This window comes from Dama dama, chromosome X (genome assembly GCF_033118175.1).
Source record: "Dama dama isolate Ldn47 chromosome X, ASM3311817v1, whole genome shotgun sequence".
Taxonomy (NCBI): Eukaryota; Metazoa; Chordata; class Mammalia; order Artiodactyla; family Cervidae; genus Dama; species Dama dama.
The window spans coordinates 42,965,010-43,253,367 of record NC_083714.1 but is presented as its reverse complement, the minus strand read 5'-3'; the positions used below and the strand labels follow the sequence as shown (position 1 = coordinate 43,253,367).

The following is a 288,358-nucleotide window of genomic DNA, read 5'->3' as shown; positions in this document are numbered from 1 at the left end:
CATGTTTTCCAGTGATAGCAGGAGTACTCTTCTGATTTTAATTGTCATATTCCAAATCTTCTGTATTTTCAGGGTCAAGAAAGAAGGCAACACTGAGGCATCATCCACGTCATCTAAAATATCATTCACTGACTACAAGTCACTGACTGCTGGTCCCGGCAATCCAGAAAAACAATCCGTGCTATCTAGTATAGATAAGTCATGTGGGCCCTCAAGTCCACAAAAAGCCTCTGCATCTTCAAGTGCAAAAAAGTTAGTCAGGCCTTCAAGTCAAAAAAACCCATCCAAGTCATCAACTTCCAAAAGAGAGTTAGGATCACTCCCCCAGGAAAAATTGCATAGAACACGCAGTCCAAAAAAGGCACATAGGCGGGCTCACACCCATAAGCATATCAGGTCACGTCAGGTCAGTCCATCCTATCCAAGGAAGGCCATCACACCAACTTGGTCATCAAATCTACAATGTCTGGTCAAGCCAACCAAAACTTCTCCACCCTATCCAAAGAGTCAAAGTGTCCCTGAGCAATCAAGTGTAGCAAAACCGACCAAACTTCAGAGACATCGTAAACTAAAAAGCCCGGCTAGTGAAGGTAGTGCAGAAATATTATCTAGGCCTCAACCAGTGAATTTTTGTCAGTGCTACATGGAAAAATGCCTTGTTTGCAGTGCTTCTTCTGAGCCATTCATCACTCATATTTCAGAAAGGAATATGAAGCATGTTCCAGTTCCAGATTATTCACGTGAACTGAAGCACTTTTACAAGTCATTTCACAAGACAGAGCCCAAAGATAATGCACTGTATGACAACATGAATGATAGCAATTTCACAACATGTTACAGTGATGGTGAGAGTGACAGGGAGACAATTATTATGTGCAATATAAAATGCAAGGAAGCCATCTATAGAACTGCCCAAAATAATTAAGGCCTCAGAAAAAAAAAAAGGACCACCCATGTAGAAGAAGCAAACTTCTACCAACTATTATATTCTCACCATATTTAAGAACCTGGTAGAAGAAAACTCCACTTGGAGTTTTCACTATTGAGATTGGGCTTACCCATCTCGAGGCAATTTACTTGAAAAACAGTAAATAAATGTGTGACATACCAACTGATATTTTTGTAATTATTACTACATTTTAGAGATATAAATCTCTTTTGGAGGTATATAAATCTGTTTTAGATCTGCTTGGGAAAACTCCAGGAGATGGTGAGGGACAGGGAAGCCTGGCGTGCTGCAGTCCATGTGGTCTCAAAGAGTTGGACAAGACTTAGTGACTGAACAGCAACAACAACAGCGTAGATCTGGTCACTTGGATGGGCTTCCCAGCTGGTGCAGTGGTAAAGAATCCGCCTGCCAATGCAGGACACATGGGTTCGATCCCTGGGTCAGGAAGATCCTTTGGAGGAGGAAATAACAACTCACTCCAGTATTCTTGTCTGGGAAATCCCATGGACAGAGGAGCCTAAAGTGCTATAGTCCATGGGGTCAAAAAGAGTTGGACACAGGCACACAGTTGGGTGGGAACCATAACCACACACACACAAATATAGGAGTATTGCAAGATGGGTACCCTGGGCTCCTCTTTCCCTTGGATTAGCCCTCAATTGAAGTCTCAGTCCAACTATTTTCTTTAATTTTGACATAGTGTCCTCAGAATTTAAGACTGTCTTTCTGTGGTGCCCAGTGCATGGCGGAAATGGCTCTGTGTGCTTGGTGCTGGCTGCATCGGGGAAATTCCTGATAGTCGTTTCCTTTTTTTAAAAAAAATATTTATTTGAGCCTGCCAGTTCTTATTTACAGCATGCTGAAGTGAGAAACAGATTTAAGGGACTAGATCTGATAGACAGAGTGCCTGATGAACTGTGGATGGAGGTTCATGACATTGTACAGGAGACAGGGATCAAGATCATTCCCATGGAAAATAAATGCAAAAAGCCTAAATGGTTGTCTGAGGAGGCCTCAGAAATAGCTGTGAAAAGAAGAGAAGCAAACGGGAAAGGAGAAAAGGAAAGATATTCCCATCTGAATGCAGAGTTCCAAAGAATAGCAAGGAGAGATAAGAAAGCCTTCCTCAGTGATCAATGCAAAGAAATAGAGGAAAACAACAGAATGGGAAAGACTAGAGATCTCTTCAAGAAAATTAGAAATACCAAGGGAATATTTCATGCAGAGGTGGGCTCGATAAAGGACAGAAATGGTATGGACTAACAAAAGCAGAAGATATTAAGAAGAGTTGGCAAGAATGCACAGAAGAACTGTACAAAAAAGATCTTCATGACCCAGATAATCATGATGGTGTGATCACTCACCTAGAGTCAGACATCCTGGAATGTGAAGTCAGGTGGGCCTTAAAAAGCATCACTATGAACAAAGCTAGTGGAGGTGATGGAATTCCAGTTGAACTATTTCCAATCCTGAAAGATGATGCTGTGAAAGTGCTGCACTCAATATGCCAGCAAATTTGGAAAACTCAGCAGTGGCCACAGGACTGGAAAAGGTCAGTTTTCATTCCAATCCCAAAGAAAGGCAATCCCAAAGAATGCTCAAACTACCGCACAATTGCACTCATCTCACACACTAGTAAAGTAATACTAAAAATTCTCCAAGCCAGGCTTCAGCAACACGTGAACCATGAACTTCCAGATGTTCAAGCTGGGTTTAGAAAAGGCAGAGGAACCAGAGATCAAACTGCCAACATCCTCTGGATCATCGAAAAAGCAAGAGAGTTCCAGAAAAACATCTATTTCTGCTATATTGACTATGCCAAAGCCTTTGACTGTGTGGATCACAATAAACTGTGGAAAATTCCGAAAGAGTTGGGAATACCAGACCACCTGACCCATCTCTTGAGAAACCTATATGCAGGTCAGGAAGCAACAGTTAGAACTGGACATGGACCAACAGACTGGTTCCAAATACGAAAAGGAGTATGTCAAGGCTGTATATTGTCACCCTGCTTATTTAACTTATATGCAGAGTACATCATGAGAAATGCTGGGCTGGAAGAAGCACAAGCTGGAATCAAGATTGCTGGGAGAAATATCAATAACCTCAGATATGCAGACGACACCACCCTTATGGCAGAGAGTGAAGAGGAACTAAAAAGTCTCTTGATGAAAGTGAAAGAGGAGAGTGAAAAAGTTGGCTTAAAGCTCAACATTCAGAAAACTAAGATCATGGTATCTGTTCCCATCACTTCATGGGAAATAGATGGGGAGACAGTGGAAGCACTGTCAGACTTTATTTTTTTGGGCTCCAAAATCACTGCAGATGGTGATTGCAGCCATGAAATTAAAAGACGCTTGCTCCTTGGAAGGAAAGTTATGACCAACCTAGACAGCATATTAAAAAGCAGAGACATTACTTTGCCAACAAAGGTCCATCTAGTCAAGGCTATGGTTTTTCCAGTGGTCATGTATGGATGTGAGAGTTGGACTGTGAAGAAAGCTGAGCACCAAAAAATTGATGCTTTAGAACTATGGTGTTGGAGAAGACTCTTGAGAGTCTCTTGGATTGCAAGGAGATCCAACCAGTCCATCCTAAAGGAGATCAGTCCTGGGTGTTCATTGGAAGGACTGATGCTGAAGCTGAAACTCCAATACTTTGGCCACCTCATGTGAAGAGTTGACTCATTGGAAAAGACCCTGATGCTGGGAGGGATTGGGGGCAGGAGGAGAAGGGGACGACAGAAGATGAGATGGCTGGATGGCATCACCGACTCAATGGACATGAGTTTGAGTAAACTCCGGGAGTCGGTGATGGACAGGGAGGCCTAGCGTGCTAAGATTCATGGGGTCGCAAGGAGTCAGACAGACTAAGTGACTGAACTGAACTGAAAGTCCAGAAGGACTTTGTGAATCTAGTTGGGGAACTTGCTTTGACTCAGAACAAGAGTGCAATCAAGGAGTTACTTGAAGATTGACAGATATCCAAAAATATTGTCTCAGCTAGAGACAGATGAGTAACCAGATATATGAAAACACTTGAGGGCAATGGCTTAGAACTGAACATGAAGCAGATCCCGAAATGACAGGCAGTATCTGAGAGACACTGAGCAAGGATACAGATCAAAGATTGTTGGAGAGAGGTCAATAATAGTTAATGCAAGTGAATGATGACTCCTCAAACCATAAGCTGACTGTCATGAATGGGCCACAGTTAGTCACATTCTTGCAGATGTAAACCAGAATTCAGAGAGAGGGCAGGTTCACCAACTTGCAGCCTTCAAGACCATAGATTGGCTAAGTGCTGATGATTAATAAAAATAAATTCCTATGGCTTCTTTTTGTTAATATCATTTATTCCTATAGCTTTAAAGTAATCAGGATATTTATGGCTATTTTGTCCTCATAACAAATCTGAAAGAAGAGACAGGCATCATTTCCCACTGATAAAGTAAATTTGCATATTGGGACTCACAAAATGGTGGCAACCAGAGTGGCCCACAAGCAAATTGAAACCCATGTCAGCCCACACTCACAGGAAACACCTCACTGTCTAGGAAACCTAACATACATTAATCACAATCCTCCAACTCAACTTTTGCTAGCTTATCTTACCCTAGAAAACAGACCTACTAGCCTTATCAGGAAATCCTTGACCTAGCCAATCATGCCCTATTTCTACATTGCCTCTCCTAATGTTATGTAATACCCATTCTTGTTAAAATCCCTCTGGAAGAGTGTTCCACTGCTTGTGAGACACTGTGTACCCCTAACTCATGGGTTGTTTTCCCTCAAATAAAGGACACTGTATTAATTACTAAATTGTACTATTTTTGTCATTTGACAGATTAACAAACTAAGGTTACAAAATGCTGAAATGACCTACCCATGTTTACAGTTAAGCAGGAATTTGATGTGAGGGCCATCTGACTCCACAACCAAGATTTGAATGATGATCAGTGCCACTGCCAAAGCATTTTTTATTTTAATGTTTTAACATTTTAAAATGTAAATGTATTTGTATATTTTATTTTATTTTTTACTTAAAACATTTTTTAAATTTTATATCTATTTTTTCTTGTATTTTGTGGGGGTTTTTCATTGCCACACAGCACAACTTGTGGGATCTTAATTCTCTAACCAGGGAGCGAATCCTGTCCCATGGTAGTGAAAGAAACGAGAGTTAACCACTGGATTCTGGACCACCAGGGAATTTCATATTTTTTTTATTTTATAGCTGTGGGTCCTGAATATATATATAGGTCAGCATGAGGTCATTTTGTTTACAAAGGTAGATGAACAATTATTTGTTCTAGATTTGTGAAAAATGCCATTGGTACTTCAATAGGGATTGCATTGAATCTGTAGATTGCCCCAGGCAGTGTGTTCATTTTAATGATAGTAATCCTTTAACTTCATGAGCACAGTATATCATTCCATTTGTTTGTTTCATCGCAGTTTCTTCAATCAGTGTCCTATAGTTTTCCAAGTTCATTCCAATTCAGTTCAGTGACTCAGTCGTGTCCGACTCTATATGACCCCATGGACTGCAGCACACCAGGCTTCCCTGTCCATCAGCAACTCCTGGAGCTTGCTCAAACTCATGTTCATCAGTCAGTGATGCCATGCAGCGTCTCATGCTCTGTCATCCCCTTCTCCTCCTGGCTTCAATCTTTCTCAGCATCAGGGTCTTTTTCCAATGAGTCAGTTCTTTGCATCAGGTGGCCAAACTACTGGAGCTTCAGCTTCAGTATCAGACCTTCTAATGAATATTCAGACTTGATTTCCTTTAGGATTGACTGGTTTGATCTCCTTGAAGTCCAAGGGACTCTCAAGAGTCTTCTCCAACACCACAGATCAAAAGCATCAATTCTTCAGCACTCAGCTTTCTTTATGGTCCAACTCTCACATCAATACATGACTACTGGAGAAACCATAGTTTTGACCAGATGGATCTTTCTGGGCAATGTCTCTGCTTTTTAATATGCTGTCTAGGTTGGTCATAGCTTTTCTTCCAAGGAGCGAGAGTTTTGAATTTAATGACTGCAGTCAGCTTTTGCAGTGATTTTGGAGCACAAGAAAATAAAATCTGTCACTGTTTCCATTGTTTCCCTCTCTATTTGCCATTAAGTGATAGGATCAGAAAAGACCCTGATGCTGGCAAAGATTAAAGGCAGGAGAAGGGGATGACTGAGGATGAGATGGTTGAATGGCATCACTGACTCAATGGACATGAGTTTGATTAAGCTCCGGGAGTTGGTGATGGACAGGGAAGCCTGGTGCACTGCAGTCCATGGGGTTGTATAGAGTCAGACACAACTGAGCAACTTAAATGAACCGAACTGAACTGATGGGACCAGATGCCATGATCTTTGTTTTTTGAATGTTGAGTTTTAAGTCAGCTTTTTCACTCTCCTCTTTCACTTTCATCAAAAGGCTCTTAGTTCCTCTTCTCTTTCTGCCATAAGGGTGGTGTCATCTGCATATCTGAGGTGATTGATATTTCTCCTGGCAATCTTGATTCAGGCTTGTGCTTCATCCAGCTCAGCATTTCACATGATGTACTCTGCATATAAGTTAAATAAGCAGGGTGGCAATATACAGCCTTGACATACTCCTTTCCCAATTTGGAACCAGTCCATTGTTCCAAGTCTGGTTCTAACTGTTGCTTCTTGACATGCATACAGATTTCTCAGGAGACAAGTATGGTGGTCTGGTATTTCCATCTCTTGAAGAATTTTCCACAGTTTATTGTGATCCACACAGTCAAAGGCTTTTAGTGTAGTCAATGAAGCAGAAATAGATTTTTTTTTTTGAATTCTCTTGCTTTTTCTATAATTCAACAGATGTTGGCAATTTGAGCTCTGCTTCCTCTGCATTTTCTAAATCTAGCTTGAACATTTGGAAGTTGTTAGTTCATGTACTGTTGAAGCCTAACTTGTAGAACTTTTGTTAGGGGAAGCACACTGACGGAAACCACCCACTCTGGTCAGGCACCATAGTAATCATTTGCATGAGTTGTTTTATGACAGGAGGTCCTGATAAGGAACATGGAACTGATAAGCCACCTCCAATGGGAAGAGTTCAGGAAAGGTCAAAAGGTGACACCACGTGTCCGACCACCTCCCAAAATCCTCCTTGCTGGCATCTATCATGGCTGACCTAGGGATGCACCACCAGGAAGGACTCTGAGTCAGAATGATTGGTTAAAGACAACCCAGAAGCTAATCCCATCACCAGAAAGCCCTAAACTGTGAGCAACATGGCAGAGCAATTTTCCTGGGTTCCCTTCCCCTACTGCTCTCTGTCCCGGCGCCCGTTCCCAATAAAATCTCTTGCTTTGTCAGCACATGTGTTTCCTCGGACAATTTCTGAGTGTTAGACAAGAGCACACTTTCAGGCTCTGGAAGGGGTCTTCCTTCCTGCAACAAATGGCGACTCTGGCGGGGACTCTTCTTCACTGTGACTGACATCCTGACCACTTGGGGTACTCGGGGACCAGCTTGCCCACTGATGGAGCAGACCCCGTGGCCACAACTGGGACCCTTTTGTCCCTGGTCACCTCCTGACGTGGACAATTGGCCAGAATGCCCTGACCAGGTAAAGAACAGTGGCTTTATTGACCTCACTCCTCTTCTTTCTCTCTTTCCTTTCCTTATACCTTCCTAACCTATCCTACCCTTTTGTCTAGTCCCTGGTCCTAGACACAGTAATCTGGTTGAATGGCCTCAACCCTTCAAGACTGATCACGTGCTCTTGGAAGAGAACTCAAATTCTGGTTCTGTTTCAGTCTGGTTTCTGGTCGGGCCGAGTTCCAGTCCTCCCTTCTCTGGAGGCCCAGGATAAACTCCCGTAATGCCTGGGTGTCTGCAGGTGGCAAGAGATGTCTATAGGTCCACCACTTTTGCCCTCCTCTCTCACCTCCTCACCCCTCTACTTTCAACCTGGCTTCATTTCCTCCCTTTGAAATCTTTGAAGATCTGAGATATTTTCATTTACTCTGTTAATACTTGGATCTGAAGTTCTGTGTTTATAGGAGGTTTTCTGAGAGACAGTAATCTTGTATTTAAGGGACTAGCTTATGAGGACTGTCAGGTCTATGTGTGTGCTTTATATTCTGTGTTCCGTGTTGTGATTTATGATGGACATTTTGCTTTGTGTGACTATAATTGGTTTAGAATTGTAAACCACCATTTTCTTATAACTTGACTTTCTTTCCCTGTGCCTTGAGACCAGGGCTCTCAGGAACACTTATCTAGACCATCTCTAACTCCTGAGACTGAGGAAAAATGGGAAGAAGACTTTAAATTTTTTATTTAATCCAACTTTTAATTATAAACTAGTGAATCTTATATTGTAATATCTAATTCATGACTAGGTTTAGAAAATGAAGCTAGAGCTTGCCTTGTGTCTGTCTGAATATGTGTATGTCTCGGTATGTCTTTGTCTCTGGATAATATTTTTGAGATTACTTTGTAAATGAGCTCTATTTAATTGGCTTAAAGAAAAGTGAAGTGAGATTTGCTCAGTTGTGTCCTACTGTTTTTGACCCCATGGACTATACACTCCATGGAATTCTCCAGGCCTTTTTCATACCTTTTTCTATGGAAAAAGGTTTGGGTGGGTAGGAGTGGATAGTCATTCCCTTCTCCAGGGAAAAGAAAATTAAGCACTTACAAATCAAATAATTCTAAATTAAACAATGAATTCCAGGTTAATGTGAACTGAGAAATATTCAGTATTAAATTAATACCTGGTAACATAGACATGTCTTTAGAACCATCAATAAGTATAATTGCATACTTATTGTACACAGACTATATATATTCCGTATACAGAAGGATAAAAGAACTTCTGTTGTACCTAGGTTTACTGGAGGTCAAATAAGACTGTATTCTGTTACAAATTTGTCAACACAACATTTACCTTACCTCATTGTGGAAAATAGGGAAACTAAGATGTGTTTTCAGTAAAAATAAAGTTATGAAAACATTACTGAAAAGAGTTATGCATGACCAGGATTTTCTAAAATTGGATTACAATTAGTAGGATAAATGGATTTTGCTAGGATTGACATAGACATAGGAAAACTGGTTCAAGTCAACGAGGTCCAAGATGGCGGAGTTGACTTTCACTACACCTTCAGCCTTGGTATCTACATATGCCCATTGTGACATATCAGCAAGCTAAATAATACACCCATCAGCACTGACTAAATCTGACTGAATGTTCTAAATTGTGTTCATTTCGTTGGTTAAATTACATGGGGAATATTATCAAATGAGCAATAAATCCACTCACATTATAAAGTATAGTAAATATTACTAATATAGATATCCTAGAAATTATATGGAGTTCCTAACATTCTGGTATGTCCTGGTATTCTAATGGGAAACCTGATGACTTTACAAAAGTTAAAAAAATGACTGAATGAACCAGAGAATATGCTTATAACTTTTATAGTTTCTATCTGAAAAATTACAGGTTTGAATTCTGGGAGTAGGGAAAACCTTCCTCTCAAACTAATTATGACAGTAAATTGGTAAAATTATACGTTATAAAGAAAACAATTATATTTTCTCTCTATCTGACTCCTCCAGAGATCGAAAACTCTTAGGTTTCCAGTAACTTTTTCAGATGAGTTAGGAAGGTTTTCTCACTAACAGGTACAGAAATCTCAAGGAATTTTTTAGACCTTGAAAAGGGAGAAATTCACTCTGTTAGGCAAAATCTGTAATAAGCCTTTGGCATGACTTTCCTAGCCCTGGAAGGTTTGATTTTAAAAGTTCAGTCTGAGACTCTGTAAAAGTTTCAGCAAAGCAAAAAGGTCTATGATCAATTCTGGTTAAATAAATCATCAGGCCAAGTTTTTGAAACCAGACCTATATCACAAACAAGTCTTAATTTGGTTATATTTGGTAAAAATGACGGTGATTTTAGGGAAATAAAGAGGTTTCAATGAAAGTGAAATCCCAGTTTGTTAATGGAGGTCCGAATCTAGTAAGACTCATTTCCTGGATAGTTCTTTGCTGGTATGCGATAGTAATGTAAAATTGAATTGAACTCTTAAAGAACACCCTAAGTTTGTTTCTGAAGCTTATGTCAGTCATCTATCTTTGTGTAAAGATCAGATGCCTCATTAGCTGCAACCAGGACTGGAAAAAAGACATAATTTAAGGGACTGTCTCCAACCTGGATGGAAGGACCTTTTTCTCAGGTATTCCTAACTGGCTCATGCACAGTGAAATTGAAGGGAAACTGACTCTTAGATTAATTGCCACTTCCAAAGGCCCGTACACTGGACTGATCTATAGAGAGGACAGCTGACCTCATCTCACCTTAAAATGATGCTCAAACAGGAAAAACTGCACTACACCAAGATGAGAAGATGACATCAGAGGTAGACAGCTTGCCCAAGATGCTGGACCTGATTTCTATGAGCATTTATAATGCTTTCTTGACTTCTTAGACCTTTGCATATAAATGAAATGCTTTTCTATCATAGGCCTGATCCTATGCTAGTTTTAGAAATCAATCCAACTGCTGGGTTTGTGGCCAATTGCCTGTGTCTAGTTCTGGGTTACCTTGGTGACTTTCTCTACTCTAATACTCTGACTGGTTGGCAAAGGGAAAATTTACTTTAAAAAAAAAAGTTATAGTCCTATCCAAGTCACTATTGATATTACTAGATGGGATCCCCCCTCACCTGGCCAGTTAATAATGTCTGCTCTGACTCTGGCCATAAATTTGAGTTTTCTTCTATTACTCAAGCTCAATCAGAGAAACAAGCAAAGTTTCAGCAAAGGAAAAAAAATCTCCCACAATTATGGAATGGATACATATAGATAACACCAGGCTATGGTAATTTAGGTTTAAAGTATGGTAATTTAGGTTTAAAGTCTCCTCTATGTTGGAAACAATTAAATCATACTAAGGATAATCAGTCTAGTAACACTAGGAAACCAGGCTATGTGCCTTATAGACAGTGCCAATATATAATTTCCCTGAAAGATAAAGATTTGTACAGCACAGACTAAGTCAGATGACCTGGAATATACTGGGCTTCATCTTATGGAAGTTCTTAGCTTAAGTCTTACTTATGACTTTACTAATACTGCTGGCTATGTTATATGTGTTTTGCCTTTTTACAAAATTGCTATTTCTTACACCCCAAACACTGCCAAATGTGTGACTGAGGCCTCTGATAAAATGATATAGTTCCATATGAGATTGATGATGGTAACTCTAGATTATGTAACTCTAGATATGGGAAGAAGCAACAAGAGGGAGTGTATTCCTGGACCAAGAGGCTAATAAGACAGGTGGTTCAGAGAATTTTGGATCCTGTTTTATGGCCTAGTCCAGTAAACAGCACATTGAGTGGCCTGTCAACAATGTCAACAATGGACATTCTCAGCAACGTGGGATGAAATGGTCATGAAATGCCCCACTCTAAATCATGGTCAAGTTTATGACCAAGAAGGGGCTCTGCCAACTGAAAACTGACACTTGCCATCTACCTCTGCAAAGACTAAATCATGACCACTGCAGCTGCTGACCTTCAACACCCGTGAAAGAAGTTCAGAGTGAATATCAGGAATGAGGCCCTCTCTGCTCTGGGAAAAACTGGCAGAATAGGCTTTCAGATAGTTAGATCTTTTCAGGAGAAGACTTTATGAGTCCCAATTCTTGCATCTTCTCTTACCTAGAGAAACACTGACATCATTAATGGTCACATCTGCTTTGGCTATTAAGAATTTTACAATTGAAAGTCAAAATAGAGTAGCTATGTCCAGACATCCAGGAAAATAACTAGGTGATACTATGGGTGTAATCTCAGACTAGACCTTGGATTGCTAAACACTTGATTTTTCTGAGTCATGTCAGGCTTAGATGTCACCAGATATTCTAAAAACAATGTCTGCTGGCAGCTAGTAACTGCAACCCTACTTTTTATAAACCTAGGCTACTGGCTACCTGGCTCCAAGTATCCCCAAAGTGCCAGGTCCTGACTGGGTTTCAGGCCTATTCTTCTGAAAAGAAATGAGATTTATTTTGTCTTTTAAAATCCCAACTGTCACTCCTCCAACTACTTCTAATTGGGTCTGTTACACCAAAATGGCAGACTAAGGGATTGAGATTTTTAATCACAGAAGACTCAGATATAGGACTTGAACTCAGGAACACTTCCAATCCAGTGTCTATTCACCAAGCCGAAGCAGTCCTATGCCCCATTTTGACAGAAACTTATCACAGTCATAGTTGCCCAGGTCCCTGAGTTAAAACTGTGCAGGATCCATGGGACTCTGGAATACAGGCCTGCTCTGTGTTTTCCATTTCTTATCTGTAAGACACAGACTTTATTCAGCCTCCTTGACCTTCCCTGAGTTCCAAAGGATAGATTCAAACAGTTGCTGATCAGGGAAGGGAGAGGATACAGAAACAGAGGAGGAACAATCAAATGGTAATTCAGCCTTGAGGTAGGGTCCTGGTTCCTACTCAAGAAATATGCATAACAATATCTTTGAGTTCTTCTGCAGAACTGGGGCCCTCACCCAGGTGGAGGATGGTATCTTCAGGCTGAGCACGAGATCCTGAGCACAAGATTTCCTGTTGCCTCAGCACCAACCAATCAGAACAAAGTCACACACCCTGCAGCCCTAACCCCAAATGTTGCCTTCTGTTTCTGGGGCCCAATGATGACCATCCTTTTAGGCCTTCTGCTTGGCCCCTGTTTATTTCATCTCTGAGAGGGGCCAACAGTTTCAAGCTAAATCCCTGTTCCTACAAGGGTGAATGCTGGTTTCAGGCACAGAATACCTTGATTAAGATCAAATAGAGAGAGGCTTCAACTCTGCTAGGCAGGCATACACCCATCCACAGCAGGAAGAAGTTACAGAAGAAAGAGACCTCTGCCCCTATTCCCAAGAAGTATCTTGAATGTGAAATCTCTCAGGGGGGAGTTGTTAGGGGAAGCATACTGACTGAAACCGCCCATCCTGAGCAGGCACCATAGTAACCATTTGCATGAGTTGCTTTAGGACAGGAGGTCCTGGTAAGGAACAGCGAACTAAGAAGCCACCACTAACCGGGAGAGTTCAGGAAAGGTCAAAAGGTGATACCACGTCTGCGACCACCTTCCAGAATCTTCCTTTCTGGCATCCATCTTGGCTGAACAAACCGTGCCCCACCAGGAAGGACTCTGAGTCAGAATGATGGGTAAAGACAACCTGGAAACTAATCACATCACCACAAAGTCCTAAGCTGTGAGCCACATGGCAGAGCTATTCGCCTGGGTTCCCCTTACCCTACTGCTCTCCACCCGGGTGCACTTTCCGAATAAAATCTCTTGCTTTGTCAGTACATGTGTTTCTTCGGACAATTCATTTCCAAATGTTAGACATGAGCCCACTTTCGGGCACTGGAATGGGACCACTTCCTGCAACACTTTAAGCATTACTTTGCTAGTGTGTGAGATGAATGCAACTGTGCTGAGTTTGAACAATCTTTGGCATTCTACTTCTTTGGGATTGGAAAGAAAACTGACCTTTTCCAGTTATGTGGCCAGTGCGCAGTATTCCAAATTGGCTGGCATATTGAGTGCAGCACTTTCACACCATTATATTTTGGAATTTTTTTTTCCATTTATTATTATTAGTTGGAGGCTAATTACTTTACAATATTGTAGTGGTTTTTGCCATACATTGACATGAATCAGCCATGGATTTACATGTATTCCCCATCCCGATCCCCTCTCCTGCTTCCCTCCCCACCCCATCCCTCTGGGTCTTCCCAGTGCACCAGCCCTGAGCACTTGTCTCACGCATCCAACCTGGACTGGTGATCTGTTTCACCCTTGATAATATACATGTTTTGATGCTGTTCTCTCAAAACATCCCACCCTCACCTTCTCCCACAGAGTCCAAAAGTCTGTTCTGTACATCTGTGTCTCTTTTTTCTGTTTTGCATATAGGGTTATCATTACCATCTTTCTAAATTCCATATATATGCGTTAGTATACTGTATTGGTCTTTATCTTTCTGGCTTACTTCACTCTGTATAATGGGCTCCTATCTTTTGGAATTTGAAAGGCTCAGCTGGAAATCCATCATCTCCACTAGCTTTGTTCATAGTGATGCTTCTTAAGGCCCACTTGACTTTGCCCTCCAGGATGTCTGTCTTTAGGTGAGTGATCACACCATCGTGATTATCTGGGTCATTAAGACCTCTTTTGTATAGTTCTTTTGTGTATTCTTGCCACATCTTCTTAATATCTTCTGCTTCTGTAGGTCCATGTAATTTCTATCCTTTATTGTGCCCATCTTTGCATGAAATGTTCCCTCGGTATCTCTGATTTTCTTGAAGAGATCTCGAATCTTTCCCATTCTATTGTTTTCCTCTCTTTCTTTGCATTGATCTCTTAGAAAGGCTTTCTTATTTCTCCTTGCTCTTCTTTGCAACTCTACATTCAGAGAGATATATCTTTCCTTTTCTCCTTAGCCTGATACTTCTCTTCTTTTCTCAGCTATTTCTAAGGCCTCCTCAGACAACCATTTTGCATTTTTGCATTTCTTATCCTTGCAGATGGTTTTGATCACAGCCTCCTGTACAATGTCACAAACCTCCATCCATAGTTCTTCAGGCACTCTGTCTCCCCGATCTGATGCCTTGAATCTATTTGTTACTTCCACTGTATGGAATGGTCTAGTGGTTTTCCCCACTTTCTTCAATTTAAGTCTGAGTTTTGCAAAAAGGACTTCATGATCTGAGACACAGTCAGCTCCCGGTCTTGGTTCTGCTCACTGTATAGAGCTTCTCTATATCCGGCTGCAACGAATATAATCAATCTGATTTCGGTATTGACCATGTGTAGAATCTTGTGTTGTTGGAAGAGAGTGTTTGCTATGACCAGTACATTCTCTTGGCATAACTCTGTTAGCTTTTGCCCTGCTTCATTTTGTACTCTAACACCAAACTTACCTGTTACTCTCTTTCCCAAGTACACGTGTCGACTTAAAAAGATGTACAGCCTCCCCAGGCTGCAGTCCTCATTTTGCCCCAAATAAAACTTAACTTGCAACTCTCAAGTTGTACATCTTTTGTTAGTCAACAGTTATGATGACCGACGAAGCAACCCAGAGTGGACTTCCCTTCCTAGACTGGACTCCATGAGGAACCGGGGCTTTGGTACCAACAGCAGCCCCTTGCGCCCATCCGGATCCTCAGGGAATGCAGACGAATTTGGGTAAGTCTCTCCTGGTTCTTGAATCTCCCATATTGGTTGAGATTATGAGTTTTATTTGGCGGTGGAGTAGGTTACCTGCCCCCTCCTAGTAGGAAAAATACTGAGGGCGGGGGCAGGTGAAACATCCGGGGCATACCCACTCATGGTCTGGACACTGAGTGGGGCTAGGTTAAAAGATACTGAGGAATTCTCACCCAGTCAAAAGATACTGGGTGGGGGGCTGGCTGAAAGATGCCAGGAGAATTGCCCACTCAGTGAAAAGGTACTGGGAAGGGGGGTTCGATTGGAAAAAAATCGAGGAATACCTGGGTCTCGGCTGAAAGGTGCTTAGGTCGCTCCGTTGTAGGGGACTGAATGGTCTTGGCTGAGTGGTTAAGTAAGAGGATGATCTGACACTTTTCCTCAATTTGACTGCCCTTATAGAATTTGTCAAGATAAAAGTGAGGAAAATACCTGAGAGCTTTGTTCTGAAGAAAAGGGACAAGACTCCTCCTGGCCGTTTCGGTTTTCTTGGGTGACTGAGAAATGGTTCAGGCCTAGTCTTCATACCATGCAGTGGTCCCATAGGGAAACCCACTCATTAATTAAAACACTTGCTCATCTGGGGGTCACACGTAAGAACTGGCCATTCAGCGACCTGAGCAGCCATGGTGGTCTTAGATTGCTGGAGGCAGAATCCGAGACACATAAGACAAGCTGAAAGGACTCTGGGGTGACTCCTGGAGAAGTTAAGCAGCACACAAGCAGCACATGGGCCCACTACACAAGTTCACTAGTGAGTTTTATTCCTGACAAATTCAGCTTAAAATGGGAAACAGAATCTCTCAAAAACAGAAACAAAGGGGTGTCAGAAAGACCAGCCTCTAACACTCTAGCCAGATTCACGTACAATACATACGGAGCTCATACTTGCAAGTACCTAGTTAATTGGAGAAATTATACTGAAGGAGATCTCAACCTAAAATGGCCAAATTGGGGTTCTTTTGATATTCCAAAATTTATATATGTTTTTTTTGCATGCTCAATTTAAAAAGCCAGTGTGCTTACTTTGACTGGTATCTAGAAGCTTTTAAAACAGGAAATGATAGAGTAACTTCTTCACAGAAAATCAACACGAAATTGCTTGAAACTATCAGAACTAAAAAGGCTGCTAGCACTGACTTTGCCAGGTCACAGGTCTAGTGAAACTGGGAAGTCACGTTTGGCATTTATGCCACTTTGGGGCACTCTTGCCACTTAGCTTTTGATTTCTGGGCATCTCTTTGCCTTTTGTTTCATTTGGAATGTGACTCCTGGCTGGTGAGGTTCTGATTTGGTTTGGTTTGTTGGTTTGGTTTGAGTGCACAGACATCTGGTACAAATTGTTCAAGCTAATATGTGAATTGCTCACTCTAAGGTTCCATAACCCACCTGGGAACTCCTTGGGAAAATTTTTTAAATGACTGGTCAATCTATAGCTATGATCCAATGACAAGAAAAGTTGCCAAAAAATATTAGATCTTTATTGACACAGGATAGGAAAATGAACTGAATTTCCCTAATGTCCAGAACTTCCTCCTGTAATCAATAGCCTGGGGCTGATCAAACTAAGGCCCGACTTCCTCAGGGGGAAAATCCCTGCTGGGACCAATCTGCCCTTGTTTTCAGTGCCAGGTTGAGTAATAAATTTTGGTTTAATTGGTTTAAATTTTGGCTATAAAATTATGGTCACACACAAAAAAATACAATTTTTGACAATGTGGTCACAATGTTCTTTAGCCTCCAGAGGAGGCTTGAAGAAAAAATTCTCTCTTTAAGAATTCTTGCCCTGAGGAAATAACTCCTCATATACCTTTAGGAGGTATATTGTATATTTTCACTGTATATTCTCATCCTGCTTATTTAACTTATATGCAGAGTACGGCTGCTGCACGAGCACAGGAGGGCCGAGAGGAGCTACTCCACGTTCAAGGTCAGGAGGGGCGGCCTGAGAAGATAGCCCTCGTCCAAGGTAAGGAGCAGTGGCTGCGCTTTGCTGGAGCAGCCGGGAAGAGATACCGCACGTCCAAGGTAAGAGAAACCCAAATAAGACGGTAGGTATTGCGAGAGGGCATCACAGGGCAGACACACTAAAACCATAATCACAGAAAACTAGGCAACTTGATCACAGGACCACAGTCTTGTCGAACTCAGTGAAACTAAGCCGTGCTGTGTGGGGCCACCCAAGTCGGTCGGGTCATGGTGGAGAGGTCTGAGAGAATGTGGTCCACTGGAGAAGGGATTGGCAAATCACTTCAGTATTCTTGCCTTGAGAACCCCATGAACAGTATGAGAAGGCAAAATGATAGGATACTGAAAGAGGAACTCCCCAGGTCGGTAGGTGCCCAATATGCTACTGGAGATCAGTGGAGAAATAACTCCAGAAAGAATGAAGGGATGGAGCCAAAGCAAAAACAATACCAAGTTGTGGGTGGGACTGGTGATAGAAGCAAGGTCCGATGCTGTAAAGAGCAATATTGCATAGGAACCTGGAATGTTAGGTCCATGAATCAAGGCAAATTGGAAGGGGTCAAACAGGAGATGGCAAGAGTGAATGTCGACATTCTAGGAATCAGCGAACTAAAATGGACTGCAATGGGTGAGTTTAACTCAGATGACCATTATATCTACTACTGTGGGCAGGAATCCCTTAGAAGAAATGGAGTAGCCATCATAGTCAACAAAAGAGTCCGAAATGCAGTGACGGTATGCAGTCTCAAAAATGACAGAATGATCTCTGTTTGTTTCCAAGGCAGACCATTCAATACCACGGTAATCCAAGCCTATGCCCCAACCAGTAATGCTGAAGAAGCTGAAGTTGAACGGTTCTATGAAGACCTACAAGAACTTTTAGAACGAACACCCAAAAAAGATGTCCTTTTCATTATAGGGGACTGGAATGCAAAAGTAGGAAGTCAAGAAACACCTGCAGTAACAGGCAAATTTGGCCTTGGAGTATGGAATGAAGCAGGGCAAAGGATAATAGAGTTTTGCCAAGAGAACGCACTGGTAATAGCAAACATCCTCTCCCAGCAACACAAGGGAAGACTCTACACATGGACATCACCAGATGACCAACTCCGAAATCAGATTGATTATATTCTTTGCAGCCAAAGCTGGAGAAGCTCTATACAGTCAGCAAAAACAAGACCGAGAGCTGACTGTGGCTCAGGTCATGAACTCCTTATTGCCAAATTCAGACTTAAACTGCAGAGAGTAGGGATAACCACTAGACCATTCAGGTATGACCTAAATCAAATCCCTTATGAATATACAGTGGAAGTGAGAAATAGATTTAAGGGACTAGATCTGATAGACACAGAGCCTGATGAACTATGGACGGAGGTTCGTGACATTGTACAGGAGACAGGGATCAAGACCATCCCCATGGAAAAGAAATGCAAAAAGGCAAAATGGTTCTCTGAGGAGGCCTTACAAATAGCTGTGAAAAGAAGAGAAGCAAAAAGCAAAGGAGAAAAGAAATGATATTCCCATTTGAATGCAGAGTTCCAAAGAATAGCCAGGAGAGATAAGAAAGCCTTCCTCAGCGATCAATGCAAAGAAATAGAGGAAAACAACAGAATGGGAAAGACTAGAGATCTCTTCAAGAAAATTAGAGATACTAAGGGAATATTTCATGCAGAGATGGGTTCGATAAAGGACAGAAATGGTATGGACCTAACAGAAGCAGAAGATAGCAAGAATACATAGAAGAACTGTACAAAAAAGATTTTCACGACCCAGATAATCACAATGGTGTGATCACTCACCTAGAGCCAGATATCCTGGAATGTGAAGTCAAGTGGGCCTTAGGAAGCATCACTACGAACAAAGTTAGTGGAGGTGATGGAATTCCAGTTGAGCTATTTCAAATCCTGAAAGATGATGCTGTGAAAGTGCTGCACTCAATATGCCAGCAAATTTGGAAAACTCAGCAGTGGCCACAGGACTGGAAAAGGTCAGTTTTCATTCCAATCCCTAAGAAAGGCAATCCCAAAGAATGCTCAAACTACCCCACAATTGCTCTTATCTCACACGCTAGGAAAGTAATGCTCAAAATTCTCCAAGCCAGGCTTCAGCAATACGTGAACCGAGAACTTCCAGATGTTCAAGCTGGTTTCAGAAAAGGCAGAGGAACCAGAGATCAAATTGCCAATATCCGCTGGATCATTGAAAAAGTAAGAGAGTTCCAGAAAAACTTCTATTTCTGCTTTATTGACTATGCCAAAGCCTTTGACTGTGTGGATCACAATAAACTGTGGAAAATTCTGAAGGAGATGGGAATACCAGACCACTTGACCTGCCTCTTGAGAAACCTGTATGCAGGTCAGGAAGCAACAGTTAGAACTGGACATGGGCCAACAGACTGGTTCCAAATAGGAAAAGGAGTACGTTAAAGCTGTATATTGTCACCCTGCTTATTTAACTTATATGCAGAGTACATCATGAGAAACGCTGGGCTGGAAGAGACACAATCAAGATTGCCGGGAGAAATATCAATAACCTCACATATGCAGACAACACCACCCTTATGGCAGAAAGTGAAGACCTAAAGAGCCTCTTAATGAAAGTGAAAGAGGAGAGTGAAAAAGTCGGCTTAAAGCTCAGTATTCAGAAAACCAAGATCATGGCATCTGGTCCTGTCACTTCATGGCAAATAGATGGGTAAACAGTGGAAACAGTGGCTGACTTCATTTTGGGAGGCTCCAAAATCACTGCAGATGGTGACTGCAGCCATGAAATTAAAAGACACTTACTCCTTGGAAGGAAAGTTATGACCAACCTAGACAGCATATTCAAAGGCAGAGACATTACTTTGTCAAGGCTATGGTTTTTCCAGTGGTCATGTATGGATGTGAGAGTTGGACTTTAAAGAAAGCTGAGTGCCGAAGAATTGATGCTTTTGATTTGTGGTGTTGGAGAAGACTCTTGAGAGTCCTTTGGGCTGCAAGGAGATCCAACCAGTCCATCCTAAAGGAGATTAGTCCTGAATATTCATTGAAAGGACTGATGTTGAAGCTGAAACTCCAATACTTTGGCCACCTGATGCAAAGTGACAACTCATTAGAAAAGACCCTGATTCTGGGAAAGATTGAGGGCAGGAGAAGGGGGCGACAGAGGATGCCTGGATGGCATCACCGACTCTATGGACATGAGTTTGAGTAAACTCCAGGAGTTGGTGATGGACAGGGAGGCCTGGCGTGCTGCAGTTCAAGGGGTCGCAAAGAGTCGGACACGACTGAGCGACCGAACCGAACTGATGCCTTTAGACCAGAGCTCTCTGGATCACTTATCTAGACTATTTCTAATTCCTGAAACCAAAAGGAACAAAAAGGGGAACGAAGCCTTTTAAAATCTTACTCCAACCATTTTTTATGCATAACTAAGTTTGGAAAACAAAGCTATAGGATCTCTTGTGTCTATTTGGATGTATGTATGTCTCAGTGTGTCTTTTTTTTTTTTTTATAATATTGCTGATTGCTGAGATCAGTTTGTAAATGAGCTCTAATCTAATTGGGCTTAAAAAAAAGTAAGCACTTACAAATCAAATAATTCTAAATACAAGAGAAACTAACCTAAATGAATTTCAGGTTCATGTGAACTGGGAAATATTCAGTGTGAAATACTTGATATTAATGTTTATTTGTTGATCTTAATAATGTAGACATCTATAAGAGTACTTAACATTAAGCAGAATATTTTCATTGTACTTAGGTTTAATATAAGTTAAATATTATTATATCTGTTACAAGTTTATCAGCAAGAAAATTAACTTTCTGAGTGAAGAAGCTTCTAAAAAATGTAAATGAGATATGAGCCTTTAGATAAACTCTATTGAGAATATTTATGCTTTAAGAATGTCTGTCTAAAATAGTCTATCCAGATTGGGGTAACTTGAACTTCCAAGGGTTGTGCTAAACTAAGTGTTGAAAGTCTATTGAATAGCTAAGTCATTTCCAAATAAAATAAATAAAAAATTTTGAAACATTTACTACTAAACACTAATTACCTCTTACAGAGAAACTAAAGAGATTTGGGATTAAAAAGAAATGATATTTGGTGCCATCCTAAAATGTTCTCTCTAGGAAAACAAAGCTTTAAAAAAAAGAGGAAACAAAGATTTTTAGAAATTATCACTGGTATTTATGCTCACCAATCTATAAAATGCTAATATAACAGTCAGTTCTTGGTTACTTAAAGGAAGTAGGAAGTGTGTTTTTCATAAAGAAGGTATGAGGAATGGAATTGCCTTTTTGTTAAGGGAAAAGGAAGACTGACTTACATGTGGCTTTTTAGGATGGAAGAACACAGTAATGGGTATAGAAAGTGATAAGGTTTGTGAAAAGTGAACCATGAGGAAAGAGTTTTGTATATGGTTAGGACTAAGTTTAAAATAAAGTTAATTAAGTTTACCTTTTAAGTAAAGTAAGCTGGTGCAAAAACTTGAATTTAGATTTTCTCTCTGTTAAGAGAACACCTTGTCTTCAGATATTGAACTGCCTTTGATAATAGATTTAAGTTTCTTTATCTCTTAAATGACCTGTTCTGAAATTCTTTATTGTGACTTTGGCTAGGTGAACAGCTATTGTTTCACAATGACCTGTAGTCCTATCTGACTGAGTGTTCTAAACCTTTTTGATACTTGCTGACAAAGCTTCCTAAATCATTCTAATGAAGAAGATTTCTAGCTAACTTTGGGATGCTTCAGAAGGCCCCTGAAGCATTCCAAAGAGAGATACAACACTAATTAGGTTCATTTTGTATACAGAATTACATGGGGAATATTGTCAAGTAAGTAATAAGTCTCAGGTTATATTTTATGGTAAATGTTACTAATATAGATATCCTAGAAAAACTGTATGGCGTTCCTAAAATTTTGATATGTTTGGGTAAAATGTTATCAGGCATAATTCTAATCACTATCTCAAAATGTTGTCATAGCACTAATCAAGTTTCACAAAAATGCTTCCTCTTCAAGATTTATAAAAAAGGACTTTTGGATAAATACCAATCTCTGAACTGGGTAAAGATTCTAATGAAAAACCTGATAACTTCACAAAGGTTAACAAAAGGACTTAATGAACTGGTGAATATGCTTATAACTTTCATGGTTTTTATCTGAAAAATTACTGGGTTAAATCTGTGTTTTCCAGGTTTAAGATAAACCTTCCCCTCAGACTAATTATGATGGTACTTTGGAAAAATTATACTCTATAAACAAACTGAACCATTTATCTTCTCTATCTGAACCCTCCAGATATTGGAAACTCTAGTTTCCAATAACTTTATCAGACAAGTTAGGAAAGATATCTCACTAACAGGTACAGAAATCTGAAGGAACTTGAAGGAATCTGAAACCTTGAAAAGGGAGGAATTCACTTAGATCTGTTATGCAAAATCTGTGATAAACCTTTGGCATGACTTTCCTAGCCCTGAAAGGTTTTATTTTAAAAGTTCAGTCTGAGACTTTTATACTCTCAACAAAGCAAAAAGGTTTATGATCAATTATGGTTATATAAATCACCAGGCCAAGTTTATTGCAACCAGACCTATATTACAAGCAGGTCTTAATTTGGTTATATTTGGTAAAAAAAAAAAAAAAAGATGGTGATTTTAGGGAGAAAAAGATGTTTCAATGAATGTGAAATCCCAGTTTGTTAATGGAGGTCTGTATCTACTAAGATTCATTTCCTGAATAGATCTTTGTTGTTAGGGTATATTCATGTAAAATTTTTGCTTTGACTATATCACTTCATTCTTTCTGGAGTTATTTCTCCACTGATCTCCAGTATCATATTGGGCACCTACCGACCTGGGGAGTTTCTCTTTCAGTATCCTATCATTTTGCCTTTTCATACTATTCATGAAAAGCGAAAAGCAAAGGAGAAAAGGAAAGATATTGCCGTTTGAATGCAGAGTTCCAAAGAATAGCAAGGAGAGATAAGAAAGCCTTCCTCAGCTATCAATGCAAAGAAATAGAGGAAAACAACAGAATGGGAAAGACTAGAGATCTCTTCAAGAAAATTAGAGATATCAAGGGAACATTTCATGAAAAGATGGGTTCGATAAAGGACAGAAATGGTATGGACCTAACAGAAGCAGAAGATATTAAGAAGAGGTGGCAAGAATACATAGAAGAACTGCACAAAAAAGATCTTCATGACCCAAATAATCACGATGGTGTGATCACTCACCTAGAGTCAGACATCCTGGAATGTGAAGTCAGGTTGGCCTTAGAAAGCATCACTACAAACAAAGCTAGTGGAGGTGATGAAATTCCAGTGGAGCTATTTCAAATCCTGAAAGATGATGCTGTGAAAATGCTGCACTCAATATGCCAGCAAATTTGGAAAACTCAGCAGTGGCCACAGGACTGGAAAAGGTCAGTTTTCATTCCAATCCCTAAGAAAGGCAATCCCAAAGAATGCTCGAACTACTGCACAATTGCACTCATCTCACATGCTAGTAAAGTAATGCTCAAAATTCTCCAAGCCAGGCTTCAGCAATACAAACGGAGAACTTCCAGATGTTCAACCTGGTTTTAGAAAAGGCAGAGGAACCAGAGATCACACTGCCAACATCCGCTGGATCATCAAATAAGTAAGAGAGCTCCAGACAAACATCTATTTCTGCTTTATTGACTATGCCAAAGCCTTTGACTGTGTGGATCACAATAAACTGTGGAAAATTCTGAAAGAGATGGGAATACCAGACCACCTGACCTGCCTCTTGAGAAACCTGTATGCAGGTCAGGAAGCAACAGTTAGAACTGGACATGGACCAACAGACTGGTTTCAAATAAGAAGAGGAGTATGTCAAGGCTGTATATTGTCACCCTGCTTATTTAACTTAAATGCAGAGTACATCATGAGAAACGCTGGGCTAGAAGAAACACAAGCTGGAATCAAGATTGCTGGGAGAAATATCAATAACCTCAGATATGCAGATGACACCACCCTTATGGCAGAAAGTGAAGAGGAACTAAGAAGCCTCTTGATGAAAGTGAAAGAGGAGAATGAAAAAGTTGGCTTAAAGCTCAACATTCAGAAAACTAAGATCATGGTATCTGTTCCCATCACTTCATGAGAAATAGATGGGGAAACAGTGGAAATAGTTGCAGACTTTATTTTTGGGGGCTCCAAAATCACTGCAGATGGTGATTGCAGCCATGAAATTAAAAGATGCTTACTCCTTGGAAGGAAAGTTATGACCAACCTAGATAGCATATTAAAAAGCAGAGACATTACTTTGTCAACAAAGGTCCATCTAGTCAAGGCTATGGTTTTTCCAGTGGTCATGTATGGATGTGAGAGTTGGACTGTGAAGAAAGTTGAGCACTGAAAAATTGATGCTTTTGATTTGTGGTGTTGGAGAAGACTCTTGAGAGTCCATTGAACTGCAAGGAGATCCAACCAGTCCATCCTAAAGGAGATTAGTCCTGAATATTCATTGAAAGGGCTGATGTTGAAGCTGAAACTCCAATACTTTGGCCACCTCATGCGAAGAGTTGACTCATTGGAAAAGACCCTGATGCTGGGAGGGATTGGGAGCAGGAGGAGAAGGGGGCGACAGAGGATGAGATGCCTCTGGCATCACCGACTCTATGGACATGAGTTTGAGTAAACTCCAGGAGTTGGTGATGGACAGGGAGGCCTGGCATGCTGCGATTTGTGCAATCACAATAAGTCAGACACAACTGAGTGACTGAACTGAACTGAACTCAACTGAACTGAATGCAGAATTTAATTGCATTATTAAAGGACACTCTAGGGTTGCTTCTGAAGCTTATCTTAGTAATCTGTCTTTGGATGAAGATCAGATGCCTCACGCATGACCTGCAGTGAAGACTCTAAGAAGACATAATTCAAGGAACTGCTTCCAACCTGGATGGAAGGACCTTTCTGTCAGGCACTCTTAACTATCTCATGCCCAGTGAAATTGAAGGGAAATTGACTCTTGGTTTAACTCCCACTTCCAAAAGGGCCCTAAGATGGACTGGCCTATAGAGAGGCCTGCTGACCTCAAACTCACCTTAAAACAATGCTCAAACAGAGGAAACTACACTACACTAGGATAAGAAGAAGATGACATCAGAAATAGACAGCTTGCCCAAGATGCTGATCTGATTTTTTGATGATTTATAATGTTTTCTTGATTCCTTGGACCTATGCCTATCAATTGAAAGTTTTCTATCATGGACACAATTCTATGCTTGTTTAAAATGCAATCCAATTGTTAGGTTGTGGCCAATTACCTGTGTCTAGTACTTCTTAGTTGCCTTGGTGGATTTCTGTTCTCTAGGGATACCCACTAGGAAATTTATTTTAGTTGAGTGTTCAGTCCTGTTCTATCTTCATGATATTGCTAGATGGGATTCTCTCACCTGGCCAATTAATAATACCTGCTCTGATCCTGGCCATAGATTTAAGTTCTCTCTTAGGGTCATTTAAACTCAATTGGAGAGGAATCGGGTGGAGAGGGAGGTGGGAGGGGGGATCGGGATGGGGAATACATGTAACTCTATGGCTGATTCATATCAATGTATGACAAAACCCACTGAAAATAAATAAATAAATAAAATGAGCCCTCCTCCCTGGAGTGTGGCCTAATCCAGAAAAAAAATAAAAAATAAAAATAAATAAATAAAATAAAATAAATAAAACTTAAAAAAAAGAATTGACATTATGATTTATTGATTGTGACAATGTATGATGCACATAAAATTAGAATTCATGACTAAGTATAAACAGAAGACCTGCTTTATTGATGTCTCATTGCTCTTTTATAGGAGAGGTATCGTTTTGGACACTTTATGAATACTATTTCACTTATTTCTTACAATAAACCTCCAAAACATGAAAAATAAATAAATAAATAAACTCAATTGGAATGATGAGTTAAGTCTCAATAAAAAAAATTAACCTTTCATCTATAAAAAGGAAAAATCCCACAATTATGGGGTGGATCTACATGGTTAACAGCAGACTATGGTTATTTAGGTTTAAAAGCTCCTCTATGTTGGGAAGGGTTAAATCATACTAAAACTTATCAGCCTGGTAATTATGATCAACCTGGTAATTAAGGCTGGGTGCTTCATGATCTATGTCTATTATTACCCTTAGAGAGTGATTGGTATGGAACTCAGTGGATTTGTGGCACTAATTTATGGCCTTCACATCTGCAGGGATAAATACGAAGGTGTAGCCTGGGATTCCCATGAATTTAAGGTGATACGTGTTAACAAATTAGAGTAACCCTAACCAATCTGCCATTGGCATGCTCCCAATTGGTCAAAGATCTGTATTCTATTGATATGACCATTTAGCAGCTTGTGTGTGTGTCTGTGTGTGTGTGTGTGTGTGTGTGTGCCTTCACTGGGGTTGGAGGATGTAACTGACCATATATCTAAGCCTTAACAATTTTCATAAGCTTTAAATGATAGTAACCAGGCTATTAGCCTATTGAATTTACTTTTAATTCCACTAATGTTATTAACCATACCATTTGTATTTTGCTTGTTTCACACGATTATTATTTTTTGTATTACCAAGTGTATGACTGAGTCTCCAATGAAAATCATGACTAGGCTCGAAGGAGTTGATCAAATGTATAGCTCAATATATGATCAATGATTGTAATAGTATAACTCTAGGTATGAAAAGATGCAACAAGACGGAATATTTTCCTGGACCATAACTGGAAGACAGGTGTCCAGAGATCTGGATACCTTTGACTATTGGACAATTTGACTATTGAGACCTAGTCCAGTAATAGCACATTGAGTTTCTTATTAAAAAAAAAAAAAAAAACCTTCTTCAGAACTGGTAACGAGCCTTCCCAGCAATGCAGGACAAAGTGGTCATGAAATGCTCCCCAAAGCATGGTCGGATTTATGACCACAAGGGGGCCGTTTCAACCACAAATTGGCACTTACCAAGAGCATTGCCAAGGACTGAACAACAAAGGCCTTTGCCATCTGCCTCTATAGCTGTTGATTTTCAACAATCCCTGAGGGAGTTCAGGGTGGAGTGAAGCACTCTGTGCTCCAGGGAATCTGGTGGGACAGTCTTTAGATAGTTGAATGTTTTTAGGAACAGATTTTATGCTCTTAATCCTTGCATCTCCTCATATCCAGAGAAGTACTAAATCCCTTCATGGTGGCATCAGATCCTCACGACTAACAAAAAACCTTTTGTAAAATGAGTGCTTCATGGTATTGAACTCCCCCTTCACCAAAACATATATTGTCTTTCCCCCACTGTTGCTTTGGAGCAGTCTCTCAGAGCTATCTGAGATGCTGCCTCCCGGGCTGCAGTCCTAATTTTGCCCCAAATAAAACTTAACTCACAACTCTCAAGTTCTACATCTTTTTTTAGTCAACACAGGTCTTTTACCTCCTTGGTTACATTTACTCTTAGGTATTTTATTCATTTTCCTGCACTGGTAAATTTCTCTTTCTCATAGTTCATTGTTAGTATATAGAAACACCAGATTGCTGTCTACTAATTTTGTATCCTAATTTATTGATGAGGACAGGTAGATTTTTGGGTGGTGTCTTTAGTATCTTCTATGTATAGTATTCTGTGGTCTCTGGCTCTAGAACTGTGGAGTTTTGGAGTTGCTGCTGGCCTGCTCATAGTCAGGGGTGTGTGTGTGTGTTCAGTCATTGTTGCCAACCCACGGACTATAGCCTGCAAGGCTCCTCCCTCCTTGGAATGCTCCAGGCAACAATGGTGCTAGGCAGGGCAGGATATCAAAGGCTGGCTGCAGGGTCCTGAAGGTGTGGGGGAGGTTCCAAGGCTGCCTGTGTAGGGGGTCTAGTCCTGGGATGGCTGGAGTTTCAAGGGTCTTAAGGCAGCCCATCTGCTGGTGGGTAAGGCTGTGTCACCACCTGGCCAGCTGCTTGTCCTGAGTTGTCTGAGTACTGGTGCCGACAGGCTGGTGGGTCCCAGTGTGAATAAGCTAGAAGGATTCCAAAATGATATTTGCCAGTGCCAGTGTCTTTGCAGTAGAACAAGCTCCCAAAAATGGCTGCCAGAGTGTCTGTGTACCTGGGTGAACTCCAGTTGCCTCCTGCCTCCCTAGGAGGCTTTCCCAAGGTCAACAGGTAGGTCTGACCCAGGCTCTTCCCAAATTATTCCTTCTTCCCTGGGCCCTGGAACATGTGAGTTTTCTGTGCACCCTTTAAGGAAGGAGTCTCTATTTCCCCCCAGCCTCTGTTTCTCCTGAAACTAAGCCCTCTGGTCTTCAAAGCCAAATGTTCTAGAGGCTTGTCTTCCTGGCACAGAACCCCCAGGCTGGAGAGCCTGATGTAGAGCTTGCACACCGTCCTCCTTTGGGAGAACCTCTGCAGTTGTAATTATTCTCCCCTTTGTGGGTTTCCTGCTCAGGGAGTTATTGGTCTTAACTATACCACATCTCTGACCCTTTTACCCAACTCTTTGTGGTTCCTTTTTTGTAAATTTCATTGTAGAACTTTCTGCTAGTCTGCAGGTCTTCCTCTTCAATGGTTGATCTGTAAGTAGTATAAATTTCATAGAAGGAGGTGAGCTAAGGGTCTTCCTACTCCACCATCTTGGCCACTCCCTCATTAGACTTTTTACTACATGGCTAAGAGATCCCCAAAATGAATGTTTCCTTCAGCCTTCATGAATACTAGGCCATTTTACCTTTTGCTTGCAACAAAAGCAAAACTCACTGTGTAGGACTACATCAAAAATAAAAGGCACTGCCCAACAAAAGAAATAACCACCAAAATGAAAAGACAACCTACAGAATGGGAAAAAATATTTGCAAACCATCTATCTGATAAGGGGTTAATATCCAAAATATATAAGGAACTCATAAAATTTAACAGAAAAAAACAAATTATCAGATTTAAAATGGGCAAAGAATCTGAATAGACATTTTTCCAAAGAATATATACAAATGGCCAACCGATACATGAAAAGATGCTCAACATCACTAATCATCAGGGAAATGCAAGTCAAAACCACAATAAGATATCATCTCAAATCTGTTAGAAAGTCTATTATGAAAAGACAAGTCATAACAAATACTGGCAAAGATGTGGAGAAAAGGGAATCTTTGTACACTGCTGATGGAAATGTAAATTAATACAACCCCTCTGGAAAACAGTGTGGAGGTTTCTCAAAAAATTAACACTAGAACTACCATATAATCCAGCCATCCCACTTCTGTGTATATATCTGAAGGAAATGAAATTACTCTCTTGAAGAGATAGCTGTATGTCCATATTCACTGCAACAATATTCACAATAGCCAAGACATGGAAACAATTTAAGTGTCCATTGACAGATGAATGGTAAAGAAACTGTAGTGTGTGTGTATGCATGTGTGTGTACACATGTGTGCATATACACACAAAGTGGAATATTATTAAGCAATAAAAAGAAGGAAATCCTGCCATTTGTGATAATATGAATGGACTTGGAGGACATTATGCTTAATGAAGTCACATGGAGAAAGACAAATATTCTATGATCTCATTTATATGTGGAATCTGAAAAAAAAGAAAAACCCAAACTCATAGAAACAGAGGGTAGATTGGTAGTTTGGGGACAGGCCAGGAAGAAGAAATGAGTAAAGGTGGTCAAAGGGTACAAACTTCCAGTTATAAGATGAACGATTTCTTGCCTATCTAATGTGTAGCATGATGACTATAGTTAACAGTACTGCATAGAATACTTGGAACTTGCTAAAAATTAAATCTGGAAAGTCCTCACCACACACACAGAAAAGGTAGCTATGTGAGGTGATGGCTGTGTTAACTAGCCTTATTTCGTGGTAATCATTTCACAATGTGTGCATATATTAAACCATCACATTGTACACCTTAAACTTACACAGTGTTATATGTCAATAACATAGCAATAGATTTGGGAAAAAAATAAAGGCTGAATAAAAAAAAAAAAAGACTGAGTCTGGAACTGACACAGTATCCCTTACATTGCATCCTATTTTTTCATGCCAGCCAGAAGCTCATGCAGCAGGGATTGTACAAGGACACAAATACCAATTGATGTGGTTCATTGAGGGCCATCATCAGAATCAGAATGGCAAAGAGAAAAGGAAAGGTATACCCATCTGAGTGCAGAGTTCCAAAGAATACCAAGGAGAGATAAGAAAGCCTTCCTAAGTGATCAATGCAAAGAAATAGAGGAAAGCAATAGAATGGGAAAGAGTTCTCTTCAAGAAAATTAGAGATACAAATTGAACATTTCATACACAGATGAGCACAATGAAGGACAGAAATGGTATGGACCTAACAGAAGCAGGGCATATTAAGAAGAGGTGGGGAGAATACACAGAAGAACTATACAAAAGAAAATAAGATGGTGGAGTAGAAGGATGAGCACTCATCTTCTCCTGTGAGAACTCCAAAATTGCAACTCACTGCTGAACAACCATAGACAGGAGAATGTTGGGTCACAATAAAAAACGATACCCCACGTCCAAGGGTGAAGGAAAAGCCCAAGAAGATGCTAGGAGGGGCAAAATCTCATGCAAAATCACACTCAGGCAACCAGCAGTTATATTTTCTGAAGAATAAACATAACCATAATTCACAGATACTGAGTTAGTAGGGTCTATACCCTTTCTGGCCAAAGAAAACTCTAAAACAAATTCCTGAAAACTCATTCTCACCCATCTTTCAGGACACCATATGAGAGTCCACATGTGCTTCAAAAATCAATTTTAAAGTTGTTTGATAATCAGAGAGGAATTGATGAGAAACCAGTGAAGGGATGATAATAAAGATATTTTGAAATAATCTTCTGGAAGTTCATCCAAGTGTTAAACCTATCTGATAAAAGATAAGAAGCGTAAGACCCAGTGTGAATCAACTTGGTTAAACTTAAAACACAATTTCACCAAATTATGTGACACAATGATTGAGAGTTGGTCAGAAAGAGATCAGGACTGGCAGGTGGACTCTGGCAGATGTCACAAGTCAAGTCAGGTAAGACAAGAGGAACTGAGAGGTTAGCTAACCAGGCAGCATTGCATTCCACCTGTGGTGAATTTTTTCTCTTCTTTAAATGTACTAACTTCTGACCTCACTCAGAACTCTTTCTGCTATGATCTGAATGTTTGTGACCCCTCAAAATCCATATGTTGAAATCCTAATATCCAATATGATGGAAGATGGGACTTTTAGGAGATGATCAGGTCATAAGGATGGAGCTCTCATGAATGGGATTAGTGCCCTTATAAGAAGAAAGCCCCCAGGAGCCCTAGTCCATACCATCCTGGGAGGATACAAGGAGAAGTCTGTGACCTGGAAGAGAGCACTCACAAAATCAGGCTGGCACTCCAATTTTGGACGTCAGCATCCAGAATTGTAAGAAAGAGATTTTTTTGTTTATAAATTACCTGGTATGTGGTATTTTGTTATAGTGTCCCAAATGGACAAAGAAACTTTCTTAAGTGGTTCATCCATCTGGAATACTATCCCTTTGCCCCATTCAGTAACTTGGCTTAAGGCCACTGAATCTGAAAACAAATTTGACAAACTCCTAGTAATCACAGTGACATACCACTTTTTCTTGCACTCACTAATTTGGCCAAAATGTAAAGTTCTAGAAAATTCAAATGATAGCAAGATTTGCACAAATGGCAACTCTCACACATTCTAGTGGGACTATAAGTTGATCCAAACACATTGGGGAAGAATATTAGATTATCATGCAAAAGTTGAACATCTGCATGCCCTATAATGCAGCCACTCTCTTCCAGGTATGTTCTCAAGGCAAACTCTCAAACCTACACATCAAGAGGCAGGTACATGGATTTACAGTAGCACTGGATATAATAGTGGAAAGCTCAGTTCGGTTCAGTTCAGTTCAGTCGCTCAGTTGTGCCTGACCCTTTGCGACCCCATGAATCGCAGCACACCAGGCCTCCCTGTCCATCACCGACTCCTGGAGTTTACTCAAATTCATGTCCATCATGTCGGTGATGCCATCCAGGCATCTCATGCTCTGTTGTCCCCTTCTCCTCCTGCCCCCAATTCCTCCCAGCATCAGGGTCTTTTCCAATGAGTCAACTCTTCACATGAGGTGGCCAAAGTATTGGAGTTTCAGCTTCAGCATCAGTCCTTCCAATGAACACCCAGGACTGATCTCCTTTAGGATGGACTGGTTGGATCTCCTTTGCAGTCCAAGGGACTCTCCAGAGTCTTCTCCAGCACCACAGTTCAAAAGCATCAATTTTTCAGTGCTCAACTTTCTTCACAGTCCAACTCTCATATCCATACATGACCACTGGAAAAACCATAGCCTTGACTAGATGGACCTTTGTTGGCAAAGTAATGTCTCTGCTTTTTAATATGCTATCTAGGTTGGTCATAACTTTCCTTCCAAGGAGCAAGTGTCTTTTAATTTCATGGCTGCAATCACCATCTGCAGTGATTTTGGAGCCCAAAATAATAAAGTCTGACACTGCTTCCACTGTTTCCCCATCCATTTCTCATAAAGTGATGGAACCAGATGCCATGATCTTAGTTTTCTGAATATTGAGCTTTAAGCCAAATTTTTCACTCTCCTCTTTCACTTTCATCAAGGGGCTTTTTAGTTCCTCTTCACTTTCTGCCATAAGGGTGGTGTCATCTGCATATCTGAGGTTATTGATATTTCTCCTGGAAGTCTTGATTCCAGCTTGTGCTTCTTCTAGCCCAGCGTTTCTCATGATGTACTCTGCATTTAAGTTAAATAAGCAGGGTGACAATATACAGCCTTGATGTACTCCTTTTCCTATTTGGAACCAGTCTGTTGGTCCATGTCCAGTTCTAACTGTTGCTTCTTGACCTGCATATAAGTTTCTCAAGAGGTGGGTCAGGTGATCTGGTATTCCCAACTCTTTCAGAATTTTCCACAGTTTATTGTGATCCACACAGTCAAAGGCTTTGGCATAGTCAATAAAGCAGAAATAGATGTTTTTCTGGAATTCTCTTGCTTTTTCAATGATCTAGAGGATGTTGGCAGTTTGATCTCTGGTTCCTCTGCCTTTTCTGAAACCAGCTTGAACATCTGGAAGTTCACGGTTCACATATTGCTGAAGTCTGGCTTGGAGAATTTTGAGCATCACTTTACTAGCATGTGAGATGAGTGCAATTGTGTGTTAGATTGAACATTATTTGGGATTGTCTTTCTTTGGAATTGGAATGAAAATGGACCTTTTCCAGTCCTGTGGCCACTGCTGAGTTTTCCAAATTTGCTGGCATATTGAGTGCAGCACTTTCACAGCATCATCTTTCAGGATTTGAAATAGCTCAACTGGAATTCCATCACCTCCACTAGCTTTGTTCATAGTGATGCTTTCTAAGGCCCACCTGACTTCACACTCCAGGATGTCTGGCTCTAGGTGAATGATCACCCCATCGTGATTATCTGGTTCGTGAAGATCTTTTTTGTACAGTTCTTCTATGTATTCTTGCCATCTGTTCTTAATGTCTGCTGCTTCTGTTAGGTCCATACCATTTCTGTCCTTTATCGAACCCATCTTTGCATGAAATATTCCCTTGGTATCTCTAATTTTAACAAGTAAAATGTCCATTACCAGGAGAAGGGAATGACACCATTCTGGTATAGTCATATAATAGGGTCCTATACATTAGGGGGGGGAAAGAACTGCAAGTGCACACAGGAACATGAATGGAAGTCACAAGCAATTTTGAGATGTATAAAGCAAACTACAGAAGAAATGTGAAATATCTTCCCATTTTTATAAACTTAAAAATTAAGCAAAACTAACGACACATACTTCTGGGATAAAGCATTATTGAAAACCAAAGGAATGTTCTAAAAGTCAGGATCAGGAATTCCTTGGCAGTCCAGCAGTTAGGATTTTGTGCTTTCACTGCAGAGGGTGCAGGTTCAATCCCTGGTTAAGCAGTGCGGCCAAATGAAAGAAAGAAAAAAAAGTCAGTATCTAAGGGCAGCAAGGCAGAACTATAAGGATACACTGGGAAATTTAATGGCACTGATGGTGTTCTCAGGTTAATGGGTTCGTGAGGATTCATGTTATTTCTTGGCTGAGTGCAGAAGAATCGATGCCTTTGACTTGTGGTGCTGGAGAAGACTCTTGAGAGTCCCTTGGATGGCAAGGAGAACAAACCAGTCAATCCTAAAGGAAATCAACCCTGAATATTCATTGGAAGGACTCATGTTGAAGCTCCAATAGTTTGGCCATGTGATGCAAAAAGCCGACTCATTGAGAAAGACCTGATACTGGGAAAGACTGAGGGCAGGAGGCAAAGAGGGGCAACAGTGGATGAGATGGTTGGATGGCATCACTGACTCAGTGGACATGAGTTTGAGCAAAATCCAAGAGTTAGTGAAGGCCATGGAAGCCTGGCGTGCTGCAGTCCGTGGGGTCACAGAGTGTCAGATGTGACTTAATGGCTGAACAACAACATATAGACAGATAGATAGATAGAACCTAGATTATTTCCATGCAATGTGCTAATGATATGTTATATTTTATATTTCCCATTTAAATTTCCAGTTTATTTTCAAAACTTCCTGCAACTTTCTGGCTTTGAGAAAGTGGGCACACTACTTAGTCATTCCCAGCCTCAATAGACCATCTGTAAGATGAAGATAATAATACAATGGCCACCAAGAGAGACTGCTGTAGGAATTCCTTGCCTGGTACCTGGCAGTGCTAATAAATGCTACATCCTTTGAGGGACGCTGCATTCAGGGGAGCAAATCCTCCAGTCTGAACCAACTGTAAAGATTCAGCGAAAGGAGTCAGTCTTACTTGGTCTAAAACTCATGTTTTCTCTAGGTGTCCTTTCCACTTCTTCACCCCTGGAGGGAAACAGATCATTAGAGCTCTTTTCAAATGGAACTTGGAGATTAAATCCCAAAGTATTTGTGTTCTTTGCCCACACAAGGGCAGAAGAGGCAAAGAATGGTGAAGTGGATACTCATCTGTCAGGATCTCCTTTGGAGGATGCTCAAGACCTAGAAAGTAATGAACTGCCAGTTCATTAATGTCGGACACTGAACAAAATGAGACTGGACAGGCAGCTGAGATCAAAACAGCTTCTTGCCCTTTATGTGGCAATAACTAGAGCACAACATGCATATGAGATTTAAACACCAATGATTTAAAGGTCAACAAGACAAAATTGTTTGTCCTACAGATGCTTTCTTCTACGAAGTCTCACCTGAGCTCTCATGGATATTGACTTGTGTGTTTGTGAAGGCATTTGAGGGCACATGTGCACACATGCTGTGAGCATGTGCAGGTGAGAAGATAAATGCACTGCACTGGCAGGGAAGTCTTGTGGGTAAGCACAGAGGAATTAGGAGGGGAAGTTGAGAACATCCTTCTCACTGGAAATGCTGAAGCCTGCAATGACAGGGTGCACTGCCATATGTGGGAAGGGCGAAATTTTGGTCAACGTTGGCCTTGGCCTCATCACACCTTAGCAGCAGGCCCTGTGCCGCAGAGGTGTGGCTTGGGGCTGCTGTCCTAGGAACAGGCATGTTCGGCTTCCCTTTGCCCCACTTTCCTTTGTTAATGGTCCAGGAACATTCTGTGGTATTATCCTATTGTTTATACATACCACACCAGTTCATATTAACTAGAACTCTTGTGGTTGAAATAACAAAAGCCCCAATTCCAATCAGCCAAAGAAGGAATACGGTTCATGTTTGAACAACATGGAGTTAGGGGCAGCACTTCTCAATTCTCCCTGCAGTTGAAAACTTCACTGTTGACCCTCCATATCCACAGCTCCACATCCTGGGATTTATTAGGAAAAAGAAATCCACATATAAGTAGGCACGTGTAGTTCAAGCCTGTGTTGTTCAAGGCTCAAGTATATATGGATGTGTATAATCAACCCACAAAAAAAGGCAACGATGCAGATGGCCTCGGGAACAACCAGAATTGTGACTCTCCTTGAAAAGCTCTCTCTGTCTTGCATCTCTGTTTCTCTTTACGTCATTTTACTCTTTCTAGTTAGCTTAATCCGACCAACAGTCCCATGGCACAGGCAACTCTGTGAATCCATATCCTTGAATCTACCATATCATGAATTCAGGCAATCTTGATTCCAGTTTGCGCTTCATCCAACCAGCATTTCTCATGATGTATTCTGCATACAAGTTAAATAAGCAGCGTGACAATACAGAGCCTAGACATACTCCTTTCCCGATTTGGATACAGTCTGTAGTTTCATGTCCACTTCTAACTGTTGCTTCTTGACCTGCACACAGATTTCTCAGGAGACAGGTCAGGTGGTCTGGTATTCCCATCTCTTTAAGAATTTTCCACAGTGTGTTGTGATCCACACAGTCAAAGGCTTGGCCTAGTCAATAAAGCAAAAGTAGATGTTTTTCTGGAACTCTCTCGTTTTTTCATGATCCAACAGACACTGGCAATTTGATCTCCGATTCATCTGCCTTCTCTAAATTAAGTTTGAACACCTGGAAGTTCACAGTTCATGTATTGTTGAACCCTGGCTTGGAGAATTTTGAGCATTACTTTGCTAGCACGTGAGATGAGTGGAATTGTACGGTAGTTTGAGCATTCTTTAGTATCGCCTTTCTTTGGGATTGCAATGAAAACTGAACTTTTCCAGTCCTGTGGCCACTGTTGAGTTTTCCAAATTCTCTCTGCAGTTGAAAACTTCACTGTTGATCCTCCACATCCACAGCTGCACATCATGGGATTTATTGGGGGGAAAATCCACACATAGCTAGGCACATGCATTTCAAGCCTGTTGTTCAAGGCTCAAGTATATATGGATGTGTATAATCAACCCACCAAAAAGGCAGTGATGTGGACGGCCTTGGGAACAACCAGAATTGTGACTCTCCTTGGAAAACTCTCTGTCTTGCATCTTTGTTTCTTTTCATGTCAGTCTTACTCTTTCTAGTTAGCTTAGTCCTACCAACAGTCCCATGGCACAGGCAACTCTGATTTCATATCCTTGAATTTACCATATGGTGAATTCAGGTTTACCATATCAGGTTTACCACCAGTGGTGCTAAAGGAACTTCTTGGCCCAAATTGTTTGCAAAAACTTGAAGACTTCTGGTTCACCTGTCCTGAGTCACATGGCCAACTATAAACCAACCACTATGGCCAAAGATAGGAAATGATTACTGGCCTAGCCTGAGCCACATGCCTGCCCTTGTTGCCAGCAAGGAGAGATTCTATGACTGCTACCCCTTTCCAGAACCAGGCTGGGATGGGGAGAAGTGGTTTTCCAAAATAATAGATTTTCCATTCCAAGCAGATAAAACAACTCATCATTCTCATGAGAAAATAAAAGGAAGTGCAAAGTTCTATGTACATCCATAAGATGAACTTTATCGATTATTTCATTTACATCTTCTATCTCCTTAATAATTTTGTGTCCATTTGATTTGTCTTTTACTGAGAGTAGTATATGATAGTCTTCTTTATTACTGTGCCTCTCTCTGTGTTTCCTTGTATCTCGTCTACATTTTCTTCCACTGGTAGATGCTAGATTTGATTGGCAGCCATTCACTTCCTTTCTTGGGTTCTACTGCTGCCCTTTCTGGCCCCCCACCTCAAATTTCCCCCTGTCCTTGCTTTCTGCTTTTAATGTCACAGATATTATCTGCCAGCCTACTTTGCTCAATCTCTAAAGATGAACACACTACATTTAATAGCAAGCTAACATTTCTTGACCACTTAAGTGCTAGGTACTGTGCTAAGTGCATTATCTAATGTAATCATCACTGCGGCCCTCTTTCAGAAGCTTCAATTACCATTCTTCTTTTACAAGTGAAGAATCAAAAGCACAGAAACACTAACTTGCCCAAGGGTCACCAAGTTGGTCGATGGTAGAGCCAGGATTTTAACCCAGTCTGGCCCCAGAACTTTGCTCTGTAATGTATGTCAGTTCACAGATAAGACTCAGAGCACACACCAGACCATCTGCAAGCATTTACCTTAGGAGAGCAGAATGGGATGGAGGAGGGAAGTGGTCAGTGGGCTTCGTCATGTTTTACACTGCAAATGTTTACGTTTGACTTTCTTACAAGGAAATCATTCAGGTACTAGCTGTGTGATTTTTTTCCAAGTTTTTAAATTGTGGTAAAATATACATAACCTAAAATTTACTGTTTTAACCCTTTTGAGTGTATAATTCACTGGTATTAAATACATTCACACTGGCATTAAATACACTCAAAACCATCACCAGCATCCATCTCCAGAATTTTTCTAGCATCCCAAACTGTAACTTGGTACCTACTAAAGAATAACTTTGCATTCTCCCTTCTGCCCAGTCCCTGCTACCCATCATTCTAATTTCTATCTTTATCAATTTGACTATTTTAGGGTAGCTCATGTAAATGTAACCATACATTATTTGGTCTTTTGTGACTGGCTTCTTTCCTAGCATAATTATATTCAAGGTTCATTCATGCTGTAGCATGTCTCAGAATTTAATTCCTTTATAAGAGTGAATAATATTTCACTGTATGCACATACTACAGTTTGTTTATCTATTCATCTGTTGATGGGCATGTGAGTTGTTTCCACCTTTTGGTTCCTGTGAATGATGCTGCTATGAATAGGAGTGCACATGTAGTTGTGTAATTTTTCTAAAACTCTGAAAAACCATACTCACGGAACAATCTCACTTATGTTCATTATGTGGCTGTGTCTATCATGTACTTGGTAGGCATGTAATGTGTAGAAAAAGACTTGAGAGATGCCCATGAACTGTTTGTGTCATCAACTCTAGAATGGGAAAAGAATGGGGTCATCAAGGAAAAGACTGTAACTTTTTTTTTCAGGAGTTAGCATGTTACTTTCACAGGACAAGTGCTCAATAAGCAGTTATTGGATCACAATAAGGAATTTTCCTTTTGTGTGTGTGTGGTTTTCCAAGTCTCAAACCAAAAGACTATAAAGAGCCATAGCAGTACTCAGGTAAAAAGTGACAAAAGAACAAATATCTTGGAATCATTCTGATCATAAAAGTGAATTTCATTTGATAGTTCTATCAACTGTTAAGTCTAAAATGAGCCATATATTTGTAGCTCTAGACTTGAGCCAACACCAGCAAATGCAGTTTAAGGATAGCTTTTCAAAACGATAGTGTTGTGAGGACATAGGGAAATAAGTGAACCTAGGTTCTGGAGTGGAAGCCCTCTTAAAATATCAGATGCAGTAGAGGACACAGCCCTCAACAGAAATGTAAAAACATACCTGGCTGAAAATATACACTATTCGTTTTCTAGGTATTTTGGTTTTCCAGACCACTGTCTGTTTAGAGAATCCTCAAGCAATTCCTGCTTCTTAACAAAGTCTTCACAAGGAGTAGAGAGTCATCTATTCACAGCAAGAAGCTGCTGTTACCAACAGTAGAGTGTCCGAAAGTGTGCAAATCACATAATCTGGTAGAGAATGTATACCCCTCCAGAGACTTTCATTTTCGGGTGGAAAAACAAACCCAGTGTCACCTCCACATTCAGTTCAGTTCAGTTGCTCTGTTGTGTCTGACTCTATGCAACCCCATGAACCGCAGCACGCCAGGCCTCCCTATCCATCACCAACTCCCAGAGTCCACCCGAACCCATGTCCATCGAGTCAATGATGCCATCCAACCATCTCATCCTCTGTCGTCCCCTTCTCCTCCTGACCTCAATCTTGCCAAGCATCAGAGTCTTTCCCAATGAGTCAGCTCTTCGCATCGGGTGGCCAAAGTATTGGACTTTCAGCTTCAACATCAGTCCTTCCAAGGAACACCCAGGACTGATCTCCTTTAGGATGGACTGGTTGGATCTCCTTGCAGTCCAAGGGACTCTCAGAAAAAGATCTATTTCTGCTTTATTGACTATACCAAAGCCTTTGACTGTGTGGATCACAATAAACTGTGGAAAATTCTGAAAGACATGGCCATACCAGACCACCTGACCTGCCTCTTGAGAAACTTGTATGCAGGTCAGGAAGCAAGAGTTAGAACTGGACATGGAACAACAGACTGATTCCAAATAGGAAAAGGAGTACATCAAGGCTGTATGTTGTCACCCTGCTTATTTAACTTATATGCAGAGTACATCATGAGAAACGCTGGGCTGGAGGAAGCACAAGCTGGAATCAAGATTGCCGGGAGAAATATCAATAACCTCAGATATGCAGATGACAGCACCCTTATGGCAGAAAGTGAAGAACTAAAGAGCTTCTTGATGACATTGAAAGAGGAGAGTGAAAATGTTGGCTTAAAGCTCAACATTCAGAAAACTAAGATCATGGCATCCGGTCCCATCACTTCATGGCAGAAAGATGGGGAAACAGTGGCTGACTTTATTTTGGGGGGCTCCAAAATCACTGCAGATGGTGATTGCAGCCATGAAATTAAAAGACGCTTACTCCTTGGATGGAAAGTTATGACCAACCTAGATAGCATATTAAAAAGCAGAGACATTACTTTGCCAACAAAGGTCCATCTAGTCAAGGCTATGGACCTCCACATAGGGGCCACTCAAGACCTCACCACCGTTACAAAACCAAAGTGTCAAGGGTGCAGAATGTGAAGCGGGAAGCACTACCAGTCCAGGGTTGAGTTCCAGGAGGAAAAAAAGCAAACAAAACTGAGCATACAGCGCGAGGCCCTAGGCTGCCTCTGGCCTCACCATGCACGCTAGGCCCTTTCAGTCAGAGTCCAGTCCCAGGGAGGTCTGGGGACCGGCTGGGCTTCACCCGAGTCTGCGAATTCACAGCCTACTCTTCCAGGTGCCTTCGCTGGGCGTCTGCCACCAGCTGACTGGGCCCCTTTGGTGCAGAGGCCCTTCCCCCACCGGCCAAGACTGTAACTTTTTATTCTGTATAGTTCTTTAAGATTTTTTGATGTTTTTTTTTAAGTCTTTATTGAATTGATTACATACATACTGCTTCTGTTTTATGTTGTGGGTTTTTGTTTTTGTTTTGTTTTGTTTTGTTTTTTTTGGCCACAGAGTGTAGGATCTTAGCTCCCCAGCCAGGGATCCAACCCACACCCCCTCCATTGGCAGGGGAAGTCTTAACCACTGGACCAGCAGAGAAGTTCCTATTCTGCATATTTCTATATTTTTGATTTTTCATAATGAGAATAGATTCAAATATTCCTCACAGAATTTTAAAATGCAATAAAAAATAAAGGTATCTTAGCAGGCTATGGGTAACAAATATTTAAAGCAATTTTCAAGGGGTCCAAAGAGCTGAAGAGATAAAGAAAAGCTGACATACTTCTGTGTAATTTGAAACTTTTATAAGGTGTATATGCTATGTTTCTTTTTTCATTTATTTTTATTAGTTGGAGGCTAATTTAAAAAAATCTAATGGGAAAAATGAACCGAAGGCCCGCGGTGGAACTGCAGTGGTAACTGAGGCCCAGAGGAGGGCAGTAGAAAGCCATGAGGTGGAAACCCAGGAAAGATTCTTCTTCCTCCCTGTTACCTGGAAAGGGATTCTAATTTAGCCAAGAGGGTGCTAGGACAAGCTTGGGTACTATCCAGTGGGGACCATGCTGGCCAGACCCTGGGAGCAAGACAATTGGATAAAAGGGGGAAAATCATAAAATTCTAGAGAGATCTATGGGGAGAGAAAGCAGGAAAAGGCATTCTTCACAGAGGATCATCAAACACAAGCCCAGGAGCAGAGCCCTGGGGCAGAAGGCTAGAGACATTTCTAGAGCTCTTGGGTTCACAGGCCTGTTTAAAAGCAGTGGCTGAGTCCTTGGAACCTGCCTCTCTACTTTTTAAAGTGGACAAGATAAGGATGGCCCTGCAGACTTAAGACACAGATTTGGGATTGGCAGGGGCTAGCACAGGGTCCGATCCTGTCTTTATTTAAAATATTTCATATTTTGTACAACATAGATTTTTTGTGCATTCATTTTTATTTTTAAAATATTACTTGAAAATATTTATCAGCCCAATCTCTTCTAAACGAGGTAGGACAAAATATAAAAGAGGAAATCAGAGACAAAAGATATAGGAACAGAGTCCCATCTTGGGGAAGAGTCGTGAAGTAGGAAAACTTGCCACACAATAGGAAACCCTCTCACAGACGTGTCTGTGGGGAGCTTTGGAAGTTTTGTTTTGTGAAGTCACTCAGTCATGTCCGACTCTTTGTGACCCCATGGACTGTAGCCTACCAGGCTCCTCCCTCTATGGGATTTTCCAGGCAAGAATACTGGAGTGGGTTGCCATTTCCTTCTCCAGGGGCTCTTCCCGACCCAGGGATCGAACCCGGGTCTCCTGCATTGTGGGCAGACACTTTAACCTCTGAGCCACCAGGGAAGCTTAGAGGGCAACAAACCGGGGGGAGGGGGAGGGGGAAACATAGAATACGTGCCTAACTGCAACTACCAGTGGCAAAGTGGCACAGACGCTTGCATCCTTGATCAGTGAATGTGGGTTGGGCAGGAAGGCACGAGGTGCTTCGTTGGTTGGTCCTTAGGGTGAGGACCAGGCTTGAATGCCCTGAGAACAATCTGATGGGGCTAATGTGACAGAGCAACCCAAACCCTAGGATCACCAGAGAGACAAAAAAGGAAGAAAAGGGCCTTTCCCCCCATAAACTCTAACATTGCATGGTGACCCTTGGCACGATCACAGAACAATGGATTGTGCCCTAGCAAATACCACAGGAGAGCAAGCCGGATGCCGGCTAGGGTCCTTCCTCCTGGGAATCAGAGAGGTAGGTATGAGACAGCCAGAGCCAGAAGGAAAGGGGTTGCTGCAATCTCCGCTCCAGAGACCGCATCATCCACCAAACTGTGAGCAAGCTGCCAGTTGCTAACCATGCCTCCCTGAGATCCTGTAAGGTTCACATCTACCCGGAGTGTCACACCCTGTGATCAGCTCCCCAGAGGAGACACACAGCGCACATGGGACTGTGCCCTTGCAGCACACCTGGGAAACCGAGCAGCCGGGACTGAGGAGGTGCATGAGATGCATGGCCCACCTGGGACAGCGAGGTTGCCAAGCACCCAGTCGGCTGAGCGGCTTGCACCTGGGAAGTGCACAAAACACAGGGCCCAGTCGGGACAGTACACTTGCAGAGCACCAGGAAGCCTGAGCAGTGTGGACCCGGGAAGTACACACCCCCTTAGGCTGTGGCAAGCCCCGTGTGGTCCGTCCACTGCAAGAATGGATGCTTTTGAACCGTGGTGTTGGAGAAGGCTCTTGAGAGTCCCTTGGACTGCAAGGAGATCCAACCAGTCCATCCTAAAGGAAATCAGTCCTGAATATTCACTGGAAGGACTAATGCTGAAGCTGAATCTCCAATACTTTCACCATTGATGCAAAGAACTGACTCATTTGAAAAGACCCTGATGCTGGGAAAGATTGAAGGCAGGAGAGAAGGGGACAACAGAGGATGAGATGGTTGGATGGCATCACCGACTAGATGGAGATGAGTTTGAGTAAATTCTGGGAGTTGTTGATGGACAGGGAGGCCTGGCATGCTGCAATCCATAGTGTCACGAAGAGTCAGACATAACTGAGTGACTGAGCTGAACTGAACTGAAGTCTCAATCCAACTATTTTTTTTTTTAATTTTGACATTGTGTCCTCACAGCTTAAGACTATCTTTCTGTGGTGCCCGGTGCATGGTGGAAATGGCTCTGTGTTGCTTGGTTCTGGCTGCATTGGGGAAATTCCTGATAGTCATTTCCTTTTTAAAAAATTATTTGTTTGGCCATGCTGGTCAAATAAAGCTATGGCACGCGAACTCTTAGTTGCAGCATGTGGGATCTAGTTCCCTGACCAGGGATAGAACCCAGACCCCCTGCACTAGGAGCATGGAGTTTTAGCCACTGGACCACCAGGGAAGTCCCAATACTCATTTTTAATACCACTGGCTCTGATGACTGCTATCAAAGTAAGAGTCCAGGTTCCAGCCCCCACTCTCAAGGTGTTTGATTCTTTTTCTTATCCTTCAAAATGATAAAAACAGTTTGCCCTGTTGTGCATTCTCAGAATGTCCCAGTTAGAGGTTGGATATCTACCCATTTTCTTCACAAGGTACCTTCCCACTTGGAATCATCAGGGCTGAGAGGCCAGGGGAAAATCTTGGAGTTAGGTTTTCTAACTTCCCTACTGATGAGAGGTTAACCCTGCCCACTTCCAAGAGCATGGTTCTGAAAAACAGACAAAATCTTGGAGTCCCAGCGTATACTCTAGTACAGTGAGGTCAGTCCCCTGTCACATCCAGCAGGATCAGTTAAATTCCATAGCTGGCATATATTGAATGTGTACTACTTGCCAGACATTGTACTAGTCCCTTTATGTCCTGGATATTTTTATGTCCTGTACTACACCTTTTATGCCCTCCCCTCAATTTGAGTGATTTAGCAAAAGGACTCACAAGACTCAAAAGCAGATTATAGTCATGGCTGAGGTTTATTAGAGCAAAAGTATACAAACCAAGAGCAACAGGAAAAAGATGTCTATTTGGGTGAATCAGAGAGGTTGGGCATGCACTTTTGAGTACTTGGCCCTCTGGGGCCACCTAGGACATGCTGTCTTCTCTAGCAATAATCTAGAGGCATGTGTGCAACATGGCTGTGCCCAGGGAAGCCTCAGCACCCAAGGCCTTTTGAGAATGGGTCCCACAGTAATATGATGCTCCATGACCAGCCATGCCAAGTGAAACTCAGGATCCCAACAATGACACCAGATGCACACCGATGTTTATGTTTGTACAAAGCAATCAGGTGAACAGAACATGTTCATGAACCAGTTAACATTAGAACATTCTCCCAGGGTTGGTCAATAGTCAAATCATGGTTTCCAGTTCCCTTGACATACAAGGACCAAACAACCAGACCTGCTGTGTTAACAATTCCCTCACATTTCATATATTTTATTTAATCTCCAACAGTCCCCTATTATATGGAGTATTATATGAGCTAACTGATGCTCTGTAACATATAGTAAGATCATATCTAGTAATTAATTGAATCAAGAAATTAATCTATGATGGCTTCAGTTCAATCGCTCAGTGATGGCTTCAGTTCAATCGATCAGTCATGTCCAACTCTTTGCAACACCATGGACTGCAGCACACCAGGCTTCCACGTCCATCACCAACTCCTGGACCTTACTCAAACTCATGCCCATTGAGTCGGAGATGCCATCCAAGATCTCATCCTCTATCGTCCACTTCTCCTCCTGCCTTCCATCTTTCCCAGCATCAGGGTCTTTTCAAATGAGTCAGTTCTTCGCATCAGGTGGCCAAAGTATTGGAGTTTCAGCTTCAGCATCAGTCCTTCCAATGAATATTCAGGTCTGATTTCTTTTAAGATAGACTGGATGGATATCCTTGCAGTCCAAGGGACTCTCAAGAGTCTTCTCCAACACCACAGTACAAAAGCATCAATTCTTTGGTGCTCAGATTTCTTTACAGTCCAAATCTGACATCCATACATGACTACTGGAAAAATAATACCTTCGACTAGATGGACCTTGGTTGGCAAAGTAATGTCTCTGCTTTTTAATATGCTGTCTAGTTTGATCATAGGTTTTCTTCCAAGGAGCAAGTGTCTTTTAATTTCTTGGCTGCAGTCACTATATGCAGTGATTTTGGGGCCCAAGAAAATAAAGATTGTCAATGTTTCCATTGTTTCCCCATCTATTTGCCATGAAGTGATGGGACCAGATGCCATGATCTTAGTTTTCTGAATGCTGAGTTTTAAGCCAAGTTTCTCACTCTCCTCTCTCACTTTCATCAAGAGGCTCTTTAGTTCTTCTTCACTTTCTGCCATCAGGGTGGTGTCATCAGCATATCTCAGGTTATTGATATTTCTCACACCAATCTTGATCCCAGCTTGTGCTTCAGCCCAGTATTTTGCATGATGTATTCTCCATAGAAGTTAAATAAACAGGGTGACAATATACAGCCTTGACTTAATTCTTTCCCAATTTGGAACCAGTCCATTGTTCCATGTCTGGTTTTAAATGTTGCTTCTTGACCTGCATACAGATTTCTCAGGAGACAGGTAAGGTGGTCTGGTATTCCCAGCTCTTGAAGAATTTTCTACAGTTTGTTGTCATCCACACAGTCAAAGGCTTTGGCATAGTCAATAAAGCAGAAGTAGATGTTTTTCTGGAACTCTCTTACTTTTTCAGTGATTCAACAGATGTTGGCAATTTGATCTCTGGTTCCTATGCCTTTTCTAAATCCAGCATCAACTTCTGGAAGTTCATAGTTCACGTACTGTTCAAGCCTGGCTTGGAGAATTTTGAGCATTACTTTCCTAGCATGTGAGATTAATTCAATTGTGCAGTAGTTTGAACATTCTTTGGCATTGCACTTCTGTGGGATTGGAATGAAAACTGACCTTTTCCAGTCCTGTGGCCACTGCTGAGTTTTCCAAATTTGCTGGTATGTTGAGTGAATCACTTTAACAGCATCATCTCATGGGATTTGAAATAGCTTAACTGGAATCTGTCACGTCCACTAGCTTTGTTCATATCATACTTCCTAAGGTCCACTTGACTTCCAGGATGTCTGGCTCTAGGCAAGTGATCACACCACACACTATCTGGATCATGAAGATCTTTTTTGTATAGTTCTTCTGTGTATTTCTGCCACATCTTCTTAATATGTTCTGCTTCTTTTAGGTGCATACCATTTCTGTCCTTTCTTCTGCCCAGTATTCTTGCCTTGAGAACCCCATGAACAGTATGGAAAGGCAAAATGATATGGCACTGAAAGATGAACTCCCCAGGTTAGTAGGTGTCCAATACACTACTGGAAAGCAGTGGAGAAATAACTCCAGAAAGAATGAAGAGACAGAGCCAAAGCAAAAACTACACCCAGTTTTGGATGTGACTGGTGATGGAAGTAAAGTCTGATGCTGTAAAGAATATTGCACAGGAACCTGGAATGTCAGGTCCATGAATCAAGGTAAATTGGAAGTGGTCAAGCAGGAGATGGCAGAGTGAACATCAACATTTTAGGAATCAGTGAACTAAAATGGACCAGAATAGGCAAATTTAATTCAAATGACCATTATATCTACTACTGTGGGCAAAAATCCCTTAGAAGAAATGGAGAAGACATCATAGTCAGTGGAAGAGTCCGAAATGCAGTACTTAGGTGCAATCTCAAAAACGACAAAATGATCTCTGTTTGTTTCCAAGGCAAACCATTCAATATCACAGTAATTCAAGTCTATGCCCCAACCAGTAATGCTGAAGAAGTTAAAGTTGAATGGTTCCATGAAGAAGACCTACAAGACCTTCTAGAATGAACACCCAAGAAAGATGTTCTTTTCATTATAGAGGACTGGAATGCAAAAGTAGTAGGTCAAGAGATACCTGGAGTAACAGGAAAGTTTGGCCTTGGAGTACAAAATGAAGCAGGGCAAAGGCTAATACAGTTTTGCCAAGAGAATGCGCTGATCATAACAAACACCCTCTTTCAACAACACAAGAGAAGACTCTACTTGTGGACAACACCAGATGGTCAATACTGATATCAGATTGATTATATTCTTTGCAGCCAAAGATGGAGAAGCTGTATATAGTCAGCAAAAACAACACCAGGAGCTGACTATGGCTCAGATCATGAACTCCTTATTGCAAAATTCATACTTAAATTGTAGAAAGTAGAGAAAAACACCCCAAAAATTAGAGAAACCCACTGAAAAACACACCCCAAAAAGATGTCCTCTTCATTATAGGGGACTGGAATGCAAAATCAGGAAGTCAAGAAATACCTGGAGTAACAGGCAAATTTGGCCTTGGAGTACAGAATGAAGCAGGGCAAAGGTTAATAGAGACTTGCCATGAGGATGCACTGGTCATAGCAAACACCCTCTTCCAACAACACAAGAGAAGACTCTACACATGGACATCACCAGATGGTCAATACCAAAATCAGATAGATCATATTCTTTATAGCCAAAGATGGAGAAGCTCTATACAATCAGCAAAAACAAGACTGGAAGCTGACTATGGCTTTGATCATGAACTGCTGCTGCTGCTGCTAAGTCACTTCAGTCGTGTCCGACTCTGTGCAATCCCATAGATGGCAGCCCACCAGGCTCCCCCATCCCTGAGATTCTCCAGGCAAGAACACTGGAGTGGGTTGCCATTGCTTTCTCCAGATCATGAACTCCTTATTGGCAAATTCAGATTGAAACTGAAGAAAGTTCGGAAAACCACAAGACCTTTCAGATATGACCTAAATCAAATCCCTTATGATTAGACAGTGGAAGTGAGAAATAGATTCAAGGGATTAGATCTGATAGACAGAGTGCCTGAAGAACTATTCACGGAGGTTCGTGACTTTGTACAGGAGACAGGGATCAAGACCATCCCCAAGAAAAAGAAATGCAAAAAGGCAAAATGGTTTCTGAGGAGGCCTTACAAATAACTGTAAAAAGAAGAGAAGCCAAAGGCAAAGGAGAAAATGAAAGATATACCCATTTGAATGCAGAGTTCCAAAGATTAGCAAAGAAAGATAAGAAAGCCTTCCTCAGGGATCAATGCAAAGAAAGGGAGGAAAACAATAGAATGGGAAAGACTAAGATCTCTTCAAGAAAATTAGACACCAAGGGAACATTTCATGCAAAGATGGGCACAGTGAAGGACATAAATGGTATGGACCTAACAGAAGCAGAAGACATTAAGAAGAGGGGGCAAGAATACACAGAAGAACTATACAAAAAAGATTTTCATGACCCAGATAATCACAATGGTGTGATCACTCACCTACAGCCAGACATCGTGGAATGTGAAGTCAAGTGGGCCTTAGGAAGCATCACTACGAACAAAGCTAGTGGAGGTGATGGAATTCCAGTTGAGCTATTTCAAATCCTGAAAGATGATGCTGTGAAAGTGCTGCACTCAATATGCCAGCAAATTTGGAAAACTCAGCAGTGGCCACAGGACTGGCAAAGGTCAGTTTTCATTCCAATCCCAAAGAAAGGAAATGCCAAAGAATGCTCAAACTACTGCACAAATGAACTCATCTGACACGCTAGGAAAGTAATGCTCAAAATTCTCCAAGCCAGGCTTCAACAGTACATGAACCGTGAACTTCCAGATGCCGATGCTGAATTTAGAAAAGGCATAGGAATCAGAGGTTAAATTGCCAACATCTGTTGGATCACTGAAAAAGCAAGAAGTTCCAGAAAAACATCTACTCCTGCTTTATTGACTCGGCCAAGCCTTTGACTGTGTGGATGACAACAAACTGTGGAAAATTCTTCAAGTAATGGAAATACCAGACCACCTTACCTGCCTCCTGAGAAATCTCTATGCAGGTCAGGAAACAAGAGTTAGAACTGGTCATGGAGCAACATGTTGGTTGGTTCCAAATCGGGAAAGGACTACGTCAAAGTTGTATATTGTCACCCTGCTTATTTAACTCTAAATGCAGTGTATATCATGAGAAATGCTGAGCTGGATGAAGCACAAGCTGGAATCAAGATTCCCGTGAGAAATATCAAGAACCTCAGACATGCAGATGATACCACCCTTATGGCAGAAAGCAAACAAGAACTAAAGAGCCTCTTGATGAAAGTGAAAGGGGAGAGTGAAAAAGTTGACTTAAAACTCGACATTCAGAAGACAAAGATCATGGCATCTGGTCCCATCACTTCATGGCAAATAGATGGGGAAGAAATGGAAACATTGACAGACTTTATTTGGGGGGGGCTCCAAAATAACTGCAGATGGTGACTGCAGACATGAAATTAAAAGAAGCTTGTGGCTTGCTCCTTGAAAGAAAATTTATGACCAGCCTAGACAGCATATTAAAAAGCAGAGACATTACTTTGCCAGCAAATGTCTGTATAGTCAAGGCTATCGTTTTTCCACTTGTCATGTATGGATGTGAGAGTTGGACTTTAACAAAAGCTGAGCACCAAAGAATTGATGCTTTTGAACTGTGGTGTTGGAGAAGACTCTTGAGACAGCAAGAGTCTTGGACAGCAAGGAGTTCCAACCAGTCCATCCTAAAGGAAATCAGTCCTGAATATTAATTGGAAGGACTGAAGCTGAAACTCCAATATTTTGGCCACTTGATGCAGAGAACTGACTCATTTGAAAAGACTCATCTTTCCCTGATGCTGGGAAAGATTGAAGGCAGGAGGAGAAGGGGATGACAGAGGATGAGATGGTTGGATGGCATCACCGACTCAACTGACATGAGTTTGAGTAAACTCTGGGAGTTGGTGATGGACAGGGAGGCCTGGCGTGCTGCAGTCCATGGGGTCACAAAGAGTTGGACACAATTGAGTGACTGAACTGAATTGAACTGAGAGAAACCCACAAGACCATTCAGGTATGCCTTAAATCAAATCCCTTATCATTATACAGTGGAAGTGACAAACAGATTTGAGGAATTAGATCTGATAGACAGAGTGCCTGAAGAACTATGGACGGAGGTTCGTAACACTGTACAGTAGGCTGTGAGCAAAACCATCCCCAAGGATAAGAAATGTGAAAAGGCAAGATGGTTGTCTAAGGAGGTCTTACAAATAGCTGAGAAAAGAAGAGAAGCCAAAGGCAAAGAAGAAAAGAAAAGATATACCCATTTAAATACAGAGTTCCAAAGAATAGCAAGGAGATATAAGAAAGCCTCCCTTGGTCATCAGTGCAAAGAAATAGAGGAAAACAATAGAATGGGAAAAACTAGAGATCTCTTCAAGAAAATCAGATATACCAAGGGAACATTTCATGCAAAGATGGGCATGATAAAGGACAGAAATGATTGGCTTATGTTCAAATTTTCATTATGCTGCACTGCCTTCTCACTCTCAGTTTCTAGAGTATCTGTTTATTCACAGATCACCCAGTACACTGGTGTCAGCAAAATCCCTGCCTGACTTTTAATCAATCTGGACAGTCTCTTAACCTACCAGGAGCATATAAAGATGTCTTGTGTTCATTCAGATCTGACTTCCTCATAGCCTCTGCCTCTACTGGTAGTACCCTGGTGGGGTCTGTAAGGTTATCATGAAATTCACAGATGTCATGAAGTAACTGCTGATGCATAAAAGTTTTAAGAGTGGAAAATGCAATTAAAAAGCATCATGGGAGCTACAGACTTGATTTCCTACTGGTATTACCCTTTTGAAAAGATACACTATAAAGAGTTAGAACTATTCTAGGCTAGCCTGGTCTTTTTAAAATTCACAAATAGAAGCAAAAGTTCTGATCAAATTTTTATGGTTTAGTATGAAAAACAGTTCAAACAAAAAAGTAGAAGAAGGAATATGAATGAATGCCCATATAAACATTGCTCAGATGCAACAGGTATCACCACATGGCCAATTTTGTTTCATTTAAACTTCTATCCATTGCCCTCCCAATTATATCTCAAAAAGATAATAAATTTTAAAAATATATAAACACAATACTATTATCTCAGATAAAAATTAATAATTTCTTAACATAAATTATCGAGTCAGTATGCGGTTGCTTTGTTCAGATGATGGTGACCAGCATTTGACAGCATCTCAGTCTAAACTTTTTAAAATGAAAATTAAAATTTGATTGGGTAATCTGGCTTCATATTGCAAGATTATTTTGGCGTTTATCTGAGCTATCTGTAGCCTGGACAGTTTTTCAGTTTAAATTCAGTTTAAATAGTTTTTCACTTTAAATTCAACCAAAATCTTGGTAGGCAAAGTCAAATAATCTAAGCTCTCTTCTCTTTACCATTCTTAAGCTAAAGACTTGTAATACTTTAAAGGCTGGAAATAATAATATATAATAAAAGTGACTAACTGCCAGTGACAACCAATGAAAATGACTTCTTAAGAACAAGTTATCAGCATGAGTATGTATGTTCCTTTTTAAATCACAATTATAGAGTCTACAGAATATTTGAAGCTCATTCAATGTGCAAAATTCTAGGTGTATTAGTATGGGGCTTCACATATAAAACCAATATAAAATATGTAAAAAAAATGTACCCTGAGTTAGAGAAGAATTTTTGCAAAAAAAAATTATAATAATTTTACCAGTGAAAGCTTATACAAGTTAATACCTAAAATAACTCATATCACTTCAAAGGATAGTCTTTAGGTCTTCTTGGAAATGTCCCGGTTTTAGTAAGAGGGCTCTGAATCTCTATTTCCTAGCCTTCTTGCAGCATTGTCTTATCCGTCATGATATCTTTCTTCTGTCTGGCTCCCTTTTTATTATTTCCCTGTTCAGCAAGTGTCAGAGCTGTATCTCAGTCAGTCCTTGGCGTCCTTACATTTCCGTCCACCAGGGGTCGCTGTGAAGCCAGTTTCAAACGTGGCCTTCCCTCTAAGACCATCCGCGCTGTCTTTCCCTTTAATCCGCATTCCTTACCTTCATCTCCAAAACTCTTATCTTGTTCCTGGCTGTGGAACTCAAATTGTTAATTCTTCAGTCGTGTCCAACTCTTTCTGAGTCCGTGGACTGTAGCCCACCATGCTTCTCTATCCACGGAATTCTCCAGACAAGAATACTGGAGTGGGTAGTCATTCCTTTCTCTAGGGGATCTTCCAGACCCAGGGATCCAACTCAAGTCTCCTGCATTGCAGGCACATTCTTTACCATCTGAGCCACCACGGAAGCCCTGCGGTCACAGAGAGTCGGACGCGACTGAGCGACTAACACAACAATAACTTAATTATATTTTGCTCCTTTCATTCAGTAAAGTGCTATCTAAAAATCTATCAACTTAAAAAAGTGCTAAAAGATCAGATTTCAAACACTTCTCATATATATTTCTACATGAAATTCGATAAATATGGAAGTTAACACATTGTAAATCAACTTTACTTCAATAAAATTTTTGAAAATTAAACAATTTTAAAATTTAAAAAAATTAAGAAATCATATAAACAATGAAATATTACTCAGCTACAAAAGGAATACATTTGAGTCAGTTCTAATGAGGTGGATGAACCTAGAGCTTATTATACAGAGTGAAGTAAGTCAGAAAGAGAAAGACAAATACCGTATAGTAACACATATATGTGGAATCTAGAAAGATGGTACCTACAATCGTATGTGCAGGGCAGCAAAGGAGACACAGACACAAAGAACAGACTTTTGGACTCAGTGAGAGAAGGAGAGGGTGGGATGATTTGAGAGAACAGCATTGAAACATATACATTGCCATGTGTAAAAGAGATAGCCAGTGTGAGTTTGCTGTATGAAGCAGGGCCAGGGCAACCAAAGCAGGTGCTCTGTGACAACCTGGAGGGATGGGGTGGGGTGGGGGCTAGGAGGGGGGTTCAGGAAGGAAGGGACACAAGTATACCTAGGGCCGATTCATGTTGATGTATGACAACCATCGCAATATTGTAAAGTATTTATTCTCCAATTAAAATAAATACATAAATCTTTAAAAAATAAATTATATAAGCATATAGCTGAAAGGATACTTACAAATCCTCTCTTCTACCTCCTTTGGGGAGAAGGGGCTGTGAAGAGCTGAAGGAATGTTCATTCAGCAAGAAGACCACGTTTTACCGGGCTACCAGGGTTGAGGACGCTAGCTCGCAGTGGTATGTGCCTGGTTGGCAGATCTTTAAGTGGCCACAGAGAAGTCATACACCAGATGAGGGATATTTAAAAGTCTCCAGTTTTATCGACTCTCAAAATACTCAGGTCCCTGCCACATCGTGAAATTCCTAAGAATTGGAAGCAACAAAGGAAGGGAACTAGAAGTAGGAAGAAAGCTTTCTGAGAGCTTCAGTCAAATATCTCTTAAAGGCAACCTATATACACCCCTCCATTATTCCTCTGCTGTTGCAACCTTATTAAACAAGGGGTAATCATGATTAATTAATTTTGCAATTATTTATATAATGCATAGTAAGGGCTGTATTTTAAATAAGCAAGGGCTAATAATAGCTTACATCTAAGAACTTTGAGGTAGTGCTACTTGAGAATAGTTCTACTTAGAATTATTCCCTGATGTGCCTGAATCAAAATAGTACATTGAAAAGACAGCTGAAGGAGCTGAAGAAATAAATTGCCATGAATTTGTTGTATATAAATATTTTACTATAAAAAATAAGGTATAGGAACCATATAGTCACTTTTCTCTAAACAGTAGAAATTTGCTGATAATAAAAAAAATTTGTAGATATTCTCCATCATCAAACTATTTCCTTAGTCACCAATTTTCCTAGCAAAATGAACTACTTTTTAAACCATATTAAAATTACCAAAAGGCTGGGAATGTAAGCTGATACAGCCACTGTGGAAAACAGTAAGGAGGTTCCTCAGAAAACTAAAAATAGAATTACCATATGATCCAGCAATCTCACTCTGGGGCATATATCTGGACAAGATTAAAATTGCAAATGATACATATATCCCTATGTTCACAGCAGCATTATTCACAATAGCCAAGACATGGAAATAAATCTAAATGTCCATCAACAAAGGAATAGATAAAGATGGAATAATGATGGAATACTACTCAGTCATAAAAATAATGAAGTAATGTCATTTGCAACAACATGGATGCAACTAGAGATTATCACACTAAGTGAAATAAGTTAGAAAGAGAAAGGCAAATGCCATATGATATCGCTTATATTTAGAATCTAAAATATGAAACAAATAAACCTATCTATGAAACAGACTGATGGACATGGAGAACAGATTGGTGGTTGCCAAGGGAGAGGGGATTGAGGGGTGGGGGTTAGCAGATGTAAGCTTTTATATATAGAATGGATAAATAACAAGGTCTCACAGTATAGCACAGAAAACTATATCCAATTCAGTTCAGTTCAGTCACTCAGTCGTGTCCGACTCTTTGCGATTCCATGAACCGCAGGACGCCAGGCCTCCCTGTCCATCACCAAATCCTGGAGTCCACCCAAACCCATGTCCAATGAGTCTGTGATGCCATCCAACCATCTCATCCTCTGTCATCCCCTTCTCCTCCTGCCCCCAATCCCTCCCAGCATCAGGATCTTTTCCAATGAGTCAACTCTTCGCATGAGGTGGCCAAAGTATTGGAGTTTCATCTTCAGCATCAGTCCTTCCAATGAACACCCAGGACTGATTTCCTTTAGGATGGACTGCTTGGATCTCCTTGCAGTCCAAGGGACTCTCAAGAGTCTCTCCAACACCACAGTTCAAAAGCATCAGTTCTTTGATGCTCAGCTTTTTTTATGGTCCAACTCTCACATCCATACATGACTAGTGGATAAACCATAGCTTTGACTAGACAGACCTTTGCTGGCATAGCATAAACAAAGAGAGAATAGCAAACACAATCACCTTTCAAGATAGTGACCTTACGCACTCATGATGTGTGGCCTGATGCAGTTTAACTCTGTACAATCAGATTAGTCACTCCTTTTCCTGTGGGGATGGGGTGTGAAAGGACACTTCCTCCCTAACAATCCCCTATTATTTTTCCATTATTTGGCCTTAGCTATTTTTAAGGCGACAGCAGACTTTACCAAGTATATTGGTTCCGAGGGTTGCCATGATAAAGTGCTGCAAGCTGCTTGGCTGAAACATCAGTTGTTTTCTTTTTTTTTAATTTTTGGTGGCATCATGTGGGATCTTAGGTCCCCAGCCAGGGATCTAACCCACATTTGAACCACTTGTCCACCAGGGGAATCCTTGAGACATCACAGATTTATTCTCTCACAGTTCCAGAGGCTAGATGTCTGAGATGGGGGTGTCAGTAGGGCCATGCCCTCCTCTGAAGGCACCAGGGATGGATCTTTGCCAGCCCTCTCTCCTCAATTCTGATAGTTCCCTAGCTCTGGGTGGTACAGCTCTCATCATCACGTGGCATTCTATTTTCTTGTCTGGGTCCAACTTTCCCCTTTTTATAACAGCACCAGTAATATTGGATCAGGGGCCCACTCTAGTATGATGGGTCCTCATCTGACACCTGCAGTGACCCTATTTCCAAGTGTCACGTTCTGAGGATTAGGAATTTGGGAGAGGGGCACAGTTCAACACCTAATACCAAGGTTTTCCATTACTTGTAATCCACATATCCCTTACAGCATCCAGAATTTGTTTCTCCTCTTATTATGAGTACTTCTTAGAAAAGTGTTTCAGTGTGGATGTTTGTGTGGCAGACCTTCTGAGGCCTTATATGCCTGAATAAAACTTCATCTATATTATTTGTGCTACAGCAGAAGTGTACAACAAAATATGAGCTTTAGGGAAAGAAACTAAACCACAAAATCTGGCATATATAGAGGACCCATGGGATGTTATGGTCATGAGAAAATATTTTTTTCCCTCTAGTCCAACATCCAGTACCTAGTTAATGAATAGGGGAGGGGTTCTTTGGGAGGCTGCCTACAGCATAAAAGTGGTTGAAAGCTCTAGAACATCATAAATCTGTATCAGACTTGCATGATTTCTTGCATATAACAGTAATTAAAGAAGAGATGTAGCTTGAATTAGTGTTTAGTAGCCAAGATGGTGTTAGGACAATCCATGAGTCTAGCAATTGATATACAGCTCCTGAAATAGCTTACCCCACACCATTTTAATTTTTTAAGTGACTTGCAGTGTGTTTTTATTTTTTCCTGTAAGTAACCTCAAGAGATCAGCGTATAAAACTTTATTTTCCTGCTGGGGCTCTCACTGCCCGTAGAAAGCCGGGACTGGGAGCCTGGGTGGCCCGGGACCTCTGGTGGTGGCAGCTGCAGAAATCTGATGATGCAGATCGCCATAGCAGTTGTGAGACAATTTCAATAAGAACTGGCTGATACCCTAAAAATGCAGTCTACGTCAGAGGCTTCACTGGAGGCCATGTCACGTTATCATGCTACCTTAGAAGATGAGGTATAGGACTGAAAGAAGAAGTTACATCAAATCACAGTCAGATTGATGATCTTATGGCAGAGCTGGAAATCTTCAGAATGTCTGCACCTGAATACAAAACATCAAGTTCTTTGACAGGAATTATTATTATTATTATTATTATTATTATTTAGCAATCTGTAAGGACATTTTTTATTTATTTATTTATTTTTCTTCCTTTTTTTCAAATTATTGTCTATGAAAATACAAGCGGCATCTCAAGGAAACTTAGAGCAGTTACGAGAGAAGAATAACGCTTCAATAAGAAGTCAGATGGAACTCAGAATTAAAGACTTGGAATCTGAACTCGCCAAGGTGAAAACATTTCAAGAAGATTCTAATACAGGAGAGTTGGAAAAATATAAGCCACTTTACCTAGTAAGAGCTAGAATTTAGAAAGTCATTGGCAAATAAACTAGACAAGACTAATAAGAGGCTGGCAGAGATCAGCAGCAATCTTGTGGTGGAGAAACAGCAGAACAGACCTTGAATCAGCACTCTTACCACGAAGCCAATCCTGGAGCCTGTTTGTGTTGGAAATATCAATAGTAGTTTAATGCTCAATAGAAATATTACTCCAAGAGCAAATGTAGTGTTTTCTACCTCAATTCCACACCCTTCAAATAACAGCATGGAGACATACTTGACCAAGATGCAGAAGAAGTTGCAAAAGACTATAACTAGAGAACTAGAAAAACCTGCTGCTGAATTTGAATCTGGATCCTAAAGAGTGTCTCCTCTAGGATCTACAGAGGAGTCAAATCTATATGAGGACCTACTTTTGAAAATATCACAAGAATATGTGCAGATTTTGAAGAAAAAAATATGATCTGAAAGATAAATAGCAAATGTTTCCCTACTGCACTATTTTCATGACATTTTAGTTGTTTCCCATTAAACATGATGAGAAAATCTTTTTTAAAAAAAGCATTTACATTTGACAATTTCACTTTGTCTTCACTGTTTGTTCAGTGAAACTAAAGTTTATAAAAAGAGACTTGTTTACATAACAGTGATATAGTCCTTTTTTGAGTAAATATCAAGAATTGACTACCTTCATACCTTCATTGTTACTAATTTATAATATCTTCCATTAGTCCTTTGGTACTTTAGAATTTTATTTCATTTTGCTGTGGATACTTTTTGTTTATACAAACATGTGGAAATTGAAGGTAAGTAGCCCAGTCACATTCTTTTTTTTTAATTGAAGTATACTTGATTTACAACTTTGTATTAGTTTCAAGTGTACAGCAAATTCACTGATATATTTAATATATATATTTTCAGATTCTTTTCCATTATTGATTCTTAAACGATATTGGATATAATTCCCTGTGCTCTACTGTAACACTTATAACATCTATTTTATGTATAGTAGTTTGTATTCATTAATCCCAAACTCCTGATTATCCACCCCCTTTCCTTTCCCCTAGGTAACCATAAATTTGTTTTGAGCATCTGTGAGTCTGTTTCTCTTTTGTAAATAAGTTCATTTGTATCAGTTTTTTAGATTCCCCATATAGGTGATATCATACGATATTGTCTTACTCTTTCTTAGTTCACTTAGTATGATAACCTGTAGGTCCGTCCATGTTGCTGTCAGATAGCATTATTCCATTCTTTTCTATGCCAGAGTAATATTCCTTTTAATATATATATATACCACTTCTTCTTAAGCCAGTCATCTGTTGATGGGCACTTGAATTGTTTCCTTATCTTGGCTATTGTAAATAGTGCCATTATGAACATTGGGGTGTCAGTCACGTTCTATTGTTCTGATTCGCAGCCACACAATTGGACATTTTTACTTATTTATTTGGCTATACCTGGTCTCAGTTGTGGCACGTGGGATCTTGGTGGCACGTGGGATCTTCGTTGCATGTGCAGGATCCTTAGTTGCGGCATGTGAACTCTTTTTTTTTTTTAATTTTTATTTTTTTTATTAGTTGGAGGCTAATTACTTCACAACATTTCAGTGGGTTTTGTCATACATTGATATGAATCAGCCATAGAGTTACACGTATTCCCCATTCTGATCCCCCCTCCCACCTCTCTCTCCACCCGATTCCTCTGGGGCATGTGAACTCTTAGTTGCCACATGTGGGATCTAGTTCCCCGACCAGGGATCAAACCCAGGGTCCCTGCATTGTGAGTGCAGAGTCTTAGCCACTGGACTACCAAGAGAGTCCCACAATTGGGACATTGATTTTCTTATTTTGCAAACTGGCAGAGAAGGTGTAGATATGATAGATACAGTCCATTCAGTCTTTTCAGGACTAATGATTCCAGCCATTCATTAGCATAAGCCTTTGTTTCTTCTTTTCCTCTTTGTGATTTCCTGCCTTTTGGTAAATAAAAATTTTTAATTGTAGTATAGTTGATTTGCAATGTGTTACTTACAGCTGTACAGCAAAGTGATTCAGTTTTACACACACACACACACATATATATATATGCATTCTTTTTTAATATATTCTTTTCCTTTGTGGTTTACCATAGGTTGGAAAGATATACCCATTTGAACGCAGAGTTCCAAAGAATAGCAAGAAGAGATAAGAAAGCATTCCTCAGTGATCAATGCAAAGAAATAGAGGAAAACAACAGAATGGGAAAGACTAGAGATCTCTTCAAGAAAATTAGAGATACCAAGGGAACATTTCATGCAAAGATGGGCTCAATAAAGGACAGAAATGGTAGGGACCTAACAGAAGCAGAAGATATTAAGAAGAGAGGGCAAGAATACACAGAAGAACTGTACAAAAAATATCTTCATGACCCAGATAATCACAATGGTGTGATCACTCACCTACAGCCAGACATCCTAGAATGTGAAGTCAGGTGGGCCTTAGTAAGCATCACTACGAACAAAGCTAGTGGAGGTGATGGAATTCCAGTTGAGCTATTTCAAATCCTGAAAGATGATGCTGTGAAAGTGCTGTACTCAATATGCCAGCAAATTTGGAAAACTCAGCAGTGGTCACAGGACTGGAAAAGTCAGTTTTCACTGCAATCCCAAAGAAAGGAAATGCCAAACAATGCTTGAACTACCTCACAATTGCACTCATCTCACATGCTAGTAAAGTAATGCTCAAAATTCTCCAAGCCAGGCTTCAGCAATATTTGAACCATGAACTTCCAGATGTTCAAGCTGGGTTTAGAAAAGGCAGAGGAACAAGAGATCAAATTGCCAACATCTACTGGATCATAAAAAAAACAAGAGTTCCAGAAAAACATCTATTTCTACTATATTGACTATGCCAAAGCCTTTGACTGTGTGGATCACAATAAACTGTGGAAAATTCTGAAAGACATGGCCATACCAGACCACCTGACCTGCCTCTTGAGAAACCTGTATGCAGGTCAGGAAGCAACCATTAGAACTGGACATGGAACAACAGACTGGTTCCAAATAGGAAAGGTAGTATGTCAAGGCTGTATATTGTCACCCTGTTTATTTAACTTATATGAAGAGTATATCATGAGAAATGCTGGGCTGGAGGAAGCACAAGCTGGAATCAGCATTCCCAGGAGAAATATTAATAACCTCAGATATGCAAATGATACCACCCTTATGGCAGAAAGTGAAGACGAACTAAAGAGCCTCTTGATGAAAGTGAAAGAGGAGAGTGAAAAAGTTGGCTTAAAGCTCAACATTCAGAAAACTAAAATCATGGCATCTGGTCCCATCACTTCATGGCAAATAGATGGGGAAACAGTGGAAACAGTGTCAGACTTTATGTTTCTGGGCTCCAAAATCACTACAGATGGTGATTGCAGTCATGGAATTAAAAGACGCTTACTCCTTGGAAGGAAAGTTATGACCAACCTAGACAGCATATTAAAAAGCAGAGACATTACTTTGTCAACAAAGGCCCATCTAGTCAAGGCTATGGTTTTGCCAGTGGTCATGTATGGATGTGAGAGTTGGACTGTGATGAAAGCTGAGCGCCGAAGAGTTGATGCTTTTGAACTGTGGTGTTGGAGAAGACTCTTGAGAGTCCCTTGGACTGCAAGGAGATCAAACCAGTCAATCCTAAAGGAAATAAACCATGATTATTCACTGGAAGGGCTGATGTTGGAGCTGAAGCCCCAATACTTTGGCCATGTGCTGCGAAGAGCTGACTCATTTGAAAAGACCCTGATGCTGAGAAAGATTGAAGGCAAGAGGAGGAGGGAATGACAGAGGATGAGATGGTTGGATGGCATCACCGACTCGATGGACATGAGTTTGAGCAAGCTCCAAGAGATGGTGAAGGACAGGGAAGCCTGGCATGCTGCATTCCAGGGGTTTGCAAAGAGTTGGACACGACTGAGCAATTGAACAAGAACAATGCCCTCTTTACCACCTTGGCATGTGATGCAGTCCTGGGGTTCACATCCATTTTCCTCATTGGGTAAGTGAACTGGATCCTGATTTAAAACTCTAGTCATCACTCTCTTTCCCTCTCCTCTCTTGTCTTTCTCTCTGCACATGAATATGCAGGTTGGTCTCAGGATTATAATTTGAGTGGAAAGTCAGAAGCCCCCTTCTTAAGTCACAAGTCTAAGCTGCTTCCACAATCTACCTCTTAACAGCACTGTATGTTGGGTTATTGGGTCTTGGCCAACAATTCATGAATAAATCGGTCCTTTGTAATTAGTACTTTGGTTTTGATTTGAGTATTGAAGAGGAATGGGTAGTCCCCCAAACCCTAAACAAATCCAACTTAAGAAAGTAGAGATGATAGTCTCTTCAACTTCTTTTGAAGAAATTCTTCCAGGAAAGATATTTTTTGAAATTGGGGCATTTGTGATATACTCATAGTGCTCCAAACATTCCACTGAGTGACATCAAATTACTATGAGTCAGACTCTGCCCCTCAACAGCTTCTATTCTTTGGAAGAGAAAATCCACCCACACCACCAAAAAAATCTGTCCTAAAATCAATCTAGAAGGAAAAACCAAGTCTTCAAAAATAGAGCCAATAATAGTAAACCATGCAATATTCTAAATGTGGATTATTGCTATGGCCATACTGATTCTCTGCTAGTCAAGAGTATATTTCAGTTTTGGATTTTTACTCACCCTCTATGGATAACACCTAACGATTTATTAGAAAACATTTCACTGCATCAGCCCAAGGGGTGAGTCCAAGAGAGGACTCAGGGACAAGGTTGCTAAATTTAGCAAGTAAAACACAGGATGTCCATTTGCATTTGAATTTCTCATAAACAATGAATAATTTGGGGGGCATACATATGTCAAAGAATATTCACAGTTGATCTGAAATTCAACTATAATTGAGCCTCCTGTATTTTGCATCCCCGATGACTCAGGGGGTAAAGAATCCACCTGCCAAGACAGGTTCAATCTCTGGGTCAGGAAGATTCCCTGGATAAGGAAATGGCAACTCACTCCAGTATTCTTGCATGGAAAATTCCATGGACAGAGAAGCCTAGCCGGCTACAGTCCATAAGGTGGTAAGAGTCGGACACAACTCAGCAACTGAGTACACGCCACTCCTGTATTTCATCTGGCAACTGTACTGAAGGAAGACAAAAAGGAGAATATAGTAAACAGATTATTAGATAGTCAATTTGCCCACCAAGATGCAACTAATTCAGCTTTCACTTGGATGTTCATAGCTCTGGGAGGGACAGTTCTTCACACAATGAGAGTCCTCTCTCTTAAACCTGATTAAACCAAAAGTAGACAACTGACATCCTAGAAACACAAATTAATTGGCTGTCAGAGTTTGTCCCTTGAAAATTTTTAGTAAAAGACAACAGAGACTCTAGTGAGAGAACTGTGTAGATGCTTGAATTAAATAACAGAAAGAAGGACTTTCCTGGTGGTCCAGTGGCTAAGACTTCACAATGGCGATGCAGGGGGCCCAGGTTTGATCCCTGCTCAGGGAGCTAGATCCTACATGCTGCAACTAAGATCTGGCACAGCCAAATACATAAGTTTTTTCAAAAATTAAAAAAATATATATAACAGGAAGAGTCAGACTGGGAAGGCAGTTAGGTAGAAAGTTGAAATGAGAGTCAAAAGAAAGAAAATAGAAGCATAGAAGAGAGACACTATGCCATCACTGAGAGAAAGAACAAGCAACCTGTTTCTGCTTGCCAATTCAAAATTCAATCACTGTACTTCATAGACCAGATAGCTGTAATATTGGTTGTCATAGTCTTATAATAAATTTCCCCTTCTAAAGCTAGCATGAATGAGTTTCTACTCATTGACATCACTGATCCTTGACTAAGAAACAATATGACCTCTCAAGGAGAGAAAAAGAAAGACAAATGGCTTTCATCTCAGGTGACCCATGTCATCTATTTACATAGCTGTGTACAGAGCTGGACTGCAAAAGGTTATGCAATTACTCCAAATTCAGTGACAAAGATACCAAGATGGACTGGCACTGCCTGCTGTGAAAGTGGGAGTGGGGAATGGCAACATATATGTCCTATGTTTGCCATCCCAATAGTTGAGGAAGAAATTGAGATAAGCATAGGTCTTTTTCTAAAAGATAGCAAAGATCATTGTGGAAATACATTATGGAAATATGAGGTACACAACATATATACAGTTTGATCACCTCTCATCACAGCACTCTGCTAAACTTGTGGCTTTTCCTATCTCTTCCTTATGTTTCAGTCAGTACAGTCACTCAGTCATGACCAACTCTTTGCAAACCCATGGATTCCAGCACACCAGGCCTCCCTGTCCATCACCAACTCCTGGAGTTTCTTCAAACTCAATCCATCAAGTCAGTGATGCCATCCAACCATCTCATCCTCAGTAGTCCCCTTCTCCTCCCACCTTCAATCTTTCCCATCATCAGGGTCTTTTCCAATGATTCAGTTCTTCGCATCACATGGCCAAAGTATTGGAGCTTCAGGTTCAGCATCAGTCCTTCCAATGAATATTCAGGGTTGATTTCCTTTAGGATAGACTGGTTTGATCTGCTTGCACTCCAAGGGACTCTCAAGAGTCTTCTCCAACACCACAGTTCAAAAGCATCAATTCTTCTGTGCTCAGCTTTCTTTATAGTCCAACTCTCACATCCATACATGATGATTGGAAAACTCATAGCTTTGACTAGACAGACCTTTGTCGTCAAAGTAATGTCTTTGCTTTTTAATAAGCTGTCTAGTTTGGTCATAGTTTTTCTTCCAATGAGCAAGCATCTTTTTTTTTTTTTTTTTTTTTTTAGCATCTTTTAATTTCATGGTTGCAGTCACCATCTGCAGTGATTTTGGGGTCCAAGAAAATAAAGTCTGTCACTGTTTCTAATGTTTTCCCACCTATTTGCCATGAAGTGATGGGACCCGATGCCATGATCTTAGTTTTCTGAATGTTGAGTTTTAAGCTAGATTTTACACTTTCCTCTTTCACTTTAATCAAGAGGATCTTTAGTTATTTGCTTTCTGCCAAAAGGGTGGTGTCATTTGCATATCAGAGATTATTGGTATTTCTCCCAGCAATTTTAATTCTGGCTTGTGCTTCATCCAGCTCAGCATTTCACATGATGTACTCTTCATAGCAGTTAAATAAGCATGGTGACAATATACAGCCTTGACATGCCAGTCCGTTGTTCCATGTCTGGTTCTAACTCTTGCTTCTTGACCTGCATACAGATTTCTCAAGAGGCATGTAAGGTGGTCTGGTATTCCCAGGTTTTGAAGAATTTTCCACAGTTTGTTGCGATCCACACAGTCAAGGCTTTGGCATAGTCAATGAAGCAGAAGTAGATGTTTTTCTGGAAATCTCTTGCTTTTTCAATGATCCAGTGGATGTTGGCAATTTGGTCTCTGGTTCCTCTGCCTTTTATAAATCCAGCTTGAACATCTGGAAGTTCTCAGTTCACGTACTGTTGAAACCTTGCTTGGAGAATTTTTTTTTTTTTTAGTTTCCTTCTGTTTTTTTTCCCAATTATTTTTATTAGTTGGAGGATAATTACAATATTGTAGTGGTTTTTGCCATACGTTGACATGAATCAGTCATGGATTTATACGTGTTCCCCATCCTGAACCCCCCTCCCACCTCCCTCCCAATCCCATCCCTCTGGGTCATCGCTGTGTACCTGCCCCGAGCACTTGTCTCACGCATCCAACTTGGACTGGAAATCTGTTTCACACTTGATAATATACATGTTTCGATGCTGTTCTCTCAGAATATCCCACCCTCGCCTTCTCCCATAGAGTCCAAAAGTCTGTTCTATACACCTGTGTCTCTTTTTCTTTCTTGCATATAGGGTTATCATTACCATCTTTCTAAATTCCACATACGAGCATTAGTATGCTGTATTGGTCTTTATCTATCTGGCTTGCTTCACTCTGTATAATGGGTTCCAGTTTTATCCATCTCATTAGAACTGATTCAAATGAATTCTTTTTAATGGCTGAGTAATATTCCATGGTGTATATGTACCACAGCTTTCTTATCCGTTTGTCTGCTGATGAACATCTAGGTTGCTTCCATTTCCTGGCTATTATAAACAGTGCTGTGATGAACATTGGGGTGCACGTGTCTCTTTCAGATCTGGTTTCCTCAGTGTGTATGCCCAGAAGTGGGATTGCTGGGTCATATGGCAGTTCTATTTCCAGGTTTTAAGAAATCTCCACACTGTTCTCCATAGTGGCTGTACTACGTTTGCATTCCCACCAACAGTGTAAGAGGGTTCCCTTTTCTCCACACCCTCTCCAGCATTTATTGCTTGTAGACTTTTGGATAGCAGCCATTCTGACTGGCATGTAATGGTACCTCATTGAGGTTTTGATTTGCATTTCTCTGATGATGAGTGATGTTGAGCATCTTTTCATGTGTTTGTTAGCCATCTGTATGTCTTCTTTGGAGAAATGTCTGTTTAGTTCTTTGGCCCATTTTTTGATTGGGTCATTTATTTTTCTGGAATTGAGCTTCAGGAGTTGCTTGTATATTTTTGAGATTAATCCTTTGTCTGTTTCTTCATTTGCTATTATTTTCTCCCATTCTGAAGGCTGTCTTTTCACCTTGCTTATAGTTTCCTTGGTTCTGCAAAAGCTTTTAAGTTTCATTAGGTCCCATTTGTTTATTTTTGCTTTTATTTCCAATATTCTGGGAGGTGGGTCATAGAGGATCCTGCTGTGACTTATGTCAGAGAGTGTTTTGCCTATGTTCTCCTCTAGGAGTTTTATAATTTCTGGTCTTAATTTAGATCTTTAATCTATTTTGTGTTTATTTTTGTGTATGATGTTAGAAAGTGTTCTAGTTTCATTTTTTAAAAGTGGTTGACCAGTTTTCCCAGCACCACTTGTTAAAGAGGTTGTCTTTTTTCCATTGCATATTCTTGCCTCCTTTGTCGAAGATAAGGTGTCCATGCGTACGTGGATTTATTTCTGGGTTTTCTATTTTGTTCCATTGATCTATATTTCTGTCTTTGTGCCAGTACATACTGTCTTGATGACTGTAGCTTTGTAGTAGAGTCTGAAGTCAGGCAGGTTGATTCCTCCAGTTCCATTCTTCTTTCTCAAGATTACTTTGGCTATTCGAGGTTTTTTGTATTTCCATACAAATTGTGAAATTATTTGTTCTAGTTCTGTGAAAAATACTGTTGGTAGCTTGATAGGGATTGCATTGAATCTATAGATTGCTTTGGGTAGTATACTCATTTTCACAATATTGATTCTTCCAGTCCATGAACACGGTTTATTTCTCCATCTGTTTCTGTCCTCTTTGATTTCTTTCATCAGTGTTTTATAGTTTTCTATGTATAGGTCTTTTGTTTCTTTAGGTAGATATACTCCTAAGTATTTTATTCTGTTTGTTGCAATGGTGAATGGTATTGTTTCCTTAATTTCTCTTTATTTTTTCTCATTGTTAGTGTATAGGAATGCAAGGGGTTTCTGTGTGTTAATTTTATATCCTGAAACTTTACTATATACATTGATTAGCTCTAGTAATTTTCTGGTAGAGTCTTTAGGGTTTTCTATTTAGAGGATCATGTCATCTGCGAGCAGTGAGAGTGTCACTTCTTCTTTTCCTGTCTGGATTCCTTTGACTTCTTTTTCTGCTCTGATTGCTGTGGCTAACACTTCCAAAACTATGTTGAATAGTTGTGGTGAGAGTGGGCACCCTTGTCTTGTTCCTGATTTTAGGGGAAATGTTTTCAATTTTTTACCATTGCGGATAATGTTTGTTGCGGGTTTGTCATATATAGCTTTTATTATGTTGAGGTATGTTCCTTCTACTCCTGCTTTCTGAAGAGTTTTTTTTTTTTTTATCATAAATGGATGTTGAATTTTGTCAAAGGCTTTTTCTGCATCTATTGAGATAATCATATGGTTTTTATCTTTCAATTTGTTAATGTGGTGTATTACATTGATTGATTTACAGATACGGAAGAATCCTTGCATTCCTGAGATAAAGCCCACTTGGTCATGATGTATGATCTTTTTCATATGTTGTTGGATTCTGTTTGCTAGAATTTTGTTAAGGATTTTTGCATCTATGTTCATCAGTGATATTGGCCTGTAGTTTTCTTTTTTTGTGACATCTTTGTCTGATTTTGGAATTAGGGTGAAAGTGGCTTCATAGAATGAGTTTGGAAGTTTACCTTCTTCAGCAATTTTCTGGAAGAGTTTGAGTATGATAGGTGTTAGCTCTTCTCTAAATTTTTGGTAGAATTCAGCTGTGAAGCCATCTGGTCCTGGGCTTTTGTTTGCTGGAAGATTTCTGATTACAGTTTCGATTTCCATGCTTGTGATGAGTCTGTTAAGATCTTCTATTTCTTGCTGGTTCAGTTTCAGAAAGTTATACTTTTCTAAGAATTTGTCCATTTCTTCCAAGTTGTCCATTTTATTAGCATAGAGCTTCCAGTAGCAGTCTCTTATGATCCTTTGTATTTCAGTGTTGTCTGTTGTGATCTCTCCATTTTCATTTCTAATTTTGTTAATTTGGTTCTTCTCCCTTTGTTTCTTAATGAGTCTTGCTAACGGTTTGTCAATTTTGTTTATCTTTTCAAAAAACCAGCTTTTAGCTTTGTTGATTTTTGCTATGGTCTCTTTAGTTTCTTTTGCATTTATTTCTGCCCTAATTTTTAAGATTTCTTTCCTTCTGCTAACCCTGGGGTTCTTCATTTCTTCCTTCTCTAGTTGCTTCAGTGTAGGGTTAGGTTATTTATTTGACTTTTTTCTTGTTTCTTAAGGTAAGCCTGTAATGCTATAAACCTTCCCCTTAAAACTTATTTTACAGTGTCCCATAGGTTTTGGGTTGTTGTGTTTTCATTTTCATTCGTGTCTATGCATATTTTGATTTCTTTTTTGATTTCTTCTATGATTTGTTGGTTATTCAGAAGCATGTTATTTAGCCTCCATATGTTTGAAGTTTTAATAGTTTTTTTTTTCTTCTGTAATTGAGATCCAATCTTACTGCATGTGGCCAGAAAAGATGACTGGAACGATTTCAATTGTTTTGAATTTACCAAGGCTAGATTTATGGCCCAGGATGTGATCTATCCTGGAGAAGGTTCCGTGTGCACTTGAGAAAAAGGTGAAATTGCTTGTTTTGGGGTGAAATGACCTATAGATATCAATTAGGTCTAGCTAGTCCATTGTGTCATTTAAAGTTTGTGTTTCCTTGTTAATTTTCTGTTTAGTTGACCTATCCATAGGTGTGAGTGGGGTATTAAAGTCTCCCACTATTATTGTGTTATTGTTAATTTCCCCTTTCATACTCATTAGCATTTGCCTTACATATTGCACTGCTCCTATGTTGGGTGCATATATATTTATAATTGTTATATCTTCCTCTTGGATTGATCCTTTGATCATTATGTAGTGTCCTTTGTCTCTTTTCACAGCCTTTATTTTACAGTCTATTTTATCTGATATGAGTATTGCGACTCCTGCTTTCTTTTGGTCTCTGTTTGCGTGAAATAATTTTTTCCAACCCTTCACTTTCAGTCTGTATGTGTTCCTTGTTTTGAGGTGGGTCTCTTGTAGACAGCACATATAGATAGGGGTCTTGCTTTTGTATCCATTCAGCCAGTCTTTGTATTTTGGTTGGGGCATTCAACCCATTTACATTTAAGGTAATTATTGCTAGGTATGGTCCCATTGCCATTTACTTTGTTTTGGGTTTGCGTTCATACAACCTTTCTGTGTTTCCTGTCTAGAGATGATCCTTTAGCATTTGTTGAAGAGCTGGTTTGGTGGTGCTGGATTCTCTCAGCTTTTGCTTGTCTCTAAAGCTTTTGAATTCTCCTTCATATCTGAATGAGGTCCTTGCTAGGTACAGTAATATGGGTTGTAGGTTATTCTCTTCCATTCCTTTAAGTATGTCCTGCCATTTCCTTCTGGCCTGAAGAGTTTCTATTGATAGATCAGCTGTTATCCTTATGGGAATCCCTTTGTGTGTTATTTGTTGTTTCTCCCTTGCTGCTTTTAATGTTTGTTCTTTGTGTTTGATCTTTGTTAATTTGATTAATGTGTCTTGGGGTGTTTCACCTTGGGTTTATCCTGTTTGGGACTCTCTGGGTTTCTTGGACTTGTGTAACTATTTCCTTCCCCATTTCAGGGAAGTTTTCAGCTATTATCTCCTCGAGTATTTTCTCATGGCCTTTCTTTTTGTCTTCTTCTTCTGGGACTCCTATGATTCGAATGTTGGGGCGTTTCACATTGTCCCAGAGGTCCCTGAGGTTGTCCTCATTTCTTTTGATCCTTTTTTCTTTTTTCCTCTCTGCTTCATTTATTTCCACCATTTTATCTTCCACCTCACTTATCCTATCCTCTGCCTCCGTTATTCTACTGTTGGTTCCCTCCAGAGTGCTTTTGATCTCATTTATTGCATTATTCATTTTTAATTGACTCTTTTTTATTTCTTCTAGGCCTTGTTAAACATTTCTTGCATCTTCTCAATCCTTGTTTCCAGGTTATTTATCTGTAACTCCATTTTGTTTTCAAGATTTTGGATCATTTTTATTATCATTATTCTAAATTCTTTTTCAGGTAGATTCCCTATCTCCTCCTCTTTTGTTTGGTTTGGTGGGCATTTATCCTGTTTCTTTACCTGCTGGGTATTTCTCTGCCTTTTCATCTTATTTAGATTGCTGTGTTTGGAGTGGCCTTTCTGTATTCTGGTGGTCTGTGGTTCTTTTTTATTGTGGAGGTTTCTCCCAGTTGGTGGGGTTGGACAATAGGCTTGTCAAGGTTTCCTGGATAGGGAAGCTTGCGTCAGTGTTCTGGTGCGTGGAACTGGATTTCTTCTCTCTAGAGTGCAATGCAGTGTCCAGTAGTTAGTTTTGAGATGGGTCTATGTGTTTGATGTGACTTTGGGCAGCCTGTATGTTGACGCTCAGGGCTATGTTCCTGCATTGCTGGACAATTTGCGTGGTATGTCTTGCTCTGGAACTTATTGGCTCTAGGGTGGTGGTTGGTTTCAGTGTAGGTATGGAGGCTTTTGGGTGATCTTTTATTATTTAATGTTCCCTTTAGTCAGGAGTTCTCTGGTGTTCTCAGGTTTTGGGCTTAAGTCTCCTGCCTCTGGATTTCAGTCTTATTCTTCCAGTAGACTCAAGATTTCTCCAACTATACAGCACTGATAATAAAACTTCTAGGTTAATGGTGAAAAGATTCTCCACAGTGAGGGACACCCAGAGAGGTTCACAGAGTTACATGAAGAAGAGGAGAGGGAGGAGGGAGATAGAGATGAGCAGGAGGAGAAAAAGGGGGACTCAAGAGGAGAGAGACATATCTACACAGTACTGTGTTCCCTAAGTGTTCTCCATAGCCCAGAACACCCACGGAGATTCACAGAATTGGATTGAGAAGAGAAGGGGGAGGGAGGAAATATAGGTGATCTGGGGGAGAAAAAGGAGAGTCAAAAGGGGGAGAGAGTAATCATCACACTCCTGAGTAAAAATGGGTACTGAATATTGGATTCTTAAATGTCCAAAATTGATATCAAATACTGAAAAACAAAGATTAAAAGTCTAGAGTAGAGGTTATACTCTTTAAAATACAATATTAAAAACAAAATAAAAAACACAAAAAATTTAAGAAATATATATGAAGTTCACTTTAAAAGTAGGGCCTTTTTTTTTGCAAGGTTATAGTGAAATGAAAATGAAAATTAAGGAGTAATAGAGGAGTAATAGAGGACTTTAAAAGAAAATAAAAGAAAAAAATTTTTTGTTAAAAAATAGTAAAAATATATGAAAATGAAAGTTAAGGAGTAATAGAGGACTTTAAAAGAAAAGAAAATGAAAATGAAGGAGTAATAGAGGAGTAATAGGGAATTTTAAAAGAAAATAAAAGAGAAAAAAGGAAAAGAAAAAAGAAAAAAATTTTTAATTAAAAAAATAGTAAAAATATATCTAGGAATTTCTCTGGACCTGTTGTGGGCAGTGTGGGTTTGGTTCAGTTTCAGATAGCTCCTTGTTCCAGCTTACACTTCTCGATATCTATAGGCCCCTTTTGGTGTAGTTGGTGTTAACTACAGGGATTTTAATCTATTGCACCAATCACTTCTGATGTGGTTCCCTTTGTTTATTTGGCTTCTGTTTGCTGGTCTTTTCACTGTCTAATTTCCGCCCTGACACAAGCGGGTGGAGGTGGTCTCTTGTTTAGGTTCGCTTGTTCAGTCGTGCTGTGGGGAGGGAGTGGCGCTGCAGACAAATGTCACTGGTGTGTGTGGGGAGCACTCGCAGTGTTCCGGCCACACTGCGTTTGCCCCTGTTCGTGGCATGTGTGCTTTCCCCGTCTACGCTGTTCAGGCTCCAGGCTGCTCTATAGGGAGCGGGCCCTGAGTTGCATGCGTTTCCCGTTTTTGGGTACTCCACAAAAGCACAGACTCAGCTGGGCCTGCGTTTTGTGCCTTCCCCGGCCTGAGCAGCTCAGGCAACCATGAGTTTGATGAGCACATTGTCCCTGGATGCAGTGCATCTTATCCCCTCCGCGGTCCCAGCCTCAGTTTCCATGCATGAGGTGGTCGGGTGCACCTTGTGTCTGTTCTGGGGAGCTGGTCTCTAGCCACGACCCTCCCAGCGGATGTCAACCATCCAGAATCTCAGGAAGTCTTTGGTTAGAAACTGGAAACCTCTTTGCAGTTTGGTAGGGGATGCCTTCTCTGGGGCCGAGTTTGCCCCTATCCCCTCCCCCCTGCCTCCTGCCTCTGGAGCGGGATGGGCCGGTCCGCAGCTGGCTAGCTCTTCTCTGGAATTGCTCAGTACTTCCTTTGTTCTGCAAACGGGCAGGCAGTGTGTTAGCGCTTTTCACCGGTTAATTTTCTCTCTCTCTCTTGCTATCCCACAGTTTAAGTTGCTATCTCATGTTAACTCCCTCCAATTGCCCTCAGGGCTTTCAGGCCTGGTCCTTACCCTAAGCAATGCTGCCTGCTCCTCTCAGTTCAGCTCCCACTTGCTAGTGGCGGATGCGAGCATCTGGGGTACTTTTCTGCTGGGAGTTGCTTTTAGGCATGTAATCTGTGGGTTTTATTTATTTTTCCTCCCAGTTAGGTTGCCCACCAAGATTCGAAAATTTCCCCCAGACCCACCAGTGAGAGGGTTTCCTGGGGTTTGGAAACTTCCTCTATTATGACTCCCTTCCCGGAACAGGTCGCCATCCCTAGCTCTTTTGTCTCTCTTTTCATCTTTTATATTTTGTCCTACCTCCTTCCGAAGACAATGGGCTTTTCTGGGTGCCTGATGTCCTCTGCTAGCAATCAGAAGTTGTTTTGTGGAGTTTGCTCTGCGTTCAAATGTTCTTTTCATGAATTTGTAGGGGAGAAAGTGGTCACCCCATCCTATTCCTTCACCATCTTAGCTCCTCCCCCTCACTTGGAGAATTTTGATCATTACTTTGCTAGCATGTGAGATGAGTGCAATTGTGCGGTAGTTTGAACATTCTTTGGCATTGCCTTTCTTTGGGATTGCAATGAAAACTGATCTTTTCCAGTCCTGTGGCCACTACTAAGTTTTGCAAATTTGCTGGCATATTGACTGCAGCACTTTCACAACATCATCTTTCAGGATTTGAAAAAGCTCAACTGGAATTCCATCACCTCCACTAGCTTTGTTTGTAATAGTGCTCCCTAAGGCCCACTGGACTTCGCACTTTAGGATGTCTGGCTCTAGGTGAGTGATCACACCATCGTGGTTATTTGGGTCATGAAGATCTTTTTTCTAAAGTTCTTCTGTGTATTCTTGCCCCCTCTCCTTAATGTCTTCTGCTTCTGTTAGGCCTGTACCATTTCTGTCCTTTATTGTGCTCATCCTTGCATGAAAAGTTCCCTTTGTATCTCTAATTTTCTTGAAGAGATCTCTAGTCTTTCCCATTCTATTGTTTTCCTCTCTTTCTTTGCACTGATCACTGAGGAAAACTTACTTCTCTCTCCTTGCTATTCTTTGGAACTCTGCATTCAAATGGGTATATCTTTCCTTTTCGCCTTTGCTGTTTGTGTCTCTTCTTTTCACAGCTATTTCTGAGGCCTCCTCAGACAACCATTTTGCCTTTTTGCATTTCTTTTTCTTGGGGATGGTCTTCATCACGGCTTCCCATACAATGTCATGAACCTCCGTTCGTAGTTCTTCAGGCACTCTATCACATCTAATCCCTTGAGTCTATTTCTCACTTCCACTGTATAATCAAAAGGGATTTGATTTAGGTCATACCTGAATGGTCTAGTGGTTTTCCCTACTTTCTTCAATTTAAGTCTGGATTTGGCAATAAGGAGTTCATGATCTGAGCCACAGTCAGTTTCCGGTCTTGTTTCTGCTGACTATATAGAGCTTCTCCATCTTTGGCTGCAAAGAATATCGTCAATCTGATTTCAGTATTGACCATCTGATGATGTCCATGTATAGAGTCTTCTCTTCTGTTGTTGGAAGAGAGTGTTTGCCATGACCAGTGCATTCTCTTGGCAAAACTCTTAGCCTTTGCCCTGCATCATTCTGTACTCCAAGGCCAAATTTGCTTGTTACTCCTGGTATTTCTTGACTTCCTACTTCTGCATTCCAGTCCCCTATAATGAAAAGGACATCTTATTTAACTGTTAGTTCTAGAAGGTCTTGTAGGTCTTCATAGAACCGTTCAACTTCAGCTTCTTCAGCATTACTAGTCAGGGCATAGACTTGGATTACTGTGATATTGAATGGTTTGCCTTGGAAACGAACAGAGATCATTCTGTCGTTTTTCAGATTGCACCCAAGTACTGCATTTTGGACTCTTTCATTGACTATGATGTCTATTCCATTTCTTCTAAAGGATTCTTGCCCACAGTAGTAGATATAATGGTCATCTGAATTAAATTTGCTTATTCCAGTCCATTTTAGTTCACTGATTCCTAAAATGTCAATGTTCACTCTGCCATCTCCTGTTTGACCACTTCCAATTTACCTTGATTCATGGACCTAACATTCCAGGTTCCTATGCAATATTGTTCTTTACAGCATCAGACTTTACTTTCACCACCAGACACAGACACAATTGGGTGCTGTTTCTGCTTTACCCCATCTCTTCATTCCTTCTGGAGAAATTTCTCTGCCCTTCTCCAGTAGCATATTTGACACATACTGACCTGGGGAGTTCATCTTTCAGTGTCATATATTTTTGCCTTTCATACTGTTCAGAGATTCTCAAGGCAAGAATACTGAAGTCGTTTGCCATTCCCTTCTCCAGTAGACCCCGTTTTGTCAGAACTCTCCACCACGACCCATCTTTCTTGGGTGGCCCTACATGGCATGTCTCACAGTTTCATTGAGTTAGAGAAGGCTGTGGTCCATGTCATCAATTTGGTTAGTTTTCTGTGATTATGGTTTTCAGTCTGTCTGCCCTCTGATGGATAAAGATAAGAGGCTTGTGGAAGCTTCTTGATGGAAGGAACTGGCTATGGGGAATCTGGGTCTTTTTCTGATGGGTGGGGCCATGATCAGTAAATCTTTAACCCAATTTTCTGTTGATGGGTGGGCCTGTGTTCCCTTCCTGTGGTTTGGCCTAGGCCAAACTATGGTAAGGGTAATGGCAGTAATGGCAACCTCCTTCAAAAGGACTTATGGCACATGGCTCCCAGGACTGTTTTATTCAGTGCTCCTGACCCCACAGCAGGCCCCGCTGGAGACTCCTGGACACTCACAGGCAAGTATGGCTCAGTCTCTTGTGGGGTCACTGCTCCTTATTCCTGAGTCCTGGTGAACACAAGGTTTTGTTTGTGCCCTGCAAGAGTCTGTTTCCCCAGTCCTGTGGATGTTCTGTAATCAAATCCCACTGGCCTTCAAAGTCAAATTCCTTGGGAGTTCTCAGTCCCTTTGCCAGATCCCCAGGTCGGGGGATCTGTTTTGTGGCCCTAGAACTTTTGCAACAGTGTAAGACCTTCTTTGATATAATTGTTCTCCAGTGTGTAGGTCGTCTGCTCGGTGGCTCTATGCTGGGGCTAATGATGACCTCCTCCAAGAGGTTTTATGCCACATGCCACGCCTCCCATGCCTGCTGCAGCCAGAGCCCCTGTCCCCATGGGAGGCCACTGCTGACCCATGCCTCTGGAGGAGATATTCAAACACTCAAAGGCAGGTCTGGCTCACTCTCTTATGGGGTCTCTGAGTCCTGGTGCATACAAGGTTTTCTTTAATCCCTATTTATACTTAAATGATCCTTAATTTCTTTCTATGGAAGATCACCAATAGACACGAAAATGAATCAATTATTTTCCTGGCCAGGTACATTGGGACACTGTTGGTATTTAAACAGCTCATGGAAAAATATGTCAAGGCTATAAATAAGTTCTCTGTACACTTGAGATTGTGAATACTGTTTATGATCTGTGCCAAGAACAAAAACTGATTAGGAAAATTCCCATATATTCCTGAGGCAGCTGTGATTTAAACCAAAGAAGATACTGACTTTTCCCATGAAATAATATTAACAACTAATATTATACCAATTGTCAAAAAGTGCAGTGGTCCAATAAAAAGGAACCACAGACCTCCAGAATACAGAAAGCCCACTCCAGATACAGGAATCTAAACAAGATGAAAAGGCAAAGAAATACCCAACAGGTAAAGGAATATGAAAAATGCCCACCAAGTCAAACAAAAGAGGAGGAGATAGGGAATCTACCTGAAAAAGAATTTAGAATAATGTTAATAAAAATGATCCAAAATCTTGAAAACAAAATGGAGTTACAGATTAATAGCCTGGAGACAAAGATTGAAAAGATGCAAGAAATGTTTAATAAAGACCTAGAAGAAATAAAAAAGAGTCAATTACAAATGAATAATGCAATGAATGAGATCAAAAACACTCTGGAGGGAACCAAGAGTAGAATAACGGAGACAGAAGATAGGATAAGTGAGGTAGAAGATAAAATGGTAGAAATAAATGAAGAAGAGAGGAAAAAAGAAAAAAGGATCAAAAGAAACGAGGACAACCTCAGGGACCTCTGGGACAATGTGAAACGCCCCAACATTCGAATCATAGGAGTCCCAGAAGAAGAAGACAAAAAGAAAGGCAATGAGAAAATACTCGAGGAGATAATAGCTGAAAACTTCCCTAAAATGGGGAAGGAAACAGCCACCCAAGTCCAAGAAACCCAGAGAGTCCCAAACAGGATAAACCCAAGGTGAAACACCCCAAGACACATTAATCAAATTAACAAAGATCAAACACAAAGAACAAATACTAAAAGCAGCAAGGGAGAAACAACAAATAACACACAAAGGGATTCCCATAAGGATAACAGCTGATCTATCAATAGAAACCCTCCAGGCCAGAAGGGAATGGCAGGACATACTTAAAGGTATGAAAGAGAATAACCTACAACCTAGATTACTGTACCCAGCAAGGATCTCATTCAGATATGAAGGAGAATTCAAAAGCTTTACAGACAAGCAAAAGCTGAGAGAATTCAGCACCACCAAACTAGCTCTTCAACAAATGCTAAAGGATCTTCTCTAGACAGGAAATGCAGAAAGGTTGTATAAATGTGAACCCAAAACAACAAAGTAAATGGCAATGGGACCACACCTATCAATAATTACCTTAAATGTTAATGGGTTGAATGCCCCAACCAAAATACAAAGATTGGCTGAATGGATACAAAAACAAGACCCCTATATATGCTGTCTACAAGAGACCCACCTCAAAACAAGAGACATATACAGACTAAAAGTGAAGGGCTGGAAAAAACTATTTCACGCAAACGGAGACCAAAAGAAAGCAGGAGTCACAATACTCATATCAGATAAAATAGACTTTCAGAAAAAGGATCTGAAAAGAGACAAAGAAGGACACTACATAATGATCAAAGGATCAATCCAAGAAGAAGATATAACAATTATAAATATACATGCACCCAACATAGGAGCACCACAATATGTACGGCAAATGCTAACGAGTACGAAAGAGGAAATTAATAGTAACACAATAATAGTGGGAGACTTTAATACCCCACTCACAACTATGGATAGATCAACTAAACAGAAAATTAACAAGGAAACACAAATGTTAAATGACACAATGGACTAGCTAGACCTAATTGATATCTATAGGACATTTCACCCCAAAACAATCAACTTCACCTTTTTCTCAAGTGCACACGGAACCTTCTCCAGAATAGATCACATCCTGGGCCATAAATCTGGTCTTGGAAAATTCAAAAAAATTGAAATCATTCCAGTCATCTTTTGTGATCACAGTGCAGTAAGATTAGATCTCAATTACAGGGAAAAAAATTGTTAAAACTTCAAACATATGGAGGCTAAATAACATGCTTCTGAATAACCAACAAATCATAGAAGAAATCAAAAAAGAAATCAAAATATGTATAGAAATGAATGAAAATGAAAACACAACAACCCAAAACCTATGGGACACTGTAAAAGCAGTGCTAAGGGGAAGGTTCATAGCATTACAGGCTTACATCAAGAAACAGGAAAAAAAACCAATTAAATAACCTAACTCTACACCTAAAGCAATTAGAGAAGGAAGAAATGAAGAACCCCAGAGTTAGCAGAAGGAAAGAAATCTTAAAAATCAGGGCAGAAATAAATGCAAAAGAAACTAAAGAGACCATAGCAAAAATCAACAAAGCTAAAAGCTGGTTTTTTGAAAAAATAAACAAAATTGACAAACCATTAGCAAGACTCATTAAGAAACAAAGAGAGAAAAACCAAATTGACAAAATTAGAAATGAAAATGGAGAGATCACAACAGACAACACTGAAATACAAAGGATCATAAGAGACTACTACCAGCAGCTCTATGCCAATAAAATGGACAACTTGGATGAAATGGACAAATTCTTAGAAAAGTATAACTTTCCAAAACTGAACCAGGAAGAAATAGAAGATCTTAACAGACCCATCACAAGCAAGGAAATCGAAACTGTCATCAAAAATCTTCCAGCAAACAAAAGCCCAGGACCAGATGGCTTCACAGCTGAATTCTACCAAAAATTTAGAGAAGAGCTAACACCTATCTTACTCAAACTCTTCCAGAAAATTGCAGAAGAAGGTAAGCTTCCAAACTCATTCTATGAGGCCACCATCACCCTAATTCCAAAACCAGACAAAGATGCCACAAAAAAAGAAAACTACAGGCCAATATCACTGATGAACATAGATGCAAAAATCCTTAACAAAATTCTAGCAAACAGAATCCAACAACATATTAAAAAAATCATACACCATGACCAAGTGGGCTTTATCCCAGGAATGCAAGGATTCTTTAATATCCGCAAATCAATCAATGTAATACACCACATTAACAAATTGAAAGATAAAAACCATATGATTATCTCAATAGATGCAGAGAAAGCCTTTGACAAAATTCAACACTCATTTATGATTAAAACTGTCCAAAAAGCAGGAATAGAAGGAACATACCTCAACATAATAAAAGCTATATATGACAAACCCACAGCAAGCATCACCCTCAATGGTGAAAAATTGAAGGCATTTCCCCTGAAATCAGGAACAAGACAAGGGTGCCCACTCTCACCACTACTATTCAACATAGTGTTGGAAGTGCTGGCCACAGCAATCAGAGCAGAAAAAGAAGTAAAAGGAATCCAGATAGGAAAAGAAGAAGTAAAACTCTCACTGTTTGCAGATGACATGATCCTCTACATAGAAAACCCTAAAGACTCTACCAGAAAATTACTAGAGCTAATCAATGAATATAGTAAAGTTGCAGGATATAAAATTAACACACAGAAATCCCTTGCATTCCTATATACTAACAATGAAAAAACAGACAGAGAAATTAAGGAAACAATACCATTCACCATTGCAACAAAAAGAATAAAATACTTAGGAGTATATCTACCTAAAGAAACAAAGGACCTATACATAGAAAACTATAAAACACTGATGAAAGAAATCAAAGAGGACACAAACAGATGGAGAAACATACCGTGTTCATGGATTGGAAGAATTAATATTGTCAAAATGGCTATTCTACCCAAAGCAGTCTATAGATTCAATGCAATCCCTATCAAGCTACCAACGGTATTTTTCACAGAACTAGACCAAAGAATTTCACAATTTGTATGGAAATACAAAAAACCTCGAATAGCCAAAGTAATCTTGAGAAAGAAGAATGGAACTGGAGGAATCAACCTGCCTGACTTCAGACTCTACTACAAAGCCACAGTCATCAAGACAGTATGGTACTGGCACAAAGACAGAAATATAGATCAATGGAACAGAATAGAAAGCCCAGAGATAAATCCACGAACCTATGGTCATCTGAATTAAATTTGCTTATTCCAGTCCATTTTAGTTCACTGATTCCTAAAATGTCAATGTTCACTCTGCCATCTCCTGTTTGACCACTTCCAATTTACCTTGATTCATGGACCTAACATTCCAGGTTCCTATGCAATATTGTTCTTTACAGCATCAGACTTTACTTTCACCACCAGACACAGACACAATTGGGTGCTGTTTCTGCTTTACCCCATCTCTTCATTCCTTCTGGAGAAATTTCTCTGCCCTTCTCCAGTAGCATATTTGACACATACTGACCTGGGGAGTTCATCTTTCAGTGTCATATATTTTTGCCTTTCATACTGTTCAGAGATTCTCAAGGCAAGAATACTGAAGTCGTTTGCCATTCCCTTCTCCAGTAGACCCCGTTTTGTCAGAACTCTCCACCATGACCCATCTTTCTTGGGTGGCCCTACATGGCATGTCTCACAGTTTCATTGAGTTAGAGAAGGCTGTGGTCCATGTCATCAATTTGGTTAGTTTTCTGTGATTATGGTTTTCAGTCTGTCTGCCCTCTGATGGATAAAGATAAGAGGCTTGTGGAAGCTTCTTGATGGAAGGAACTGGCTATGGGGAATCTGGGTCTTTTTCTGATGGGTGGGGCCATGATCAGTAAATCTTTAACCCAATTTTCTGTTGATGGGTGGGCCTGTGTTCCCTTCCTGTGGTTTGGCCTAGGCCAAACTATGGTAAGGGTAATGGCAGTAATGGCAACCTCCTTCAAAAGGACTTATGGCACATGGCTCCCAGGACTGTTTTATTCAGTGCTCCTGACCCCACAGCAGGCCCCGCTGGAGACTCCTGGACACTCACAGGCAAGTATGGCTCAGTCTCTTGTGGGGTCACTGCTCCTTATTCCTGAGTCCTGGTGAACACAAGGTTTTGTTTGTGCCCTGCAAGAGTCTGTTTCCCCAGTCCTGTGGATGTTCTGTAATCAAATCCCACTGGCCTTCAAAGTCAAATTCCTTGGGAGTTCTCAGTCCCTTTGCCAGATCCCCAGGTCGGGGGATCTGTTTTGTGGCCCTAGAACTTTTGCAACAGTGTAAGACCTTCTTTGATATAATTGTTCTCCAGTGTGTAGGTCGTCTGCTCGGTGGCTCTATGCTGGGGCTAATGATGACCTCCTCCAAGAGGTTTTATGCCACATGCCACGCCTCCCATGCCTGCTGCAGCCAGAGCCCCTGTCCCCATGGGAGGCCACTGCTGACCCATGCCTCTGGAGGAGATATTCAAACACTCAAAGGCAGGTCTGGCTCACTCTCTTATGGGGTCTCTGAGTCCTGGTGCATACAAGGTTTTCTTTAATCCCTATTTATACTTAAATGATCCTTAATTTCTTTCTATGGAAGATCACCAATAGACACGAAAATGAATCAATTATTTTCCTGGCCAGGTACATTGGGACACTGTTGGTATTTAAACAGCTCATGGAAAAATATGTCAAGGCTATAAATAAGTTCTCTGTACACTTGAGATTGTGAATACTGTTTATGATCTGTGCCAAGAACAAAAACTGATTAGGAAAATTCCCATATATTCCTGAGGCAGCTGTGATTTAAACCAAAGAAGATACTGACTTTTCCCATGAAATAATATTAACAACTAATATTATACCAATTGTCAAAAAGTGCAGTGGTCCAATAAAAAGGAACCACAGACCTCCAGAATACAGAAAGCCCACTCCAGATACAGGAATCTAAACAAGATGAAAAGGCAAAGAAATACCCAACAGGTAAAGGAATATGAAAAATGCCCACCAAGTCAAACAAAAGAGGAGGAGATAGGGAATCTACCTGAAAAAGAATTTAGAATAATGTTAATAAAAATGATCCAAAATCTTGAAAACAAAATGGAGTTACAGATTAATAGCCTGGAGACAAAGATTGAAAAGATGCAAGAAATGTTTAATAAAGACCTAGAAGAAATAAAAAAGAGTCAATTACAAATGAATAATGCAATGAATGAGATCAAAAACACTCTGGAGGGAACCAAGAGTAGAATAACGGAGACAGAAGATAGGATAAGTGAGGTAGAAGATAAAATGGTAGAAATAAATGAAGAAGAGAGGAAAAAAGAAAAAAGGATCAAAAGAAACGAGGACAACCTCAGGGACCTCTGGGACAATGTGAAACGCCCCAACATTCGAATCATAGGAGTCCCAGAAGAAGAAGACAAAAAGAAAGGCAATGAGAAAATACTCGAGGAGATAATAGCTGAAAACTTCCCTAAAATGGGGAAGGAAACAGCCACCCAAGTCCAAGAAACCCAGAGAGTCCCAAACAGGATAAACCCAAGGTGAAACACCCCAAGACACATTAATCAAATTAACAAAGATCAAACACAAAGAACAAATACTAAAAGCAGCAAGGGAGAAACAACAAATAACACACAAAGGGATTCCCATAAGGATAACAGCTGATCTATCAATAGAAACCCTCCAGGCCAGAAGGGAATGGCAGGACATACTTAAAGGTATGAAAGAGAATAACCTACAACCTAGATTACTGTACCCAGCAAGGATCTCATTCAGATATGAAGGAGAATTCAAAAGCTTTACAGACAAGCAAAAGCTGAGAGAATTCAGCACCACCAAACTAGCTCTTCAACAAATGCTAAAGGATCTTCTCTAGACAGGAAATGCAGAAAGGTTGTATAAATGTGAACCCAAAACAACAAAGTAAATGGCAATGGGACCACACCTATCAATAATTACCTTAAATGTAAATGGGTTGAATGCCCCAACCAAAATACAAAGATTGGCTGAATGGATACAAAAACAAGACCCCTATATATGCTGTCTACAAGAGACCCACCTCAAAACAAGAGACATATACAGACTAAAAGTGAAGGGCTGGAAAAAACTATTTCACGCAAACGGAGACCAAAAGAAAGCAGGAGTCACAATACTCATATCAGATAAAATAGACTTTCAGAAAAAGGATCTGAAAAGAGACAAAGAAGGACACTACATAATGATCAAAGGATCAATCCAAGAAGAAGATATAACAATTATAAATATACATGCACCCAACATAGGAGCACCACAATATGTACGGCAAATGCTAACGAGTACGAAAGAGGAAATTAATAGTAACACAATAATAGTGGGAGACTTTAATACCCCACTCACAACTATGGATAGATCAACTAAACAGAAAATTAACAAGGAAACACAAATGTTAAATGACACAATGGACTAGCTAGACCTAATTGATATCTATAGGACATTTCACCCCAAAACAATCAACTTCACCTTTTTCTCAAGTGCACACGGAACCTTCTCCAGAATAGATCACATCCTGGGCCATAAATCTGGTCTTGGAAAATTCAAAAAAATTGAAATCATTCCAGTCATCTTTTGTGATCACAGTGCAGTAAGATTAGATCTCAATTACAGGGAAAAAAATTGTTAAAACTTCAAACATATGGAGGCTAAATAACATGCTTCTGAATAACCAACAAATCATAGAAGAAATCAAAAAAGAAATCAAAATATGTATAGAAATGAATGAAAATGAAAACACAACAACCCAAAACCTATGGGACACTGTAAAAACAGTGCTAAGGGGAAGGTTCATAGCATTACAGGCTTACATCAAGAAACAAGAAAAAAACCAAATAAATAACCTAACTCTACACCTAAAGCAACTAGAGAAGGAAGAAATGAAGAACCCCAGGGTTAGCAGAAGGAAAGAAATCTTAAAAATTAGGGCAGAAATAAATGCAAAAGAAACTAAAGAGAAATAGCAAAAATCAACAAAGCTAAAAGCTGGTTTTTTGAAAAGATAAACAAAATTGACAAACCATTAGCAAGACTCATTAAGAAACAAAGGGAGAAGAACCAAATTAACAAAATTAGAAATGAAAATGGAGAGATCACAACAGACAACACTGAAATACAAAGGATCATAAGTGACTACTACCAGCAGCTCTATGCCAATAAAATGGACAACTTGGATGAAATGGACAAATTCTTAGAAAAGTATAACTTTCCAAAACTGAACCAGGAAGAAATAGAAGATCTTAACAGACCCATCACAAGCAAGGAAATCGAAACTGTCATCAAAAATCTTCCAGCAAACAAAAGCCCAGGACCAGATGGCTTCACAGCTGAATTCTACCAAAAATTTAGAGAAGAGCTAACACCTATCTTACTCAAACTCATCCAGAAAATTGCAGAAGAAGGTAAACTTCCAAACTCATTCTATGAGGCCACCATCACCCTAATTCCAAAATCAGACAAAGATGCCACAGAAAAAGAAAACTACAGGCCAATATCACTGATGAACATAGTTACAAAAATCCTTAACAAAATTCTAGCAAACAGAATCCAACAACATATTAAAAAAATCACACACCATGACCAAGTGGGCTTTATCCCAGGAATGCAAGGATTCTTTAATATCTGCAAATCAATCAATGTAATACACCACATTAACAAATTGAAAGATAAAAACCATATGATTATCTCAATAGATGCAAAGAAAGCCTTTGACAAAATTCAACACTCATTTATGATTAAAACTCTCCAGAAAGCAGGAGTAGAAGGAACATACCTCAACACAATAAAAGCTATATATGACAAACCCACAGCAAGCATCACCCTCAATGGTGAAAAATTGAAAGCATTTCCCCTGAAATCAGGAACAAGACAAGGGTGCCCACTCTCACCACTACTATTCAACATAGTGTTGGAAGTGTTGGCCACAGCAATCAGAGCAGAAAAAGAAGTAAAAGGAATCCAGAGAGGAAAAGAAGAAGTGAAACTCTCGCTGTTCGCAGATGACATGATCCTCTACATAGAAAACCCTAAAGACTCCTCCAGAAAATTACTAGAGCTAATCAATGAATATAGTAAAGTTTCAGGATATAAAATTAACACACAGAAATCCCTTGCATTCCTATATACTAACAATGAAAAAACAGAAAGAGAAATTAAGGAAACAATACCATTCACCATTGCAACAAAAAGAATAAAATACTTAGGAGTATATCTACCTAAAGAAACAAAAGACCTATGCATAGAAAACTATAAAACACTGATGAAAGAAATCAAAGAGGACACAAACAGATGGAGAAACATACCATGTTCATGGATTGGAAGAATCAATAGTGTCAAAATGGCTATTCTACCCAAAGCAATCTATAGATTCAATGCAATCCCTATCAAGCTACCAATGGTATTTTTCACAGAACTAGAACAAATAATTTCACAATTTGTATGGAAATACAAAAAACCTCGAATAGCCAAAGTAATCTTGAGAAAGAAGAATGGAACTGGAGGAATCAACCTGCCTGACTTCAGACTCTACTACAAAGCTACAGTCATCAAGACAGTATGGTACTGGCACAAAGACAGAAATATAGATCAATGGAACAGAATAGAAAGCCCAGAGATAAATCCACGAACCTATGGACACCTTATCTTTGACAAAGGAGGCAAGGATATACAATGGAAAAAAGACAACCTCTTTAACAAGTGGTGCTGGGAAAACTGGTTAACCACTTGTAAAAGAATGAAACTAGAACACTTTCTAACACCATACACAAAAATAAACTCAAAATGGATTAAAGATCTAAATGTAAGACCAGAAACTATAAAACTCCTAGAGGAGAACATAGGCAAAACACTCTCCGACATAAGTCACAGCAGGATCCTCTATGACCCACATCCCAGAATATTGGAAATAAAAGCAACACTAAACAAATGGGACCTAATGAAACTTAAAAGCTTTTGCACTACAAAGGAAACTATAAGTAAGGTGAAAAGACAGCCTTCAGATTGGGAGAAAATAATAGCAAATGAAGAAACAGACAAAGGATTAATCTCAAAAATATACAAGCAACTCCTGAAGCTCAATTCCAGAAAAATAAATGACCCCATCAAAAAATGGGCCAAAGAACTAAACAGACATTTCTCCAAAGAAGACATACAGATGGCTAACAAACACATGAAAAGATGCTCAACATCACTCATTATCAGAGAAATGCAAATCAAAACCTCAATGAGGTACCATTACACGCCAGTCAGAATGGCTGCTATCCAAAAGTCTACAAGCAATAAATGCTGGAGAGGGTGTGGAGAAAAGGGAACCCTCTTACACTGTTGGTGGGAATGCAAACATAGTACAGCCACTATGGAGAACAGTGTGGAGATTTCTTAAAAAACTGGAATTAGAACTGCCATATGACCCAGCAATCCCACTTCTGGGCATACGCACCGAGGAAATCAGGTCTGAAAGAGACACGTGCACCCCAATGTTCATCACAGCACTATTTATAATAGCCAGGACATGGAAGCAACCTAGATGCCCATCAGCAGATGAATGGATAAGGAAGCTGTGGTACATATACACCATGGAATATTACTCAGCCATTAAAAAGAATTGATTTGAATCAGTTCTAATGAGATGGATGAAACTGGAACCCATTATACAGAGTGAAGTAAGCCAGAAAGATAAAGAACATTACAGCATACTAACGCATATATATGGAATTTAGAAAGATGGTAATGATAACCCTATATGCAAAACAGAAAAAGAGACACAGAAGTACAGAACAGACCTTTGAACTCTGTGGGAGAAGGTGAGGGTGGGATGTTTCGAAAAAACAGCATGTATATTATCTATAGTGAAACAGATCACCAGCCCAGGTGGGATGCATGAGACAAGTGCTCGGGCCTGGTGCACTGGGAAGACCCAGAGGAATCAGGTGGAGAGGGAGGTGGGAGGGGGGATCAGGATGGGGAATATGTGTAACTCTATGGCTGATTCATATCAATGTATGACAAAACCCACTGAAATGTTGTAAAGTAATTAGCCTCCAACTAATAAAAAAATGAAAAAAAATAAAAAGCAAAGACATTACTTTGCCAACAACAACAACAACAAAATAAATAAAAGAAATGCCGAAGAAAAGAAAAAAAAAAGTGCAGTGGTCTCACATCCCTTTATTAAATACAAAGTTGATGATATCAGGAACTTTATATGTATTACAAATATGTATACCATCCAGGAAGCACCGTTGCTAAAGTGAAGTGAATCCAGGCAATGGTCGAGAGTTCTGTACTTCAGGGAACACCAGCTTTCTGGTAAACTGAACATAACTGGCGGAGGCAGCCCAAAGGAGGTAAGGCAGGTAATGATCTCATAAGTATTCAATAAGAAAAACTGTTCCCTACTGAAGTGTACATAATTGGTTCATAAACTGTACCCTTTTGTGACGTTTCTATTCCTTTAATAGTTTCATCTGGGTGATAACAATGTTGTGATGGGGAGGAGAGTGTGTTTGCTGGAGACCCATAGTGATTAGATCTGGCTAAAACCTCCTGTGGAAGCCTGAGGGTCACTGGAAGCTTGTCTGCCCTGTGGTAACATAAAATAGCCATTAGTGATAGGAGATTGCCCAGCAGTCACGGAATGACAGAGAAATAGCCTGATTATTAAATACGGCCTAGAACTGAGCAGGAGTTGAGACATCACCTCTGATAGTATTAGTACTGGTCTGCAGGGGAGGAGCTAATGAATTTCTAGTGAGGTATGACAAGAGGATTGTTTCTTTAAAGTTCCATTCTATCCAGTTGCCTAGGTGATTCTGGACAATCTGTACACACAGATAGCACAGAGAAGGAAGCAAGCTCCAATCTGAGTGCTAACAAAATAAGTAAGTACAGTATTTATGTGATGGGTTTGGTCTTTTCTTCACTGCTGGGTGTTACTCTGTTATCCAGGATTGATTAGGAAGAGTCTCATAAATCACAGGTGTGGTAAGAGTCTTAGGGAGGATGGAGGAAGGAGGAGGTATTGGATGTTGAAAGGTAGGCTGATTAGGGCAGAAAGGAAACTTGGCCTTCCCCACAACTGTAAAAGAGAAGGTATGGGACTTCCCTGGTGACTCAGTGGTAAAGAATTCGCCTACAAATGCAGGGGACATGGTTTCGATCCCTGGTCCAGGAAGGTCCCACGTGCTGTGGGGGAAACTAAGCCCACAAGCCCCAACTACTGAGCCCACACTTAAGAGCCTGTGCTCTGCAACAAGAGAAGTCATGGCAATGGGAAGGTCATGTACCACAACAAAGAAGTTGATGGTCATAAGGTGTGATTTGAAGGGCAGGAGGTAAGTGAACACACAGGTAGTTTCCTTATTGACACTTCAATCCCACCATCAGAGACTCATCACTTTGGCTCAGCGTTGCTCATTCCCTGCGGTTCTTTGTGACTATCTCAACATGTTTTAAAGTCCCCAAATTCTCAAATTGAAGAGATTTATCAGATCTCATTCCCCCACTCATAAAGGGGGACTTTGGAAGAACATTGGGCTTTTGAAGCAGAGGCTAGGAAGAGGTAGTAAGGCAGTACTGAAAAGAGGGAGGGGGAGGTCTAGTAGACACCTGGTGGGATGTCTGCTTTGCTCACTCAACTAATCTCCTGTTTTGCTGGGAGGTCTTTCGAGAATCTCCTGGCTTGCTGATAGTTTCTAGTGGAGACTGAATGGCTGGCCCGGAGAAAGCAATGGCAACCCACTCCAGTACTCTTGCCTGGAAAATCCCATGGACAGAGGAGCCTGGTAGGCTGCAGCCCATGGGGTCTCCAAGAGTCGGACGTGACTGAGCGACTTCACTTTTACTTTTCACTCTCATGCATTGGAGAAGGAACTGGCAACCCACTCCAGTGTTCCTGCATGGAGAATCCAAGGGATGCGGAGCCTGGTGGGCTGCTGTCTATGGGGTCGCACAGAGTCGGACACGACTAAAGCGACTTAGCAGCAGCAACAGCAGAATGGCTGGCCAAGTGAGAATGGCTGCCCATCACAAACACTGTTATCTCATCTCCCTGGCCATAAAGTCTGGGGTGCCCAGAAGTATTTCCTCATCTTGTGGAAGGTGTCCATGTGGGATAGAGCCTGAGCAGGCTCTGAAGACATGCTAGTTTCCTGAGCAGGTGGCCTAGACTCCCTTGTCACCTCTTCCTGCCACACTGCGGCCCCTCCTCAACCCATACCTGTGGCCTCATGGTAAGTTACCTATGACCAAATGATTTAAGATCAAAAAGAGATATATGAGCCTGGTTTACACAAAAGTTTGCATAGATAAGATGGTACCATCTGAAAGTGGAGGACTGCAATGCTACAACCCCACTATTGGATACCCTGCAGAGACACTAGGGAAGGGAAATCTTCTCAGTGGACAGCACTTTGAATAACACATCTGGTTGTCCACTGCAGCCTGAGGTACAGATCTACTCCAATTCACAGGCAATCCAATGGGTTGTCCAGGGACTTAGAACAAGTTCCTAACAGCAATCTAAATATTGTTACTTGAAAAACCTGAAATTTTATCTACTTAAAAACAACATATAAAACTCAGAAGTAACTCAATAGAACATCCAATCCTCTCATTTTCCCCCAGGGAGAATAAGGTCCAGAGACTGTACGTGATTGGAGCCAAAGGAACTCCAGATAACAGACAGAATTGACTCCTCGTGGATCTCAGTTTAGGGCTCTCTCCACAATAGCACATCCATAATCACTCATTCCTTTGTCAACATTCCTTTAGTTTCAACAATGTGTTATGCTCTTTCCCAGAAAACAGGCATAGAGATAAATAAGGCATGGTTCCTGCCCTCAAGAAGCCCTTGTGTTTTCTGTGTTTTGTGCATGCTGGTGTATTATGTGTGGTGATGAGAAAGAAGTGAAACCATAAGGGCAAATACTTTTTCAAGTAGGGCAGACTAAATCCTGGAGGAAGAGGGTCAAATGGAATTACAAATGCTAGAAAGTGAGCCACTAAGAACTATATGACTTAAAATAAAACAGACACCAACAGAGATACTAATTAATTCAAGGTTGGATTTGATTGTTAAGGGAAGTTTGCCTCACTATCACTGCTGGGAAGAGAGCCATTTCTAATGGATTTTGATGGCATCATGCCTGAGCCCGAGTACCTGAATGTTGGCCTGGGTGAAATAAAATTTGAATTAGTTGATCAGGAAGACTGAAGGATGGCACAATCTGCTATCACTTTAAATAACAGAAAGTGACTGAAATAGGGCCATTGAGGATCCAAAGAGTTTACTAACTTTCAGATCTGAGTTTCAAATTCTATTATTTGATTCCTTAGGAAGCTCTGTTCCCTCCCCCAGTTGACTTTTCTCACAATAACTAGACAAGATAGACTGCTAACTCCTCTCCATCTGCTTCATCTAAAACTGTTTGACTGGATCTCTTGCCTGTCAGCCTTCTCCCCTGTCTTAGAAGAGACACCTGAGAGCCCCCCATTCTCCAGTCCATCTTCTCTTACCCCATTTCATAACCAGCTTCCTCAATCATCTTTTCTTTCTGAAATCTTTAGCTCCTCTTTCTACAGACTCTTTCCCCTCTGTGCTTTTATATTTTATTAATTTAAATTTATTTTTATTCAGAGGATAATTGCTTTACTTGGGTGCAATCTGAAAAACGACAGAATGATCTCTGTTCGTTTCCAAGGCAAACCATTCAATATCACAGTAATCCAAGTCTATGCCCTGACTAGTAATGCTGAAGAAGCTGAAGTTGAACGGTTCTATGAAGACCTACAAGACCTTCTAGAACTAACAGTCAAATAAGATGTCCTTTTCATTATAGGGGACTGGAATGCAGAAGTAGGAAGTCAAGAAATACCAGGAGTAACAAGCAAATTTGGCCTTGGAGTACAGAATGATGCAGGGCAAAGGCTAAGAGTTTTGCCAGGAGAATGCACTGGTCATGGCAAACACTCTCTTCCAACAACAGAAGAGAAGACTCTATACATGGACATCATCAGATGGTCAATACTGAAATCAGATTGACGATATTCTTTGCAGCCAAAGATGGAGAAGCTCTATATAGTCAGCAGAAACAAGACCGGAAACTGACTGTGGCTCAGATCATGAACTCCTTATTGCCAAATCCAGACTTAAATTGAAGAAAGTAGGGAAAACCACTAGACCATTCAGGTATGACCTAAATCAAATCCCTTTTGATTATACAGTGGAAGTGAGAAATAGACTCAAGGGATTAGATGTGATAGAGTGCCTGAAGAACTACAAACGGAGGTTCATGACATTGTATGGGAAGTGGTGATCAAGGCCATCCCCAAGAAAAAGAAATGCAAAAAGGCAAAATGGTTGTCTGAGGAGGCCTCAGAAATAGCTGTGAAAAGAAGAGACACAAACAGCAAAGGCAAAAAGGAAAGATATACCCATTTGAATGCAGAGTTCCAAAGAATAGCAAGGAGAGAGAAGTAAGTTTTCCTCAGTGATCAGTGCAAAGAAAGAGAGGAAAACAATAGAATGGGAAAGACTAGAGATCTCTTCAAGAAAATTAGAGATACAAAGGGAACTTTTCATGCAAGGATGAGCACAATAAAGGACAGAAATGGTACGGACCTAACAGAAGCAGAAGACATTAAGGAGAGGGGGCAAGAATACACAGAAGAACTTTAGAAAAAAGATCTTCATGACCCAAATAACCACGATGGTGTGATCACTCACCTAGAGCCAGACATCCTAAAGTGTGAAGTCCAGTGGGCGTTAGGGAGCACCATTACAAACAAAGCTAGTGGAGGTGATGGAATTCCAGTTGAGCTTTTTCAAATCCTGAAAGATGATGTTGTGAAAGTGCTGCAGTCAATATGCCAGCAAATTTGCAAAACTTAGTAGTGGCCACAGGACTGGAAAAGATCAGTTTTCATTGCAATCCCAAAGAAAGGCAATGCCAAAGAATGTTCAAACTACCGCACAATTGCACTCATCTCACATGCTAACAAAGTAATGATCAAAATCTCCAAGAAAGATTTCAACAGTACGTGAACTGAGAACTTCCAGATGTTGAAGCTTGATTTATAAAAGGCAGAGGAGCCAGAGATCAAATTGCCAACATCCGTCAGATCATTGAAAAAGCAAGAGAGTTCCAGAAAAACATCTACTTTTGCTTTATTGACTATGTGAAAGCCTTTGACTGTGTGGTCACTTCAAACTGGAAAATTCTGAAAGAGATGGGAATACCAGACCACCTGACTGCCTCCTGAGAAATCTGTATGCAGGTCAAGAAGCAACAGTTAGAACTGGACATGGAATAACAGACTGGTTACAAATCGGGAAAGGAGTATGTCAAGGCTATATATTGTCACCCTGCTTATTTAACTTATATGAAGAGTACATCATGAGAAACCCTGGGCTGGATGAAGCACAAGCTGGAATCAAGATTGCTGGGAGAAATATTAATAACCTCAGATATGCAGATGATACCACCCTTATGGCAGAAAGCAAACAAAAACTAAAGAGCCTCTTGATAAAAGTGAAAGAGGAGAGTGAAAAAGTTGGTTCAAAACTCAACATTCAGAAAACTAAGATCATGACATCTGGTCCCATCACTTCATGGCAAATAGATGGGGAAGCAATGGAAACATTGACAAACTTTATTTTGGGGGCTCCAAAATCACTGCAGATGGTGACTGCAGCCATGAAATTCAAAGACACTTGCTCCTTGGAAGAAAAGTTATGACCAACCTAGACAGCATATGAAAAAGCAGAGACATTACTTTTCCAACAAAGGTCCATCTAGTCAAAGCTATGGTTTTTCCAGTAGTCATGTATGGATGCGAGATTTGGACTATAAAGAAAGCTGAGCGCCAAAGAATTGATGCTTTTGAACTGTGGTGTTGGAGAAGACTGTTGAGAGTCCCTTGGACTCCAAGGAGATCCAACCAGTCCACCCTAAGGGAAATCAGTCCTGAATATTTATTGGAAGGACTGATGCTGAAGCTGAAACTCTAATACTTTGGCCACCTGATGTGAAGAGCTGACTCACTGCAAAAGACCCTGATGCTAGGAAAGACTGTAGGTGGGAAGAGAAGGGAACGACAGAGGATGAGATGGTTGGATGGCATCACTGACTCAATGGTCATGAGTTTGAGCAAACTCTGGGAGTTGGTGATGGACAGGCAGGCCTGGCATGCTGTAGTCCATGGGGTCACAAAGAGTTGGACACGACTGAGCAACTGAACTGAAGTGAATTGCTTTACAATATTGTTTTGCTTTCTGCCATACATCAACATGAATCACCCATAGGTTTACGTAGCCCCCTCCCTCTGGAGAGTCCCTCCCACCACCTACCCCATCCTACCTCTCTAGGTTGTCACAGAACACCAGATTTGAGCTCCTTGCATCATATAGCTATCTAATTTTAAATATAGTAATGTGTATTTTCAATGATACTCTCTCAATTCGTCCCACCCTCTCCTTCCCACCCTGTGTCCACAAAGTCTGTTTCCCTGTTTTTAAACATGTTTAGGTCTCCTTTAGTTTGCTGGGGGAGGATGGGAAATGCTTAATCCTTTCAGTCCTCCTAACAATTGTATTCAATACAATCTTTTTTTCCTTCTTCTACCATTGAGCTTTGCAAATGAATGGGTTACATCTATAAACTCCTGCCATCTGGCTTCCAGCCCAACCACCACTGAAACTGCATTCTTAAAGCTCATGCAGGATTTCTGAAGCATTAAATGAAATAGCTCTCCTCAGTTCTGATTTCCCTTAACCAGGGGTAAACTTTTGAGGTTTAAAGCATCTTATACCAAGCTCTAAAACCACATTTTCAATGCATACTAGACATTTGTATTAGAGCATTCTATTGTTACTTCAACACAGTTAAAACAACTCATAATTTTCTCTACTGATGTTCCCTCTGAATGATTTTCCAGTGTGTGATTGATGATGAGCCCTGTAACAGCAGGGATCACACCTTTCAGGTACACTACTATAGGTCCTGCACACTGCTTGGATGTAATCAACAGTCAATAAATATTTGTTGAAATGAACAAATGAATAAACATCATTCTTCCACTCACTGAGCCTTAATTCTTTAGAGTCATTTTGGATTCACCTCCCTGCTTTGCTCCATAAATTACATCAGTGATGAAACCTTGTCAATTATGCCTTCAAAATGTAGTGGTTACAGGTATGGATGTGGAGTCACATGGACCTGTTTGACTCTTTGCTCTGCAATTGTCAAGCTCTGACTTTGGGCATGTTCCCTAACCTCTCAGTTTTTTTATCTATAAAATGAGGATAGTAAGGGTACATTATGGGGTTAATGAGAATAAATGAGGTAATGTGTACAAAGTGCTTCGCACAATGCCTGGCACACAGCAAGGGTTCAATAAATGACAGTTATTCAATTATCTTTCACTGCTCCCCTAGAGAGGTTGACTTACTGCTTCAAATCTTTGCTGTTTCTCTTGGCTTGAATGCTCTCCTTCCTTTCTGCCCATTCAAAATGCTATTTACTCTTCCTGTTAATTTTATTTTTTAAAGTAATACATATTCATAGTTAAAAACTTCAATAGATTAGTAAGTCTTTTAAAGCAAAAGAGCAGACCCCTACTCCATCTTGCCTAACTTCTGATCTGTACTAGGAAAGCAACCACTTTCAATAATCTTAACTGTTTCCTCTAACATTTACTTCCATATTTCTAAATAATGTCCTTATACTGATGGTTCCTGATCTTTCCATTTTTAGATAAATACTTATTGCCTTATTATGGAAGATAAATATTTAGACCTCTTACAACACCATCCTTTCCAATTTGCTTTCCTTTCATCCTACAAAAAAGATTTTCTCAGAATCTTGAAGGCCAAACTATATCCCAGTGAATTCACTGTAGCTACTTGTGATTGCCTTTTCCCTTCCACTAAAATAAAATACCCTATCCTTTTATCAGTTGGTTCTAGAACTGTGTATGCCTTTGATATCGTGACTCCTAGAATACACCTACTTCCCCTTTCTTAAAAGCCACACAATATTAGATCATCCACAATCCCCTTGGACTTCTGTTCTCCATGATTACTAACCTCATTTGTCAGTACAGTATCCTCAGTGTAATTAATATGGGCTATTTGGAGCACTATAACAGGGAACCCTGATCTCATCTGACAAAGTGACATTTAAGCTGAGATCTGAAAGACAAATTGCAAAGGCTATGAAAGCATTCCTGCGGAGATGGTTGCAAGTGCAAAGGCTCTCAGGGGAAAAGGAACTTTGGGAATTCAAGGAATAAAAGGCGGCCAGTGGAGTGGATGGAGCTTGGTGTGTCAGGGGGAGAGAAGGTTCACCAGGAGCTAGAAAGGAAAACAGGGGTTAGAGAATTCAGAGCCTTGTAGCTGAGGTCCAGGCAGGATCTGGGCCTTGTCCTGAAAGCAATGAGAAGCTACTGAAAAGTCATAAGCAGGGGAGTGATTTGATCTGATTTGCCTTCTGAAGATTTCTATGGTTGCAGGGTGGGGAATGAACTGGGGAGGGCCAAGAGTTAGATACAGGTAAAACTGGTTTAAAGGAAACGTTAAGGGCAGCTTTGTAAGGGAGAACAAAATTTCAAATTGGCAAAAGGTAGTCTTATGAGGTACTTTTGAAAGCTCAGCAGAGACCTCGGAATTTTCTTCAACTTGCTGATGGCAGTGATAGGCATGCTCATATAACAGCTTTAATTTTTTTCCTTTTTTTTATTATTAGATGGAGGAGGGGACTCCTCCCCCTCCTCCCCACCCTCCTGCTGAATCCCCGAATTGCTGACCAACCAATTGATCCCAGAAGCAGTTTGCTTCCCTCCTTCCCAAGCCTGGACAGCCTCCAGTCCCCACTGGACGGTCTACCCATTTGTCATGGTGAGATTTCTGAGGGGTTGAGGTGACCGAGGGGCTTGCACAGAAATATGGCAGCAGAATTGAAACGGTCAAGGAAGAACAGTTTCCCTTCCGTTTCTGAGGCAGTATGCATTAGCTCTAGTCGAGTTAAGATGGTAAAAAGGACAGGAGACTGCTTCCTCTGAACTCCTACCTGCAAGGAGCCTGGGGCTTGGGCTGCAGTCAGCTGAGGCACCATGAGAGCTGGTGTTATATACCATGGGATCTGACAGTTCAGACAGCAGGAAGTTAAGTTTTTGCAGTTCTGTTTATGGAACTGGCCGAATGAAAATGCTGGCTGATGGTCTGCTTTTCATAGCCATTGACAACAGCTTCCTACAACACCTGGGTTTTCTTTGGAAGCTGTGAAGAGGCACTGAAAAGAACTAAAATAATTTCTTCTTGTCTTTAAAAAAAAAAACTCGCAAAGTAATCTGAATGTGTGTGAGAGTAACTCTAATTCAGGTTGCATTTGGGTATGGAAAGAAACTACCTTGCATAAATTGCAGGTTTTGCTGAGCATATTTGATTTATGTGGAATTGCATTTTTATAGTCAAGCAAATTAGTCTGGACCCATGAATATAGGTGTTGTGATGCAACAAACTAGGAAGATGAGGGAGAGACGGTGGAATTACAGTAACAAATGAAAATTCGACCAACAATATCTCTATATCTTGGGAGATCCTAAAAGCTTTGCTTTTAAGCTGGACAACATGGCAATGGTATGTGAGAAAATACTCACACAATGATGTGTGAGAGAACACCAAAAACCAATATCCAGTTCTCTAAATTTTTTTAAGTTGGTCTGTTTGAATCTATAAACTAAGTACATTTTTTCAATTTATTTAACAAATTGCATATGGAAAGATATTACTTATTATTTACTAGTAAGCACTTGCATATCCAAATGTCTAAATTCATTTTCTATTACCTATTTTACTGATAACTATGTCTCTTATTGATAAGGATTCTAGACTTAGGCCTAGAACAATTGACAACAACCTCTTCGAGCCACAAATTCCAGTCAGTATCTAGAACAGTGCCTGCCACATAGTAAATATTCAACAAACAATAAGTGAATTAAATTACGTTAGTCGTTCTCAACAGAAGTAGTCAGCAAAACTTTTTCTATTTGAAAATAAATCTTTGAAATATTAGAGAGCAAAATCTTAGATCCATTTTGCCAATAAAACAAAATATCCTAATATCCGATTGGGCTTCCCAGGTGGTTCAGTGTTAAAGAATAAGCCTGCCAATGCAGGAGACACAGGTTAGATCCCTGGGTCGGAAGACCTCCTAGAGAAGGAAGTGGCAACCCACTCCAGTATTTTTGTCCAGGAAATCCCGTGGACAGAGGAACCTGGTGGGCTAAGGTCACAAAAGAGTCAGACACGACTGAGGGACTAAACAACAGCAGATTAATAGACATCTAACATACGCAAAGAGTCGGACACGACTGAGCGACTGAACTGAACATAAATCTTAAAAATCATTAGACGCGGCCTCAAGGGTGCGTAAAGGCAAGAAACTACAATAGAGAAAGAAGTGGAAACGGACGGGTTTACTTCTAGGCAACCAGGACATTTGGGAACCTACCTTATGTGCCCTGTACTTAAGGCAATGAGGACGGGCTACTAGTGGCTCACACTATCAAGTGCAGACTTCCCAGGTGCTTCTGAAGATCCTAATGGGATTTAGAGTTCTTCCCGGGCCATGCCTGCCCACACATCCTGGGCGTCTGCCAAGAGAGTGTGTTCTTTTTCTTAGATCATCTGGCACGTCCTCCCCGACCCCTCCCTCCACCCTGGACTTTGCCCACGGGGCTCCTTCTAAAGCCTTCTCACATAGCAAGGTCCAGTTTAACCTCCAGTGCTTTCGAGAAAGCTTGCCAGAACCCCTTTTGAGGTGCGCCGGCGCTCTCAGCACTTGAAATCTCTCGTCTAGCAGCCAGGACTTTCTAACCTGCTGTTTTTACAGGTGGGTAGCCCCTTACTACAGTGGGGCACCCCTCCCGCCAACGCTGGGGAGGTCTTTTCAAAGTCACGTTAACCAGCCCCTAACACAGCCGAGTACAAAGAAAATGCCCAGGAAAGATCTGTTGAAATGAATCTAAACCCCAGAGGGGAAAGAAGTGCTCATGCCCAGCAGTAAAGGCCCTTCACGACCCCAGGGGAGGCCCGCGGTGCAGCTGGCCCTGTCCCCAGCGCTTCGCTGGCTGGAGACGGTGGCAGGCTCGTGGAAATGCCACTGATCGCCTTCGACTAATTTCTTCTTTACTTTTGCAGAGGAATCTACATTCTGCTCCAGCAGCCTCGGGGCACGCTATAAAGGGCGGTGCAAACCGAGCGACGTGGGGATTGAGATGGCCAGTCTCATGGCAATTTTAGCTTCGGCTTTCCTATGTAATGTTTAAAGTTTCGCAAACTCCAATTTTAAACTAGGAGCCGAGGGGGTAGAGCGTTTCCTGGTGCACAATTTTTCGCGTCCCAGGGAAGGTTCCGGGCATTTGTGGCTTTGCCTCACAGATCCTTTTCACATTTCTCACCGCGGGGAATCTAAAGAGCGCTAGTGGCCTCCACTTCCAGTCCGAGCCGAGAACCGCGGTTCAGCCCTGAGGTCTCAGCCGCTTCCTCCTTCAACCCTCTGGGCAAACCCAGAGCCGGCGAGTGGGGGAGCTCCCAGCCCGCGGTACTAGGCGGAATCGGGGGCACGGCGGGACTACAACTCCCAGGCTGCTCTGCGAGAAGCGAGGGGCGGGGGCGAGAGGGAGGGGCTTACGGTAGAGGCGGGAGGGGGGGGTGGGGGTGGCAGGGAAATCCCGCCCCGCTGCGCAGCAGCAGCGACACAAAGCCTGACTTTACAACCTCAGAGAGAAAGTGGAAGTGAGATGGTTTAGGTGGGGAGACAGGACAAGAGGAAAAACCTGAGAAGGGAAAGGCGCGTAGGTGGGAGCTGAGCGAAGCGAGGGTAGTGGGGAGACCCGCGCCTCGGCACCCGAGGAGGGGGGCTCTTATAACTAGTCCCCCCACCCCGCGCCCCGCCCCGCCCGCGCTGGGGTCTCCACAGCGCCCCGCCGGTCCCGGCTCCTCACGCAAAGCCCGGCTCCGCCCCGCGGGAAGCGGGGAGCCCGGCTGCCTGGCGGGTTCGGGGCGGGCTGGCAGGCTGCACCGTGGCTCCCCGGCCCGAGTGCGGGACGGCCGGCGCGGCTGCCGCGGACCGAGGAGGGGCTGTGAGCGAAGCGGAGCGGCGGCCGAATTAGGGCCGGGGCAGGGTAGGCTGCGGCTCCCGCACGAGCCAGGGGAGTAGTGTCGGGCTGAGGCGAGGTGAGGCGCGGGGCGCCTCGGGAGGGTCCCCCGTGGCCGCGAGCGGGGCGGGCGCACGCGGGCTGCCCGCGGAGAAGCGGGCGGTGGCTCCGCGGCAGGGAAGAGTGCAGACGGCGGGGTGCCGAGCCCGGCGCCGGTCGAGAGCTCTGGGCGCCCCCCTCCCGCAGGAGGAGCCTAGCACTCCTCCGCCATCCCTCCCCCGCGCGTTCGGCTCGCTATCTCCTCGGGTTGCTGCGGGAGCGGCGGGGCCACCGCCCCCGGGGCGGGGCGGGGCGGGGCGGGGCGTGAGGGGGGGGCGCGGGGGGCGGGGGGAGTTCGGAGGGCCGGCGGTTGGCGGGGCCGCGAGCCTCGCCGACCGTTTCGCGCCGGCGGCCCACGCCGCAGTGTGTCGTGTGGACGGCACCTTCTCAGACAGCCCGGTAGAGTCCAGCTCGGCGCCCGGCAGCCTTCGACGCGATGTTCCGCCGGAGCTTTAATCGTTTTGTAAGTACACTCGCTGCGGCTCCCCGCGTGCCGGTTCGCTTGCTCGCCAGCCCCTTCGCCCGGTCCCTCTGAACAGTTTCCTGAGGGGAGGACTGCGTCTCTGGGAGACACCAGCAGCGCCCGCTCTTACATTTTCACTGAAACGACGCTGCCCGGGGCGGTCGGGGTGGGGCGGTCAGGTAGGGCTCTCGGAGCACCCCGCCACCCCACCCCGACCCCGGCCCATTTATCCGGAGCTGCCCTGGGCTGTTCCTTACAAACTCTGTCTCGGACGGCGCGCTGGGGGGGGGCGCCCTCCGAGCTGGATGGTGGGGGACCCCCGGGGGGGACCGACCCAGGGGTCCCTCGGTGTGCCAGTTACTCGAAGATGGCGTTTTATTATCAGGGAGGTTGCTTTCTTTTGTTTCCTCTGCCACGAGCACATGGAGGTAAACCTGGACCTGTCACCGTGGTCCAAAAAAGCCCTGGGGGCTGAGGGGTGGGAGGCTGGGGCCGGGATCAGCCTGGCCCGGGGCTCGGCCGGCTGCTCACCCGAGGCCGAGCAAACTTTGGAGACCCAGACTGAGCCTTTCACCTTGAGGGTTTAATAAAAAGCGAGGGCGATCATCGGGGTGGGCTGAGTCGAGGTGGAGACGCGAGGAGGCGGCCCCGCCGCTGCCAAGCTAGCGCCGGGGCCGAAGCCTCGCCGAGCCCCGAACGCCCCAGACCTTGACCCGGGGGAGGAGGCGAGCTGCGGCTGGACTCCTCCGTCTGCGTCGACCCCCGTCCCCGATCCCCAGAAAAGGGAATTTTGTTGCCGAGGGAGTTTGGCATCCGGAGAACCGATTACTGACTTTTTCTTGAGTAACCTGTTCACTCCTAGAGGGTACGTGAAGAATGGAGTGAAACCGGGACCATCTACTTCTATGCTGCTATTAGTAGCAACTTCCTTAATTGCAAGATGAGGTGGCGGGAATAGGATTTTATTTCTGCCAGTAATGTGAAAGGAAGGATTCGTCAGTAAATGTGGATTTTTCTGGCCTTAGGAGAAATGGTTGAGTGCTGCGCGCGCCTACCAACCCCCCCTTACAAGGTCTGTTTAAGAACTTGTCGGTTTGGCTGTTTTCCTGCGATTATTCGTAATCGAAGCACTGCTAGCATTTTTCACGCGTCGGATGAATTTGCTCTCGTTATTTTTTCTGCATTTGAAACTTTCACAAATGTACCCTGGCTAAACGAAGTAATTGTACGTCCCCTTCTAGGCTATTATTATCACAAGAGTGCTGTTAATGTTTTTCTAAAGGTTTACCTCACCAGAAGCATGTCTTATGAAATTGGAGCAGGTTTACCTGTGGCACGGCAATAGAGGTTGTGCATATCAGGATTTTGAAATCCGTAGGAATTGGCTTGTACTGTATGCTTTGCTAAAGCAAGTGACTAAAATTGGTTTCTCACATTTAGCCTGAGAAGGTAAAAGAGCATTGTGCTTCATAGTTCTATTTCATGTAGATTCTTGTGATCCTGAGTGGTGTTTGGGGGTGTTAGGAAAGGAAAGGTGACAAAGAGGAATAATTGTAATATTTGGGAAGAGGATAATCTTTTCACATGGCATTCTTATACTGGAAAACAACTGGACTGTGGTTTGTAATACATTCCTTAGCTCAACATTGAGATGATGACATTCCCTGCCCCCCCCCCTTTTTTAAGGATTTGAACATTTGAAACCAAACAACCAGTCTGAAAGTATCAGTCTAAAAGCCCCCTTCATCTTTCTTTTGCTCAGAGTGGTCTGCGTTGTTTGAGTCTATTAAGGAATCAGTGCTGGCCGGGGAAGGCAGGGCATGCAGTAGAATTTGCAGCAGTTGTTGAGGTGCCAGCCTGCAGGTTTTGAGGCTAGTACTTTACATCCCCATCCAGGATCTCTGCGGAGAATATGCTCACGCTGAAAGGAGCTTTGACCTCATTGTTTCGGCTGGAATACCTGACTGCTTACATTTTCCTGCACAACCATGACTCTGGTTAAGTCTCCAGAATTTCTACCAGTGCAGTGAACTGAAAGCTTCTCAGGAGTTGTGTCTGAGCCTTAGGCCTAGGGCAAGGAATTAATCTGCAAACCCTTGGACGGAATGTGAAATATACTATCAAACACTTACTGCTAAAGAATGACTTCAGAAATAATTGGGGGGGGGCAGTTTTTAGCTCCCCTAGTCAGCAAGCAAAATGCTGTCCTAGTCTTTTCCTTGGTAGAGACTGAGTGGCACTCCCATTTACATCACTAGAGGGATACAACGAAAGATTTAGGTTGATCTTTGCCTTGCACAGCAATATAGATGCAGTCTAAGTTGTGTGCTTTTTTTATATTTTGGAGATGGGGCTATGAGTTCCTTTCAAAATTAAGTGCTTTTTTGTGTACCTGTGTACATCTGAAATTGACTTTGAATGTGATATAAATTCCAGTGATGCTGATTGTAGTTCTTGGTCACTGAAAACTAGATACTACATGTTAGGACAGGGCTTTATATTTTAAGGGCTTCCCTGGTGGCTCAGCTGGTAAAGAATTGGCCCGCAGTGCAGGAGACCTGGGTTCGATCCCTGGGTTGGGAAGATTTCCTGGAGGAGGGAAAGGCTACCCAGTATTCTGGCCTGGAGAATTCCATGGACTGTGTAGTCGATGGGGTTGCAAAGACAGACACAACTGAGTGACTTTCACTTAAATTTTAAACCTAACATGGTAAGTAGTATCATCTTTGATAGCTCAGTAGTGTTTGCCGAATCATTTTAAAAATACCATTTATTTCTCCAGGCCCAGGTTCTCCAATTTTGAAAGAGAAAGTTCTTTAGCTTGAGCTAAAAGAAATAGTGATTCATTGTATTTTTTAAAGACATGGCCTTGATGTCTTTGCCATTAAAAAATTGTCTTATTTCCTTTCTGATGAATTATGACTTTCCTTCTGACAATTTTGTGGTAGAAAGAAATTGGTGGATTTGGTGTAGGATTTTCGGATTTAGTTATGTAGGGAATGTCTTAAAAGATTTAAGAGTTGAATGTCTGAGAGTATAATAAAAACTATATAGCCTGTTCCCACTCAACATCTCCAGTCTCCATAAATACAATAAATAATGGTAGCTTTCTCTGTACAATTACTTTCCTTTAAAAGAATGTTTAATTGGAAGTCTGGACTAATTGAGACTTAAGCGTCAGGGACTTTTATTCTTTTACTCTTCAGTGACATTCCTAGTGATTACACTAGCATTTTCACATGAGTTGAAAGGTTTAATGAGAATCTAAACAGGAATTCCCCCCATTTGGCTTATTCTCTTATTTCTTGCTAACAATTCAAAACAAGACATTACTTGATAAAGTAGTTCAGGGGACTTGGCCAGGTGGATGTTATTTAACTAGCCTGTCAGAGAGTGATATTAAACAGGTGTGAATTTCTAGATCATTGACATATAAAAGCTTAAGTTTCGAGTTGAAATACTGGGAAAAAAACTTCTCTCTCTGATTCTAGTAGCTCTCAAACTGTTTTGGCTCCATAAAGCATGCAGCATATAATAAAATCATCACAGAGAAAATGTTGTATCTGTTGAAGACACCCAGAACTGGAACGAAGTTGACTGCATAAGGTATTTTAAGGAAAATTCAAAATAAGATAAAAAAATATTCAAAATAATGAAATAGGTAGCTAATGTATTCCTTTGAGTCTGATCTCTGGTGGCCTTTGTCTGCAGTGGCTTGAAGCAGGATTTCCATTCTGGGCCAGAGATTGAAGGCAGGTGGCAGCAATGAGAGCACTGAATCCTGGCCACTAGACCACCAGGGCCAGTGGCCTGTGACAAGACCCTGGCCCTTTGGCTTTGTAGAAATGAATTGCTACAAAGAGATGGAAAGTAGTGAAATAAGTAAAGTGTTTCTTAGGAAGAAAAAGTGTACGTGTGGATAGACATACATGGGTGGGCTCAGAGAGAGTTGTGCCCTCGTGGTAGTTTGAATCACTTACATGGGGTATTTATTCCGGGTTTCCTTTGCCTCATAATCTTGCTCTGCCTGGCTCTGAGTTTGCAGTTTGGTTTCTCTCAGGGTCTTCCCATGTGTGCACCCACTTCTCTTAGCCAAGATGGAGTCTAGTGAAGAGGCCTCTGGGTAGGTTTACATTGCCTACTGTGGGCTGCATCCCTTCCCTTTTGACATCCGAGGAGGCTTTCTGCGCCTGTGTAGTCGGGAAGGCCTCCTTGACCTCGAGAATGAGGAATGTGTGGTCTCTTTATCTCTTATCTGGGCAGCTCCTCTGCTCTTGGCTGTTATCTTTGTTTTGGAGTATCTGTCCACAGGGGACAAACTCCAGCTGCTCAGCTTGGGGCCTATCTGTCTGCTGCCTCAAGTCCAAGGCAAGACCAATTTAGTGAAGTAATATATGGAGACAATGAATAAAATTCAGGTAATTTGGGGGTCTTTTTGGTGCAAGGTTTTTTGTTTTCTCTTTGAGTTAATGTTATCAGAGTAATTATACTTTTTTTTTTCTTGTTTCACTTCACTAAAATCTGCCCTGACATTGCTGAGCATGGAAAATATTGATGAGTTTTATTATGTTTAGAAATTTATCTGAATGTATGTAGTGCAATATTTTTGCATTTACACCAACATTACAAATGGCCTGTTCATCTTTGCTCCTACCAGGTAGTTCATACATGGCTGGATTTTTAAAAAATTAATTAATTTTTTTATTTTGGCTGCACTGGGCATCAGTTGTGGCACATGGGATCCAGTTCCCAGGCTAGGGATCAAACCCGGGTGCCCTGCTTTGGGAGCTTAAAGTCCCAGCCACAGGACCACCCAGGAAGTCCCAGTTTGTCCCTATTAAAAGCAACCTTTTATTATATTGTAATTTCTTTGGGGGTGGGGTTCCTTTTCCTGGCATAAAGAACTTTCCCCAACAGGGAGCAAATCCGCACTTCCTACAGTGGAACCGCAGTTTTAACCACTGGACACCAGGGAAGCCCCTGTCATTTCCTTTTAATTTCTGTGGCACTTTACATTAGTCTTTCTCCACTGGGAGAGAATCAACTCCTAATGCCCTAGAGAATCCATTTTATGTTATACTTATCTCCTGTGCATGCATCTGTAGATGAGGAATTCCAGTTGAAAAAGGCTGCCCTAGTCGTTGAAAGCTGCTGGGGGCAGGGACAGTTGGCACAGTGCCTGGTGCATAGTAGGTGCTTGATAAATATTTGAATGAAAAATTTTTATGTTTCACATAAATAATAGCTTCTGCTCATAGACAGTGACATTTATAGTAAATTCTTCCTTATGAAAAATGGTTAAAAATGAGGAGTTCTAGTTAATTGGGTGTGATACTGTTGCAGGAAGGGAGACCCCTTCCAGGGCCCGAAACTGGGCTCTTGTCTAACACTCAGAAATGAATTATCCAAGGAGACACATGTGCTGACAAAGCAAGAGATTTTACTGGGAAAGGGCACCCGGGCAGAGAGCAGTAGGGTCAGGGAACCCAAGAGAATAGCTCTGCCACATGGCTCACAGCTCGGGTTTTATGGTGATGGGATTAGCTTCCGGGTTGTCTTTAGCCAATCATTCTGACTCAGAGTCCTTCCTGGTGGTGCACGCCTTGTTCAGCCAAGACAGATGCCAAAGAGAAGGATTCTGGGAGGTGGTCGGACATGTGGTGTCTCCTTTTGACCTTTCCCGAACTCTTCCAGTTGGTGGAGGCTTATTAGTTCCGTGTTCCTTTCCAGGACCTCCTGTCGTAAAACAACTTATGCAAATAGTTACTATAGTGCCTGGCCAGGGTAGAAGGTTTCAATCAGTGTGCTTCCCCTAACAATACTGTGATGTATAATAACAAATATATGTGTATTTGGTCTTTGTCCCTGTTTCTGGCCCAGAGCTCCTAAAACCCTTAGCATTTCCGACTTTGAGAGCAATAAAGGTGTTTTTTATAATGTTAATGAGGTGAATTGGGAAAGCATCTCTGGTTGGCGGCTGGTCACCAGGGAAACCAACCCTTTGATTAGAGGGTTGGGACTTTTAGTTCCACACCCCTGATTTCTGGGGATTGGAGAGGGCCAATCACCAGTGACCAATGGGTTAGTCAGTCATGCCTGTTAATGAAGCCTGTATGAAGCTTCCAAGTTGGAGATTTTCGAAGAGCGGGCCATGCTCCTAGAGAGAGCACAGAAGCTCTGTGCCCTTTCCCCATTCCTTGTCCTATGCATCTCCTCCATTTGGCTGATACTTGTATAATAATCCAGTGATCTAGGAAGTAAAATGTTTCTCTGAGTTCTCTAAGCCACTCTAGCAAATTAATGAAACCAAAGATGGAGATTGTGGGAACCTCTGATTTATAGCCAGTCACTCAGAAGTTCTGGTAACAACCTGGACTTGAGGCTGGTGTCTGAAACCCAAGGTGGAGGTTGTTGGGAAGCCCAGTTTGTAGCCAGTTGGTCAGAAACACAGCTGATAACCTGGACCTGCTGCTGATGTATGAAGTGGCTGGCTGGGGGAGTCTTGCAGGACTGAGCGCCTAACCTGGGGTATCTGATGCTACCTCTGGTCAGAAATAAGTTGAATTATGGGACACTCAGGTGATGTCTGAGAATTTCTTGTTGGTGTGGGGACACCCCTCCATATTGGAACTGTGATCAGAACCTAAACATAGGTGTGTACTGATTACCAATTTTTAAACTATTAGAATAAATATATCTAACGGCAAAGCTATACTGACCATAGTGTAATCTCTTAGATGATTACACCATTTTATGATCTTGCAGAGCATTATTTCATTCAACAAATACTCACTGAACATCTGTTATGTACTGGGCACTATAGTAGGCCCTGGGACACATTGGTGAGCAAGACAAACTCCCTGTCTTCATGAGCGTTAGTATTCATTTTGTACATGGCTGTAGATTTAGAGGATGTGACTGCTCTGTAACACATTTGTGACAAACCATGCAACTTGCTTTTTTGTGAATAAGTTACTATTATATACTTACTTGTTTGTCTTTCTACCAGAAATAGAGTGAACAATTTAGATTATTTTCTGGTTGTTTGGATTTCAGATAAAAAGGAATTTGTTGCATTTGACACCTTCAGTATGACCTAGACATGGCAAAGGGCTCTTTTGCAAATAGATGTTAGTCTGATTCTCTGTAAAGTGGAACACCTATTTAGGAATGAATCACTACTACTTGAAGTAAATATTAAATAACCTGAAAACAAGTTTTGTCTTTTTTTAAAATCCTGATCTGGGTTTGACTGATTCAGCAACATAAAACTCGGAATGTCTTCTGAACACCTTCTATAAGGGTTTACTGTCTGCTCCTTCTGTTTATGATTATTGTGCATAATTCAGCCCTTTAGTGGGTGATACTGAGTGCCTATAAATCAGGTAGTTTCCAGTGCTCTTAATGAGCTTTTAGCGGAAGTGAGATTTGAGCAGGTAAAGCTGGCCAATTTCACGTTGGTACAACTGTCCAGGTGAGTTTGTTTCCTCACGTAGGCTGCCGGTTGACCAGCGACTGTGCAGTGGGTTCTGAAAGGTAAAGTATAGCCAGTGGCCCCTGTGCTGTGCTTAGTCACTCAGTCATGTCTGACTCTTTGTGACCCCATGGACTGTAGCCCAGGCTCTTCTTTCCATGGAGATTCTCTAGGCAAGAATACTGGAGTGGGTTGCCATGCCCTCCTCCAGAGGATCTTCCCAACCCAGAAATCCAGCCGGGGTCTCCTGCATTGCAGGCGGATTCTTTACCAGCTGAGCTACCAGTGGCCCCTGGAGAACCATAACTAACATCCCTGCCTCTGGATGATGTGCAGAGAACTAGCCCATGAGTGAATTCAAATACTGGTTTGTTGAGTGATGGGGAAAAATCATTAAGGTTGACTGCTTGTCTAACATGGTTGATAAGTTCTCCCAAAGAGGTGGGATCATGGGACACAAATGAAAAACACTTTTTTTCCCCCTCAAGGTGGTGGAGTTTCCTGTATATCTGTAGTGCTTTATATGGAATAATCTTTTGCATCTGGAATTCTTCAGATTGGAAGGAATTTTCTGGTTGGGCAGAGTGAGGTTCTAGGCTTCCATAAGTGAAGTAGGTGCTATTTTCAAGTTTGTTTCCATTCACTTAACACTAACCTTCCTGGCCTGGGATAAGGGTAGATCAATGGTGACTAAAACAAACATTAGCATGACTGCAGCATATGTTAACACTACTGCAGTTTAGTGATGAATGAGTACTCAACACTGCAGATATGGGCGTGGGGTGCCCTGTGCCAGTACATTGGCAGGCAGCCCCACACTTACTGTGGTGTGTGGAGGGATTGCTGGTTTGGCTGACTTACTGATTATTTGAGGTTTATAGATAATATTGGACTGTGGATATCCAGATTCGGGAGGTTAATATGTATTTGTGAAATACAGATTGTCATCAATTTTTGGCCCTATATTTAATAGAATGTGGGAGGATTGGTGAAGACTACCCTGTTCAAGCAGATACCGTGTATTTTTTTAGACTCCTCCATTATATGTTGTCATAAAGTAGTGTGGCTATATTTTTCTAGTCTCTTTTTCATGTAGATATTGAAAAAATCAGCAGTTTTCTGGATAATGATTATGCCTTTAGCATAGCATCAAGTAAACAGTAGATGCTCAATAAATACTTTCTGAATTGATAGCATAGTCTGATTCAGTAATAGAAGTTGAAAAATGACCAGCTACTGAGAAGCTTATGCGTTTCAGACTGGGCTACCAATGAGTGCATGGCACTAAAAATAACATCCTTTCAGTTACAAAATACTACACTATATTTATTCTAAATGAGAAAAAAAAAACTATACTTTCCTACCCACTTAAAAAGTAAGGAAAAGGTTTAGCATTTACTTGACGCTAGTTTCTCGATCAGCGAAAAAGATTATCCTAAGTGCCTTCCCCTTTGTTGGCCAGTCACAGAAAACTATAACCCATATCCTGTTCTCAACTTCTAAAATTATAAGCAAATTCATGTTCTTTTTGTTAAATCCCATGCATAAGCTTATATTTTCTGTTGCCACCAGCGCATCAAATCTTTTTGAAAACCAAAGCTGCAGAATTCACTCCCCCCAAGAGCATTATTTGGATTCAGGATTCCACTTGGTATTTGGTGCTGGGTGGATACCTGCAGTGAGAAGGCAGAGCAACCAGAGGAATTGTGGAGTTTGAGGGAAGCAGTTTTGTTGAGAAAAGAGCCTTAACCTTGTTTAAAAGGGTTAGTGCAAGTCCTGGTTTTGCCATTTACATCCTAGCTTGGGAATCAGGTACTGTAGTTCCTGTACATCAAAGTGTTCCTGAAGTGTGGTCCTTAGACTACCTGCAGAAGAATCATCTGGGAAGCTTATTAGAAATAGAAACTCTTGAGCCTCAAACCTACTGAATCCAAGTCTCAGGTGATAGGTGCCAGAAAATTGCGTTTTTAGCAGGCACTCCAGGTAGTTCCTCAGTTCACAAAAATTGGAGAACATCCATATTCAATAACCTGGAGAAGGGAATGGCTACCCACTCCAGTATTCTGGCCTGGAGAATTCCATGGGCTGTATAGTACATGAGGTCGCAAAGAGTCAGACACGACTGAGCGACTTTCACACATATATTCGATAAACACTGAAATGTTTATTTTCTGTGTACACTCTGTTCCTGTTTCTGAAGTCTCCTTTCTTCACCTATAGAATGAACATCACACCTACTTGGCATAATTGTTGAAGTTCGGTAGGCTATTCAGCACATACCAATTGTGCCAGAGGTCCCCAGAACCACACCCAAGTTCAATGGCTTACTGGCCAAACTCAGAAGACTCAGCATATAGTTGTCCTCACAGCTCTGATTTATTACAGAGAAAGGCTCCAAAGCAAAGTCAGCAAAAGGAAAAGGCTCAAGAGGCCACGTCTGCAGGAACCCAGGCACAGCTCCCAACAGTCCTCTCCCAGTGGAGTCACACAGGTTGTGCTTAATTCCTCCAGCAGTGTGTTGTCTCCAAAGGGAGCTTCTTAGAGACTCAGTGCCCAGAGATTTTACTGGGAGCTGGTCACATAGACACACACCCTCTGCCTGGTACATGCAGAATTTCAGACTCCCAGAAGGAAAACAGGTATTTAGCATAAACCATAACATTGTGCCAATAGTTGAGGCACAGTGAGCTATTCTTAGCACTTAGGATGGTGGGAACCTTCCCCAAGTCCAATTCCCCAGACACCAGCTGTGTCTATACCAACCTTGTAAGCAGACACTTTTAAGAATAGCAGTCAGACCTGCTCTGTTAACTTTTTCACTGTTAGGAAATCCTGGTATTTTTCAGAGAAGGGAAATGACTGACCCTTTGTCATTAAGCTAATCAAGCAGCAGAACTGAGTCTGTCTGAAACTCCCAGCAATCACCACCTTGTTCTCATTGCTGTACACATCGTGCTCCTGGATGATAGGTCATTGCTTTGCAGATCGTTGAATGCATTCACTGTCGCAGCAGAAGAGCAGCCTGCCGGTGATAAATTGATGCACCCAGTGGGGGAGCCAGGAAGTATTGATGTTTCTGCCAGTTTAGCGTCAACACTTGCTGGTTTCCTCTCTGGAGCATCACTAAATTCGTGGATTTTCAGTTTTTCTGACTTTTGTCACTGCCGCAACTCCTCCATGTTCCATCCATTTACCCATAGTCCCAGCCAACACTCATTACCATCATTACTTCATCCCATTCTGTGATGGTTAGCTGTTAGCTCATAGGCAGCCAATTTTAAAAATCCTTTTGGGTAACACAGGTCCAAAGAGCAGGCATAGTGAAGAGTATTTGGTGAAGGATAATTATATAGGAAAGGCTGCCAAAAGGAAGACTAAATTCTTGGGCTAATGAATGAATTTTATGGAAATGTTTATAAGTAGTACTTCAGAATTTTTGAGTTCTGTGATCATGGAAAACCTCAGTGATATCTCTGGTTATTCTTAGTTTCAATCTTTTTTTTTTAAACCTGTTATCTAAAAGGAAAATTAATAATTCTGTTATGATTTGGGGCAAAGAATAAATCAGGAAATCATACTGGAAGATGCAGTAATCCTGCAGCTCAACGGGGAGCAGGAACCAGGAGGGAGCTGTCACAAATAAGTAACAGCTGGGTACAGCAGATTATGTAAGTTACACCTGTTGTGTAAGCAGTGGGGATGTTCTTGAAGCTTCACAATTAATGTAGCTTGCAGTAATATAGATTAAGGGATCTGTAATATAGTGCACAATTTACTTTGGCTTCTTTTCTGAAAACATCCATATGAATCAAAAGCTTCCTTTGAACACCCGTGCCCTACTGTAGAGGTATGTAAGGCACAGCCTTGCTCTCCAGTAGGTTGCAGTCTATTAGAGACAGAAGACCACGCATAAGAGCAACCTCCCCAGGCAGCAGATAATCAGTGCTATCCTCCTGAAGGTACACACAGGAAGTGCCGCCAGCATTCAGACCAGTGCACCAACTCCCTTGGGAGCAGTGCCAGGAGACACTCTTTTCTGAAATCCATTCTTCCAATGATGGTGATCCTCAATATTCTGATTTGATACAGGAACTGGGATGGAAAAAGCATTTGGGGTAGTATTTCATGACCCTGCTTCATAATAACATTATATGACTGGTTATTTGGTTTTCCTGCTTACATAATAAGTGCACACTTCCAGAAACTTTTACTACATGGGGACAATATGGTAGTTTATTATCTTGAGTACTATTGGTCATTTTAAAAAGCTGGGGATCCAGCATTTGTCCAGGAGCACCTTCCTTATAGTAACACTTCTGTTTCACTGTCATTAAACAGCATAGCTCTTTTTTTTTTTTTTTTAATTTAGCTGCACCAGGCTGTAGTTGCAGTATGTGGGCTCTAATTCCCTGATCAGGGATGAAACCTGGGCCCCCTGCACTGGGAACTTGGAGTGTCAGCCACTGGACCACCAGGGAAGTCCCAACATGGTTCTTAATAGACATTCAGAGCTGACCTTCATTGTACCTTTGTTGTTGTTTAGTCACTAAGTCGTGTCCGACTCTTCTGTGACTCCATGGACTGTAGCCCACCAGGCTCCTCTGTCCATGGGATTTTCCCAGGCAGGAATACTGGAGTGGGTTGCCATTTCCTTCTCCAGGGCATTTTTTTGACCTTCATTGTACCTTACCAGAACATGAATTGCGTCTTATTCCCACATAGTTCATCACCACAGGCTGTTGATGCTACTTGTGCTTTATCACCATGACTGCCACTATAGTCCAAGTCATTAGCATCTCTTCTCTTTCACATTTGTTCCTCCTTCAATCTTCCCTCTTTCAACAGATGGCACCATCTTCTACCTAGTAGCTCAAGCTAGAACCCTAGCAATCATCCTTATTAATGTCTTTCCCTTTATCACCTACATCTGTTCTCAGCAAATCCAATAGGTTCTAATTCAGAAAGAGTTCTCAAATCCATCCACTTCTCTACTTTGCCATCCCTACCACCATCCAAGTCCAAGCTACCACTATCAGTTATCTGGACCATTGCAATAGATGATCTCATCTACTACTGCACTCTCCAATCCACCTTCCACACAGCATCAAAGGGATCTTTAACAGATGTGTATTTGAAAGCCTTCAGAGACTTTCCAGTACTCTCTAGATAAAGACCTGACCAGTATTAGGTGATTGACTTATTTCATTTAGCATGTTTTCAAGGTTTATTTGTATTGTAGCATGTATCAGTAGTTTATTCCTTTTTCTGACTCAATAATATTCCACTGAATGGATATACCACATTTGTTTATCCATTTGTTAGCTAATGGGCATTTGGATGTTTATATTTTTTTACTATTATGAATAATAATTCTGCTTTGGACATTTTTGTATATGTTTTTGTGTGGACACATTTTCATTTCTGTTGGCTGTGTACCTAGATTTGGAATTGCTGGGTTAAATATTTAATTCTATGTTTAACATTTGGAGGAACTACCAAACATTTCCACAGCTCTTCTGTATTTATTATTATTAAAAATTCTGTTAAAAGACATAGATAAAATTTATCCTAAACTTTTTAAAGTGTATAGTCCAGTTGGGCTTCCCTTGTGGCTCAGCTGGTAAAGAATCTGCCTGCAGTGTGGGAGACCTAGGTTCAATCCCTGGGTTGGGAAGATCCCCTGGAGAAGGGAAAGGCTACCCACTCTAGTATTTTGACCTGGAAAATTCCATGGACTCCATGGGGTCGCAAAGAGTCTGACACAACTGAGTGACTTTCACTTTCACTTTCTTTTTTCATAGTTCAGTAGTGTTGAGTATATTCACATTGTTGTTCAACAGATCTCCAGAACTTTTTCATCTTACACAGCTGAAACTCTCTACCCATTAAACAGCAACACCTCATTTCCCATTCCTTACTCCCCCCAGCCCCTAGTAACCACCACTGTACTTTCTGTTTTTAGGAATTTGACCATTTTAGATATCTCATATAAATGACGTCCTACCATATTTTTCTTATTGTGACCTCATATAAATGGAGTCCTACATAGTTTTCTTATTTATTTCACTTAGCATAATAGCCCCAAGATTCATCCATGCTGTAGCATGTGACATGATTTTCTTCCTTTTTAAGGCTGAATGATACTCTGTTTATGTATTGCATTTTGTTTATCCAACCATCTATTGATGGACATTTGGGTTGCTTCCATTTCTTGACAATTGTGAATATTGCTGCTATTAACAAAAGTGTGCAGATAATCACTTTGAGATCCTGATTTCAAGATCTCATTCTTTTGGGTATATATGCAGAAGTAGGATTGTTGAATCATATGGTGGTTTTGTGTTTAATTTTTGAGGTGTATCTGTACTGTTTTCCATAGCAGCTGCACGATTTTACATACCCATCACCATTGCAGAAGGCTGCCAGTTTCTCCACATCCTCACCAACACTTTTTTTTTCCCCCTTTGGAGAGGGTGCTATTTGGTAGGAGCCATCCCCATCTGGTCCAATGGTGTTTATATGGTTGAGATTTGCATTTCTCTGATGAATAGTGACATTGAGCATCTTTTCATATGCTTTTGGCCATTTGTATATAATCTTTGGAGAAATGTCTGTTCATGTGGTTTGCATATTTTTTATCAGGTAATTTTTTGTTGTCCAGTTGTAGGAGTTCTTTATATATCTTAGATCTTAACCCTTTATCAGATATATGCTTTCTGTATATTTTCTTCCACTCAGTAGTTTGTTTCCCTTTTTATATTTTGTTTCCTTTTATGCATAGAAGTTTTTTAATTTGATGAAGTCCCATTTGGCTGTTTTTGCATTTGTTGCCTGTGCTTTTTTAGTGTCATCTCCAAGAAATCATTGCCAAATCCAATATCATGAAGCTTCTCCCCTATGTTTTCTTCTAGGATGTTTTTGTTTTAGGTCTTACATTTAGATCTTTAATCCATTTTGAATTGACTTTTGTATTTGGTGTAAGGTAAAAGTCCAACTTCATTCTTATGCATGTGGATATCCAGTTTTCCCAATGCCATTTGTTGAAAAGGCTATGTGGACTTCAGAATGGATTTTTCTATTATTGCAAGAAGTCATCCTCACTTTTTACCTGCCATCTGTCAAAGGACGTTAGTATATACCATTTTCCTTGTCTGGTAAACCTCTCTTGTTTAGTCAGTTCCTGAACTCTTACTCATCTCTCAGGGCTTGTCTTAATCTCACATCCCCAGAGAAGCTGTCCCTAATCCTTCCCACGGACTATGGCAGGTTCCTAGGTTCTCATAGCACTGTGAACCTTTCTTCTATACTCTTTATCACAGATGACTTTATATTTGCATATTATATTTGTTTGCTAACCTATATAGTATCAAGCTTCCCTCTGTCTAGTAAATTTCATGAAAGTAAGAATTGTGACCATTTTTGGTGGTGGTGGTGGTTTAGCCGCTAAGTCGTGTCCATCTCTTGCCATCCCATGGACTGTAGCCTGCCCAGTTCCTCTGTCCATGGGATTCTCAAGGTGAGAATACTGGAGTGGGTTGCCATTTCCATCTCCAGTGACCATTTTTGCTTATTGCTATATCGCTAATGTTTCAGTGCTCAATAAATAAAAATTGAACAAATAAATGAAATTTTATTACTATCTGTATTTTTAATCTTATTTCCCATTTATAATCATAGACTTTGAGAGCTTGTCTGAGAAGTAAAATTGTCCAGTCTTTAGACATCAGTGTTGTGTTCAGTTAAAAAAGAAGCATTATTCATATTCTAGAAATTAATTTATTTCCTCTAGAATGCTGTGTTTTAAATATATACAATAGAATATCTGTTTTTCACTATAATGTATTTAATGTTCTCTGATGTACTTAATGAAAAACTTGAGCATCACTGTGGTATACACATTTTCAACATTCACTTTGTTAAAGTTTGCTCAGTTCAGCTCAGTTGTGTCCGACTCTTTGTGACCCCATGGACTACAGAATGCGAGGCTTCCCTGTCCTTCACCAACTCCCGGAGCTTGCTCAAACTCATGTCCATCGAGTTGGTGATGCCATCCAACCATCTCATCCTCTGTCATCCCCTTCTCCTGCCTTCAATCTTTCCCAGCATCAGGGTCTTTTCAAATGAGTCAGTTCTCTGCATCAGGTGGCCAAAGTATTGGAGTTTGAGCTTCAGCATCAGTCTTTCCAATGAAGATTCAGGACTGATTTCCTTTAGGATGGACTGGTTGGATCTCCTTGCAGTCCAAGGAACTCTCAAGAGTCTTCTCCAGCACCACAGTTCAAAAGCATCAATTCTTCGGCACTCAACTTTCTTTATAGTCCAACTCTCACATCCATACATGACTACTGGAAAAAACATAGCTTTGACTAGACAGACTTTGTTGGCAAAGTAATGTCTCTGCTGTTTAATATGCTGTCTAGGTTGATCATAGCTTTCTTCCAAGGAGCAAGTGTCTTAATTTCATGGCTTGCAGTCACCATCTGCAGTGATTTTGGAGCCCCCCAAAATAAAGTCTCTTAATGTTTCCATTGTTTCCCCATCTATTTGCCATAAAGTGATGGGACCGGATGCCATGATCTTAGTTTTCTGAATGTTGAGTTTTAAGCCAACTTAAAGTTCACAAAAGTTGAAGTTTGCTACTATACTTTAAACATACTGACTTCAAGAATCCCCTTCTGGTCCAATGGTTAGGACTCAGTACTTTCACTGCCAGGGCCTGGGTTCGATCCCTGATCAGGGAACTGAGATCCCACAAGTCCCATGCTATGGTCAAAATAATAATAAATATAAAAAAGTACTCACTTCACTATAAATAAATACCATATTTATTGATTAAAGTATTTCTTTCATTTTGTAAGTCTTTGATAATTTTTTAGTCTAGATGTTTCACAAATATTTGTTTTCTAAATTTCAAAAATAGTTATATTGAACAGTAAGTACTTTTAATATTACTATCTTTGTGAATTTATTGTAGTCAGAAATGATAGTGGTAAGATTCTCATTTAAGCCCTTTATACATGAGGATGGAAATAATCTTTTTATTTTATATGGATCAGAATTTGAAGTGAGTTTTCTTTTTTATCTTTTTGCCTTCAACGTAAGCATTTGTGTTCTGTTAGGCTGTGTACAAAAATAACTATTCCGTATTCAGTGCCTTGAATTACTGATCTCTGATCCCACTGATACTCTGCAGGTTTATGGAGTTGTTTTAGTTTTGAATTGTCTTTGCCTTCTTACCATTATAACAGCTAAAACCAGAGTAGTAAATTCCTGACACTGTTTTAAGTGCTTTGCAAACTTTAGTTCATTATACACATTTGCTTATTGTATTAGTAAGGGTTCTCCTGAAAAACAACCAATAAGGGGTGTGTGTGTGTGTAAATACTTGTATATTTACTACTTTAGTATTATTTCTGTGTAACTATGTAAGTTTCTTCATGTATATATTAATACAGACATATATACACATATAAAGAAACTTACAAAGGATTGGCTCCCCTGATTTTGGAGGCTGACAAGTCTTAAGAGCTGGAGTCAGCAAGCTGGGGACCCAGGAGAGCCAATGGTGTAGTTCCCATCCAAGTCCAAAGACCTGAAAACCTGAAGAGCTGATGGTGTAAGTTTCAGTCCAAAGGCTATCAGGCTTGATACCCTGGAGAACCAGTGCTTCATTTCAAGACCCAAGGCCAATTAAACCAGTGTACCAGCTTAAAGGCCGTTAGGCAGGAGGAGCTGCCTCTTACTCAGAGGAGGGTTGATTGGTCCTTCCATTTTATTTAGGCCTTCAACTGGTTGAATGAGGTCCACTCATGTTATGGAGGACAATCTGCTTTACTCTCTCTACCAATTCAGATGTTAATCTCATCCAGGAATACCCTCACAGACAAACCCCCTATAATGTTTGACCAAATATCTGGCAGTATGTGGCACAGTCAAGTTGACACGTAAAATTAACCATCACAGTTATGTCCTAGGATGATGTGAAGATGAATGAACAAATCTCAAGTGTGTACAGCCCAGGAGTAGACTTTACTATAATTGCCCATAGTCTGCTAGCCTTACCATCTGTTAAGTGAAGGGCTTGGACTGCTACATGGTCTGTAAGGTTCACTGAAGCCCTAGAATTGGTAAAGGATCTTAGAGACCTTTTAGTTGTCCAGCCTCTTCATTTTACAGGTGAAGAAATAGAGGGCAAATGGCTTGTCCAAGATTATTCAGTGCATCGGAGTTCACAAAAAGAAATTGCAGGCTCAGCTTTGTAACCTATGTCCTCAGTTTCCTCCTCTATGAACTGTGAGGGCTCTTGGATCATCAGTATTTCTTGAGCTTATAGAGATAGTATACTGGGTTTTGTGTGTGTGTGTGTGCATGTGTGTGAAGTCGCTCAGTCGTGTCCGACTCTTTGCAACCCCATGAACTGTAGCCTACCAGGCTCCTCTGTCCATGGGATTTTCCAGGCAAGAATACTGGAGTGAGTTGCTGTTTCCTTCTCCAGAGGATCTTCCCCACCCAGGGATGGAACCCAGTCTCTCGCATTGTAGGCAGACGCTTTACCCTCTGAGCCACCAGGGGAGTCTTTTTTTTTTTTTTATTCAATATTAAATTGCTAAGATTCTTCATAAGGTTTCATGTAGCTGTAGTTGATTTGTTGTCACTGCTGAATAATATTTTACTTTGGGAATCTACTAGAATTTATCCATTCTGTCGATGAACTTATATGTTATTTTGCAGTTTTTTTTTTTTCTGTATGACCAGAAAAATGTGTCTTTTAATGTATATTTATAAAAGAGGTTCCTCCCAATGTATGTAGGATACACATATATAAACACACACTCAGCCACATGTATAGGAAGACAAATACATGTAATAACTCTAGAAATGTGCAACTCTACAAGAGGAGGTGAAATTGTTCTCCAAAGCAGTTTTACCATATGAATTCCCACTGGCAATGTATGAGTTCCCATTGCTTCATGTTTTTGCCTTTGATGTTGTTTGACGTCTTACATTTTGTCAGTTCTCTGATTACTAATGAGATTAAGCATCTTTGCATATGTTTCTGGGCCCTTTATGTTTCCCCTCTGAAATACTTGTTCATGTCTTTTAACTGTTTTCTATTAGGCTATTGTTCTTCTACTGATTTATAATTATGAGTCCTTTTCATAATCATAGATTAATCCTTTGTTGATTACATAACTTGCAAATATCTTAGTTTGTGGCTTTATATATATATATATATATATATGTCTTTTGATAAAGAATTTCTTAGTTTTAATGTAGTCAGGATTTTGGTTCTTTCTTTGTGGTTACTGCTTTGTGTCTTGTTTAAGCATTCCTTCCCTATTCCAAAGTTGGGAAACTAGTCTCCTTTTTATTCTTTTTAAAAGTTTTAAAATTTGGCAAATTATTTTTCGAACCTCATTTTTCAGAACTTTAAAATGCAGGAGTTGAACTAGCTGTTTTCTAACAGTCTTATTCTTTAACATTGAGACCTGAAGTAGAAAGGATATGTGTGTATATTTTCAGATTGCTGTGTTCTTTCAGTAATCTCTTCCATTATGAGGTTTCATATTCACTCCTGCTTTTCTTTTTCTCATTTCCCCAGCCTCTTCCTTCCTGTTTTCTTCAGAAAATAAACAGTTGAATCCTGCAGAATCCTAAAGTTTTCTGTGTCAAAGCACCACTTTTTAATTGAAATTTGAAATAATGCAATTGTAAAATATAATAGAGATCCCATATACTCTTTACCCAGTTTATCTTAATGGTAACATCTTGCAAAACTGTAGTATAATGTCACAACCAGGATATTGACGTTGATAGCATCCACTGATCTCATTCAGATTTCTCCAGCTATACTTGTACTCATTTGTGTGTATTGTGTATGTAGTTCTGTGCAGTTTTATCCCATGTGTATGTTTGTATATCCACCACCACAGAAAGATATGAGAGGAAACAGCATTTTTTTAAAGTCTGAATTACTGAATACCTCTAGAGTGTTCTGCAGTACCCAATTTGGCTGGTGCCCATATGGTTCTAGAGGGCCACCTCCAGGTTACGTAATCCAGAAGTGAATTGATGAACTGAAACCTTGACCTGAGAGATGAAAGAATCTTTGATCTTTGGGTCTGAGATCCTGGGAGGCCAGTTGGCATGCCCCCAAAACATAATCATGCTTTATTTTGAATTGTATATGCCCATATGAACCTGCATTTGAGACACCCTAGTAAAAGCTGCTTTTGATTCATCATACCAATAGGAGTCATTCAAATTCCATGTGGTTGTTAGCAACTACAAAGTAGTAGTATAAAGGAGTAATGCTAATCCTTCTAGGAAAACAATTAGAAGCATTAAAAACAAAATTACATAAAAACAGAAAAAGCAATTAAAAATAATTAAAAGCACCAGAATATACATTAGTTTATATCCCCATAAGTAGAAACTTACATTATTGTCATGCTGGTAGTTAAGGGCATTTGAAGACCATATTTATGGGAGAGCTGTATATGCTTTAAACTCCTGTCTACTTCAAAATATTTAAAAACGAACACTCAGCGTCTTTAGTGGAGTTCATTCATTCACCCCTTTATTGCCTGTTATGACCAGCCAGGCACTATGCTAAGCAAACAGGATTGAGTAGTAAATAAAAACATAAGTGCTTCGTGTCCTTATGAAACTTAGAATCTAACTTTCAATTTAAAAAATAAGGCAGCAAATATTCTAATTATTCATTTCATAAGTTACAAATGAAATTAATTAGAAACAGAGATAGCAGAAATAGGATCTGTTTTTGATAGGGTAGCTGGCAAGTTCTGTCTGAGGAAATGGCATGTAAGCAGATAACTGAAGGAATGAGGGTCCACTTCTGCAGTGGGGGTTGTGAGTAGTTACTGAAACCAGTTGTTTAAAGGCCCTGAGTTGGGCAAGAGCCAGGCACATTGGGAAACTGCAAAGGAGGTTAAATGGGGCTGAAGGGCATACTCAGTGGAGGAGGGGGACGGAGGCAACGAATGGGCTATAGGAACTTCTTAGGAGCAATTTGGATCTTGTGATCTGAACTTCTTGAAGCCGTGAGGGTGGTTTGAAGATGTGGAAGTGATGGTAATGAAGTTGTCTATTTAATCAGTTCACAAATACTAAATACCCTACCATGTGTCAGGCACTATTCTACTTGCTAGGGATGCAGTGGTGAGCAAACAGACAAAAATTTCAGCACCCATGGATCTTAGATTTTAATGGGGGATGGTATTGTTAGGGTAAAGAGGAAGCTGAGAGTTCCAAAATACAAGGGCCAGAAAAAGCTAGATCTTTGTCTCTCAGAAAAGTGTGAAAGTTAAGTTAGTCACTCAGTCACATCTGATTCTTTTGCGATCCCATGGACTGTAGCCCACCAGGCTTCTCTGTCCATGGAATTCTCCAGGCAAGAATACTGGAGTGGGTAACCATTTCTTTCTCCAGGGGATCTTCTGGGACCCAGCGATTGAAACTGGGTCTCCTGCATTGCAAGCAGATTCCTTACCATCTGAGCCATCAGGGAAGCCCCTTCGTGTCTCTGGCATGCATTAATAATAACCCAGGACAGAGGCAGCTTCTATTGCATGAACTCATCTGGAGAAGGAAATGGCTACCCACTCCAGTATTCTTGCCTGGAGAATCCCATGGACAGAGGAACCTGTTGGGCTACAGTCCATGGGGTCGCAAAACAATCAGACACAACTGAGCATGTACGCACATCTAGGGTCCCAGGGTAGTGGGGCAGTTCTGCCTTCCTTAGCATTTGGTTTTCAAGTTCTAGCCAGCTAGAGGGAAAGAGGGGTCCAAGTCAAGCTTCTTTAGGAAAATGACCAGGAAATCGTACACATCACTGTTAAACACATGCCTTTGAGGGATAGGAAAATGTAGTTTATAGCTGGAAAGCCAGGTGCTCAGGGAAAAAAGGAAGAGCAGATTTAGGGGGACAACCAGTAGACAGGGAGACATAATAAACAAGATAAATGTAATATCTTGTATGCTAGAGATGAGTGGTAAAGGGTAGGAAGTATCAGGTGGTAGAGGTTGCAGTTTTTTAATAGAGCGACAAAGGAAGCCCTCGTTGGGAAGGTGTCATTTGCTTAAAGCTCTGAAGTCTTTGAGCAAGAAATACCATTCTGAGTTGTGCTGAGGTTGCCATATGCAGGGTAGGCTTTTACACGCCTGAATCTTGGACCTTATCTGAAAGTATTTAGGTTAGTGGGAAAGACATCTTATAAATACTACAGTTTCACTGAGAGTGAGCGATAGAAGAAAGCCTTAAACAATGAATCGATGAATTATCACGCTAGGACCTGGACTGGGGCATCTCTCTGAGAGATTTTTTTTTTACTCAGATCTTTAATGGTAGGCTTAGCTCCCTGAGAAAGAAGGGACCAAGAAACCCTCTGTAGTGCTCAGTTCAGAGTGGGGCAGGGGAGGGTAATTGTTTTTTTTCTCCCTAAGTGTAGGAATTTTTGATGATTTGAGTCTGCTGTAGAACTCTGGCTAATTTCAGTCAACCCCTGTCAATGCAGTTTTAAGAATGTGGTTAAAAAGAATGGAAGTATTTTCATGTTCACACTTCATCCAAAATCTTGCTTAGTTGTCTTTCCAATTAGAGAAATCGATAGTTTCCAATACTTCATTATTTTCTTTAATTATATTTGAGTGCTGCTTTAGGTTATATGTCAATGTAAAATACATAATAAGCACCTTTTCCTACTTCTACATCATTTTTTTAAATGACAACTCATTGGGTTAGACAAAAGAAAAGAATTTTCTGCCTATTTCTTTCTCTAATGCCCTTTCCACCTCCAATACTCCCATAGCCTGTCCTGGGCTTAATCATTATCTTTCATTAGAGAATTTACAGTGTAGGAAAGGAGATAAGATACACAGATACATCATGAACATACAAGGCAGAAAGTGATAAATGCCACAAGAAAGGTAAAAATAAAATGCTTTTGTAGTTCACAGACCACAGAATGAGATAGTGACCCTGACAGTCTTTGCTTCCATGGTCATGAAAGGAGAGAGTAAGGTTAACTTTGAGCTAAATATGTAATGCTCTCAAAAGGAATTTGCTCTTCTTGGAAAAGGGAAGCATTTGATGTGTTCTCCTACTGTTTTAAGTGTTTTTGTGAGTCCAGTCCTTTTCTAGGCACAGATAAAAATACATTTTTTTTCCCTGTCATGCTACACGACAGAGAAAAACTTCAGTTAGACTGGATAAGCACTGCTAATCACTTAACAGCGTTTTATAGTCTTGGAAGTTACCCTTGAATCTTTCCTCCTCTCCCTCACTTCAGCTTACCTAGTGCCTCACCAAATCCCCAAGATTATTCCCCCTGAATATTTTGAGGATCCCCTCTTGCCATGCTTAATCCATCTCTGCAGAGCAGCTCAGCTGACTTTTTTAAAACATAACATTAGTTTAAGTCAGTTTCACACTCTGAATCCCTAGTGGCTCCCTCCCCTCACAGAGCAAGATTTCAGCTTCTTCTTGTGTGCACCAGGCTCTGCCTGCCTGTGCATAACATCCCTGACCTTTGCCCCTCACCTTGTACACTGCAGTCACGCTGGCCTTCCCTTGGGGCCCTGCCCTCCTCCTGCACACTGCACCCACAGTGTGGAATCCTCCCCCAAGGGCCCCATTTCTGTTCCTTCATTACTAAACTCGAGGCATCCTTAAGGAAGCCTTCACTGACCCCTGCTGAGTCAGACTACCCATCTCAACAGGGTCTCATAGCACCTTGTACTTCTCTTACTTAGGTCTTCCTGAAATTGTAATTCATTATAAATCTTGGAGCTAGTTGTAGCTGCCTCCTGGCTTTGTGGTGGTTGTTTAGTTGCTCAGTAATGTCTGACTCTTTGCGACCGCTTGGACTGCGGCACGCCAGGCTTCCCTGTCCATCACCATCTCCTGGAACTTGCTCAAACTCATGTCCACTGAGTTGGTGATGCCATCCAACCATCTCGTCCTCTGTCGTTCCCTTCTCCTCCTGCCCTCAATGTTTCCCAGCATCAGGGTCTTTTCTAATGAGTCAGCTCTTCACATCAGGTGGTCGAGTATTGGAGTTTCAACTCAGTCCTTCCAATTGAATATTCAGGACTGATTTCCTTTAGGATGGACTGGTGTGATCTTCTTGGAGTCCAAGGGACTCTCAAGAGTCTTCTCCAACACCACAGTTCAAAAGCATCAATTCTTTGGCGCTCAGCTTTCTTTATAGTCCAACTCTCACATCCATACATGACTACTGGAAAAACCACAGCTTTGACTATATGGACTTTTGCTGGCAAAGTAATGTCTCTGCTTTTTAATATGCTGTTTAGGTTGGTCATAGCTTTTCTTCCAAAGAGCAAGTGTCTTTGAATTTCATGGCTGCAGTCACCATTTACAGTGATTTTGGAGCCCAAGAAAATAAAGTCTGTCACTGTTTCCATTGTTTCCCTATCTATTTGCCATGAAGTGATGGGACCAGATGCCATGATCTTAGTTTTCTGAATGTTGAGTTTTAAGCCAGCTTTTCACTGTCCACTTTCACTTTCATCAAGAGGCTCTTTAGTTCCTCTTCGCTTTCTGCTCTAAGAGTGGTGTTATCTGCATATCTGAGATTATTTATATTTCTCTCAGCAATCTTGATTGTGCACAAGCACAATTCAGCTTGTGCTTCATCCAGCCTGGGATTTCGCATGATGTACTCTGCATAGAAATTAAATAATGAGGGTGACAGTGTACAGCCTTGACATACTCCTTTCCCAATTTTGAACCAGTCCATTGTTCCATGTCCAGTTCTAACTGTTGCCTCTTGACAGGTTTCTCAGGAGTCAGGTACAGTGGTCTGGGATTCCCATCTCTTTAAAAATTTTCCACAGAATTTTAAATCTTGTTCCTTCCTAGAACAAGATTTAAAAGGGCATGTATGGTTTTACTTATTTACTGCTCTGTACCCAGAGCCAGTGTCTGGTATAGTCCTGGGCATGGGAATAAATGCTTAAGAAATATTTTTTGCTAAAGAAAAATGGCAAAAAATTCCCAAATCATGTAAATTTGGTTTTAGATTTTATTTTGGTATTTACATTGATCCTAGGTGGTTTTTGCGTTTTTTTGTTAATATTTCTTTGGCAGCTTTGGGTCTTAGTTGTGACACACAGGATCTTCGTTGGGTTATGTAAGATCTTTTGTTGTGGTGAAAGGACTCTTTTTTTAATTTATTTATTTTTTTCATTTATTTTTATTAGTTGGAGGCTAATTACTTTACAGTATTGCAGTGGTTTTTGTCATACATTGACATGAATCAGCCATGGATTTACATGTATTCCCCATCCCGATCCCCCCTCCCACCTCCCTCTCTACCCGATCCCTCTGGGTCTTCCCAGTGCACCAGGTCCGAGCACTTGTCTCATGCACCCAACCTGGGCTGGTGATCTGTTTCACCCTAGATAATATACATGTTTCGATGCTGTTCTCTCGAAACATCCCACCCTCGCCTTCTCCCACAGAGTCCAAAAGTCTGTTCTGAAAGGACTCTTTAGTTGGGACACATGGGCTCCAGACTGTGCAGGGTTAGTTGCCCCATGGCATGTGGGATCTTTAGTTCCCTGATCAGGGCTGGAACCCTTGTCCCCTACATTGCAAGGCAGATTCTTAACCACCAGACCAGCAGGAAAGCCCCAATCCTAGGCTTTTTAAAGTTGTTGGAATGTTTACAAAAGATAAGCATCAACACACCTGGAAGCTGTTAGAAATACAGAGCCTCAGGCCTCTGATTCAGACCTACTGTATCAGATACTCTGAGGGTGGGGCCTGACAGTCTGGTGTAACATGCCCTCTGGGTGATGCTGATGCTGAATAATGTTTGAGAACCAAGGTTCTATAAAGATACTGACTGAAGGTTGATTGTGGCTAAGTAAAATATGAAGTGCAGCTTAAACCTACTTTTGAAATTAGGTGCATTGTTTCTAATCAGTAGCAGGTGTTAATAAACCACATTTCAGTTGCCACCCTACACCAGCCCGCATTTTATCAACTGATGTCTCAAGACATCAACTGAAATGTAAACAAGGTCTGCCTGATCAATCAGCCCAAACCTGGACTTTAGAAATTGCATAGTATTTTTCAGACTTCACCAGCCTGAATCTCACTTTTATCTAGTGCCCTGCAATTCCAGGAAATGATTGTAGAACTGATAATGCTCATGATTCTAGCATTGGAGTGCTTTGCTTTTATTTATTTTGGCCATACCACATGAGGAATGTGGGATTTTATTTCTCTGACCAGGGATCGAACCTCCGCCCCCTGCTTTGGGAGCTCAGAGTCTTAACCACTGGACTACTAGGGAAGTCTCAAGAGCTTGTTTCTTTTGAAACAAGTAACATCTTTGTCACTGAGTGGTGCCTTTGTGTCTTAAGTGTCTTAAGTTTTACTTTCATCAGGAGAAAGGTATATGTGATTTACATGTTTCAAATGCTTATAATTGTGAAATGTATTTCAGCTGATGAAGGGATTCAAAAGTAAAGTGGCTATTTTAGTGAATATTCATTCTGCGGAAGTTAGGGGAACCTAAGGTGGTTTTGCAAATACTCCTGTGTCCAGCTGTTGCCCACATGTATTCTTTTTCCTTAGCCTCCAAGCATCTGTTTGCCTGTAGCTGCTCCTAGAATTTAATTGCCTGCTAGCTAAAACCTCTATGAAAACATTTGGGTAGATAAAGTGGCCCAGGATTTTCTTTTGCTTGGCAAGAACTCACTTGCTAAAATGGTTTTTAATATATTGGTGCCTCTCCACTGTGCTTCTTCTGCCAGAATAGATGCAGCCCAAAAGATTTGCTTGTCTTCCTAACTCCTTTTTTAATATCTCATTGCAGTGACTGAGCTATTGATCTGAAGGGATAATGACAACCCTGCATGTGCTTTTTGCAAGTTCTGATATTTTAAGAACTGAGAGCTTTGAAAAAGAGCATTGCTTTACTTCACAAACTCAAGGCTTCTTCAAACCAAATAATATACAGCATATGTCATAAAGAAGGTTCATTCCTAGAAATCACCATATTTGAAGGGAGTGAAGGATGAGGGAGAAGGAATTAAAGCAAGTGACAGTCCTTGCTCAGAGACTGATAACCAGGGTTAGCTCCATGGGAACATTGTCTCCAGCAGCCACACTTACTCTTTTCCTCACCGCACCCCTAATTCATGTCCTTGGCTCCTAAAATACACTTAAAGCACTTCTCAGAAAGATTGTTCCAGAGTGAAAGGCACATAGAAAGTAAACAATAAACTTTTTGCTGAAATTAGCCTTGAGTATATTATTAGTGGTTTTGGCTTCTAGATTGACTCTTTGGTAGAGAAAATAGCAAGCCACATGCCTCATTATAATTAGATATATTTCAGATAACTGAAGATAATACATCTGTTGCAAGGCAGATGGGAAAAATTGGGGAATTTTTACCTGCATACATTTATTAACCCAAGTTTTGACTAATAAGGTCTAAGGCCTCCATCCACTTGAGAAACATGCTCCACCACCCAAAAGAGTTAAAGAATATTTAGGTTTAGACTCTTAATTTGTTAATGTTGCTGTCTAATATCTCATATATATTTGTATCTGTTCAAATAAGTATGGAAAAATCCCACTTATTTTTAGAATTTGTTTTAAACATTTTTAAAGTAAACTTTTCATTTTAGCATAGTTTCAGATTTATAGGAAATTTGCAAAGATGGTACAGAGAGTTCACCCTTATTATTATCTTATATTAGTAATGGTACATTTGTCACAATTAATGAACCGATACTGTTATGTTATTACTAACTGAAGTCCACACTTTATTCACGTGTCTTTGCTTTTTCCCTAATGTTCTTTTTTTTCTGTTCTAGAACCCCACCTAGGATACCATACCAAAATTAGTCATCCTGTCTCCTTAGACTCCTCTTGGCTGTGACAGTTTCTCACCCTTTTCTCGGTTTTGATGACATTGACTGTCTTGAGGAATACCACCCAGGGATTTTGTAGAAGATCCCTCAAATAAGATTTGTCTGATGTTTTTCTCAAGATGAGGTGCACATTATGGCTTTTTTGGAAGACTGGAAAAGTGAAGGGCGGTCCTCATCACATCTTATCCGCCATGCATAGTGTCAACATGACTTCACTGATGATGTTAATTGATCACTTGGCTGGGGTAGCATTTGTCAGGTTTCTTCACTGTGAAGTTTTTTTTTGAAAGAGATTTTTACTGGTTTTTTCTACCTCTGTGATTCTGGAGGGGAATATGTTTTGTTTCGTTTATTCATTCAACAGATGTTGCTGCTGCTGCTAAGTTGCTTCAGTTGTGTCCGACTGTGCGACCCCATAGACAGCAGCCCACCAGGCTCCTCTGTCCCTGGGATTTTCCAGGCAAGAACACTGGAGTGGGTTGCCATTTCCTTCTCCAGTGCATGATAGTGAAAAGTGAAAGTGAAGTCGCTCAGTTGTGTCCGACTCTTCGAGACCCCATGGACTGCAGCCTACCAGGTTCCTCCGTCCATGGGATTTTCCAGGCAAGAGTACTGGACTGGGGTGCCATTGCCTTCTCCATAACAGATATTACTTTGAGTTAAAGAAAACTTGGTTTTAGGTAAATTTTAGGGTTTTTTTCCCCAAGGCCCACACTATGGATTGGAGAAATGAACCTTATCAGGCATAGCCAGCACTTTGTAGGTAACACAAGTTGGTTAATGTCAAATTGTTGGTGTACAGTGTATATTTGTTTAGCTTTTCTAAATATACTGAGTTTTTCAACAAAATTCTGTTTGACCACTGATCAATATTGTTAAATAATTTAAACCACACTCTTCAAATATTATGACATCTCAATTATTCATGATTTACCAGTTTAAATTAGACTTTCTTCTCTTTTCACTCATTTCATATTCAGAAGTAACAGTGGAAATGAGACCCTTTCTATCTATCTTCCCAGATTTTGTTTAAGTACATAGGATTATATAGATATTAGGGATCAAGCAACCTCCTGCTTGTTTACATTCCTCAAATGCTAGTCACGGTAATGGATTCTGATCAGAAAGTATTAGGAAGAGAAGTCACCAGAGCATCTTGTGTTGAAATTTGTTAGGGAGTTTTGGTATCAAGGAATAAGCATGCAGCAGATGAGCCTCTAGGATGAATTTGATTAATTCTCCACAGCAGCAAGACCTTAGAATCAGATGGTGTTGCTTGAGGCTTTGTGTTGCTTTGGAGTTGGATAATCTAAATTGTATGACCTCTAGTGGATTTCCATTCTGTCATGTATTAACCAACGTGTATCTGTGCAAATGGAAAGAGATTTTCTGTTGGGCTGTGTGTGAGTTCAGTGGGAAGGGTTTAAAATTAGGAATGAATGCATTTAACTCAACTTTGCTTCCTAATAACGGACATCTCTACCAGAGTTGATAACACTGCAAACACGAAAGGAGCAGAGACATCTGGGTGTTATCGCTGGCTCTGCCACTACTTGTGTAGTTTGGGGGGTAGTTTTTTTTCTGTGTCTCCCTTTGGTGGCCGTAAGATTTTCATCCACATAGTGGGAGTGGATAGGCCAGAGCATTGCTTATACCCCCTTATAAGTTTGTTGTTCAGAATGGGAAACAAAAGTAGCAATATGGGCTGTCCGCCCAATTCCATGGTATGATATGAGGCAGTGCATTAGGAGAAATAGATTTCTAGGTAATACATATGAGCTGTAGAGCTTTTTAAGATGTATATTCTGGACTATGGAAGTGGTGGTAGGTAGAGAACATGGTGGTGAGTGAACAGAGATCACTGTACACTGAATTCCATAGTCCTCTTCCTTGGTCCTTCCCATGGTACAGATTTGCTATTTCTCTTTCATTGCCAGTCTCCTCTGCTCATGGCCTTGCCTTAGACTGTCTGTTGTCAGGAGGGTTATGAGGGCCTGTTGACTTCCCCGTCTTCACTGCTCTCCAGAGGACAGAGTTGGGGCAGGTGAGCCCCGAATGAGGCTTTGGGCCCCAGGCTGTCCCGAGTTGGAGAAAATTTGGAAACCTCAGCAGATCAGCATGTCTGCTAATGCCATTCTGACTGTATGTGCTTATGTTTTTGTAAGGCTGCTCTTGCCTAGTTCCTTGTGATTAAGACTGGCCTTGTATTCAGTACTTCCATGCAGAACCTGGGCCCCTCGGTGAAGTCCTTGTCTGGGTACAGTGGTTGGTACCTTAGTTGCTCTAAGGGTAGAAACAGGCTTTCTTTTAGCCACGCCTCTCAGGGACTTGAACTCTGCCTGGATCCGTGCTGATGTCTGAGGCTCTGCTGCCCATTGTTGACGAAGATGCTCACTGACCCAATTGCTTTTTACCAGGTTTACCTGTTATTGTATTGTCTGCTTTCTCCTTGCTGAGTATCCTGATGCTCACTCACTGATCACCTACCTATCTGGACCTCTGTTTGGTGCTGCCCACTCTCCTTTTCCAGTCACACACTCTTGCCTGCTTGCATTTCCTCCTAGAGCTTGCTTCTGAGTCCATTTCCAAGCACCTTCCCTCCAGTATGGAGGGATGATGGAGCCTGATCTACCATACTGCCTGCCTTTAGCAGCTTAATTATGACCACAGCATTTCCCATTCTCTTTGTAAAATCGATCAGCTTTTAGCTGCCTTACTTGGTTTTTTCCCTGATACCATAAACCTACCCTTTGTCATTTTTATTGGATCACTTTTTTTGTCTTTCTTTAGAACAAATCTCATGTATCACTTGTTACCTTCACAGGAAGTGGCCTCAGATCATAAAATCTTTGTGTTGGAAGAGACTTTCAGAGACATCCAGTTCAACTTTCCATGTGATGGTAAAATAACTCATCAATTATGTTTTTGTGACAGCTCTCAACTGGTTTCTTGGGCCCAAAACTATCGATTCATTCATTGATTTATTCAGTCATCACAGTTACTGAAGGTCTACTTTTAGCCAGGCGTTGCAGGTGTGTGTGTGTCTGTGTTTGTCACCATTCCTGTCCTTAGGGAGCTGCTACTCTAGAGTGAATAGAGAAATAAACAATCATGATTGCTAACTAGAGACCTGCAGTGGGGGTGGGGGTGGGGAGGGGTCATTTCTCCTGCTTGACTGAAGGTTGGTTCTGGAGAGGCTCTTTCTGTTGCTCCAGTTAACATCAGCTTTCTGGCCACCACTTTTTCAGTTGCTCAGTGGAGAGGAATCTCCTTTCTGCCTCTGTCTATCCTTGACTTGCCCTTGAGATCATCTTTCTAAATGCAAATCTTGGTTTGTTACTTCCTTGTTAATAGGCCCCCCGTTGTCTCACTCAGGAACAGACATCTGATTCTTGAGCACAGCTTGTAAAGCCTTCTGGTTCATGCCTATCTCTCCAGTCTCATACACACCATTTTTCATCAGGCTCTCAGTGCTCCCAAATTTCGTGCAGTTTCCTGGCTACATCATGCTTGCACTTCTCTCGTATATGTTGTTCCTGCTACTTAGAATGACTGCCAGTCTATCTTCACCATAAACTCCAGGGCACTGTAAAAGCCTGATGGAAAATGGTACACAGGGAGAAGTAAATCACAATTCTACCCTTTTCCATTAAGTTGTACTTTGACCTTTTGGCTGCTATTACACCTTATGCACTCCACCCCTGCCGCCCAAAGATTGTAAACTGCTCTAGACCAGGCAGTTATCTCTGTCTTTAGCCTTAACAAAGACTGGCCCAGAATGGGCAGTCAATAAATACTTGTTGGGTGAATGGCTAAGTAAAGAAATGAGTACAAGTTTTCTGTGGTGTCTGTTTTCCACTTTAGGTCTCCCTTAGAGCACTGTGAGTGCTACTTAAAAAGACTCCTACCACAATTTTGACTATAGCTCCCTGCCAACCTATGACCATGCTCACTGGCTTAGCCATAACCAAACATCTGCCTGCAACTATCACCAAGTGCTTAGTTGCTCAGTTGTGTCCAACTCTTTGCAGCCCCATGGACTGTAGCCTGCCAGGCTTCTCTGTCCATGGAATTCTGCCGTCAAGAATACCGGAGTGGGTTGCCATGTCCTCCTCCACAGGGTCTTCCCAACCCAGGAATCTATCACCAAACAGCCTACCCAACAGGGAGAAAGACCCTTCAGGGGTGGGGGGAATGATGGACAACTCTACCTTCTCCCACCTGGCAGCCTCTGCTGCCAAGGTAAGCTGTGTCTCTTCAAAACTCTAATCAAGAGAAAGAAATTGTACAAAATGAAAATGGCTTCATTCCTGTTTGATAAATCAGAACATTTGTAAAGTGAGGAGAATTAGTACTTGAACAAGTTTCTGTCTTGTTAAGCAATCCTTTGAAGAGTCATCTACAAACTCAAGCAATTGGTGAGGACAGTTAATGGCCATTTATCATTTTAAGTTGATGTGTTTCAAATAAGTAGCAAATGGAGTATTTTGTTCCTAAATTACACATTTAGCACCTTCCTACTAGAGCCCTCTTTGTACATAATTATATCAGGGAGCAGTGAAAGACACACAAAACTGTCATGAACTTTGTCCTCCTTATCTTCCTCTTCTTTAATTGTGGATCTTAAACTTTTACTCAAAACCCAGCACTTTTAGTTCTATTAGATGTAGATCTCTACCTGAAATAGTCAGCCATTTCTGAGATAGTATACCGTTTTCTTTTAGGTTTGTTGTGATATAATTTACATAAAGTAAGATTCACCCTTTTTAGGCATGTACAGGGCTTCCCTGGTGGCTCAGAAGGTAAAGAATCCACCTGCAATGCAGGAGACCTGGGTGCGATCCCTGGGTTGGGAAGCTCCCCTGGAGAAGGGAACGGCTACCCACTCCAGTATTCTGGCCTGGAAAATTCCATGGACAGAGGAGCCTGGCAGGCTATAGTCCATGGGGTCGCAAAGAGTCGGACACAACTGAGTGACTTTCACTTTCAGGCATATGAAGTTTGACAAAATTATGTAGCTCGTGGCCACCACTGAAGTCAAGATAATAGACTTTTCTATCACCCAAAGTGTTCCCTCATGCTTCTTTGTAGTCAGTCTCCTCTCTATATTGCCAACCTTGGCAACCACTGCTCTGATTTCTGTCGCTATAGTTTTGTCATTTCCAGAACCTCATTTAAGTGGAATCAAAGTATATAGTCTTTCAAGTCTGGCTTATTTTGCTTAGTATAATGCTTTTGAGAGTCATCCATGTCATTGAATTTATCAGTAGTTTTCTGCCTTCTATTATATTCTGTATGAATGTACAACAATCTGTTTATCCTTTCACCAGTTGATGGCCATTTGGATAGTTTGAAGTTTGCAGTGATTATGAATAAAGTGGCTGTAAACATTTGTAGTTTAGCTTTTGTGTAGACATATATTTTTATTTCTCTTAGGTAAATACCAAAGAGTGGGATGGCTGGATCTTACGATGTATGTTTAACTCTGTTTTTCAAAGTGTGCCATTTTTTTAAAATTCCAGTCTGTGGCTTGTGTTTTTATTTTTATTTCTTTTTAATTTTCTTACTATTTAAAGAACAAAATGTTTAAGTTTTTATGAACTTCAGTTGATCAATCTTTTCTTTTATGGTTCATGCTACTTCTGTCCTATATAAGAAATAGTTACTAGACCTAGGATCATGAAGATTTACTTCTATTTTATTCTAAACATTTTGTAGCATTTGGTTTTATGTTTCAGTCTATGATCCATTTCAAATTGTATGTATAGAGTGAAGTTTGGGTTGAGGTTCTTTTTTAAAAATCTTGATATGTCCCATTGTTCCACCATCATTTGTTGAAAGACAAAAAGACTGTCCTTTGTCTGTTGAATTAAGTTGACATCTTCATCAAAAATCACTTCACCATATATATAAGCATACCTCATTTTTTTTGTACATTGCTTTATTGAACTTTGCAGATACTGTGTTTTTTTTACAAATTGAAGTTTTGTGGCAAGCCTGCATCAGGCAAATCTGTCAGCTCCATTTTTTCCCAGCAGCATTTGCTCCCTTTGTGTCTCTGTGCCACATCTTGGTAATTTTCATCATATTTCAAACCCTCCACCAGCAAAAAGATTACAACTTGCTGAAGACTAAGTTGATGGTTTGTATTTTTTGCAATAAAAATATTTTTTATTTTTATTTATTTACTTTTCAAGGTATGTGCATTTTTATTTTTTAGACATAATGCTATTGTATACTTAGTAGACTATAGTATACTATAAATTTAACTCTTATATATGAACTGGGAAACCAAGAAATTTGTGTGACTCACTTAATTACAATATTTTCTTTTTCGCACTGGTCTGGAACCAAACCCACAGTATCCTCCAGGATATGCCTATATATATATGGATCAGTTACTATTCCATTGATCTATGTGTTTATCTTTTTACCAATATCACAATGTCTTGAATAGTGTACCTTTATAGTAAGTCTCAAAATCAGTTGTTTTGAATCCTTCAGCTGTTTCTTTTTCTAAATTGTCTTGGTTATTCTAGATTGTTTTTCCATATAAATTTTAGAATTATCTTGTAAATTTCTCAGAAAGAAGTTGGCTTAGATTTTATTGAGCATTGACTTGAATGCTGAATTAGGGATGAATGGAATCTGTAAATTCATTTGGAAAAGAATTGCAGTATTGATGAGTCCTCTAATCCATGAACACACTGTGTCTCTCCAGTTACTTATGTCTTTGATTTCTCTCATCATTGTTTTTTGTCTGTTTTTGGTAATTTTCAACATATAAATCTTATAATACTTTGTTAGATTCGTTCCTGAGTATTGTGTATTTATTGGTTCTGTTGCAAATGGTGCTTATCCAAATTTCAGCCTCCTATTTGTTCATTAATATATCTAAACATACAGTTCATGTTTGTGTAGTGGTCTTAACGTTTTCCATCCTTGGTAAAATCACTTATTAGATCTACTAATTTTTTATGGATTATTTTGGATTTTCTACTTAGATAACTATGTTTTCTGTGAATGGCATTAAGTTAAGAATTATGAACCAACCTCGCATGTGTAGACCAAATCCCAAATGACTATAGTATATTATTCTCTTATACTTTATGGATAAAAATCATGGCTAGATGCTGCTTAGTTGTTGGCAATTCCTGAACATATGAGTATTATATAGGTTACTAGGACCACTTCCATCCTTGCTAACCTTACCTATGATACAATGCATGTAGAGTGCTGTTCTTCATCTTTATTTGGTCTTTCGGCAAAGGGAGTGAGGGGAAAGGCAACAGATATAATGAGTGTCTATGTGTTAATACTAGGCAATGTGTATGTTAATTTAATCTTAATTGGAAATTGAGCTCCAACAAGCAATTCGTACCACTGAAGTCTTGGAGCTGGTCGATGGCACACTCAGAACTTAAGTACAGGTTTGTTCGGTAAAAACCCATGATAAGCCCATTACATTTTGATACCTCTCCCTGGAAATGAGTGCCTGCATGTGGCAGGGGACAGCCCGGGCAGGGAACCAGGTACTGGGTAGAAGACTGCAGGGAGGATGGTGGAGGAGAGACTGATTGAGATTAGGAAAGGGAGAAATGTTCTACCACCTTTCATTGCCATCTAAAAACCTGGACTTTTTAGATATCTTGGTTTGCATCATATCTCTGTCATTTATTTGATTTGTGGCACATTTGTATCTCTGAGACTCTTTTTTTAATTGTTATTATTTGAATTGTAGACTGTTAACCTGGGTTGTTATGAAGAATAAAGTGCCAGCCACATAGAATATGCTCAATATGATGGTGTCCATTACTATTCTCATTACTGATTTCCTACCATTAAACACACCTTATAACTGGAAATAATTTGGTTTTGGAAAATGATTTATGTAGTTTAATTCTTTTGCCAAAATAGCCTAGAGCAAGTCTTTTTTTTTTTTTTTAAGAATGGACTTGGTTTCCTCTACTTTTTATCCACATCCTAAGTCAAAACAATACTCACTTTACTAAATCAGTTTGCAAGTTTGATTTAAAACCTCCTGCTGAATGCTTTGGGCTCTGGAAATGAATGCGTGCATGTGTGTCTGAACATGTGATCTGGAAGTGGTTGTCTCGGCCCCGAGGACCGGAGAGACCACTTTTATTTTACATGAGCAGCCAACCAGTGATAGCCAGCTTGAGTCCCTTTGCTCATGCAGATCTGACAGTTTCTGAGTCATCAAAACTCTCTTCTCTGACACAAACCACTTCAGGCTGTTTGGAGGTAATGATTCCTTTTTTTGGTAAGGTTATTTTGGTTATCACAAGTAGAGCTCAACAGCTTCTGTGTTTCGTCAGTCAGGTCAGGAGGTAGCAGTGAGAAAAAGGCTGACTCTTGAGAAAGGACATAGGCTGTCATCCAGTGAGCTTTCTACTGCCCAGAACCTAAGGAGGGTTTTTGGCTCTAGCATCACCAATCCATAGCCTTTTGGGAATTGACTCTCATTATTCTTTGATTTCCTAGCAGTACACTTCCAACTGAAAATGCTGTTTGACAGACGAAAGGAAAGGAAAATCAATTGTATTTTGAGAATTTGGGGGATAATATCATATCATCCCTTGATGTTATTGCAAATCAGGATTGGCAGTCAGTAGTCCTCTTTTTTTAAAAAACAACTTTATTGAGGTGTGATTCTTATACAGAGTGCCACTGCCCATTTTTAATGTATACAATTTGATGGATTTAAACATATCCGTACATCCTTGAAACTATCATCACAATCAGGATAATATACATATCCATCACCTCCAAGAAAGTCTCCTCCTGCCTTATGTTTATTTGTATGTATGTGTTAAGAACTCTTGAGATCTATCCTTTTAACAAATTTTTAAGTGAAAATGAGGTGTTTTACGTATTACTGTATTATCATATTACATATTTACATGATACATAATATTTTACATATTACATATTGTCAAAGCACCTGCACTTTAACCACAACTTCTAATTTAATTTACACCTTAAGTACAGTAGGTCTTATTTCTACTTTATGATGAAAAAATTGACCTAAGGGATATGTTTTCCCAAAGATCACCTTTGGATATTGCGCCAGTACTCAGAACCCAATTTTGATGTTTGTCCAGTGTTCTTTGCATAAGACCTCTGAGCCTTAAGCCTGATCTGACTCTCTAAACTTTATTGACCTAGTAAACCATTGGAAAACTAAATGTTTGATGACTACCTTTGTCCCCACAATTAGGATCAACAAATGTGACTGATGTCAGCTTCAGAGAGAGTTCATGAAACAAGTAGTTTCATGGAGATAGTTTGGAGAAGACCTTCTGTGTTTCCTATGTGTAACTTTCCCTTTCTAGACAGGTTAGAGACTTCCAGTGTCCAAGGAGGAATGTTCAAAGGCTGGTTATTAAACTTTGGGGATGGTTTTAATTAAAACGTTGGGCAGTGAGGTGAGGGCCCTCCCTGGTGGCTCAGACCATAAGGAATCCGCCTGCAATGTGGGAAACCCAGGTTCCATCCCTAGGTCGGGAAGATCCCCTGCAGGAGGGCATGGCTACCCACTCCAGTATTCTTGCCTGGAGAATCCCATGGGCAGAGCAGCCTGGTGGGCTATAGTCCATGGGGGCGCCAAGAGTTGGACACGACTGAGCGACTAAGCACAACACAGTGTGGTGTGGCCCAGCCCGGTAGATTTGGTGTAGCCTCTTGAGTTTGACTTCGTGTTAAATACTTTTCTAATCATTACAGGGACATGAAGATTAAGGCGAAACCAACCAAAGAATAGTATTGTAGTCTTTAGAGCTGACAAGCCAGCAGGCAAGAAGGGAACAGAGACAGGACCCCATTTCGCTCCCTGCAGCTCGCTCGCCGGCCTGCCGGCAGGGGGCGCTGTGGAAAGCACGTGTCCTTTCCGAGCTTAGAACCTGCCGATGCCCCCCTTCTCGGGGGCCCAGGTCCGGGCTTCTCAGCGGACAGAAAAGGCCGCCTCTTCTTTTTCCAGCTTCTCCCTCCATGCCCACTCCTCTGGCCAGTTTCCTACATCTCAGTACCTTGGTGGCCTGGCTTGGACTGTGATGAGGCAGGCGAGCTTTGTACCCAGACCCAGTTCTGTCCTCTGCATTCTCACTCATGTCTTGTTTCTCCACAGGTGTCACTTGAAGGGACATGGGTTTCTTCATTTGTAATAGGGGGATCAATATCAGCACCTCTATCCTGGGCTTGCTATGAGGATTCAACCAGAATGCCTTCTGAGAGCTTAGAATGTGCCTGGCATAGCATATTTTATTATTATTATATAATAAAAAAGACCCTGATGCTGGGTCTTGGAAAAGACCCTGATGCTGGGAGGGATTGGGGGCAAGAGGAGAAGGGGACGACAGAGGATGAGATGACTGGATGGCATCACCGACTCTATGGGCATGAGTTTGAGTAAACTCCGGGAGTTGGTGATGGACAGGGAGGACTGGCATGCGATTCATGGAATTGCAAAGTCGGACATGACTGAGCGACTGAACTGAACTGAACTGAACTGATACAATAGAAGAAGCAACGGTGTGAGGGTAAAATCTTAATATTTTTAGGTGCTCGAAGCACACCTTGATTTTTCATGCCTCTTGGTGTTTACTCATGCTGAGCCCTCTGTCTAGAATGGTGTGTTAGTCTGAAAACTAACCTCTTAGAAGGAGAAATTTAGGATGAAACAGGCAAGGATTTTATAACCAACTGCCTGTGTGAGAGATGTGGCAGAATGAGGGGATGGGAAGGGTGGGTGTGCCCATGATGCCAGTCCATGATGCCAGTCTGACCCCTAGTGAGGACGAGACAGAGTAGCTTGGGTAGAAGCTCTCTAGACTGCTGTACAATTGAAGGGAGGTTCAGAAAAGCCTTTGGGGAGTCCCAAAGTCCGAAGGTCAGTACAGTCCTGCCCCTGTTGTGCTCAGTCATTGGTCAGGTGCAACCCATTGGAAGTGCGCCTTTGGCACAAACATTAGGATGAATTTCTGAGGTAGCTGCTCAATTGTGCTCCCTGTCATTGGAGGCCTTCCTCTTAGCGTCTGTAAATACCTTTCCTCTTGCGTTGAATTCCTCCTGCCTGTATTTAAAAGACCAACTTTAAATGTTTTCTCTTCTAGGAAACTTTTCCTTGAAAGAAATTCTCAGCATGTCAGATGATGGGCCCACTGTCTACAGTGATCATTCCCGAATCTCTGCCTTGTTAATTTCTGATACACTTACTTGAACCCCTGCCATCTGAAAAACTAGTAGTTGCTCAAGAAATAATCTTTTGAAGCAATGAATGAGTTGGTAGGACTTGGACAAGCAGATTTAAGGGAGAAGATAGTTGAAGCAGAGTGAACTGCTTGAGCCGAGTCAAATAAGTATGTCTTGCCCAAAAACTGTCATTTTAGGGAAAGTATATTATGATGCAAAACAGTGGGGGCGGGGTTTTTTTCCTGGCAGTTGAAAATGATTCATATTTGAGAACTTTTTTAAAAATAATGTTTTGAGTATTTCCTGAGAGATTTCTTTCTGGAGAGGAAACCGAGTTGATGGAAATGGAATTTTACTGCTGCCAGGAAGAGTATGATAAAGATCAAGTCTCTTACAACTGCTACCAGAATAGAAATTTCCATAGAGCAAAGAGATTTAAAAGGCCCACCTAATGGCTCATAGGTATTTAGTGTTCAGTGTAGCTGAACTATAATTCCGTAATGGAATTGGACCAATTTTGACAATCCAGTTTGTAACATATGAATTAGTGGAGACTCATTCATTTTGACATTTGCTGAAGCTGCCAGATGTTGGCCATATTTCTGATGAAAGGAAACAGGGAGCTGGCCAGGATCCCAAATCTCAGTATCACTACCAACCGCCTGCCTTTGCCACATGTTGCCAGAGGAGGTAGACATGCCAAGGATAAGGTCTCAAAAATCACTCTTTATCAACAATGGGAGTTTTAGCTCCTAATCCCTATGTAATGTTTTGCCCTGGTGACCTGGGTTGGACTATGTATAAGGCAGGCACTCCTTTGTGCCCAGGCCCAGTTCTGTCCTCTGCATTCTCCCTCATGTCTTGTTTCTCCATAGGTGCCACTTGAAAGGACACACGTTTCTTTATTTGTAAGAAAGGGATGAATATTGGCACCTACATCGTGGGCTCACTGTGAGGATTCCACCAAGTGGATATGCTGAGGGCTTGGACTGTGCCTGACATAGAGTATTTGTTCAATAAATGGTAGCTAGGTTTTATTATTATTATATAGTTAAAGAGTGATTTCCCTGGTGGCTTAGTCAGTAAAGAGTCTGCCTGCGATGTGGGAGACCTAGGTTAGATCCCTGAGTTGGGGAGATCCCCTGGAGAAGGGAATGGCAACCCACTCCAGTATTCTTGCCTGGAGAATCCCACAGACAGAGGAGCCTGGTGGGCTACAGTCCCTGGGGTCACAAAGATTCTGACATGACTGAGTAACTCACTTTCACTTTTTCATAGTTAAAGAAGCTAAGGTGTAAGGGTAAAAATCTTAATATTTCTAGGTGCATATTTTAAAAGTTGGTGAGGGCCTGTTCTCTAGGGGCATGGGCTTCTCTGGCCATTCTGTAATTAATCTCTCTCACACAGTTGCTGGTATCCAACTCTTCTCAAGTAAGAACAGTTCATGTTGGCTTTTACATAAGTAAAATTGTTTACTCCGCCACTGTGCTCTGACCTAGTAGGGAATACCTTTCTTCTCTTTCTATTGGCCCATCTCTCTCACCTTCACATTTCTATTATAATTCTTCTGTAGGTTACATATACCTAATATGCCCCAGACACGTGAATGTAACGTGGCTGCATGCTACAGTCCCCTCCTTTGGCTTTTGTTGATCAGGTTGGGGAGCTCTTTGACCCAACAGCCATTGCCTTACAGATATTTTCTTCCCTTTAAGTGGAATAGTTCACTTGGGATATTAGCCATTTACTTCTGTCTTTCACTGCTGAGTCATTGATTTCACTAAAGAGCTTCTCCTTTATGTATGTGTATACACATCTCTTTTTTTTTCTTTTTTTGAATTATGAAAGTGTGATAACACATTTACAGGAAACTTGGAAAATACAGAACAAAGTTACATATAGTTCCACTATATATTACAGGTATTTTTTTTTAATTAGATAAATTAAGATTTTTAGTTAGAGTTTCAATATCATTCTCAAAAATTAATAAAACAAATAGACAGAAAGCTGGGCTTCTCAGGTGGCGCTAGTGGTAAAGAAACTGCCTGCCGGTGCAAGAGACACAAGAGACATGGGTTTCATCCCTGGGTCAGGAAGATACCCTGGAGAGGGAAATGGCAACCCACTATCAGTATTTCTTGCCTGGGAAATCCCATGGACAGAAGAATATGGTGGGTTACAGTCCATGGGGTTGCAGGGAGTCAGACACAACTGAGCACACACATGATACTACAGGGCAAGCATATTTAAAATCTCCATCCGGATAGATCATGAGCCTTCCCTCCTTCCAAAATAACCATTATTGTGACTTTTCAAGTAATTATTTTCTTAGAGTTCTTAATCAAGAGGGTGCTTTTTATAAATGTCACTCTTCCCTATCCAGTTACCTCTATGCTGCAGCCTAGGTCGGGGTGCTGAGATTCCTTCACAGGTGTTCTCAGGCCTACCTCTCTAGTCTTCTTTCTCTAATTACTCCTCTTTGCTGCAGTACCCGGTTTCTGGCCATAAACTGGGTTATTCACAGGCTCAGATGCCTCTAGGGTTTGCCAGGTACCTCCAGGCATTTGCTCCTGCTTTCCCCTCTCTCTGAAGTTGGCTCTGTTCTCATTCTCTGATGAAGTCCTGCTGATATAGACCTGCTCAAGTGTGGTTTCTTCAGTGAAGCTGTCCTAGAGCTCTCTTCCCTGACAGCCTGGGCAGAATGAATCTCTCCCAGCTCTGTGCCCATTAGAGCTTTTTTTTGGTGGGGGGATCTGGGAGGCTTCTGAGATCTTAGTTCCCCGACCAGGGATCAAACCCGTGCCCTGGGCAGTGAAAGTATGGAGTCCTAACCACTGGACTGCCAGGGAATTCCCTGGAGTATTTTATACATGCTTCCATTACTAATATTTATCATAGTATCTGGTTCCTAACAGATTGCTTAATACATAGTAGGTGCTCAATAAATGTTTGTTGAAAGTGTGAATCTATGCAGTTAATCTTTAAAGTTTTTTCAGGGTGTCACATTTTCTTCACAATTGACACAAATCATATATTTGATCATATGATCAAGCTTGATGTGGAATCTTTCAGATGTTGTGAACATTAACTGTGGTTGAAGTAAGTTTTTGTTGTTTTTTTTTTTTTGCTGTATTAAAATAGCACTCCTGTATTTCAATTGTTTGAGTTGTCTTAAAATACTCAATTTGTGTCAGCCAAACAGGGACTGAAGTGAGCTTTATAAAAACTTAAAATTCAAATCCGTATCTATCTAGTCCTAATATCAATAGGAGTGACTTATTTTAATTCAGATCCTCTCAATTACATTTTATATAACTAGGATAGGTATGACTGAGAAAAATTTGACAGTTATCAAGATTTTTTTTTAATTGAGAAGTTTTATATTTGGTTAAAACATTTTTTAAGCTACAGAACATATAAAAAAGTTTATATCCCTGCTTCATTTACAGCCCTATTCCCCAGAGGTAACCACTGTTAAATTTCTTCTCTGGGTGTTCAAATTGTTTTTATGTCTTTTGAAGCATATATACACTTGTGCACACACACATATGCTCATACATTTATGCTCATGCACATATATCTTTATATATACATTTGGAATCATACAATATATCATATTCTTTAATTTGTTTTTTTTTTACTTGATGTATGTTAGAGATAATTTCACATTGGTACATACTGAGCTACTGCTATATTTTGACAGTTGCACAATAGTCCATTGTTTGGATATTTTACAGTTAATTTAAACAGTCCCTTCCTGATGGATATTTGGATTATTTAATTTTTAATTTTTTTTTACTCTTTTAAACAATGCTGTTAACAAGCATCTTTCTATATTTTTATTTACTCTTGTTTGTAAAATTGTTACGGACCAGAGTTCTTGGCCTTCCCGAATCAACAGAAATTATCAGAGGCCGGACAAGAAATTCAGGCAAAACTTTATTGGGGCCCTGCTACAGCAACAACAAACAGGTTCCCTGTTGCTTGCTCTCTCCCTGAGAGAGGACTAGCTTGTGACCTTATATGGAGTGAGGGTAGGGGTAAGTCCAGGGGTCAGACTAGAGGGGTGACTTAGGTGGTGTTGTGTACAGGGGGCACGCTCAGTACCCTGTTTTTGCTCCAGGCTCTTCAAAAGTGACAGTTGGACTTTTTGTTTTTTTGGTCTTTTTGTATCTTTGGGGTCCAGAATTTGCCCCAGGTGTGCATGCATGCAGTTACTTTTAGTCTCATTCAGTTTCTGTGTTTTGTTGTTCAAGGAGCAGTATGTACAGGTGCAAGCATTGCAGCACTGCAGCAAAAGGTCCCAGGTCCCAGCCTGTCTCAGATCACACAAGTATTTTTTTTTAATAATTTTATTTATTTATTTATTTTATTTTTGGCTGCACAGGCTTTTTTCTCTAGTTGCGGTAAGCTGGGGCTGCTCTCTAGTTGTGGTGTGAGGGCTTCTCATTGCAGTGTTTTCTCTTGTTGTGGAGCACAGTCTCTTGGGTGCACGGGCTTTAGTAGTTGTGGCTCCTGGGCTCTAGAGCACAAGCCCAATAGCTGTGGAGCATGGGCTTAGTTGCCCTGAGTCATGTAAGATACTCCTGGACCAGGGATCGAACCAGTGTCTTCTGCATTGGCAGGCAGGTTCTTTACCACCGAGCCACCAGTGAACCCTGGTGGGTGTGGAGGTAATACCTCATTGTTGTTTGATTTGCATTCTCCAGTAATTAGCAACTTATCTTTTCAACATTTTGGGCAAAGGATATTAATAGGCATTTCTCCAAAGAATATATACATCTGGCCAATAAGCACATGAAAAGGTGCTCAGGGTCTGCATTTCCAGAACTTAGTGTGTTATTGCTTGAAAGAATCAAATCTTTGTGAAATAAATGTGTGAATGGAGTTAAAACAGATTTTTCAACAGTTGTTCTGTCTTTATATTAGTGTTTTGGATTTTTAATAAATATTACAACAGCTTGTTTAAATTAGATATGTGAATATCTAAAGGAAAACCATAAACATTTTAGACAAAAATGGGAACTTTGGGATTTCGACCTTTATTAAAGCAGTAAGCCCATGCAGATTTCAGTTTTTGAGGAATATTGTTACTATCATAGAGTTTAAGGCTGCGCTTGGTCTATTAGATCTGTCTCTATTGACATCCTTTTAACCTCCTTGTTTCATTTTCATCAGTTTCAGAGCCCTTCACCTTTTGCAGCCAGGAAGGAAATTGGTCTAGGCTTATGAAGACTGACATCTACATAGGGTTGGCATCTTAGTCACTTTCCCAAAATCTGATGCAGAAAGGCAGAAAACCACTCATTTTTGTATCTTGGAAAGTGAGACTGTATGTGTACTAAGCTCCATCTGGCAAAAGTAGTATTTAATATTTGTTCCTTACTCTTTTCAGAAAATGGAGGCGTGGGTGGTGGTGATGGAAATTAACACTTACTGAGTTCCAACTATGTTAGGCACTATATATATGTTATTTTGTTTAATCCTTATAGGAATATAGTATGGCTCCACTGAGGCACATAGTAGTTTATTTGCCAAATACAGCATACCTTGCTAGTAAACAGCAGGGCTGGGGTTTTGACCCAAGGTCTTCTTGACTCCCCCCTACTATCTGTGTCAGTCACACACGTGGATAAGAAATCATACCATTATTGTTCATCTCAAATGTTGATAATTTGTTCTTTAGGGAAGTTTTGGCTACTTTTCAAAAATTGGCATAGTGTTAAAACAACCTTGGATTTCTTAAAGTTAAGAAACTTGTTGTATGATTCGTAGGTAAGAAGTCCTGTATTTGAAGAGCAGATTAAATTTAATAGTTGTAAAACTATAGTTTAACATTTACGTTACACATACACTGTGATTCATTTTTATGTATTATAAATTGGAAATTATTTTAGATATGTAAGGAATCCTAAACACGATTACATATGCTTTAATTATTCTAAAATGCTCTTTTTGCTAATATTTTTTCTTAAAAAACACTTTGAGGAATGTTTTTTCTTAAGGCTTCAGACTTTTTGGAAATGTTGCATTTTCCATTAATAAAAATTTTCTAGTTTCTCTTCTAACTCAGAAGTGTTTGTATGTAATGTCAGTTGTTTACATTTAAATAGAGCATCTTGGTATTTACATGTGACTCAGGCTGCTGTGTGGCTCTGATGAGTGCTATTTTATATGCTTCTCAGGAATGATGCAAACAAATGCATTTTCCTATGTGGTAGACTTAATAGATAAAATCATTTTGGAATTAAATTCCACAAGTAACAAAATTTCTCCCTGAACAATTCTCTGTGTGGCACAGTGTGTAATTGTATCAGACCCAACTCTACTACCAACAAAACTGTAATGTCAGTCCTATGTCCTATTTGTCTTCTCCTCCGGGGTGGTTCTGCTCTTATCAAAACAAATCAAAGTGCAGTGCAAATTGCTAGTCCTCAAGAATTATTATTTTCTGTGGTAACTGTTTAATTCAGACATGGATGCTGCTGAAGTTGCTCCCCAAGGTACCCTGTGCCTAAGGCATTTTAAGAACTGGAGTATATTTCAGTATGATACTGCTACGCTGGAAGAAGTGTATACATAGTGGTTTACTTTCCCAGTGTAAAGTTAGATTAGAGCTAACGTTTCTGATCTATAAAGAGATTTATGGCTGATGTGTATTTGTATTCTGGCTCTGCTGCTTAGCTGGAGGACTTCCAGTGATTTAGTTCTCCTCTCTGTCCTTCAGTTTCCTCCTCTCTAAAGTGGGGATGATAAAACCTACTTCAAAGCTCTGCTGTGAGGATTATTATCCAGGATTACATAATCTTGATCTTTACATTTATTTAAGATAGTATGGTATTGGGATTAAAGGATGCAAACTTGAAGGTCAGTCAGTATGCAAATCTTGGCTTTGTTCCTTTTTAGCCACCTGACCTAGTGAAGTGAAGTGAAAGTCGCTCATCTGTTTGTGCTCTTAGTTGCTCAGTTGTGTCCAACTCTTTGCAACTCCATGGACTGTAGTCTGCCAGGCTCCTCTGTCCATGGGATTCTCAGACAATAATACTGGAGTGGGTTGCCATTTTCTTCTCCAGAGGATCTTCCTGATCCAGGGATTGAACCCAAGTCTCCTGCATTGCAGGCAGACTCTTTACTGACTGAGCTACAAGGGAAGCCCAAGTGAAAGTGAAGTCGCTCAGTCGTGTCCGACTCTTTGCAACCCCATGGACTGCAGCACACCACGCTTCCCTATCCTTCACTATCTCCTGGAGTTTGTACAAACTCTTGTCCATTGAGTCGATGATGCCATCCACCCATCTCTGTCACCCCCTTCCCCTGCCCTCAATCTTTCCCAGCATCAGTCTTTTCCAATGAGTCGGCTCCTCACATCAGGTGGCCAAAGTATTGGAGCTTCAGCTTCATCATCAGTCCTTGCAAAATATTTGTGGAATGAATAAGTGAGTGAAAGAATACCTTTATGCTTCTCAGACCTTTGAAACTGTTCTCTTTCTCCTTGCCATGACCCACATGGTTTTTGCAGCTGAACTCACCATGTTGTTTAGAATAAAAGTTTGGAATACTTGGTCTAAAAACAGAACAATCTGGTTAAATCCAGGTTGTACTACTATCATAGTCTCATATTTTGCCCCCCCCACACCTACACTTAACTGTGAAGCAAAGGATTACATCTGCTTGCCAGTGCCAAGGCTAGATAGAGTCTGGGGCATAGTAGGTGCTTGCTTGGTGATGTATGAATTGAACAGAGTCTTCGCAGCCCCAAGAGATGAGTTCATACCTTTATCCCAGATGGAAATAAAGAGCTTTTCACACCAGTGATGGTTTCAGGGTTATTAGGAGCTATGGGATCTGCCTCTATATGTTTTGAAGTAACACATTTCAAACCTCAATTTAGGTGCAGTATGTATGAAAGGGAAGAGCTTGTAGCAAGCCATTTGAAAGACTTCTGTTTTTTAAAATTGGCTACTGATGCTTTTCTTCACTGGTGATTCTTCCCTCCTATCACGTATAGCATATAAATTGATTTAATTTTTCTTTCCTGGTCTATCCCAAGTCTTCAAATGGCAAATTAGATTAAAAATAACTCAGTAGTGCTTTGCAGTTATTGGACAAGGAAAGCTGACTTCAGTGCTGCAGTTTAACTCTCGCTGTGTCACTCCACCGGGAGCAGCATGGAAATACCTTCTCTAATTATAGTCATTAAAAGTCTAATGAACTTTTCTGTTTTAAAAAGCCTTTTCCATTTTCTTCTGTTAAGCAATTTCTTTTCATTTGTGCCATAGATGCCATTGATAAGTTCCATTTATATATTCTTCTGGCTTCATACAATTGGTTTCATTATTCATGTAATTAGACACATGGTTATTATATATAAGTTGTGTAGGTAAAAAGAGGTCATTCTTTATACAGTCTCCTAAAGATATTCTCCTTTTTACTGTTCTTCCTGTGAGAATTTACTGTGTCTTCCTTCTGATAACACAGTAAGGCTGTAATATTTGTCTGGTTGTAGGAATATTTAGCTCTTTCTTGTTTGAATTTCTTGTACCATATGGGTAAATCTAGTCCTGGTAGAAAACTCCTTTTTTAAACACACAAAAGAGAATCTTTTGTATTGTAAAAAATAATATATGTACACTTAAAGAAACCATTTTGTCGTAACTGACTTCACACATTATAATTGCTTCTTTTGAAAATGTACTTCTCAGAAGGTTTCAGTTCCTAAAATCAAAGTTTAAAACTGCTCATATCAATAACTACTAGTGGGTACCACATTTCTTTCATCACCTTTTTTGGGGTGATGAAAATGTTCTAAAACTAGATTGTGGTGGTGTTTGCACAGTACCATGAACATAATAAAAACTATTGTTAAATGAGTGAAATCTGTGGCATGTAGATTATATAGAAATAAAGCTGTTATTTAAGAAAAAGAAAGGTGTTCATATCACTGTTTAGCTCTGTCGCTTACTAGCTGGCTGTGTGGCCTTGAGTAAGTTGCTCTCCTTTCTCTGCCTCGGCCTCCTCATCTGTGCAAGGTGGTAATAACAGTACCTTTCTAATGCGCTGGTTGTGAGTAGAAAATGGATAAATATATGTAAAGAATTTAACATTGTTCTTTGGAACCCAAGCCCTCAGTGTTATCATGTGTAGAGCACAGAAGTCTGGGGCTAGAGATATGTACTTTTCGGGTGTCATCATATAGATGGTAATTAAAGCCATGCCTATGGATTAGGTTACCCAGGGAGAGCATGCCATGAGGAGTGGTGAGGGACAGAGAGCTGAGGACTGAATATAGGGAAATAGGACGAGCAGATTTGGCAAAGGAAGCTCAAAAGGAGTATCCGGAGACATAAGAGGAGGTGTGATGTCATGGAAGCGGAGAAGATGGTCCTTAGTGTTAGTGCTAGAGAGAGGTTAAGTTAGAAACTGTCCATTTGATCTGGCAGGTTAGGCCTGTGGGAGTAGGGGCAGGAACCAGCATACAGAGAAAAGGCTGGAAGAGTAAAGAGGAGGTAAGGAAGGAGACATACTGATTGTATTCTGAGGTGGCGACTCATTTTTCAGCAACTAATTATTGAGCTTCCACTATGTGCCATTCCCTGCTCTAGGTTAGTGGTGTACCAGGGAACAAAACAACAACAACAACAACAAAAAAAAAACCCAAATCCTTGCCCTGAAAGAACTTTACTTTATACTGGGAAGGAGAGAGAGAAGGCTGGAAGAGGATCCATTGTCAAGAAAAGTATGTGTGTTTGAGAAAATAAGGACTTAAACTAAACATTAAAGCGAAAAAACCAGGGGGAGATAGATAGTGGAAATAAAATGGTTCATAGTATAAGGGAGATGGAGTGCAAAAAGATGGGCAGATAGAGATCAGGAGCATAGGTGAAAGCTCTTTATCAGTCAGGAACAGGAAAAGAAACCCCTCTTCTGAAACTGGAGGGCGAGACCTGATGCTCACACACAACAGGGAAGTATGAAGAAGTGCCCAGCAGATGTAGGAGCAAGGTCACCCATATAGAGGAGTGTGGTATGGGACTTGAGAGTCATGAAGCTTTCAGATAGGCATTTAGGATAAGTGGAGAGTGCAATCAGTGAGAACAAGTAGGACGTTCATGGAGTGGCACTGAAGATTTTGTAATGGCATGAACTTCACATTAGTGTGATTTTTAACAAAACTCTTCTTAGCTTTGTTCATGCAGGAATGAAGACAGCGATCTCTGAGACTGGTTCCGGAATTAGGATTTAATGTAGGTCTATTGCGGAAAGCCTAGTTGGGAAGAAGTTGAGGGAGTTGGTGAGAAATAGGTTCCATGAGTGAACACTTTATAGAAAAAGTGAAGGTAAAGAATTTGAGAAACTGAAGGTGGGGTCAAGAGACCAGAGGTTTAAAGAGCTATGGTGGGAGTGAAAGAGCTAAAAAACTAAGAGAGCACGCTTTTTTCCTTCGAGGTGTCAGAGATGAAGCAGTAGATGATTTTAATAAATCCCAGTCTGTCAGCCTAGAGCAATTGGCTAAAGTAGAGCAAAGGTGAAGATCCTTAGAGCAAAAGAGTTCTGAGACTTGACAGTGTAGGTAGGTTTCTGGATGAGTTGTCTGTATGGATGATGATATTTCCAAGTGCAATGGTAAGAGGAAACATAGGGCATAGGACTTAAAGCTAAATTTCAAAGTCTGCTGTTGATGTCAGTAAGTGACCAGAGAGCTGTTTGGTAGAGATGATGAAGGTTAGTAAATGGTCACTTGAGATAATGATGTCCAAAAATTATGAAACAGGAGTATGGAGTTGGTTGTCACACAGACATTAAAATTTCACAGAATGATGGTAGGAGATGGGATGGAAAGGCCTCCAGTGACACAATTGAGTAAGGGGAAATGTCCAGGAGACATGCTGTCCATGAGGAGGAGGGGCTAAAAGCTTGTATCTCTAGATCGTATGACCCCAAAAGGAGGACACGCTTTTCGGGAGATTGTATTCATGGACTGCACAAGCAGTAGAGAGGCAAGAGGAGACTGACCCCTCACCTCTCTGGGGAAGAATATCAGAAGAGAGCTAAGGCTTAGGGCTTCCCTTGTGGTTCAGCTGGTAAAGAATCCGCCTGCAGTGAGGGAGACCTGGGTTTGATCCCTGGGTTGGGAAGATCCCCTAGAGAAGGGAACAGCTACCCACTCCAGTATTCTGGCCTGGAGGACTCTATAGTCCATGGGGTTGCAAAGAGTTGGACATGACTGAGCGACTTTCACTTTTAAGGCTTAGGGAAGACAATTATTTGTAGGGAACATTTTTTGATGTTAAGGATGTAAAGAGTTTGGTTAACAAGGATGGCAGATTCTGCAGGGCAGAGTTTAACCATTGAGTTAGGAGCAAGAGAGGGAAGGGGAACTGGTATTGTGAATGTGGGGTGATGAAAGAAGCACAGAGCAGTATGAGGATCAGGATGAAGTGAGGAAGTTGGATGAGAGTCATGGGTGGAAGTGATTAGATTTGGGATCCCCTTCCCCCCCCCCTTTTTTTTTTGTAAATATATGCTGGAAAAGAGTATTCAGAGTGTCACAGATATACCTGGAAATTGCTCCCACCAATTCTTTCCCTCTGCAGATGCTGTCTGGGTCTGAACCTGACTAGAGTTCTAGGTTATGTGCTTCCCACGCCAAACTACAAAGTTTATTTTAACTAATGTGACTCAACATTGTGCAAAATAGAAGCTATAACAATGAGCATGTTGTTTTAGAAGTGCAGCCTAAATCCTTAGTTATAATATACTTATCTGGTTTTTTTCTATTTTGGGTCTTTTTCAGCAATATTGAGGTATAATTAACATACAACATTGTGTAAGTTTAAAGTGTACAGCATAATGATTTGACATATGTATGCATTGAGAATAGAGAAGGAGATGGCAACCAGCTCCAGTATTCTTCCCTGGAAAATTCCATGTGCAGAAGAGCCTGGGAGGCTACAGTCCTTGGGGTCGCAAAGAGTCAGACACGACTGAGCGCGCACACGTGCATGCATGCATACACTGAGAAATGATTATCACGTTAAAGTTCCTTAATACATCAGTCAACTCATATAGTTACTCTTTAAAAAATTTTTAATGTTTATTCCCAGGAGTGAATGAAGGAATTTCTTCATGTTATTTTATGGTCACCATCAGAGCCGGATTTCTACACTTTCACAATAGTAACTGGGTGGTTGGGTGTTTATTCACCTAAATAATATATCTAGTTATTTATTTATAATGAAAAAAGGTGTCAAAAAGTAAATCTTAGGAGTGACATGGTGGATTGCATTATGCCACAGACAGTTGCTCAACCCAACCTTACTTAAACATTTACAAAGCCAGTTTTGATTAGCTCTTTAATCTTGACAATCAGACTCCAGTCTACTAAGCCCAGTCCAGAGGTGATCATTACTGAGATTTATAGCCACTGACACCACAAAACCTTACAATTTAGCTGTTAGGAATTTTTTTTTTTGCAGGGGTCTGGAGTTGGGTGAGTGGATTATTTAAGAAGGAAATCAAGTGTTTACTGGAAGCAAATTTGTTGTTGTTCAGTTGCTCAGTCTTGTCTGACTCTTTGTGACCCCATGGACTGTAGGCCGCCAGGCTCCTTTGTCCATGGGGACTCTCCAGGCAAGAATACTGGAGTGGGTTGCCATGCCCTCCTTCAGGGAATCTTCCCGACCCAGGGGTTGATCCATGTCTCCTGCATTGGCAGGCAGATTCTTTAACACTGAGCCACCTGGGAGGCCACGACCGGACATTAGTAAAATGGAAACCCTTAGCAAATCTTACTCCAGTTTGTTACATACCAGTTAATAGGTAGAGGTTATCTGTGTTTTTTGCAAGAGTTACTATTTCTTAAGGTCAATCAATGTGTGGCCCTTTCCTATAAACCTTTAAGTATAAATGTGTAGGCAAACTTTCTTCTGGAGGATCACATTAAAATAGAAAGATTCATAATTTACATGATGGAGATTGTCAGAGAACAGTCTTAGCAAACTCTATAGTGGTCAACTTTTGCTGAGGGAGTGTCTTTCTTAAACTTTAATTATTCCTAAAACAAATCATTTCAAACATATGAAAAACAAAAGGGACAGTATTTAGCAAGCATAAGCATGATTGATAAGGTAGAGACCAGCTATCTCCAGATCTAAACCTGCTACCCTCTCTTTGTCCAGAGCTGCTTGTCCCCTTTAGTTAGGGTGCTGCCTGCCTGTGTGTACGCTTATCACTCCCTCTGGGTGCCGGCCTCTTCAGCATTGCACTTGTGGCAGAGCTGAGCCAGTGCCTTCTCATAGTTGCGTCCATGTGGTTTCACATGGTAGCTATTTCTGCCTCCCACCTAGTGCCTAACCCAGAGCCTCCACTTGCTGATACTCCCCAAATTCCAACCCTGAAGTTGAGTCAGGCCCGTTTAATCAAGTTAGGGTGCTGTAATCTTTGAGAACTCATCTGAAGTTGACTTTAGATTCTTTTTTGCAAGTATTTTGAATGAAGTATGTTGAAGTCCTGAGTAAAGTCACAGTGAACTATTCTGTCTTATGCTCATGTGCTGATTAGATAGTATCTGGTCAGTGCTGTGTGCATAGTCACTCAGTCATGTCCAACTGTTTGCGACCCCATGGACTGCAGCCCTCCAGGCTCCTCTGTCCATGGGGATTCTCCAGGCAAGAATACTCGAGTGGGTTGCCATGCCCTCCTCCAAGGGATCTTCCCAACCCAGGGATCAAACCCAGGTCTCCTGTATTGCAGGTAGATTCTTTACTAACTGAGCCACCAGGGAAGCCCTGATCAGTAGTTAGTAGGAAATCTGGGCAGTAGTTCATTTAAAGAAATGCTCATGATCATTAGGGTTTTGCAAGCGTGCTTCCTTTCTCTCTTTTTCAGTTTCATGGAGATTGTATCTTTCTGTTTTCACTCTAGTCAAGAAAATGTTCACATAGATTTTATCTGTGGCACTGTGTTTCAAGAGTAATAACCCTACAGATGTATTTCAATTATTTGCATTAAGGTTGCATTTTTTTACACATTTTTTAAAAATCTGGGTTGGAAGCTACTAGATAGTGGCAGCAAAGAAATTAGCTATTTCACTGTGCTATATAAAAGCAACCAACATTTTTTCAGCACTTACTATATGAAGGCAATGTCTCACAACTGCCTTCTAAGTCATCGATATCATCCTCATTTATACAGATAGGGAAACAGACACAATATGGTTAAGGAAATCGGCCAAGATCTCTTAGGTGTAGTAAGTGGCAGAACCAGGATTTAAACCCAGACATCTGGCTCCAGAACTGATGTATTGAGCTGATATGCTTCTCTTCCTTACCATATCTTGTATGACCCCTTTGAAACAACCTGGTAATTGCCAGGCTCTCTGAAAGAAGGCCATTAGAATAGCGAATGGCAGAACTCGTCTTGATTTTTGAGTATTAAAAATATACCCATTAGAAGATATTTACAAGACAGTTAAACTGTGAGCTACTAGCCTTGATCAAAGTATTCTCATCTCAGGTCATCACTTAATGATCCTTGGTGATCTCAAATGGCTGTAGACAATACTCTGATTTTGGAGCCATGCTGGTTTAATCAAGTGAGTGTGCCATATCTGTTTGTCCATACACCTTCTGCCACTCCATCCATTCGTCCTTCCATCCATCTACAGAATTCTTCATCTTCTTATGACATACACTTGCATAAGTGTGTGCATGCTCAGTCATATCCAACTCTTTGCGACTCCAGACACACACTTAGGTGTTGCTTATCTTCATCGAGGAAGTAAGTTCCAAATGTATACTAAGTGAATGAGGCACAGAGCTCCAAGAATCACTGGCTAATCACCTTGAGGGGAAAGTAAATTAATTTGTAAAGGTCTGTAAATTTTATGTATCTACAGCTCTTCTTATGTTACAGGATCTTATAGATCACTAGTTGAACCTTCAGTTAACTTTCAAGGAGATTCATGTAGATAATTCCAGTCCAGGAGAACAGCAGTTAGAAATAAATTAGGATACTTAGAAAATGAGAAGGAAGACCAGTTTGCTGAGAGCAGAGCCTTCTGGCAGGGGACTGCTAGTGGAAAATGCAGTTAGAATGGGTAGACTAGGTCAGGTTACGATAGAGAAGCCTTGAAATCAAGCACAGCATAAAACTGGAAAGAAAGTAAGTTTTCTTGTCATTATATCCACATTCTAGCTTTGGAGCATGCCACATGTGACATACCCAGTAGATTTTTAAATGATTTGGTTCATATTCTGGATTAGAGAGAGGCCAGAATCACCCAAGGCTTGGACGTGCATTAATCTGAAACTCTATCTAGAATAACTGTGCCCGAGCAACTACTTGATCATAGTAGGGATTAGTCATAAGTCTTGAACTGGCATTTTGAACTTTTAAACATTTAGCAGTATGGGTGAAAACTGCTTGGAGTGGGGTATTTCAATTTTGTGTTAATTTCCCAATAGTGCTCTTTAAGACTGGAAGTTATGATCCAAGAAATAGTAGTACTGATTGCATGCTGTTGTTTTACTCATTTTGTTAGTAAATGCTTTGTGCAAGCATCATTACTAATTGTTATGTCAAATGTGTGTACAAATAATGTCTGTTAATCATTGAGATGTTATTTTAAAAATGCAATTTATTTTCACTTCCAGAAAGCACAGGGATAATGTTATATTGTTTAAATGTCCTTTGACAGCTTTAGCAGTGTTTTTTGGCTGCACTGCATGGCTTGCATGATCTTAGTTCCCCAACCAGGGATTGAACCCCAGCCACAACAGTGAAAGTGCTGAGTCCTAACCACTGGACTGCCAGGGAATTCCCTAGCACAGTCTTTTTTGTGTGGAACTTTCTATAGGTCAGTGATATTGCTCCTCTCTGCTTGCAGAGAAATTTGTGCCACAAAAAATACCTTGCCCCAGCTTATGATTATAAAATGAGATAGACTTAAAAGAGAACAGTGTGTGACTGGATGATTTGAATTGTGTTTGCCCTGGTCCTAGCCTCTTTCCATAGTGCACACTAGCTGGGTGGTAGCTTTTCCTGAAAACCTTGTCAACTTGTCCTTGTACACTGTGGCAGGTTGTGTTCATGTAAGTCAAAGTAATGTAAATCTAATCTGATTTTCTTCACAGAAACAAAATATTATATTGAGGATTATATTCCTGGACTGATGCTTGACTTTTTTATTTAATAGAAATGACCATAACCACCATTTTTAATCAACTGTTTAATCAACTGGAAATGATTAATCTGAATGCTGCTCAGGATAAAATGGTCTGAAGTATATGTAAATCAATTAAGAAGGCACCACAATAACCAGTTGCATTAAATTATGTTTAATGAGTTAAAGTATCAGTGGACTATACAAAGTTCTTAATGTCACAATAACTGTCTTGTTTTTACTGAAACTAAGCAAAAGGTTAAAAAATGCACTTTATGCAAAGTCGAGCAATTCATAAAAGATTTCTTTGAGTAACTGTTGACAAGAATGTTTGAGTAGAGTTTGGAGCAGTTAATAACTTTTTGAAAAGTTGAATTGAGATTTTCTTCTTGCCTTGCTTATTGTAAATTCCCTGTAGCAGACACAGATTTTGGAGAATGGGTCATTGGTCTCTCTTGATTTGTGTTGCCATCAGGGAAGGCTTTAGTGAGGAAGTGACAGTTGAGAGATCTGAAAGGTGATTGCCAGAAGATAAACTGGAGAGGGAGGAGTATTCTAGTGGAGGAAAGCTATAGAGTAGAAGCCCCGGGCAAGAAGGTGCCTGGAGCTTGCAAGGGATGGAAAGAAGACCGGAGTGAACAGGGAGGAGAGACTGCAGGAGAGACTGGAAAAGTGGGAGGAAGAGACCTGATTCTGTGCAAGACCTTGCAGGTCAGAAGAAGGATTTTAGTTTTCAGTTTTAATGTCAGTGGGAGACGTATTAAAGTAGGGATTAGAGAAACAATATCATCAAGTCTGTGTTCTGTGTGGTTGTTGTGTGGTCATGGCTGGGTCAGCTCTCAGAATACTCTGCAGTTGTCATTCTTGGCACTTAGCTGATTTGATAAGTATTTGATCATTGTCTTGTCTCCTACTACACTCTAAGCTCCATGAAGGCAAGGACTGTTTCTGTTTATTCATCACCCTATCTCCAGTGTCTTGCACACAGTAAGGACTTAATAAACACTAGTTGAATGGATGCATCAACCATATCAAGCCTTGTGACCTGCTTTAAGGCAAGTGTGTTAACTTTTTTTTTTTTTGAGGTGAAGTTTACATAGCATAAAATAAACCATGTTAAAGTAAATCAATCGGTGGAATTTAGTACATTCACATGTTGTGAAACTATCAACTCTATCGTGGTCCATGACATTTTCATCACTCCAAGGGAAGCTCTATACCCATTAAGTAGTTACTCCCTGTTTCCACTTCCTCCCCAGCTCCCGGAAACCACCGTCTCCTTTCTGTCTTAATAGATTTACCTATTCTGAATATTTAATATAAATGAAATTCTACAATATGTAATCTTTTGTATCTAGCTTCTCATTTAACAGAATGTTTTGTTTGAGGTTCACCCATGTTGTAGCATGTATTAGTACTTCACTCTTTTTATGGCTGAATAATATTCCACAGTATTCCCTTTTGTTTACCTATTTATCAGTTGTTGGACATTTGGGTTGTTTCCTCCTTTTGGCTATGTAAATAATGCTGCTCTGAATATTAATATACAAGTTTTTGTTTGAACCCCAGTTTCCAGTTCTTTTGGATGTATAAGTAGGAGTAAAATTGCTGACTCATATGGTAATTACTTGCTTAGTTTTCTGATAAACCACCAAAATGTTTTCCACCAATGCTGAGCTATTTTACATTCCTACCACTATGGAGATTCCATTTTCTTTACATTCTCAACACTCTTTATTTTCCATATCTGTTTTAAACTCTAGCCATCCAAGAAGGACTTTATCTTTAAAATGCATGAATGAACAGCCCCTTATTTGCAGTGAATATCTCATTCTTTGATACTTCATCACTTTGTTACTCAACATTATGAAAAATTGTAGTGAGGCTCAAAGGTACACTGGACTGAATTGGATTCTAAATCCATAAAATCTATGTCCAGTGTTACTCTGGTACATTGCCTTCTAAGAAAGGTTTGCAAGTATTAGAGAATCCCACCTTTTCCTCTTACCTCTGTTTTTAAGATAGAAGATGAAGTCTGAAGGACTAATCTGACATTTAAACAAATGTCTTCCTTCTAAATATACACGTTGCTTAAAAACTCTTCTTTTGAGGTGTCTTAAGATCAAGAGTAGTATGGGAGCTTCCCAGGTGGTGCAGTGGTAAAAAATTTGCCTGCCAATGCAGGAAATGCATGGGATGCAGATTCGATCCCTGGGTCAGGAAGATCCCCTGGAGAAGGATATGACAACCCATTCCAGTATTCTTGCCTGGAGAATCCCATGGACAGAGGAGCCTGGTGGGCTACAGTCCATGAGGTCTCAAAGGGTCAGACATAACTGAAGCGACTTTGCACACTGGGAATGATGAGGAAGCCACATGCTGTCTTATAGCAGAATGCTCTCATCACAACTAATTTTCTTTTGGCCTGACACATTTGTACTTGTCCCCTTTTACTTTTCATTTTCCTTTGTTTCTCATTTTTTTAAGCTTAGCTCTTCTTCCCAGAGAGTGGATGTACCTGCTTGCTTTTGGTCTGGGACAAAACTGTAGCTAATGGCTCAAAACAGATTAGGGATGTAAGCAGAATATGTTGGAATACTCAGATTATTCCTACCCATTCATAGTCATCAGTCCACCATAAATTGGCTCTCATTAATAATGCTTAAAAATGCAAATACACTTTAATTGCCAGCCTTTGAGGGCCTCCTCCATTCTTTCAGGTTCTGCCATTTTTCTGCCCTTAACTAATGCTGTAATTATTTTCTGATTGTCAACATTTAGAAAGTTTTATATCATATCTGAGTTCACAGAGTAAGAATGAACTCAAATATATTAACATATTTGCATACACACATGCTTTTAATGAAAGCGTGAATTAGAGTGAAATTCATCACAATCAGGAGAATGGAGTCTTTGTGAACATTTAATTATCCAGTACTGGTCATGACTAATCTGCTTGTGTTCCACTGACTCAATCGCTTAATGCTGTGACTGCTGTGCTGTTTCATGATTTAGCTTAAAGCATTTTTCCTGTTCAAAGCTTGCCAGGTAATTTTAATGTTGGCTGTAAATTCTTATAATTATTCTATATACCCCCTATGTGTGTTTTGGAAATATCCCATTGCTATTTTCAATCATACATTTGAATAGAATTTCAAACTATTATTTGTCATACTTGGTAAAAAATCAAGAAAAAAACTGATTTAGAGGTATATGACCTTTGGTGTGAGTAGTGTTTGTTTTTGAGAAGTCATACATTTCAAATGTGCCTGGTTTAATAATTCTTTCAAGTGGTTTTAAATCCATGTGCATGTGTTTCATTTTACAGCAAAATTCTTTTGTACAAGTAAAACTTGTAATTCTACGTGGTTCATTATTTTTTAAATTGCACTTATCACAGTTAATCCTAACCTGTTTTAATGTGAAGTGGTTTGTACCTTGGGTGGCGGAACATAAATTTCATTCCATTTTATCAGAGGAAAGTGATTCTCTTGGGTAACAGGTACATTTGAGGAGGCATTCATTTTTTCACATCTAAATGTCACCATTAAATAAATTGGCACTGTGGTGCTTTAAATGGGCATCCTTAGAGCCCCAAAGAGCCAATGTACCTTCTAGTGTACTGAAATTAGCACCCTGAAGCTTTTCCCTGATGTTTGTAACTTTTCATAATGTTCCTTTTATTTCTCCTTTCTTGAAGCCTACAAATAAATTTCATCTTGAATATATTGTCTTCTCATGTATATTGGCTTATTATTATTCTTTATCCTCTAACAGATCACCTGTCCCCCTCCCTTCAACAGTTGGTTTTTTTGTTTATTTGGATTTGGATTTTTGGTCCAGGCTGAAACAAGTGGTGAATAATACAGCAACCAAAACCACATTTCAAATTTTATTGCTGGAAAGGTCTGACTTCCAATTCCCCTGCAGCCTTTGAGATCAGATTATTTAGTCAAGCTCTCCCCAAGTTACTGCTAAAGAAACCTATTCCAGGACTTACCCTGAGACACAAACACATAAGTCTGTAGTAGAAGCCAATTAGAACCAAGATCTCCTGGTTTCTTGCTTCTCATAATTAAGCCTTAGAAGCAAAAGCACACACTTGGGATCATGGGTGAAATTGTCCCAAATTCAGCAGTTATCTCACCTTATACCTTTGGATACTTTGCCAGTATAGCTGATCGTGATAAGGTAACAAATACACTAGAGTAGCATTGCCCGAACCATGTTTTACAGAATCCAATGTCATTGGATCTTCCTTGGGGTATGGGGGGAGAGTTCTATGGGAAGTGCTGACACAGATAGAGGCTTCTTTACTGTAAGACTTTTTAAAGCATTTATTGTGTGAATATTTGTTGTGAAACAGCCAGGAGGAGGGGTTACAGGAGTAACTTTCCACCTTCTGTAAGGAACCTCATTCTTAACTTATTCCGTGTAATGCAGTTTGTGAAACATTGAATGAAGTTTTCTAATATTCTTTTTTTTCCATTTATTTTTATTAGTTGGAGGCTAATCTAATATTCTTGTTAATCCATCTTTATGTGGCATTCCTACTTGGCAGTACTAAAAGGCCAAATATTAAAATTTTGCAAACCAAACCAATGTTACTACACACAATAACTAATAGATATTGTATATGTTCTTCTTTCTGTGCTTCAGTATTCTGAAGGTTATACATTACACTTCAAACATAGTGCTGATTTTTAATGTCTCTTTTAAACATGTTTTAAGAATAATTACAAATAGACAACCTGTTATGTTTATAGCAGCACCCAGTGTTTATACTGTACACCAGTTACTAATCTAAAACCTTGGAAGAGAAGTGAGATTTAGAGACAATGTAAATAATTCCAGTGTGTGTGTGTGTGTGTTCCAGTGTCTGGGTACATGCGTGCATGTGTGGGGTGCGTGCTCAGTTGCATCAAACTCTGTGGCCCCATGGACTGTAGCCCTCCAGGCTCCTCTGTCCATGGAATTTTCCAGGCAAGAATACTCGAGTGGCTTTGCCATTTCCTTCCAGGAGAATCTTCCCAACCCAAGGGTTGAACCTACATCTCCTGCATTGGCAGGTGGATTCTTTACCACTGAGCCACCTAGGAAGCCAAATAATTCTAGTACAGTTCCCAAATGACCATGTGCTTTGCCAGCAAACAGAAAAATAAATTCTTAATTGTACTCCCATGGTGTCAGATCATCTGTTTCAAAGGACTAATGGTCTGTGTTGTGGACAGCAGCCTCAGGGGACTTTTTGAGTAGCCCTCCCATGCTTCTAGATACAACATTTGTCAACCTCCCTGGCCAACTCTGGTCCTCTTCATGAATGGTGTTTTCAACACCAAGAGCTTGCTCTCGGTCAATAGGCCATAACTCAACCTGCCTCCTTGAAAAAGAGTAAAATCAGAATTGGGTGTGCCTCTTCTGTAGAGCCAGAAACTTCCTTGCTTTAAATCAAATACGTACACTTGAATAATGTGAGGCCATTGCCTGGTTCTGTGCTAGCAGTTCCTAGAGTTTTAATATTCACATAATTGGATAATATCAGCAAGCACCATCCTTTTTTCACCTGGATAGCCTTTCAAGTCCTTTAAAGTGATCTCTGGGTGTTTTGTTAATGCTACTATAGACAGTCATTTAAGTTTCGTTACTTTTTTTTTTTTAGCTGTTAAAGAAATTGAGGCTCGGTTTTTCCCAGGTCTCACATTAAAGAAAATACAGATATCAATAATACTTCTTGGAGTCATGTCTTTACTGCTTCTCCTGTTCCCTCCTAAGAGCCTTCACCTCTAGGGAGGATGCCTTTTTCAAGAGCAGATTTTTCTTTAGGACATTGTAATTTGAGCCAAGAAGTGGGCCACAATTCCTTGAATGGAAGGGTAGGAAATGGTCACGGAAGAAGTGGCAACCTTGTGTAAGGCCCCTCACGCTTTGTTTTCTTTGGTTATTCAACTCGGTGATGCTCCATAATGGAAACTTGTTTTTTACCTACCTCTTTTGTTGGAGATTTTTTTTTTAAAGCTATAGCCTGGATGTGCTATTTAAACTAATTATAACTTGGACACTTTTTTCTAGCTAGTTTGCTTTGTGTGTGGTTTTTAACAATGCCCCGGGGTTGGGGAGAGGAATGTACTCACTGGTTTCAGTGGACATGCTCCAGCATATATGGGAACTGCTAGACCTTTCTAGGAAACTTATTATCACTTTTATAATAACAATCTGTTACTAAAATGGGAGATAAAACTCTATTTGGGACATCAGACACCTCTTTTACAATATGTTTTTTGTTCTAGCCAAAGTTTATCTCTTCTTACACTGTAATAAGGATTCTTCTCTGGTGACCTAGAAAGATTTTTGGCTGAGAATTTGTCTCTTGTATTTTTCACCCTAATAGCCAATGGTTCTTTCCCTTGCCATTGTTACATATTACTGTTTGCTTCTGAGATAAATTTTTCCTATGAGATGTCTAAAAAGTGGGGAAAGGAATTCCTTGGTGGCCCAGTGGTTAAGACTCCACACTTCCACTGCAGGGGACACAGATTTCATCCCTGGGTGGGGAACTAAGATCCTGCATGCCGCAGGGCCGAAGGGAAAAAAATTAAATGCAAAGTAGAAAATCTTCCAGCTCTAAGGGATTTTGCCACAAAAACCATCTGCTTGAGTATTATATATATTTTGGTATGCATTTTTTGATGCTTTAGTGTACACTATGACCAATACTCTGTTACAGTGGGGGGACTTCTTGTATCACAGTGAATACCTAGGTTATATCTCTTCCTTTTATACTATATACCTACTTAGAACTAAAAGTTCAGTTGAATTTTCCTCAAAAGTTTGGTTTTTAGCCTCACTTCTTACATTGGTCCATTTATTAGAGGCATGGGTTAGAAAAGAACTTACAAGATGAGGATAAAATGCTGTGTAGTATAAAATAATAATATTTTAAAGTAATGATGCTTTAAAATCAAAAGTTACAAAGGCAAATCAAGACTTCAGAGAAAAGTAACAAAAAAGATGTCAAATGCCCTGATAATGGAGACCAGGCCACCAGAGCACCCCTTCAAAGCATTTAAGGAACAAACCAAGTCTAGTACTTCCCTCAGACATACACAAACTTGCCAGCCCCAATTGGCCATCTTCCCAAATTCTGGGAAACTTTACAAGAATCACAGGGGTTGGTACAAGTAGTGTGATAATCTGCAGCATTCTCTCTGTGACTTAGCTGCCTTGTGTTAGCAAATTTCTGGGTGTCCCACCTTCCTCTCCTGCCTCTGAGGTTTGTGATCTGTATTTTATTCTGTTCCCTTTCAGCCGGGTTGGGCTTTGAGTTCCTGGGGCCTTCTTTGGACTTGCTTTCTATTTGCCTGTGTATTTTTAATCCATTTCCTGAGGGTGATGGTAAATGTGCGGCTGGCATGTCAGTCAGCCTTACTGTTTCTCCAATCCTTAGAAGTTGTGTACCTCCCTGTTGATTATTCAATTCAGTTCAGTCGCTCAGTCATCTCCGACTCTTTGTGACCCCATGATTGCAGCACGCCAGGCCTCCCTGTCCATCACCAACTCCCGGAGTTTACTCAAACTCATGCCCATCGAGTTGGTGATGCCATCCAACCATCTCATCCTCTGTCGTCCCCTTCTCCTCCTTGCCTCCAATCCCTCTCAGCATCAGGATCTTTTCCAATGAGTCAACTCTCCGCATGAGGTGGCCAAAGTATTGGAGTTTCAGCTTCAGCATTGATTATTAACATCTGGTTAAGTGTTGGGAATGCATGGTGGTGTATAGACACGTGTAGTGAAAGTGAAAAGTCACTTCTGAGGCCTTGTAGATGTGTCCAGTTCATCTCGAGTTAAGTTTGCCTTAGGAGAGATGCTGTTACCAAAAAAAAAGTGGAGTTCCTGAGCCCCAGCTTGAATTTTGTCTCAGGTTATGTTCTATAAATGGAAGAATCTCTGAATTATTTTTAAAAAATTCCTGTTAGACTCCTGAATCACTAAAGGCTTATAGCACTTTTGATCTGTCGACCCTAATAGCTACCCTGTGAGAAACTTGCTGCATTTCTTCTTCAGAACCCCGTTTCTGTAGCCCTGAGGTACTTGGGGTGAGGGCATGGTGGGGAAAAGGATCACAGAGGGAACACTTAGAATTGATTGTTCCTGGCGAAATTAAACTGCTCAGTGGGTCACATTTAGATAATGAAAGTTTTACCTTGAGCTTCCAAACATGGCATTGTTCTTACCCAAGTCCTCACGGTCACTGCCTTTTCCTAAGCTTTGTACTTGCTGATTGAAGTGTTTTTCTGGCGCTTAATATCCTTTTCCTATAGGAGTTTCTATTCAATTAAATGTGCTGCCATCGGGTAATGCCTGCCTAGGGATTACCTGCATGCCTAGGGATGTACTTTGGATATTCAGTTGTGTTTTGCTCAGGTGTTTGAGAGTATTGATTAATATAACCGCAATTAAGCTTTAAAGGCAAAAAGACAAAATGCCCTGGCTCAATCTTGTTTCACTTCCTCTAGCAAAGGAGAGACAGCTTCATCACTTAAGAAGATGGAGGAAAAGCAAAATCAGAAAAGTGCAATTTTTAAGACTCGTTTTAGAGTTATGACTGTAAATTAGGCATGAAGGCTATTCCTGGCTTGTTATAATGGGATGGGCTTAGAAGCCTCAGCAATTTGACCACTGAATTCATTGTAGCAATCTTAACCAGGAAGCTTGCTGCTGCTGCTGCTGCTGCTGCTAAGTCACTTCAGTTGTATCCAACTCTGTGTGACCCCATAGATAGCAGCCCACCAGGCTCCGCGGTCCCTGAGATTCTCTAGGCAAGAACACTGGAGTGGGTTGCCATTTCCTTCTCCAATGCATGAAAGTGAAAAGTGAAAGTGAAGTCGCTCAGTTGTGTCCGACTCTTCATGACCCCATGGACTGCAGCCCACCAGACTCCTCTGCTCATGGGATTTTCCAGGCAAGAGTATTGGAGTGGGGTGCCATTGCCTTCTCCAAAACAGGAAGCTTAAGACACCGGAAATGTTGCCTGGCACTGGAGTGCTTCTAACCTTGTGCAGAACTTCCACGCTTAGTGGGCTTCCCTCATAGCTCAGTTGGTAAAAAAAAAAATCCGCTTGCAATGCAGGAGACCCCTGTTCAATTCCTGGGTTGGGAAGATCCCCTGGAGAAGGGATAGGCTACCCACTCCAGTATTCTTGACTTCCCCTGTGGCTCAGCTGGTAAAGAATCAGTCTGCAATGTGGGAGACTTGGGTTCGAATCCTGAGTTGGGAAGATCCCCTGGAGAAGGGAAAGGCCACCCATAATCTGGCATTCTGGCCTTGAGAATTCCATGGACTGTTCAGTCCACAGGGTCACAAAGAGTCAGACACTACTGAGCGACTTTCACTTTCACTTTTCCAACTTTAGTATAGAAATGCTGAAATTTTCATGAAATGCTCTACCTTTCATGAATTTGTTTGGCTTTTTAAAGACTGATTATACTGTTCAAAAACACCAGTGCTTCAGAGAAAAAAATAGCTTTGGGGCTGGAATGTGGAGAATAGTTTTAAATCATTGCCAAGTGTTCAGATTATTAATAAGGATTTTTTGTTCAGTTTAGAGTAAATATAGTCATCCTTCAATGTCTGCAGGGGATTGATTTCAGGACCCTCAGATGCTTGAGTCCTGTAAAATGGCATAGTATTTTCATGTAGGCTACATACGTCTCCCATATAATTTAAATCATCTCTAGATTATTTACAATATTAGTACAATGTAAATGCTATGTAAGTAGTTTTTAGGTGCGTGACAAATTCAAGTTTTGCTTTTTGGAATTTCTGGATCTTCCCCCACCCGTGAAATATTTTCAATCTCAAGTTGCTGGAATCCACAGATGTGGAACCCACCGATAAGGAGAGATGTCCTCTTGCTTGCTTTAGTAACTCACAGAGAGCAGTTTGATGATCAATAAAAGTAATGCTGTGATTGTTGGAGATTACATTATTGATTATTTGCTGATAACCCGAGTAGCTTTGCGTGTTTTCAGGGCCTGTAATTTTCATTATCAATGATCTGAATGATCAGTGGGTAGCAGATACATGCAAAATGAGTATTGACGAAGAATCTCATTTTGTGAGCAGCTTAAAATGTTTGGAAGAGTTGCTACTTGATGGTTATTTGTATTTTTTGTCCTTTGAAAAGCTAATTATTTAAATTATTTTGATTGATTAGAAGTGTAGCATTATGCCCGGTGTACTAAAAACTTGTAGGATGTTCATTAAGGTCAATCATTAATTCAAGGAGTGAGGTTCTGTAGCAGTAATTCTCAGTCCTGACTGCAAATTAGAACTGTCACTTGGGGAGCTTCTAGAAAAATTAAATAAAAAGACCCAGCCACTGGTATTATGTTTTTTTTTTTCCATTTATTTTTATTAGTTGGAGGCTAATTACTTTACAATATTGTAGTAGTTTTTGCCATACGTTGACATCAATCAGCCATGGATTTACATGTATTCCCCATCCCGATTCCCCCTCCCACCTCCCTCTCCACCCAATTCCTCTGGGTCTTCCCAGTGCACCAGGCCCGAGCACTTGTCTCATGCATCCAGCCTGGGCTGGTGATCTGTTTCACCCTAGATAATATACATGTTTTGATGCTGTTCTCTCGAAACATCCCACCCTCGCCTTCTCCCACAGAGTCCAAAATTCTGTTCTGTACATCTGTGTCTCTTTTTCTGTTTTCCATATAGGGTTATCGTTACCATCTTTCTAAATTCCATATATATGCGTTAGTATGCTATATTGGTCTTTATCTTTCTGGCTTACTTCACTCTGTATAATGGGCTCCAGTTTCATCCATCTCATTAGAACTGATTCAAATGAATTCTTTTTTAATGGCTGAGTAATATTCCATTGTGTATATGTACCATAGCTTCCTTATCCATTCATCTGCTGATGGGCATCTAGGTTGCTTCCATGTCCTGACTATTATAAATAGTGCTGCGATGAACATTGGGGTGCACGTGTCTCTTTCAGATCTGGTTTCCTCAGTGTGTATGCCCAGAAGTGGGATTGCTGGGTCATATGGCAGTTCTAATTCCAGTTTTTTAAGAAATCTCCACACTCTTCTCCATAGTGGCTGTACTAGTTTGCATTCCCACCAACAGTGTAAGAGGGTTCCCTTTTCTCCACACCCTCTCCAGCATTTATTGCTTGTAGACTTTTGGATAGCAGCCATCCTGACTGGCGTGTAATGGTACCTCATTGTGGTTTTGATTTGCATTTCCCTGATAATGAGTGATGTTGAGCATCTTTTCATGTGTTTGTTAGCCATCTGTATGTCTTCTTTGGAGAAATGTCTGTTTAGTTCTTTGGCCCATTTTTTGATTGGGTCATTTATTTTTCTGGAATTGAGCTTCAGGAGTTGCTTGTATATTTTTGAGATTAATCCTTTGTCTGTTGCTTTGTTTGCTATTATTTTCTCCCAATCTGAGGGCTGTCTTTTCACCTTGCTTATAATTTCCTTTGTAGTGCAAAAGCTTTTAAGTTTCATTAGGTCCCATTTGTTTAGTGTTGCTTTTATTTCCAATATTCTGGGAGGTGGGTCATAGAGGATCCTGCTGTGATTTATGTCGGAGAGTGTTTTGCCTATGTTCTCCTCTAGGAGTTTTATAGTTTCTGGTCTTACATTTAGATCTTTAATCCATATTGAGTTTATTTTTGTGTATGGTGTTAGAAAGTGTTCTAGTTTCATTCTTTTACAAGTGGTTGACCAGTTTTCCCAGCACCACTTGTTAAAGAGGTTGTCTTTTTTCCATTGTATATTCTTGCCTGCTTTGTCGAAGATAAGGTGTCCATAGGTTCGTGGGTTTATCTCTGGGTTTTCTATGCTGTTCAGTTGATCTATATTTCTGTCTTTGTGCCAGTCCCATACTGTCTTGATGACTGTAGCTTTGTAGTATAGTCTGAAGTCAGGCAGGTTGATTCCTCCAGTTCCATTCTTCTTTCTCAAGATTACTTTGGCTATTCGAGGATTTTTGTATTTCCATACAAATTGTGAAATTATTTGTTCTAGTTCTGTGAAAAATACCATTGGTAGCTTGATAGGGATTGCATTGAATCTATAGATTGCTTTGGGTAATATAGCCATTTTGACACTATTGATTCTTCCAATCCATGAACATGGTATGTTTCTCCATCTGTTTGTGTCCTCTTTGATTTCTTTCATCAGTGTTTTATAGTTTTCTATGCATAGGTCTTTTGTTTCTTTAGGTAGATATACTCCTAAGTATTTTATTCTTTTTGTTGCAATGGTGAATGGTATTGTTTCCTTAATTTCTCTTTCTGTTTTCTCATTGTTAGTGTATAGGAATGCAAGGGATTTCTGTGTGTTAATTTTATATCCTGCAACTTTACTATATTCATTGTTTAGCTCTAGTAATTTTCTGGTAGAGTCTTTAGGGTTTTCTATGTAGAGGATCATGTCATCTGCGAACAGCGAGAGTTTCACTTCTTCTTTTCCTCTCTGGATTCCTTTTACTTCTTTTTCTGCTCTGATTGCTGTGGCCAACACTTCCAAAACTATGTTGAATAGTAGTGGTGAGAGTGGGCACCCTTGTCTTGTTCCTGATTTCAGGGGAAATGCTTTCAATTTTTCACCATTGAGGGTGATGCTTGCTGTGGGTTTGTCATATATAGCTTTTATTATGTTGAGGTGTGTTCCTTCTATTCCTGCTTTCTGGAGAGTTTTAATCATAAATGGATGTTGAATTTTGTCAAAGGCTTTCTCTGCATCTATTGAGATAATCATATGGTTTTTATCTTTCAATTTGTTAATGTGGTGTATTACATTGATTGATTTGCAGATGTTAAAGAATCCTTGCATTCCTGGGATAAAGCCCACTTGGTCATGATGTATGATTTTTTTAATATATTGTTGGACTCTGTTTGCTAAAATTTTGTTAAGGATTTTTGCATCTATGTTCATCAGTGATATTGACCTGTGGTTTTCTTTTTTTGTGTCATCTTTGTCTGGTTTTGGAGTTAGGTGATGGTGGCCTCATAGAGTGAGTTTGGACGTTTACCTTCATCTGCAATTTTTTGGAAGAGTTTGAGTAAGATAGGTGTTAGCTTTTCTCTAAATTTTGGGTATTATGTTTAAAGCCAATGTATGGCTAGACTTAAGCACCACTGGTCTATGACTAAGGGATAAATTCAAGTCTGCCAATATGTGGAATGGATGGAGAGGTGAGCTGTGTTTTAGAAACTGTGCTAGCTTTCATGATGACAGTCTTGTGTTGCGTTCTCTGTTTTCCCTCAGTTCTTATTGAGTCACTGGTCTAGAGACAATTGAGAAACAAATTATACTCCCAGCAGCTTTTGTTTGGTTATGACTAGCAAAGGCATAGGATTTTAATCTGGTACTAGTTGAATAACAGTACCATTTTACTCTCGGTTTTTGCCATTGTTGTTGTTGTTGAAGATTTATTTATCCCTCTTATTTTTTGCTCTGTATGGACCTTTCTCTAGTCACGGTGAGTGGAGGCTCCCCTCTAGTCGCAGCATGTGGGACTGCTCGTTGGGGTGTCCCCTCATGTTGGGGGCACAGGCTGCAGGGTCAGAGGTAAGTGGTTGGGATGTGTGGGCTCGGTAGTTACAGTGCCCGGGCCTAGCTTCTCTGCAGGGTGTGGGATCTTCACGGACTAGGGAGCAAACCTGCGTGCCCTGCATCGGCAGGCAGTTTCTCAACCACTGGACCATCAGGGAAGCCCTACTCTGATGTTCACTGAGAGACTATGTCTTGAATAAATTATTGGGATTTTTTGTTTGTTTGTTTGTTTGTTTTTTAACACAGGATTCAGTTTATAATTCAGGAGTAAAAAGGGTGATTTTTATCATAAATTAGAAAATTAAATTGACTTCTATGTTAATTCATACACTATAAGTATACTTTTAAATATTTTCCACCCTTTTAATTGTAGTGTGTATGATATCTCATTAAAATAGAATTGGTGCCAACTCATTTCAATTTTAATAAATGCCATTCCTAAGGACATTTGCATGGGAAGCACTTCAACACAGGATGGACTCCTAATTAAAATTCATTACAAAGTGGCAGGAATCATACACTCCCACTCTAGACTACATTGTGTGCCATCCAAACAGGATTTTTTTTTATAATTCCTACTTAGAGTTTCTCTCCCTTGGCTAAGGCACCTACATTATTCAAAATCACAGGAGCTAAAACCACTGTTTTAACACTACATTGGCAGAAGTGGAAAATTACAATGAATTTACACATACAGTCAGCTTTGCCATTTTTATGTGAACCAAGCAGCATTACAGAGTTGAAACAAATTCTACCAGAAATTGCAGGTTCATTAGATTTTTAGGTTGACAGACATGGAAAAGTCATCTATTTCACCCCACCGCAGCCCCATTCCTCAGGCAGCTCCAAACTTCAACCCGCCTGACCTGAGGAGACTTTGCCCTTTTTTGAAAAATCCTCAGGAGCATACATTCTACAACTTAACTCAGGCTCCGATTCCCTCATCTAACAATGATCATTGTCTGGATCTCCCATCCCCTCTCTCCCTCCCCAAACCTGCACAGCAATTTCAATCCATTTTCTCCTATTTACTGGAGAGAGAGGTCACTTGAAAGAAATCAGAGATGAAGTATAGGGAAAGCTCTTAGTAAAACTATAAATGCTATACAAATGCAAAATTCATAAAAATATCATGTGCCTGAAAAATTGCTTTATGCTTGTACCTTCCTTTTGTTCTTTGGAAAGTTATCTGCCACAGAAGAAAGTCGAAGACAATTCAGAATTGGGGTAGTGCTAGTTCAGTTTGGTTTTAAGTTAATCTGTGGCCACTGTTAACTGAGGAAAACAACCTGTACTGGCAGTGCAGGAAACATCCTGCTTCACTGTTCTGCCTCATTCCTCTTCCCCCTTTTCATTTGTTGAATGATCTGAGAACTGGCATGAAAAGTGGTTCTTGCTTATTTACTCTATAGCCACTTCTTGTGTGAAAAACTAGATAGCCATGTGACTATTAAATGAAAGAATTTAAATTGTAGTGTGTGTATGGACTTGACAATTTCTGGTCTGTTGTAGAGACTACAGTGGGACTGTAACCTGCAACAGAAAGCTAGGGAACAGAGTAAACTATACTTTTAAGAAGGTGTATTTACTTTTTGCAAAATGGGTATTATGGGAAATGTAGTGCTCGTCTGTGTTCAGACCCTGTATATTACAGTTGCAGACAAAGTCAGTCCCTAAATCAAAATGTATATAGTTACCATTCTGGTAAAGGTATTGTTTACTTGTTTCCAGGAACTGTTTGAAAATTTACGTGTTAATCACTGACCCTTAGCATGCGAAGGACCTTGTACAGTCAGCTGTTGTAATGCCCTGTCTTGGGGCAGGCGGCTGAATAGCAATTGTCAAGCATTGATGACTTTGTGACTTTTTCCAGATTGCCATAGATTGAATTCCCACAAGCTCCCTTAGCCCATACCAGAGTGTATTTCCAGTAGTTATCACTTATATACAGCCTAAATCTCTCCTACTTCAGTTTATCTCACTTTTCCAGTGATTCCCTATTGATTTTGGAGGCTGTACCCCACTAGATAATTACTTAATAAACTTCAAATGAAAATGGTGAAGCAAAAGAAAGTGAAGTCGCTCAGTCATGTCTGACTCTTTGCGACCCCATGGACTGTAGCCTACCAGGTTCCTCCCTCCATGGGATCCAGGCAAGAGTACTGGAGTGGGTTGCCATTTCCTTCTCCAGGGGATCTTACCAACTCAGGGATCGAACCCGGGTCTCCCGCATTCCAGGCAGACGCGTTAACGTCTGAGCCACCAGGGAAGCCCACGGTGAAGCAAGAGGTCTTACCTTTTTTTAGGGTAATTTTTTTTTCAATCTGAAAAATTATTTTCCCTATATCTGTTCGAGGTACAGAAATTCAGACTGGAATACACCAAAACATAGACATTTGGAAAACTTTGCAACCTCTAAGTAGTCTTGCTTAAAATGATATTTCAGGGGTAGAGAGTTATATTTTTGACCTCTAAATAGATCATTGAACAGAAATCTTTGTGGCTACTTACTTTAAAACATTTTAGGTTGTGGAATTATGCTCTTTTTTATAAAATAAGGAAATATATAAGTGGATATTGGTTTCTTCCTTTGACTTAAATAAATGGTTGTCTCAAACATGTAAAAACAGTGCCATCAAAAGAGACTATTCCATTTAGGAAGATAGTAATGACGATCCTATATGCAGGGCAGCAAAACAGACACAGATGTAAAGAACAGACTTGTGGACTCTGGGAGAAGGCGAGGGTGGGATGATTTGAGAGAATAGCATTGAAACATGTACATTAAAATCGATGACCAGTACAAATTCAATACATGAAGCAGGGCACCCAAACCCAGTACTCTGAGACAACCCAGAGGGATAGGGTGGAGAGGGAGGTGGGGGGGGGTTCAGGATCGGGGGAGACATGTGCACCTGTGGCTGATTCATGTTGGTTGATGTATGGCAAAACCCATCACGATATTGTAAAGTAGTTATACTCCAATTAAAATAAATAGACTAATTAAAAACTTTAAAAAGAGACTATTCTAGATTTATATAAGAAAGTATATTACCCTGATTCAAGATGAGAAAACAGAGTGAAGCCTCAGTGAAGTAAAACTATGAGGTAAAAATGGACCTGAATCTTGTAGCTTCTAGATTCAATGAATCTACATTTTAAAAATACAGAATGGGCATTAGAGTTATATTGTGTGAAATGGAACTTTTTGACAATAAGTTCTGAGAGATCACAAAAGAATATCTTTCCTTGAAAAGCCAAAGAATTGCAACTTTTCTCTTTAGAAATAGTTGATCACTCCATTAATAGAGGCAGCCATTCTATATTCCTGTCTATAAGCAATTATTTTCAGTTTATAAGAATTTTGCATTCTGCTTTCTGCTGTCTGATAATGAAATTTGCAAGATTGTCTTCAACACTTCTTGTGTAATAAATTAAATATTCCCAATCTGACCTTTTCTAAATTAGTGTGTTGCTGTGACAGTAATGGTTGAGATCCTGTAGATGAAAGAAAATGCTTGGTGGTAAAAAATACTGTTTCTCTAGGATACTTCAGTTTAAACATCTAGGATCGCAATGTTGGCCTCAGAGCAGTTGGCCTAAACAAAACTTAACAGTGGAGTTTGAATTTCCTAACAAGGTTTCTACTCTCCCTACTATTCTCTCTCTAGACAGTAGCCAAACATGCTTAGACACTTAGATAAGAATTCTGTGCTCGGTAGAAGCATGGAGAAATGTGATGAAAAACTGATCTGTTTTCCTTTCTCTTGGTCAGTGTGCTGGAGAAGAGAAGCGAGTTGGTACACGCACAGTATTTGTTGGCAATCATCCGGTTTCAGAAACTGAAGCATACATTGCACAAAAATTTTGTGATAATAGAATAGTTTCATCTAAGGTAAGTTGTTTTTTTAGCTCAATAGATGTTCATATAGTAAGCCAAATAACACTTATTTTTATTTATGCTGTAAGCTGAGACATTTATATATGCATTCCTGAATGCGCATTTGTACCAATCATAGACCAACTGTAGTAGTTACTCCACCAAAAGGCAGTTTCTTTAAAAGTATCACTTTGTCTCGTTATAGCTGCAAGAGTGTTTCCTTGCCCTGCATTATGATTCGCCATGCCTGTTGATTATATGTATGACTTTAAGCCTTAAAGTGTGCTAAAAGTAGAATTATTTACTTGCCCAAAGCTTCCTGAATTGCCCTTGTATGGATGGACTGGGTTGTAAATAATTTACATTCTTCCAGAGGGTGTTTAGAGTGACATTTGTATCTCTTTCTGTTGCATTGCAGAGCTTCTCAAGTACACTCCTGGGTCCTAAAGGGTACATTCTGTTCTGTGCACTGCTTGAACAGTTAAAGGTTCAATCATGATAGCTGTGTTACCATTTGAATAATCATCTTACTTTATTTAGCATTGTGTAATGCTAAAAGAAGTGGCCTGAAGACCTGTTTAAATCCTGGTCTGATCATTTACTAGCTGTGTGACTTTGGGCAAATTAATCTCTCAGTCTGAATGTCCTCATTAGTGAAATGGAGCTTATGTTCCATACATGAAAGCATTCTTTATAACTCATAGTACCCAGTAGTCATCAATCTACAAGTATTAGTTTGCTAATCTTTCCCCTTGACTGAGGAGGTTAGGTGCTAGGTGCTAGGTGCTAGATGGCTGGCACCATCTAGAGACTGCTGTATCTTCTAGTATGGCACAGATCTTGGTAATTTTCCTCGCTTCCTCATGCAGCATAAGGTAGACCTCAAATGTTGGTGACGATTGGTTCATTGCGTGTTGACAAACACTGAGGATCTGAAACACAAAGTTTTACCCTTACTTTGCAAATTTAACATTTTAATTTTCAAACATGTGATTTCTGTTTGGGTAGTGATATAATGCAGATAGATTGTACTTAGCTGGGAGAGTAGCATGTAAAATACAGACAGAATGATTGAAAACTGTGTTACCTAATGAGCAGATCCATTAGACTATAGAACACTCTGAGTTTAAATGTCTGTTTCTTGTTAATCTTTAACCTTGTGGCAGAAATTTATTGTCAGCTAGAAGTTTCTGTACCTGTGCCCAAGATAGTGAATAGTTCTTTCACTGAAAATTGTGACTCACCCTTAGTATTCAAGAAAACAGTCAATAGTAGTCCTTTGGCTCAGAATCATGAACTTAATATAGAACTGAAACATCCTAAGAGATCCTCTTGTTCAACTCCCTGACTTTATAGATGGAGAAAGCAAACCCAGGGAACTTAAGTTAGTGCCATGGTCATGAAGCAGCATTAGTGATAAAGCCAGGAACAAGAACTGCTTTATAAGATATAGTGGCTCTGAATAAAGAGCTGTTTTCATATCATTGTGCTATTCGGGTTCCTCCCTCAGTTTTCTCTCCTTTACTTTCTAGGGAATTATTGTTTCCCATAGTGCTTTATGTGGAAAATGGTAAAGTGGCACACTGGTAGTCAAGTGACTTTTCACTGAGCTGGTGACAATCCACTTGTTGTAATATACCATGTATTTTTGCATATTAAGGGAACATATAAAACTCAGTTAATTCTCAACTGTTTCTATATTTCATAGAATATTTTTCATATTTTAACTTTAGTTTTGCCAGTAGTCAAAATAATGCAATAGGATATTATTTAAATAATAAGGAATTCATGGGCAAATCCAAACTGGTTCTAAACATATTTGCATATACAGTATGTATGTATGTGTTTTAGAAACCACAGTAGTGAATGTGTCTACATTGATAGACTAACACATTGTTTTCTTTGTAGATATTTTATTTTTACAGTTTGTCTAGTTAACTGCTTATTAACTGATCTGTTTTTCATAACAGCTATAGAGCAGGAAAAGAGGAATTGACAGTATACTGACTTCACAAAAAGAATGAAATTTTAGTTCAATAAATAGTTATAAGAATGAAATTTTAGTTCAATAAATAGTTATAAGAGAACAGCATATAGTGTAGTGGTAAAGAGCTTCACCCTTATAAACAGGAGAAATGTATTTGAAGTTAAACTTATATAACCTTCCTGTGTCCCCATTTTCTTATCTGTAAAATGGAACTATTAACTACTTATCTCACAGGATTGTGGTGCGGATAAAGAATTCACAGAAAACATTAAAGCACTGTGCTTGGCATGCAGTAACAACTCAGTAGATGGTAACTGCTATTGTTATTTATGTTTTTGTGATTATTATTATTATTACTGCAGTCCTAAGCAGTAGTATTGATTTCCTCAGTCTCCTGTGTTTCAAATATGCAGAGCAATTACTTTTAAAAAGAAGCCTTCAAGTCCAGTTTGGAGAGAAAAACGTTTCATAATTTGACTTTCTCTTCCTCACATTGCCCTTTGGCTGATGGTATTTGCACCAGAATCTTTTAATTGAAGAAATGTACACTTTTAATTGAAGAAATGTATAACACTTGTAGCAAGTGTTGATTTCCTTTCTAAACCATTCGATAATAAAAATAACTCTCTCAGTTGGCTGCCTTTTGTTTGTTTACAGATGCCATCAGTAATGTAATATCACTGGGAATAAGTCCTGTTAATACAGGAACACTGAAAATAACACTTTGATAAAAATTTAAGTTTTATTAACTTACAAAATTAGCAACCTTTTCTTCTTTGGGGATGCACAAATACTTCGTTTAGAAAAACTTGTTCTCTTTGGCCTTCCTACTTTAGTGCACTCAGCAGGGACCTTTGGGAATCACTAGAATTTTGTAGCTGGTACAAAACTTGGAAATCCCCTTCTGCAGCAAAAGAAACTAGATCTTTAAGATCTTAGGTTCCATCATTTTTCTCTGTTCTACATTTCTTTTTCATTTAAAACTTCTGAGCCTCATCTTGAGCCCTTCAGTGGGATAAGAATCAGAGAGCTCCTCCTAACTCTTTGAAGCTGTGCCCAAGGTTAAACTTAACTTCTCCTATGTGAAAGAATGTATTAAAGTTTCAAGACTAAAATTACACTAGCATTTTCTCTCATTTTAAAAATCAAAAGCATCAGTAGAATTTCTTAGACATGTCTTTGCATCTTATCAAACTCCCTGAAGGTGCCCTTTAAGCTAAAGTTACTAAATCCTAATGGTAGCACTGTCTTGGTAACTCCTTTTGCTGTTCTGAATTTATGGTAGAAAGAGTGATACTTTGAAAAAGCAGAAAGTTCTGCTTGATATTGGTAATGAAAATGAAAGTAGGCTGCTGTGATGCTCAAAATTGGATTTACTGCCTACATCAAGGAGAGTTGATAATCACGTGGATACAGTCATTTAGCAAAGTGAACAGTTATTCAACCTAGAGTTTTGCTTATTTACAACCAGATGCTTATTTACAACTAATCTTCAAGTATGGTTATTATGTTACATCGCATTCAAATGCCAGTAGTAAGAAAAGTCTGTGCTCCTTCACAACCAGTTGTTGACTTTGCCACTTTACATAGTTAACTACTTCATTTTAGCTGTTATCCCTTTTCTCATGATGCACAGAAATATTAGAGCAAGTTATTTGGAGCTTTAGCTTTCCCATCAGCATTTTAAAGGCTAAATTGGAAAAATTTTGGACTTTGGGTAAAAATAAGTAGTGTTCTAAAGTTTCCTCTTGTTTAAACTTTTCAATTTAATAGATTCTCAAAACTGAGATTCCCTTCATACTCTCCTTTAAATTAGGAAAGTTATTTATCAAAGTTACAAAGTTTTGATTTCAAATTAAATTACATGATAGATGTGTGAGGGAGTGACCCACAGTTGTTTCACTCAAAGGCCACAGTTGTGTACCAGTTGTTTAATTCACTGTAGAGAAAATGAAAATGCATTGCACATACTTGGGAAGCTGGCATTTTTCTGAAGAAACTTTTGAAGAAAGTGAAAGTGAAGTTGCTCAGTTGTGTCCGACTCTTTGCGACTCCATGGACTGTAGCCTACCAGGCTCCTCTGCTTATAGGGTTTTCCAGGCAAGGGCACTGGAGTGGGTTGCCACTTCCTTCTCCAGGGGATCTTCCCGACTCAGTGATTAAACCCCCGTCTCCCTCATTGCGTGCAGACGCTTTACCATCTGAGCTACCAAGAAACTTTTAAAATGTGTTCTAGATGTCAGGGTTGCTTTTTTAGTTTAGGCTTACACATTAAGATAGTATAGAAGATCCACTTACTGACTTCTCTGAGAAAGAACTGACTTTTGACCAAAAAAATGTCCATTTTCAACATCATGTATGAAACAAATGCTCTAAACATTTTCTTCCTGTGAATTACATTATTTTTGGTTTGTAGCAACTGACTAAGTCTGAGAGTTCACTTTTTAGGTAAACAAGTCAATTTGAGTAACTTGGTATATGCCGCTTTCATTCCATTTCAGTTTTAATTAGAACACTATTTAAAAGTAGGCTTCTCTTAGTCTGCATTGAAATAATGTATGCTAGATTGCATTTGTATTATAACAGAGACAAGAAGTTTAATTTACTTTTTAGTTAGAGCAGTGGAGGAAATGGCCAAGACATAAGTTTCGGTCAACATTTCTTGTATACCTTCTACATGCTGAACACTGTTCTAGGCATGGAAGGGAAGGGAGCTTATGTTTATATGTTCTCTGACCTCTTAATAGTTCATGATCTGATATAGGAAAGAAGAGGGCATGTAGTAATAGTTACCTATCAAGAGACTGACCAGAGTTCCTCAAGGAAGCAGTTCATTTAGGAAGTTAAAACAGAGGGAAACAGTGGGGGCCTAGAAACAACAACAAAAATGTTCCCTTTGACATGTTCACACCCCACAGAGGACTCTCACAGTCCCAATGTTTGTTTGTTTAATTTAAAACCCTTTACTTAAGGAACAGAAGGTCAACGAGCCAGAAGCTCAGCTGTTAGCCTGTTGGAGTTTAGTTTGTTGTTTTAGAAAATTGACCTTCAGTCATCAGGACAGTTAAGTGCTGATCTGAACTAGGGCAGCTTCAAAGTGACTGGACCTGTGGTTTTGATCCCTTTTCTTTTTGGTCACAAGCTGCCTTGGGAATCTGAAAACTGTGGACTCTCTTCTCCCAAGTGATACACATCCACACACAAGTATGCACTTCATGTCGAATGGGCTTCCCTGAGGCACTTCTATGAACCCTGGGAGAAGAACCTTCTAGGTTGGCTGTTGGTTGTAATGCAGCTGCTTCACTGAATATATTTACCTCCATTCATCTTTCTATTCTTGGAATTCCCTGAACCTTGGGCCTATACACCTTTTAAAGGGAGGTTAGTAGTGAAGCCCCATCTATTGTATCATGCTCTGCAACTTTGGCTTTTTCAGTCACCTTACCTAATGTAATGAATATTTTCTCACACATGGAGACCATGCAAGTATAAACTTAGACCTTTAGGTTAAGAAACATTTCTTTCTTTCTGGTTTCTGGTCTTTATTAAGACATCTAGAAAATCCAACTTTGGGTGATTTTTAAATGCCCTGGTCCTTGAGCTTAAGGTACCGGTGAGAAAGTCTTTGTGATTTGACAGCTGGCCCAAGAGTTTTCTCCTCTTGCCCGTGTACAATTTAGCACTGAAACCTTTACCCACTACCTGCTATCAAAGTACAAGGTTGGTATGTTGTTGATTAAAATGTAAGCTGTCTATGACCTAAGGTTATGTGTATACCAAGGCTGTCATGGAGGTGGAAAGCAGTGATAGGGACAGCATTTTATCTGTGATGATGATCAAGACTCCAAAACTTAGCACAGTCAGAAAAATTAATTTAATTAGTTCATTCATTCATCCAACTAATTTATTGAGTGTCTACTTTATGTCAGGCACTGTGCTAGGAGTTGGAGAAAAGTAATAAAAAGACTAGATGAGTAGTCTGCCCTTTTAGATCTCGGTGCCTCTTGAGGGAGAAACTTTAATTAAAATATGCACACATATAATTATTCACTGAAACATGTGATCCCAGGGAAGTATAGGGTGATATGAGAGCAGATAACAGGGAACCTAATTTAGATTGGGCCAGGGAAAGCAAAGCTGAAGGACAGATGGCCCAGTTAGAATGCTCCAAGTGAAAACTTCATTCCTGCATAGTGTTTATATGCTATACCTCTAAGCACACACTTATTCATCTGTGAGGTTTGGGTTTTAACAGACTTTCAAAGTATTGTGATAATCTGGAGTCTTTTTCAAGTTTCCTTTCTAATAATCTTTTTTTTCCTCCCATATAGTATACACTTTGGAATTTCCTCCCAAAGAATCTGTTTGAACAGTTTAGAAGAATTGCAAACTTTTATTTTCTTATCATTTTTCTTGTACAGGTAAGAGCTCCATTAGAAACTTCATCTCTTCAAGCAGATTTTCAATCCATTTCTAACCTTGAAATGCCCTGTGATTAAAAAGTTGTTTCATGGCTTATTATAATAACACTTTTTAAAGTACTAATATATTTTAAGCTTACTCAATTTTATATGTTTCTAAAGTAGCTCTTTCACTAGAAAACTTACTGAGACTTTGTTACTTTTTTTAAACTTTCATGGATTTCATATCTTTGTTCATCTCAGATGGACATGCATTGTGTACTTTTATATACAGTGGTATATGTGAAAACTGAAAATAGTTCAAATTAATAGTTTCACTTTGTTAAGCACCAGTTTCAGTTTAATTGAAAATTTATCACTTATCTTCTTGATCACCAGTTTTGCTTTTCCTCATTTATTTACTTTAAGGATGAAATCCTTGTACGTTGGTTTGCTTCTCAGTGTTCCTACTAATGTTTTGTGTTTTAAATTTTAGACATTTTAAATTGCATCTTCCATCTTTCAGTCTATAAGCTATTAAAATCTTTCCCTTGCCAAAATTACCCTTTGAAAATTTTACTACATTAAAGGTATTTTTTTTCTCATTTCATTGTTTTAAGCGAAGCAAAAACATCCCAATAAAATTGCTCAAATGCCTTGCTGATCTTAAGTGCTTCTGTTTATCCACTTTGAATAAATAGTACTATAATTCAGTTTAGCCCTGCAAGTTAAAACCAGTCTGGGCTGTAATATGGGGAAGAACCAATTTCAGTCTTGAATGATGGGGCATTTGAGGTGAAGCTTCTCTAGATCAATGGTGAGATGTCTTACAGAATAGCATAGAATAAATAAACTGTGTAGAAGATTATACACACAGTCATTCCACTTGGCATGTAACACATTTCAGTTCAGTTTAGCAAGCACCTGTGTGCCAGGCAGTGGTCCAGATAACAAAGATTTTAGCAGGTACAATAAAGATCAAGATTGCCTTTTCTACCCCAAAGGAATTTTACATTATAGCCAAAAAAGACAGTCATGTATCCACTCAATTTAATGTGGTAAATGTCGTAAAACTAGTATGAGCAAAATGCTGTGCAGACACAGTGGAAGTTATGATTTTTTTTTCCTACCCAAGAGAAGCTTGAGAAAACTTCAAAGAATAGGTGACTTTAAGACTTGAAAGATTAGAGCTTACATGGTAAGGAATCCAGACTGATATCTCAGTGTGTGCAAGAAGGCACAGAGCTACGTAAAAGGAGAGTGACCCCATGATCCTCTTTCCCTCAAATCTAGTTCTCTTTCAGGATTTCCTGTTTCCATGAATGACAACATCTACCTAGCCATGTTAATCTTGGGAGACATTTTTAACCACCACTTACAAGAAATTCCTTATCAGTGTTGCTTCCTAAATGCCTCTGGAACTTCTTTTTTATTTGCTGCTACCACCCTTGTCCAAGCCATCATCTCTTACCTGGATGAGTGTACTAGCCTCCTAAATGAACTCCCTCCCTCCACTTTTGTTCCCTTCCATTCCATTTTCCACAAAGCAATGAGAATGACCTTTTTGGAATGTGGTTCTGTTCACCTGACCTCTCCCTGCCTAAAAGCTTCAATTATTTTCCACTGTTTGTGAGATAAAGAATGAACTTTCGTCTGGAGAGCCCTGCTAGGTCTGGCCCCTGTCTCCCCTCCAGCCTCTTCTCACACCACATGCTTTTTTGCCGCTGGCTTCCTTTATTTTATCACAGGTGACACATGCCCTCCTCCCAGAGAAACTTTCTATATGTGCCTCACTGCGCCTAGGAAGCCCCCTTCCATCTAGTTAACTTCTATATACTCTTCAAATCTGACTTGTTTTAATGTCTGGTTTTCACTATAAGTTGCCAGCTCTTATGAGGGCAGGAACTTTTCTCCATCTTGTTTTAAAAAAAGCAGCATCTCTAGAGCCTGGCTGATAATAGCACAAAGGCTGACAGAATGGTGCTCAACAGATAGATGGTAAATGAATGAATATATTTCAATCTAGGGGTTAGTCCAAGATGGCATGAAAACTAAGCCTAAATTTAGAACTATTTTCTTAAACTAATGGCTACGTGGATTGCTTTTGTTTTAAGGAAAGTTAACACTCATGCTGCTACTGGGGTATGTTTTATTTACATTTTTGTCTGAAATGTTTGTAGCATGTAAATGCTGCATATAAGTTAATGGCTTCTTCTCATTTTACTCACTCTCAATTTACTTTCTTTACCTAGGTCACAGTAGACACACCAACTAGCCCAATTACCAGTGGACTTCCACTTTTTTTTGTTATAACTGTTACAGCCATCAAGCAGGTAAATTTCTAATTTACAATTATGCTTGCATTTCAGTCCTGTCTGACATGAGAATTTATATTTTGTTCTTATTGAAAACCCATTAAAATGGTTATAAGACACATCTTTAATTTCTTTGCCCCTTTCTTCTTATTTTTTGGAGGGAGGAATATAACCCTAAAAGGAGAGTAGGTAGAAGGTACACCTCACTCAGGGAGTGGGAGATAAATTTGTAATATGCATTGCATTTTTCATCTGTCTGAAAAATTCCCATTCTTGTGGACTTTTTAAATTGCCACCTATAGCAGAGAACTCAAGAGTGCGTGTGTGTGTGCTAAGTCGCTTCAGTCACGTCCAACTCTTCGTGACCCCATGGACTGTAGCCCGCCAGGCTCCTCTGTCCATGGGATTCTCCAGGCAAGAGTATTGAAGTGGGTTGCCATTTCCTTCTCCGAACTCAAGAGTATAAATACTTTAATTTTGTTGTCTTTCCTGATGCTGCTGAAGGGGTGCTTTTGACAAATTCCCAATAAAATTGAAAATAGAAACAGGAAACGTGGTTAACAATGTTTTTCCTGTACCAGAAGCTGACAGGTTACAAGGAGACTTTTAGACAGTACTTACCAAAGTCCTTTAGAAAGTGTCCTAAAGAATGTCCAAAATAAAGGTTTGCTTAACAATATTGAGAACATAGTTACCTTTCTTCTTGAGTTTATCTGGTCTTCTATCTTGCCTACCCAGAACTGAAAGGATATTTTATCAAGTGTTTGATTGCTAAATAAAGACTTTGGGAATGTTATTTCCCTGAGGCTGTTAAGATTATTTTCTTTAACATCATAATTGAATTGCTGCTCCCAAGAATAGCCTGTTTGGTTTTCAAAAAACTCTTATTGATTCATTTTACTCCCAATACTAGTTCATGTTGGGGCCTTTGTTTCCTCACTGACATCACTGAAAGTTCCCCTATGAAGTGATAGCCTAAGCATTGCCCTAAAGAAGGACAGGATAGGAATCAATATATATATAGCACCTGAGAGAAAAAGGGGAAGGCGATCAAGAGACTTTTCAAACAGTTATATTTGAAAAGGTACAGACCCTATTATAAGGAAAAAAAGCAAAGTGATGTAAAGAAAAGGAGATGGTGCTCAAACAAATGGAGTTCCTCCATTCTTACTTCTTTTGGCTTAAATTACTCTAGACCAAAGAAAGCACAAAGGAAAATGAACTCATTACTTTTAACTCTAAAAAACGGACACCAATTTATATTTTCTTTTCTCACCAAGTCAGTGGAGAAGTTTAACTGTTGATCTCTAAAACTTATCATAGATACTGTTCCAAAATAATCCTACTTGCTCTTTCTATTCTCTGTCTTTGGGAAGGAATTATATTTCCTCAGAGATGATCGCTCCCAACAGTCTAATATGGAAGAATGTGTTAAAGTGATTTGCTCTATAAGAAAATAAAACCTGGAAAAAATTTCTTTCAAATTAAAAAGTAGAGAACATTAACATTAACTTGACTAAGAGCAGAATTAGAAAAATAAATCATAGTCCTTCACAACTGAAGAATATTAAGTCTCTATTACCTGTATTTTTATTAATGCTTATCTCTAGAATGGAGGAACCTTTTATTGCAATAAAGCTTTTTACCTAAGAAATATTTTGAAAGCATATTTTTGTTTTTGCTGCAAAAATTTACAATGTTTGTCTCTTTATTCTGCATTGAAAGTAATATTATAAGTACAGGTATCTGCTGTGACTCAGAGAAGGGGTTGTAGAAATTTATTAACAACTTTACTTCATTATGTGAGTTTGACTATGTCCTTATTTTTATTCTTCTAGGGATATGAGGATTGGCTGAGGCACAGGGCTGACAATGAAGTCAATAAGAGCACTGTTTACATTATTGAAAATGCAAAGCGAGTGAAAAAAGAGAGTGAAAAAATCAAGGTATTAAGTTTTGTAGTACATTCTTTTTTTTTTAATTATAGTGAGAGCACATCATTTTAAAATGTACAATTCAGTGGCATTTCATACATTCTCAGTGCTGTGCAGCCATCACCACTGTCTAGTTACAGAACATTCTCACTGCCCCAAAAGGTAAACCCCTATAGCCATTAAGTAGTCATCCTGCATTCCTCCCTCACCAGGCCCTGGCAACCACTAATCTTCTTTCTGTCTCAATGGGTTTACCTATTGTAGGTATTTCAAATAAATGGAATCATATACTATGTGGCCTTTATGTCTGCATTCTCTTGCTTGTTGCTATCTTCTTGAGGTTCATTCATCTTGTGGCATGTGTCATTACTTCATTCCTTTTGATGATTGAATAATACTCCATAATATAGCCATACCACATTTTGTTTATCCAATCATCAATTGATGGACATTTGTATTCTTTCTACCTTTGAGCTATTAGGGGGCTTCCCAGGTGGCTCAGATGGTAACATGTCTGCCTGCAATGCAGGAGACCCAGGTTTGATTCCTGGGTCGGGAATATCCCCTGGAGAAGGAAATGGCAACCCACTCCAGGACTCTTGCCTGGAAAATTCCATGGACAGAGGAGCCTGGCGGGCTACAGTCCATGGGATTGCAAAGAGTTGGACACGACTGGGTGACTTCACTTGAACTGTTAGGATTGTTGGTGATATGAATATTCATGTACAAGTTTTTGTTTCAAACACCTCTTTCACATTCTTTTGGGTATATACCTAGGAGTGGAATTGCTAGGTCATGTGGTGATTCTAGTTTTTATGAATCACCAAACTGTCTTCCACAGCAGCCATATGCCATTTTATATTCCACCACCATATATGATAGTTGTAAGGTATTGTTTTTTTAATATCTCAGACAGTTTCATTTTTTATTCAAATTAGCCATTGATTGTTATTATACAATAAGATTCCTGTTGATAAAATTTTTGACTTGTCCAAATCAAATAGTAGTTTTTATACCTAGCAAATTTTATTTTAATTAATGTAAACTTTAGTCTATAGAGCAGCAAAACTGAACAGAAATTATGGAGTTCACATACAGTCCTTTTTCCTACACAGGTACAACCTTCCTCACAATCAGTACCTCCCACCAGAGTGGCATATTTGTTATAATCAGTGAACCTCCAATGACGTATCATTATCACCCACAGTGATAGTCCACAGTTTAGGATAGTTTTCACTCTTGGTCTTGTATGTTCAGTGAGTCTGAACAAATGTATAAGGACATGTCTCAACCATTACAGTATTATACAGAATCATTTCACTGCCCTAAATATCCTCTGTGCTTAGCCTATTCATCCCTCCCTCCAACCCCTGGTCACCACTCCTCCTTTTACTGTCTCCATAGTTTTGCATTTTTCTTAGTGTCATGTGGTTAAAATCATATAGTATATAGCTTTTTCAAGTTGGCTTTTTTCACTTAGTAACATGCATTTGAGTTTTCTCCATCTTTTCATGGTTTGATAGCTCATTTCTTTTTAGCACTAAATAATATTTCATTGTCTAGATGTACCAATTTATTTAATAGTCATTCACTTACTGAAGGACATCATGGTTGCTTCCATGTTTTGGCCATTACAAATAAAACTATTATAAACATCTATATGCAGGTCTTTGTGTGAACATAAGATTTCAGTTCATTTTGGTAAAAAACAAAGAATGTGATCTGGATCATACGGTAACAGCATGTTTAGTTTTATAAGAAACTTCCAGACTATCTCCAACATAGCTACCCATTTTGCATTTCCCATAAGCAATAAATGAGAGTTCTGTTGCTCCATATCCTGGCCAGCGTTTGTTGTCAGTATTCTAGATTTTGCCCATTCTAAAGGCTGTATAGTGATATCTCATTTTGGTCTTAATTTGCAATTCCCTTATGACATATGGTGTTGAACATAATTCCATATGCTTACTTGCATTTGAATATCTTCTTTGGTGAGGTGTCTATTAGGTCTTTTCCCCAATTTTTTAATCAGATTTCTCATTTTCATATTGTGAAAATTGATAACAGTCCTTTTGGTATATTTTGGATAATAGTCCTTTATCAGATGTGTCTTTTACAAATATTATATTCTAGTCCTAAGGTATTACTTATTTTTACTTTATTGTGTTATTGGGATAAAAAATAACAGAAAAATAAATGATTGTCCTTCACAATTAAAGAATATTAAGGCTCTAATGCCTGTGTTTTTATTAATACTTATCTATGTTGTTGTTCATTTGCTAAGTTGTGCCCAAGTCTTTGTGACCCCATGAACTGCAGCACACTAGGCTTCCCTGTCCTTCACTATCTCCTGGAGTTTGCTCAGACTCATGTGTATTGAGTTGGTGATGCCATCCAACCATTTCATCCTCTGTCACCCCCTTCTCCTCCTGCCCTCAATCTGTCCCAGCATCTGAGTCTTTTCCAATGAGTCAGCTCATCACATCAGGTGGCCAAGGTATTGGAGCTTCAGCTTTAGCATCAGTCCTTCCAATGAATATTCAGGACTGATTTCCTTTAGGATACTGGTTTGATCTTCTTGCTGTCCAAGGGATTCTAAACAGTCTTCTCCAGCACCACAGTTTAAAAGCATCAATTCTTCGGCACTCAGCCTTCTTGATGGTCCAGGTCTCATCCATACATGACTACTGGAAAAACCTTAGCTTTGACTCTACAGGCCTTTGTCAGCAAAGTGATGTCTCTGCTTTTTAATATGCTGTCTAGGTTTGTCATAGCTTTTCTTCCAAGGAGCAAGCATCTTTTAATTTTGTGGCTGCAGTCACCGTCTGCAGTGATTTTGGAGCCCAAGAAAATAAAGTCTGCCACTGTTTCCACTGTTTCCCCATCTATTTGCCATGAAGTGTTGGGACTGGATGTCATGATCTTCATTTTTTGAATGTTGAGTTTTAAACCAGCTTTTTCACTCTCCTTTTTCACCTTCATCAAGAGGCTCTTCAGTTCTCTCCACTTTCTGCCATTAGAGTGGTATCATCTGCACATCTGAGGTTGTTGATATTTCTCCATGCAGTGTTGATTCCAGCTTGTGCTTCATCCAGCTCATCATTTCACATGATGTACTCTGCATATAAGTTAACTAAGCAGGGTGACAATATAGAGCCTTGATATACTCCTTTTCCAATTTTGAACCAGTCCATTGTTCCATCATGTCTGGTTCTAACTGTTGCTTCTTGACCTGCATACAGGTTTCTCAGGAGACAGGTAAGGTGGTCTCTTATTCCCGTCTCTTGAAGAATTTTCCACGGTTTGTGGAAAAATTTGTGATCCACACAATCAAAGCCTTCAGCATAGTCAATGAAGCAGAAGTAGATGTTTCTCTGGAATTCCCTTGCTTTTTCTGTGATCCAACAGATGTTGTCAATGTGATCTCTGGTTCCTTTGCCTTTTCTAAATCTAGCTTGTATGTCTGGAAGTTCTCAGTTCATGTAGTGCTAAAGCCTAGCATGAAGGTTTTTGAGCATTACCTTGCTAGCATGTGAAATGAGTGCAATCTGCTTATCTATAGAATGGTGGAACCTTAACACTAAATTTACCATCTTAACTATTTTTTAAGTATACAGTTCAGTAGTGTTAAGTATTCACATTGTTGCACAACAGATCTCTAGAACCTTTTTTTATAGCACTGAAACTATATCCACTAAACACTTATTCACCCTGCCTCTAGCCCTTGGTAAACACTTTTCTGTTGCTATTACTTGGACTACCTTAGAGAGATACTTCCGGTGATAGGAAATATATAGTATCTGTCCTTTTGTGACTGGTTTATTTCCCTTAGTATAATGTCTTCATATGACAGGATTTCCCATTTTTTAAAGCTACATAATACTCCATTGTATGTATATACTACACTTTATTAATTCATCAGTTGATGGATGTTTGGCTTGCTTCCACCTTTTGGCTATGTGAATAATGCCGCAATGAACAAAGGTGTGCAAATAGCTCAAGTTCTTGCTTTGAGTTATGTTAGATATATACTCAGAAGTAGAATTTCTAGATTGTATTGTAATTCTGTTTTTAATTTGTGGAGGAACCTCCATACTGTTTTCCATAATGGATGTACCATTTTACCTTAGCGCCTAGAGTACACAAGGCTTTCAACTTCTCCTGGTCCTCTTGAGGACTTGTTAGTTTCTGTTCTTTTGATAGTGGGCATCCTGATTGATAAAGTGATATCTCATTGTGGTTTGTATTTGCATTTTCCTAATGATCGGTGACATTGAGCATCATTTTATGTGCCTGTTGACTGTTGTGTATCTTCTTTGGAGAAATGTCTGTTCAAGTCCTTGTGTTAAGTGTTAATCGCTCAGTCGTGTCTGACTCTTTGTGTCCCCTTGGACTATAGCCCACCAGACTCCTCTGTCCATAGAATTTTCCAGGCAAGAATACTGGAGTGGTTTGCCATTTGCTTCTCCAGGGAATCTTCCTTACCCGGGGATCAAACCCAGGTCTCCTGCATTGTGGGCAGACCCTTTACCATCTGAGCCATCAGGGAAGCAAGTCCTTGACCCAATTTTTAATTGGGGTATTTGTTTGTTATTGAGTTATGGTGGTTCCTTATATATTCTGGATATTAACTCCTCGTCAGCTATATGATTGGCAGATATTTTCTCCTATTCTGTAGGTTGCCTTTTCACTATTGATTGTTTTCTTTGATCATGTATTCTCATTTTCTACTTTTGGTTTTTATCCTGTGCTTTTGGTGTCATATCTAAGAAGTCATTGCCAAGTCTGATGTCCTGAAGCTTTTTCTCCATGTTCTTCTAGGAGTCTGGTAGGATCAAGTCTGACATTTAGATCTTTCATTCTTTTCGTGTTAATTTTTGTATATGATCTAAGGTGAGAATCCAACTCTATTAATACTTTTGTAAGTAGATACCCAGTTTTCCCAAAACCGTTTGTTGAAGAAACTCTCATTCCCTATTGAATAGTCTTGGTACCCTTGTTGAAAGTCATTTGACCTTATGTGCAAGTTTATTTCTAGGCTTTCAATTCATTATCTTATGTATCTGCCTTTATGCCAGTCTTAATCACCATTGCTTTGTAGTATGTATGGGGAAATTTGGGAATGCAAGACCTCCAAATTCGTTTCTCCTTTTCAAGATCATGTTTGAAGATCTTTCCAAGATCTCATGGTGCCTTGAGATTTCATATGAATGTCAGGGTTTTTTTTTTCCCCTATTTCTGAAACAAATGCCATTGGTATTTTGATAGGAAGTTCACTGAGTCTGTAGATCACTTTGGATAGTATACACATTTTAACAGTATTAAGTGTTTCAATCTACGAACTTGAAATGTGTTTCCATTTGTTTTGTATTCTTTGATTTCTTTTAGCAGTGCTTTTGTAACTGTCAGTGTCCAACACTTTAAGTTTGTTCCTAAGTGTTTTGTCATTTTTGATGCTATTGTAAATGATAGTGTTTTCTTGATTTCCTTTTTGGACTGGTCATTGTTAATGTATAGGCATGCATCTGATTTTTGAGTGTTGATTTTAGTTCCTGCAACTTTGCTGAATTAATTTGTTCTAACATTTTTTGGTGAAATTTTTAGAGTTTTTTTACATATAATATCATGTCATCTGCAAATTAGGATAATTTTACTTCTTTCCCAATTTGTATACCTTTTTTGTTTCTTGTCTAATTGTTCTATCCAGAACTTCTAGTACAATGATTAATAATAGTTCTGGAGTGGACATCCTTGCTTTGTTTCTGACCTTAGAGATAAAGCTTTTAGTCTTTGCCTATTTAGTGTGATATTAGCTGTGGACTTTTATTAGGTTGTGATCATTTACTTGTCTTCCTATTTTATTATATATTTTTATCATGAAAGAGTGTTGAATTATGCTAAATGTCTTTTGTGCATTAACTGAGATGACCATGCAAAACATTGTTTATGTGCTGCATTATATTGATTGATTTTCATATATATTCTTGGATCCCAATAATAAATTTCATTTGGTCATAGAGCATGATCATTTTAATGTTACTGATTTTTGATTTGTTAGTATTTTAAGATTTTTTTGTATCATTATTTGTTGAGGAAATTGGTATGTAGTTTTCTTGCAGTGTCTTTTTCTGGTGATAATATCAGGGTAATTCTGGGCTCAGAATAAGTTTGGAGGTGTTCCTACCTCTTTGATTCTTTAGAAGGATTAGGAAGGATTGTTATTTCTTCTTCAAATGCTTGGTAGCATTCTCCAGTGAAGTCATCTAATCCTGGGCTTATCTTTTGGGTGAGATTTTTGATTCCTACTTCAGTCTTCTCACTAGTTTTGGATCTGCTCAGATTTTTTTATTTCTCAGTGATTCACCTTTGGTAGGTTGTATGTTTCTAGGTACTTATCAATTGGCATGTAATTGTAGTAGTCTTGTATAATTATATAATTTTTATTTCTCTGGCGTCAATTATGATTTCCTCTTTTTTTAGATGTTCCTCTTTTTTTAGATGTTTGAGTCTTTTTTTTTTTTGGTTGTAGCTAAGGATTTGTCAATTATGTTAATCTTCCAAAAATGTTTGTCAATTTTGTGTTATTGTTAAAAGAATGTCTCTATATGAATATGAATTAAAATATGAAAGTTAATGGAAACCAAATTCTTCAGTGCAAGGGAAGAAGATGTGTGGAACAGAATGGTTCAGGGCTGTGGTATGAGTTCATACAAAATGATACTCTCCTCTATTGTTTTATCAATTATTATCACCACTTAATTATTAATACCCAGAATTTCAAGCTTAATTCTCCATATCCCCAGCAATAAGTAAACAATCTTACACCTTTTTATAGTAATGATGGGAGGAAGGCCACAGACTGGGAGGGTTACCCAAGTTTGACATATACTGTATTTCTCCCACTCTTTTTTCTATTTTCCACATCCCAGAAGGGAGGGCCTTGTGATGAACTGGAGTGGTTAGGATCTGAAGTTTCCAAACCATTAGTAGAAACTCAACTTTTTGTTCATATAAGAACCAAAGGCAGCATAAATGATTCATAGAATTAAATCTGTTGCTCCCAGGTTATGAAGTGAAATTGCAAAGCAAATAAAGTGTCCCACTTTTCTCTCCTTTTCTCTCCTTTCCTCTTTCTGTTTTTGCTGTCACCCCCACTGCCTTAGAAGGACCCCCATCTTCCACCTTTTCTCACTAGGCTACTTATCTTTGGCTGACCTCAGCCAGGTATAATCTCAATTACATTAGTTGATGCTGTTGTGTGAAATGCTGTTTGATTGAGTCCTTTCTGGAGTATTTGTGTTAGAAAGAGATGCCTGTAAACTGAAAGTGTCTGAGTGATGGCTTGGCTGGGGAGTGTGGGCATTCTTGTTGAACAGGAAAGTGACTTGTTCTGTATCCTCAGTGCATTGGGTATTTTTTAAAGGGTTTCAAAGCTAGGGAGTGACTTGATCTTACTCTTTTAAAAAAGGCAACTTTGAAGATTAAGCAAAGTAGTTAGTGTGTGCCCAGTCGCTAAGTCGTGTCCGACTCTTTTGCAACCCTAAGGACTGTAGTCATCCATACTCCTCTGTCCATGGAATTCTCCAGGCATGAATACTGGAGTGGGTTGCCATGTCCTCTTCCAGGGGATCTTCCTGACCCAGGAATCAAACCCATGTCTCTCTCATTGGTGGGCTGATTCTTTACCATAGTGCCACCTGGAAAGCCCAAGCAAAGTAGAGGCATGAGCAAAAGTAGAATGAGGGAAACCTGTTAGGTGGTTACTGCTGTATAAGCAAAATGTAAGCTTATATAGGGTGATAGTAGAAGAAATAATAACAATAAAAATAGAAATGTTTGTTAACATTTATATGTTACATAAATATGCCAGGCACTCGCTTCTACATTCTGTTAATTCATTAATCCTTACTTTGCAACAGTCCTATGAAATAGGTACTTTTGTTATCCCCTGTTTACTGATGATGAAACTGAGGCATAGGGAGGTTACAAAACTTGTCCATAACTTATAAGTGGGAAAGCTGGGATTTGAACTGAAGGAAGTCTGGGTGTGGCGTCCATGCTCTCAGCACAACTTTGTCCCTCCTATTGCGTGATCAAGCTAAATGGATCTATTCAGGATATTTATTGTAGATAAAATCTGGACTTACTGATGTATTCCATGGAGAGAGTGAGAAAAAGAGCAAAAAAGAATAAAGATAGCCTCCTTGATTTTGCCCTGAGCAACTAGTTGTATTAAGTAGTGCTGTTAAACAAAATGCTGGTGCTATTAAATAAGTTGGAAAGGACTGGGAGAAGAATAGGTTTGGGCCATGTTCATTTTGAGATTCCTATTAGATAGCCAGATGGAATTGTCAAGCCTGGAGCTCAGAGGAGATGTTTTCGGTAGAAATAGAAATTTGGATGGAATCATGTAAAACATGATGAAGCACAAGCTGGAATCAAGATTGCCAGGAGAAATATCAGTAACCTCAGATATGCAGATGACACCACCCTTATGGCAGAAAGCAAACAAGAATTAAAGAGCCTCTTGATAAAAGTGAAAGAGGGGAGTGAGAAAGTTGGCTTAAAACTCAACATTCAGAAAACTAAGATCATGACGTCTGGTCCCATCACTTCATGGCAAATAGATGGGGAAACAGTGATAACAGTGACAGGCTTTATTTTGGGGGGCTCCAAAATCACTGCAGATGGTGACTGTGGCCATGAAATTAAAAGACGCTTGCTCCTTGGAAGGAAAGTTATGACCAACCTAGACAGCATATTAAAAAGCAGAGACATTACTTTGTCAGCAAAGGTCCGTCTAGTCAACGCTATGGTTTTTCCGGTAGTCATGTATGGATGTGAGAGTTGAACTATAAAGAAAGCTGAGCACCAAAGAATTGATGCTTTTGAACTGTGGTGTTGGAGAAGACTGCAAAGAGATCCAACCAGTCCATCTTAAAGGAGGTCAGTCTTGAATGTTCATTGGAAGGACTTGATGTTGAAGCTGAAACTCCAATACTTTGGCCACCTGAGGTAAAGAACTGACTCATTTGAAAAGACCCTGATGCTGGGAAAGATTGAAGGCAGGAGGAGAAGGGGACAACAGAGGATGAAATGGTTGGATAGCATCACTGACTCAATGGACATGAGTTTGAGTAAACTCCGGGAGTTGGTGATGGACAGGGAGGCCTGGCATGCTGCAGTCCATGAGGTCGCAAAGAGTCAGACATGACTGAGCAACTGAACTGATGTAAAACATAGAGAAGAGCAGCAGGCCTTGAGGAATTCCAGTGGAAAAGCATAGTTATTTATAAGGGAAAGAGTATGGGTTTTGGCATTAGAAATATTGGAAGAGTTTCTTCAGTTTTACTGATTTCTTTTGTCATATCCAGTCTGCTGATAAACCCATTGAAGGAAATCTGTATCTCTCATGCCATGCTTTTTATTTCTCACTTTTCTATTTGCTTTTTTTTTTAAGTTTCCATCTTGATGCCCAAATTCTTCAGCTGCACATGTATGTTATCTGTGTTTTCCAATAAATACTTACTTTTTTTTGGTCGAGGCATGAGGGATCTCAGTACCTCAACCAATGGTCGAACCCATGTCCCCTGCATTGGGAATGCACAGTCTTCACCACCGGACCACCAGATAATCCCTCCAGTAAATACATTGGTATTTTACTCATAGCTAATTTTCTGTCCCTGTTTCTTAATTCTAAAATCTGATGATAGGTCATTTTTCTCTTGGTTTTGTGCATCTCATGTTTTTAATTGAATTCTGGACAGTGCACGGAAAAGAATGCTAGAGATCGAGGCAGGTAACCTGTATTTCTGGTCTGCAGTGGTCATACCTCTTCTGTCAGCCAGTCCATCAGTGTTGGGGATTTAGTCTGGTCAGGAGTTGGCTGGCTTTGGATTTTGCTGTAGATGTTGATGCTTTCAGTACATCCCTGAACTCTAAATTCCTGCTCGGCTGGGCTGCCACAGGGGTTTTCTCAGTGTTCCTGTTCCACTATCTGCTTTCAGCAGGTCCTACATTCCTGAGACAGAGTGGATGCCTCTCTGTATGCCCTTTCTCCTCCCCCAGTGGTAAATTATGCTTTCTTGTTATTCTTTGCAGGGTTCCTGATGGGATCAGAGTGGTTTCTTGATTCTCCTACTCTGTCTCATTATTAGGCAGCCTTTATGCACCTTTGCCTCAGGGTAGAACTTTCAGCACTCTTCCCTGGTCTCCACCCCAGCCTCCCATGGCAGCTGAACTTTGCCTTTTATTAGTACCAGGTCCTCAATATGAGGGTGTTTCCTGTCCATCCCCAGCAGTAGATGGATTTGTTCTACCTCTCCACTAGCAGTAGTTACATGTCCCTGAGACCCTGCCAGGGAGGGTTTCTTGCCTTGCTCTTAGACACAGATGGCTTTTGCACCCTATGAGAGAAGGGTCCACGGTTGCAGCATACTTGCCTGTTCCTCCACAGCACTCAGTCAAACCTATATGCCTGTACCTTTCTCGTGAGCACCCAGTGGGTGCTCAGAGAGAAGAACTGATGTGTGCTTATGGTCTCCTCTTTTTTCTGAGGCTTGCAGAGATTTGAAACTGTCACACTGGGCCCTCCCAAGCCTTTTACAGTTGGTTGAAAATCTAGTTATTTTCTTCCTGTGCACTTTTATGACAGCCATCTCTTCCTCCTGTGCTTTGTTAATTGTGAAAGAGTCAGTTTCTCCTGCCTCTCCTCAGAGGGACTTCTCACCCTTTGAAATTCAGTTAACTTGGTTGCCCTGCAACCTCAACTTTCTGATGAACCCAAAAAACTTACAATTCCCTTGATTATCTGACTTTTTCTATTGTTTATCATAATGGATGGTGAGGTTCTCTTGTTGATTTTGTACAAGTTAAGTGGAAACAATCCTAGAGTTGATTGTCTAAGTGAACCATGTTGTTCCCTTTCTTTAAAAGTCCTTTCTTGGTGCCCCCTTGGCTTCAGGGTGAGGCCTCAACACCTGAACCTGACCTGTCAGACCTTTTGTGGTCTGGCCCCAGTTCATCTTACCAGCCTTAACTTGCACTCCAGGTGCAGAGACCTTTTCATATCTGAGCTGAGTGTTGTAGAAGAAATTGTGGTTTATATTTATCAGTGCCTGGGAATAATCTTCCATCCTTTAAATGAGTGTTTCCTTCTTCTGAGATGCTTTAGGATTTTGTTTATTTTGTTTCTGTGTATTTAAGCATAGATTGTGGTTTTGTGTAGCAATGTAAGTATTTACGGATGTAAAGAAGGAAAGATCCAAGAGAATAAAATATTATTTACAAATTAGTTTCATTATTGATGCTGTTGTTCATGGCTACTGATTAAAATTGGCAAAGAAAATACAATCGTTTCTGAATAGATCTTGAAATCCTCATCCTTATCTGCCAAATTATGTAGCAATTGGAAGGCAGGTGTGTCATTTATTAGTTCCATGTTTGATAACCAGTGTGTCCAAGCTGGTAAGCTAGATATTGACTCCCTAAAGTGGGTTGTCTTCTTTCACTAGCAGCCTCCTCCCTTTATCTGGAAGTGCTGTAAAAAAGTGTTAATTTATCATTTTCTATGTGTGCCATGGCATGGAAAATGTTGGAATGGACTGGGCTGGATAATTTCTTACATCCTTCTAAAAAACTTTATGACTGTTCATAAGTTCGAAGTAAAGTAGTTGCAGGATATTAGTAATAATTTAATAATCAGCTATCAGATGGTGAATTTGTGCCAGGTACTTTGTGAACCACTTTACTTGTATCCTCATTTCATACTCAAAACCAGTCCTATGAGGTAGTTGTAATCATCAAAGACATTTAACCCAAGGTCATTTATTTAAGTGGCAGAGCTGGGACATAAAATCAAGTTGTAAAGATATGTGTTTTAATCATTATGATTGATTTCATACATTATTAAATTATGCACTAGAAATCGTTCATGGTTTCTTCTCTCAGGTTTTTTCTCTACTTGAGCTTTGGGCACTAACTGATAGCAGATGAATTGTTGGAAAATGACCTAATGCCTCTCTAATTAAGTGAGATTTTCTGAGCACTGAAGAGAGAACTGTCACCCGACACTAATAGCTATTACCACATGGAAGGCAAAGCTTTTAGAAATATTTTTCCTGATGCAGAGTGGGAGTGCAGCTGCCCAGTGTTCTTGAAGTACTCAAATGAAAATGTGTAGATTTTCTTGATTCAGTCATGAAATGATAATGGTCATTCTCTTATCAAACACCAATGCCGAAAACATCAGAGAGCAAAAGAGGCCATGGGTAATGAAATCACGTATCAGAGATTAAAGTTCAATACTAAGGTAATCTGAAAGCATCGTAAGTCCTTGTGACCTTAAAGAGAATTATGAATGTTGAGTAATATTCTTTCATCACCTTTCACATGGTATAGGATGCTGAGACATTCTAAGCCTTAGAGGGGGAGAGGTCTTTTGCTACTGTTTTGACTTTAATTGGAGGTATAATAAATGCTTTGTTTGGAATTAAGAACATTGATACTTACTTTTCTCTCTGTACTAGGTCGGTGATATAGTAGAAGTACAGGCAGATGAAACCTTTCCCTGTGATCTTATTCTTCTGTCATCCTGCACAGTTGATGGAACCTGTTATGTTACCACAGCCAGTCTTGATGGGGAATCTAATTGCAAGGTAATGGAGACTAAACCTTTCCTAAATATTCTCAGCTAAGGATAGGTAATCATGCAATATTCTGTCCCACTGCCCTTAATCTTTTACCTTATTTTTTCCTATTTGTGGAAATTTTGTATTTGAAGACAGTATTTATATAACTGTCTTTGAAACTTCTAAGCAAATACTCAGCTTTGGGGGAAAGGGTGGTGTTGGGTGAGGAAATCCACACCCTAGACAAAAGCCACCACATTTTTATAGCACTGTTTGCATTTCATATTGATATTAACCCATTCCACATTGTATTTAGGCTTTTAAAATGAAAGTACTCTTAAGCTAAAACTATATAGCTATGAAAATAACTTCATCCGAAGGTACTCTAACCTTCATCTAAGGTACTCTAAGTTTGATCTATTTTTGTTTTTAAAGTGATGAATAACCTCTTTTAAAAAATGATTATTCCTGACATTTTGAAAATCTAAGCTATTGGCTTGATTACTTTTAAAAAATGCCTTAGGGTATAGTTTGGCAAATATTTGCTTTATTGCAACTAGGAAGAATTAAAAATGTGTGAGAGTAAATTTGTTCAAACTGGAGGATAACTGACTTCCCTGGTACTTTCTGGCACGGTCAGTTCTTGTCTATCATCCGGAGTTCCACAGGGCATGAAGATTTATCCTCTATGTGCTGCTGCCATTAAGGAAGAGTACTCATGTGCTCACCTCCGTGTATCTTCTTGAGGGCTTTCCTCCACTTGTTTATGCTATCTCAACTTGAGGACCAGGATTCAGTGTATGGTAAAGGAACTTAAATGCCTGTTAGATAACTAATTTTGTTACCACTTCAGGGGCATGGTGATGAACTAGTCCCATTTCAACTATTTGAAAACAAAGTTATATTTAAGGGAATGTCAAGGTGAAAATTGAGAAATCTACCTCAAGATTTCCTACTAAGGGACACAGTTGTTTAGAAGAAGAAAACTTTCAAGTGGTTTCATTTTCCACTTTAATTAAACTGATCAAATCAGCTAAAAGTACATGGGTTTTCAACGTCAGGAGATAGTTTTACATATAGCTCAGACAATTCCATAATATTCTCCAGAGATCATGCAACAGCTTTCCTTCAGCATAAGTAGTGTAGTCTTTGAGTCTGTGTCAGCCCTTCTTTGATCATTTAGAAAAGGATTCATTGGAACCTGCCTTGAGTTCTGGGTCAATCAAGTAAGTACATAATATACCCTAGTAGAATATTCTAACTGTCTGACTAAAGCAAGATACATCATCTCTCTGCTCCTCACATGAATCGTAGCTACTTGAAGCATTTTCAAGATCATTAATTTTGCTGTTTGTGTAATGGGAACTATTGATGATTTTTTTCTTTCTGTTAGCAAAATGTTAGCATTCTTATGACCAAAAGGGTGATTCAATTCTTATTTGTATGTTAACTTCACCATATACTATGGTGAACAAAATAATAGGTCACAGTTCTATAAATAGGAGGGAAAAAATGCTTTAAATTTTTCATGGGGTTTTCAGTTAATTATATGCATGGTGCAAATGGAATTTTCTCTGCTGTCAGTATCAAGAAAAGCTTTTAGTTTTCTCATTATCTTTGAAATCCCTTCACAGCAGAGTTCACTTTCTAATTATTGTAATATAGTTTAAGAATAATACCACAAAGTTTATCTAGTTGGAGATGTACATCAGTATTTGTACATCTGTACATTTGTACAGTATTTGTATTATTCTGCCAAAGCCTCTTACTAAAAACATAGTGTTCCTGAAATCAGGTGGGTGTATGATTATAATTTTTGTTCTTTTTTGGGGGGGCTGTTTTTGTTTTTTCTTCTGCTTTCATCTAGACACATTATGCAGTACGTGATACCACTGAACTGCGTACAGTCGAATCCATTGATAACCTCAGAGCAGCAATTGAATGTGAACAGCCTCAACCTGACCTCTACAAGTAAGAATTACCTGGTTTCATTTTACTGCTGTCTGATGGCTTTGCTTCTCTTTGCCATCAGAATTGAAATACCCACCACTTACCAGCCTCCTTTCATTTGTGTTTTTATGAGCTGTTCCTTCCTTCTGGCAGGCAAATGAATCAAATCAGCCTTGTTCACTACCAGCCTAAGATAAATTATTGTGGGCTCAGGCATCTCACTTGTGGTTTTTCTTTTATTATTGTTATTTGTAGACATGGCCGTCCATCACATTTTAAGATTGTATAATCCCATAAGCCTGAGCTATCAAACTTGTGCACTAGACAGAGTTAATTAAAACAAAAATAAAACACTTTATGTGTCATCCAACAGTAAAGAGAGAAGGAAATGTGGGACCATGCAATTAGTAGGCACTCTATCCTTTTTTATGAGGATCATGATGAACTAAGTATTGTATATAGGCTGTTTCTTGTCCAAAGTAAATGGCTAAGTTGAGGGAGCAGTGAAATGGTGTGATTTCCTCTGTTTTGCTACACCTAGGCTTTCTGCAGTAGAGTTGCTGATTAACAATCATTGTGGGTGTCAAAAATTTGGCATTTGATTTTTTTTTTTTTACTATTTATTTATTTAGCTTAAGAGTCAGACACGACTGAGTGACTAGCATAGCACAGCACAGCACATTTGGCATCTTGCGGCATGTGGGATCTAGTTCTCCGAACCAGGATTGAACCCAGGTCCCCTGCATTGGGAGCATAGAGTGTTAGTCACTGGACCACCAAGGAAGTCTCTGGCATTTGATTTTTAAGACTACTGATTAGTTTGGTTGATTAGAGCTTGGTATTAATGAGGGTAGAATAATGGGTTTTTGGCCAAGTGAGCCAATTAATTATATTCTCTTCTGCCATTACAGATGGCATCCATCACCCATGGTACTCATCTTGTTAATGAATGCTGTTGATTGTAAAAGGGGACCAAATAGTGGGATGTGGCTTACAACAATGCCCAGTAGTGGAAAAAGAAAGTTCTCATACTTTTATAAGAATTATACCCTCCCTCCTTCCTATCATTCCTTCTTTATTTTTTCCCTTCTTCTGTATCCACGTTGATAGTAGGAACTTAGGATCACAGAGCAAAATAGCTGTTTGCTGCCTTCAGGAAGCATGGAATCACAGAAAGGGGAGTGACTGATTTTGTGAGTTAGAGAATAATATAGATCCTTACATATTTATAGGGTAACTCCTACTAAATTTTTCAGTTACCTTAAATATGAAGGAGATTTTTAGTGAGGGAAGGTTATTCCTAATGTCTCTAATAGATTGAGTACCCTTGGTATGTGACTTCAGAATATTGGATTGGCCAAAAAGTTCGTTGGGAGTAAACCCCCAAAAATTTTTTGGCCAGCCTAATACCTCCACCACCCTAGTAATCATCACTTACATCGTAATTGCCTGATTATGTTATTTGGTGCAAGGAACACATTTTTCTTGCTTATTAGGAAGCATAGTAATGGTGCAGTTAATACATGATGAATGAATGCAGACGTTCATATTTTGTGTATTTCATAATAATAGTTCAGTTTTTCTGAAAAAATCATAATGTACGTTATAAAATACTCATAACATTCTTACTAAGGATTTAGAGCTTTTTACCATATTTTTCAGAAATGTAGATTACCATGTGCATAGCCATATATCTGATCACTTGATCAGATCAAGGTCAGTATTCAGATCAGCCGCAAGACACAACTTGAAAATTTCCAAGATGGTAATCAATCAAGTGTTCCCTAATGGCTGTTTCTCAAAGGATTATCTCAGGTCAACAGCATCCACATCACCAGAAACTTGTGGGAAATGAAGATTCAAATTCTTACCTAAACCAAAAGCCTGGGGATGGGGCCTAGAAATCTGTGGTTTAAGAAGCCCTTCAGTGATTCTGATGCATGTTCAAGTGAAAGAATTACTGAACTCATGGTTTTGAAAGATGGTTTAGCACCAGAAACCTTTCTTCACATGAATGTAAAATAGAAGCCAATTATTTATATTAAGTATAGTTGAGAGGGGTATTGTGTGCATGCGTGGTGGTGCCAAGTAGATCTTGAAAATCAGCTTAGAGTCTTTGTTTACATTCTTAAAATCTGTAATATTTTTAAAATGAGATGAAAATTTACATACCATATTGGTTCAACTTAGCTTTTTCTTTTAAAATCAAGACAATAGGCTTTTGTAGTTTATTGTCTTGTCTCTTTTTGCATTATTTGTATTTTGATTCATTCCCATATTTGGGGTAAATAGATTTTATCTAGATATAGAAGACACACATGCTATTATATTCTTTTTGCAGGTTTGTTGGCCGAATCAATATCTATAGTAATAGTCTTGAAGCTGTTGCCAGGTTAGTTTATAATTCCTTTAATCTGTCCTTTCAGGGGAGGGGTGTTTCTCTTTTAAGCCCATTAAAATAGCTAAATACTTTCTTTTATAGAAAGGGATGGGGAAAAGTGAATAAATCTGGGGTAACTAGCCACTGATGGGTCTTAAATAGCTCACCTTGTGATTGGTAGGATTGTAGTGGCAGCGGCTCAGAGTGTGTGTATCCTGGGAGAGGGTGGTATTGGAAGTGATGATGAGGGTTTCTAAAATTATAGAGCTCCAGACCTCTTTGACAACTATTCCCAAATATATTCTATGCCCTCTATTGATTGTCCTTGATTGTGAAGTGCCTGACCATATTGGAAGTATATCTGGAAAGTAGTGTTTTAAGGGAGAGTAATTTAGGGACTAGACAGTAGACAAAATGCTGGGAGAATTAGCTGGACTTATGTAAAACGAAAGGCTTAATAGTTGATAATGAAACAATTCATATAAAAGGGGGTGTTTTTTCCCCTCTTCAATCACCCAGTCAGTTATTTTAACTTTTCCACTTGGCCTTTATAGCCAGTGCTCAGAAGGAAGTTAAACACCAGGAGCTCAGTGATCCCCCCCTCAAAGGCGGGTTTGCGCTCTATAAATACAGCACCTTTACATGTGTCTCCTTCCTTTACATTTGCTTTTCCAGTCTTTTCCAGTCACTTTTTCTTTCTGTTTCTTGCTGTCTGCTGTTATCTTGCTTTTCATGACTCACAGTCCTTTCACCTCTGTGCATGTCTTTACCTCTGTGTGTTGCTGGCATCTCCTGTACTGTGCTGTACCCTAAGTAACTTCAGAGGGGAGGATTTTTCAACTCGTCCTGTGTTAGTAAGCGTATAAGGAGACAGATGCATCCTGAATCTTTTGAAAATAGATGTGTGTGAGAGCAAACTATGTCCCCAAAGTTGATGGTGCTATTAGTTGGACTCTGAATAAGTTGTGTTCATTTTTTGTTTAGGTCTTTGGGACCTGAAAATCTCTTGTTGAAAGGAGCTACACTAAAAAATACCAAGAAGATATATGGTGAATATTTTTTTTAGGATATACTTATTAGAAATAGGCCTTTTAAAACCTAAATGTTCATAAATGGTGCAGTAAAAAATTGGACATGGCATTTAATTCCATTTAGTCTAAGTCTCTTTTTAGGTGTTAGGAATTTATAAGATGGTAAACTAACTTGAAATATGACAAACTATGTTGGTTAAAATTATACTATAAAAATATACTGTAAATGATTATTAACTGATAAATAGAAGAGAGTTTATAATTCCTATTTTTATAGATTGAAAAAGTTGGTAGATCCAACTGGGTGGGGAGTTGGGTTGGCAGTCTCATATGTAACCTAATTTTCATCGTATTGTTATTCCTTAGGAGTTGCTGTTTACACTGGAATGGAAACCAAAATGGCATTGAACTACCAAGGGAAATCTCAGAAACGTTCTGCTGTTGAAAAGTTAGTGTGCCTCACAATTTCTTTACTTGTTATTGAACTGAAATTGTTACTTCTCAGTATTTCCAAATATCAACAGTATGAAAAAACAACATAAGTTGTAATAGCATTACCATTTTAAGCACTTCTTTTGTTCCAGAAACTGTGCTCATTGTTTTGTATGTCTGATTTGGTTTAATCCTCTAAGCAACTTGGAGTAATTCCTGTTAGTCTGACCACTTTACAGATAGAGAAATAGTCTTAGAGATGATAAGTGATTTACGTAAGCTCACTTAGCTATTCACGGGCAGAGTTTAGGTAAAATTTATTCTCTCTTGCTGATAGTTAATGGTTTGGGGTCCTCTAGTCGCTATACGTAAGGAGTTTGTGCAACACAGGTAATAGTCTCCTTGCAAATAATTGTGTGGTACTTGACACACCTTCAAAGCCATTTGCACTGGCACAGACCTCGCTCTTCTGTTGCCATGGACATACAGTATATCAGCAACACCCTCTTCATAGCTCTACTTTCGGATTAAAAGAATCCGCACTAAGCTTGACTGTTTCACATTTGCTCCTCTACCCTCTATTCCAAACCTTTAGGATTCAGGTTTGGAAACAATTTACTCCTTTTATAAGGGTTGAGTAGGTAATGGTGTGTGTCTTCTGTCACTTTATAGGATCCTTACTAAAAGTGTGTTGAGCTAATCAGCCATTGCACTTTGGATTACGGTTAGGACTGGCTTTTCCATTTTACTAGTCAAGAGTAATGCTTTAGCAGTGGTAACTGAGGTTCACCCATACAGGCCTGTGCTATGGTTACACGTTGTACATAGAAGAAGCTTTAGAAAACTGAACAATCTAGTTTATACCTGGTTGATATCTTCAGTATTTCAGTGGTTTTTAAATTCATAATATCTTATTTTTCAGATCCATTAACGCTTTCCTGATAGTGTATTTATTTATCTTACTGACCAAAGCTGCAATATGCACTACTCTAAAGTATGTTTGGCAAAGTACCCCATATAATGATGAACCTTGGTATAACCAAAAGACCCAGAAAGAACGGGAAACTTGGAAGGTAATTTGTTTTATGCTGAAATTTGTAACCCTACTACATTGTGGCAGAGGCACCCTTTATTGAACTACTGCTCAGCTAATGATACCTTGGTATTAGAGATTTCTCTTGGTTGTATGGTAGCCCCAAGCCATTAACTTTAAGACATTCTAGGGTTTTTTTCTTAACCCTAGGCATATATTCTTGTTTTTAACTCTTAAGTTAAGAGTTTTAGGCAACTGGGCCAAAAGGTCTGGAATGTTAATATGTTATGAGCTTGTGATATATCATGATAGAAACATAATGGATGCCTACATGAAAACTTTGATCCTACATTCATATCTGAGGGTGGGACAAGCCAGAGACCTTAAGGAAGTAAGAAGTGTTATGTCAAGGTACATTCACTAAACAAAAGTGACAAAATTCGGGGTGTTTTACATGTTTTCACATGCTATGATAATAATGTTGACCAATGATATAGTGTCATTGGGAAGTTTCTTTTTTATAGCAAGAGCAGTGCTTTCAGCATTGAAATTAAAAGAAAGTTTATATTACACTTGCTTGATGGAACTATGTGTTTAATTATCATGAACTATTCCCTTTTTTTTAGGTTTTGAAGATGTTCACCGACTTCCTGTCATTTATGGTTCTATTCAACTTTATCATTCCTGTCTCCATGTATGTCACAGTAGAAATGCAAAAATTCTTGGGCTCCTTCTTCATTTCATGGGATAATGACTTCTATGATGAAGAAATTAATGAAGGAGCCCTGGTTAACACATCAGACCTTAATGAAGAACTTGGTCAGGTAAGAACTTATTTTTACTTAAAATAAGGTAACACAGTGAAAATTGCTTTTATCGTAGTCTGGATTACCAGTGTTTGCGACCATTTCACATTTGGAAATGTAACTCAATAAAAATTTCTTTATGCAGGCATGTAATGAAGGCAAGCGATGTTATCTTAACTATAGTGTCAGTTTTTGCTGGCATTTTTGAGAAAGACCCAATTTATGTATTAAATTTGAATGTTACAGAAATTCTCTTTAAAACTTATCCTGTTGGTGGTGTTGATTATGGGTTATTGCTTTGGAACAGGAAGCAAGTAGTCTTCATCACCATCTATAGTCATTTAGAATGTGGGGTAGTGGAAATAAAGCTATTTTATAAATGCATTTTGTTCCATAAACCAAATTGACCAGAGTTGTCCTATGGACATTTTCTTGGTACATTTTCTTGGACATTTCTGATCAGATGGAATATAGACCTAGAAAGCAGAGTTGTTTATTCTGTGCAAGAATTTAAATGAAGGGAAGATGTGAGGGCATGCACTCCACTAAATGCTTTTTGCTTCATGTACCAGTGTAGTCCAGGCTTTGACCTTCTTGCTAACCCAGGTTGTTTTCAAATGCTAGGCTGTAGCCTAGCTGTAATTCTTCAAGTGGTGACTTCTTGGATTCTTTTCTGACTAGTATTGAGAAAGTTTTTGCCTTTATCTGAATTTACTGTGTCACGTAATGATTTTCACAAGCCGAGGGGAGTGTTTTGGCTTACATTTACTTCTCTTTATATTTAGAATGTCAAGGCTGTGGAAATGTCATTTCTGGGACGAGGAGATGCAGAATCAGTTAATGGAACTGTGTGGCTGGAACAGGGCCTCACAGTTGTTTTAAATGGTGCCCATTTGCACCTATAACCTCAAAACTCAGCTCCTGAATTCAGTCTCCCACTACCCCCACTCTCTATTTCTGTTCTTTATACAACCTTTGCCTAAACTAGAGTATCTACTTGACAACTAGTCACAGGGTGAAAGGATTCTCCAGATACCATTATGTTGAGACCTGACTCTAGGACTCCAGGATCCCAGAGGGTGGCATCTGCCTCCCACAGAGACACTGAGTCACAGAGGATAGAATAAGCCATGAACAGGCAAATGCCTTTCCATTATATATTGTTCCCAGAAGTTTCTTTTATAGGTCACTTCAGTGACCACAGCTGACCTTAGCCTTTGTAAATCAGAACTTTTCATTCAGGGACTGAGCCTGGTAGAACTGCTCTAGTCCTAGATAAAGGCATCAATCTGCAACTCTTTTGCATGGGGAAAAAAATGAGTTATAAGCCACCTCTGGTGAACTTTTCCCTGACAGCTGATCTGCCTCTTCTAGATTCAGTGCCTGACTGCATGGATTAACCTACCCAAGGGTGAACATGGCTAGTCCCCAGCTGCTGCAAATAGAACAGCCATCTTTCCACATGTGGCACCTAATTCTCATGAGAGACAGGCAGGATATACAGGCCAGATCTCCACCTCATCAGATTTCATCTTATCTATGAGGATGTGGTTTTGTTCCTATGAGCTAGATTTATTCATACTTCAGAAAGTAAAATAGAGCTTTGGATAATGATCTATTAATAATAAATCTGATCAGTGAAAACAAACCAGTTTTCATTTTAGCCACCACTTCTTTCCCCCCACTAAAACCTGCCTTTTTGGGTATGATCGTCATTTAACCAACTAACTAAGGTAATAACCAGACCACCACTTACATTTGTACAGTATAAAAAAAACTTACCATCATACCAACTTACATCAGCTTGTATGTATAGAAACAACCTAAATGAAAATGCAAGGAAGTCTTAAAATGATTTCGTTTTGCATTTAGTGGACCAGTACACACAAAATCAAGTGTAACCGGTTTCCTCTTTGATGAGTCATAGTTTAAAATCTATAGGACTTTTATTTTACTTAAAAGCAGTGTCAATTTCCATCAGTACCATTGCAAACACTTGCTTAACCTCTTTCAAAGTGACCCACATTGGTATTAAAAGAAAAATAGGAAGATATGTTTAGAACACTGTTCGTCTTTGACTTGAAAAGCAAAAAGAAGTAGACTGCTCAGTTCAATTGGAAAAGAATGGGGTCTTTTATGATTAGACATCTGTCCTTTAGACAACCAAATGATTTCAACCTTGAAAAAATCGTGGGGATAGCCTGTTCCTTCATATCCTGTCTCAGTCTCTCAGCTATGCCCAGCAGTATGCCAGAGTATATATTCTGATTCCAGTAATTCAATCTAGTGGTTGTGCACTAAAGTTCTGTGTTATCTAAGATATGTTCTTGGTACTGGGGGTTTCTGTTACAAAGTAAACAAGAAAACCTTGAGTTGTTCACCGTATAGTTGAAGAAATACACCTATCATACCCTAACTTTAGCAATGTGATGATAATCAGAAAAATTATAGGGACTGTGAAATGATGGAAAGAGTCCAGTACTGTGATTTTGATCAGGTCAGCAGCAATGACAGTCAACATCTATGTAACACCTTAGAGCTTGCAAGCATATTTAGTAATCTTTACAACCTTGTGCAGCAGCTTTGATTATTTAAGGCTAATGTTTAATGTTCAGAGAGATGGGAGTTTTTCCAAGGTCACAAAGTTACTGAGTGGTGGAGCCATGAGTCCAGTAGAAGGTCTTCACTAAGTTAAATGATAAAAAATATTTTGACCAATTTTGACCTATAAACTAGATGATTTCATGTGTTCAGCCTTTATCTTAGGGCTCTCTCTATTCTTGAACAGCTATCTCACTTTAGGCTTTCTGTCCATCAATTGATGACTTTGAGCTTGCTGATAGAGAGGGTCTGCAACCGGCTTAAACCTACCACTAAAGAGGAAGAAGCTGATGAGAATCAGAGGCAGGCAGTAGCCTCTCACTCATCAGCCCTGTCTCTCCTATAAGTATGAGGATACCCTTTAATAATAGCCAATCCTCTCCTCCTCTTGTCCTTGAAAGAAAAAAGTGAAAGTGAAGTCACTCAGTTGTGTCCAACTCTTTGCGACCCCATGGACTGTAGCCTACCAGGATCCTCAGTCCATGGGATTTTCCAGGCAAGAGTACTGGAGTGGGTTGCCATTTCCTTCTCCAGGGGATCTTCCCTACCCAGGGATCGAACCCAGGTCTCCTGCATTGTAGGCAGACGCTTTACCATCTAAGCTTAGTATAGTGCATATATTAGATCATTGGTTCTCAGAGCATGAGCTCAGGAACAGCAGCATCAGCATCAGCATCACCATCACCTGGGAACTGATTAGAAGTGCACATTATCTAGCCCCACCCCAAGAGCTACTGAGTCAGGAACTCTGGGGATAGAGCCCAGCAATCTGAGTTAACAAGCACCCTCCAACTGAGTGTGCTGCAGACTACAGTTTGATAATCCCTCTATCACGGTATACTTTGTTGGCCTATACCCTTGAGATTAATTGTAGACAGATCCATACTGTACAGACTGTTATATATAGGCAAACAAATGTACTTTATGTTTTTAAAGTTATTACCTTTGTCATCTATAAAAGATTTCAAAATGGGTTAATGCTCACTCAGCTGTAGGAGCTGCACCAACCCAGGAGAACCTTTTGGGAGAAAATGAAGGTTAATAATTTTGATCACACAAAAAGCCCCAAAGAATTTCATTTTAACTAGGAAAATCTAGATGATACAGGAATAATAGCACTTGGATTAATTTAAAGGGAGAATTCAAACTTGGCTGGCTAACAGAAAAAAGAGAAGATTGGAATGCTATATTTGTGCCAGTGCTGCTACCGTGAAAAGCTTTGAAAAATAATTAGAAAGCAGCTACTGCCGCAGTTCATCTCTTTCTCCCTTACATAATAAAAACCTTAATCTTGTACTTATGCTTGTTCCTGTCAGCCCGTAATTTTAACTATTTAAGCATAAATTGCCAAAAGGGAGGATAAAATTGTGGGTTTCCAAAAGCCAGATGTTATAAATAGAAGAGATAAAAACTGAGATAAAATGGAAATGCTCAAAAAGGCTTATTTTACATGGAAAATTTATTTCATAGTCTATTTTTTCCATTATTTATGAAAGTATGCTTATACTTTAACCTACCATTATAAACTCTGCCCCCCCTTTTTTTTTAATTTGGAAACTTTTTTTGAGGAGTATCTGAAAATACACATAGTATTGGGGAAGAAATTTCATTTATGTTTTTGATCATTTATTGACTTACTGTGTCTCCTAATTAACTGTTATTATTATTTCCCCTGTCTATCTATATTCTGTAACTGTTACATACATATAAGACACAGTGAATTTCATTTCAATCCAGTATATTTATAGAAAATTTTACTTTTCAAGGAAAAGTTTTGTTACATCCCAATTAATTTGCATGCATGCATGCTCGCTCAGTTGCTAAGTCGTGTCCCACTCTTTGTGACCCCGTGGACTATATAGCCCACCAGGCTCCTCTGTCTTTGGGATTTCCCAGACAAGAATACTGGAGTGGGTTGCCATTTCCTTCTCCAGGGCCCAATTAATTTAATTCCTATCAAATATATTTTCTGTGTGTGTCAGAGAGATAGAGAAATAAGTGGTCCATAAAATGTTTCCTGCTTGGAAAATTGACTTCTGTTATGTTAACTTCTTTATGTCAAAACAAGTAGGTGTTAAATTGAAGGAGTCTTAGTTTGGACAAAATAGCCCCATTTTCCTTCCTACTAATCTGTATTTGAGTAGGTCTACCAAAGAGTCAGGCACTACTTAGCGACTGAACAACAAGAACCTTAGACATGTGATACTATTTCAGAATCTTTTTAAAAATACATGTTCATTTCTCATTCATTTGATAATACTGCTTCTGTCATTGTCTGACATATGACAAGTCTTTAGAAAAGGTGATTTCTGTGGATATGAAAATAGCCATGCTAACTAAAAGTTAATTACATTGAAGAAAGTAAGAATGCATATGTTTGTATTCCTGTTTTTAGGTGGATTATGTATTTACTGATAAGACCGGAACACTCACTGAAAACAGCATGGAATTCATTGAATGCTGCATAGATGGGCATAAGTATAAAGGTGTAGCTCAGGAGACCGATGGACTATCTCAAACTGATGGACCCTTACCATATTTGGACAGAGCAGATAAGGTGGTATTTTTTGCGTTACCATTTTACCTTGAGAAATCAATTTAGATAGGCATATGTTAACATAGTAGAAATGAAGGATTTTGGCACGTGACATAGACTTTTGAATAGCCATTTGTTCGTTGTTGCAACTTCACCTTTCTTATTTTATGGATGCCTCTGGAATTTGTAAACAAGTAGAATTTATAAAAAGAGAACATTGTGAGAAATGGCATTTGGGTAAATCTTTCACTTTCACTGTGTGATCATATTTGGTACTTTATCTTTAAAAACATGAGCTGCTCCGAGAATTATGTCTACTGAAATCATTCAAGCCCCAGGAGTGTCTAGGCATTAAATGAACCAGAGTCTCCATGCACCTGAGCTATTGCTAGATTGTGAATTAGAACTGAATGCACTCTTTTAGGCCATGGAGATGTCACTGCTTTGGGATTAGGTGGCACTGCAGTAAGAATGAGTTAATAGAACCCCAAGGTATGTTAGCTGGGGACCAGGCATGTTGGCAGGGATTAGGAGTATAGCTCATTTGAGTATTAGGAATTCATAAATTTCTGCTATTCAATTTTCTGGTGGTTATAACATGCTCTCACATTAATAACTTTTCTCTGTTCATTGACTACTTACCAAGTGATCACAGTAAAAATAATATAGTCATTTTTCTGTTGCTGTTCAACAGAGTCGAGAAGAGCTCTTTCTGCGTGCCTTGTGTTTATGTCACACTGTAGAAGTTAAAACAAATGATACTGTTGATGGAGTTACACAGTCAGCTGAATTAACCTATATGTCGTCTTCACCGGATGAAATAGCTTTGGTCAAAGGAGCTAAAAAGTAAGCACATATGTTATGCTGGATGAATAATTTCTGGATAATAATAACGTTCTGCCTGTAGTTAACAATATGGTATTCTCACCTCAAAGTTTGTTAAAAGAGTAGATCTCATATGTTAAATGTTCTTATTACCCAAAACAACAAAAAAGCAAAAAGACACAAAGAAACTGAGAAATGTCAGGATATCTCTTCCCTTGATTGTGATGATGATGTCACAGACATACGCATGTTTCTAAAGTCATCCAGTTGCACATATTAAATATTTGCAGTTCTCCATTAGTTATACCTCAGTAAGTAATGCTGTTTTAAAACCCAAAAATAAGTTGTAGAAAAATACATTAGCATTTTCAAGAGTAAAAAAAAAAATCAAACATTTCTTGTATTTCTCCTAAGAAAGTAAAATCACAGGAGGACAGGCATTATTTTGTTTTTTCTCTTATTTGCTTCAATAACCTTATCTTATAGGTATCCTTAATTCTTTAATAAGGAGCCAAGCTACTTTATTGGAAAGTTGGAAAAAATTCCCAAACCAAACCAATTAAGACCAAAGAGAAAATAGCAATGCATAATTGTAACTTTCATCACTATTTATGCATTCCAGCCAGAAGTCCAAATGTTCACATTATATTTTGGAAATCTTCTAACAGTGGTCACTTTTCATATAACACATGTTATTTCTGAAGTACTCCCAGCAATTTTGATATCATTTGGTTATTGAAAGTCCTGCTTTATCCATGAGGCCCAAGATGATTAAGTGGATAAAAGGTCACCCCATGTGTTAGCTACAGAATTGAAATTACAAATTGCCTCTTTTTTTGGTTATGATTTGTGACTGGGCATTGACTTGGTCTGTGTTGTATCTCAGCAAGTAAAAGGAAGTACAGCTATAGATTGGGGTTTTATGAAAGAGAAGAAAACAATAAACAAGTATGAATAACCCCAGTGCAAAGGAAAATTCATCATTCTTTACAAATACACAACAGTCTTTTTTATTTTGTTTCACAGGTATGGGTTTACATTTGTAGGAGTTCAGAATGGCTATATGAGAGTAGAGAACCAAAGAAAAGAAATAGAAGAGTAAGTAGCTCTGTATGTTTGATGATTTTCATTTCTTAACTCCACAGTCAGCTTTAGATGGATTTAGCAAGGGCAGCAAAGGGAAGTGATTGCATCTATAAATATAAGACTCTGCTCTCCCAGGTAAGAGTTTTATATAAATGTAGCTGGAGTAGAAGACATTTTTCATAGAGTGGCAGAAATTAGCATTTGAGATGTAAATGATTCCAGTTTTGTTCACACATCGATCCAGTTGCCTGAATGAGCATCTGCCTGGACTTTTCTGAATTTTAGATGCCATTTCAGGTCTCCAGCACATGCTGCAAGAAAAATCAGTGAACATGTATGAAACCTTCTGTTGTCTAGAACCTAATCATTCTGGGATTACACACCCTGCCAGTCATAACAGCTTTGGTGTCAGAAACTTTCTCTTATTCTAGATGCTTGAGTGTGAGCCCCAGGGCAAGTACTCTGATGCAGTAGTAAGCTCCACATTTCCTTTTTTTTTTTTTGCTACAGAGATCCCAACAAACAAATCCACCTTACCTTAATAACAGGTTTTAATTAGGCTCTCTGATTAATTTTATATCCTTTATAAGAACTTGAAATATAATTATCTGACTTTCATTCTGACTCCTAGCATCTCCTGAGACCCATCTCAGAAACCTGTAACACAAGTAGATTTGCTAGGGAATATGCCTCTTTGGAAAGGAATGTTCAAGAGCCAGAGGAACCCAGAGGAAGACTCTTTGGCCTGACTGCCAGGAAGGAGCCCAGAGTTACTGTCAAAATCCAGATTCTAGCTGGTTCACAACAGTGCCCCCATCTGGCCAATAGCAAATGAGACATTATGTAAGACAAGTAGATGTCTTACACACATATCCTATATCCCCAAACCAGTGACCTGCTCACTCCCATCAAAGACAAGCTTGGTAATAAATACTTTTAAATCAGATACTTGTATATAAGTTATTTATTTTCAAGAAACTATTTCCTCACATTTTCTCAAATAACTCTTATTTTTCTTCTTCATTTCATCTACTGTATAGCTTAGCCAGCGCAACACAGAGCTGATCATGTCATTCCACTGTTTATACCCTTCAATGGATTACTATTGCCCTTAGGATGAAATCCCAAGTATCTGCAATGGCCCACAGTGTTGTCAGGTCCTAACCTCTGCCTACCTCTCTTGCTGCTCGCCTATCAAGTAGATGTCAGCCTTATGTGGACTATGTGCTCTCATGTTGCTGTGCCTTTGCACATGCTCTTCTCTATACTCAGAGTGCCATGATGTCCTTTCTCCATCGTGTCACTGCTGCAAGACACAGCTCAGGCAAAACCTCCTCCAGGAGGCCTTCCTTCTGTGCTCCTACATCTCCTTGTGTGTTCCTTTACTTCAGTATTTAGAAGACTAGGAGGTAGTCATTTCATTAACCTCTGCCTCCCTTATCATGGGCTTTCCTGGTAGTTCAGATGGTAAAGAGTCTGTCTGCAATGCAGGAGACCTGGGTCTGATCCCTGGGTCAAGAAGATCCCCTAGCAGAGGGCATGGTAACTCACTCCAGTATTTGTGCCTGGAGAATTCACGGACACAGGAGCCTGATGGGCTGCGGTCCATAAGGTCGTAAAGAGTCGAACACAACTGAGCAATTAACTCACACACACATACTTATCATATGATAAGCCCCTTAAGAGAAGATTCATGTCTCTTCTCCAGCATCTGTCACTGTGCCCAACACATAGTAGGCATTCCGTAGATGATTAAAATAAGTGGCAGGATGGGACTATTTCTAGATAGCCTCTAGATATGGCTTGGTGGAACAGCTCTTTGTACCTCATTCCTATGCAGCCACTCTCCCCTTACTATTTTAAGTCATATAATGAGAAGGTATAGATACCCCTTAACCACCGCTGGTATCCTCTGACAGCATGTTCCAAGTGCAGAGAAATTCCAAAAACACAATGGAAGGTACCCCTTGTGCACACAAGCAGCAACCCTTAATCCAAGAGGAAAGCTCTGTTAATGTAAGATGTTTCTGCTGTGTTTTATTTTTCCCAGTGTGGTCTTGGTACTTCACTTTTCTCACTTTTTTTTTCTATTAAAGGTATGAACTTCTTCACACCTTAAACTTTGATGCTGTCCGCCGTCGTATGAGTGTAATTGTGAAGACTCATTCAGGTATGCATATTTAAGACTTGATTTTTTCTGTCTTTCCATTTGTAGATTTGTTGATCAACTACTTCAAGAGAGAAAAACATTTCATGTAGTAGTGTTGGATTACTTAAAGTCGTGCAGAGCTCTTGTATATCCCTGAATGTATTTACATAAGCACATGTTCAGCTTGTCAATTATCAGTGGCAGAACCCCTAGTATGACAATATATGAATTTTCTTGGAAAGTGAGCTCCACTTCTCAGTCTTGGATATCCAAACAGGAACAGAAAGGGTGACTTTTACAGTTCAGGGTACTGACCAATCACCACCAATGTCTACCTGTGGCAGCCCACTACAACCGCATGGTTTGAGATTACTAGCAGTAGTTTTTGCGTGTAGAGAGTTGCTGGTTCTCCCTCCCTGACCATCCTAACTTCTCACTGCTTTACACTTTCTGGGAGCAGGTGAGCCAGAGATGACCAAGGCCCGACTGCTGGGAAAGGGCACGTGATTTACTCTAGCACCCTGGGCTCTTTGTTTCACACAATAAAGAAACTTGCCCTTTTCAGGGGGACCAGTGCCGTCCTTTCAGGGTTCACCCATGTTCTTAGGAGAAGCCGTGGTGGCTGTGATGCCTTCTGCTCAGATTCAACAATACCCATGGGGTAGCATTGCTGCTTCATTTTTGGGCTCAGATTCCTCTGTGTAAGTGTGTCTCTGTATGTATGTCTCTGGGTGGTTTTTCAAAATATCTTTGGTTTATTTCCTATTAATTAACTTTTTAGGATTAAATCTGTTGAAAATTTCTTAATATGAGAATGAGAAGATATAGACAGACCCTTGAGGGAATATGCCCATCCTTATTCATACTTTGTGGTGTGACTGCAAAGTTACAATGTTGATTTCATTATATGCAAATGTGGAATTTGTTCTATGACTTTTAAACACACCATGGATATGCGAGAGAAATTTCTTTTAATATTTATGTATTTATTTGGTTGCATGAGGTCTTAGTTGCAGCATGCAGGCTCTTCACTGTGGCATGTGGGCTTAGTTGCTCCATGGCGGCATATGGGATCTTACTTCCCAGACCAGGGATTGAACCTGCATCCCCTGCATTGGAAGGCAGATTCTAAACCACTTGATCACCAGGGAGGTCCCTGTGAGAGAATTTAAAAAAAAAAAAAAAACACCTAACATGTGGAATTCTTCTGTTCTTACCTGTACCCATGCATGTCTGCATTCTATTGCAGATGGTGAGATGTCTGAGGAAGTAGTCTCCCAAGGGCCTTGACCTCAGAGCTACCGTTTTTTAACTTCTTGAACTTAGCACTTTGCCTTATAAGGTTGGAATCTCTTTCTTAAAGGTCAACTGTCTGTGCTCCTGGGTACACAGACTGGTATAAAGCTATATTTATAATAGCATTCTACAGAGCAATTCTCCAATTTCCAGTGAAAACCGACAAGCTACTGCTAAAAGCTAACATATATAGGCTTTGAAAATGATTTTTTCTTGTTTGAGCCTGAGTTTGCTCCTTGACATCTATAGATGCTACATGTGACTTTTAGATCATGGTTGACAGCATCCTCATAGTGAATTCAGATGCAGCTCCTTGACACAAGTGATTCACTTACAAGGTATATCTTTTAACAGAGGTGCATACTGTAAACTCTGGGGTATTAGTTGTGTCCTTATTGGTCCTCAGTGGTGGTGGATGTTGTTCTGACAGAGTGAAGGTCAAGATGTCTGCTTCCAGTTGGGTGAACATTCCAAGGCAGTCCTAGGATACACAGCTCCTGGGAAGGAGAAGTGACCGTAATAGTTACCTGTTATGAAAATCCCAATACCAGTCTAACTCTAAGTAAGTCAAATACTCTGATTCTTTATTTTAGGAGACATACTTCTCTTTTGTAAAGGAGCCGACTCAGCAGTTTTCCCCAGGGTGCAAAATCATGAAATCGAGTTAATTAAAGTCCATGTGGAACATAATGCAATGGTGAGCCTGCACCCCTGCCCTCAATAGAGAGAAGGAGAAATGCTAGAGATGATTATGTCTATGGATTGCTATATAAAGGACAATTTAAATGAATTTTAGCTTATTTTGATGGTCTATTTTTGTATTGGGAGATTTTGTAATATTATTTTCCTTAGTTTAATATAAAACATCCTGGAGCAAGTTTCTGTTCAGAATTTGCAGCCTTTGAAGACTTTTCAAGAATCTTTGTTTTATGTTCTGCTTTTGTGTTTTTTTAAACCCAAGAGGTATTATTTTGTTATTCTGAACCCAATTGAATGTTAACCTAATACAATCTGTTTTTTCTCCCTTTCTTAACTGAAAAGGAAATTAGTCAGAATTTCTTTTTGTCTGTTTGATAAAGCAAGAGTATTTAAAGAGTGTATTTTGTTTGTTTTTATTTGTTATTTGGATAACTAGAGATCTCCTACTTTGCTTCTAGGAGGGGTATCGGACACTTTGTGTAGCCTTCAAAGAAATTTCTCCAGATGATTATGAAAGAGTTAACAGACAGCTCATAGAGGCAAAAATGGCCTTACAAGACAGAGAAGAAAAAATGGAAAAGGTTTTCGATGAGATTGAGACAGACATGCATTTAATTGGAGCCACTGCAGTGGAAGACAAGTAACTAGAAAATGATACTCTTGTTATTTTAATGACCAATCATTTAGAGTAGTATCTGTCCAGATTGGTTATTTATTCTCAAGCTTTGAAATCTTTGATTTAGCTTTGTCTGTACACCAGGTTTTGAACTGTTTGTGGAAATAATTTTTGAGTTAAGTATTTGTGACTTAGAAGAATATGAATCTGTCATCTCAAAGGTCTTTTGAGTACTTCCTAAGCCACCCCTTCATTTATACAGAAATGTATGAAGTAGTCTTACTATGTGTAGGAAGTTTTGTGCTAGAGGTATCATTCAGTTGGTGTTTGGTGGAATGGATATGATTTTGACAGACATATGAGCAGAAGGGAAATTCAAGGTAGAGCAAGCAACATGAGAACTCATTGTAACCTGGTTTAACAGACTAGAGCACATTTTAAAAATAATTGGCTCTGCCGAACATGATTATAGGGCTCCAAAATTGATCTGCTTGAAAAAATATGTTTTAGATTCTATTTGGGGGTTTTTCTAGAAATAATGAATGCGAATTATCAGGCTTAACCTAAACACGAAGTTATAAACATAGATTCAGCTATGTTGGAAGGTTCTAATAGAATTCATACAGTCTAATTTCACTGTTGGGCTTCCCTGGTGGCTCAGTGGTAAAGAATCGGCCTGCTGATGCAGGTTCAATCCCTGGGTCAGGAAGATCCCCTGGAGGAGGAAATGGCAACCCACTCTAGTATTCTTGCCTGGGAAATCCCAGGGACAGAGGAGCCTGGTTGGCTACAGTCCATGGGGTCACAAGGAGTCAGACCAACTTGCCAACTAAACAACAATTTCATTGTTACTCTCTAGCCAGAAGGAATACGAAGTATCCTTCTTCTGTCCTTCCCTTTCAGAATTATGCTTAAATTGTCTTTCAGAATGTTTGGCTTTCAAGGTCCTCAGGGATGGGAATTTGCTGACTTCTCTCAGTATCTCATTAGGATGTATCTGGCCCTTTCAGTTTTGAACCACATTAAGTATTTGTAGACAACATAATGAAATACGCTAAAGTGACAGTAAGACCATTTGGTGAGATTCTGAACATTTTAGCTAAAAGTGATGATTCTTATTTCTGTCATTAGATACCAGTTACCTCAAGAGAGATCATGAACTTTCAAAACCTCATTGTCTGAAATGTACTTTAATAAGTAAAATTATGCCGACAAGAATATGCTTAGAAAGGGTAGAGGATATATAAGAAAAGTAACTATTAAAACATGTCAAGATTCCAAAATTGCTATGAATTATAAGAATATTCTCTTTAACAAGCCTTCTTGCAGAATCTGTGTCAGGAATTTTCAAAGATAACAAAGTTTCCTTTGTGTTCCCAGGCTACAAGATCAAGCCGCTGAGACCATTGAAGCCCTGCATGCTGCAGGTCTGAAAGTCTGGGTGCTTACTGGCGACAAGATGGAGACTGCAAAATCCACCTGCTATGCATGCCGCCTTTTCCAAACCAACACCGAACTCTTGGAACTGACCACCAAGACTATTGAAGAAAGTGAAAGGAAAGAGGATCGATTACATGAGTTGTTGACTGAATATCGTAAGAAGCTGCTGCGTGAATTTCCTAAAAGTACTAGAAGCCTTAAAAAGTAAGAAAGTGCATCGATTTGTATATTTAGGCCTTGGTACAGATGTAAACCACAGCTACTTATGCAGAAGGCTCTGCTTTCTCTAATTTATCATTGGTTGGTTGTAGGTGGTTTATCCCTGTGAGTTAGAACCTTCCCTGAGGACTTAGCTAATAGCCTATTTGAGATTATTTGGCACTTTCCACCTCATGTTTCTTTTTTTAAAAAACCTACACTTCTTGAGCTTTAGAAAAGTGGTTCACTTTCTGGATATTTAGGGTCTGGGTATTTAGCATTGATATCCTGGCCTGGTCCATGTTAAGAAAAAATATCCCTTTTCATGGTCTCTTAAATTGAATGCAATAAAGTCAGTCTCTGTAACAGTTTCTGTGCAGGTTGAGGTCCTGGAGCCATTTTCTATGTGAATTTTTATGCTTCACAGGAGACCAAACACTTGATAGCGTAGCCACTTGACTGCTTTCAACAAGCTGCTTAGGAAGAACTTGTAGAACCTAGGGTTCTCAAGGAAAGGCACTGATCCACAGTAATTCAATACCAAGAGATACATTGACCATGGCTTAGGTTTGTCTAAACCAATTACTGGAGTTTACCTTGGCCATAAGCAAATCGATTTCCTCTTCTAAATCAAAAGACCCCTAGGTAATACTATTTCACATTTCTTAAGCACACTCTTTGTTCTAGGAGCGGCATTAAGCACTTTAAATTATTCTCATTTAATCTTCACAACAACCCAGTAACAACTAATTTTCTTCATGTTAAAAATAGGGAAACTAAGGCTCAGAGAGATGAAGTGACTTATTTAAGATAACACAGCTAATAAGATGTAGAACAGGTCTATCCAATTCCAGAGCCTATACTTTTAACAACTCTGCTGTATCTGTGTCCTCATCTCTAGGGTTTAAACAGGCTTTAAAAATGAACAACCCACATTCATGAGACGATGTCCAATTTTAAAACAGCTGTTGTTCTTCTGTTACTTGGACATGAGTGAGAGTAAACAGGTTTTTATTAATTGTCTGTGATAAATGTTTCCTTCCTTTAGCCAAATGGTACTTACAAAAGCAGTCCAGATTACATGTGTTTTACTTGTGCATTTATCTTAATCTGCTCAGGCCATCATGACAAAATACCACAGAGTGGGTGGCTTAAACAATAGAAACTTACTTCTTGCATTTCTGAAGGCCAGAAATCTGGGGTCAGGGTGCCAATATGGCTGACATCTGGTGAGGTTCCCCCTGCCTGACTTGTAGAAAGTGGGCTGTATCCTTTCTTGGCTGAGAGAGAAGAAGCTCTGATGTCTCTTCCCCTTCTTATAAGGATATTGATCCCATCATGAGGGCCCCACCCTCACGACTTCATCTAGACCTATCTATCTCATTTCCAAATACCCTCACCCTGAGGGTTAGGGATTCAACATAGGACTTCATGGGAGACACAGTTAAATCCGCAGTACCATTTAGCAGCTCTTGGGCACTTGTGTAAAAGCCAGGGCTTATGGAAAATTGAACTCACCATCTCAAAACATTTCTTCTTCCTCATTCATCTGCAGTTGGGTGAAGTCTTTCCCCAAGTTACACAAGCATGAGACACAGAATCCCTTTGGCCAGCTTCTGCTCCTTTGTCTCTTCCATTGCAAATCCGCCCCCAAGCCCTACCCATGTTCCCGCTCTCTCCACTGGGGCTCCTTTATCAGATTCCTAGTAATTTGTGCCTAAAAGCACTTAAGCCCCTCTACCCAATGACTGGTCCTTAGGTGTAAAGCACTGTGCATATCATAACCCTGCTCAGAAACCTTTAGCGTGTCTCCATTACCCACAGAATTAGGTCATACCAAAGACCCCAGGTGACCTTTTCAACTTATTTTCCTAGTATACCACACATACTGGAGAAATAGCAATCCATTCCAGTATTCTTGCCTTGGGAAATCCCATGGACAGAGGAGCCTGGCGGGCTACAGTCCATGGAGTCGCAAAGAGTCGGACACGACTAAAGCAGCTTAACACACATACCACATATACGTTCTCTCTTTCTTCACCTCTTTCTGTCCTTTCAAGTTCCATTTCAGATGTTATACCTCATAAAGAACCCACTGTTCTTTCCTGGTCTGTATTTATTCTCCCAATCACTGGATATTAACCTTTTTAAAAATTATTTTATTTTATATTGGAGTACAGTTGATTAACAGTATTGTGTTAGCTTCAGGTGTATAGCAAAGTGATTCAGTTATATGTGTATCTATTCTTTTCAGATGTTAACCATTTATCATGTTTAGTGGGGCATTTCTCTCATGTGTGCCTCTTTAACCCCAAGGAGATTTTCTAGTCTCCAGAAAAAGCTTAGTTAATAATTCTTTCCGTTCTTCTGTATGGCTTAGTTAGAGTTGATTTATACAGATATTGCTTGATTGATTATTGAGCCACTGTTTTCTGCACATTGTTAGCTCTGTGAGTAGGGGAGCAAAGGAATGCATGATTGATATCTCTTTAATTAGTGAAAAAAACATGCTCATAATAGTATGAAGCAAAATATGGAAGGAAGGAATGATGAGGCATATTAGACTCTCACTACTCATAGTCTGTAAAACAGCAGCTCTTTAAACAGTAAACTTTCAGAAGCATAACATTAGACGAATGAATCTGTAATGATGAGACCCTGCTGTGTTTAACACTTCTTCAGCGATTCTCAAATGGCACCCAAGATTGCCTGAACAGAAATTGATTAATTGCTGGTTTTTTCATAATTGCAAAAAAATGAAATGTTAATTGGTAGCATTTTTTCAGTTGTAAGTTTTCCCTCCATATGGTTTTCTTAAATAGTTGGCACTATTTAATATTTGTCGTTCCTGGCAACTAGTTCTGCTCAGTCCTGGCTATGCATGCAAATAACCTATGGAGCCTTTTAAAACACACCTATATATTGGGTTGCCTAAAATGTCCATTTGGGTTTTTACATGTTAAATGGTTTACATGTTTTACATGCAAACCTGTAAAACCATGTTTTACAGGTTCATTAACCTATTCTGGAAAAACCCAGGTGAACTTTTTGGCCAACCCAGTCTAACCAAGCTCTGTCCAAGATACTCAGATTTAATATGTCTGTGGATAAACCTAAGACATGGGCTTTTTAAAAAGCTGCCCAAGTGATTCGAATGGGAAAGCTATGGTTGAAAATCACTAATCTAGTATAAAATGATACTTATTTAAAGAACATAAATCATTGTATGGAGTTCTTTAATGAACACTTTGTCTTTTTGGTAGTCTGTCATATTTGAGAAGCCAGATCTATTGATAGGTTTTGTCAGTCAGGCAAAAATGTTAAGAATATCTTCTGTGATTTGTATACCCCAAAGCCATTTTGTCTTTTCCCTGCATCGTTCAGTTTTCAGATTGACTAATGATTTGTCTTCATATCAGAGTTTTACTGATTGAACTGTAATTTCCAAAATTCATCTTGAGTTTCTTATATGGAGACTGGCTGCTAGATTTTCATTATTTTTATATTTAGAACTTAGTGACATCTATCTGGGCAACTTGAGCCTCAAAGATGTGATAGAAAGTCTCTATTATGCCATTAATAGAAATGGTTGCTTCTTCAGAATTCACAGGTCCAGGAACCAGATTGATGATAAGTCTGCTTTTTGTGGTTTTTTCAAGTTCCTGAAAAACAATGTATAGTAGATTCAAATATATTTGCATTATTTTTCTTTTTCAGAGCGTGGACAGAACATCAGGAATATGGATTAATCATTGATGGCTCCACTCTGTCTCTCATATTAAACTCTAGTCAAGACTCTGGTTCTAACAATTACAAAAGCATTTTCCTACAGATCTGCATGAAGTGCACAGCAGTGCTCTGCTGTCGGATGGCCCCATTACAGAAAGCCCAGGTAACTGGATATTAGTTGATGTTCTATTCTGGCTACTTCTGCACACCTAGATACAAATTGACACTTTTAATTCTCTTCAAAGGGCCCCAAGTACCTTATTATATCTTTCCTGGCCTCTTCCTCTGTGTGGTCCAACTCAGGAGCCTTCTCGCCAATTTGAATTAAACCTGTGCTTCACCTTGCTGTCCCCTCAAGCTGGCTGTCCAGTTGCTCACCTTCCAAACTTCCCTAATGAGTGCTTGGTGCCTGTTGCCTTCATCCCACTACTCCTGGCTCCACTGTTCCATTAGCCCCATGCATATTTTCTTCCCATCTTACTCTGTAGGATCTCTTGGAGGAGAACAGCAAACTCCTTGCCGAATCCATTGCACTGTCTTCCATTTTCTCCTCCTTTCTCCACTGCAGTTGACACTGCAATTATATCCCTGTTTAAACTCTCCTCCCTTGGTTGTCCATGGTCCTCTTTTTTTTCCGTCTTGGCAACATGGTGTTTTTTTGTTTCACCCTCGGTCTTCTCCCTGATTATCAGGTTTTCCTGGGGCGATGTCTTCCATCTGCTTTTCACTTACATCCTGTCTTTGGATAAGCACATCCTTTTCTATGACTCCGACTGACTTGTCCTTTTTGTTAAGTCACATATTTCTAGCTGCCTACTAGTTGGCTCTATGTGGACTCCCTCTGTAACATTAAATTCTAGTATCCAAGACAGAGATTATAATTTTCTCCTTCAGGCCAGTTTGGGTTATCCTTTTTCTTTATTATTCCTGTCACCAGTGACATTTTTCTTTTGCTCCCCAAGTCTCCAAACTGCCTTTGACCCTTTTCTTCTCACTCATTCCATATAATCACCATGTCCTGTTCTTCCTACATTTTGTCATAGCTCTCATTTTGGTGCCATCTTCTTAAACCTTTTATCTCCATCCTAGTGCAAGCAAGCCCTTAGGGCTTTATACACAGAATGTTTGATTTAATCTTACTAATCCCTTGCTTTCGCCCTTCCCCCTTCCATCTCTTTCCCCATACTCCCAAATTAATCTTGTTAAAACTGTACTTCTCCCATCATATATTCTCCCTTAGAACCTTTCAGTAGTTTCCTGGTCCCTTAGGATGAAGGGCAGATGACTCAGTATGGCAGTCAGGGCCACCCCTGTCGACCCTTTCCATGTGTCTGTACACACTTTGAATCCACCATCACTCCTACATCCAGCGTGAATCCTCCACTCCTATTGGTTGTTGCCCTTTTGTGTCCCTTCCCATGTGCCATGCTCACGCCAACTTCCAGGACTTCCCTCATATCATTTCCTCATCTGGAATTGTCTCTGAATTCCTCTTGACCTAACAAAAATTGTGTTCCTAACAAAACCCAGTGCAGAGGCCACCCTCCATGTGCTGTCTTTTCCAGCTCCTCCAGCTTGCATTGATCTGCTTCACCTTGCCTCCTTGTACTCACTGCATCTCTGGAACCTTAGAGTGTCAGGTACACAACTTTCCACTTCTGTGTACACTGTATTCTTTTATATGCATTGGTCTTGCTTCTTCCCATCCCTCAGCTGCTTGCTCTAGACCCAGGGGCTGGTGCTGTGTCTTTGGCTTCTCCTTCACAGACTCCGCTCCCTACCTTGCACAGGCATGTGCATGCACCCAGCCCATCCTAATTGAGGCAATCATCTCTCCCTACCTTCTCACTTTCAGTTTCTACTGCAATCATATGCTCTTCTTTTCTTCAAGCTTCAGAGCCTCTGTTAGCCCCAGCTGGGGAAGCAGATCCTATCAGAACAATATCCATAGAAATCTGTCCCTCTAATCAAAGGCAATACCTCTTTCCTTTTTATTTTCCCCCCACATTCATTTGTCTGCTGCTCAGATTGGTCACCTGGGTTCTGACTGCTCCACTGCCCAGGCCAGTATCTGAATTCCTAACACCATGCTGCTTCTCCCACCCAGAACATGGAGCCCCCCCGGGGTTCAGTCCTTAGTCTCTTTTATTTCTCTCACTATCATCACCTCTTCCAGAATATCACCTACCATCTACTATCACCCACTCATAGGTGTTTTTCAAATCACTTCTTCAATCCCAGTCTTTGGAGTTCCACTTTATTTCTCCAGTTGCTTACTGAATACATTTTCTTGGGTGTGTCATTATCACCTCAATTCAACCTTCTCTAGAGTCCAGTTGTCATTTTCATTGTCTTTTTTTACAAGTGTTACTGAGCTCACTGTACTTCTAGATCTGTATATTGACATCCCCTATGCTTTACCCTACCATGTGCTCTCAGTCACCAAATTCTGCCCATTTTCTAGTACGTTGTCTTTTCCATCTCTCTCCGTTACCTTCCAGGTCCAGGACTTTAACAGCTCATTGAACTCCATGTCGACTAACTTCTTTCTCAGCCTGCAGTCTAGCCTTTTCTTATCATTTCTCCTTTCTCCTGCACCCTGTTACCACTTTTATAATATGGCCCCATATTATATTATCTACCTGTCCATGTCCCCTTTATGAAAACTCAATTGGTCTGGTCAAATCAGACCCATTTTCTGAGCATATATTGGACTTAATTGTCAGTATGCCTTAGATTGTGCTCTTCCCTTTCCCTGGAATACTCCTCCAAACCCTTTTCCCCATCCATGCACATCTTACCAGTCCTTTATGGTTTAGATCAACCCACGCTTCCTTCTGTAAAATCGTTTCTCATCACTCTGGCCTGCAGTGTCCTCTCCCTTCTCTGACATCATAGGCCTTCTTATGTGGACAACTTAGATGACAGTGTTATATATTCTCTTGCATATTGAGTATTATTATCTTTTATTGTTAATCTGCTTCTCTGATGTTATTGTATCCATTCCCCATTATATACTTCCTGAGGTATGTGACCAAGCCACATATCCTTTTTGGATATTTGCACTTCACTTTTGCACATTGGGTTGCATGTAGTTATAGTAGATCAATAAATGCTTTCTGGTAAATTGATTTCTTTTTTGTGAGGCTATCTAGAGATTGAAGAGTTCTTATTCTCTTAATCTCCAGTGACCTGGAACTTCTGAAAAAAAAAACTCGATGTTTATCTATCTAGATCTTTCATGGTTTTATGGTCGTAGCCATATATCCTTTTATCTTTCTGCAATGACTGGCTTTCACCTTTTTAATCTATATTTGCATGCAGAAGCTGTCACCCTTGATAATTTTATTGCCTTCCCTGGACCTTTTCTGACTGCATTTTTCTTCTTTTAGGTCATTACTACATACAGTATAATAGTGCAATTAGTTAAACCAGTAATGTAACCCATTAAAAACAAGTTTACTTTTGTCTTTGACTCACTGATTATTTCTGACACTCATAAAGTTTTTAGAAAGAACCAAGTTGAGGTGAAGGATTGGGGAAAAACTGGCATTTCCTAGTAACATCATTTTTGTGTCAAATGGATTAGACGTCAGGTTTTTTTGGTATGCTATTTAATATAACTAAAACCTGACTGAATTTTGTTTAAAGAAAAGACTGCAGGGTGGTTTTGCCTCATATAAATTATTTTTAATCATTTCAGTTATGTGGGAATGGATTTTATTTATGTTACCTGGTGAAAGCCTTTGAGAGTACAAAAATTTTGCAAGACATTATTTAACTACTGATTTACATAAGCTGTTTAAAAGCTGCTAGATTCCAAGGGGTTTTGAGGGTTGACACATAAAGCAGTCATTGGTAGGAGGACAGCCACTTAGCCAATATTCTTCCCACAGTAACTCTGCCAGGAGAAGGTTTCTTTTATTCAGTACCTACCGTGAACACAGCGTTGAGCTGCACTGTGCCATCAACATATCTTTAAGAGACACTCAGGGAATGATGATGCTTTATACACATCTCAGACATCTTTCTGCAAAGGTCATCACCTTTAGGGTGCCCCCTTTTAAAATGCAGCTACCTGTATGAGAGATCAAATCATATTGAGCACTCATAAAGATTTGGTAAAGTTTAGTCGGCAGCTAGATGGAAATAAGGGTTGGGGTGCACCCAGGGGTGGTTGGAGTGTCAGCAGGGAGGAGAGAGGAAGAGGTGACCAAAATCATTATCCTCTCACTGCCCACTTTTGTCCTGGTAGCCCCATGCATATTACCCCATATCAGCTCTCTGGTCTCCACTTTCTCTCCTTCACTACCTGATCTGAAAGGACATGTGAAGCAGTGACAAGAGGGGATGCATGCTGCTCTCTAATGTGGATAGAAGGCATGGATTAGACAGTTCATCCATTAGAAAACCAGAAACAAGTAGGCACTGGTGTTACATTTTGAAAAGCTGTGTTGTTCTCCCCTGAGAATTCGACACTATTATATGCACAGACCACCTTTCTGTTTGCAAGGCCTCCATTTACAAGTGTGAATGAGGCAAATACCCCCATGGAGTACAAGCTCACATTCTGCTTTGACCTTTTCTATACCTCTCTTGTATTTAACGTTTAGATTGTAAGAATGGTGAAGAATTTAAAAGGCAGCCCAATCACACTGTCGATAGGTGATGGTGCCAATGATGTTAGCATGATCTTGGAATCCCATGTGGGCATAGGTAAGAAACATCTAATGAGATGGCAGCTATAAGGTATCAGTATTGCTTTTAGGTAGAGTGGTCTTATTATTCTAGAGATTGTTTTGGTTGCTCATCTTGATTTTGAATTTGGGAATGATCATTGTTAATCAAATGAAGGTTCTCCTCTGATCATGGAATATGCCCATGCATAAGTCCTACCCCTGGTGGAAATGTAGCAATACCAGGCTGGAGGATATTATTTTATTAGCCAAGTAAACCAAATTTCTGAAACCTCCTGGCCGTGTGATTGATCACTTAGCTCTCATTTTTGCCAGCATGCAGGAAATTGTATTGATTTGCCAGATCGCCTGCTTATGTTGCTGCACTGTATCTTTTGAGGTCCTTAACTGTTTGGAACTCAGAAATGATAACTGGCTGGCTGATTTTCCTCATGCCGATATTTATGCATGGTCATTTGGGCTATAGTGGTGAATTTACATGTTGGCATGCAATAGCAGCTTCTCTATGACTTCACCATTTTCCCCCCTGTTAGGTTGCTGGGAGGCAGCAATCCTAACACCCCAGCATTTTTTGGAGGGGGAGAAATAATAGCATTATTAGTATTTTGGGGATTATTGTAATGCAGTTTAGATTCCCAAATTCTTTCCATTTGGAAGTAACCCTATTTACTGTGGAACTCTAGTTCGACTCATGGGCTATTGACCAGAAATGACCTGAAGCCACTTGGGCTGCTACTCAGCCTTGCAGGGACATTTGATCTTGTCTAAAATGTCCACAGTGCATTTTATCCACGCCAAAAGGTCCTTGAAATTCTGTTATTTAGTCTCTAAGTTGTGTCTGACTCTTGTGACCATAGGGACCATAGCCTGCCAGGCTCCTCTGTCCATGGGATTCTCCAGGCAAGAATACTGGAGTGGGTTGCCGTGCCCTCCTCTAGGGGATCTCCCCTTCCCTCCAGGGATCGAACCTGCATCTCCTGTATTGGCAAGTGGATTCTTTACCACAGAGCCGTCTGAGGAGCCCCCTTGAAATTTGGTGCTGTCCAGAACTATTTGGTGTGGACCAAGTATGCTCAGGGGCATTTTGGACAAGAGCAAATTTTGAGGCTCTTTGGTGTGAGCGAGCTGCTTTATGGACATTTTGGACAGGATTAAGTGTTAGCTAACCACTGCTCAGAGTATTATTCGGTATGAGGACTTAACCATCTCATTACAACTCTTCAGTTTTGATCTCTTAAACCATAAACCCCAGGTCTCTGAGTTGCTTTAATATAGCACCTAGTCTGGTGCTGTGTATAATTAACCACTTACCAAGTACCTTCAAAAATATCTTCAATATTTTTGAGATTAAATTTTTTCCTCAGTATAATTTTTGCCTTATCATGATTAAAATAATGATTTCATTAATTGTTTTATGTTTTGTTATAAATAGGTAATTGCCAGTTAAACAGTTTTACTTTTTATTGATAAATCTCACCAATAAAAAGCACTTTTTGCTTAAGAAAACAAAGCTAAACTATTCAGTTGAACTGTGCTTGTAAGCAGGAAAAACATGGAAGTAACAGATGATGTGGTTACTTACTCTATAAAAATACTCACCCTATAGAGATTGTCTTTTTTTAGGTATTAAAGGCAAAGAAGGTCGCCAAGCATCCAGGAATAGCGATTATTCGGTCCCAAAGTTTAAACATTTAAAGAAACTGCTGTTGGCTCATGGACATCTATATTATGTGAGAATAGCACACCTGGTACAGTATTTCTTCTATAAGGTATGTGATCAAATATTTGTAATTTATGAGAGTTTAAGGCAGCGCTGACTTGGCTTGGTTGTAGGTTTATTTTTGTTCTTTTTTCATATTTTTTTTAGTGTCTTAGCCCTGAAATTTGTGGTCAGTAAAACAGGGGCAGTCTATTTAATGAATCAGAAACCAGAAATTCCTTTTAATGAAAGATATTTGAGATGAAAAATTTTAAGTGAACTTTCTTAAAGTATAGTTTAAATACAGTACAGTGTACCCATTAAACGGAGAAGGCAATGGCACCCGACTCCAGTACTCTTGGCCTGGAAAATCCCATGGACGGAGGAGCCTGGTAGGCTGCAGTCCATGGGGTCGCTAAGAGTCGGACACGACTGAGCGACTTCACTTTCATTTTTCACTTTCATGCATTGGAGAAGAAAATGGCAACCCACTCCAGTATTCTTGCCTGGAGAATCCCAGGGACGGGGGAGCCTGGTGGGCTGCCGTCTATGGGGTCGCACAGAGTCGGACAGACTGAAGTGACTCAGCAGTAGCAGTAGCAGTACCCATTAAATGTTTATAGCTTGATTTTGACAAATGTTTGCGTCCATGTAACTACCACCAGAATCAAATATTGACCATCTGTATCACCCCAGAAAGTTCCCTTGTGCTTTTCCAATCTTCTCCACCCCTGCACCCAACAATGACTTATCCTATTGACATTACTATATGATATATAGTGATATAAATGGTATATAATATATAAATTTAGATATAATTTATGCAACATATATGTTAGGTTTACCTGTTTTAACCGTGTACCAGAACTTGATCTCCTATCCTATATTCTGTTCTGTTTATTTTTTTGAAGCTTTTTCAGTTTTCATTTTGAGATATTTTCATACTTTTTAAAAGTTGCAAAATAAGTGAAGTCTCATATACTCTCTGCTCAGCTTTGCCAACTGTTAGCATCTTAGATAACACACAGCATAGTTACCAAGATCAATAAATTGATATTAATTAGCACATTATTAACTAGTCTATATACCATATTGGAATTTTGCTAATGGTCCCACAGATATTTGTTTTGTGGTCTATTTCAATTTCAGGCCTGCATTTAAGGATCCTGGTCTCCTTAGTCTTCTTTAACCTGGGATAGTTCCCAGGTTCCCAGTCTTTTTTGTCTTTATGATCTTAACATGTTTGAAGAATGCTGGCCATTTAGTTAGTTGACTGTCCCTCAATTTGGGTTTGTCTAATATTTGCCTGTCATTAGATTCAGGTTTGGGCACAATTACCACAGAAACGCTATTGCAACCTGCTGAGGGCATCATATCAAGAGGATGTGTTGTCAGTATGTCCCATTCATGATAATGTCAACTTTGATACATTGATTCAGATGGTGTTTTGAGGGTGTCAGGACACCTCAGTTTTGCTTGTGTAATTTTGTTTGAAAAGAGCATTCTCCGACTAAACCAGATACTTTATTCTGTGTTGAAATTCATTACCATCATTCATTGTTACTCAGATTGTCAGGGACTTGGCTCCTGTGTCCTTTCACCATGTGCCCATCATTAACTTTTTATTTTATTGTGATGTCATGTAACAAGAGCTCTATCTCCTTAGCAGATTATTAAGTGAAAGAATATAGTCCTGTTAAGCATAGCAGATCTCTAGAACTTACTAAAACTTTATACCCATTGTGTATACCCATCCCTGACCATCACCTTTTTTTAAGTTTTGTTTGTTTTCTGGTACCACATGATGTTCTAGGCTCCTCTTGTATTTTTTCCTTCCCCAGTCCTGGACTCAGACTTTTCTCCAAGGATCTCTGGTCCTTTTTTTTACAAATGGTATTTAGAAATCTAGATCTGGTGCTCATTGTGCTCATTGTCATTGGTATCCATATAAACTCAATACTTGAACTCAGTTTGTATGGATACCTTTGATTAAAGCTGACACCGCAAGGATCATTCTATCTAACCTTTCCCTTTTCCATATTAGTAACTCCTTTCTTCAGCAGTGAGAAACCTGGTTCTCATTTGCATTATTTATTTATTTGCTAAATCCTCAAGTTTATAAAGTAGTTCCAGAATTGCTGACTCATATATTCCTGTGGGAAACAAGTCTGACTAACTTGAGAAATATGTGTGTGCGCACTTCTGTCTTTAGCTCTTTAGCCTTAGAGTATGTAGTCAAAATAGTGTTTCCAAAGTTACTTTTTTTTCCCGAATTTTCCACCATTTCTGTGTGGTTATGTTATTTATATAGAGTCTACGGGGCCTTGGACTCAGTAACTTAATAGCCTCATGTGGGGATGGATGGTTGTTCTCTCTTACCTCCCCCTTGAAGGGGAGCCCATGAAGATTTGGCCCTACATACCTGCCTAGCATTCTGATCCTGTTCCAGAAGCTTGTTTGCCTCTTTAAGAGTTTGGCCTGCAATTCAAGCAACTGCCACCAGATGGAAGGAACACTCTGTTAAGAAAAACAAAACAAGTATTAAGATGGCTAATGTTTACCAGTGATCAGTAAGTTATATATCCCTGTTCTCAATTTAGGGGATTATTTATGCAGAAACCCTCTGTCTTCATTAGAATCTCTGTGCCCATTTTCACCTTAGTTACTGACTTAGCATGATTCCTTTCTTATGCTGCCTTTCGTCCCAAGATGATCTGTAATATGTTTGACCACCCTGGCTGAGCTAAGATGCCTTCCTTCCTCTTATTTTGCCTTTGCATCTTCCAGTTGTTATTGCCCTGCAGTGACAGGTCTTCCTGCTCTCTGTTTCTCCACTCAGTTGCATAATTCAGCCAGGTTAATGTTCAGAAAATGCCACTTTTCAACTTGTCCTCCAGAAACTTCACTCACCTTTGTCTAAGAATTAGTCTGGCTTTTAAGACATCCCACCCTGTCCTACGTGATATGTTTAAAATACATATGGTCTTGCCTTGGTTCCTGCTCTCACCATATCATACTCATCTTTAACACCTAGTTCAAAGTCTAACTTCTTTTTTTATTCAATCAACAAATATGCTTGAATGTGTTACCATGTGCCAAGCATTATTTCAGGCCCTTGAGAATTCATAATGGAATAAGACAGGCAAAGTCCTTGTTTTCATGGAACTGTTACTCTAATGGGAGAGTCAGACCTCCCCTTCCCACAAAGCACCCCCATAATCCACACCTAGCACTGTCTCTTCCTCAGAGCACTTCTTTTATATACATAAAATACTGTAGGAAGGCTACCGACAGTATTTTGCATTCTGCCAGAATTGATCCATACAAATGAGTGTTGCCCTTCCAGATGATGACCTTGGGAGCTCTGACACTCTGGTGCTGTAGGACTTATTCAAAACACGTGTAGCAGTTTTCTTTAGAAATGTCCTCCACAGCCAGCAGTGTATTCACCTAAATATCCTCAGCTGCGGCAGAGGATCCACTGGATTTTTAAAAATGGCCTCAAGTCTCCCAGAATGGAAAATTAGCTAAGTGAGCATGTGTGACAGAAGGAGATGGTTTTTTGACGTGGCTCAAAAATGGACTATTGAAGGGGGTGCCCAAAGAGAAATCCAGAGACATGGGCAAGTGACAGCAGGGCTCAAATACAGTCAAAGCTTATACTGAAGGACAGCACCCATTTGAAAACATTAGTGCTGGTAGTTTTGCCTGAAGATGTTATTTTAATTTTAGTATTTATCCTCTCACCTGGTGGCTTTTACTGCCTTATGCATTCTCAGCTTGTGTTTTTTAAATCTGTTTTTCATATTCTCCCAGTTAAGTGATAACTCTCTTAGAAAAGAGAGGTTTTGTTTTTTTGTATCACCCAGTGTCATCTTTACTTGTAGTAGTAGATGATCAATAATAATAGTTGGTTGTTTAATGAGGTAGTAACAAAGGCAATAAACCATTAGTTGATACTTGTTTGTGTCAATATATATTATAATAATTTCCTGACTATTTATTGGCATTAACAGACTTTAAATTATACACTTAGAGCTTTATGTCAGTCTACTTCGTGATGATTTTACAAACCCAGTTGGCATTTAAGGTGCAGTACCATTAAGTGTTCATATTATATGAGCTCATTTCTTCTCTAGAACAGCAAGAGGATCTCATAAAGTAAGTGAGGTTGTCTTCTGCCTGGGAAGAGCAGAAGTTGGTATCAATATGAATGTAATCTATTGTTTTTAATTGTTTCCTTATAACTCAGGAGTAGAAGTTTATTGCATTGTGACATTAGAAGCATTTAGGACTGCCTATACTATTGAGTACAGTTTCCTGTTTTAGTTTTGAAAAGTTGATGGAGTGAAACATATTAACCCTTTTCTTCATTTTTTTTCCCAGAACCTTTGTTTCATTTTGCCACAATTTTTGTACCAGTTCTTCTGTGGATTCTCACAGCAGGTTGGTTTCCCTAGGTATTTGTTGTAATGTAGTTTATACTTGCTGTTAATAAACTACCTTTTGTGTATTGGATTGTAGAGATTTAAAAAGGTATGTCCAAAATAAAAGGATTTTTTTTTCCCCTTGGTTCAACAGTTGGTCTTCTTGGCCTGGTTTTTGACCAATAGCAAAATTTTATGTCTTTGCTTCAGTAATGGTCTTACTGTTATTTTCTTTTTGAAAGTTATTTGGTACATCCTATTGGAGTTGAGATCCTTTAAAAAAATTTTGCCAGTGTATATAATGTTTTCCAATAACTTAAAAATGTTATACTATACTTATATTTCATCAAATAAAATTTTTTATCTTTTCATTTTCTCAAGTTGATTTTCTAGAAAACAAACATTGATGTTTAAGCTAACCAAGAAGCAGTAATTCCTGGATAAAGCTTTGGATTAGTTAAAGAATTCTACACTGGTAGCCCTCTGTAGTTTTCTGAACATTTTTTGCATACAGAATGTGCTGTATGTTGACTTGACACGTAAGTGGTTGGATGAGCAGGCACGTTTGTAGGTTTCTTTTAACAGCTGAAATACATTTTGCATTGCTTCTAGTGGAAGTATAGCTAACTAAGGGAGCTATAACGCTCAGTGACTCAGAAATTTTATAGTTTATCTATGAGCAATTCAGTGATTTTTACCAAGCTGAGCTGCTGGTAACATCATCACGGGTATTAGAAACCGAGTTTCTATATTTCAAGGCCAGCTCCATTCTTCATGATAGGAAGTGATTTTTTTCCTAATTTCTTGGCAGTATTTTTAGAGAATGTATTCTTTCCAATGGGAAGTGACTGCTATCTTTCTCTTAAACTTGCTTCTTTGCTATATGGTATGCTGTCTCTTACATCAGTTCCATGTCGTCAGCCCCATGGGGCCTGTTAAGCTGATCACTTTATAAATTAGTTATCTACTGGCTATAGGAAGTGCCATCGGCCTTCTTGTATTAAAAAGTAACAGCATTGGTAACAGTTTTTAAAATTCTGATAGTTAACTTTTCTTGAACATTCAGATTGCTATTGATCAAAATATTTGTTTTGATCAAAATATTTCCTCACTTCCATGGATGATGAGTGCAAGTTTTAAAAAGACATTTTGAAATTTTGTAGCAAACTGATAAAGGGAAGCTGGTTTTTAAAACCATGTTGGCCAAACAAAAATTGTGTGAAGAAAGAAAGGAAACCCTGGGTTTTGGAAACCCTAGGCTGTCAGGGGTCTGCTTAGGTTCTCATAGGAGTTGACATTTGCCTTCCTCAGTTGCTCAACTGGTACGTGAATTCATTTAACAAATACTTCTTGAGTGCCTACTGTGTGCCCTGTTAAGTATTGGGAATGTAACAGTGATCAAAGCTCTTACCCATGGAGCTTGCAGTAGAGTGAGTGATAGGCGGAGAGACAGATAGCAATCAAACATATTACACTGGGTACTGATACATCCTCTGAAGGAAAAAAAAAAATAAGTGAATAGGGGATTTATTGACTGGGGAAGAGAGCTGCTTTTTTAGACAACCTGATCTGGGAAGTTCTCTCTGATGAGGTGACATTTGGGCAGAGATTTGGAGGAAATGAGGGAAGAACCTAGGCAGGCATCTTAGAAAAAGTGTACCAGATAAAAGGAAGGTCTCTTGGTGGCTCAGACGGTAAAGGATCCACCTGCAATGGAGGAGACTCGGGTTCAACCCCAGGGTTAGGAAGATCCCCTGGAGAAGGGAATGGCAACCCACTCCAATATTCTTGTCTGGAAAATCCCATGGACAGAGGAGCCTGGTGGGCTACAGTCCATGGGGTCGCAAAGAGTCAGACATGACTGAGTGACTAGCATATCTGAGGTAGTGATGTTTGTAGCTTTCGTTTCCACTTTGGCCTTTTGCTGCTGCTGAATGCATAGACCATTATTGCAAATACGTGGCTCAGACTGTAAAGCATGTGCCTGCAATGCGGGAGACCTGGGTTCGATCCTGGGATTGGGAATATCTTCCTGGAGAAGGAAATGGCAACCCACTCCAGTACTCTTGCCTGGAACATTCCATGGATGAAGGAACCTGGTAGGCTACAGCCCATGGGGTCACAAAGAGTCAGACACGACTGAGCAACTTCACTGGTGGAATACATACAGGTTAGTCAGCCTTTTTCAGTTTAGGTCTACTTCAGGTGTTCTCTGCAACCCAGGAACTTACATATGAGCTATGGAGAAGGTAGAAATGGCACCAGGATGCAGATTATTTAAACAAAAATCTACTCTTTGTTTAGTAAAGCTGGAATAGACTGGTCTTTTTTCTTCATGAAAAGATACCATTCATAACAGGTTTCACAACAACAGTATTGTTTGTTGTTTGTTTGTTTTAAGAACTTTTCTGTCTCCTCTGATTATGCATCTAAAAATTGTAATTATCTCTCATTTACACTCAAAGTACCATAGTGGAACAAAAGTAGATTGATGCTCCTTTTGCTTGAATAAAATTCAAGACTAAATTACCGACCAGTCAATCTGGTTTTTTTTTTTTTTTTGGATTTTTTTTTCTTTCAATTTCTCATTAGCAAAAATGGAATGGATGGTTTTCAACGAGAATGTAGTGCAGTGTACCAACAAACTAGTCCTCTCCCTTGAGAATTAAACTGATCTCCTTTAGCAAGGACTGGTTGGATCTCCTTGCTGTCCAAGGGACTCTCAAGAGTCTTCAATACCACAGCTCAAAAGCATCAATTCTTCAGCGCTTAGCTTTCTTTACAGTCCAGCTCTCACATCCACACATGACCACTGGGAAAACCATAGCCTTGACTAGATGGAACTTTGTTGGCAAAGTAATGTCTCTGCTTTTTAATATGCTATCTAGGTTGGTCATAACTCCCTCCAAGGAGTAAGCATCTTTTAATTTCATGGCTGCAGTCACCATCTGCAGTGATTTTGAAGCCCAAAAAACTAAAGTCTCCCCCTGTTTCCCCATCTATTTGCCATGAAGTGATGGGACCAGATGCCATGATCTTAGATTTCTGAATGTTGAGCTTTAAGCCAACTTTTCCACTCTCCTCTTTTGCTTTCAAGAGGCTCTTTAGTTCTTCTTCACTTTCTGCCAGAAGGGTGGTGTCATCTGCATATCTGAGGTTATTGATATTTTTCCCAGCAATCTTGATTCCAGCTTGTGCTTCCTCCAGCCCAGCGTTTCTCATGATGTACTCTGCATGTAAGTTAAAAAAGCAGGTGACAAGATACAGCCTGGATGTACTCCTTTTCCTATTTGGAACCAGTCTGTTGTTCCATGTCCAGTTCTAACTGTTGTTTCCTGACCTGCATACAGATTTCTCAAGAGGCAAGTCAGGTGGTCTAATATTCCCATCTCTTTCAGAGTTTTCCACAGTTCATTGTGATCCACATAGTCAACGGCTTTGGCATAGTCAATAAAGCAGAAATAGATGTTTTTCTGGGACTCTCTTGCTGGATCTCATCCGATGATCCAGCAGATGTTGGCAGTTTGATCTCTGGTTCCTCCACTAGCTTTGTAGTGATGCTTCCTAAGGCCCCCTGACTTCACATTCCAGGATGTCTGGCTCTAGGTTAATGATCACACCATTGTGATTATCTGGGTCGTGAAGATCTGTTTTGTACAGTTCTTCTGTGTATTCTTGCCACCTCTTCTTAATATCTTCCGCTTCTGTTAGGTCCATACCATTTCTGTCCTTTATTGAGCCCATCTTTGCATGAAATGTTCCCTTGGTATCTCTAGTTTTCTTGAAGAGATCTCTAGTCTTTCCCATTCTGTTGTTTTCCTCTATTTCTTTGCATTGATCACTGAGGAAGGTTTTCTTATCTCTCCTTGCTATTCTTTGGAACTCTGCTTTCAAATGGGTATATTTTTCCTTTTCGCCTTTGCTTTTCACTTCCCTTCTTTTCACAGCTATTTGTAAGGCCTCCTCGGACAGCCATTTTGCTTTTTTGAATTTCTTTTTCTTGGATATGGTCTTCCTCCCTGTCTCCTGTACAGTGTCACGAACCTCTGTCCATAGTTCATCAGGCACTCTCTATCAGATCTAGTCCCTTAAATCTATTTCTCACTTCCACTGCATAATCATAAGGGATTTGATTTAGGTCATACCTGAATGGTCTAGTGGTTTTCCCCACTTTCTTCAGTTTAAGTCTGAATTTGGCAATAAGGAGTTTATGATCTGAGCCACAGTCAGCTCCTGGTCTTGTTTTTGCTGACTGTAAAGAGCTTCTCCGTCTTTGGCTGCAAAGAATATAATCAGTCTGATTCTGGTGTTGGCCATCTTGTGATGTCCATGTGTACAGTGTTCTCTTGTGTTGTTGGAAGAGGGAGTGCGTTCTCTTGGCAAAACTCCATTAGCCTTTGCCCTGCTTCATTCTGTACTCCAAGGCCAAATTTCTCTGTTACTCCAGGTGTTTCCTGGCTTCCGACTTTTGCATTCCAGTCCCCTATAATGAAAAGGACATCTTTTTTGGGTTTTAGTTCTAAAAGGTTGTGTAGGTCTTCATAGAACCATTCAACTTCAGCTTCTTCAGCATTACTGTTTGGGGCATAGGCGTGGATTACCCTGATATTGAATGGTTTGCCTTGGAAACAAACAGAGATCATTCTGACATTTTTGAGATTGCATCCAAGTACTACATTTTGGACTCTTCTGTTGACTATCATGGCTACTCCATTTCTTCTAAGGGATTCCTGCCCACAGTAGTAGATATAATGGTCATCTGAGTTAAATTCACCCATTCCAGTCCATTTTGGTTCACTGATTCCTAAAATTTCAACGTTCACTCTTGCCATCTCCTGTTTGACCACTTCCAATTTGCCTTGATTCATGGACCTAACATTCCGGGTCCCTATGCAATATTGCTCTTTACAGCATCAGACCTTGCTTCTATCACCAGTCACATCCACAACTGGGTGTTGTTTTTGCTTTGGCTCTATCCCTTCATTCTTTCTGGAGTTATTTCTCCACTGACCTCCAGTAGCATATTGGGCACCTACCGACCTGGGGAGTTCCTCTTTTATTGTCCTATCTTTTTGCCTTTTCATACTGTTCATGGGGTTCTCAAGGCAAGAATACTGAAGTGGTTTACCATTCCCTTCTCCAGTGGATCACATTTTGTCTCCATCTTTTATGTAGAATGTATTTTTAAGTTCATTGAAAAGGTTGCATGCATTATATCTTGCTTTGTGTCTGCTGCAGGCAAGAAGTCTGGTCCTCTCTTCTAGGCTCTCCCAGCTCCCTATACAGTCACCACGCTGCCTCCCCCTCTACATTTGATCTTAGCCGAAAGGCCAAGAAGCGATTGCCTACCCCTCTGGAATTCGAACTCCTTGCAGACAGGGTGTGAATCTTCTCTGTTCTCAGTATTTCACACTTGGTAAACGCTCAGTAAATTTTTTTCCCCCAGCAAATATTTTTGAAGTCAACTAATGAATGAACTGATGCTCTATTCAAGTTATTACCAATCTTTTTGAATCAACATCCACTATGATATTAATTGTATCTTTAATAGACATTGATTGAGAAATGTATAATTCTGTTAATTTGTGTCACATTTAAATTTAAATGCGTTTTATTAATCAGAAACATTTCATATATGTAAAAGATACATGTGAATATGGGATATTGTCTATTCAGGTCATAGGTAACAGTTATATTACAAAATGTATCACTGTGTAGAAATTACTGAACTCAGTAAATATTTTCATCAAAACAAGGTTCATTATAAGCACCTTAATATTTTTTCAATAAAGGAATATTTATAATGTCAGATCAGTCCTATACGAATACATCATAGCTTCCAATCTCTAGTCATTTATTCATCCAGTTTTTGTTGAATACTTCCTGCAAGCCAAGTTCTGTTCTAGGAATTCAAGATTGTCAGAGCCAGGAGAATACTTGCAGTTCATCAAACTAGGTTTATTAGTCAGTGCAACAGAAAGAATGTACACCATGAGGAACAATGGAACTTCTTAGAAGGAGAGTGTTAGAAAAGTCTTGTAAGATTCGGGCTTGAGTTAGGTGATTTGGGGAAGGGTTTAAGGAATAGTAGGGCCTTGCTGGCTGCTGTTAGCAAATGGGATTAATTTTATGACTGGGTGTGTTAGTAACTCTTGTCCAGGAAGCTAACATGTCAATTGGTCAAGAAGTAGTAGTCACCCAGATTAGCCAGAACATAGATGTTGGTCATTATTGTGATCTGGACAGTGTTTATATTGTGTCTATGTTCAGAAGTGGTTATGGAGTGGTCATGTTTTTGTCTCTATCCATCACAGTCACAGTGGCCTTGTTTGATGTTGCTGTTTTGTGAAATTGTTTGTGTTCTACAGAGCACCAGTGCCTAGCTCTGAGTGCCAGGCCAACTCTTGGATGTCAGGGGCTGCTTTGCTTTTTCTTAAGCTACAGCTGTCAATAAAATAAGTAAAAATCCCTGCCCACACAGAGCTTAAATTCTAGTGTGAAGAGAGATACAGTAAACATAATAAATTTATCATGTAAATTAAAAGGTGATTAGTACTATAAGAGGGGAAAAACAGGCAGGGTGGAGGAAATGTGTTCAAGAGAGAGGATGTGGCAAGTTAAATCAAGATTGGTCTGACTGAGAAGGTGACAGACAGGTAAAGAGAAGCCAGATCAAGGGGGACTTTACAGCCCCACCATTATAGAAGCTTCTTTACTTTTAGAGATAAAGGAATCCATTGGAGAGTTTGAACAAAACAATGATTTGATTTCACTTATTTTCTAGTAGAGCTGCTCAGGTAGTTGTGTTGAGAATAGGCTACGGGTCAAAGGGAGAAGAGGCAGGGAGATCAACTAAAGGCTTGCATGATGGTCAGAGTGGAGGGGCTAAGAAGTAGTGTGGTTTTGAATGTATTTAAAAGTGGAGCCAGTAAACACTTCTTTATAGATTGGATAGGGATTGTGAAAAAGAGAAGAGTCAAGGATAAATCCAAGATTTCAGTTCTGGTTGATCAAAAAGATTTAGTTGCCCTTTCCAGAGATGAGGAAGACTTCAAGAGAAGCAGATTTCAGGTGAGACAAGTCAGGAATTCAGTCCTGGACATGAGTTTGAAAGATACTAGACACTCAGGAGGAGGTATTGAGTGGGCTGTTGGTCATATGGAACAGGTCTGGGCTACATACAGGAATTTTCAGTGAATGGGTTGTATTAAAACCGCAGGACTGTATGAGACCAGCTAGAGAGCGAGTATACAGTTCCAGACATGGAGTGCTGGAACATGCCAACACAGAGGGCTCAGGAAGAAGAGGAGTCTGAGAAGGAATGGCTAATGAGGTAGAAAGAGAATCACTCAATTAAAAAAAAATGTCTTGAGCAAGTAAGCAGTACCAGGCACCAAGGTAGATACTAGGGTTGCAAACATTGTGGGGCCACTTACTGAAGTAGGGAACGTGGGAGGAAGCGAATTTAAAGGGAATGAGTGAGTTTGCATTTAGACATTGTGAATTGCAGGTTGTCCTATGGGACACCCAGCAGGAAGTTTGGTCTGGAGCCTACAGAATTCAGAGCAAGAAAGAGTCATGACCATGTGAATATATTTAGCTTTGATTTTTGTGAATATATTTATTTAATCCTTAGTAAATGGCCACATTTGATATCATAAATACAGTCCAGAGAGGGTCATAGTGGTATTTAAAAGCATGTAAAATTTTAACCAAAAAAAAAAAAAAAAACTGTGACACAGGCTGGCCACTGCTTATATTTAGTTTCCTAAGGAGTTCCTCTCTTATACTTAATTGGTCTTCATTCACTGAAAATCTTTTGAAAAGTTCTTGGTTAGTATCTGTTAGAAATAGAGTTTATAGCATGTAAACATTCTGAATAAGATCCTATTTTTAAAGGGAGGATATATTAATATGGTGCATTACAATATTTTAGTTTCTTTTCTGTACTCATCAGAGTGACCTTATTTACAAAACCGTTTTTTGCTGTCACAGAAAGTATGAAAGGGAACTGTCTTGTTTAAGCTTGTGATTTTTCTAGACAGTTTAATATCCTCTGGCAGATGACTGTTCCAGTACATTTATTTCTCTTTTGTGGTTTGTCATTATAGCCACTGTATGATGCCGCTTACCTTACAATGTACAATATCTGCTTCACATCCTTGCCCATCCTGGCCTACAGTCTACTGGAACAGCACATCAATATTGACACATTGACCTCAGATCCCCGATTGTACATGTAAGTTGAACATATGTAAGGTAAAATCCCCTCAGACATTCAGAGTTGTGGGTTTCATTTTATCTGCAGGTCAGAAGGACACAGAACTTCCCTCCTGGTTTGATTACATGGTTCTGTTCTGAAATTTTAGCCACTTAAACTAAACCATCCAGCTGGAAAATGACTTGTCCTAGGTATATGTCTTATACTTGGATGGGTGCAAATTATTTAGTTCAGAATCAGTAGTTCCTAAAACTTTGCCTACATTGTCATAGAGTTCTAGAGTCTTAAATGAAGACAGACTAGTTTTAACTACCTGCCACCCCCTCACCTGCCACATGATGTGAAGAGCTGACTCATTGGAAAAGACCCTGATGCTGGAAAAGGTTGAAAACAGGAAGAGAAGGGGACAACAGAGGAGGAGATGGTTGGATGGCTTCACCAACTCAATGGACATAAGTTTGGGCAAACTCCAGCAGATAGTGGACAGGGAAGCGTGCTGCAGTCCATGGGGTCGCAAAGAGTTAGACACAACTTAGCAACTGAACAACCCCCTCACCCAAAAAGGGCCACCCAAAGATATAATAGATTGAACTGACAATGTTATGTTGGGCTCTCTTTTGTAAACTGCCCCTGAAATATAGCCTCCCTGCCTTGTTAGCTCCCATTCTAAAATGGCATTGTTGAAGAAAACAATTAACTCATCAAGCCTTTATATTCATGTTGTGTTAGTTGGAAATAGTTGTTTTTCTCTTGGATGGGTACTTGGCACTAGCCCCAGTTGCTTAACCTTTGATTAAATTGGATTTTTGTAAGTGAAGCCTTACAGCTAAGGATAAAGATGCTAATTTACTGCAGATTGTAAGCGTTATTGAATAGTGGGTAGCAAGTGCAATAGAGAGAGTTGAGTAAGGTTAATTTGTGCAAAGTGAAGGTATATGACTCATAAGACTCACAATTAGGAATTGTTAGACTTAACCAGAGTTATAAAATTTGTTGTTATTTTAAAGATGTTTATTATGAAAAATTTAAAACATGCACAGAAGTAGCAGCAATACTATTTATATAGTGAACTTCCCTGTCCTCACCACTCAGCTTGAATATCAACTCACGGCCAATCCTGTTTCATTAATAACCTTGTCTTCTCTGTCAAGGACTTATTTTGAAGCAGATCTCAATCATTATATAAAATAGTTATTTCAGTACACTACCATACCTAAAAATTTAACAAGTCCATGATATTGTCAAATATCCAGTCAATGCTCAGGTTTTTCCAAATGACTCATGTCTTCTTATAGCATGCTTATTTGAAACTATATAAGGCCCATATACTACAGTTGGTTAATAGGCTTCTGAGACTCTCTTAATCTGTAGGTTAATTTGACAATTTATTTGTTAACGAAACCTGATCATTTACTTGTAGAGTTTCCCCCAATGTGGTATTTGCTGATTTCTTCCTCATGGCGTTAATGTGTTCTGCTCTAGTATTTCTTGCAAAGGGTATAGTTTGATCAACAGAAGAATCGTAGCACCCTTGGTAGAAATCTTCCAGAGCATGAGCTGTCATACACTCTTGTTTAAATAAATGAAGACTCAAGGCCCAGAAATGACTTGCCTAAGGATAGAGGGTATAATGAGAGGCCAGGGCAAGATCCGATTTCCCTCCTCCTGATGACCAGGCCTGTGCTCTTTTCCACAGGCTGTTGGTTTTCAAATCTTGAGCAGCAGTGTTCTGTCTTCAGACAACAACTAAAGTGAAGACCAGTAGTGCAGTGACTCTGGTGGAAGAGGGATTTGGGTGACAGGGAGCAGAATGCCTCCTGTTCAGTACCACCAAGAGCTGTAGCCTTGTCTATGCCCTGATCTCAGCTCTGCCCTTGCCGAAGTCACTTGACTGAGATGGGCCTCAGTTTCCTCTTCAGTAACAACAGATCTAATCACAGTGTTTGGGGGAGGATTAAATGAGTGACTATATGGAAAAACTTATAGTGGTGCCTGCATGCGTGCTGAGTCTCTCAGTTGTGTCCGACTCTTTGTGATCCCATGGACTGTAATCCGCCAGGCACCTGTGTCCATGGGATTTCCCAGGCAAGAATACTGGAGTGGATTGCCATGCCCTCCTCCAGGGGATCTTCCTGACTCAGGGATCAAACCCAAGTCTACTGCATTGCAGGCAGATTCATTACCACTGAGCCAACCAGGAAGCCCACAGTGGTGCATAACACATAGTAAATTTTCAATGTGCTTAGTCATTCAGTCCTGTCCTACTTTTTGCAACCCCGTGGACTGTAGCCCACCGGGCTCCTATATCCATGAGTATTCTTCAGGCAAGAATACTGGAGTGGGTTGCCATGCCAAAATTTTCAATAGATGGGAGCTATATAATCTTACTTTTCTATTAATAACACCCTTCTCCATATAACTTCAGGGCTATGCTGAGCCCTTTTGCACATTAAGAATGTTGAAAACTTGAAGCAAGCTATTGACTACAAATTCTTGTAAGGGTTTCTATGAAGTTTTAGTTACAACACATGGGTGTAGGTCATGATTTTTTAATTATTTTATTTATTTATTTATGACTGTGCTAGGTGTTCATTGATGCATGTGGGACTTTCAGTAGTTATGGCAAGCAGGGGCTACTGTCTAGTTGTGGTGTGCCTGGGCTTCTCATTGAGGTGGCTTCTCTTAGGGAGCACAGGCTCAATAGTTGTGGCGCATGGGCTTAGTTGCTCCTGGATCTTCCTGGATGAGGGATCAAACCCATGTCTCCTGCATTGGCAGGTGGATTCTTTACCACTGAGCCACCAGGGAAGCCTTGTCATGAATTTTTAAACAATTTTGCATAGAGGGTAAAGTTGCCACATCTGATGGAGAAATGAAAGCCAGGGCATACCTATCACATAGCCCAAAAGGCGGCTTCCTGCCTGCCTGCCCTGACAAGACGCTGCTCTCAGCCTATCACTGTGTTGGAGATTGCTCCATTGCTCTGAGCATTCCTTTGTAAACAGGAAGCTCCAGTCTTCACATGTGGCTCTCTCCACATTTGTACCACTTAATGTGACGTGTGGCCTTATGTAACATATTGTAGATGTCACCTTCACAGACTTAGTGATGCAGGCATTTACCAAAAAGTTTTGATGTGAAATGTGACATAACTGGATCTTTTCCTATTTTTTGAGAGAAACTTGAAAAGTAAACTGTAGTACTTGTTTCGAGGGTAGAGGCATAGTCCTTCTTCTACCACTTTAAAAGGCGAAAGAAAGGTCTCAGTACGGCTGCTGCCTCTGATTATATGGAAATGCTCAGGCCTGTGCTGCTAGTCAGCAGCCCCTCATCTTCATTCCCTCCTGTTCCCCTCACATTAGCTACCACATTCTAAGTTACAGCAGGTCCGTGGTTCACCTGAGTTCAGCTAGGAAACCTCAGCTATAACCCAACACACCATGACACTGCTTCCTTTCTTCCCACAATGCGTGATGTAAATCCAATGACTGGCTGGAAAGACAGGAACCACTTCCTGCCTCAACCCCACTCAGTGACTTTCAAAACCCTCATTGGCTGGCATTTGCTGGGCCCTCCTTTCAAGGCTCTTTAAGAGAATTGCCTTCCCAGTGGCTCCCAGTTGCCTTGGGAACATGACTTATTGGCTATGGGTAGAGCTCATTTCTGGAAAGCAGTTACCTCTATCCTCCTACAGTTTTCCTAGGGCAAACAGCAGTGTATAGCTTTATGCATCCCCCACCATTGCTGTGGAGAAGGAAATGGCAACCCACTCCAGTATTCCTGCTTGGAGAATCCCACAGACAGAGGAGCCTGGTGGGCTGCTGTCCATAGGGTCCACAGAGTCAGACACAACTGAAGCGACTTAGCATGCATGCATGCATTGGAGAAGGAAATGACAACCAACTCCAGTATTCTTTTTTTTTCCATTTATTTTTATTAGTTGGAGGCTAATTACTTTACTATATTGTAGTGGTTTTTGCCATGCATTGACATGAATCTTGCCTGGAGAATCCCAGGGACAGAGGAGCCTGGTGGGCTGCCGTCTATGGGGTCGCAGAGTCGGACATGACTAAAGTGACTTAGCAGCAGCAGCAGCTCCATTGCTGATTTCTGTGTGCACTTGGACATCTTAGTAGGTAAAAGTTGCTTAATGGCTGTTTTTCAGGAAAGCCCACAGCACTCCATACCAACAGAACAGGGATCAGTTGCACTTACATTACAAAGGTCTTTCTTATTCATTACAGCTCAATGACAGTCTTCATAGTATTGGCAACAGGTGCTCTATTTGAGTAATTACATACTTTTTGATAAATGTTAAGAGGGATTTGAAATAGAAGCTAAAGAATTCCATGCACAGATCCATCTTCTTTCTGTAGTTCTGTCCCATTAGAATTGGTAGCCTTATTCGACATCCTGACTTGTACCCAGAACACTCCTATTTTTGACGGATGTTAAACTTTGGATCTGTCCACCCGCCATTTATCAAAGCCTGGCTGTACAGCTTCAGACATGTTATTTGACTCATTTTAAAAATATAAAGGGCACCACAAGACCTAAGAAAGGTTAAATTCCCAGGAAGAAATCTTGATTAAAAGAAGTATTTTTATAATTATAGTTACAAAGTCATGGTAGCTTGTTTGGTTGAGAGCATGTGATTTAAAGTCAGCTCTGGCATACTGCTGTACTAGTGGTTCTCAAACTTAACTGCACATTAGAGTTACCTGGGGAGTTGTACTTTTTTTTTTAATTTGACTGTGCTGGGTCTTAGTTGTGGCACGTGGGATTGAAGATTTGTGTTGCGGCAAGAGAACTCTTGAGTTGCAGCGTGCAGTATATTTAGTTGCAGCATGTGGGATCTAGTTCTCTGCCCAGGGATGGAACCTGGGTCAGCTGCATTGGGAGCGCAGAGTTTTAGCCACTGGACCACCAGGGAACTCCTACCTGGGAAGTTTTAAAATTGTCCTGGTTAGCCAGGTTATACCTCATGCCAGTTAAATCAGAATGAGAGTGGGAGCCAGACATCAATGTCTTTTAAGATCCCCTTGTGATTCCAGTGTGGATCAGAGTTTGGAAACCATTATGATACATCTTTTTGAGGCTCATTATTTGAAAATGGTAGTGATAAGAATACCTGTCTCGTGGTTTTTGTGTGTACACAAATGGACTATATAAAACTCTTAACCCATTTTTACAAGCATATAATAAGTACTCAATAAATGAGCTGATTATTATTATTGATGATATTAATATTGTCAGTGACCAGAATTGTAACTTAGAAGCACTTTGACAACTTACTCCAACACCTCAGACAGGAGGTGATAACACAAAGACAAATCTGTGTCTCCGTCTGATCTTTTAATGAAAGCCTACCAATCCCTCAGGAGGAACTCCTTTCATTCTATAAACAGGGTCAAACCCCATGCACACCTTCAGCGTTTCACTGTATCTTTAAATAAAACAGCCTACAGAGATTCATTAACTTGTGTTTCTTCCCATTTCTCAATAGGAAAATATCTGGAAATGCCATGCTACAGTTGGGCCCATTCCTATACTGGACATTTCTGGCTGCATTTGAAGGAACAGTGTTTTTCTTTGGGACTTACTTTCTTTTTCAGACTACATCCTTAGACGAAAATGGAAAGGTAAAAAAATATTCCGTCTTTTGCTATTATAAGCATGGCTTAATTTTTTTCCATAGGCATTGGATTTATCATACACATACTATAGCTGTAATCATTTTGCAAATTATTTCCTAAAGGTATGGTATTTAGTTCTCACAGCATCCTTAGAACAATTGAAATGTCAAAGTAAAAAATCACTTCCTGCGTGCACAGCTAACTAGAGAGCTTATGTGCAAACCTCTGGAAGCTTAACTTGGCTGTAATTTTTACTAGATGAACAGAATTCTTGGGACTTTAGACTTTGAACCTGTACACTTTTGATGTGAGCCAAGCTTTTGCTGTTTTAAAAGCAAAGTCTGTCCCCTCAGTTCTTAGTCTGTGCTTAGAGTGCAAGGAGGTAGCTGCCGTATGTTTGTAGTATTTGCCCAATAATTAGGGAATTCCCTTCTCTTCCTCCTTCCTTTCCACATGGGTGCATAGTGTTTTCCAGAAAGGCTACACTGATCCTGCCAGTGTCTTCCCAGCAAGCGACTCCATAGGTCAGCACCTGCATTGGGGTGACTTTGCCCTGGCTGTGCTCTAGGAGAGAATTGCTGATGGGGTGAGGTCTTTGGCAGCCACACAGTGGAAAATCGAACCCACCTTGCATGCTGCTTCTACTAGGTTCTTTGCTATTTCTCAGCTTCCTCTTTTATGGTCATTCATAGTTTATAATCATGTGAAGCAAAGCTAAGTTTCAAAAAGACTTTACTGAGTACAATGACTATGTCTAGAACCATGCAATCACCATTTACTACAGAAGTGATAGGCTCAGTGAATTTGAATGATATACTGAAATTAGGTACTACAGTTAAAACCTCTCTAATTTGGACTAACAGAAATCTGTTTAATCACTGAGTAAGTGTTGATAAAATACAGATTTAGTACTTTAGTGTAGGCACACATAGCATTTGCCAGGGAGAGTTCCCTAGTGAATCTGTGTGCATCCTCAAGCCAGTCACTTCTGTTTTCCAAGTCATTTTTGCCCAGTGGTAAGCAGAAGAAATTAGATTGTATGATTTCTCAGATCCCTTCAGCTTTATGACTTCATTCTGTAACTTTACCTCTTTATTTTATGTTTATCTGGCACATAAATTATAGACAGCTGACTATACTCTTCCCACAATTCTGTTGATATGGTTCATTTGCTCAGCAAACTCTACTGGTGGTGCATGGGGAGCCTCAACCCACCCTGTGTTCAATTCATCACCCATTTTGAGTTCATGAAGTCCAAATGAATTAGACATTATTGTATGTTTGCTAAAATTGTAATAAGAACTACTATCAGCAGTTAAACATAACACCATGTATGATTTGATCAAATCCTTTTTTTTTTGCTATTAACCTTAATTTTTTGTTTATATTTTTTAAAAACCTTTTACATTTCATTTTCTGTTTTAATGTTATGCATTCAGATCTTGACAGCATTTGGTAAGCATATGTGCCATTCATTGCCATCGTTCGGATTTATACATGGTATCTGCTTTTCTTTGATGTGCACATGCTGAGAGCTGTAATATTTATAGCCACAAAATTATTTTATTTTTTATTAAGATATAACTGACATGTAACATTATATGTCTCAGTTGTATAATATAATGATTTGATATTTGTATGTACTGATTGATCACCACAATAAGTCTAGTTACCCTGTCACCATATACTCTATTTTTAAAATGTGAGTTCATTTGTCTGCAAATTAGTCCTTATTTGAGATCTTTAGAGCTATATTGGGCTTCCCTGATAGCTCAATTGGTAAAGAATCCACCTGCAATGCAGGAGACCCTGGTTCGATTCCTGGGTCAGGAAGATTCACTGGAGAAGAGATAGGCTACCCACTCCAGTATTCTTGGTCTTCCCTGGTGGCTCAGCTGGTAAAGAATCCACCTGCAATGCCAGTGACCTGGGTTCGATCCCTGAGTTGGGAAGATCCCTTGGAGAAGGGAAAGGCTACCCACTCCAGTATTGTGGCCTAGAGAATCCCATGGACTGTATAGACCATGAGGTCGCAAAGAGTCAGACATGACTTAGTGACTTTCACTTTCAGAGCAATATGACAGGAAAAGCCCATATCATACTGTGTAGAGACAGGAGACATCCAAATGAGTTGTCTTATGAACATTACTGGTAGTGGAATAGAATTTTTCCTGCCTGTATCATGCTAGTCTGTTCTTTGTTTTATGCTACATGGAATCATGAAATAAACCCTACCAACCACACACATGGTGTACCTCTTCAAGAAAATTTAGGCTCACAGTAAAAGCCTGATCTCTTGAGCAGGTATTTCCCTAAACAATTTATATAAAAATCCTTGTCAGTTACACACAAGATTAAACTGACTGTTTATTGTTTTAAGCAGGCTTGTGTATTCATGGTACATGTAATTGTTGAATGTTTTTCAGGTATATGGAAACTGGACTTTTGGAACCATTGTTTTTACAGTCTTAGTATTCACCGTAACTCTGAAGGTTAGATTTTTATTATTCAAGTATATTTAACACCATTTTTTAAAATACTTTCTGGTCTTATACTAATATATCTTTTTTGTCTTCTAATCTTAATTTTTACTGTGAGCTGTTATTCAAGTCTGAATGCTTATTAAAATTATGTGTGGTATTAGATATTTGGACGTTTGTATACTATTTGTGATCCATTTTTTCCCCACAATATTGTCTATTCTCTTTTTTTTTTTTTAATACATGATACTTATATTGGAAATCTCTTCCTTTGTTCCTGCTTTTTTTGAGATGTTATGAGAAGTGGTATATAAATGTACTGTGAGTGTGTGTGTGTTTCCATGTTAAATACTTGAATATTTTTTAAAGTTATATATCTGTTTAAGAAGGCCAGTCCTTAAAGGAATTTGGATACTTAAGACAGTTGAATATAGGTGTCCATGAGCAAAAGAGCTTGTGATTATTCATATTTTTTCATATTCAGTAATTATTATTCAATAATTCAATAATAATAATTATTATCATTATAGTGATGATATTTCATAGAATGTTCAGTGTTCATCACTGAAATTTACCCATATTAGTGATGAAATGCATAAGAATATATGGCAGGTAACATACAAGGAAAGCAGTTTTGGCAATATCATTGTCATTAACATGCAGCCATGTAATAATGCTATATGCTGAATACTGCCCTTAAGACTCATGAGTTGGGCCACCGTTACAGTTGAAGGTATAATCAAATTATGTTGATCATTCCAGTAATAAACACCTCACATGGAGTCCAAGAATGAGTACCTTTAAATGAATTTCATTCTGCCCATTGATCAGAACTAGATTCAAAAGTATAATTGACAAAGGACCTCTAACCATTTCCCCTCTGCATTTTTATACATGGTCCATTTGTCATACTGAATAGAACTAACATGTTTGCATTCTTCATGTACTATTTCAGTGATATTTTAGGCTTGCAAAAGAAAATGTTGCAATTCAACTCGGTTTAGCCACTTACTAGCTGGGTGTCCTTGGGCAAGTGACCTTGTTTCTCAGCACTTCTATTTCCTCTTCTATAAAATAGAAATAAAAGAACCACCTACCTCCCCTGGGATTTTTTATGAGAAGTCAATTAGTGAATATAAAGCAGTTAAAGTAGTGTCTGGCACATAGAATGAGATTGGTACAATAGATGCTAATTATTATTATTTACTATTATATTTCATAGGATCATGACTTAAAAGGGGATTCTCTCCATTGTTTTTTACCCCTGACCTTGTATGTGGCCCCAGGGCCTTCAAGCACCCTTCATAGTTCAAGTTGGCCTTATTGCAACATTTTTCACCCATCTCTGAAAAGCCATCCAGTCTGTCTTCTTCGCATGAGTATTACTGTGACATGTTTCCTAGCAGCTTGGTGGGGGGTGGGGTGGAGGGAATTCAAGACTGGGCTGCATTCACAATGTTACCAATATCCTATTTATGAATGAGCGACTATTAACAAAGAGAGCTGAGGAGCAGGGTGTCAGAACAGCAAGTAACAAAACGGACACCACCTCTTCTTCAAGAATGAAATGCCCTGGATAGTAAACATTGTGGCCCAGAAATTTTAAGAAAGCAGAGTGAACCATACTTTTTATTTTTAGATTGCATGTGAAAATCCCAGGTGCCACAGTCAGAAGAAACAATCAGTCCTGAAGGAAACATGAAAGGATTAAAATCTCAGGCAGCTGAAAAGGTTATTGATTTAATGGAGTAGCTGTGGGGTTTGCAATTGAAAGGCATGTTACATAGACCCGCAATCTGTGGTTCCATGATGCCTGATATGTAGAGCTAGTTGCCTTTGCATTTAGTAACCCCTCATATGTTGTGTTTGAGGTCTCATGACTTCTTTGTGTAGTTGGTCTTTTCTTCCTAGCTACTCTTTCCCTCTTCTCCTGATCCTCAGTATACCTGCCTCCACCAGCTAGGCCTTCTCTTTTTGCCGTCAGCTTCCTGACCACCACCACTTAAGGACATGGGGGCTTCAGTGTCCGGGATCTTACCATGACCTCATTCCTTGTCCTTCCTTCAGTAGTGAGGCATCTGCAGTGGGTACTTGCTTGTCCACACCTCCATGCCTGTACTCTGGAGTCTAAATATCTTGGGGCAGAGCTCTTTGGGAAGCCTGGGTTCTGTTCTTCTAGTGCCGTTCAGCTTTAGTTGCCTGGCCCAAGCTGGATCCTCCCACAGGTATCATGTATGGGTTATTGAATGCCACCGGACACTGCCTGGTGTGGTGTGTACACATCATGAAATTTCTTGTGTTGTATCTTTTCAGCTCGCCTTGGATACTCGTTTCTGGACATGGATCAACCACTTTGTGATTTGGGGTTCTTTAGCATTTTATGTATTTTTCTCATTCTTCTGGGGAGGAATTATATGGTAAGCAACTAAACATGTGGAAGTGATATGTAAATATTAAGAATATGTATATTGTATATGCCAACATTAATTATACTTTTAAAGTTTTGATTATATAAGATGACAGGTCTTCAATATTAATGGACTGAAAGTTACTTCTAGCCAGTAATGCTGCTAATTTCAGGTGAGATTCTAAATGTAAGTTTATAGACTGCACAAATTACTCAAAAGACTTTTTGACCTTCCTTCTGGTAGCCCTTGTGCAAATCTTTCAGCTTGAAGATATATAAACATCTCTCTGTGAAGTGAAACTAATTTCTAGCATGGCCTCTCCCGTATGATTTCCAGTGGAAATACTCATCCTATGAAATTTCTGTACAGTGTAGTGGCCAATAGATACAGCCTTATCCATGTGGACCCTGTTCTCCGTTTATGGTATATCACTCTCATTCTTGCTACTACAGATGTGCTCAAGGTACAGAATATGTGTCACTGAATACTCAGAGGGTTATACCTTGAAATCACCATCCCATTGTTTTGGGGAAGGTAAAGATGGACTCTGCAGCTTGGATTTAAAGTTCATCCCATTCATCTTCGTTCAGTAGATGTTTATTCGGAATCCATTTTGCATGAGGCACTCTATGGGATACAGCAATGAATAGGCTGTACCCCTGCCTCAAGAAGACGAGAGTCCAGTGAGTGCACATAAGCTGTGATTGGGAGAGTCATTAGAAATTAAAATCAGAGTTTCATCTCCTTTCCTTACTACCAGAGGCCTATATTTTATTTTTAAATATCACAGTTGTTTTCATTCATTGATGATTTCCCCTGACAAGGAAACCAGCAGCAGAGAACAGGGCTAAAGCAAGCCATTGGTTGAAATTCTGAGCATACATATTTTCACTGGTTTGAGCAAAATCGTACATACAGAACATTCCACATTATCACAGAGGACCATGTTTATGTCCCTTGAGACTTAATTAGAAGAAACTCGTACTGTTTTAGAAAGCTTTTTAAAATAAAAGCCTCAAGTAATAAAAATATGGAAAACCGAATCACTTATGGAAGTAGCAACTCCAGAAAGTATACTTACAGCATTTATTTGACCCCTTTATTTGAAGCAGTAACACTGAAGGAAGTCTCTATTTTTTTAATAATATACAAATGAACCAAAGTTGATTAACCAAATGTGATATACAATAGTAAGATCTGCCCACAGGACCATAATTCTGTCTAGGAATCTGTGTAATCAGCATCTGAACTAATTGTGCAAAATTTCCTCAAGAATGAAATGTTTCTAGCAAACTGAACCAGTTTCTCACTCTTTCCAGACTGTTCCTTATTGATTAAAACGAATCCTTGACATGATTTAAAATATCACCATACCTGTTTCTATTGATTAGAGATGCTTACTAAAAATGAAATGTGAATAAATCTTTGTTTTACTTTCTTGCTTCTAGTGCTGTCCTTAAGTAGACCTGTCTGAGTTGAGCTACTACATGAATATAAAATTTATATTAATCATACATCAACCAGCAAAATGTGACTAGAAACTATAAAACTTCAGCTGAATGCTGATTGCAGCTAGTCTCCGGACATGCTCAACCCTGAGGCATCATGACTAACCTCTCTTCAGGGACAAGCAGTGAGAATGATTTCTGAGCTCCAAACCCCTTCTAAAAAGAACATCTTTTGTTTTTTACTGCTCCCTTGCAAGACTCCATAGATGCTGTCAAAATCAGAAAAAAAAACTATGGAGCTTTTAGAAACAGAGTATTATGGATATTATGCAAAGGAATACCCAGTAACTAGCAGTCAGAATTGTCTGCTGCACCCTTACTGTGTCTTAGCTGCCTGGAACGTTTGTCAGGGTGCTCTTCTGCATTAGAGTGGGACTTGAGCTCTGTGGAAATCTTTTCTCTATGGTAGGAGCCTTAGAAAACTCTTTAAGTTTCTCCACCTTACTATTCTCACAATCTAGTGCCCTGTGAAAGTCACTCAGTCATGTCCAACTATTAATTCTCCAGGCCAGAATACTGGAGTGGGTAGTCGTTCTCTTCTCCAGGGGATCTTCCCAACCCAGGGATCCAACCCAGGTCTCCCACATTGCAGGCAGATTCTTTATCAGCTGAGCCACCAGGGAAGCCCATGAATACTAGAGTGGGTAACCTATCCCTTCGCCAGCAGATCTTCCTGACCCAGGATTCAAACCAGGGTCTCCTGTATTGCAGATGGATTCTTTACCAACTGAGCTACTAGGAAGCCCCACAATCTAGTGGGTAGTAGGTCCACATATATTCCACAGTCTAGTCCTCATCTGTGTAGAGCCATGAACTTGATGTGATCATGTTATGTTGCATGACAGTGCACAAACATCAGTGTTTAAGTGAGAAACCAGTGTATCTTATTATTTTTATTAATGTGCATAATGGGGATTCCTTTTAATGCAACAGGCAGCTTCAGTAACACTTCTGTTTCATATAACAGGAACTGATTTGCTTTTCCATTATCTTCAGTGAGCACTATTTGTCATCTACTAAATGGGACCAACCACTTACATACCTAAGGCTCCTAATCCAAGGATAGTTTGGTACATGCCCTGAGCTCAAGCAGCTGCTTTGCGCTTCCTCCCCCTCAGCTTCAGACATTCACGCTAACGTAGTGAGCCTCTCAGTGGTTCGGCTCAGACAGGGAAGGGCAACTGGCTGGACTTCTCAGTGGCCACCTAACGGTTCAGTGGATGACTAAACCCAGCAGAATGTAGCATCCTCCTGGCTTTCTGGACCCCAAGGCTTAATGTGTGATTAGCAATATTTTTCTGGCAACCTACTTTGCACACTCTGGTACTCAGTATATATTTATAGATGAGAATGGTAAATTCCTCACATTTGAGAGAGAAAAACTACAGTCCTTATTATGCTTACATAGGGGTTTTGCAGAGGTGGGGCAGTAATAAAAATGTCTTTTAAATTTCCAAATGTAGAGCACAAATCCTTTCTTACATTAATAAAACAGCCAAAGAAGTAAAATGTTTGTTAACATAAAAGTTAATAATCATTTCTCTTGAATATGTCAGAAGTGCCAGCATTTTCTAATGCAAATAAATACTCTCCAGTTGGCAACCTTAAAATAGATCACTTAGTTGTTTTCAAGTCAAGTGCATTTTCCCCTTTGATTATCATCCCTTTTCTTTCCAAACATTTAGTAAATGAAATCTGTTTACTACTTTTGGTCGTTCTAAAGAAGATTATTTTTATTAATGTATATAATGAGGATTCCTTTTAAATGCAACAGATAGTTTCAGTAACATTTCTGTTTCATATAACAGGAACTGATTTGCTTTTCCATTATGTATTTTCTTTCCACTCTAGGCCATTCTTGAAACAACAGAGAATGTATTTCGTATTTGCTCAAATGCTGTCATCTGTATCCATATGGTTGGCCATAATTCTTCTAATATTTATCAGCCTTTCCCCTGAGATTCTCCTGATAGTATTAAAGAGTGTAAGAAGAAGAAGTGCCAGGGTAAGAACTAACTTTATATTATAACCTGATTTTTGTAAGGGGCTTCAATATCTGCCATGAACTAAAAACTTTATTTAGAGAATTGCCTTAGTTACAGCATGTTAAACCCCTCCTTACAGGTTCATCACTTAATTTCCTCTTCTGCATAAAAAGTATAATAAAAAACTTCGTTATCCAATGCAGGTGGTAAGTAGATTCCTTAATAGTGTTCTATGTGACCTTTAGCGATCCATATGGAGTATCTCATATGCTCCATATGGAACTTTAAACAGAAAAAAATGATTTTTTTTTTATTTAGCCTAGAATTTTCACGCTGGGAATTTCCACACCAACGTTTCAGCTTTTTTTTTTTTTTTTTTTTAAACAAAGCATTCAAGCTTTAACCTTAGAAATTTCTCTGTGGGTTGTTTGCAGTTTTTTTTTCAGTTGATAATCCCAATTTGCCTCTTTCAAACCTTTCCCCTTCCTTTAATTATAGTGCTGCTTAATCTCTGTGTTGCTTCTAGCCCTGTCTGTCCAGCAGTATATTTAAACCAAAGAGAATTCCCTGGATGTGGTTTCTACATCCTTCCCCTCTCGAACACACTTGTAAAAATTTAAGATGGTTTTATGAGTGTGTTTTTATTTTTGCTGCTTATATGGTAAATTTTTTGCAGCAATCAGAAGTTATTACCCTCTGTCAGCCTAATCGCTTGGGCCTGCATGGTCTGATATCTGTTCAACATTTCTTAAAAAGCATTTAAACTGAAAAAGGTAGATTAGCCTAGAAAAATAAAACTTCTGGCAAATTTTTACCTACAGGTTAAGTAAATATGTCATATTCCTGCCAACACTAGCTAATTTTGCCCAACAAAACCCTATTTCGATCATACTGACACCAATTAGATCTTATAGCCCCTCCAAGGCAGTATTTTCAAGAAGTAGTCTAAGGTATATCTACCTGATCTGCTTGATTAAATTTGCCAGTTTAGCCAGAAAACTGGTTTGTCTTGATTTTTTTTTCCCTATTGGTAGATTCCAGTGGTTGGCATCATGTAGAATAGGGAACTACAATGACTATAGTGGGAAAATCTTCAGTGATTGGGTGTATAAGAGAGAAGCTTCATGATCCAAGTCAGTATCAACCCCAATGAAAAACAACAGATTATCAGTGGCACAAGCCACATTGATTCATGGTATAAACTGGCCAATCACTATATGGTTAGGTGGTCAGAACTGGCCTTAATTCCGTGCTTCTGCATGCCTTATGGATGAAAGTGGACACAGTAACATTAACCTAGCTAAAACCACATTAATCTCTCTCTAATCCTTCCAGTAGACCCCCTACTGACTCCCTCCAGCCTGGTGTTTAGTCTTAGAATGGGAAAGTGGCATTTATTTGTCTGATTATACTTTAATACCAGTTGGACAGGGGTATAACAGGTTACTTCTCTAATGGCTCAAGTGGCAATTTGTATGAAACCAAATTTTAAAAATGTCACAGTAAGAAATATTTTGGTGCCTTGTCATAATAGAGATTTGTCTACAAAGAATCTCTGTCTTTGGAAATATACTCTGAGGAGCTCCTTGATGTTTTTCTTGTTTGGGGTAATGGAGCTCATGCTAAACAATGGCTCACAGCCAGCTTATAAATTGACAAAGCTTCATCTTCTAAAGATGAGACAAAAAATCTCAGAAATCAAAACCTTCAAACATAATATCTTATCCTCTTCCTTAGGCCCTTTAAAAAAAATGACACTGGCTGGACGTGACTTACATAAATGGCCATTAAATGGAGGGGTGCTACAAGGCAGTCACAGATAAAGACTTAGAACATTTTCTTTCCATGCAAACAGCAGATTCCAGACTTCTTTTGAAAAAAGCATGGAGTTCTGGGCCTGCAGCACTTTTTACTTAGTAGTGTAGAGTATTTCCAGGGTTTAGCATGAACTTTGTTTGCCATGAATTATGTCCATGATAGGAGGAATTCTAGTGTCTGTGCTGTAGCTTGGCATGCTGATGTGCTAGAACAACCAGGAGAATTTCCATAATCACCTTCATTCATTCATTCATTTATTCCTGTCGTCATTGAACCAGTGAACATGTGTTGAACCACCTACTGATGAACATCTCTCTTAAACATCCAAAGTCTGAAAGGCTAAATGGTTTTTCAGACTCTATGGAATTTTGAAACTTGCAGATGAGACAGAACATAGCGGGCACTCATCAGCACTGCCTTTTTTTCCCCCCTTGTGAGAAAATGCAAGAGCAAAGTAGTGCATATCTATGCATAAAGGGCAACTGAAACATGGCAGCCATGACTACTCTGAAAAGTCATATCTATTTACACAAGGCTCTAGTTGGCCACATCAAAGAGGCAGAGGCCACTTCAAAGATCTTTCTTCAAAGAAAGAGTATCTTAAAGGCTTCTCTGGTGGCTCAGATGGTAAAAAAAAAAATCCGCCTTCTCTGTGGAAGACCCAGATTCAATCCTTGGATTGGTAAGATCCCCTGGAGAAGGAAATGGCTACCCACGCCAGTATTCTTGCCTGGAGAATTCCATGGACAGAGGAACCTGGTGGGCTACAGTCCATGAGGTTGCAAAGAGTTGGACACAACTGAGCAACTCACACTTCAATGAGCAACAGTCTGGCATTCTGGGTGACTTCCTACTTACCCAGTATCCCTTGCTAAGACATTGGCCTCATTTAAAGAACAGCAAAAGATTCTTTTACACTGGGTCCACCTCATTCCTGAGAGGCTCCCTAATGGGCTAGAGTGTGTGTCCCTAGCTAGAAGTAGAAGATGCCCCTGACTTCAACCAGTATACGTCAGATCCTTTGCAGGGAGAGCCAGAAATGCCTGTGGCAAGTAGACTGCTTATGCTATTTGCCTGTGGGGCTTGGCAGCTGCTTTAAGAAGGGAACTCGGTAGTGGATAGAGAAAATGTCTCCAAGGCATTTGAGAAGGAAGCTAAGCCATTTACATTTAACTGTTGTAGAAGCAGCCTTCTGTTGAATTCCATTCAATTCAGAACACTTTGCCCGAGGGTCCAGGGTAAGCTAGCTGCTGTCCTAGGTTGATCATTCCAGCTCACAAGGAGCTCTCACTCTAGTTGAGTTATAAAGGGATTATTTGGAACACTTCTGGAAGCAGGTATAAACAGAATAGTAGTGTCAATAATATGGCTTGTAACACAGCTGAGCCATCTCAGGGTCCAAGTGACTACCTCCAGAAGCCTCCGGTCAAAAGGCCAGTCGCAGCCCCCACCACAGCTGAGTTCTGTCTTGATACTAGCAGTATAAAAGAACTCTGCTATCTTCGAAAATAGATTCCCTCAGATTAACAGATTAACTCAGGGGGTAAATACATTTTCACACCCTTATTTTCAGCAGCATAGTTAATTTTTGAGCTAAAATCCCATCATTAAGGATCATAGGGCTTTTCTTTAGCTTCTCTGCTGCCAACAAGTGTATGATGAAACTATCATTGAGCACTGAACAGTGGGTACAGCAGATAACTCTTCAAAGGAAATATAAAGTTTAGGATTTGGGGTACTTCGAAAAGCTGTGTCCCTTCTCAGCACTTTTGTTGAGCTGGCTCTTAATCAATGAAATACACCTAGACCCTCTAGCCAACTAGTGAATACCAGTTACCATTTCTGGCGTAGGAATTTTCCATGTATCTTTATGTTAAGTTTTCCCATGGAAACTACCATGATCAAAAGGAGGCTTGATTTTGCCTAGTAGACATGGAAACACTATAATGTAGTGAGAATGGATGCAGCAACATGGCTATACCTTGCAGGTGACGTCTGCACAAACAAAAGCAAACATTCAGTTACACAGGGAGCTCTTTCAGAGCGGCAGCCTGGAGAAGGAAGAATGTCAGGTATCTGAGCAAAATTCCCAGAGAAAGCACTTTAGAGAATACAGTTGCTTCTTCAGTAACAATGGTGACTGATGATGACTATTGAAATCCTTACAGTGTCTCATACAACATGAGCTCTAAGGGTAACAGCCCTGTGATCTAGATTAGACAAAAATAAAGTTGAATCTTAACATCGTGGCTGTGGAGGTGGACCTTTATGCATTGGCCTCTTTGACAGACTGCTAATTGAGCCAGTGTCAAAGCTCCCTAGATGACTGCAAAGGAATGTGGAAATTTCATACTGTTTTGTTTGTTATCTCTCACGCTTCTACCCCCGCTACCCACCCCCAACCAGTTGCTAGCTGTATCAATTTTTTATTGCTTTACTCTTTTCATGCTCTCTACTGCCTTCTGTATTCTCATATTTCTGTTTTCCTTTATAAAGTGGCCTATAAATCCCTAAAATTTTTGCTTCATAGAAAAACTTTTATCTCCGACAGTTGGATACAAGGTTCTGAGTACACCAAAATGTGTTTCAAGTTACACTCTTAAATAGATATTTTAAACACAGGGTGGGGGGTTTGGTATCATGTTAATCTTGTCGCAAGGTTTTTGCCTACAAAGAAGAAGGTGAACAAGTAAAAATTTTTTCTCAGGAACTAAATATTAATCTCTCTAGCTTTTATCAATTGGTAATTTGCATGTTACCAACATGTCACCAATTTTATTAAGGTAAAATATGAACAGGAGAAATGTAGTTATGTTAAAGCATATATGAATAAATAAAATTTTTCCTTTGAAAGTACAAACGTTTATTAGACTCTGCTAGATATATGTGTTACTTTAGCTGGTTTCTTTTTGTTAAGCCTATTTCTATTAGTCGCTAAGTAGATAATATGGGTGATCTTGATTAGCAGAATCGTTAAGCTCATCCCCGTAGTTCACCACTCACCACTCATCTGTTTTGCTAGAACAATACCATACCAAGTCTATAAATTAGCCTACAGCTTCAGGCACAGAATAAGGGGAAAAAAACTGACCTGTTAGGTTTTCTAACTAAACCTTAAGTCATTGATTTTCACTTTTTCTTAGTGTTTTAAAGGAAAATTCATAGCTCTTCAGGCAACGCTTTTAAAGAGTCTACAGGAAAAAAGGGGGGAAACCAATCAAATTATGTTAGAATAAAGGAAGTTAAGCTTTGGTTCAGAGGTAAATGGTACTAAAGTGTGGTTTCACCAACAGTTTTTCCATTATTTAGTTTTGATTAGGTTTTTAACCTGAAAATGCCCAAGGACAATCAGTCCATATTACATGTGTGCAATTGGACAAGGTGAGATAGTTACTTGAAGATAGGTTGGTGATGGATCCTGAGCATAGCTCTCTGATCATTGAATTTTAAACAATGTAAATTAGTGAATTAATGATTAGAGATGAGCTTTATTTCAGTGAGAAACATACTTTTAAATTATTTTATTCAAAATAGTCAATATTCCCATGAACCAAAAGTTTTTAAATTGATATACAGAGAAATAGCAGTTTGCTCATACAATAAACTATTCCTAACTCTAACTCTGCTTTTACTTCAGAAAGTAACGTCTTTAAAACTAACGTCATTTCGACTTCTAATTCTCAAGGTTTCTTTTTAAATGTCTTACATTTCAGAGAATATTTACTTTTTTCTTTCTTTTTGGTTTCTGCATTTCTCTTTTTTCTACTGCAATTTTCCACCTTTTGTGCAATTGTGAACAAGGTAACGAAACGCCTCCCTTCCTCAGGAACATCTACTATCTTCATGCTTTCTCAAACTTCCAGCAATCACAGTTTCTCTTGGAGTGAATAAGGTGATTTCCTTTCTTAATGTACCAACTTGCTTGCATTCTCATTTGCTTGAGACCATTTTCTGATTCTTCATGAAAAATTCTCATGACTCATCTTTATATCATCTATTTGATACTTAAGAATATTTTGCCATTTTCCTTTAATCATTTGTTCACCTTCTCAAATTGTCACACTGGAGAATCAAAAACCTGGACTGTAAGTCTGTAGTCCCACTGGTTCCTGGTACACAGTAGAAGCCACAGCGTGTTAGAGTTAGTGTGTTCACTAAGATAGGAATGTTTTGCACAAATTTCTCTTTGTTCAATACACTCAGAGTACCAGAACAACTCTCAGAGGTGTTCACCAAAAGGATGGTAAGGTTTACTAATCAAACCATATTGCCTTCATCTACCACATAACTTACCAGTGTCATTTCAAAAACTCAAGTTTGCCACATACTACTAATGTCTGTATTCTACCATGAGAACAATTCAATGCGAGGTGGAGACTTTCTTAGGTCTTTAAGTGTATTCATTTAAATGTTATGCATTTGCTATAGTATAATCATGTGTACTTTTGGCCAGAAGAGTAGTCTTATAGGAAATGATTTTTTTTCTTCCTACATTTTTATCACCAGGTAGGTTACCAATCTTTAAATGCTTAAGTATCTTTACCTCACTATTACAGAGCAATCTAAGCTGTAAAAAGGCATCTGACTCATTATCCACCAGACCTTCAGTCAGACCTCTTCTTTTACGAACATTCTCAGATGAATCTAATATATTTTAACAGGTACCTAGTGTTAAAACAAGTGGGCTGGCTTTAAAGAAACAGATTAACAGCATTATAAAGAAAAAATGAAAATATCACTCTCTAAATTTTCTCTGCTGTTGGTGTGGTGAACTTTATACTATTCTTTGAATAAATATAAAGATGCATTACTTGGAATATGGGGAAGTATATATTTAAAATTTGCTAAGCCCCAAAATAAAATTTTATGCATTTTCCAGAGCCAAAGAGTAATATAATATATTTAATTTGTAAGGGGCATGTAAGGCGCATGAGAAGGCTTGTTACTACTGATAAGGAAATATAATTGGATTTTAAAAGATCATTTGGAAAATTAAAAATAAATATTCCAAAATTGCATCTGTATAATATCAAGTCAGTTTTAGTATTGCATGTTCTTTTGGGAATTATGTGGAAATAATTCAATGTGTCTGTACCTCCATGTGCTATGTCTGTGTTTGCAGGTATATATTTATGTCCTTGTAAATGTCCAATCCCCAAGTTTATGGTAATGAACCAATCTACTCTAATCACTTTCTGAAGTGTCAAGTTTTATTCAAGCTAAGTATTTCAACTTTCAGAGGTGAAAGCTTTCCTAGCCATTCAGGGGGATGCTAGCCTAATCATTTAGAATGCATCATAATTAATTTTTCCAAAAGTGAGTAAATTCATCGTATAACATGTTATTTCATTTACCTCCCCCCCAAAAAAAAATATTTGGAAGGAATTGATATGCCATGGGAGGAATCTTTGAAGTCAGAATGACTCCTCTATGTGTATTTTGTTTCCCACTGCAGGGGCCTCTGTCACCCCAGGCCTTTCAAGGTGTTTTATCCCTCCATGGGCGTTTAAAGTACTTCATGAATGAGGTTTACAAATTTGTCAGCTTAGAAACAATTCCACACAGCTTAGGGCAGGACGTCTTTCATGCACACATAAAAATTAATGATCATCATGAATGACATTGCACATCAGTTCACTTTGATGCTAACTATTATGAGGCCACTTCATAGGCCCATTTTTTCATCAGCTATCAGCTTCCCTACCCTTCAGCAAAGAATAAAAATTGAGCTAAAAAATTGAACCCATTGGTTCTTCTGTCTCCTACAGTTCATAACAGTCTGTATCTGCAGTGTTATTTTGGGAGGCAACTCATTTTGTCTCAGTCTACCTCCTTTTACCCAGTTGGAGTGACTCAGTTCAGTCGCTCGGTCATGTCCGACTCTTTGCGACCCCATGGACTGCAGCATGCCAGGCCTTCCTGTCCATCACCAACTCCCGGAGTTTACTCAAACTCATGTCCATTGAGTCGGTGATACCATCCAAAATATTTTCCCTCAGTAATGAATCTGCTTCCTAGTAGCCTTCAATGTCTTTGACCATCTTGTCCCAGATAGCCATGTCCTAAGCTGTGTGGTATATTTTAGTGAATTTTTTATCCCCCTGGATTGCTTTACTTAGCTTGGTCTGTGGTTTGGGAGACTAGGCTGGGTAGCAGACATTGCTACTGCTTTTGGTCTCTCCAGGGCCTTAACTCCTACAATGTTAAAACTAAGTAAGTTTTTGTTTTGCTTTGTTTTTTTCAAAAACGATTGTTTTATTTTTAAAGTAATTATTTCTTCTAGGAATATATTTTCATATGACATTATTTCTTCTCCAAGGAAAAGAAATCTGACAGTTAGTTTAGCCACCGAGTTTGTCCCTTGGTTGTTAAGGAAACTGCCTGACTCCTTATATAAGTTCTCATGTGAATGTCAGCCTTATTTTGGTTAGCGTCAACTTGCCCCTGCTCCCTGAAGAACTAATATGGGAATGTGTGTGTGTGCCAAGTTGCTTCAGTCATGTCTGACTCTTTGCGACCCTATGGACTATAACCCACCAGACTCCTCTGTCCATGGAATTCTCCAAGCAAGAATACTGGAGTGGGTTGCCATGCGCTTCTCCAGGGGATCTTCCCAGCCCAGGGATCGAACCTGCGTCTCTTACATCTCCTGTATTGGCAAACGGGTTCTTTACCACTAGCGCTACCTGGGAAGCCCCCAGTATAAGAAAATGAAACATCAAAAGAAATGGAAGGTATTCTACAGGGCTTCTAGTCCAAGCATGGCAAGGAAGGTGCACCAAAAGGGGAAGAAAACAGTACACCCCTTAAGGCCTTCCACTACCCAAGTTTTCAGAATTTGAATTTTTGAGTGTTGAATCAAGGTTAGGTTTACCTCCTTGACAATAGAACTTGTACTTCTCCACATACCTGATTTACAGGCACCCATTCTCATGCCGCATCCTAATGATAGCGTGTGATAGTGTTTAGAGGATGAAGAATCTAGATTTCCTAGGGTGGTTTCTGTGGTTTCTTTTCTAAAAAGATAATGAATAAGGAAAACAGAAGAGTCAATTGACTCAGAGATACACGATCTATCAGAAAAAAATTAATGTAGGTATTATAGAGAGGAAACATGTTTCTTTAAGTAAAAGTGCTTTCTTAACAATCTTTCAAAACTGAATATTAGAGTTTGTTGTAATTAACACAACCAAAAACCAATCATCAATTCATTCATTCATCATGTCCTGAGAACCTGCTGTGTGCCAGACACTGGACTGGGTGCTAGAGACAGAAAGTTAAATAAAACATCCCTGTTTTCATGGGGTAGGGCTCACAGCTAGAAGAGATCCTAGTCAGCTAAGCCTCTGCTGTCCTAGTGGTAACAGTTCTTAGGAGAACCCTGGAGCAATCCAAAAGCAAAAAGCAAGTCTGAATCTGTTCAGCTGACAGATGAAGAAAAGATTAAAAACTGGTTATTGTGTCACTTTTTTCCCCAAGCATGTGAATAAAACTTGGCAGCTTTTTTAAGACAATTGGTTTACTCTCATAACAAAATTTACTACATGATTTATTTTTTTAAGTGCTAAACAGATGGTTTCACATTATTATTAAAATTAATGTTTTAACTCCATATATTTTACATCTTTCAGAATCCGAATCTTGAACTGCCTATGTTATTGTCCTACAAGCATATTGACAGTGGTTACAGATAAGAGAGAAAGCATGAAGAAACAACTTCAAAAAGTTACCATCTCAGGATACTTGATATGCAACAAACTAAACCACTATTTTACATCTGAGGTTCAGAATAAAATGTCCAGTAAAATACCAAATGACTCTCTTAAGCATTTATAGTTATTATAAGTAGCCATTATGGCCAAAGCTCTAAGTTATGAATTATATGAAAGTTGAAAGCAAGAATATATAGAATTTCTGACTTTAGATAGAACAACTACCAAATGGGTGCTCTTTTAACCCATGAACTCTGAATGGATTTAAATACAATAGAATAAAGTAGAAGTCGTGCAATGGGAATGAATAGAGTTTGCTAATCTTACTTTTTTGCCTGGCAAAAGAAATAGGCTGTTTGGATCACATTTCTTGTTCATACTGAATGATGATCTTAAATTTTTTCAACATATGAAAGGAATACTTGAAAATATAAAAGAACTAAATCAATGCATCAGATAGTAGTTAATCCTTTCTGTTCACCCACATGCTGATTATCCTTGCCAAAAAGTGCATTGAAAGGTGGAAAGAATGTTAACCCTGGGTATTTTTGCAAAAATCCAAAAAAAATTATTTACTTTTGTTCTTCTGAATTACAGTTAATGGGTAGAAGACTACTAGATTTGAAAAGAAATCATTTCCTATCACTTCAGTGACCCTCAAAATAGTTAAGATATAACAGATTTTTCTAATATTAGTTTCACTGGGGTCAGAGGTAAAAAGGGGAAAACCACAGTTACATTAGAATGCCATTCTGAACATCAATCTTTTATAATTTTTTTTGTGGAGAGGAAGGAAGAATAGCTTATTTGAAACTGTTAACACTTTCTATTTGGAAGAGGTTGCACCTGTGTGCATATGCAGCACTTTTTTTTTTTAACTCGGCAATTTGGGAAGGAGGAAGGGTCCATAACATGACTCTGAACAAGAATGTTGTCTCTCTTAGCAAACATGGCTAGGGTAATGGTCTAACTCTTAACCACGAGATTCACCTTGGTTAAGTCCTCCACTTACTGGACTAGAGGGAGGTTATAGCCTCCTAAGGAGCTCACTTAAAACATAAAAATAAATGTGATATGTCTTTATTAAATGTTAAAATTAAACATATACTTTTTTTTGGATATAAGTGACTACATTTGACTCCTAGATTGAAATGGTCTTTTAAAAGGTATTTTTATTCCAGTTTCCATTTTTGGTTGTCTTTCTGGCATGCCTGTACTATTATTCGTGTTTATATTGTACCTTGATTTGGAGAAGTATTAGCTTCAGTCTATACCAATGTATTTATAAAGTCCGTATGACATATTTGATTCTTCCACTTACATTTTGTGTTAATGTTTAGGTGTAATTTTTCTTAAATTCTCGAAAGGACATAATTTCAGTTATCAGAAGCCATTCCATCATTACTGACCCTTTTTCATTATTTCATTTGTTACCATCTATCAGTATTATTTTTGAGTATTTGTTAGGTGTCATCACGCCTTCCTAAGTGTGCTGTGTTCTAGTAGCCTAGTATTTGTAGTAGTCTGCTGAAAACTAAGTCAGTATATTCTCTACCTATTCCAAAGAGCTAAAAATCAGAGCCAGGAAAGCTTTTGATGTTTTGTTGTTGTTCTTGTGTTTATAATTGTTGCTGTATTATTACTGTTGTTTTACATAAGAATTATAGAGACTGTGAATACAAAGAGCCCACCTTAACTAGAGAGGCTTGTTTAATGCAGACCATTGGAGGTTTGACATCAAAATATCTAGGGTAGTAGAAATATAACTGGTGGCATGTAAAATTCCTTGCAACCTGGAAGAAAGATAAGTAAGGGAGATATAGAGTCATGTCTTATAAGGTACCCATTACACTGCAGCTCAAATTCACGACAATGATGTGTGATATAGCCTAGATTCTTGAAAGGGACCTGACTTGACTTTTTAAAAGATAGATATTTTATTAATGAGCTAAAAAAAGGGTTGGTGTGAGGTTAACAGAAGTAAGCCATCCAGTATTCCTATCACTACAATCTAACCACCTTATTTTGTGCCAGAGAAACTGATAAAATGTAATAATAGGATCATAATCCCATCATTTGAATAATTTTCAACTACAAACTGTCCTTATAGTTTTCATAACTGTTGTCCATTGTTTGAAGATGTTACTACTAAACTGAAAACATAAATTCCATATCTACCACATCTACACCAGCAACAGTATAAAATGTAAGCCTAAATTTGCAAAATTCATAATAATTTAGTGATGGAATTTTTTAATAACATGCAGTATATAAATGCAGATTTTATGCAAGTGTTGACAAAATCATTTTTCAGCTTACAAAATGGGACTGCAATATTACATTTTTCACTTCAGCAATTTTTTACATCATTGCTTTCTATAATGAATGTGAATGCCATCTTTTATGAATGCAACTTGCCTTTTTCATTACAGAAATTTTGTTTGATGTAATCAATAAACTTTGGTATGATATAATTGACATTTTTAGTCTCTTTTTTGTAAAGGTCCATTTGACATAAAAGTAATATGGAAGCAATTTGGTGATGGGAAATAAGTTTCTAATTTCTGTTTTTTTCCTGTACAGCTCACAAAAGATTGACCATTTCTGCGTGCAAACTGGCATTTGAGGGCAGTACCTAATTTGGGGACATTCCGATATTTGGGAGTTCTGAATAAGGCTGAATCTGGTCGCTGTATATGGAAAAGTCCAGCTAAATCGGCAAATATGTATTGCTAGGTTTCTGTGTGCTAGGCAGTGCCCACTTGTTGGACGTTGTGTGATATATGGTCCACGTCTGCATCCCATTGAAATCATTTGATTCTTTTTTTAAATATTGATTTATTTATTCAGCTGTGCCAGGTCTTAGTTGCAGTACATTGGATCTTTAGTTGTGGTATGCAGGGTCTGACTCCCCGACCCAGGATGGAACCCGGACCCCTGTATTGGGAGTGTGAAGTCTTAGCACTGGACCACCAGAGAAGTTCCTGAAATCATTTGATTTTTAAGTAGCCAAAGATGCAGGGATTTTACAATAGAGTGTGTGTGTGTGTGTACATCTTTCTCTCCCTCGCACCCATCCCCCTCCCTTCCTTCCCTCTGTTGTTGCTCAGCCTGCCTCTGATGCCTTGTGAGTGTCCCTTTCCTTGAAAAACCCTAAGAAACTAGTCACCTGGGTAGCTGGTTTCATTACATTTTTACACTTCCGTCTCTGTATTTTTGCCATCTTTTAATCCTGTTAGTCTTTGACCTACATTGAGAAAATGCATTTCATCTTTTTTTGTTGTTAAGTGGGAAATGTGCTCTATGGGGAGGTGAGACTTGAGTTCAAGTTTCAGCTTTGCCACTAAAAGCCATTTCCCTCTCGATCCTCTTTTCTCTCACCTGTAAAGTGGTGTCTTGGGGGTGAGGGGAGAGCAAGTGAGGTAAAAGATCATAATTTCTTTGTAAAATGGCATTTACTAACCAGACAAATGCATTGGTATTTTTATATTAAGGGGTTTTGTTGATGCTTTGACACTTGTCAAATAGTTGTCATTTACCAAATTTTCATACATGTGTCTTAGATTCTTTCTACCTTCTTGGAGTTAGTCTGTTTAGGTTTCCTTCCCTTCCCCCATCCAGCCTGGTAAGGCACCGCCTCACTGTGGAGTCTGCCCGGGATCGGCCAATGAAGTAAGTATTGTGACGGACTGAGTGGTTTGGCCCCTTCAGCGAGAAGCAATGCAAAGGTTAGGGGCTGAGGTTATCACTATGGTTATTCAGTGAATGTGTCCGCGACTAAAGCACTGGGTGCATACTAACGAAGCTTGAAAGCCTGAGTTCTGGGAATAGTTGTTGGGAAAATGAGGGGCTTAATTATTTCACAACATTTTTTATTTAATTTGACACATTTTTCCAGCAGCTGATGGGTAAGGAAATGTGGCCTCAGTTCCTAGTATGTGGACCTACTGTGAAAAAGCACTACTGTGAAGAGCAAACAAGTCCTTATCCTATGGGCAGGCCACTGGCTGAACAGTGCCCCTCTTCGTGGAGCAGAGTTCCTGCTAGCCATGGGTCTTTGGCCTTGGCTCTTTGGGTAGGGAGGGACAACAGATGTTCATAGTTAAAATGCCTGCTGCTTCTTTGATCTCTTCATCAATTTGTTAAGACAGATTTCCTACCAGTAAAGTCACTAAAATCCCAGCTCATCATATAAGCTAACACTTAAGTAGCATTTACTATGTGTCAGGCACTGTTCCACTGACTTTACATATATTCACTCCTTTAGTAATCCCCATAACCCTATGAAATAGGTATTAACACTTTTTTGATATCAGCTATGAGACAGCATCAGACAGGCCCAAACTGAGGGCTATTCTACACTTTAACTGGCTTGTAATCATCGACATTATTAACATGATTAAAGACCAAGACCCAGGGATGCCCAGATAAAGGAAAGGAAGATGACAAGTGCAGCGTGTGATCCTCGGATCCTGGACCAGAAATTGGGACATTGGTGGGGTAATTGGTAAAGTTTGTGGTATATAGGTTATATCAATGTTAATTTCCTGATCTTTAAAATTTTGCTGTGATTGTATATATTTGGGGGGATCTGAGAGGAGAGTATATGAGAATTCTTTGCACTGTTTTTGTAGATTATTTCAAAATCATAATTTGAAAAATAAAGCTAGAACATAACGAAGCATACAGATATTAATGGGAGAAGGCATTAAGCTGACTCTAGAAGACTAAAATATAATTTATTAACAAATATCTGCATGGCACTTTACAGAATGTTTTAACATACCTCATTTAATCTTCACGGCAGCTCTGTAGAGATTAATCATGAGACTCTAGATTCTTACAGATAAAGAAACTGAGGCTCAGATAAGTTAATTTTCTTGTCCCTGGTTCCTCAGGACTGAACCTAGGTCTGAGCCATGTGTTTTCTGCTACTCTACCCTGCATCTGTCTAGCACTCCTCAAGCATGTCTGCTGGAGTCTACAAAAATTAAAGAGGAATTTCCTGAAATCAGTTTTCCTGTGGGCCCATCTGGATGTGATGGTCTAACCCAAATCAGACCATAAACAAGAGTCATGCCAATGCCCTTAGGGTTGAGGCAAGTGCCCTCCGAATGCCCCAGGCCAGGATTTCTCTTTCATCTAATCTGATGTTGTACTGGGTTTCCCTCAAGTACTGCTTTTTCAGGTGGTTCTTGAGGCAAGTTTGATCTTCCTAACCCAGCTTCCCCCGCCTCATCTGAGTGAGAATACAAATTGTTGTTAAGTCCTTCAGTTATGTCTGACTCTGCAACCCCATGGACAGCAGCACACCAGGCTTGTATCCTTCACTATCTCCCAGAGTGTGCTCAAACTCAGGTCTATTGAGTCGGTGGTACCATCCAACCATCTCATGCTCTGTTGCCCCTTTCTCCTCCTGCCCTCAATCTTTCCCAGCATCAGGGTCTTTTCCAATGAGTCAGCTCTTCACTTCAGGTGGCCAGAGTATTGGAGCTTCAACATCAGTCCTTCCAATGAATATTCAGGGTTGATTTCCTTTAGGATTGACTGGTTTGATATCCTTGCAGTCCAAGATACTCTAAAGAGTCTTCTTCAGCACCGTAGTTCAAAAGCATCAATTCTTCGGCACTCAAACTTCTTTACAGTCCAACTTTCACATCCATACATGACTACTGAAAAAACCATAGCTTTGACTATACATACCTTTGTCAGCAAAGTGATGTCTCTGCTTTTTAATATGCTGTCTAGGTTTGTCACAGCTTTTCTTCCAAGGAGCAAGCATCTTTTTTAATTTCATGGCTGCAGTCACCATCCGCAAGTCACACCAAGAAAATAAAGTGTCACTGTTTGCTTTTTCTTCATCTATTTGCCATGAAGTGATGGGACCAGATGCCATGATCTTAGTTTTTTGGATGTTGAGTTTTAAGCCAGCTTTTTCACTTTCCTCTTTTCACCCTCATCAAAAGGCTCTTCAGTTTCGCTTCACTTTCTGCCATTAAAGAATGCAAATAACCCCCTTCAATTTAATAATGAGACATGAAGCTAGCCACCTGGTATCTAAAATAGGTACATCACTTAAAGAACGTGGGAATATCGAAGGCACTGTCCATCTCAAATGATTCTACCCCACTCCTAGCAAAAAGTCTGGCTGAAATAATTGTTTATTATTTCCCAAACTGGTTTGTATGAAGCTTTAGAGTCCTGGGAGATGTTATTAGAAAATCCTTAAAAGAGGTCACTCTTTGGTTAAATAACTTTGGGAAGATCTGTGTATGACTGCCCTAAGTTACAACTCTATAAGAACTGTAATATTAAACCCATTTGACTTCTAACCCACTCCAAACACTGGACCAAGGAAACCTTTTTGCATAGACCATCTAACGTGGAATTCATCATCAGACATCAGTTTTCCATGGAACACTCTTTCCTTCCCACTCAGTTGATGGAGTTCATTTTCATGATCTGAGAAAGATGTAAATGAAGATACTTTTCAAGCCAAAAGACTCAGTCAAGCTCCAAAGTAGAAAACAGACCATTCCATGTATTTAAAACTGAGGGAACTTAAAAAGGGAATTGATTACACAAGTGATGGCAGAGGGGCAAAGCCAACTGGGGCTCTTTGGATTTTTTTATGGCTTTGACCACAAGACATGTGGGATCTTAGCTCCCTGACCAGGAATCAAACCTGCACACCCTGACTTGGAAGGCAGAGTCTTAACCACTAGGCCATCAGGGAAGTCCCCAACTGGGACTCTTTGTAAAGCAGCCCAGAGATTAGAAAGAGTAGGAGGCCTGGCATGCTACAGTCCATGGGGTCGTGAAGAGTCAGACAACTTGGTGACTGAACAACAACAGGAGGCCAGAAGCACTCAGGCTGAGGGGACAAGGAGAAGGTGGAGATCCTGGATCCTAGGGCCTGGTCCACTTGGCAGAAACAGGAATGATGGTGGACCTACCTGGAGCGGCTGGGCCCATACAAGCGTCAGCCACTGTTGGAGCCACAGTCTGAGATCCAAATGCCTTGGCTTCTCCTGCCTGCCCCACAGCCTCCAACCGGTGCCTGCCATGGGCTGGACCCAGCTGGAAGCCAGCTAGCTTCCTTGAGAAGCAGCTTGAAGGGGTCACTCCCCATCATCACAGAACAGCAGAGCAGGAAAGTTGGAGAAATGCCTCTAATCTGAACTCACTTCTGTAAAGCATTTTTGTGTGAGTCATGATTTTTATGGATACATAATTAATGGAGTAGAAGGCCTTTGTATAATACAGCCTTCTCAATTAGTAATAATAAAGATGCTGTAGCATAAATACTAGAGCTAAATGAATGAGTAAGCATATCTAGATAAATTCACCTATGTCAAATTCCAAATTCAAGAAAAATTCACAAGGGGTCTCAATAAAAAGCTGCAATCAATAAAGGGAATAATTTTCCCTCTTATGTTTCTGCCTAAATAAAATATGAACTCTCACTCTCTAAAGCATGTAAACAAGGTTTCTGCCCCTCTCCACTCACTCAAGTACTAACTGGTGAGCCTGCAGAAGGGGTTATTTTGTGGTGCACATGTGTACAAGTGTGTATTTCAGTCTGCTCTAGCCCTTTCTCTTTTGGAGCTGCCAGCCTAGAGTCTGCTCTGTTCTTTTCTCCATTCCTGGATCTTCTGTGCAATAAGCTCACTGGGGACAGGAAGCCATATTGGAAGGGTGACTTCAGTTTTCCAGCCAGTGAAGTCTCTTGACTACATGGATCAATTCAAGTCAGGGATGTCATTCCCACCGCAAGCTGAACCAAGTTTTAAAAATGCAGCTTTGCAAATAATAGATGGCTATTTTGTCTGCTTTTAGGGACTTCTGTATTCTTAATGCCTAGAGCAATTCTGGGACCAGAGATACTGGTTAAAAAGTACATAACAAATGAACCAGTGCGTTTTATCCCTGACTGATTGATGCCTGAGCCTATTGCGCAACCGGCTTGAACTCCCAAGGGAGAGACATGACAAGATGGGGGAGGAGTGTTCTTTGCAACTTCCCCTTTGCCTTCTCCATATTCAAACTGATAGCCAACCCCAGTTCACAACTTTAAGAAGTATATAGTACCAAAAGCTGCACAGGTTTTGGCTTTTGTGTTCCAAAGGCAGATCTTTAAGAAGAATATAGAAGGTTTGCAGAGAAGAGGACAAGGGGAGCCATGGCCATAAAGTGTCTTGAGGAGAAGACATGAGAAAGGGGTCTTGGAGTGCAAAGGGCAGGCAAGACCTACGCTTTCCTGAAAAGCTGCAACAGCCGAGTGCCTCCAGGCAGACAGGATCATAGTCAGCCAGTCTTGGCAGACAATTCCAAGCCTCCACATGCCAAGAGCCAGGTGAGTTGCTGGCTGTAGGAGGCACCATGTAGATCAGCTGATGGATCTCTGCAGTGTAAGTATGGATGATGAGTGAGGACCAGATAGGTACCCTTGTCTGTCTTCAAAACCTTAGCATTAGCTCCAAGAACATAGAACAGCCCTGAGGAGGGGGACCCACGGAAGGACAGTTTTCATTCATTCACTCACTCATTCATTTATGCAACCTGGCAAGATGGGAACTAGGCAGGGTTACAGATTGAATTGAATTGATTTTTAAATATATTTATTGAGCACCTCCCCTTGAGCTTGCTATATTTCCTTAACAACTGCCTTTCACATTATTTTTAAGCATTTTCTCCATCCTGCACTGTCAAATTTCTACTTAGTTAGATTTTCTAGTTTACTTTCGCAGTTTACTTATTTAAGCACCAAAACTTTCTTTAGTGGAAGTCTTTCCAATGTGCTGCACTGTTCTCTGCCTCCATATGCAGAAGGCACCGGCTACCATGTTACCTTCCCTTGATGGCACTGGGTCATCATTATGGAGATTCAGCACAGTGCCGTACTGGAAGCACGATGGGTCCCTTATTTGCGCCATGCTGTCAGCTACAGACATTTTTGTAATGTGTCAGTCAGTTCAGTCGCTCAATTGTGTCTGACTCTTTGCGACCCCATGGACTGCAGCACGCCACACTCCCCTGTCCATCACCAATTCCTGGAGCTTGCTCAAGCTCCTGTCCATCGAGTCGGTGATGCCATCCAACCATCTCATCCTCTGTTGTCCCCTTCTCTTTCCTTCAATCTTTCCCAGCATCAGGGTCTTTTCCAATGAGTCAGTTCTTTGCATCAGGTGGCCAAAGTATTGGAGTTTGTGACATATATAGATCTAAAACTGCTCTCTTCCTCTTAACTTCCCCCACCGATTTTTAAGACTTTATTTATTTTTGGCTGAGCTGGGTCTTCATTGCTGCATGGGCCTTTCTCTAGTTGTTTTGAGCAGGGGCTCCTCTTCATTGCAGTATGTGGGCTTCTCCTTTACAGTGGCTTCTCTTGTTGCAGAGCACAGGCTCTAGGCACGCAGGCTTCAGTTGTTGTGGCTCCCAGGCTCTAGAGCACAGGCTCAGTACTTGTCGCACATGGGCTCAGTTGTCCTGCACGTGGGATCTTCCCGGAGCAGGGCTGGAACCCGTGTCTCCTGCATTGGCAGGTGGATTCTTAATCAATGGACCAACAGAGAAGTCTCCCACCAATTACTTTTTAAGTGACAACAACATGTAACTGACTAGAAATGCAGATGAATAAGCGGGTCAGAATTTGATGTGCCTAGATCTCAAGCTCTACTGAGCTCTCCAGACAGGGGCCCACTCACCACCCCAAGGCCTCCAGAATCATGTAAAATCTCCTTGGTTCAAGACCGTCCTCCAGGCCTCTCCTACCTATTTCTGTGTGGAGCCTCTCTTCTGTGGAATTCTCAGGAGCTGGAACATGCTGTCATATTTGTGTTCCCTTTTTGTACAAGCTCCACAGGATGCTGCTATTCTTTGTTGCTTTCACTTCCATGCTTCCCAGCCCAGCCACTCCAGCTGTCCCAGATTCCCAGGGGATCACCAATCAGCCCTCTTGCTGGCCCTTCTCTTCATAGAGGAAGACCAGGCATTGAAGATGCAATGATGAGAAAAAGGCCCTGGGTTTTGTTTTGTTTTCTTTTCTGAATTACATTTATGGATGTTTAAATGCATAGATTTTGGCATACTATTTACATGTCTCAGAAGTATTCTGGTTTTTGGTGTGTTTGAGATAATTAATATCACATGATAAATGATTCAAATGGGTGTATCTTTCCTTTTCTACTTTGCTTTTTGCTTCTCTTCTTTTCACAGCTACTTGTAAGGCCGCCTCAGACAGCCATTTTGCTTTTTCGCATTTCTTTTTCTTGGGGATGGTCTTGATTGCTGTCTCCTGTACAATGTCATGAACCTCCATCCATAGTTCATCAGGCACTCTGTCTATCAGATTTAGTCCCCTAAATCTATTTCTCATTTCCACTGTATAATCGTAAGGGATTTGATTTAGGTCATATCTGAATGGTCTAGTGGTTTTCCCTACTTTCTTCAATTTAAGTCTGAATTTGGCAATAAGGAGTTCATGATATGAGCCACAGTCAGCTCCTGGTCTTGTTTTTGCTGACTGTATAGAGCTTCTCCATCATTGGCTGCAAAGAATATAATCAATCTTATTTCAGTTTCAACCATCTGGTGAGGTCCATGTGTAGAGTATTCTCTTGAGTTATTGGAAGAGGGTGTTTTCTATGACCAGTGCATTCTCTTGGCAACACTCTATTAGCCTTTCCCCTGCTTCATTCTGTACTCCAAGGCCAAATTTGCCTGTTACTGCAGGTGTTTCCTGACTTCCTACTTTTGCATTCCAGTCCCCTATACTGAAAAGGACATCTTTTTTGGGTTTTAGTTCTAAAAGGTCTTGTAGTCTTCATAGAACCGTTCAACTTCAGCTTCTTCAGCATTACTGGTTGGGGCATAGACTTGGATTACCATGATATTGAATGGTTTGCCTTGGAAATGAACAGAGATCATCCTGTCGTTTTTGAGATTGCATCCAAGTACTTCATTTTGGACTCTTTTGTTGACTATGATGGCTACTCCATTTCTTCTAAGGGATTCTTGCCCACAGTAGTAGATATAATGGTCATCTGAGATAAATTCAACCATTCCAGTCAATTTTGGTTCACTGATTCCTAAAATGTTGACATTCACTCTTGCAATCTCCTGTTTGACCACTTCCAATTTGCCTTGATTCATGGATCTAACATTCCAGGTTAATATGCAATATTACTCTTTACAGCATCGGACCTTGGTTCTATCACCAGTCACATAAACAACTGGCTATTGTTTTGCTTTGACTCCGTCTCTTCATTCTTTCTGGAGTTATTTCTCCACTGATCTCCAGTAGCATATTGGGCACCTATCAACCTGGGGAGTTCATCTTTCAGTGTCCTATCTTTTTGCCTTTTCATACTGTTCATGGGGTTCTCAAGGCAAGAATACTGAAGTGGCCTGCCATTCCCTTCTCCAGTAAGAATTTTTCTTCAAGAAAATTAGAGATACCAAGGGAACATTTCATGCAAAGGTGGCCTCAATAAAGGACAGAAATGGTATAGACCTAACAGAAGCAGAAGACATTAAGAAGAGGGGGCAAGAATACAAAGAAGAACTGTACAAAAAAGATCTTCATGACCCAGATAATCACGATGGTGTGATCACTCACCTAGAGCCAGACATCCTGGAATGCGAAATCAAGTGGGCCTGAGGAAGCATCACTATGAGCAAAGCTAGTGGAGGTGATGGAATTCCAGTTGAACTATTTCAAATCCTAAAAGATGATGCTGTGAAAGTGCTGCACTTGATATGCAAGCAAATTTGGAAAACTCAGCAGTGGCCACGGGACTGGAAAAGATCAGTTTTCATTCCAATTCCAAATAAAGGCAATGCCAAAGACTGCTCAGACTACCACACAATTGCACTCATCTCACACGCTAGTAAAGTAGAACTCAAAATTCTCCAAGCCAGGCTTCAAGAATTTGTGAACTGTGAACTTCCAGATGTTCAATCTGGTTTTAGCAAAGGCAGAGGAACCAGAGATCAAATTGCCAACATCCACTGGATCATCGAAAAAGCAAAAGAGTTCTAGAAAAACATCTCTTTCTGCTTTATTGACTATGCCAAAGCCTTTTTCTGTGTAGATCACAATGAACTCTGGAAAATTCTGAAAGAGACGGGAATAGCAGACCACCTGACCTGCCTGTTGGGAAATCTATGTGCAGGTCAGGAAGCAACAGTTAGAACTGAACATGGAACAATAGACTGTTTCCAAATAGGCAAAGGAGTACATCAAGGCTGTATATTGTCACCCTGCTTATTTAACTTATATGCAGAGCACATCATGAGAAACGCTGGGTTGGATGAAGCACAAGTAGAAATCAAGATTGCTGAGAGAAATATCAATAACCTCAGATATGCAAATGATACCACCCTTCTGGCAGAAAGTGAAGAAGATCTAAAAAGCCTCTTGATCAAAGTGAAAGAGGAGAGTGAAAAAGTTGGCTTAAACCTCAACATTCAGAAATCTAAGATCATGGCATCTGGTCCCATCACTTCATGGCAAATAGATGGGGAAACAGTAGCAGACTTTATTTTGGGGGGCTCCAAAGTCACTGCAGATGGTGACTGCAGCCATGAAATTAAAAGATGCTTACTCCTTGGAAGGAAAGTTATGACCAACCTAGATAGCATATTAAACAGCAGAGACATTACTTTGCCAACAAAGGTCCATCTAGTCAAGGCTATGGTTTCTCCCGTAGTCATGTATGTATGTGAGAGTTGGACTATAAAGAAAACTGAGCACCAAAGAATTGATGCTTTTGAACTGTGGTGTTGGAGAAGACTCTTGAGAGTCCCTTGGACTGCAAGGAAATTCAACCAGTCCATCCTAAAGGAAATCAGTCTTGAATATTTATTGGAAGGACTGATGTTGAAGCTGAAACTCCAATACTTTGGCCACCTGATGCAAAGAGCTGACTCATTTGAAAAGACCCTGATGATGGGAAAGATTGAAGGCAGGAGAAGAAAACAACAGAGGATGAGATGGTTGGATGGCATCACTGACTCAATGGACATGTGTTTGAGTAAACTGTTGGAGTTGGTGATGGACAGGGAGGCCTGGCATGCTGCAGTCCATAGGCAGCAAAGAGTCAGACACGACTGATTGACTGAACTGAACTGATAAATGATTTCCAAGGAGCAATTTGACACTGAGTTTGATAATTTGCTAAATTAATGTGGTGGCAAGGGGTCAGTATAGTGTAGAAAATACAGCATGACATAGAGAAAGAGAAGGAGAAACAAGAGGATCTGAGTTCAGCTTTCAGCTCAACCATATGCAGGTTGTATGACCTCGTGCAGGTCACAAATCCCAGTGATGTAATCTGTTCAACGGGAGTCACCTACTACCTTGCAGTGTGAAGAAGGTTATATGAGATCATGTTCAAACACCTAGCAGACTAGATACTAAGAAATTAGAAATCATCTTAACATTTTTATTAAACCACAGGATGGGATATAACCTAAAGCAAAGAAACTCTGGGGAAGGATCCAATTGAAACCCCTATTTTTACATGGAAGAAAACTGAGTTTCAAATAAGAAATGATGTCCAGAGTCACACAACTAATCAACTGCAGAGACAGAACCAGATGTCGTATCTCTGTAATTATGAAACCAGTATACTTCCTTTTTTCCAATATTTCCAATGTTTTGAGTGTCTATAATCAACAGAGCACCAAAGAATTGATGCTTTTGAATTATGGTGCTGGAGAAGACTCTTAAGAGTCTGTTGAACAGCAAGGAGATCAAACCAGTGAATCCTAAAGGAAATCAGTGTTACATATTCATTGGAAGGATTGATGCTGAAGTTGAAGCTCCAGTGCTTTGGCCACCTGATGCGAAGACCTGACTCATTGGAAAAGACCCTGATGCTGGGAAAGATTGAAGACAGGAGGAGAAAGGGATGACAGAGGATGAGATGGTTGGATGGCATCACCGACTCGATGGTCATGAGTTTGAGCAAACTCTGGGAGATAGTGAAGAACAGGGAAGCCTGGCGTGCTGCAGTCTGTGGGATGGCAGAGAGTCAGACATGACTCAGCGACTGAACAAAAACAATGAACAACAATCAACAGTCATTAGATAACTTTTCTCCTGCTTTTATGTTCCACCTGCTGGACCCAATTTTGCCTCCTGGAGCAACACAAAACAAGGTGACTTCATCTTTGACAAAGCCTTTCACATCTTTCAGGATTGCTCTCATGTTCATCCACCCCCTTTACAGGATACCCATCTCTAATGATGTCAACTCATCCTTTGTATTAACAGCTTTCCAAAACGATCACTGTCCTGGTCACTTGCCTCTAACTAGGCTCCCATTCATCCCTGAAATGTGGTACTAAGCACAGAGTGCAATACTGTGGCTATATGGTTGAAAATTTCTTTCCTTGGTCTATTAACCCTGGTTCTATTACTGTGGCCCAGGGCAGCATTTGCGTTCTTCATCAGTCACATCAGACTTTTGGCCCAGATATTTTCATGTATACTGTTGTCAAGCCATGTGTCCCTAAATTACTCTCCTAGGGCTGGCCAAACAAATTACTACAGACTTCATGGCTTAAAATTGTATTCTGTCATAGTTCTGGAGGCTAGAAGTCTGAATTCAAGGTGTTGACAGGACCACGTTGACTCTGAGAATGCTATAAGAAGTCTTCCTTATATATTCAGGTGGCCAACAGTAAGTGAAACACGAAAAGATAGTCAACATCATTAATCATCAGGGACACTTAAATCAAAATCACAATGAGATAGGATGACTTATCTAAAAGGTAAAAAATAAGTGTTGGGTATACAGAAAAGGGAACCCTCCTGCACTGTTGGTGGGAATGAAAATTGGTATAGCAACTGTGGAAGACAGAATAGAGATTCCTGCAAAAATTAATAATAGAACTACCATATGATCCAGCAAGCCCACTCCTGGGCATATATCCAGAAAAAACAAGAACTATAACCTGAAATGATACACGCACCCCTATGTTCATAGCAGCACTATTTACAATAGCCAAGCCATGGAAACAACCTAAATGTCCATCAACAGATGAATGAATGAAGAAGATGTGGTATATATTATCAGTTCAGTTCAGTTGCTCAGTCGTGTCCGACTCTTTGTGACCCCATGGACTGCAGCACGCCAGGCCTCTCTGTCCATCACCAACTCCCAGAGTTTACGCACTCATGTCCATTGAGTCGGTGATGCCATCCAGCCATCTCATCCTCTGTCGTCCCCTTCTCCTCCTGCCCTTAATCTTTTGAAATCTTTCCAGGGTCTTTTCAAATTAGTCAGTTCTTTGCATCAGGTGGCCAAAGTATTAAATTTTGGGGGGGTGAGCATGCTGTAGTTTACACAGAAGTGGAAATATAAGGTTGTACACATGAAACATATAACCACTGTTACCTTGAATAAAAATAAAGTAAAATTCGAAAAAAAAAAGTGGAAATGACAACTTAAACAAACTTGAAAAGAAGGAAATAAGAATAAATAAAATTATTCTAGGAGTAACAACTGCTTTATGATATGATATGATAGATGGGATCTGAATGTAATGTATAAGGTAGCAGACATTAGTGATCTACACTGCTGAAAAATCATGAACTCGACTGTAATTTTATTGTAGGATAAAAATGTCAGAGTCAAATCTCTTGTTTTCAGTACAGTTCAGCAGGATGCGTATTCATGGGAGAAATTCCACTCAAACTTCTCCAATAATTAAACTCATGTGAGCCATCACAGGACAGATGGTTGTGCTATTTAAAACAAATTATAACCTTTAAGGATGAACATGTACTATTGAAATCTAAATATAAATTTGCCTTGAATTTTCATTGAATAGCATGATTGTTTAACAGGTAAAATTGTTGTGAAGACTTCAGAAAGTGTTTTTTAGTAAGAATACCTCTTAAATGACAAAAATATTAGGCGAAAATTATTTATATAATTTGTCAATATTCCTGGAAGCTTTTAAAAAGACTTTTTCTGACATTTAAATTATCTGTTCTGTTGAATAATTTTGGAACTAGAAAGGGATAACAGATTTTTATCTTGTTTTCTTTTTATGCCTTAAAGTGGGCCTGTATATAAAACTTAAATAGCAATTTTAACTTTTTTGTCCATCACTAAAGTGTCATCAAAGGCTGTGAGTAACACTGACCCTCCTTTGGATTATAAAAAATCTTCTGACCATTTGATTGAAAACATTGTCTACTCCAGTATTTAAATTTTAGTGGGTTTTTTTCCACTTTGATTTTCCTTGTGGTATTCAAAATGCGTTTTTGTCTATTTGAAATTTTTAATGATAGTACTGTGGAAGAACATGTTGTACAAATGTAACCCATTACCCTTATTTTGTGACTAGTTTGATATTGAAATCCAAGACGTGTTTTTTCACACTTATTAAAGAAACATTGCTAATGGAAAATGAGTACACTCTAATTCTTAGTAAAAAAAAAATCAAAATTATAAACAGTATGATCTCAAAATGACTGGGGGAACATAATATTAATCATGGTGACCACTAGATAATGTAATTAAGGCTAGGTTTTGTTTTTGTTTTTTTATGCTTTTCCATAGTTTGCAAATCTTCCACAATGAGCATGTACAACTCTTACAATAATAAAAAAAAATGCAAACACAAAAAATATCAGTTATTCTCCAAGAATAAAGCATCCCATTTCTGAAGTAAGAGCTTTCATCTGAAGTCCTATTTTGTTAGTAAGGCCTATTTGAATACTGAATTATACATTGTTGACCCATAAAAGCTGCTCATTTGTGAAAAACATGGTACAAGTGAAGTGCTATGTAGAACACAAGGTTGTGATATTTCTGTTCTTTAACATGTTCATTTTCAAATACCCATACTTGCAAGATACAGTAACTGAGGACGACTTGCCTGCAAATTACAGAGTGATGCACTTGGAGTGCTCTGACCATCCACCTTCTCTCTACTGTTCCACACCCCAGCTTCTGTACTGCAGTGGTCAGTGTGTGATGTTCTTCTAGATCCATTCTCCGTGCCCTTGTGTGAGAATATGGTGATCTTACAACGTCAATGAATGTTCACACAGAGTTTGAGGAAAAGAAGTGGCAAAAATTAAAATGCATGATTGATTTCCTAAAAGAATATTCACAAGATGACAAACTAATGAGTAACTTTGTACTTTCAGTACAAGAAAAAACACAAGAAGCCAGTAAAACTATTTGTTCAAATGGTGAAAAATATCTACCATGATCCTAGAATAATTTTGGAAGAAAATTATTGCATTTCAGGCAAAAATCCATTTTGGTTCGCCTGATGTTTTTCTAATTTAATAAGACCTTTATTTTTTCTGATTATAATGATGATACCTTCCCCAAATTAAGCAATACCTATTAATATAAGTCATGTAACATCTTACTCCACTCCTGTTAACTATGTGCTTCGGACTATCTCTATGCAAGCATGTATACTTAACATGGGTATACACATGTGTGTGTTAGTCACACAGTCATGTCTGACTCTTTGTGACCCTGTGGACTGTAGCCCACCAGGCTCCTCTGTCCATGGAATTCTCCAAGCAAGAATCCTGGAATCGGTTGCCATTTCCTTCTCCAGGGGATCTTCCTGATCAAGGGATCAAACCCAGGTCTCTTGCATTGCAGGAAGATTCTTTACCATCTGAGCTAAAGGGAAGTCCTGGATATACACATATATACATATATGCATGTGTATAATTTTGTATAAAATAAGCCATGATAAACACACCATTTTATGTATATATATATATATATACACACATATTTACATATATAAATATATATATTTTTTAACCAAAAATGCCATGAAGACCTTTTCACGTTAACTGATTCAGATATATAGCATCCTTTGAAATCACTGTGTAGTATTTTATTGATTTCATGAGTGTTGCTTTCATGAAGCAACACTTCATTGTTTCATGAGTGTTGTTCATAAGTTGTTTCAGTCATGTCCGACTCTGTGCGACCCTATGGACTCTAGCCCCCCAGGCTCCTCTGTCCATTGGATTCTCCAGGCAAGAATACTGGAGTGGGCTGCCATTTCCTTCTCCAAGAAGACATATAGATGGCCAATAAGCACATGAAAGATGCTCAATGTCACTAATTATCAGAGAAATGCAAATAAAAGCTACAAAGGTATCATCTCACTTTCCTCAGAATGGCCATCATGAAAAAGTCTACAAATAATAAATGCTAGAGAGACTGTGAAGAAAAAGGAACCCTCCTATACACAATGGAATACTACTCAGCAATAAAAAATAATGACATATTGCCATTTGCAGCAATGTGGATGGACCTAGAGATTATCAAGCTAAGTGAAGTAAGACAAGGCAAACACTATATGATATCACTTATATGTGGAATCTAAAAAAAATGATACAAATGTACTTATTTATAAAACAGAAATAGACTCACAGACATAGAAAACAAACTTATGTTTACCAAAATGGAAAGAGGCAGGGGATAAATTAAAGTTTGGGATTGGCAGATACACACATTATATATAAATTAGGTAAACAACAAGGACTTACTGTATAGCACAGGGAACTATACTCAATATGTTGTAATACACTATAATGCAAAAGAACATGAAAGAATGTATATGTGTGCGTATACATCTATATGTATCTGTTTATATATCTGAATCACTTTGCTGTACACCAGAAACTAACATATTATAAATCAACCAATCAACACACGTATACAATTATTTTGCTTACAACCTACAACCTGGCAGGCTATTTCTTTCTAGTGGAAGCTCCATTTTCCCAGCCTTGTCCTTGTAGTTAAATTATTTGTGGGTCCCCCTCCTTCACTGTGATACAGTGTATGGCTTATAAAATTGTCTTCTGAGTTCTCCTCCAAGTCAAGGCTTCTCTATACTTTTAGTTGCTCAAACAGGTTGGTTTTAAAGCCTTCTTCCAAATATTCATGTTTAATTTGAAGTTACGAGCAAGCATGAGTTTGTTCTCAGGGCAAGGGAGAGGCTGTGATGTGCCAAGGTTCCTTTTGGCTGAGGAAACAGAAAAGAAGCATCAACAGTCTTAAGAACCAATATCTGTGGTAAGGATTTCTCTGCCTTAGACTAATACAAGAAATGAATTTAGGCATGAGTAAGTCTATCTTGGAATAATACTATCAAAAGAGCATCCACCATAGCCAGTCCCTTGCACTCTTTTCCCTAGAACCCCACAGTTCTAGAGCTAGTGATTTGCAGGACACAGTGCAGTTCTTGTTTTGTGTTGGTTTGTTCGTGTTAATATGGCTATGCTGGGTCTTAGTTGCAGCATGTGGGATCTTGCTCCCTGTGTGCTGTGCATAGTCGCTCAGTTGTGTCCGACTCCTTGCAACCCCATGGACTGTAGCCCACCAGGCTCCTCTGTCCTTGAGGATTCTCCAGGCAAGAATACTGGAGTGGGTTGCCATGCCCTCCTCCAGGGGGTCTTCCCAACTCAGGATCGAACCCAGGTCTCCCACACTGCAGGCAGTTCTTTACTGACTGAGCCACCAGGGAAGCCCTCTAGCTCCTTGACCGGGGATCAAACCCGCCCCCCTACAGTGGAAACACAGAATCTTAGGGAAGTCCCTGCAGCTCTTGTTGAGGTGTATTCATACATGCAGACTGAGATACCTACTTCAGAATTCTCCCCCAGTTCTTATCTCCTCTTCAGGTGTCTCCTAAAATAATTAGGGACTTCAAGGAAACACAGGCATGAATTTGCCACTTCTGGCTTGGGATTTCACCAGGCGTAAAGCTGGGATTCCTGGTGCACCAGATTGGTCTGCTGGCTCTTTATTCTTGACCTTCATGGGTCAGCTGTATGTTGGTGGTGGTGGTGAGGCGGTTCTCTATGGAATCCAAGAGTCTCAGACTCTGAGCCCTATAGTGATTAGGACAGGAGAGGGTGCTTCATGCTACCTGAATGTAGGCAAGATTGGCTTATAAATTTGAACACTAAATTATTCCCTTAGAGTCAGGACAAGACCTTTCCACACCTGTGACCACTTCATTTTAAGCATATTTTCCCAGGACCAAAATGCCTGGAAACCACTTTGGTCCCTAAAAGGTGGCTGGGAAGCATAGACTTGGAGAGTGAAGAAAAATCAAAGGTCTGAAGAAAAATTTTGTGAAAGAATGTGATAATCTTCCTCACATTTTGGTGGAATGGTATCTATTGAGGCAAAACAACATCTTATTCTTGCTCTACAATATTGATTTCTGGAGGGGAGGAAGTTTCTGGAGAAGGACCCCTTTGTGTAAGGAGCCTGGGGGCCTTCTAAGAGTGAAGCATTGGAGACTCCAATTCTTTCTATGACTTGCAGAATTCTTTATTTTTTTGCCAAACCACACGGCTTGTGGGATCTTAGTTCGCTGACTAGGGATTGAACCTGCTCTGCGGCAGTGAAAGCCTGAGTCTTAACCACTGGTCCAGCAAGGAAATTCCCCCATGAGGTGCAGAGTTCTTAAAGGTTCTTTGGGTAGATGAAAAGCCCCAATGAAAGCGTACTTGAACTTGGTTAAATGGAGGTACAAAGAGATAGGGCAGCTCACATCTCAGAGCCCTCTGTTCTCACCCCTCCTGAGCTGGTTGTTTTCCAGGATTCCTACACATCAACTTTTCTAGCATTTCCCTTGTTTGTGCTCATAAACTGGATCAATTTCTCCTAGATTCCTTGTCTTCCTCTTTATTGATTTACTTCTTAATTTTGAGGGAATACCTTCTCTAGTAACATCCTAAGAAAGGTTATGGGTGACAAACTTTTTAAATAATATTCTTTGCAAGGCTGTAAAATATCTTCAGTCTACCTTCATATTTCTTTGGGGTTTTGGCTCAGTAAAGAATTCTAAATTGAAAAGTAGTTTCCCTCCATTTGACATGTATTTTTTCCAGTAGTTTCTAGCGTCCAGTATTGCTACTGAGAAGTTCAATCCCAATTTATTTTTACCCCTCTGGAAATATTTGAGTTCTTTTTCATATCCCTGGTATCCTGAAAAATTCAGAAGGGTGTGTTTCCGTGTACTTCTTTTTAAAAAATTATCTCACTTTGCTTTCGATGGGCCCTTTTAATATAATTTTTCAGTTCTAGAAAAAATGTTCTTCTATTTCTGTTTTGATATCTTTGAAATGCCCCTCCCCATTTTCTTTCTTCTTTCTCTCTTGGACTTCTGTGGGATTGTGGGCCTCCTGAATTCATTCTTTCTGTCTCTGCTCTCTCACTCAACACTGCCAGGCAACCCACACTATACTTTCCTAGAAACCCTGTTTTCCACTCTAAAAACACTGAGGAGGAGGAAGAGGAATTCCTACCCCCACTCTTCCTCCTTACTATCATCTGTTGACATCAGTTCATTACATCAGAAAGAAAATAGATACAGGAGTCTTGTTAAGATGTGTTACTGAGATGAACTCCTGTGGAGGAGTTGGGAAGAGGAGGAAGATGAATTTGGCAGAAGTCAACTAGTGAAGCATCCTGAACAGAAGCCTCATCCAGCCCCTCCGGTAAGTTCTGGAGATGGGATTATTTGTCAGAGTGGCTCCTGTTTGGAGCAAGAGAGCTAGATCTTGATACCCCATGCTCTTCAGTCATTGGGTTGCCCTTGGCAGAGACCAGGACCTTGGCTTGGATAGCTCTTTTCAGTTTAGGCAATCCCTGTGGGGTGCTGACAGCAGAAGCAATTTATCTGCCAACATTTTCAACAGATGGAAGATAAATCCTTACCTCCAGAAAAGGGACTTGAATGGCACATCACAGTTTCTAATGCATTAGCCCCCCTGTACCTCGCTGGTGCCCAGGAATCGGCTCAGAGCAGCCTGTCCCAACCAACACTGTGCCTCTCTTCCCAACTTGACATTCAATAACATCAAGATAGTAGCCTGAAATTGGCCCTTTAATGGAATTTTTAAAATGTTGCCAATCATTTTCCACTCTAAGAGCTCTCTCTCTCTCTTTTTTTTTTTTTAACTCTGATTATTCCTTTTCCATGCATGTGTGCATGCTAAGTCACTTAGTCGTGTTCAACTCTTTGTGACCCCATGGACTATAGCCTGCCAGGCTTCTCTGTCCATCCATGGAATTCTCCACGCAGGAATACTGGGATGGGTTGCCATGACTTCTTCCAGGGGATCTTCCCTACCCAGAGACTGAAGCTGCATCTCATGTCTCCTGCATTGGCAGGCAGGTTCTTAACCAATAGTGCCACCTGGGAAGCCCATTCCTTTTTCATAGTATACTGTTATTGTTTATAGTTTATAATAATGACTTAAATCTTCCAGTGTATAAACAATTAGCATTGTTTTTAAAGGTCTCCATTCCCTGAATTATGTCTGTTACTTCCATGGATTTTTTTCACTCACCCATCCATCCATGTATCATCTTGTCAAATAAAGGACTAGGCACTATTTCAGGTGATGACGATACAATAAACAAGACACAAAAGATACCTGTCCTGGAGCTTCCAAGCTCATGAAGGTAGCTGTACAGTTCACTAAGAAATGTGAAAACATATAATCTAATTGAAGGAAATCATCTTTGCTATGAATGAATGAAGCAATGCAATAGGTGGACTGGTGGGGGGCTGCTGTTTTAAATAGAGTGCCTGGGAAGTTGGCTCTGCAGAGGTAACATTGGAGCAGAGACCTAAAAACTGGGCTTGTTGCAGGAACAGGAAGAAGGCTAAAGTGGGCAGAACAAAGTGTACCAGGAAGCAGAGTGCTAGGAGTGTGGGGAAGGAGGCGGGGCCAGATCATTTTTGCTGTTTATCTTGGTCTGTCTTTGCATTTGGTGACTTATATCAGTCAAGAAGAAGTGTGGAGACGAGTGGAGAAATTACTCCAGAAAGAATGAAGAGATGGAGCCAAAGCAAAAACAACGCCCAGTTGTGGATGGGACTGGTGATGAAAGTAAAGTCCAATGCTGTAAAGAACAATATTGTATAGGAACCTGGAATGTCAGGTCCATGAATGAAGAAAATTGGAAGTGGTCAAGCAGGAGATGGCAAGAGTGAATGTCGACATTTTAGGAATCAGTGAACTAAAATGGACTGGAATGGGCAACTTTAATTCAGATGACCATTATATCTACTCCTGTGGGCAAGAATCCCTTAAAAGAAATGGAGTAGCCCTCATAGTCAACAAAAGAGTTCAAAATGCAGTACTTAGGTGCAATCTCAAAAATGACAGAATGATCTCTGTTCGTTTCCAAGGCAAACCATTCAATATCACAGTAATCCAAGTCTATGCCCCAACCAGTAATGCTGAAGAAGCTAAAGTTGAATGATTCTATCAAGCCCATGCTCTGCAACAAGAGAAGCCATCGCAATCAGAAGCCCGGACACTGCAACTAGAGAGTAGACCCTGCTCTGCAACTAGAGAAAAGCCCATGTGAAGGAGGAAACAGACAGAGCTGGACTCCATCTTAGGCCAGGCTGCGAACATTAGGCTACACGCATGGTCACTCTCCCAATGGGCTCTGAACTTTGTGCTCAGTGTCTACAGAAATGGCATCCCAATGGGAAACCAGACCCCCCGGATAAAAGAGCCTCAGGACTTGTACTTGGACTCTCTGTTGCCTAAAAGAATATGCTAATTATCTCTGTAACAGAACAAAGTCATAAATTCCATTATGTTTATCGGGATATGACCACAGTCCTATTGATAAATGTCCACTGTTTATCTAGTCTTGTGACACATGAATCATGGGTTAACTTTGATTGTATCTCTCTTTTACCTTGTCCAGACTAGTTTCAAGGAATTTGGGGAGGTGGGTTTGAGCAAGTACACTTAGGGTATATAAGGTTTTCACAAAAACTGGTCGGGGTCCTTGACTAAGAGGAAACTCTGCCTTGGGCCCGCCGGTGTAATAAACTGCACTCCACTATCTGCATTGTCCTTCTGAGTGAGTTTGTTTCCCAGAATACGTGGCTACAACACATGCAGCAATGAGGACCCAGCACAGCCAAAAGTAAATAAAGAAATCTTAAAAAAAAAAAAAAGAAAGAAAGAAAGAAAGAAAGAGAGCTCTATGATGGGAGACCCTTGAGTAGCAGAATTTGGATTTTTTTGAAGGCCTTTCATTTCTGCTGCAACATCTCTGCTCTTTCACTGGAGTGAGAGTGCTATGTGTGACTGGGCTCTAAGGTGTAAGGGGTAAAAAAATAATAAGGTGAAAGGGGTGCAGCTGAGGGGACAGTAAGGACTTTGCCCACACAAAGTCTTTTCATGAATCTTCCCATTTTTAGGCTCACATCTCACTGTCACTTTTCAGAGTACCTGATATTTCCAAATCCCCAGGCTTTCCAGGGTTCTCCCAGGCAAACTGGCTACATTTGATTCATATCCGGTTTCTGTGAGTTCCAGCCTCCCCCTGTTCAGCTTTGGCTCTCTCATATCTAATCAGCCTTTATCCAGTTTTGACTTTCCAAATTGTGGTGAAATCTCCTCTTTCAGAGGCCCTTTCCCATTCTCTTCATCTTTGTGGATTTATACATTTAAAAACAAAAATAGTGTGATCTCTTAGAGAATAAATCAATAGTGAATTTCATCTGCAGCTTCAAACCTCTCAGGCTCATTTTTCCAGTAGTGGAAAGAAGGTGGGGAAAGGATTGTCCTTCTTTGCATCCTAAGAACCACAGTGGCCCAGGAGGGATCTGCAATAGAAACAGAAGCACAACTGGTGACTGAAATCCAGTCCAATGCTATAGATTATCCAGGTCTTAATTGACAGCCCAGGGTCAGTGACCTGGTAGTGGTGGTGAAATTCTTCTCCAACTGCAAGGGTGTTTGTTACAAGTCGCACAAAAAAAATCAGCATGTTATTAAATATTGAGATAAGGTTATCTTTATCCCTGTAGCACACTGTTCCTCCTGGAGGAGGGTCAGATGAGGCTGTTCTTTCTTGGCTTGAGTGTCTCCAGATAGGATGACAGACAAAGATCTTGGGTAGAATAAATTATCATAGAGGAAGAAGGATAAGATCCTAAGAAAAGAAATCTGGCTGGGATGAAAAAGGGGGGAGGAAAAGAGGAAATCCAAATTAGGGAAAAGGAGGTGATCAAGATCAAGGAAGAGAGCTGGGAATTGGGCCTAAGGCCCCCATTCTTCCCCTCTCATCATCACCCGGTCTTAGCTTCCCTCTCCCCAACCAATCTTTTTTTTTTTTTTTAAACATTCACACCTCATTCTAAGTTTACCCCCTTCTGGACCTGTGGAAACAGACGAAGGGTACAGATTTCAAGAGAGCTGATAAAGGACTTGGAAACAGGAAAAGATGCTCAACCCCACAAGTAACCCAGAGTCAATCAGCTTGCCAACAGTAAGTGACCTTGGAAGGGTTTTATACAGGAAAGGGTGGTTCTAAGCTTTGAAAGTGAGTGTAGCTCTGGTTTAAAATTTTAACTGTGCACATTCAAGATTAGACTTTTGAAATGACAGTGCTTAAGGAGAAAAAAATATTTTGTTAGTTCAAAAATATCAAGGTCTCAATAGTATGCCTCACCAACTGATGAGTGGATAAACAAAATGTGGTCTAACCATACAATGGAATATTATATTTTTTAAAATATTTATTTATTATTTATTTATTTGGTTGTGTCGGGTCTGAGCTGCAGCATGTGGGATCTAGCTCCCTGACCAGGGATCAAAACCAGGCCCCCTGCCTTGAGAGTAGAGTCTTAGCCACTGGACCACCAGGGAAGTCCCACAGTGGAATATTAAACTGTGAAAAGAAATGAAGTGCTGACACATGCTACATCATAGATGAATCTTGAAAATGGTATGCTACATGAAAGAAATCAGACACAGAAGGTCACATGTTATATGATTCCACTTATATAAAGTTGTCCAGAATAGGAAAATCCACAGAGACAGAAAGTAGGTTAGTAGCTGTCTAGGCCTGGTGTTGCTGGGGGAGCTTGGGAGGTGATGGCTAAAGAGTATGGATTTCTTTTTGGAGGCATGAAGTGTTTTGCAATTAAATTATTATGCTCATTGCACAACTGTGAGCACTGAATTATACACCCTAAATGGAAGAATTATATGGTATATGAATTCTGTCTCAATACAACTACTACCAAAAAAAAAAAAAAAAAAAAAGCATGGGTACTAGAAAAGTAGAATCTTAAACGATGATATTACAATTGTTAATAGGTGAATTTCTTCATGGATTGGGAGACTACACTTTG

The 288,358-nt window shown here is 39.9% G+C and overlaps 2 protein-coding genes across 8 annotated transcripts in view; both read left to right on the top strand.

Annotated features, from left to right (window-relative positions):
- Positions 1-925, top strand: part of LOC133052291 (uncharacterized protein CXorf66 homolog) — a 2,973-nt gene extending 2,048 nt beyond the window's left edge. Inside the window, exon 3 of the mRNA XM_061137094.1 lies at positions 73-925. Coding sequence (XP_060993077.1) covers positions 73-925 — 853 coding nt within the window. The remainder of the gene's footprint in view (positions 1-72) is intronic.
- A 98,142-nt stretch (positions 926-99,067) lies between these two features.
- Positions 99,068-264,634, top strand: ATP11C (ATPase phospholipid transporting 11C). 7 transcript variants are annotated; one of them, XM_061137373.1, is made up of 30 exons: positions 99,068-99,241; positions 171,389-171,508; positions 177,812-177,901; positions 180,133-180,213; positions 182,034-182,141; positions 194,657-194,785; positions 196,626-196,729; positions 199,050-199,100; positions 200,073-200,137; positions 200,486-200,567; positions 201,474-201,624; positions 202,211-202,408; positions 207,387-207,548; positions 208,222-208,373; positions 209,379-209,450; positions 211,535-211,608; positions 213,477-213,580; positions 214,041-214,222; positions 215,579-215,842; positions 219,554-219,728; positions 224,179-224,281; positions 225,886-226,031; positions 230,348-230,407; positions 238,500-238,627; positions 244,116-244,251; positions 246,672-246,737; positions 249,039-249,142; positions 252,493-252,646; positions 259,001-259,105; positions 262,076-264,634. In XM_061137373.1, exons 1-29 carry the CDS (start codon positions 99,215-99,217, stop codon positions 259,100-259,102), a joined length of 3,390 nt encoding a protein of 1,129 aa, XP_060993356.1. In that variant the 5' UTR covers positions 99,068-99,214; the 3' UTR covers positions 259,103-259,105; positions 262,076-264,634. The 7 variants fall into 7 exon arrangements, 5 of the variants coding, with proteins under 5 accessions (XP_060993356.1, XP_060993360.1, XP_060993358.1 ...); XM_061137374.1 differs by lacking the exon at positions 99,068-99,241 and adding an exon at positions 129,533-129,550; XM_061137377.1 differs by lacking the exon at positions 209,379-209,450.
- Positions 264,635-288,358: the final 23,724 nt, after the last annotated feature.

Coding starts and splice junctions, on each gene's coding strand:
- ATP11C (XM_061137373.1), top strand. CDS start 99,215: ATGTTCCGCCGGAGCTTTAATCGTTTT. Junction 226,032..230,347: donor TACAGTATTTCTTCTATAAG/GTATGTGATCAA, acceptor TTTTTTTCCCAG/AACCTTTGTTTCATTTTGCC. Junction 244,252..246,671: donor CCTTAGACGAAAATGGAAAG/GTAAAAAAATAT, acceptor AATGTTTTTCAG/GTATATGGAAACTGGACTTT.